Genomic DNA, 283,732 nt, shown 5'->3' on the forward strand with positions numbered 1-283,732 from the left:
GTGTCCTTTTATTTAAAATGCATCTCTGGGTTATTTATGGGGCCTGCCTGGTCTTTTTACATGAGTAGAATGTGTGCTTTTATTTAAAATGCATCTCTGGGTTATTTGTGGGGCATAGGAATTTGTTCATTCCCCCCCCCCCCCAAATATAGTCCAGCCCACCACAAGGTCTGAGGGACAGTGGACTGGTCCCCTGCTGAAAAAGTGTGCTGACCCCTGCCATAGAGGGACTTGAGGGGCAGATGGGGCTCGTCAACCTGGGAAGGTAGCCCAACCAGGAGAAGGAAGACTCTGATCCGAAACCTGCACTGTCTTGAGGGGTATCTTCGGGAGAAGAAGAGGCTAAGGGGTAAACCCTACACAAATTCAGAGTGAAGTCCCTAAGGTGCCTTGTACGCCTCCTTCCGGCAAACTCCTGCGGCCAAGCTGGTGCCAAACATATTGCTCTGCTTTCCTTTGGACCACAACACCGAGGCTGTCCAAGACCTCCATACACACTGCCTATTAGCTTCCCATAGCTTCTTCCCAGTTTCACACTTAGCCATGTTTATAGTCCCAGCCAAACCAACTACCTTCCCTTCCCTCACAGGATTACTGGGAGCCAGTGTGGTGTAGTGGTTAAGAGGGGTAGTCTCGTAATCTGGGGAACTGGGTTCGCGTCTCCGCTCCTCCACATGCAGCTGCTGGGTGACCTTGGGCCAGTCACACTTCTCTGAAGTCTCTCAGTCCCACTCACCTCACAGAGTGTTTGTTGTGGGGGGAAGAAGAGAAAGGAGATTGTTAGCCACTTTGAGACTCCTTAAAAAAAGGTAAAGGGACACCTGACCATCAGGTCCAGTCGTGACCAACTCTGGGGTTGCGGCGCTCATCTCGCTTTATTGGCCGAGGGAGCTGGCGTACAGCTTCTGGGTCATGTGGCTGGCATGACTAAGCCGCTTCTGGCGAACCAGAGCAGCGCATGGAAACGCCGTTTACCTTCCCGCCAGAGCGGTACCTATTTATCTACTTGCACTTTGACGTGCTTTCGAACTGCTAGGTTGGCAGAAGCTGGGACCGAACAATGGGAGCTCACCCCATCGCGGGGATTCGAACCACCAACCTTCTGATCAGCAAGCCCTAGGCTCTGTGGTTTAACCCACAGCGCCACCTGCGTCCCTTGAGACTCCTTAGGGTAGCGATAAAGCGGTGTATCAAATCCAAACTCTTCCTCTTCTTCTCCTCCTCCTCCCCCTCCTCCTTCTTCTTCTTCCAAACTGGCTCTGAGAGCAAATTCTCGGTTGCCGCAGGCAATCCAGCATCAGAGACTTCGCGGCCATCAGCAAAATATAATTATAGATACTGTAACTACACACTTGAAAAAACTAAATAGCTTCAAGGAGAGACATACTTATTTGCAAACACATGTACGATCATTAGGGAGCCAGGGTTAGCTGTTACTTCCTGTTGAAGTAGCAACCTCGGCTTGCCTCTGGAAATAATCGGCCTGCTGTCAACAATACCTAGCCTTTTTTCCTTAGTTCAGGGGTTTTTGCTGTCCTTTTGCTGCTGCAGCATGCTTTGTGAGCTCTGGGTGGGCTGCTCCAGAAATGTCACAACCGTTTCTCAGCTTTAAAGGAGAATCCGTTTGTCTCGTACAATCTTGCGCACGTGGCAGTGAAGCTTTAACGCGCAGGGAAGAGAATCTTTGTAATAAACAACTGATCATCCATTTACTTACAGCAGCGAGAGTTGCAACGGCCCAGTTCTGGAGAGATCTTGCTGGTGCTAATGTTGCATTCTGGTATTCTAAAGTTTGGGAAATGGCACTTTTAGAAAAAACCAACTTATCAGCTAAGGGTCCCGAGGGGTCAAATGAAGAGAGACAGATTCCTTTCTGTTGGGTACCATTTTATTATGTTGGTCAACCATGGGGAATGGGCTTTCCCAAGGTTTTAGTTACGATCATAATTTTTCCTTTCTGTGTCTGTCTTCCATGAACATGTAAGAGGTGCTCATATACAGTGGTACCTCGGGTTACATACGCTTCAGGTTACAGACTCCGCTAACCCAGAAATACTGCTTCAGGTTAAGAACTTTGCTTCAAGATGAGAACAGAAATTGTGCTCTGGTGGCGCGGCGGCAGCAGGAGGCCCCATTAGCTAAAGTGGTGCTTCAGGTTAAGAACAGTTTCAGATTAAGTACGGACCTCCGGAACGAATTAAGTACTTAACCCGAGGTACCACTGTATAGTATTATTTACATGGCAAGAATAATATACTGTAAATATATTTGGTCTTTATGCTTTTTCTCCCCTTTTCTGTAAGTAGTCATACCTCAGGTTACAGACACTTCAGGATGCATTTTTTTGGTTACGGACCCGCCGAAAGTACTGGAAGTACTGGAATGGTTTCGGCGCGCATGCACAGAAGCGCCGAATGGCAACCCACGCGTGCATCCCGCACGGATCACGTCCGCAACCCGAGAGTCCACTATATATCTCGTTTCTACATTGCTGGATCGACCAGCTTTGCATTTGGATGTTTGTTTTATCACCTTTGTGGGGAGACTTTGTCTGATATTCTACATGGCACTGTGCTTATTGGTGTAATCTTTTTGCATGTCTTGTTGAAAATCAATGGGTTTTTTTTTTCTTCTTTTAAAAAACAACAACGCCCGCAGCACTTGCCTACAGGAGGAGGAAAAGGAACTGGAGATTGCGTAGGGCAAAGGTAGTCCTGGTTCACTGAGCTGGAGGCTATATTCTTTTACCCTTCCAAGAACATCTGAGCCAGGCATTCTGCCTGTGATACCTGCTTACATGAAAGCTCCACTTAAGCAGTGCCTCTCCTGTGACGGGAGAGGGAAATCATGCAAATCAAATCTCCCAACCATTTGAAGCTGTCAGCTCACACATTGGTTGATGGGCAGGTGCCCCTCCATCACACACATAGCAAACTATGAGAGAGCCATCGCCAAGGCATGAATCAGGATAAACTCAGGCAAAATTGTTGGACTTGGCGGAGACAGCTGAGCTAATATGTCTGATAAAGAGAAAAATCATTACTACCATTGCTGAAGGGCTGGAAATTTCTTATGCTTTTCGCGTGAAAGAGAAAATGATCTTGTAATATCTGGATTTGAAAATTGAAAAAAAATACTGGTTCATAGAAGATAGAATGGTTGGATCTTAAAGAATGAATATAATATTCATTCTACAGAGAGCCAGAAGTCCTTTTCTTTTGCTCTTATCTTTCTTTGGCTTTTTCATTCTTTTCCTTCTCTCTTGCTTTCTCCTTCTTCAGATTTCTCCTTTTCTTGTATTTTCTTTCTCTTTAGATTAAGTGGCTGTATATATTATAAACAGATACTTTGTAATGGGTGTGTGTTTCTGTATACCTTTGAATAAGAATCAATGATTTATTTCTTTTTAAAGGACACAGGCAAGAAGCAAGGAGGGACATTGAGAGGTGAATGAGAGAGGAGCATTTGAAGCTGGGTGGAGATTTTCTTCTTTCGTGTGTTGGAAATTACCAAACAAAATATTGGATGCAAGCCTCCAGCCATGTACGGATGACATCTGCCTTCTGCTTTTTGCTTGTGGAAGTGGAGGCATCGATATCGAAAGGATGTGAAACCCAGCCAGCCTCGGAGCAATTCCATTTCTGTCAACTTCCTCAAAGCACTCCAACAAAGCAGGCATCCGTTTCACAGGAGAAAGTCCCGGTGGAACTGTGACCTGTAAACGGAGCTGGTTGAAGAAGATAAAATGGCCGACAACCTTTAGGAGCAATGGTTGCGGGTGGCGCTGTGGGTTAAACCACTGAGCCTCTTGGGCTTGCCGATCAGAAGGTCGGTGGTTCGAATCCCTGCGACAGAGTGAGCTCCCGTTGCTCGGTCTCTGCTCCTGCCAACCTAGCAGTTCGAAAGCATGTCAAAGTGCAAGTAGATAAATAGGTACTGCTGTGGCGGGAAGGTAAACAGCATTTCCGTGCGCTGCTCTGGTTCGCTAGAAGCAGCTTAGTCATGCTGGCCACATGACCTGGAAGCTGTACGCTGGCTCCCTCGGCCAATAAAGCGAGATGAGCGCCACAACCCCAGAGTCGTCCGCGACTGGACCTAATGGCCAGGGGTCCCTTTAGCTGTGTGTGTGTGTGTGTGTGTGTATACACACACACACACACACCGTATTTTTCACTCTATAAGACACACCAGACCATAAGACGCACCTAGTTTTTGGAGGAGGAAAACAACAAAAAATAATATTCTGAATCTCAGAAGCCAGAACAGCAAGAGGGATCCATGCGCAGCGATCCCTCTTGCTGTTCTGGCTTCTGCGATAGCTGCGCAGCCTGTCTTCACTCCATAAGACGCACACACATTTCCCCTTACTTTTTGGGAGGGAAAAGGTGAGTCTTATAGAGCAAAAAATACGGTATATGTTTTATATAGGTTTTAATTGCATTGCAGATTGCTTCCAGGTGCTTCAACATGACACGATTCATAAATAACAATCATCATCATGTTCTGTTTGAATATAAGCCAGGCGCTGAGGGGCGGAAAAAAACCTACAAGCTCCAGTTCATAATTACAAATACTATATTGTAAGACTGTAGTACATAACGCTTGAGCTGTATGAGTCATACATATAAATTGATGTTAAATGAAATGCAGTAACCAAACAGCCTCCAGAGGGGGGGGGGGGAAGGAACAGCCTCTCCAACTTCTCAGGGTATTTTCACACCTCCGAGAAGCGACTTTTCCTTGTCGCTTCCCCACAGAGAGCATTTTGGCTGAGCGCCCCACAAGCAATATTCAATACTGACCACATTCCTGGAGACATATTGAAAAGGAAGCTCTCAAGGATGCAGTCAATAGCATATCGGAGGGAGGGAGAGGAGGGACAAGAGGTGCACAGTACCCTTTTTTTTAATAAAAGTAACTTTGTTGTGGGCTTATCCTGTCAAATTTAATAGGATGCGTTTTTACACTTCAGTAGTAGCCAGCAAGTTTCATCCCCACCCACAGCCCCTCGGCCCAGCAGACCAAAATTCCTACCAGCTTTAGTTAACAACACCCACAACCCCTCAGGTGTGACTAAAATCTTTTGCAAGGGAGCCACGTACAAAGATAGCCGAGAACCGCTTTGGAATGAATGATGCCTCTTTTCACTTCCAGAGGCGTTCGGAAAGACAACAGACTTGCTGCCTGGATTTGAGGTCTTCTGAGTTGTTCAGGCTGCAAAAAGTACGGAAAGGTTCTGGGTTTATATTGCCCTTCCCAACACGGAAGGGTTCGGTCCCCCTTTCCTCCCCCGTCACCACCACCAAGGGCAAGTTAAGACATGAGCTGCCGCAGTAGGAAATACAGCAAGCCGCTAACCCCAGCTGCTGCTGTGAGGGCCAGGAGCCGCACCAGGAGGAAGTCCATGGAGTCTTCCAACGAGGAGTGCAGCTTCAAGACCTGCTTCCTTGTGGTCTCGACGTCTCTCGAGTTGTCGATGACGTGGCCGGCCAGCTTGACCTTTTGGTCCAGGGGCAGCTGGGCGGCAATGCGCGCTTCGGCCTCCTCCTGGGTCAACCCGTTCCGGCGCATCAGGCGGGACAACTGGCTCTGTGGGTCACTTGGAAAAGGAAGGGAAGAGGAACTGACCTCAGGGAGAAAGTCAGAAAGGTGTGTGTGTGTGTGTGTGTGTGTGTGTACACCCCCCTCCCATCTATCTAGTCAATTCCGGCTGCTCTTACACACTCCAGCACGGCTAAGACATGGAAAAGCAGGGAAAGGCCATGGCCACATACACACCATATGTATGGGATGCGGGTGGTCTAAACCAGTGAGCCTCTTGGGCTTGCCGATCGGAAGGTCGGCGGTTCGAATCCCCGCGACAGGGTGAGCTCCCTCTTTCAGTAGTAGCCAGCAAGTTTCGTTCCCACCCACAGCCCCTCGGCCCAGCAGACCAAAATTCCTACCAGCTTTAGTTAACAACACCCACAACCCCTCAGGTGCAACTAAAATCTTTTGCAAGGGAGCCATGTACAAAGATAGCCGAGAGCCGCTTTGGAATGAATGATGCCTCTTTTCACTTCCAGAGGCGTTCAGAAAGACAACAGACTTGCTGCCTGGCTTTTGAGGTCTTTTGAGTCCTTCAGGGTGCAAAAAGTAGGGAAAGGTACTGGGTTTCTTCATGCTGGCCACATGATCCAGAAAGCTGTCTGTGGACAAACACCGGCTCCATTGGCCTGAAAGCGAGATGAGCGCTGCAGCCCCAGAGTCACCTTTGACTGGACTTAACCATCCAGGGGTCCTTTACACACACACACACACACACACATATACACACATATACATATATATATGTGTATATGTATGTGTGTGTGTGTGTATATATATATATACATACACCTTGCTACCTTTATACGGAGCAATGGGTCCAAACTACAAGAAAGAAGATTCCACCTAACATCAGGAAGAACTTCCTGACAGTAAGAGCTGTTCGACAGTGGAATTTGCTGCCAAGGAGTGTGGTGGAGTCTCCTTCTTTGGAGGTCTTTAAGCAGAGGCTTGACAACCATATGTCAGGAATGCTCTGATGGTGTTTCCTGCTTGGCAGGGGGTTGGACTCGATGGCCCTTGTGTTCTCTTCCAACTCTATGATTCTATGATTCTATGCCCTCCTCTTGGTTTCCAATGGTCATCTACCAGGAAAAAATGATATGCTGGAAACAGACTGGTCCAGCTGGCAATTGTTAACAGTCCAGGGGTCCTTTAACATGTATGTATGTATGTATGTATGTATGTATGTTTAAAGTCTTACGATACCATTTTAAACAGTCACGGCTTCCACCCTCTCAAAAAAAAAAATCTGGGAGCTGTACTTTGCTGAGAGGTCCAGAGGGTGGCAACATGAGAATGGGCCTTTTCTGCAGTGGCTCCCCATTTGTGGAATACTTCGACTGGCGCCTTCATTATATAGCTTTAGGCGCCAGAAGAAAACGTTCCTCTTTAACCAGGCCTTTGGCCAATTAATATTCTACAGCCTTTTAAATGTGTCTGTTATTGTTTTGCTGCTTTGGTTTAATTATTTACTTGCATTTTATCTTGTAGTTTATTCTGTGAACTGCCCTGAGATCTGTTGATGAGTGGCAGTATATAGTTTTAATATATACATTATATATATATATATATATATATATATATATATATATATATATATATATAAAAACTGGATGCCTCACAGAGCTACAGTTCTCAAGAGTTCCCTGTGAAGAGGGGTTGACCGTTAAAACAGTCAGCAGTGTAGCTCTGTGAGAGGAACAAGGGCCCCCCTAACAACTCTCTGCACCCTTTAACAAACTACAGCTCCCAGAATACTTTGGGGGAAGCCACAACTGTTTCAAGCGGTGTCATAGTGCTTTAGGGTGTGAACGTGGCCTATGAAGAGATCTGTGGGAAGGGTCATGGCCAAGCAGAGTGGGCTCAGTTGTCAAGGCTGAGTTCTGAGGGGTGAAGGACAAGGACCTCAACCAGCAAATCTGCTGAGGAAAAAGTAAACACACACACACACACACACAAACCTGTCAAAGGATAGGTAAAGTTAAAGGGACCCCTGACCATTAGGTCCAGTCATGGCCGACTCTGGAGTTGCGGCACTCATCTCATTTTATTGGCCGAGGGAGCCGGCGTACAGCTTCTGGGTCATGTGGCCAGCACGACTAAGCCACTTCTGGCGAACCAGAGTAGCGCATGGAAACGCCGTTTACCTTCCTGCTGGAGCGGTACCTATTTATCTACTTGCACTTTGACGTGCTTTCGAGCTGCTAGGTTGGCAGGAGCAGGGACCGAGCAACGGGAGCTCACCCCGTCGCGGGGATTCGAACCGCCGACCTTCTGACCCTCTGTGGTTTAACAGGAACAGCTAATTAATTCCCTGAAGAGATACGTTTACCTTCTCCATCTAACTCGTGGATGGGACACCTCAGGCTTGGGGGCAAAAAGCAGCCCTCAGGGGCCTCTCCCTCTGGAATTTGGGTCTCTTCCTAGCCACACACCCCTCTTCCCAGGCCATCCCCATCACTGGTTCTCCTTTGCATGGTTCGTGATTGTTCCTGTGTGGCAGGACCAGATCCTTAAACTCTGATAACGCCCGTTGCTTGACGTGTGTGTGTGTGTGTGCATGCGCGCAGACACTAGCCTGTTACACAAAGGTAAGAGTTGCATTTGTTGCTCTGGTCACTTTTAGCTCTATCCTCACCCATCAGAGGCTTGTGGCCTCTGAAAGATTATCCAGACAGGAATGTGGCCCCTACAAAATAAACTTTTTATACAACTCTGTTCACAGGTTTGCAGGAGCTCCAACCCATTCCAAGGGTCAGTCCATTCGGAAGTGCAACAATATTCAGTGTGGCCGTTAGAGTACTGCCCTTGAAAATGCTGCAGAAACAGAGTTTGGAATCTGTCAAGTGCATTTTGCACCTGGCTATCGGCCACCTGCAACCAGGTAAAGATGCCTGGGCACCAGGATGGTTCCTGATGTCTCCCACCATATGGAGGTGTATGCTTGAAGAACCTTGGATGTTGCCTGTTTCCACACACTTGTAGAATTCTATTTGTTATGTTTTATCTGCACAGATTTTGAGTCTGCCCCCAAAATGGCAAGTACGCATTTCATTCTGGCGACCGTAACCCTGGTTTTAAGGAGCAATTTGGCTCCTAGCTTATATATCTGAGTTTCTAACACTGTACAGTAGTCGTACCTTGGTTTTCAAACAGCTTAGTTCTCAAACGTTTTAGGTCCCGGATGCTGCAAACCTGGAAGTGACTGTTCCGGTTTGTGAACTGTTTTTGGAAGCCGAACGTCTGACGGGGCTTCCTGCAGCCAATCAGAAGCCGCACTGGTTTCCGAACATTTTGGAAGTCGAATGGACTTCCAGAATGGATTCTGTTCAACTTCCAAAGTACGACTGTATGAGCAACCAGTTATAATGGATTTGGTTCATCTGAATGGTCACGTGGAAATCCCATGTAAGCAGAGCTTGGACGGCCATCTGTCATGTATGACCTAGTTGAGATTCTTGCACTGCAGGGGGTTAGACAAGATGACTCTAGTCTAAATTCTAGGATTCCTGACTCAGTTCAGGAGCCAGTGCATTCCAATGGGCATCCTCTGTCCTTTAATCTGTCAGACCGGTTGGCGCTTTCGTATTGTGACATAACGACATCATTCCCTGTAATATCCTTACCAGTACACGAGAACGGTGTGTTTCATGAACTTGATCAGCGTGTTGGTTTCAAAAAGGAGTGGGATATCGAGGATCACATACCGATGGCCTGCGGAAGGGAGGAGGGAGGTGAATTTTGTATCGCAAACATTGTAGAAACTGCAAGCATTCATTCCACACACAAACACACACACACAAAACTGCACAAGGAGTTTTGTGTAAAGCACTGCAAATTCAAGAGTGTGTGTGATTTCATCCCCTTGTCAGATTCTGGAGTAAAATTTGGGGGGCTCCCTGCCTGAAATTGAAAGTGGAATTTTACAGTTGCAATCAGAACAAAGAGCGAGATTTCTTCAGAATAACTCTGAGTCAACGAAGCCAGAAGGCCTCATATGGACATAATATTGGATAAAGAATTAACGGAACAACTGACGGAAATTAAAACCTCACACAGGAGAAGAAAGGAGAACTTCACCTGCGAATTTACAAATTATTATATGTGTTAATGCGAACTGAAGTTAACTTTTGTAGCTGTGGTATAAGGGATTTTATCAAGAATGGATTGTATTTCGTTTGAGCAAGAGTCTGGAGGCAGAATTAAAGGGAATCAGACCCTGAAGTACAGCAACTGGGAAGCCCCACAACATTTATAATTGGCTATGTAATTGATTTGTATTTGAAATGGTATCGCTATTTGGTGTTAAGGTAAAAGGTACCTTTATTTCAGAGGGACGCACGGGGTGCTGTGGGTTAAACCACAGAGCCTAGGACTTGCCGATCAGAAGGTTGGCGGTTTGAATCCCCGCGACGGGGTGAGCTCCCATTCCTTGGTCCCTGCTCCTGCCAACCTAGCAGTTCAAAAGCACGTCAAAGTGCAAGTAGATAAATAGGTACCGCTCCGGTGGGAAGGTAAACGGCGTTTCCGTGCGCTGCTCTGGTTCTCCAGAAGCAGCTTAGTCATGCTGGCCACATGACCCGGAAGCTGTACGCCGGCTCCCTCGGCCAATAAAGCGAGATGAGCACTGCAACCCCAGAGTCGGCTACAACTGGACCTAATGGTCAGGGGTCCCTTTACCTTTATTTCATGTTAATATACTATGGCGCATATTGAATTTTTGTAATTGAAGATTAACAAAAATTATTTAGCAACAACAAAATTGGGCCAGGATCCATATACCGAACAAGGCACCGGGATGTCGTTTTTCTGAGCAGGGAATATTCCCCTCCTCTGGCTTCATGTGGCAAACTCCTTTGGAAGCACAGGGAAGTTCCAGCGTTATAGTGTGCAGTTCAGAGAAGGAGCTGCTTTTATAATATTGCCACTAATTTGAATGACGGGAGTTGAACTACTCCAATTACCTTAATTTGCAGAAAAGTCTAGGTCTTCTGAAGAACAAAGCTTTGAAGATCACCAGTGAGGCTATTTTCCCAGTTCCCTAAATGCTTTCCCCTCTCATCTAAGGGGGTTATATTGGCCTTAGAAACTGGAAAACAGAGAGCTCTGGCTCTCCCTCCCCCCCCCCGTCTACTTTCAGTGAGTTCCTCCTTGTGAGGAGACCCTTCTCTGCTACCCCGAGACCTCCAAAGCAGCCAGCGATATTATCAGGCCCTTGATTAGACAGATTTGTCAGCTGTATTTGTTACAGTTATCAGAGGAATGAAAGGGAATAGAGAGGCGCTGCCGAAATCCCAGCTGTCAAACCATTCTTTTACCTTATCGAGTTCAAAAAGAGCTTTTATAAGAGCGCCCTGGAAAAGTGGGGGGGGGCTGGGGGTGCGTGCGAGCATTTCTGAAGGTGTGACATTATGCACAATACTTCCCAAAGACTCTTTTGTGTGTGCTCTTTAAAGGCAACGTTAAGGGAGCAAAAATGCAAAGGGCAAGGATAAAGAAGGAAGAATTCTCAGGATGTAAGCAGTGAATGGATGAGTGCAAACACGGCACAAAGGAAGCAGCTCAGAGGCCTTTTTACAGTCCGTCCCCTCTTGGCCGGCAAAGAAAAATAAAATAAAATGCAGGGCAAAGGGAGATGGTGCAGCTTTTGTCAGCGTGTATCGATGCCCCGAGGATTCCGCAAAGTGAAATAAAAATAAAAATCAACCTCACCAGTAGCTTACCCAGCATAAAGTATTTCAAGATCTGTTTTACCATCTCCTTCTGTATCGCAGGGTGAGTGATGGAATTCAGCAGCCGACGTTTTTCGGGCTGAGAGAAAACTATGCTTCCCAGAGCTTCACGGTTGATCTCGCCGCTCTCCAGGAGAATTTCGGGGCCAAAGGAATGCACAATGCGCTGGTATGCCAGGAAGCTTGGCTGGACCACTGAGGAAAGAGGGGTTAACATTAAGACTCCACCAGAGTTGCTTTCAATTTTTTGTCAGGGGTAGCACTGGGAAACTCGATCAGAGGCAAGGGGGACAGCAGAGACAAATTGCAAGTTGAGAAGCGCTGCTTGTGATAAGACAGTTTGCGTCAATTCCTACATACGCTCATTCATGAAATCCAATTGAGGCAAGGAAGAAGGGCTACCCCTATGCTATCCATATAATCAGTTATCAGTAATCAATATATTCATATATGCTCACACATAATCAGGGCTTACAGTATTTTATAATCCATTTTGAATCAAAGGGAAACTGTGCCTTAGCTAACTGCATACTCCTTGAAACAGCAAAATTAGGAGCCGACCTTTCCCCTACAAACATCCGTGTACCCTGGACATGGGGAAGACGTGAATCAGAGATTCTGGTACAAAATCCCCTCAGATACAGGCTAAATTAATCCACAGAACAGGTAGAGCAAAACCACAAAATCTCCAAACTCCCTGTCCTGTCATAACTAGGGGAGAGGTTAGACAGAGCGTCACTGCAAGCATCGGAAAGCAGAACTAGAACTCCGTGCTTGACCAGGAGCTGGTAGCATGGCAAGAAACTTGCTAATTGGCTAATTTTCGCCTACAATATCGTGACTGCCTCATGATCTATGATTTGCTGTGATCTGCTCAGGTATAAAGACCTCTGGATTTCTGTCAATTGGGGTCCCAGTTCCTTTTGGAAGAGATTCCAAACTGGGTCCTTATTGCCTGGCAATAAACTTCACCTTCTTATTCTCCATTGCTGAGTCTGCCTGATCCTTATTTAACACCAAGCAAGTACCTGCTTACGTTCACGTGCTTCACAATCTGTCCCGTTGTTACTGTTTAGTCGTTTAGTCGTGTCCGACTCTTCGTGACCCCATGGACCAGAGCACGCCAGGCACTCCTGTCTTCCACTGCCTCCCGCAGTTTGTTTGGTCAGACTCATGCTGGTAGCTTCGAGAACACTGTCCAACCATCTCGTCCTCTGTCGTCCCCTTCTCCTTGTGCCCTCCATCTTTCCCAACATCAGGGTCTTTTCCAGGGAGTCTTCTCTTCTCATGAGGTGGCCAAAGTATTGGAGCCTCAGCTTCACGATCTGTCCTTCCAGTGAGCACTCAGGGCTGATTTCCTTAAGAATGGATAGGTTTGTTCTTCTTGCAGTCCACGGGACTCTCAAGAGTCTCCTCCAGCACCATAATTCAAAAGCATCAATTTTTCGGTGATCAGCCTTCTTTATGGTCCAGCTCTCACTTCCGTACATCACTACTGGGAAAACCATGGCTTTAACTATAGGAAGCCATGGTTTTCCCAGTAGTAATCTGTTCCACTTCCCCATTAATTTGCAATTTTTGTTTCTTGAAAACCCACAGGAACATTTGTATTTAAAATATGCTTTTTGCCACAAAATGCATATTTAAATATGCACTGCATCTCGACGTATGCGTTTCTATCCTAATATGTGCATTTATCTGAAGCTGAGGCTCCAATACTTTGGCCACCTCATGAGAAGAGAAGACTCCCTGGAAAAGACCCTGATGTTGGGAAAGATGGAGGGCACAAGGAGAAGGGGACGACAGAGGACGAGATGGTTGGACAGTGTTCTCAAAGCTACCAGCATGAGTTTGACCAAACTGCAGGAGGCAGTGGAAGACAGGAGTGCCTGGCGTGCTCTGGTCCATGGGGTCACAAAGAGTCGGACACGACTAAACGACTAAACAACAACAACATGTGCATTTATAACGCATACTGTGCCTTTTCTTTTCTTGAGCCGAGAAATTTGGAGATGTGTGAAATCTGACAGATAACCACATTCTGAGCTGTACATTAGTCCAGCAATTGCAGGTCAGCTGGCATCAGAATCCCCAGCAGCCCTAGCTTCAACTGGCCCAAACTATTTGCAGAGGTCCAACTGGCAAAAAGACATGTTCCAAGTGCTGTCGACGGAGAGATGAACACAGCTTCTTTTCCTCGCAAGCAGAAAGCCATATGAGCTCTCCCAACCTTTCTACATTTAGAACTCCTGTCTCCAGCAGCAATCCACAGGCTAACAAACAAGCGCACAAGATCTGCTCTATCGGAACAGACCAGTAGATCAGCATTCTGTCTTTCCAGCAGCAGTGAGTCAAATAAGTTTAGAAGCTCACAAGCATATTACAGTACAATTCCATGATTTAAAACTCCCAACGTAGTTTTATTTTGCTTTTCAAAAGGCAATTGATGGAGAGGGTGGGGGCCGAGTTTTCATCGCACCAACAGGTACAGAGTTTCTGCAGTGATAGTTTTTCTAGGTCAACAGTGCCTCTCGGGGTGTGTGTGTGTGTGTGTGTGTGTGTGTGTGTGTGTGTGTTGGGATCAGGGCTGCAGCGCTTAAGCCAGACTTCCTCAACCTTAGCCCTCCAAATGTTTTTGGCCTACCACTCCCATGATCCCTAGCTAGCAGGACCAGTGGTCAGGGATGATGGGAATTGTAGTCTCAAAACATCTGGAGGGCCGAGGCTGAGGAAGCCTGGCTTAAGCCATGGGTAGGCAATCTAAGGCCCGGGGGCCAGATCCGGCCCACTCGCCTTCTAAATCCGGCCCGCGGATGGTCCAGGAATCAGCGTGTTTTTACATGAGTAGAAGGTGTCCTTTTATTTAAAATGCATCTCTGGGTTATTTGTGGGGCATAGGAATTCATTTTTTCCCTTCAAAATAAAGTCCAGCCCCCCCCCATAAGGTCTGAGGGACAGTGGACCGGCCCCCTGCTGAAAAAGTTTGCTGACCCCTGGCTTATGCAAATAATTAAGCCCAGTTCCCCAGTGCTGCTGGGGACGCAGGTGGCGCTGTGGGTTAAACCACAGAGCCTAGGACTTGCCGATCAGAAGGTCGGAGGTTCGAATCCCCGCGATGGGTTTAGCTCCCATTGCTCGGTCCCTGCTCCTGCCAACCTAGCAGTTCGAAAGCACATCAAAGTGCAAGTAGATAAATAGGTACCGCTCCAGCAGGAAGGTAAACGACATTTCCGTGCGCTGCTCTGGTTTGCCAGAAGCGGCTTAGTCATGCTGGCCACATGACCCGGAAGCTGTACGCCGGCTCCCTCGGCCAATAAAGCGAGATGAGCGCCGCTACCCCAGAGTCGGCCATGACTGGACCTAATGGTCAGGGGTCCCTTTACCTTTACCTTTTCCCCAGTGCTGCAGGCCTAATCCAAATTAACCCTCTATTCTTCCTCAGCAGCTTCTCTTTGAGGAAGAAAACCAGTATGTGGGTAGGCCCCAAGACAACTGGAAGACTGTATGGCAAGCGGCATTGGCCTGGAATCTAGTCTCATTTTTATCCCACAAATGGATCCAGGCCAAGAACCCAATAGTAGACCCAACAACAACTCCCTTGGGAATCCTGGAGGATCTATTGCCTCTGGCCAGTGGTCCACTGGCGAACAAAAGTGCATCTTCTGTTCACCCTCATACTAAGCAGCACAGGCTAGCTCACCTTGTCGGGCTATAACATCAGCATCAATGACAGCGCAGCCCAGTTCCCGCAGCATAGCAACCACTGTACTTTTTCCTGACGCAATGCCACCTGTCAGTCCTACCAGAAACATCTTGCCCTGGATGGAAAAGAAAAAATAACATTAAGCGACAAAATAAATGTAAAACTCAGCTTGTGGTCATTTGTAAACTTGGTTCTGAAGAGCTTAAATTTTCCCCTCAACCCACCTCACCACCTAACATCCTATCAGGGTAGATTTGATTTAAATCAAATCAAATCAGTAAGACTTGATTTAAATCATTTTTTAATAGAAAGACTCATTCTTGCTGGTGTAATCTTAATATTTACAACCAGATGGAGGTTTCATTTTTGGAATAATACATTTTCAGAGTACTGTAGTTTTTACAGTTATATCAAAAATTACTGATTTGGTTATACTATTAGAAATACATAGACAGATAATTATGAAATTATTGTGAGGTTTAGTAAGTTAACTGTTTATATTTGGACAACTTTTCTGCTGTACTTTACTGGAAGGAGAAAAATAATCATTTCCTTAATAACAATTTAAGCAATCTCTTTAACTAAAACAATAACATTATAGCATATGTATCCATGTTTGTTAACTGATGTGGTTAAACTTTTTTTAAAAACAAAAACTTAGACTGAGTTTTATACACATGAAAAACTTAAAACAAATCCTTATTTCCTGATTAAAAGCCTTTGGTCTACAATGTAACTTAAACAGAAAACTATCTTTAGAAAGATTTTTCCTCCAAAAGCATTTTATTTTAAAAATCTGATTTAAATTAAAAAATCCGATTTAATTTTTTTTTTAAACCTGATTTTTAAATTTTCTTTTTAAAAAATCATTGATTTTTATCCATCTTATCTGGATTTTAGATGTTTAAAAAATCACAAAGGGCAGAAAATAATCACTATATTTTTGAGTTGCTCCCTATCGTTACAAGAAAAATAAAAACACAAAAAACCAACAATACATTTAAATGCAATTCAACCAGTATATCCGTAGTATTAAAACAGCAGCATGCATGACCAATAAAGCACACGTTTTAAATGTCATTTGAAACAGGTAGAAGTTCAAAGCCTTTCAATACTGAGACAGCCAATGACAGATCCCTTGGGAGTGAGTTCCATAAGGAAAGGACCATCCCTTCTCCTCATGGCTGTCCAATTAAATGGCTCTTAATAGGGGCATGGGTGGTGCTGTGGGTTAAACCACAGAGCCTAGGGCTTGCCGATCGGAAGGTTGGCGGTTCGAATCCACACGACGGGGTGAGCTCCCATTTCTCAGTCCCTGCTCCTGCCAACCTAGCAGTTTGAAAGCACATCAAAGTGCAAGTAGATAAATAGGGACCGCTCCAGCGGGAAGGTTAACGGCGTTTCCGTGCGCTGCTTTGGTTCGCCAGAAGCGACTTAGTCATGCTGGCCACATGACCCGGAAGCTGTACGCCGGCTCCCTCGGCCAGTAAACGAGATGAGTACCGCAACCCAGAGTCATCTGCGACTGGACCTAATGGTCAGGGGTCCCTTGATATTTTTTTAAGGGTGAGCCACTGAGTAGGGCCTCCAGTGCCGGCAGTCCTTTATTTAATAACTTAACCCGGAACCATTTAGAGTTTCAAAGGTCAAAACCCAAGCTCTCTCAAGGCAAATATGAAAGATTAGGGGGATTGGTCAATGGGCATGGAGTTAAATCACCAGGTTCAAATTATCTGGTTTCTTCCACATAATGTAAAAAACAACACCTCTGTAACAAGCAGAAATATTACCTAAGGATTAGCATAGAATCGTAGAGTTGGAAGGGACCGTGAGGGTCTCCTAGTTCAACCCCCTGCAATGCATTAATCTTTTGCCATTTCATCAACGGCTACTTCTATAAAGGTGGCAAAATACCAATACTCTTCCATTAGGGTAGGATTGTGAATTTTGTGGTGGTGGCGGCAGCAGGAAATCTTATTTTGGGAGTGTGATGATGTATGTCAATAATAAACATAATGAAATCTATAGTGTCTTAAAATTTGAAACTGCCATGGGCTGAAAGAAGATATACAATTTGAAGTTTCAAAATATACCATTTCAGGGCAAATCCAGAGACCCTGAGAGGTCTGTGTGTTTTTAAACAGGGATTTAGGGGAACCCTTTTAAGGTTACCATATTTTTTTACAATGAAATTGGGGACACTTTTCAACTTCAGTAGGAATGATAGGATTTTGGCAGGGGACTGATTTGTAAATCCGGGGACTGTCCCCGAAAACAGGGACGTCTGGTAACCTTACCTTAGGACCTAACAAGAGCATGGCTCAGGCTCCCTGCAATATGTTACTGTGTCCCACCTTCAGTATCTCATATTTATCCCGGCTTATCATTACTAATCAGTGCAGACTTTGCATTTGAAATCTGTGGCTCTTAAAAGAAAGAGAGAGAGAGAGCAAAAACTGGCAATACGTCGTTTAACTTTGGAAAGGCAGGGTTGGAGTTTTGCAAAACGGAGATCCCTCCAGAAAAACCGGGAGAAAACAAATATAATTCACCGCTTTCTTCTGCCACAGATGTGGAGCACACTGCCACCTACACCTCCAAAATTTCTATTAAAAAAAAGAGAGATAGAAGAAGCGCTTAAGGATAGAACTGTCTGGCTACGCTGGAATCCCTTCCACTTAATCTCAGAGGCGAGGTGACTTGACTGCGGTGGCTCAACAGCGAACGCGGCGCGGGAACTCTGCACGTTCTCAGAAACCCTCGGTACGCCGCGCAGGAAATAAACCCGAACAAGCTTGTTCTCCCATGGGCTATGCCTACCCTCCCAGCCCCCGGGTTCAGCGAAGGAAGGGTCCCGATCCTCGCGAAAACACCCCACACTCACCAGTTCGGTTCCGCCACCAAATGCTTACTGAGACCTTTTCCCACCCTCTCGTCGGCTTCACCCGTGTCCAACTTTCCCGACTTCCTATTGGCAGAAGGAAGTCACGCTGGGAAACCCAACCAATCGCTGCCACCGAGGTTGGGCTCTGCTTCCCCAAGCGCGAAGCCAGTGTCGCGATTTGAGGGTGAGGGAGCCGATGAGCACAAGGAATGGGCAAGGAATTCGAAAAGTTTCCAGGCGGTCAAAGCTAGTTTTAAAGCTGCTCCTCTTCGCCAGCGAGAAAGACTGAAGCTCCTTCACTGTATTTTTTTTCGACGCCTGCTAAAGGCATTCTTAATTAAACAAGCCTACTACCTTGAGGTTTAGAAAGCCTGTGTGAATTTTAACTTGTTTGAGTCTGTTCATTCACTCATTCATTCATACATTTTATTTATATGCCACTTTTCCACACACACAAAGAAATCATGCTTACAACCAAGAAACAGGAATGCATTTCAAAAAAAGACTACCAAAAAAAACCCCTATTCTATTGGGGTTCTAACTCTCTGTGTGTTTTAAATTATGGTGCAAATTTTTAAAGCGATAATTATTATTTTTTTGTAAACTGCTCTGAGGCTTTCCCCTACAATCAAGCGGTATATAAATCTTATTAAATAAATAAACTAGTAGTATCGACTGGTTGCTTGAAAGTCTTGGGGACAAAATCCCAGCTGACAGAGGCAGCTGGGTGACAGTTCTGCGGCAGAGTAGATCCTTTAAATGCACACTACCCTCCCTCCCCTGGTAAATTTAGGATTGTTGCCAGTTCTTGAATTTAAAATTGTTGATGGGTCCAGAGAGAATTTAAGGCAGAGCTGTGTGGTTTCTGATAGGTCCTGAAATGCAAAAATCTGTATTTTCACCTAGTGTCTAACTTCAAAACAAAACACTATGTGGGGGACATTATCCCTTCTTGCTTTGGGACAACTTACTTGAAAACAAACACAAAAACACCTAGTTCCCTTGCTGCTGCAAGTAGATTAGTTAGTGTAGCGGTGTCTTGAATGTTGATGGACTTTGGCTGGGGAAATTGGGTTTAAATATCTACTCAACAGGATGACCTTCACTCAGCCAAACTTCGCAGAAATTGTTGTGCTCTCCCTGGGGCATATATTCTGGTTGTTGCTCCCTGAGGGAGGGAGGTATAAACATGTACTGCAATAGAAATAAATAAAACCCAATACTGAATCCTTTGTAGCTCCTGTTAAAAGAGGATTTTAGGTGATTGGAGGCTCTGGAGCACTGCTGCCAGCCAAGGCAGAAATAGAATCACATATTCATAACTGATGTTTTATTTGATACCATTTGCTAAATCTGAAAGCAAAAAAATTGCTTCAGTAACATCCCCTCATATTTGGTGGTTATCCAAAAAGTCTAGGAGACACTGAACCCAAAAAAGTTTAATTAACACTATATTTGGAACTTGTGCAGAGGAGGGTAACCCATGTGATAGCTCAGTTGGTACAGCACAAGACTCTTAATCTCGGGTTGTGGGTTCAAGCCCCATGTTGGGCAAAAATATTCCTGCATTATAAGGGACTGGACTAGGTGATCCTCATGATCCATTCCAACTCTACAATTCTTGGAATCTGTGAATCTATAAGGATTGGGAATCCAAGCCTTATGAGAAACGGTTGAGGGAGTTGAATATGTTTAGCCTGGAGAAGACTTAAAGGAGATATGCTAGCCATCTTCAAATATTTGAAGAGTTGTCACATGAAAGATGGAGGAAGCTTGTTTGCTGCTGCTCCAGAACCAACTTAAATGAGATTCCGGCATTGCAAGGGGGTTGATAAAGGCACCACCCTACAGTTACATTTGTATTCTCCCACTTAAGGGTTTATTATTATTAATGTGTCACATCTTAGTGTATTTTTGGTCTTTGTGGAAGCTGCCCAGAGTGGCTGGGGAAACACAGCCAGATGGGCGGGGTACAAATAATAAATTATATTGTTGTTGTTGTTATTATTATTATTATTGTCACATTTGGGGTTTTCCTGCCTGAAGGGTCTATTATTATCAGTGCTTTTTTTTTTACCCAAGAAAATCACCATTTTATAGTTCAAATCAGGAAAAATAAATATAGTAAATGGACAAAAGTATAAAAATTCACAAAATGTTTAGGGGTATGCGTCCCCCCAGGAAAAAGCACTGGTTATTATTAATTAAATTTCCATATCGCCGTTCATCAGACTTGAAACCTCCCAACTCCTAGTACAGCATTAACAACCAAGGCACAGGCAACCAAGGTTTGCTCCCCCCCCCCGCCGCCGCGTCAGCGCGGTTCACGTGCGCTGCGCTTCCGGTTCCCGCCCTGAACCGCCAAGAGATGACTACAAGTCCCAAAGTTCCTTGCGGCCGGCCGCCCAATCGCGGCCCGTCTTCGGCTTCTTTTGCGCAGGCGCGGCAGCCGGCGCGGCTGCCCTTCGCCAAGATGGCGGACGACAGTGATACAGCAGTGAGGCGGCCGTCAGGGGAGGAGGAGAACGACCAGCAGCACTGCAGCGACTGCGAGAATGAGGACGAGCACAACTGCAACCGAGGGTGAGCGGCTCTGAGCCGGTCCGGGTCGGGCCTCCACTCTCTGGTGTGAGGGGAGCCGCCCTGATACACAACCGGCGGGGGGGGAGGCGGTCCGGTGGGAGGTGGGGAGAAGAGGCGGGAAATAAAGTCGGCCCTGCCCACTTTCCCTTGGTGCGGCGCTTGATTGGCTGAGGCGACTGGGCGGTTGCGTCCCGAGTGGTTGGTTGCTCTGCCAGTCCGAAAGGGGGGGCCGCTGGTTCCTCGCCCGTTGCAGACCAGCGGCGTGACTGCGAAGGCGAAGCGTTTGCCGGGCCTGTTTCGTGATAAGGAGACCCGCCATAGGGAGGGGTCCGGGACCTAGATATTTGGGGATTATAGGGTGGGTGTGAAGGAAGTGGGCTGAAAAGCAGGAGCTTGAGGGAAAGTGTAGCCTGGGCGAAGGAGAGACTGGGACGGTTTTTATTGCATGCTTTTATTGTATAGCAAATGCATGTTAATCTGTAGCTCTAAGCATAAGGTTGGTTTCTCTTCTCGCCCACCACCCAAAAAAATAAGCTGTTATTGCACACCACGAGTTCCTGTGCCTTTTAAACTGCTGGGTGAGGGGCAAAAATACAAGAGTTGCATTTCCACACACACCTTGGCTGGAGATGCAACTTCTGAATTTCTGCCTCTCACAAAGCTGTTAAAAGAACCTTTGTTGGGGGCAGCCGGATACACTTGCCCCAGGTCTTGGCGGGCTAAGCTGGGGGGCACCACCAGGGACCTGGTTGGCAGTGGGTCAGGGAGTGAAAGCGAAAATGGCAGCTCCAACCGAAAAGAGAAGCCTCTGCTGCATTCCTATTTTTTAAAAAAAGCATTTCTGCTTATGAATGTGCCTTTTTAAGTAGTGTAATCTAACCAATTCACATGTAGCATTATTAGGGAATATATGAAGTAGCAATGGGAAACTTAATTAGGACCAGCTGCTTATATCTTCTTTTTTTGTTGCTGTCATAAATCACCCTTATTTGAAATCACCCTGCTGCTTTTATGGCAGGGTGATACACTAAATGGTTTCTCAGTTGCTTTCAGGCCAACCTTACAGGATTTGCTCCTAGAATATATCAATCCAGTGCCTTTTTTGTTAAACAAGAATGAAAACAGGGACATGTTATGGACAAGCATTTCTTTGAATATGGTCATTCCTCATCAAAGTCTTCACCCTTGCTGCTAAGCTTATTTTTGATCGTTGTACCTACATAGAGAACTATAGAACTTGGGCTCAAAGAGGCCAAGTAGTCATTAGCTGCACTAGCGGTCTCAGAACAAGAACATCTGCACACAAGAGGCTTGCCAGACCTTAGCATAATGTGACTCAACCAGAGCAAGACTGACTAAAACAGTATTTGGGAAATGTACACACACCCATTTCTGAATTCAAATAAGATGCACACTTTTGTACATGTGACAATAAATGTTTGTTTTGGTGGTGTAAGAAAGAATAAGGATGGCCTGCATCAAGGAAGCCCATCCCTGTGTTCTTGCAGGAAGAACTGTTCTGAGTGTAACTCCTGGTGAAAAAAGGAAAGGCAGGCGGCACTGAGCAGCCTCCCCTGTGTACAGGTGCTATGGGTTCACAGGAACATCTGATTATGTAGTTTTATTTTTTTGATGACCCACTAACACTTCTCTCCCAGTAAATTATTGTGCCACAGTACATGGTTTGAGAATTACTAGCATGAGTAGTAATGCTCTTGCCATTAAGTTCCGTATTTTTCGCTCTATAACACGCACCTGACCATAACACGCACATAGTTTTTAGAGGAGGAAAATCCGTAGGCATGCCACCCGTAGGCATTCCCTCCATAACACGCACAGACATTTCCCCTTACTTTCTAGGAGGAAAAAAGTGAGTGTTATGGTGCAAAAAATACGGTAAGCCCCATTGGACTCAGTGGGGCTTTCTTCTGAATAGACGTGGATAGGATTCTGCTGTGAGGTGCCTGTAGAGTAGACTCCGAAGTACAAACTTGACTTGTTGGCTTTTGGGAAAGGCAGAAAATTTCCTAGGTCACTGCTTGATCTAAAACTGGGTTGGAAAGCATTTTAAATGCAGTTATCTGTTTCAGGAGACTGATGATGATAATGTCTTCAAAAATTAGTAGCTTCCACATACACTTATACAATTTCTGACCGCAAAACGCAAAAGAGCTAAGGGGCTATTTTCATTTACCATAGGCCTGAGTTAGATCCAGATTGTCAAGAAAAAATAATCAGTTAGAGTGTTAGAAGAGTACAGTGGTACCTTGGGTTACATACGCTTCAGGTTACAGACTCCGCTAACCCAGAAATACTACCTCAGTTTAAGAACTTTGCTTCAGGATGAGAACAGAAATTGTGCAGCGCAGCGGCAGCAGGAGGCCCCATTAGCTAAAGTCGTGCTTCAGGTTAAGAACAGTTTCAGGTTAAGAACAGACCTCCAGAACGAATTAAGTATTTAACCCGAGATACTACTGTACATACGGTCAAACCAGCCAGTGTCTTGCTGTGTACTTCTAGTTTTCTTTGATACACTTGAGGAAAAAGGTTTGTTATGTATAGGGAAAAGCTGTTTTTGCCCTCGATGACTTGAAACAGCTCTTCTGTATCTAAATAACCCCTAAATATCATCTAAGGAGCTTGCATGTGCTCATTGTGAATGAGCCTCTTAACCACGGTTTGTTTTGAAGACTGAATTGACCCTGTATGTATGAAAGATGAGAGCCACTTAAAATTCAGGTGGTGGAAATGTAGCTATTGAATTAGATTAATCTGTTGAGCATGTATTTTCCTGTTCAGATGAACACTTATAGTACTCTTTTATATCTAATTAAATGATGTGTTCTTTCTCCCCTGCTTGGACTGGTAACAAAGCAGCTTGTGCATATTTTCCACTCCTTTGTTGCAAAGTTTGCTTAGAACTTAGGGGGCGGGGGGTGGTACAACATCCCTGTTACACAAGTAGGTGGTTGACAGAGGGAGGAATAAATGCCTTTGAAGCAATAGCTGCAACACTTGGCTCATCTTTCTAGAGGCTTCTTACCTGAAAAGTTGAGTTTTTTTTTGGGTTCTTTCATCTCTGCAATAGGTGTCACTGGTTTGTGGACGGACCTTCAGTCATTTAAAGTGTGTCTGTTTTTAGATGACCCAGCCAAAACTGTTTCCTCATTGTCACTATTATCAATCACATACAGCGGTACCTCTAGTTGCGTTCACCTCCAGTTACGTATCCTTCGGGATACGTACACGGCAAACCCGGAAGTATTTTTCCGGGTTTCACCACATGCGCAGAAGCACTCTACATACTACGTGCATGCACAGAAGCGGCACCTCCGGTTGCAGATTCCTCGGGATGTGGCCTGACCTCCCGAATGGATCCTGTTTGCAGCCGGAGGTACCATTGTATAGTTTTATAGCTCTGTAAAGTAGGCCTTTCAATTTCCCCTAAAGTAGGAGGGAGCTACTGGCACACTCGGGACCAAATTGCGACACTCCCAAAGTGGTGTAATGGGAACCCCAAAAGTGGTCTTGGACTTGCTTGCAACTTCCTTTGGGGGAAGGTAGCTTTGAGGCTTTGACCTAAGTGCAGTGGCTGTGTTGATAATGGTTGGTGACTAGAGTCCTGCAGAGATCATCTGAAAAACGTGCATTAGGTGGTCATGAGCAGTAGGACTTAAAGCTCTGCTTATTAAACCTTCCAGGTGTTAATGCTTCCAAATGTTACAAGACATGGCTGGAGAAATCCTACAAATCTTATTATAACTCAACTCTCCGCTCTGATACCAAACTGGTTTTCTGGTTTAGCTGCTGCCACAGTGGGAATATGCATGTGAGGCTATCCTGGCTTAATCAGTCTGGTTTGGCTTGCCTCTTGGTTCATATTCCATGTTCTGCTTTGATGTGGTGTAGCACCCATAATCCAGATCTACAAAGTAATGGCTTCCTTCAGCATACTGTGGGAATCTGTAGAAGCTGCTGAACTGTGGGTTTGGAGATAGTTATTATTATTTATTGGATTTATACACCACTCTATACCCGGAGATCTCAGGGCGATTCACAAACGAAATCAAAATATATAAAATCAAATTAAAAACAATAGCCCAGTAAAAAACCCAAAAAAGAGCCACATTCTAAAAGGGTATTGGATGTCAATTAGATCAACCAAAGACCTAATTAAAAGGGAATGTTTTTGCATGGTGCCTAAAGGTGTATAATGAAGGCGCCAGGCGAACTTCCCTGGGGAGAGCATTCCACAGACGGGGAGCCACTGCTGAGAAGGCCCCGTTCTCGTGTTGCCACCCTCTGGGCCTCTCGAGGAGGAGGCACACGAAGGAGGGCCTCAAGATGATGGTGGCAGGGTCCGGGTAGCTTCATATGGGAAGAGGTAGTCCTTGAGGTATTGCTGTCCTGAGCCGTTTAAGGCTTTATAGGTCAAAACCAGCACTTTGAATTGGGCCCAGAAAGCGATTTTTGTTCCTTACATGATAGGGTAAGAGTTAAGGAAGATTCTGGAAGTGTTTTGATAAAAACAATATTTCGCATGTGTATAGTTTTTTTCTAGTTTTAATTGTATTAAAAGCACTTTTGGGTTGAAAGTGCTTTTTAGATGTTAAAGTCACCTTCTTTTTAAAATCCTTACAGCAGGTCCTGTAAGGTAGGTTTTATTATTCCAATTTTGTAGAGGGGAGTGGAAATAGAGGGGCATGCCTAAGTCTTTGTGAATGCATCGGAAAGGGCACATTTGAACCAAGGACTTCAGTTGCTGATGTGGATTGTAATATCACAACATGGGCATGCACGAGGCTCTTAAAGCATTGCTTCCATGGCTCCCACTATCTTGTGACCCTGGCGTGTGGGCTGTGTGGATCTTCTTTGCCCTTCTGTTTCGGGTCTGTGTTGCTTGTTTGGTTTTGCTTCTTTCAGTAAACTGGAACCATCCACTCTTGATGGAGGCACCTGGTTTGCTTTGCCCTCAACTAGTGGTGCACAATGCGACCTAGATCTTGTGGTTAACTGTCTGGTGGAGGTGAGTTGGCTTGGGGAGGACCCTACTAAAGGTTTAGAGAAGAGCCTTCTAGCTTTATGGTTGTCTTTGTCTTGCCAGATCTGGGGCACAAGATACAGCACTGCAGCTGAAGAGTCTCTCTCTCTCTCTCTTTTCTCTTAATTCCACTTGGGGCAATGGGGGAAGGTGTCCAGGTTTTCTCCCACTCCCAGACATCATCTAAGGAGCCTGCATGTGCTCATTGTGAATGAGCCTCATAATTCTTAACCATGGTTTGTTTTGAAGACTGAATTGACCCTGTATGTATGAAACATCAGAGCTTCAGGTTACAGACTCTGCTAACCCAGAAATAGTACCTCGGGTTAAGAACTTTGCTTCAGGATGAGAACAGAAATCGTGCTCTGGCGGCTTGGCAGCAGCAGGAGGCCCCATTAGCTAAAGTGGTGCTTCAGGTTAAGAATAGTTTCAGGTTAAGAACGGAGCTCCGGAACTTATTAAGTACTTAACCCAAGGTACCACTGTATAGCTATTAAATTAGATTAACCTGTTGAGTATGTATTTACCTGTTCAGATGAACACTTACAGTACTTTGTCATGGAGTACTTTCTTTTGCCACTGAGAAACATAGTATTTTCACTGCTGTCTCAGTAGGATCATTGCTCTTGTACTAATAACCAGTGAGCATCACATTTTTGAGTGTGTGAGCATTTGCAGTGCAGGAGATTTGTGAGATTCTCTGGCAACTGTGACATGAATGGCAATTGTGTGTAAAACTTTCATTGTGTGCTAAACTGCAAAATGTGATTAGTCTGTGCTAAAATAGCTTTATGCTGCAGTCTGATTCTCTGTTTGGTTCCACTGCAATGCATGACCACACTATGCCGAGATTCCTTAATATCTAGTCCAGACATCCCTCTGGTTTCTGAAAAGATTACTTGCTGTAAGTATTAGCTGTAGATTTGCCAAATAGGACTTAGAAGCATCTACGTTTGACGTAGCATGGCTCAGCAGTCAGTGTGAAACACTGGAGCAGAGAAGTCTCGGTTGTGAAGCAGTGAGTGTTACATTGCAAGGATGTAGATTTTAGCTTAACATTAGAACTTCATAATCTGAAGAGCCAGTCATCAGGCAACAAACAACCCAGAGAAGTTGTAGCATAATGGTTTTATAGTTGCCGCCATGCAAAGATCTGTCTGGGGTGCTTCAATCATGTCATTGACTGTTTTCCTGTTTTAGAGGAAGTTAGACTCAAAGAATGACTTTCAGACTTTGTTCTATAGAATCCTGGAATTCCTTAGCAACTTATGCATGATTAATAAAAGGAAATTTATTCTGCCTTAGGTTCCACGATGAAAGAAAGGCAGGATATAAATATACTCAATGAACAAAACAAAATAAACTTCCCTTAAAAAAAGGCTGTCTGTCAGTGCGTCGTCCAGTGTACTACCACAAAGATGAATTGGGGGGTAAAATTTCATACTGAGCAGTAGCGAAGCCCAAGAGGCATGGCTCCACTTAAAATATTCTTCCATCCCCAGAATCTTTTTCCAACAGACGGGTTCTGCAGCAGCTCCTTGGTGGCTTCCACAAGGATTTAAAGTTGTGAGAGAAGCTCTTATCTTGGACCTAAAGCCAGCTTTTGCTACTTGCTTGGGTTTGCCAGCCATTAACAAACAGCTTGCACACTAGTAATAGAGGATGTTGTCTGGTTTGTGCACTTGGCTTGTGCAGGGCTGCAGTGAGGCTCAGTAGATTTTGCTGACACCCTGTGCTGACAGAGAGCACCCCCTTGGAAGACACCCCAGAATCATATGCAACACACAGAATTTCCATGGCAGGCATGCAGATTCATGTAGGGGGACATTTCGAACCAGTGTTCCATGGTGGCACATCAGATGTTCCTTCGTGGAAAGATATTTGTGGTGTGGGAAAGTGGGTGCAGTGTGGGTACAGGGAACTTATTTTAATTTTTATGCCTTCCTTTTTCCTGAAAACAAGGCCAATATATTATTTTAATCCATAATAACAAAACAGTGATTGAGAAGAGCGACAGATCGCGTGCTAGAGGATTACTTTGCAGCTTAGGCAAAGGGATTGCAAAGAATGCTCAAGGTATATTGTCTTTCGTCTTTGCAACAGCCACCATTTTGCTAAATTAGACAGGAGTTACAAGCTAAGAGTGTGCACATTGTGCTGTGTGGATAGTCCATAACTGTGTTATAACTAGTCAGTGCTGGTGCAATATTGTTAGGGCTTCTCACACAAGCAGTTCAATAAAGTCTTGTTAAGGTGGAAAAATTGTGCTGAGGCAGAGTTGCAGAAGACCTGGTCGCCTCAGATAACTTGAGCAAATGAGTCATGTCACATACTGCAGCCAACCCTTCTTTCCCAATTCCTCGCAAAACTGGAACACAGAGATACCCTCCTTCCCCCACACCACAAGAAGCTACAGATTGTGTGAAGCGCACACCTTTATTCCATGCAATTTAGTCTGTATAATTTGGGGTTCCAGCCTTGCAAGACGGAAGGAGTTGGAGCAGTGGTTTCTTTCTTCCCGTACATCCACTCAGGAGCTAGCTTGAAAGAAGCAGAAGCAGACTGTGACCTTGGCAGCCGGCCCCAGCTCCCTTCAAGCCCTGCTCTTAGCAGTTGATCTGTAAAGTCCCACCAGTCGTGTTTCATTTCTTCCTCAGTGGCTTAAGCCCAGCTGATGACAGTGGGGGGAAAAAGAAGAAAAAGAAACAGAAGCGGAAGAAGGAAAAGTCGGATCAAGTTGATTCAGCCCAAGATCAGACAGTAAAGGTAAAAAGTAAAAATATTTTGCAACAGGTTGGTCATGTTGAACCATCCTCAGGTTCTCTTCCACTTCCTGAGCCTCCTGTTCTCTATACTGCGTTCTTTTTTGGGTACCCATAAAGTTAAATTAGGAAAGGCTGGGGATCTATGCAGTTCTGTGGGGACTGGTTGACCTACATTGTTGCATTTATATTTGTTCTGTTTTCAGTGCGGGTAGATGTGGAATGGTGGGGGTGGAGAGCAGTGTAGGCTTTGAATGTTCAGTGGTTTTAAGGGGCAGCAGGAGAATGTCCTCTCCAAAATTTTAAACTTTCAGGGAGGGGGGGGAAGTAGGACGTGGTGGTCAGTTGACTCATTGTGCCTTTGGGGTATTTGCAGGTGACCTTGCCGGCAGAAAGAATGCAGGAGATTCAAAAGGCCATTGAGCTGTTCTCCGTAGGACAAGGACCTGCCAAGACAATGGAAGAAGCCACCAAACGCAGCTATCAGTTCTGGGACACACAGCCAGTTCCCAAATTAGGTACATAATCTTCTCCTTTCCTCTTTTTCTTCTATCTGTCAGGCTTTAAATAGTCTCAAAACATTGGAGAGATCTTTCCAGCCTGTTACAATGCCAATTAGGGCAATGGTTCAGCAGTCCCCTACATCTTGTGCATTCCCCAAACCTCAAGAAACTCTGCAAATTGTGTGAGTGGTCAAGCTGTGTGATGTTTCAGTCCCAGAAATGGGATTGCAGGTAGGTTGGGGAATCAGGGAATGTGGGCCGTTGGAGCAGTGCTGCAGACGGGATCTTACTAGTTCTCTTGGACAGAAGCATATGGGACCTGGAAGAATTGGGGGTCTGGAGGCTGGAGTTGCCCGGGAAACTGTGCTAACACATGTGGAGGGCTAGGAAGGTCCCTTCGGTAATTATTTGTCATGCATGACAGTGATCCTCTCTCTTTTCCCACCCATTCTCAGGAGAAGTAGTGAACACTCACGGACCTGTTGAACCAGACAAGGACAACATCCGCCAGGAGCCCTACACTTTGCCTCAGGGTTTTATGTGGGATGCTCTGGACTTGGGGGATCGAGGTGTGGTGAGTAGGGATGCAGCGGAACTAACCATCCTAGAAGGTTCTCCTCTAAACCATCTCCACCAACCCTACCCCATTGCTACCATAGCGTCCAGTTGTTCCATCTCAGGATTCTGACCACTTGCATTTTAAGGCTTTCCACAGCTTCGCTAGATGATCCATATTTCTCTTCTTTCCCTGTCCATTCCATGTTTGGCTTTTCTTCTGGGGTCTTTATTTTGAGCATGCTGCTGTTCCTCTTTCTTTCTCTCCCTTCACCCAGAGATTCCTCCTGAAAACCAGCTAGGTTTTTGTGGGGGTTAAGTTTGTCATAGGATTAATCTCATACCTTTAAGCTTGGCTGGCTGACTTGAGTCAACTGGATCTCTTCCTGCATCTCTGCATTGTTCTGCCTTGTCCACTTCTCTTCATTTTGCCCTTGTTTGTGCCATAGTTTTTCTGTGTGGCCCAAAACCTTTCCTGCTGATCATGTAGAGCCTACCAGCACTTTAAGGGTCATTTTTTATTGACTCGTTTGCCTTTTAAATATGTTATTATTGATATAAACATTTACATATATCATTTAAAACATGCACACAATTTCATAACACTTTGGTTTTTTTGTAACATTGACCTGATATTTTTATCTCTTAAAAACTAGCCCTCTGTTATTGGTTTGAGACTCAAGACTACACTCGTACGTAATGCTCAACCATGGTTTGATGTTACGTGGATGAGTTGTAGCAATCCTGAGCAAAGCATTGGGCTTTGCAGTCTCCCCTCTCCTGCCACAAGGCAACCAGGGAAAGGACTTGTGCAGATATGGGTTTTGCTTTCCTGGAAGGTTAGCAACTTCCTGTCATATGAATCGGGAATCCTGGCTGAAAACAAACTGGCTAGTTAAACAAGCTGATTACATAACCCTTGTCTTGAAGTTGGATTGTTGTGAAACTTTGCAGGAGTTTGGTTTCGCTGTCAACAAGTTGCAGCTTGTTGTGTCACACAGACCAAGAATCGTAGCTTAAAACAAAATCTCTTCAAAGATCACCCCCCCAGCTGCTAAATCACAGTTGATCATTGTGTGTGAACACAGCCTTTTTGTCCCAGTCTCATTTTTTAAAAAAATGTTTGGTACATTGCAGCCAAGACACACCTGTGCCATTAAACTCTTAAACTCCTTCGTCATTGTGTAGCAATTTTTGTTGTGTCAGTACTTCGCAGGGTAGTTGTTAGGGAGATCCTTAAGATTCTTCTGCTGGTAGGTGATTGATAAGATATGGACTACAAGTAGAAGTTGAAGTCAGGTCTTTCCCAGTCTATGTCTAAAGCTATTTTAATGTGCTGCTAGTTTCCCCTGCAGTGGCTCTCTAATAATTCTCGCCACAAGTGTCCTTCCGGATAACTCTGTTCTCTTAAGAGGCAGCTTTGCTTCCTTAAGCAGATTATGCTTCTCTCTCTTGGTTTCTTCAGCTCAAAGAGCTGTACACTCTCCTGAATGAGAACTACGTGGAAGATGATGACAACATGTTCCGGTTTGATTATTCACCAGAGTTCCTCCTGTGGTGAGTTAAGGGTCCGTCTGAATTTCTCTGCGGTGGTCTCCATCTGTAAAAAATTAATACATAAAAATCAAAACTGACTCCTTATGCTGAAATAACTAAAATATTGACCCAAGTGCTTAGGTTCATACTGGCCCAAGGTCTTGACTTGCCCAACATGGGTCACTACTACCCCATATGTAAATCCCCCTTTGCCAAGGGTCAGGGGGCACCTGCTAGCTCAATTGGCTAGAGCGTGGTTCTGATAACGCCAAGGTTGTGGGTTCGATCACCTGCATATTCCTGCCTTGCAAGGGGTTGGATAATGAGCCTCAGGGTCCCCTCCAGCTCTATGATTCTATGCCTGCTTCTCTTCTGATAGTTTCAGTTGGAAACAGTAGAAACAGGGAACATATGTAATGTGGGTACATATGTGTGGGATAAGCTGGAACTCATGGAGTCAATCGTTGTCAGCCACTGAGTCAAAATAGTGATAGATGAAGAGAGTTTCTCTCCAAAGGGCACACTGCCATACCAAGACAATTCTACAGCCACTGCAATTTATACAAATTCAGCATGCTTGGGTCATTTGTTCTACTGTGCTGGCATGCAGTCCGCCATCTCCTGGCCACCGGGAGCCTTGTTTTCTTCTTCCCCAGTTTTGAAATTTTACTGGGCATATATACTGCCAAGCCTATCCATAAAGCCATGAAACTTGCGGCTGGAAACTTTGACTTTTTTCATTGTGTGACGATCTGCCTTTACAGTCGTACCTCAGAAGTCGAATGGAATCCGTTCTGGAAGTCCGTTCGACTTCCAAAACATTCGGGAACCAAAGCGCGACTTATGTTTGGCTGCAGGAAGCTCCTGCAGCCAATCGGAAGCCCTGTCGGATGTTCGGCTTCCAAAAATAGTTCGCAAACTGTAACAGTCACTCTGGGTTTGCGGCGTTCAGGAGCCAAAACGTTCAGGAACTAAGCTGTTTGAAAACCAGGGCATGACTGTATACCACGGTAGAGGTGACCTGTGACCCTCAAGATGTTGCTGGACTCTTAATACCCATCACAGAATTATAGAGTTGCAGAGTTGGAAAGGATCACGTGGGTCATCTACTCCAATGCAGGAAACTTTTGCCCACCATAGGGCTCAAACCCACAACCTGAGATAAATCTTCCGACCGAGCTATATCTGACCATTGGCGACGCTGGTGGGACTGATGGGAGTTGGAGTCCCACAGCATCTCAAGGGCCACAGTTTCCCCATCATCTGCTTTATATTGCCATGCCAAGTGTATCTGCCATTTCAGTATTACCTGCCTGGACTGCAGGGCCTCTTGAAGAGGTTTCCCCCGGGCTTATTACTTGGCAAAGCGCTCTGTGCTTCAGTAGCAATCTCATGTGGGCTTTTGGATCAAGATGTCTTTGACGAGACCCTGTGTTTCTTTCAGGGCTTTGCGTCCTCCAGGCTGGCTGCCCCAGTGGCACTGTGGTGTGAGAGTCATTTCCAGCAAGAAGCTGGTTGGCTTCATCAGTGCTATCCCGGCTGCTATACACATATATGACACGTAAGTCAAGCCACACACTTCTATCTCTTGACTTTGGGTGCCCTTTGTGGATTAAAGAAAAGGTTTCAATTTGAGCTGGAGCCATTTTTCACTGTTTCCGCGCCGTAACCTTTCAGATGTGCAGGGGACCTTTGGGCGTGTGCAGAGCGCTTTTTAAATTTTGTGCTGCAAAAAAGTCGCGTGGAACAAGTCAACCAGGCTTGAACCCCAACACCTCTCATGTTACAAGTTACGTAGCGGCTGGGATCTTCTGGGGCTCTGCAGGCCTTTATAATAACAGGATGTGGGTGAGGTAGAATATTGACTGAATAGTATTGCCTAAAAACAGCCCAGTAAATTGGTGTATGCACAGAGAAACAGTGTGTGGGTGATGATAGGGACTTCAGCGTGGATGTGAGACTTAATAAACCCAGCTAAAATGGAGGATTTGCAGAAGAGCTGAGGGAACTCCAAAAAATGTATTTGTGAAAAATTGTGTTATGTGTTTTTATATTTTTGTATTGTAAAATGAATAAAATATATATTTTTTTATAAAAAAGAGACTTAATAAATCCAGGACGGTCTTTCCTGCTCTCCTTCAGATCGCTTTTCAAAATGTGACAGAGAAACTGTTCTTCAGAGTTGTTGTCTTTCTCTTCCTCTGAAGGGAAAAGAAGATGGTAGAAATAAACTTCCTTTGTGTGCACAAGAAACTGCGTTCCAAGCGGGTGGCCCCTGTGCTGATCCGGGAGATCACCCGACGGGTCCACTTGGAGGGGATTTTCCAGGCTGTTTACACTGCCGGTGTGGTACTGCCAAAGCCTGTTGGTACCTGTAGGTGAGTGTCCTTTCATTTCATATATTGAATTTATATACCGCCCTATACCCAGAGGTCTCAGGGCGGTTCACAAAAAAGATCACAGTATGGGATGTTGATTAGGTCAAGCAAAGGCCTGGTTAAAAAGGAACGTTTTTGTCTGGCGCCTAAAGGTGTATATAATGAAGGTGCCAGGCAAACTTCCCTGGGGAGAGCATTCCACAGACGGGGATCCACTGCAGAGAAGGCCCTGTTCTCGTGTTGCCACCCTCTGGACCTCTCAAGGAGGAGGCAACCATATGTCAGGAGTGCTCTGATGGTGTTGCCTGCTTGGCAGGGGGTTGGACTCGATGGCCCTTGTGGTCTCTTCCAACTCTATGATTCTATGATTCTAGGCACATGAAGGAGGGCCTCAAATGATGGTTGCAGGGTCAGGGTAGGTCCATATGGTAAGAGGCGGTCCTTGAGCTATTCCGGTCCTAAGTTGCATAAGTATTTATAGGTCAAAACCAGCACTTTGAATTGGGCCTGGAAACTAATTGGTAGCCAGTGTAGTCGAACCAGGATCAGTGTAATATGCTCAAATCGTGATGTTCTGGTGAGCAACCTGGCTGCTGAATTCTGCACCAGCTGAAGTTTCCAAACCATCTTCAGAGGCAGCCCTATGTATAACGCATTGCAGTAATCTAACCTAGAGATTACCAGAACATGGACAACAGTAGTTAAGCTATCCCTGTCCAAATGGGGCATAGCTGGGCCACCAGCCGAAGCTGATGGAAGGCACTCTGGGCCACTGAGGCCCCCTGAACCTCAAGTGTCAAGGTGTCTTACCTCGGCTTTACTTTTTTCTCCTCAAAGGTGGCTTCTGAGTTCCACAGTTCTTTCTCTCATGTCAGCTCTCCAATAGCATCCTGTCTTTTGCCAAACCTGTCAAATGCACTGTGGCGTTTGCCTCCTAGGATGGGTCATAAGGAAAGGGTTAAAATGGGTGTGGTGTGATTGGCCAGTGAGAATGCAAGAGGGGAATAAAAGTTAGAGTGGGAGGTTTTGAAAGTCAGTTGAGTTGAGAGTTGAGGCTTGGGAGTTGAAGAAGGAAGAGGGAGGTTTAGGTGTGGGTTAGTAGAGTTGTATTGTGAGAGAGAGAGAGGAATTGTGAGGTGGAGTCAGATAGATAGTTGGAATAATCAGTTTGGAGTTGTTAGGAACTAAGAATAAGAAACTGCCAAGTAAAATTAACTGTAACCATAAGCTTATTCCTGCATTTAAAAATAAACTTGATTATTTGTTTATGTTAACAACTGACTGGACTCCGTGTGTCCCCGTGAGATACGGGGTGGTGGCAGTGGAAAAAGCAATCATAGTGGCGGCACAGGGTCAATAGACCGTCAAACGTCCGGGGGCCCTGTGTGTGATCGCCACACGCACCTTCAAGTCTCCTCTTTCCTTGATACTCATGCTGCAGCTGTGATAGGCAAGGGAGATCCTAGAAGTATTACCACTGCCCAGAGAGCAGGGCTCCATCTCTAACCTCTGACTGACTGGATAACAGGGGCAAGAGCGATGCCGGGAAATAAATAATAGGGCTTTCCTGAAAGAAGGGTTTCAGCCATTGTTCTGGCAAGATGATTGATTGATTGATTGTGTGTGTGTGTGTGTGTGTGTGTACCTTTCTGGGCCTAGAAGTAAAACGTACCTCCACTTTTAGGTGATACTGAGTTAGGCCTCAAGTTACTAAGGCTTCCGTGGAGGAATGATGGGATCCGAGTGGGATGTCTTAACCAGGAAGGCTCCTCTTTCCGGCAGGTACTGGCACCGGTCCCTGAATCCACGCAAGCTGATTGAAGTAAAGTTTTCCCACCTGAGCAGGAACATGACTATGCAACGCACCATGAAGCTCTATCGGCTTCCGGAGGTCTGTGATGGGCAGGGCAGTAACCTCAGTGGGGCCTTTGTGTAAGAATCTTTCAAGCTGAGATTGTACATTTGCCACACTTTTCCTCACGCGAGCAAGGCAAGGAGTTTCAGAGCATGCGGGGACCCCGACCTTTCCGCACTATTTCCCCACGCCTCTCAAGTTCGGTGTACAGTCATACCTTGGTTCTCGAATTTAATCCGTTCCAGGAGTCTGTTCGACTCGCGAAACCGTTCGAAAACCAAGGCATGGCTTCCGATCGGCTGCAGGAGCTTCCTGCAGTCAAGCGGAAGCCGCGTCAGACGTTCGGCTTCCGAAAAATGTTCGCAAACCGGAGCACTTCTGGGTTTGCGGCGTTCGGGAGCCATAACATACAAGTACCAAGGCGTTTGAGAACCAAGGTATGACTGTACAAAACTTCACTTTGGGCCCAAACCAGATTGCATTTAAATGAGGAATACCTTGTGAGCTGAAGCCTGAGCTGTACCCCTTGAGGTCAGGAAAGATTTCCTTCTCACCCCGATTGCATCTCAGCATTAGTTTTTCTTAGGTTCTCCCCCGCCCCGTTCTCCTTCCTCCGTATCACCAGAGATTATTCTGCATCTAGAGCAGCAATCCCAAACCTTGCCAAGGGCACACCGGAGTCCCGCGAGAGAACTGCTCACGAGCCGCAAAGAAATAATTACAGGCACCTCTGAGCCCAGCTCATCCATCTGCAGAGAAGATTGCCAGCTGCATCTCTGCGCAAGGTGTTGTCTTGGCCTTGCCTCCTCCTAATCATTCTCTTCCACGGCTGGATAATTCCGCAACATCTGCATCAGAATGTGATTGGAGCATTCAGTCCCTCTTGTAGCGCAGGGACCACAGAAGGTTTGCTTATTTGGTCTCCAGAGAAGGCAGTGCTCTGGGCTTGTTTCCTTCGAAATCTAAAGGCACACACTGCAGAAGCATGATTCACAGAGGAGGCAACCTCTCCTGTGTGGGGAGTTATCTCTTATAAAGGTAAAGGGACCCCTGACTGTTAGGTCCAGTCGCGGACAACTCTGGGGTTGCGGTGCTCATCTCGCTTTACTGGCTGAGGGAGCCGGCGGACAGCTTCCGGGTCATGTGGCCAGCATGACTAAGCCGCTTCTGGCAAACCAGAGCAGCTCACAGAAACACTGTTTACCTTCCTGCCGGAGTGGTTCTTGTTTATCTACTTGCACTTTGACGTGCTTTCGAACTGCTAGGTTGGCAGGAGCAGGAACAGAGCAACGGGAGCTCACCCCGTCACGGGCATTCGAACTGCCGACCTTCTGATCAGCAAGCCCTAGGCTCTGTGGTTTAACCAACAGCGCCACCCGCCTCCCTTCTCTCTTATACCCTAAAGCTAAAGTTTGCACATGGAGGATGGCACCCTTAATTTCAGAATAGTTGGGGGAGGGTTGGAATGGTAACCCCTTTGACAAACCACAGAAGCGCAAGTAATGAATAGACAAATGAATTTTTTTTAAAGAACATTGGTCATTTATTATATTCTGGAATGGCAAATTTCCAGACAATATTCAACCATATGATCCTTTTGCTGTGCTATAGTGTAACATATATGTATATTCCTTTAACAAGATAATAATTAATAAAAAGGTGCTTTCTGGGGACACACACACAAAGAAAAGGCTTCTTTGTAGAGTATAAGGGTGAACTGCCCTTTTTTTAATTCGGGAGAAAAATTAACATCAGCCACCAGAAATGTTGGAAATGCAGATCAAGAGCCAAGATGGTGGGTGATAAAGTGATTATGTGCTCCCTCCCCCACCAACATTTTTTAGGAATTTTCCCCAGCATCAGATTGGCTAGAGTGGGGGTGCTTCCCTTTTCCCTCACTTGGAGTATATGTCTTATTTCCTTGAGACACTAGCTCCAGATGCACCAGCTTTCTCTCCTCATGCCCCCACTATAATGTGAATTGTATTTAGGTTGCCTGGTAAGGAGCTAGAAGATGGGTGGCCCTACCCTTGGACGGGTATTTAGACAGCCTTTGACCCTTTCCTGATTCTCTGGCTGTAAATATTCCGATTCCAGAGTCGATCAAATGTGGTTTGTTGTGTCAAAGTGTATTTGCTTGAAGTCGGGACGTAAAGAGGGTTCTCTTTTTTTTTTAATTGGGAGAGCATCAGGTCTCTGTAAGTTGAGCTCAGCTCTGTGCTGGTGTTTCCGGCTGCCATGTGGAGTTGCTGGGCAAGCGGCCATCTCCCAAGTTCAAGGCTGTTCCCTGTGCTGATTGGGTGATTTTTGCTACAGGTCCCTCCCCCCCTTTTTTTTTTAAAAAAAACCTGAGATGTAATAGAGGGAAATCCTTCAAATTGCGAGTGGCCCTGGCACACGGGTGATTGGGCACTGCTTGGTAACAGTTGCTGGGTGGCAACCGTGCCATGTGAACCACCTTAAATAGTTGAGGCACATCTTTTGAGATTACCCATCATACCACAATTGCAACAGTGATTTCCAGAAAAAGAAGTTCCAGTGGGACTCTGGGCAACTCTGCACTAGCACCACATTTTGGGTTGTTGTAGTGCCCGTTAACTTCTCCCTGCCAGTGGGCAGCAAACTAGCACAGAATCTGATCTGGTAAGTGCGTCTAGAGGAGTTTCCACCACCCCCAATGCCCTTAAAAGCACTTGGTCCCCCAAGAAAGCCTTATGTGGCTGCTTCCTAATTCTCTGGATCTCATGCATACACCCTCCAAAATTGTCCTTATCTAGCCACTTCCCTTCTGTGCCTGGGCAATACGATTAGCTCAATATAATATTCCTTTCCGTCTGAGCCACCCCAGGGCCAACACAAAAGTGCTTTCACTGGCCAGGACTGCAATCTCCAGCCACAGGAATGTGCATGCAGAAGGGTAATCCACGTAGCTTTGAGGACCCTGCGCATAGGTTTGCTTGGCACAGAAGCTGCGCAGCACAGGCGCTGCATTGCACAGCTTCCACAGCAGGAGGAGCCAGAGAACAGGGCTGTGCAGTCTCAGATAAGATTTCTCTGCTGGGGTCACCTTGGAGGGAAGGCGGCCAGCATCGCTTCATCGCAGAAGGAGAGCGAAACAACAGCCCCAAACAATTTTTAGAACAAATTGCTTAGAAAACGTTGAAGAAGGATGTGGTAGTAAAGGGCACCTGTGGATCTAGTTTATCCGGGTTCAAGCTTTCTCCCTTCCCTAGAGATTGAACACTGGGCATCTTGGCGGTATTCAGCTAAGCTTCCATCAGTGTAGACCCCTCAAAATTAATGAGCACGACTCAAGTTAGGTCCATTCATTTCAGTGGTTGCCCTTGCAGTAAAACTTAGTTGAAAGACACCCTTGTCACTGAGCCACAGCCCATCCTCCAGCAGTCCTGAGGGTACGGTCTGCAAACCGCCAGTCTAGCTGTGAAGCCCTTCCTTCACTGTCAGCCAGGATCTCTGTCCCCAAATGCCTTTCTAAGCAAAGCCTTTTCCTCTGACTCTTCCCCCAGACTCCAAAGACCCCAGGGCTGCGGCCGATGGAGCAGAGAGACATCCCTGCTGTGCACAAACTTCTGGCTGAGTATCTGAAGCTCTTCAACTTGACCCCTGTCATGAATGAGGAGGAGGTGGAGCACTGGTTTCTACCCCAGCCCAACATCATAGACACATTTGTAGTTGAGGTGAGGAGCGCTTTCTTCCTTGTCGCATCACAGCCAGTGAGCAGAGGGCAGGGAGAAGGGGTTTGGGAGTTCTGCAGAGTCTGTCTCCCCTGTCCTGCAGAATATGAAGTAGGACAAATTGCATGCAGGTGGGCAGATTTAGATAACGGGATGCACAATAATAATAATAAATCGGTGTCACATCTTATGACCTTACTCCACAGACAGAATCAAGATCCTTAAATACATTCGTACCTTGGAAATCGAATGCCTTGCCAGTTGAACGTTTTGGCTCCCGAACATCGCAAACCCGGAAGTGGTTGTTCTGGTTTGCAAACGTTCTTTGGAACCCGAACGTCTGTTGTGGCTTCCGCGGCTTTCAATTGGCTGCAGGAGCTTTCTGCAGCCAATCGGAAGCCGTGCCTTGGTTTTGGAAGTTGAGCGGACTTCCAGAACGGATTCTGTTCAACTTCCAAGGTACCACTGTACATGTTTTTAAGTATAGAAAAGCCATACTCCTTTGGGATAAAAACAGCCCTGAACATCTGTGTGACGTGAATATATGAAGGGCATTGCTGTACTTGCAGTCAATTTTAACAGATTTTTCACGCATTCAAGCTGAATAAGGTGTTAGGATGGATTTTGCTCTTGTAGACTGCTGGTGGGAGGGAATGCCAATTTTAATGCTCCCCCACATAGAATAATATCCTTGTAAATCACTGGCTCCCAAACTTATTTCCCCATAGACAGCTTGAAAATTGCTGAGGGGCAGTTAATGATTTTTCTTCCTGTTGCAGCAATTGCAATGTGCTAAATGCTGCGTGATTTTTAATTGTATTTTTATTGCTTCGTTTATGTCTTATGTATCTTATTGAATAGGCAATCCCCCCATTTATGTGTTTTCAGTATGTGTGAGACCGCACACACATGTATTTTCCAAACCTAGAAGTGACCCAAAAATGTCACGAGAAGAGGCAGGGCAGGGGCAGAACATGGTGTTTGCCGGCCTTTTCAATGGTGTTTCAAATATACGCCATTTCACTTAAATGTGCAATGCCTGTGTAAATGGGGGTGTGCCTGTATTACACTTTGAACTTCACAGAATTCACATTGTAATACAGTAAATTGCAATATAAGAAACAAAAGAAGCAATAAAAACACAATTAAAAACCAGCACCAATATTCCATGCTCTGTCTTCAGCCACAAATCCACAGGCCTGCTGCAGGCCCCCTGAATGAAGCTTATGGACCACTGGTTTGGGACTGCTGCTGTAAATTGAAAAGCAACAAGTATTCCCACATCAGTGGAGAGGTTCTAGCTCAGCCCAATCCTTGCTGTGCTAGGTTTCTGCATGGCTTTCTCCCACCCGCAGTCCAAAGTTCTGTCCATTAAGAGCCATTGCCATCTTAATTCCCAATCCATTTTGTTTCTTTTCTAAACCAGAATAATATCGTACCCTATTTTTTGCTCCATAAGACGCACCTTTTTCCTCCTAAAAAGTAAAGGGAAATGTCTGTGCATCTCATGGAGCGAATGCACTGGGTGGCAGAGGGATCCCTCGACTTCTGCTGCAGTCGCAAGCTGAGGGATGCCTCCGCAGCCGGAGCCATGGCTCCCGTCCGTCGCTCGCTGTAAAGCCAGCAGAGCAAGAGCCGCTGACACACTCTGAGCAGCTCTTGCTTTCCTTGCTGGCTTTATAGCGAGGCGGGAGGAGGGATGGGCAAACCAAGTGAGAGCTGCGCAAAGCGGGACAGAAGTCATGTAAGCAGCTCTCATTTTGCTTGCTTTAAAACAAGAAAAGCGAGAGCAACTAAAACAAGAAAAGCGAGAGCAACTTACACACTCTGCACAGAATATATTTTTCTTCTTGTTTTCCTCCTCTAAAAACTAGGTGCGCCTTATGGTCAGATGTGTCTTAGGGAGCGAAAAATACAGTAATTGGAGAGAAGGGAGGAATCGGATCTTCTCGCCCTGCTAAGTTGGAGAGGGCAGGCCCGATGGCAGATGAAGCCCCCTTGCTTCCCCCACAACTGAAGACTGACAGAGTCTGGGGGATTTAATTCTAAAATGTATCTCACTGTTTACTTCAGAACACCGATGGGGAGGTGACCGACTTCCTGAGTTTCTACACCCTGCCCTCCACTATTATGAATCACCCAACCCACAAGAGCTTGAAGGCGGCCTATTCATTCTACAATGTCCACACCAAGACACCACTTCTCGACCTCATGAACGATGCCCTTATATTGGCCAAGATGGTAAGCTGCGCTCTTTAGGTTACGTTATTTGCTTAATGTAACATTCGGGGAAACGTGCTAAAAACAATCTTGTTTATCAGAGCCCAATATATATATGTTAAGGAGACCCGAGGAGCAGTACAGAATTGATAGTCCTGAATGTCTGAGTCAAGGGTTTTTTTTTAAAGCAACGTTCTCGCTCTCATGGCACTTGAGTGGGAAAAACTGGCCTATTTTTTCTGGATCTTAAGGAATTACAAAGCATACAAATAAGCCCAATGTCTCTCCCTGCCGTACCTCTTTGTGCAGAGGGGCTTCGATGTTTTCAATGCACTGGATCTCATGGAGAACAAGACCTTCCTGGAGAAGCTGAAATTCGGGATTGGAGATGGAAATCTGCAGTATTATCTCTACAATTGGAAATGCCCCAGCATGGGGCCAGAGAAGGTAGGTGACCATTGCTGTAGAGCAGGGATGTCCAACTCCTAAGAGACTGCGATTACTCTCAGAAAAAAAGCAGGGAGTGATCTAACCCTTTTGGGGGAGTTCAGGTCATATTTGTTGACCTTTTTTTAGGAAGGAGAGTCCTTTTTTTAGGGGTTCTGGTCTAAGTTGTTGACTTTGTTTAGGGAGGAGAGTCCCCTTATTTTCTGTTTTTGGAGAGAAAAGGAACAAATTTTAGTAAAGGGGAATGGGGGGGGGAACACTCACCTAAAAATAGCAAAGGAAACAATCTGCCTCTCAACGAAAACTCCAGCGATCATGCGTGAATGGAGGATAGGGAAAGGGGACCAGCCCAGGTGCTCTTAGACCAAAGATAAGGAAAAGGAGCCAGTCCAGTGTTCGACCGCGATTGACCAGAAGTTCCCGGGGATCTGCTAGTCGATCCCGATCGACCTGTTGGACATCCTTGCTATAGAGTGTCTTGGGAAGGCCTGTCTCTGCATAGGCAAATGACCTGAAAGAAGGGCGACTCCACATCTTTCAGAGTTGAGTCGTGAAGCATTGAATGACCAGGTTTGCATGTAATGCTAAGGACTTAGCGTGAACAACCAGACCGAAGACCAAACAGCTGCAGTGCTCCTCTTTTCATCCTGGGCTACCCAGGGCAAAGCCATGGTTGACCTTAGCAATGTGCCCAAACCTGGCCTTGTGGTTTTTCTCGCTCTAGTCAAAACACAAGTTGTTCTTGCTTTTCCGCTTGGGGTTTATGTGGAAAAGGCACGCCACATGTCCTAGTTTGGATAATAACAAATCATGACTTAGCCCTGGATAACGCAAGTAGCAGTGGGACTCAAGGGAGAACCACTGCAACTACGATCTTTGGTTCAGGAACCCATCTGTCTGCTAAACCATGGTTTGGATTAGATTTATGGCTGATGGTTCACTGGTGGAGAACGTGGCACTTGCTGTTTTTTGGCCAAAGACCAAACAGACAATTCCCAAGTCCTTATACTTCAGGAGCTGACAGAGCTTTCTGCTTAAATACTTCAGGAACAGATTTGACCTGGGATGAGATTTCAAGTAGTTGGTCGATTATTTGATTTTAATTAATTAATTTCTATATAGTAAAAATCTTGATAAAGTGGTGTACAGAAAACTGACGCAACAACTGCCAACTTCAGATATTGCAAAAATACCTAGTTACGTATAAAAATGTTACACTGATGCATAATAACAGTAGTAGTAGTATTGTAAATTGCCCTGTCATCCTCAGATGAAAGGCAGTACAGAAATTTAATTAATAATAATAATAATATTAAGACTGTGGCTTGCCCAAGGCCATGCTGCGAGGCTCGTGGACTAGGCTGCATCCTCTATGTCCTAATCTGATACCATGAGCCTTAATGACCCCTACAAAGTCACTGGCTCAAATAACCGGCCCCCGGCCCCTTGCTGTCTCTCCATATGCTTTCTGTTGCTCCTGTCTCGGAAGTCCCAACTCTGTTTCTGTACCATCTTCCAATAAAACTTCAGATGCAAAGGTTACAAAACATGCAGAACTAGCCCTTGGGAGTTTTATAGAGGTGCACAGAGAGATGCTGAATTTGCAGAAGTCTTTTATTTGACACATGGAAGAGTTGGCCCTGGTAATGTCCCCTTCAGCTTTGCACTTCTTTCAATGTCATCACCACTTTCTCAAGGGCCTGAAATTTAGCTGCAATCCTCCACGATTCTAAAAGAATCTTGAGTGTGCACAGACATTCAGCTTGTAGGGGCAATTCTAGCAAGGGTAAGGAAACAGCGCACATTTCCAATGTATCCTCATGCTGCCACCCTGGTCGATAAAATTTAAATCATCCCATTTATAGATAGAATTGAACTGAGACTCCGTATCTTCTTCTTCTTCTTCTTCATCATCATTGAATTTATATACCGCCCTATGCCCAGGGATCTCAGGGCGGTTCACAGAATAAAATCAAGATATAAAACCACAAAATACCTAATAAAAATAAAAACAACAACCCAAGAGCCCCCCGCCCCCCCAAACAAAAAAACACGTTTTAAAAGGGCATAGGATGTAAATTGGATCAACCAAAGGCCTGGTTAAAAAGGAACGTTTTTGCCTGGCGCCTAAAGGTGTATAGTGAAGGCACCAGGCGAACATCCCTGGGGAGAGCATTCCACAGATGGGGAGCCAGTGCAGAGAAGGCCTGTTCTCATGTTGCCACCCTCTGGACCTCTCGAGGAGGTGGCACATGAAGGAGGGCCTCAGAAGATGATCTCGGGGACTCGGCAGGTTCATATGGGAAGAGGCGGTCCTTGAGGTATTGCGGTCCTGTGCCGTTTAAGGCTTTATAGGTCAAAACTAACAGTTTGAATTTGATAGCCAGTGCAGTTGAACCAGGATCAGTGTAATACGCTCAAACCACCTTGAGCAACCTGGCCGCTGAATTCTGCACTAGCTGAAGTTCCTGAACCGTCTTCAGAGGCAGCCCTACATATAACGCGTTGCAGTATACAGATGCATCTATGCGCTTCTTGGTCCTCGCCGCTGTAACTGTTGGGTCACAAGGCCTCTTTTGTGCAACTGGACAGCTTGCACCCATCCACGAAGAAACAGAAGTTCTCAACCTTTCCTAACCCTTTCCCTTTATGCCGGTTATTTCCATAGGTTGGCTTGGTGCTGCAGTAACCAGTAATCTCTGGAGAAGTGCTGGCAAAGCCGCTGAAACGGGCTAGAGTGGAACTGCTGGCCGTTGCCGTTCAGATGTCTATGGAAGTGCAACCCTCCCGCGGAGGAGCTGGCGCCCCCCTACACTGGCCATGCGGACCGTCCACTGACACTTCTGATGATTGTACCATGCGCCTCGGAGTGCGCCGACATGTTAGCATCAGCACTTGGCCTCCTCTCCCCCCCCCCCCGCCCCGTACAACCACGATCAAGGGAATGTAACTGCTGAAAAACTAGCTCACAATTGGCATATATTGGAGTTAACGGGTGAATAATAATAAAAAAATATATTATATATTCTATACTTTAACCATGTTTGCTGTTCAGCGGAACTGGGACTGGAACCACGGGGTTGCTTAGCTTTCTGTTGTAGAAATAGCGTTGAAAATGGCCCAGATTGCCCCACCCATCACCAGCAAAATTAGTGTTGTGTGGTGCATCCCAACACCCAGCCATATCCAGTGTTTCTCTTGTGACATCCAAAGCACAATTGAGCTTCAGTGTGAGTTTTCTCTGGTCTGGTTGCCCAAGGCTGGTGCTAGTTAATGATGTTGGGGTTTGTTTGTTTTTTAAAGCCAATTTTCTGCCTTGTGCATGCAGCAAAGGGCTAACGTGCTTAATACTCCTTTCAGCTTTTCTTTTGGAAAGAAATAAAGGGCTAATTTAGTGACTTACGGAGCTGTCGCAGAGCTGAACTCTTGTGGGATGATGTATGTAGCTGTCCCATCTCTCCTGTCCTGGACTTGTGCTAAGGTTTGTCGCTGCAACACTTGACTCTCCAAACTGTTAACAGCCTGTGCCTTTTGGCTCTTAAAATCCATGTTGGCCATGCCTTGCTTTATGGGAGCAGTTCTTCATTTCCCCCCTCCAAGAGATGGGAGTTATTTGGGGCTTGCAATGTCTTGAAACTACAGCTCTACCCCATCTGTGTTTTCCTACAACAGAATCGAACGCGCTGCCCGTTTTTCGACCTTTCCTGAGCTGCAGCGTCTCCCTTCTGCTTAAGTCAACTAACAGTTCGCTTGTACTGCCCAGCCCTGAAAAGAACATTTTTGTGCTCCCTTCTGTGAGAATCTGCTGATATTATGAGAAACTTTCCTGGCAGTTGTGCCTGTTGCCTGTCCGCATAAACCCATGAGAATTTCATTCAAGCTACCATGGGAATGGCTATCTGTAACTTTGCCAATGAATACTTGCAACGGGAGACAGACCATATTATGTTGCTGGTGTATCTGTTGCAGCAAGGTTATTTTACTTCCTGAAGTTGGGAAGATCAGGCCTTCATTCGAGGGCTTCTACTCAGTGACCTCTTTCAAGGAAGAGGCTTTCCAGTTTCCCAGTGAAAATGTGACCCAACACTAAGCAGATATGTCTTCCTACACCCACCCTTGCTGCCCGTCTTCCAAAATCAGCGGATTTGCTATCTGTGCAGTGAACAAGATGGATGGGCCTTGTCTTACAGAGGGCTCTCCCAAGTTGCCATGGTGGGAAACACCATCAGGGAAATGGGCTTTTCAAAAGGTCTTCTCCATATCTGGAAGGCGTTGGAAGTCATTGCTGGAAAACAAGGATGGCTGAAAAGGAAGCAGGGACCGTGAAGAAGAGCAGGAGGGAGGAATTGGCCTCCCATAAATTAAAGAGGTGCCACTTGGATCTGTGAAAACCCATCAGTGACGTTTGTGGTGGGAGACAGCCACTATTCAAGTTCTGAGCTGAGATCCTAGGAAGGGTGTACCTGTATCGTAGCCAAGTCAGTGGCTTTTATGTTGTTGTTTTTAAAAAAATACCATTTATTATAAGAAATTCACATTAAAAAATACAACACAATTCAATTTAATTTGCTGAGAACTGGCTAAAAAATGCAACTGTATCCCAAAGAAAAATAGGCAGTGTACACAAGGGGAAAGGGTCAAGAGTTTGGACAGGCTTAGGAAAACTTGAGTTTTTAAGAGGCATTTTAGAAGTCATCATGGTCCCTGCCTCACAGATTTCCAGAGGGAGGGCATTGCAGAGGATGTCCTGCTTCCCATTGCCTGCAAGGGTTCTCCTTGAAATATCTTGCAGGTCAGTTTGGTTTTCATTGAAGGAGATGCTCTGCTAGCTATCCTGGTCCTATGTTGTTTAGGGTTTTAAATGTTAACAACAAAACCTGTAGTTTAGGCTGGGAAAACCTGTATCTACATCCTTGGGATGGGGAATCTGTGGCCTTCCAGCTGTTGACTGCAACTCCCACCATCCCTAACCACTTACCATGCTGCCAGGGGCTGATGCGGGTTGGGAGTCCCAACATGAACTGGGGACACCACAGGTTTGCCTCCCCTAATCTAGGCCATATCCCGTCAGACTGAATCTCCATATAGATAACTAGCATACATAGGGGAGAAGACTGGACTGCAACCGATCTTCCTCACCTCTAGCTGCTTTGTATGGTGGAGCATCCATTTCTGTGAGAGACTACCCGTTCTCTGAAATGGTACAATCCAGACACATTTACCACCTGAGTGAAAACTGGGCTCCAAGTGCGGTTCCTTCCACTGCTGGGCAGAAAAGGAGAGCGTTACCTAGATAACTTGGCACCTCCTCAAAGTGCTATATCTGTTGCAAAAGATGTATATCTCATTCCTTACTTTGCTGATGGCGTTCTACCCAAGCCGGGAAACCGACCCTCCTTCGTGAAGACTGATTCATAAAGACGTAACGGTTTCAAAACACGTTTGGAGGAAGAGGAAATCCCCCTTAAGCTAGAAACCAGTGATTGTGCAATTCTTGTGTCGTAGGCTGGCAACGCCTGCAGCTTTTAACCTCCTGCTTGTGCTGTTGACTCAGAGCTTGTTACGTCGCCCGTGGAGGTTCAGTAGAACATTACGAAAAGGATCTCTCCCATGATCTGTGCTTGCTTTGTCCAAGTTGCCTTTGCGTCTTTCCACGGTCAAGTGTATTGCTGCTTTATTCAGAAGGAGTACCTTCATTTCCACCCGAGAGGGGTTTGAGAAAACACCCCCTTGGATTTCCAGTGCTTTGAAAACTTCTCAAGAACTATAAGCCTGAAGGCAGCAGCTTCTTCGACAGGACATGCCTCTGGCATTGAAAGAGCACTGGAGTTTCCCTGGCTAATTCCCGTTTGCTTCGCAGACATGCTCCCAGCTCTAGATCCTGTATAGACTTTGATAGTTCCGCTTCTAGCATTTTGCCCTTGGTTTGGATCCATTTTCATTTTGGATACGCTTTTGAGGTGTGCTGTGATGAGGACACAGACATCCAGCCTGGGCTTGTGCGTTTCTCTCTATATATATTGCAGTCTCTGTATAGCATTCTTCAAATGTGATAAATGTGTAATATTTCTTTTCACCCCTTGTGTGCTTATTGGTGGGGAGTATCTGCTTACTTTGGCCAAAGATCTGACAGTGGTATCCTACTTCAATGGCTTTTGAGTGTGTGATTCATTAAGATGGGAACCACATGAATATAGTCATGCCTCGTGGGGTGGGGTGGGGGCTGTGAGTGCGACAGTGGCTTTTTAAAAAGTCCTGCTGAAAGTAAGGTTTTCCATTCCGAAGAGGCAGGAGAACACACTTCCTAACCTCATGTCTCCTGTGTGCTAATGGGAGATGGCTCAGCAGTGCAGGACATATCTCCTTCGCATGTCCCTTACTGTGGATGCAGAGCCTATTAATCTGTTCTCAACGGAAATGCTTTTTAAGGGTTTGGCTATATGTTGAGTTCTACCAGCAAAAGAGCTCTGTCTTTAGAGAGCTTCCTGCTGGAGGGGATCAATAAAGAACAATCCCAAAGTCTATAGTAGGGCCAACCAGTGTTTAGCCAATCAAAACACTGCAGAGGAGGCGATTAAAAACACAAACCTGTTGGAGGAGCTGCTTTCGGCTGCCTTTCTCCATCCTTTGTTTAGATCCTTTTGCATTCTCCTTGCTTTTAAAAAATTTGACGGATAGTTGGGAGTGGTGGCGATTATCTTGAATCATGACTTGTATAACTTCTTGTCTCAACTTGCTGCCTACAGCCTAAGAGTCGATGGCACAGGGGCAGGAAGGAGGAGGAGGAAAAAGGTGGCTTTGCCACGAGAGGGCAACACAGAGAAATGCCACGTTTGTTTGGGATACAGAATATTTCCCTCTCCTGGGAAATGTTGATTCCACCCAATACTCCTAAATCGAACAATCCTTGTTGTTGAAGACCACTCTTGTGGTACACTGAAGAATAAAGCATCATCATTCCTCACAAACTCTAAAAGTTAACATTTTCAGCTATTGGAGTGAAGTTTGCTTTCAATTTTCCACCAAAAAATAAAAGACGCAGCTATAGATGTTCCTTGCCACATCATTGTGACGTGGTTGTCATTGGCAGAAAGGCCTTTTGAACAACACATGAATATTGGTAGAGGGGCGAGAACTATACCACTACCATCACTTTATAAATGGGAAAGGCCACAGAGTATTGCAGTCCTGTACATCTCAGGAAGTTCCAGATTTTAAGATTAGGAACTCAAGCTTAGACACTACTTGCAAACACTACTTTTAAGGTCTGAAATTGTGCACTGAAAACAGCACATGCCAGCTTCGGAATCCAACATCTACCCAAGAAACCAATTGCTCGCTCAGAACTTAAATACTAAATGTTGAAATGTGGATTTTGAAAACCAGACTCCACATTCTGAAATGCAGATTCCCATACGGATATCATTTCCTGCCCTGAGTCCCATCACAGTTATGTCTCTGTTAAGGGCAAAGATGTTCTGTTTTGTTGTCATTTAAACACGCCGTATTTGTTCCATGGAATTTGAAATTTATGTGACACTGGGATTTTGTTAAAATAAAATATTTTTATTATAGCTATTCAATACATTATAAACAACAGTCTCTTTTGATACATAGAAGCTTTCAAAATCAAATTCTAGAAAGTGACACTGGTTCTTGGGGGGCTTCTTCCTTTATAATATCAAAGAAGAGAGATGGGTAAGAGGTGAAATCACACCAGTGCTGCTGCTTGCAGAGTTTGCAAAGTCTGGATTTGTAAACTGTTTAGTTCATAGTGAAATTATGATCCGGGGGGGGGGGGGGGAGAGCTGGGAAGAATTTGTCTAATGCAGGGCATTGTCATACAGTCTACCATGTTCTAGAGATGGGCTCAGACCAGATCCCGTAGATCAAAGTATCTAAACCCAACTCTACAGAAACTCGCTTGATTGCTTCTTTAAACAATCTCTAGAAAGATATTTGTTTGTTTTTTAATAGCTCTGCCTTACTTAAATCTACTTTGCTTGCAACCCAATCCCCCAAACCCCTATTTTAGGGGTAGCCAAAATGGTGCTCTCTAGGTGTCGGGTGGAATTCCCACCATCTGCCTACTTTTCTTGGGATATGTATTTAATAGCAAGGTTTGTTTCCCTTTTGAAAACTGCCTTTGTCCAGTCCCCCCTTAGTAAGAAATGTGTGGGGCTGTCACTGGGGAAAATGGCCCCATGTCAACAGTCATTTCCTCTTCCTTCTGAGAACGTCCAATAATCCAAAGTCTCTGATAATGTCCATTGCTTTACAACTTTCCCTTCCTCTGCATCATTAGCTGCTACTGGGGGCTTAAAAGGCAAGGCCAGCGTATCGCATTTTTGCATTAGCAGGTATAACTTGGAACGGGGGCTGTGGTGTTAGCCAGCGATGCAGCTCTATTTTTCTCTGAAGCGGTCTAAGTCACTTGCCACGCTTCCCCTTAACAACGTGTATTGCCAGTCCCTCGGTCACTGTCCTTCAAGCGCTCTTGCCTTACCGTTACCAAAAAGGAAGGCTTTTCAAGCTAGTTGTTTTGAATGTAAGCCTTAACTGCACCCACCTACGTGTAGGAAGTTGCACACAGCCGTGACTCCCCTTGTGTCTGCAAAGGAAATTAAGCAAACTCCCTCATCCCCATCAAATGTGATGGGCTGCATGCGATTTGTCTGGCTTTTCCCTCTACCAAGTAGGGATTTCTCGTTTTAGGAAATCCGTGGCTGTTAATCCGTGGTCAATAATGGACAGAACCTGTGCACTGAGCCAAAAAGCTCTGATATTAAGTGACTAGAAGGGGCAAGGTTGAGCGGAGCTCCAAAATGACCTATTGTCTGGCAAAATGGCTAGTTAACTTGCTAATAATGCCTGCTTTTAAACTGTGATGCAACTACCCAAAGCGCCGAAAGATTAGGTGTATTAATATGCCCTTTTCAAATTAACCAAGGGGAAAAGCTATTGTGGAGGTAGCAAGCCTTTTTTATCCTGAAGGACAGGAGCTTATTGTAATCCCATCTTCAAAAGAACCAGTAGGAAAAAGTGCTTCTTAAAATATAGTGTGACATGTACGTGAACTCTTTGGGCACGCTAATATTAATTTGCTAACGCTTGAACAAATATATACAGTACTACTTTGAGAGCCTAGTATAATACGAGTTCTGACCTGCTCTTTTGGGACAATCGGAAGTCAGAGGCTTGTGATTTAGACTGACGATCGGCTAGCTTAAGCGTTTCTAGCCAGAATTTGTTGCCAAGGTATCAAAAGTCTGGACTGGCTTCGCAAGCTGACTGCCAGCTGAAGAGGACTGGCTGCCTATTTCCTAAAGAAGCAAAGATAAGAGTTTCCTACAGCCTCAACCCAACTTCCTACCAAATGCACTTTGATGGGGCGGTCTTCTCCAAACCCATATTGCCACGGGCAGGCTAGTCTAGGCTCGGTTCAATCTGTGGCTCACATTCCTCTGCAGCCTAGAGGGCTGTACCAGAAGCCTCAAACAGGATCCGTCCACCGGCGGATTGCTCACAACCCTCAACCCTCTGTTCCTCCTGACCTCTGTTCTCAAAATCCCCGTTCTAACAAGAGCTACGCAAAATAGGTGTACGAATCCTTTCACTCGCTACTTCTCACAAGAGCCGTGTGACTGTCAGAAACTTAAGGAAGATATTCCCATCTTGTGTTCCCTTCCCAAACCGTAATGGGGAAGGGGATGGGCCGGGGCCCTCTCCCCAAGCTAAAAACCATGTCCGGAAGAGAGAGATTCTAGGAGTTGCTACACCGCTTGGGCTGTTTATCTTCAATAGCACAAAGGTTTTTTCAGTCTTCTAACCCTAATGCGAGTCGGGCTCTCTGAGCGAGGGTTGCTTGCACACCCGATTCAGCCCAGACCAGGGGGGCTGGGGCATGCTGCTTCCTCAGTGTGGTCCAGATGCACACATCTGGGTGAGCGGCGGCCGGTTATCGGAATCAGCAGAGCCACTCCTCCACCGCAGGCCGGATTTGACTTGGATTCTTGACAATCCAACGCCTTTCACATCTTCCTGCATCTGACGTGCACAAACAGTGTGGCTGGAGACAAAGAAGTCCCATCTTTGGAGAGCAGGTGGATATGCCGGTAGCCTGAGGAGGGAAATCCAGTCAGAAAGGAAGAGGGAGATATGTGGTGGACCTGGAAAAGCTAAAGGCTCCCGAATGCTGCAAACCCGGAATTGAGTGTTCCAGTTTGCAAACGTTCTTTGGAACCCGAACGTCTGATGGGGCTTCTGATTGCCTGCAGAAGCTTCCGGGTTTGCGCCGTTTAGGAGCCGATTTGTTTGGCATCTAAGCTGTTTGTGAACCAAGGTTCCACTGTATCCACATTTGGAGAGGGAGACCCTCCCGTTTTGCACCTGAGAACATACTAATTCTCCCAATCTCCCACCCTGGGAGACCCTTTCTATTCTGCCTTTCAAGGCAAGGACCGCCCCCCTCCCGACTGCCCCCTTCCTGTTTGGGTCCTCCTCAGTCCCAAGTAGAGAACCTCTTCTCTCTTCCCACCCCGCCAAGCCTTCGTATAAATCTTTCCAATACAAAAAAATGCAAATGCAAAGAGGAAACAAATGAAATAGAAAAGAGAACAAACAGAATAAAGTTAAGAGGGGAAAAAGGAGAAAAACACAATATATGCTTCCACATTGCTACCTGCCAACTGTATGTATTACAATTATTCAAAATATTTAGCATATAAAAAGGTAAAGGGACCCCTGACCATTAGGTGTAGTCGTGGCCGACTCTGGGGTTGCGGCGCTCATCTCGCTTTATTGGCCGAGGGAGCCGGTGTACAGCTTCCAGGTCATGTGGCCAGCATGACTAAGCCGCTTCTGGCGAACCACAGCAGCGCACGGAAACACCGTTTACCTTCCCACTGGAGTGGTACCTATTTATCTACTTGCACTTTGACGTGCTTTCGAACTGCTAGGTTGGCAGGAGCAGGGACCGAGCAACAGGAGCTCACCCCGTCGTGGGGATTCGAACCGCCAACCTTCTGATCGGCAAATCCTAGGCTCTGTGGTTTAACCCACAGCGCCACCCACGTCCCTATTTAGCATATACATGATTCCAGAATCATTTCTGCACCTGAGCTCTCCTGAGGCTGCCACTCACCTTCCTTCAGGCTGGGCAACGGCAGAGTGAATTGCCCCACGAAGTCGTTGGAGGAAGTTGTGTCGTAATCCTCCACTACGAATCGCACCAGCGCCAGCTCTGGCACCCGAACCTGGAAAGTCAGCGTCTCGTCCCAACACGGATTGAATCCTACAAAGAACGGGAAATCAGACATTTAGGAGACAGAGACTTTCTTCCCCGCGGCACAATTCCAGAGGAATATTGTGCCCCGAAACCTTTGTAAACCCAGAGATTCTCGGGAAGCTGACTTGCACGCCCAAGACTTGGTCCTTTTTCCTGCACACATCTTTTCCCTGACCAGAGCTGTCAACTTTTCCCTTTTCTTGCGAGGAATCCTATTAGGACTAAGGGAATTTCCCTTAAAAAAACTTGGTTCTCTGGCTGTTTTTGAACTACAACTCCCATCATCCCCGGCTAGCAAGAGCAGTTGTCAGGGATAATAATAATAATAAATAATAAATTTTTATTTATACCCCGCCCTTCCCGGTTCAAAAACCTGGGTCAGGGCGGTTAACAACAAATTTAAAACACTTAATTGACACAACAAAAAGCAGCATAAAATACAGTATAAAACATGAATAACAATAAATTCAGAATTCAAAAATCAATTTAGGGGGGAAATCCAGCCAATAAACATTAGATGATCACCAGGGCTAGCTGGCTAAATTAGTCCTATTTGTTTTTTTTTTTAATAAATATTTATTAAGGTTTTAGAACACAAAAAATTCATCATTTCAAATTATATCCTTTCCATACATAAGGTTCACATAAAAAACAACAAATACAACAGAAAAGCAAAAATGTATAACAGAAAAAAAAGAAAGATAGAAAGAAAAACAAGAAAAATGAAAAACCCTTTTTCTTAAATTTATATAGTTCCATACCCCTCTGTCTTGACCTCCTCACATCCCCCTTTTTTGTGTTCCTCCTTATTCTAATCCAATTCAGCAAATTCAAAACCTTATTAAACCATACTTAATTTTGCATTCTTCTAAATATTATGTCCCGATTTTTCATTATTTTAATCCATATCTCATCTTGTATAATATGACATAATAATGTTCTGTTCATAACCCCTTGTCCTTTTTAACATTCTTCTTTTAATTCACCTTTAACCAAGTCACACAAACCCTGTTTCCTTCACTTCCCACAACATATTAACACTCCAAAATTTTACAATATTTCTGTAAATAGTCCTTAAACTTTTCCCAGTCCTGTTCGATCAAATCTTCTCCCTGGTCACGGATTCTGCCAGTCATTTCGGCCATTTCCATGTAGTCGATCACTTGCGTCTGCCATTCCTCCACGGTGGGTAAATCTTGTGTCTTCCAGTACTTGGCAAGGAGTATTCTTGCTGCTGTTGTTGCATACATAAAAAATGTTCTCTCTTTCTTTGGCACCCATTGGCCAACTATGCCCAAAAGAAAGGCCTCTGGTTTCTTAGGAAAGGTACTTTTAAATACCTTCTTGAGTTCATTATATATCATTTCCCAGTAAGCCTTGACCCTTGGGCATGTCCACCAAAGGTGAAAGAATGTTCCCTCAGCTTCTTTACATTTCCAACACTTATTGTCAGGCAGGTGATAAATTTTTGCAAGCTTGACTGGGGTCATGTACCACCTGTAAATCATTTTCATAATATTCTCCTTTAAGGCAATACATGCCGTAAACTTCATACCGGTGGTCCACAACTGCTCCCAGTCAGCAAACATAATGTTATGACCTAAATCCTGCGCCCATTTAATCATTGCTGATTTGACCGTTTCATCCTGCGTGTTCCATTTCAACAGCAAGTTATACATCTTTGACAAAATCTTAGTTTTTGGTTCTAACAGTTCTGTTTCCAATTTTGATTTATCCACCTGGAAGCCAATTTTTCTGTCCAAGTTATAGGCCTCTCTTATTTGGTAATAATGAAGCCAATCTCGCACTTTGTCCTTTAGTTTTTCAAAACTCTGCAGTTTCAATCTGTCACCTTCTTGTTCCAAAATTTCCCAATATTTTGGCCATTTGGCCTCCATATTGAGCTTTTTCTGAGCCTTAGCTTCCATAGGTGACAACCACCTTGGGGTTTTACTTTCCAGCAAATCTTTATATCTTATCCAGACGTTGAACAGAGATTTCCTGACAATATGGTTTTTAAATGCCTTATGAGCTTTAACCTTGTCGTACCACAAATATGCATGCCACCCAAAAACATTATTGAAACCTTCTAAATCCAAAATGTCCGTGTTCTCAAGAAGCAGCCAGTCTTTTAACCAGCAGAATGCTGCTGATTCATAATACAATTTAAGGTCTGGCAGGGCAAATCCACCTCTTTCTTTTGCATCAGTTAAAATTTTAAACTTTATTCTAGGTTTCTTGCCCTGCCAGACAAATCTACGAGATATCTCTCTGCCACTTCTTGAAACAATCCATCTTGTCCAAAATTTGCAAAGATTGAAACAAAAATAACATTTTTGGCAATACATTCATTTTTATAGCTGCAATTCGACCCAACAAGGAAAGCTTCAAATTAGACCAAATTTCTAAGTCTTTTTTAACTTCTGACCAACATTTCTCATAGTTCTCTTTAAATAAGTTCAAATTTTTCGCGGTCATATTTATCCCTAGGTATTTCACTTTCTTAACCACCGTTAAACCTGTTTCATTCTGAAACCTATCCTTTTCCATTGGAGGTAAATTCTTCTCTAATACTTTAGTTTTTACCTTGTTTAATCTAAATCCCGCCACATGACCAAATTCTTTAATCAATTCCAAAGCTCTTTTCATACTAGATTCCGGCTCCTGTAGAGTTAAAACCAGATCATCTGCAAAAGCTTTCAATTTATATTGTTTGGCTCCGACCTGTATTCCTTTAATAGACCGGTCCCCTCTAATCATATTCAGCAGCACCTCCAGGACCGAGATAAATAATAATGGAGAGATAGGGCAACCCTGACGTGTTCCTTTTTCTATCATAAAATCTTCAGTCACCACATTGTTTACAATCAATTTTGCTTTTTGTTCTGAATATATTGCTCCTATACCATTTTCGAACCCCTGTCCCACTCCCATCCCTTTCAAATTTTTCTTCATAAAACTCCAAGAAATGTTATCAAAGGCTTTCTCCGCATCAATAAAAACTAAGACAGCTTTCGTATTGATATTCCTTTGCAGCAACTCCAAAATGTCAATTATATTCCTTGTATTATCAGATAAATGTCTGCCTGGGAGAAAGCCTGCCTGGTCCTTGTGTATTACTTCCGCTAACACTTTTTTAAGTCTATTAGCTAAAATGTCTGCAAAAATTTTATAATCCACATTCAAAAGGGAGATGGGACGATAGTTCTTTAGTTGTGTCTTTTCAGCTTCTGTCTTAGGTATCAATGTGATGTATGCTTCTTTCCACGATTCAGGCGCCCTTTTCCCTTCCAAAATCTCGTTGCACACCTCCTTTAATGGTTGAATTAAAAAGTCTTTCAGAGTTCTATAATATTTGGAGGTTAGTCCGTCCGGTCCTGGAGATTTGCCCAATTGCATGTTCTGAATGGCACCTTCGATTTCTTGTTCTGTAATTTGCTGATTCAATATTAATTTATTTTCTGAAGATATTTTTTGTAATCCATTGGTTCTTAAAAATTGGTCTATCTCAGTTTCTTTCTGCGGCCCTTGCATATAAATTAGTCCTATTTGGGCCAGCGAGGAGACCAGGGGAGAATTAGCTGTGGGATCCCAGAGCGGGTAATCTTCATAAAAAGTGGACGGGGAGGGAAGGAAGGGGAATAAAAGATCAGGCTAAGTTCAAGTTGAAAGCCAGGCGGAATAGCTCTGTCTTACAGCCCCTGCAGAAGGAAGTTAAATCCTGCAGGGCCCTGGTCTCATGGGACAGAGCATTCCACCAGGTCGGAGGCACCACTGAGAAGGCCCTGGCCCTGGTGGAGGATAGTCTGACTTCCTTAGGGCCCGGGACCTCTAAACTATGATTATTCACAGACCTTAAGGTCCTCTGTGGGGCATACCAGGAGAGGCGGTCCCGTAAATACGAGGGCCCTAAACCACAAAGGGAATTGTAGTCTGAAAACAGCTGGAGGCCCAAGTTTGGGAAACACTGCCCAGTATTGAAAGCAAATCTCTCTCTCTCTCTCTCTCTCTCTCTCTCTCTCTCTCTCTCTCTCTCTCTGGATTCGTAGAGCTGGAAGGGACCACAAGGGTCAACTACTACAACCCCTTGCAATGCCCAACCCGGGGCTCAAACCCACGATCCTCAAATTAAAAGGCTCTCATGCTCTACCAGCTGAGATAGTCCAGCTGGCAAAGGATGCCTCGTTTTGCTTGGAGATGCCAGAAATCAATGCTGGGACTTTTTGCAGGCCACGTGTCTATGTCATTTGCACTCCATTTCCCCCTCACCGTTGTTTAATTTGTATTCAGTATGCTTCTTGGCGCAGTCCCCAGGGACTCCGTAGATCTCGACCCGCACAAAGGGGTCCACGATGGAGGAGCTCTTCTCTTTGTTCAGTTTGGGCAGCTGCTGAGCTGTGATCACCTGAAGAGGGTGGCAAAGAAAGAGTTTAGAACATGGGTAGGCAAACTAAGGCCCAGGGCCGGATCAGGCCCAATTGCCTTCTAAATCCGGCCTGCAGATGGTCCAGGAATCAGCGTGTTTTTACAGGAGTAGAATGTGTCCTTTTCTTTAAAATGCATCTCTGGGTTATTTGTGGGGCATAGGAATTCGTTCTTCTTTTCTCCCCCCCCCCCAAATATAGTCTGCCCCCCCAAGCTCTGAGGGACAGTGGACTGGCCCCCTGCTGAAAAAGTTTGCTGACCCCTGGTTTAGAACATCCTCCATAAGGTAAAGGGTAAAGGGACCCCTGACCATTAGGTCCAGCCATGGCCAACTTGGGGGTTGCGGCACTCATCTCGCTTTATTGGCCGAGGGAGCCAGCGTACAGCTTCCAGGTCATGTGGCCAGCATGACTAAGCCGCTTCTGGCGAACCAGAGCAGTGCATGGAAATGCCGTTTACCTTCCCACTGGAGTGGTACCTATTTATCTACTTGCACTTTGACGTGCTTTCGAACTGCTAGGTTGGCAGGAGCAGGGACCGAGCAATGGGAGCTCACCCCATCGCGGGGATTCGAACTGCCGATCTTCTGATCGGCAAGTCCTAGGCTCTGTGGTAAAATGCTCCCCTTCCCCTTAAGAACCGTCAGCAAACCAAAGAAAATATGATTTTAGTACTGAGCATTTTAAAAATGCAATCCCAAATTTAAACGAATCTGTGCCAGCTGAACTAAAGTCAGAGCAATGAGTAATCTGTGCTTGGCAAAATAAAAATGTAAACCCTGCCCTCAGGCACTCCCAGTTTCCACAGCAAGAAAAAAGATGAATTCTGCAACCAGCATAAAACAATGCCAGTAAATATCGCTTATATTGTAGAATTTATTCAGCAATTTGTGCTGTCCTGCTTTATTCATTCTGGCTTTGTTAGTCACGGAAGGGGAAAAGGGCATTGAAGCTGAAAACCTTATTTACACACCTTTCAAGCATTTTGCAGCCTCGAGGGCCGGAGAGTTACCGTATTTTTTGCACCATAACACTCACTTTTTTCCTCCTAGAAAGTAAGGGGAAATGTCTGTGCGTGTTATGGAGGGAATGCCTACGGGTGGCATGCCTACGGATTTTCCTCCTCTAAAAACTACGTGCGTGTTATGGTCGGGTGCGTGTTATAGAGCGAAAAATACGGTACTCTTTAAAAACAAAACAAAAGCAAAGAGAGTCAGGAAACTGAATTATGCACCCACTAGAATGTCACACTAGGGTGTGTTGAATTTTTCAGCTTTCCAAATTCCAAAAATGAGGGGCACTAAAATAGTTGTAATGTGACTTGGGAATTCAAAAGATATTTTGGTTGAATTAATATAAATTAGTTTTGTTTGGTAAGTAAAATGTGCATAAAATTGCACAGAAATCATTAAAAATAATTGTCAAGTACTTGCAGTTATAATTTATTATTATTATTATTGGCTATTGTTCGGCATTACCTGACATTTTCAGAAGGTAAAATGAAAGTTCTTTGATTTTCCGAGAACAGTTTATGTGCTTCTACATCAATCATCAACTCACCAAGCCAAGTGTTGTGCAATCCCAAAAACAGTAGCAGGTTTGAATTCCTCATACTCCATAACATATTTTTAAGAGCCATCACTAAGGAGAAGAACCCAGAAACTACATTTCACACCCTAAAATTACACACAGTATTTCCGGGTTCTGAAGAACTGCAGTATACACACAGCTGACAATGCAGCCCAAACGAGGATGCCCAACAGCGCATTGCAGTTCATGCACACCCAAATACATGCAGAAAAACAGGAAGCCAGGCATTCGCACAAAAACATTCTGCATGCTACTATACCTTGATAGTGAGGGCAACCGGGCGCTGGCCTGTCCTGCCCTTGGGAGCTTCAGGATCAAATGTGCTCTGGTGGTTGCGCAGGAAAGCGGGTTTTAGCACGTAGCCGCAACGGCCGTTGACCAAAAAGCGCCCATCGTTCAGATCCATCTCTGCACCGGGCGTCTGGAAGTTAAGCGCCACTAGAAGAGATCCACACTGAGTTAAGTGCCACACTGAGATCCAGCACCGAGGGCCTTCTGGCGGTTCCCTCATTGCGATAAGTGAGGTTACAGGGAACCAGGCAGAGGGCCTTCTCGGTAGTGGCACCCGCCCTGTGGTACGCCCTCCCACCAGATGTCAAGGAAATAAACAACTACCAGACTTTTAGAAGACATCTGAAGGCAGCCCTGTTTAGGGAAGTTTTTAATATTTAATGCTGTATTGTTTTTAACACTTAATTGGAAGCTGCCCAGAGTGCCTGGGGAAACTCAGCCAGATGGGCAGGGTATAAATAAATTATTATTATTATTATAGAAAGGGGGCAGGGGAAGGAGAGGAGATTACACAGGAGTGGAAGTGGGGCAGAAAAGCAGGGTTCTGTGATGGCGCAGTTTTGCATACACCTGCATCTACACCTTCCAGACATCACTGGACGACAGCTCTCATTATCTCTGACCACTGGCCATACTGGCTGCAACGGATGGGAGCTGTAGTCCCAACAACCTCCGACGGGCATTGCATTGCCTACCTCTGACCTATGCCGTTCGCAAATTCAGAAGAGGACTGAGCAACGCAAGGGAGGAGGGAAGGGATGGCAGGAGGGGATGGTAGCGAAAGACACCTTGAGCCAAATGCTACCAAGAAAATAAAACATATGCAGAACCGCATCTTTTGTTCCAAGGACAGGGCTTAGTTTAGAACATGGGTTGGCAAACTAAGGTCTGTGGGCCAGATCAGGCCCAATAGCCTTCTGAATCTGGCCCACAGATGGTCCAGGAATCGCTGCATGGATCGCCAGCGCGTGTGTTCTTTCCCTCTCCCTCCCATGGTGGCGCCGCCGCCTCCCTCCCTCCTCCTGGCTTCTCCCCGCCCTGCCTAGAGGAGGAAGGGGGCTGAGCTTTGTTGGTTGCTGACGACCCCAATTTTTTAAAACCCAAAATTAAGAAATTAAGTTGTTTAGCTTTTTTGGGGGGGTGGGGGAGGTCACTTCTGCCAAACGCTCATCCACCCACCCACCACTGCCGATCGCTTGCCACAGCCACTGTCGATTGCACACCTCACCACAGCTGCCAATCGCCTGCCCAATTGCCGCAGCCAATCGTCAGCAGGCGTTGCCGCAGCCACCAATCACCGGCCCAATCGCCACTGCCAATCTCCTGCTTGCTGCTGCCATTAATCGCACGTCCCCCCTCTGCATTCACTATTCATGTGTAAGACGACACCCAATTTTTGCCTATTTTTAGCAAAAAGCGTCATCTTATACACAGAAAAATACGGTAACTAACCCCAACCCAACAAAAACAAAACAGTCTCAGGGTTGTCCTTGTAGAACTCAGCAAGGAGGAGTTAGCTGGTTCTGCCTGCCATTGGCTCTGGCTCCACCTACTGGTGGGCTCCTTACCTTCCAACCAACCAACCACTGACTAGCCCCTTGCTCATTGGCCATACACCTCAACTGCCTGTCCACCTGTGTTTGGCAGTCCTCCCTAAAGGGAGGCAACGCTTCCTCCCCTCTGAGTCATAAGGCCCTCCTCTCTCTCTTGCAATGATAGAAGTCCCCCTCGCCTTGCCCCTTCCCGCTGGGAGTTTGTGTGGGAAACTGATGTCAAACACAACTATGCATGAGTGCTAGTTAGTGCATGAAGGGGTTAAGACAACCAAGTTGGATTCCTAGACTCAGCTAGGTCACACCCCCTTTTCTCCAATGAGGGAGGAAGTGAAGTCTTCTCTTCCTGTTCCTCCTTTCTTCTCGCCATGTTAACAACCAAGGCGGATGTGCCTAAGCAAGCTCCAAGCTTAGAGCATGTGCCTGAAGCTACCTTTCTGTATTTTCTACCCAAGATTATTCTGCCTGTGTTCTCCTTGCTGCTGCTTGGATAAATGCATGAATCTGACCTTTGGAACACTGTGTAAGTAAAACATTTTAAACTTACTTTAACAGTATGTGGTCTGTTCATTGCAAGAGTAGAAAGAGAGGACCGATGGGATAAAAGGGTCTTATAACCTATATTCCTAATGATGCACCACTGCTTGACTTTTGTGTGTTTAAACTATGCTATTGGGGGCTCTCTCCTGCTGGAGAGTATACAAAGCCCTGCATTTTGAATCCAGGCACTCAGTTGATTTTTTTGTTATTTACCCCACACCTGTGGGTCACAGGGATTCATATTTTTACCCCCCTGAACTCCATTCTGCTTCCAGTCTTGTTCACCAGCTTCGTCCTGTCCTAGCTGCCGCCCGGCTTATTGGCGTTGACAAAGGCCATGCACAACCGCCAATGAGCTCACACGCATATGAATGTACTCTCCACATGCTTCAGTGGACAAACACATTAAAAACAGGGCAAGAAACAATGAATCATGGAACAACTCGTTGGAGACCCATTCTGAGTATTAAAGGCTTTTTCAAACATGTCCCAATTAGTCCTAACTTCTCAGGAAACATTCTCAAAACAAACCTCTTTGGGGAATGCAGCCACATCATTCCTTTTGTCTGCTGCTGCCTGGTAAGAACGCTGTCAAGCTGATCAAATTTATTTTTGCCAAGAAGCTGATCTCATATATGCAGATTGGATTTCTATGACGAAAACTGGCTTTTCTCCTCCTCTTCCCAGGAAAAAGACAAGAAGGATAATCTGACAGGGAAGGCGTCATTCTCCCAAGGGAACATCCATCTCCCTAGGGCAGTGGTTTTCAGCCAGTGTGCCATGGCACCCTGGGGTGCCTTGAAGGATGGTCAGGGGTGCCGTGGGTAATGCTGGCCTCTATCCCATACACTGGCTCCCAGTACGTTTCCAGGCACAATTCAAAGTGTTGGTGCTGACCTTTAAAGCCCTAAACGGCCTCGACCCAGTATCTGTGAAGGAGCGTCTCCACCCCCATCGTTCTACCTGGACACTGAGGTCCAGCACTGAGGGCCTTCTGGCGGTTCCCTCCCTGCGAGAAGTGAGGTTACAGGGAACCAGGCAGAGGGCCTTCTTGGCAGTGCCGCCCTCCCTGTGGAACACCCTTCCACCAGATGTCAAAGAGAAGAACAACTACCAGACTTTTAGAAGACCTCTGAAGGCAGCCCTGTTTAGGGAAGCTTTTAATGTTTGATGTATTACAGTATTTTAATGTTTGATGTATTTTAATGTTTGATGTATTAATGTTTGATTGATGTATTACAGCCGTCCAGAGTGGCTGGGGAAGCCCAGCCAGATGGGCGGGGTATAAAAAATAAATTATTATTATTATTACTATTATCCCTCTTTCCTTCCCCCCTCCTCTGATGCCCTCTAGCATCTCTACCCTGTCTACAAGCTCCCCAGGGAAATGGTGCCTCTGGGGCTGGCCAGGGGGTGCTGATGCCAGGAGCTGAGAGGCCTCGGAGCAAGCAGGGAAGTGGGTGAGGAAGTCCAGCCAGCCAGTCTGCCAGCCCTTGCTGTTGGGAAATGGACAGACAAGTGGGAGGCTAGGAGCTGAGTGCCCGGTGCTGAAGGAGAGCCTTTCTGCCATGCAGGCCTGGCAGTGCCCACTGCTGCCACCCAAGGTAAGGTACTGGCCTCATGTTCACCTTTGGCCAGTCTCCGTTGGGCCACTAAGGCTGGGGACATTCTCTTTCCAGGCGCCTGTGGGGCAGTATGAGGAGGCACCTCTCTTTGAGGCAGGGAGGCAGCTCAGAGACCAGGGGTGGCGGCGGCTGCTCAGAAGTAAATCCCATTGAGTTCAATGGGGTTTATTCCCAGGTGCTTATGTATAGGATCTAGTTCTGCAATCCTATAATGACTCGTTTACAAATAAAACCAGCTAATCTCAGCAGGACTTGAAATTCCTCAGAGCAAAATGACTGGCAGAATCCGTGACCAGGGAGAAGAGTCGGCGGAAGAAGACTGGAAGAAATTTAAGGACTATTTACAGAAATATTGTAAAATTAAAGAATGTTGAATGATGTTGGATTGAAATTAAGGGGTTTCCAGCTGCAATGATTTGAGATAAGGATTTGCTGAATAAATAATTTGAATTGGAATACAAGAAGGGGAGGTATGAGGAGGTCAGGGAAATATGTCATTGAAAATTAAGTATTGTGAACTGTATGTGTTTTTAAATCTTTTTTCTTTTTTCTTTTTGTTTGTATAAAATTGGAAACTTAATAAATATCTTTATAAAAAAAAGAAAAAAGAAATTCCTCAGAGCAAATCTTTGTTTAACCCCTATCCTTGTAGGTTCTGAATTTCCGGGTTTAGTAGCTTAATGAAGCAAAGCCACAGTTATAAGAACTTAGAACGATATAACTGTAAAGGCACCCCTGGGTCATCTAGTCCAACCCCCTACAATGTAGGAATATTTTGCCCAACATAGGTTTCAAACCCATAACCCGGAGATCTAGAGTCTTGCCCTCTAATGACTGAGCTATCCTAGCTTGTCCAGCTTCACCGACTGAGCTAATCCAGCAGTTATCCAGCCTTAGCAAAGGGGTTCCTTCTCTGCTGCAGCAAAGGAATCGCCACAGAGAGAGTTTCTGTACCCAGGACTGGGAGGAGAGAAGGAAGCAACGATGTGCTTCCAGCTCATAGCTTAGCACGTATTAAGCACCGTGCAAGAGACACGTTGTAAACTGTTCCCTTTTAAAACATGCACACAAAAATTACTTTCTTTGTTGTGGTTAATGGCCAGTACAGTGGTACCTCGGGTTAAGTACTTAATTCGTTCTGGGGGTCCGTTCTTAACCTGAAACTGTTCTTAACCTGAAGCACCACTTTAGCTAATGGGGCCTCCTGCTGCTGCTGTGCCGCCGGAGCACGATTTTTGTTCTTATCTTGAAGCAAAGTTCTTAACCTGAAGCGCTTTTTCCGGGTTAGCGGAGTCTGTAACCTGAAGCGTATGTAACCTGAAGTGGATGTAACCTGAGGTACCACTGTACTGGGAGGAAGGGGGACACACTGTGCCAACGGGAGTCAGATCAGGACAGGAAATGAAAGATCTTGCACTTTGCAGAAATCAATTATCTCCAAATGTGGCGGCCTTCAATTTACAATTCCGGCGTCAGTGCCATCCAGCAGAAGGGAGCATTTTGGAGACTCTCTGCGGCTGCCACCTGGGCTCGCTCGTCAACAGTTCTGATAATCAAGATGTTTCTCTTCCTTAATTTAAAACTAACTTGAGTTTGGCACTGCCTAGCCAAGTGCTCAGCCCAGCCCAGCTTCATGCAGCCTCACAGTTCAGGGGAGTTAGAACAATAAAACAATGAGATAAAACAATAATAATGATAATGATAATGATAATGATGATGATGATGATAATGATGATGATAATGATGATGATGATGATGATGATAATAATAATAATAATAATAATAATAATAATAATAATAATAATAATAATTTATTTATACCCCGCCTATCTGGCTGAGTTTCCCCAGCCACTCTGGGCAGCTTCCAATCAAGTGTTAAAAACAATACAACATTAAATATTAAAAACTTCCCTAAACAGGGCTGCCTTCAGATGTCTTTTAAAAAGAAGATAGCTGCTTATTTCCTTCACATCTGAAGGGAGGGCGTTCCACAGGGCGGGTGCCACTACCGAGAAGGCCCTCTGCCTGGTTCCCTGTAACCTCACTTCTCGCAATAAGGGAACTGCCAGAAGTTAAATAATAAATTAAAATTTAATGATTTAATTTAATAATATTAAATTAATAATAATAATTTAATTTAATAATAAATTAAAACAACAAAATGAAGCACAAAAAGGAGTTAAGAAATAAAACGGAAGAGAGGATAAAAACAAATGCTAAGGGTTGGTTCTAGAGCAGAAACTTGCCTCACAGTTGGCCTTAGAGCTCAAAACCCTGCTTCAAGCATTTGGCAGCCATCTTCCTCCACTATGAGGAACCTTCTCTGCATTGCCTGGGCTTCTCTGAGTCCCCAAGCACAGTAATATGAAGCGCCTCAATGTTTTGGTTTCTGGCATTCGTTTAGGGAAAGAGGGATTGTGGGTGCGCACAGCTCAGTGGCCCAGCACCTGCTACGGCCACACAAGGTCTCAGGTTCAGTCTCTGGAATCTCCAGCTCATCCAGAAGCCTCAAGCAACAGCCCTTAAAGGGACCTTTGCCTGGGAGATTGGACAGCCAATGTAGCTTCACCCTAGTGTTGGTGCTGACCTTGAAAGCCTCGGCCCTGTATACCTGAAGGAGCACCTCCACCCCCATCGTTCTGCCCGGACACTGAGGTCCAGCTCCGAGGGCCTTCTGGCGGTTCCCTCAGTGCGAGAAGGAAAGCTACAGGGAACCAGGCAGAGGGCCTTCTCAGTGGTGGCGCCCACCCTGTGGAACGCCCTCCCATCAGATGTCAAAGAGAAAACCAACTACCTGACATTTAGAAGACATCTGAAGGCAGGCCTGTTCGGGGAAGTTTTTAATGTGTGACATTTTAATGTATTTTTAATCTTTGTTGGAAGCCGCCCAGAGTGGCTGGGGAAACCCAGCCAGATGAGCGGGATACTACTACTACTACTACTACTACTACTACTACTACTACTACTACTATATTACAGTGGTACCTCGGGTTACAGATGCTTCAGGTTACAGACTACGCTAACCCAGAAATAGTACCTCAGGTTAAGAACTTTGCTTCAAGATGAGAACAGAAATCGTGCGGCGACAGTGGGAAGATCTATTAGCTAAAGTGGTACCTCAGGGTAAGAACAGTTTCAGGTTAAGAACAGACCTCCAGAACGAATTAAGTTCTCAACCTGAGGTACCACCGTATTGGATTAAAAACGCCTGCATAGGCTGTGTAAGGCAACGGGAAAGGATCTGTAAAGGCACCAGTGATCTCTCGCTGGGGGTTCCAACCGTGCTCCTCCAACCGATTGCAGAGGACATGGTTGGTGCCCGCTCTCCGCTGCACTGCAGCTTCACCACTGCAGGTGGCCGGGGGTGTGCGTATTGCATCTACCAGCTCAGCAGGAAATCGGGAAACACAGGGAATAAAGAGGGTTGCCGAGAGTTGGCTGGCTCTAGCCTGCTCCTCAGTAAGGATGTTTGAGGACTTTGGGTTGGTTTGGAGGGAGCGGCAGGGAGAGGCCTGCATTCCTGCAATGAACTCATCCGAACCGCAACTCCCAAATCAATGCGTGGATCGGAACGTGGTCTGGAATCCACAGCCTGGCCAAACTCTGAGAGATAGCCCACATATACTAGAACATGAGAGAGGGTGTGTATATACACAGATAGAGCGATAGCAAATGAATCCAAAAACGCTCCTGAGAGTGACTGTACATGTTGATATGCTGTCCCTGCCCAGGAAATTGGACAGGGAGCAGCCATCTTTTTTCGGTACAATCGCCACACGTTCAACCTCAGGGTCATTTTCTAGGTGTACAGCAGCAACTGTTTGTTCTAGCTGCTCTGATAGCTAGAATCCTGTGTGGGATTTTTATTTTACAGTGGTGCCTCGCAAGACGAAAAGAATCCGTTCCGCGAGTCTCTTCGTCTTGCAGTTTTTTCGTCTTGCGAAGCAAGCCCATTAGCGGCTTAGCGCTATTAGTGGCTTAGTGGCTTGGGAAAAAGGGGGGGGGAGGGAAAAAACCCCGCAGGAACTCGCAAGACATTTTCGTCTTGCGAAGCAAGCCCATAGGAAATTCGTTTTGTGAAGCACCTCCAAAACGGAAAACCCTTTCGTCTAGCGGGTTTTCCGTCTTGCGAGGCATTCGTCTTGTGGGGCACCACTGTATTTTAAGAAAAACCATGGCCACACACAGAGGCGAAAATGGAACAGAACAGGCTTTCTATCAGTCGTGTGGTAAAATTGACACAACCTAAAATGTTATTTTGGGGGGCGTTATTGGGTTGCTTTTTTGGTTTTATTATATTTTTGTGCTTTTATATCTTGATTTTATTCTGTGAACCGCCCTGAGACCCCCCAGGTATATAAATTCAGTAAATAAATAATAATAATAAAGGAAAACATTCACCCATCCCTACTCCTCAGGGCCAGCACACCGTCACTCAAGCACAAACTAAGCTTCCTTTCCTCTGTCCATCTTCCATCACCTATTGAGGTGGCGAGGAGACGACTAGGATTGACTGTTTCACAGTGGGAAGGAGGAACCTGGGTCCCCTGCTTCTAGGCTTCCAAGGAGTGTGGGCAGGGGTTCATGAGTTACCGTATTTTTCGCTCTATAAGATGCACCAGACCATAGGACGCACCTAGTTTTTGGAGGAGGAAAACAAGAAAAACATATTCTGTATCCCAGAAGCCAGAACAGCGAGAGGGATCACTGCTCGCTGTTCTGGCTTCTGGGATAGCCGTGCGAAGCCTCTTCAGGGTAGGGGGAGCCTTCATCCCGCTGCCCTAAACAGGCTTCACGCAGCTATCCCAGAAGCTAGAACAGCGAGAGGGAGTGCTGTGCAGCGCTGCGCTGTTCTGGCTTCTGGGAAAGCTGTGCAGCCTCCTCAGGGCAGCGGGATGAAGGCTCCCCATACCCGAAGAGGTTGTGCGTGGCTAAGCCAGAAGCTAGAACAGCGAAAGAAGCGCTGCACAGCGATCCCTCTTGCTGTTCTGGCTTCTGGGATAGCTGCGCAGCGTGCATTCACTCCATAAGACACGCACACATTTCCCCTTACTTTTTAGGAGGGGAAAAGTGCATCTTATAGAGCAAAAAATACGGTATGTTCACCAGACCTAGCTTTCACCCATGATGCTTATGGGAGGCTGAGGGGCAGGGGTGGGATAGAGTCCCAGGGTTGGGTGGTCTCTTACCAAGTTGGCAGCCAGCATTCCACATTTCCTGAGGGTTGTAGTTGGCAGAGTTCATCTTCAGACCCAGCGGGTAGATGCGGCTGAGGTGCCGGGCGTTGTATCGGACAAAAGGGATTCCTGCAAGGCAGAAGGGAGAGTTGCAGCCCCAGGCTTAAAGCGAGGAAAGGGGGCTGCGAATCGCAATACCCTTAACCAATCTCCACTTTAAGTACCGTGCAGAGAACAAACCGATATTTCACTGGCATGACCAAGATGCCCAGGTTCAGCTAAGCAGCGGTGGGTCCGATACAGGGCCGGCCCTACCATTAGGAAACAGCAGCAAATTGTTATTTATTATTGTTGTACTTTTGCTGTCATGGAGGAGAAGTGGAGCCTGTAAGGTTTACTGCCTCAGGTGCCTGAATAACTTGACTGGCTTTGGGTGTTATGCATCTCGACTTCGTGGGGGCAGGGCATTTGCTGTTCCCCCTCAGGTGGCAAAATGTCTTGGGCTAGCCGGCATGCTCAGAAGTCAGCAGGCTCCTTCCTGAATCTACAAGTTTTTGCCCAGGCCCCATTTCCCAGGCCCTGTCTCCCCTCAGATCAGTGCCATTATGCTCCATGTTTTGGCAATGAGGTAACCCAAATCCTGCAGCCTGTATTAATCAAACACGCATAAAAACCCTGAGGGAAAATCTATAACTGCTGCCTTGCGGAACATCTCCGGGGGGAAGAAAAGGCTAAGGAGTAAACCCTAAGGTAAAAGGTAGAGGACCCCTGGATGGTTAAGTCCAGTCAAAGGCGACTATGGGGTGCAGCGCTCATCTTGCTTTCAGGCCGAGGGAGCCAGTGTTTCTCCACAGACAGCTTTCTGAGTCATGACTAAACCGCTTCTGGCACAACAGAACACCATGACAGAAACCAGAGTGCACGGAAACACTGTTTACTTTCCCGTCGCAGCAGTACCTATTTATCTACTCGCACTGGCGTGCTTTTAAACTACTAGGTTGGCAGGAGGTGGGACAGAGCAATGGGAGCTCACTCTGTCGTGGGGATGCGATCTGTTGACCTTCTGATTCGCAAGCCAAAGAGGCTCACACATCCAGAGTAGAGTCCCTAAGACGGTTGGATGGCTCCTTGTACGCTTCCTTCCGGCAACTCCTGCAACCAGGCTGGTGCCAAACATATTGCTCTGCTTTCTTTTGGACCCCATCAATGAGGCTGGGGGGGGGGGGTTCTTGTCGTCTGAGCAGCCCAGGACCTCCAGACACACTGCCCAGGCTTGCACCCAGGGGAGATCACTTCAGTGCTGCTGACTCAGCAAAAACAACACAGGAGGCAGCAGCGACAAGTTACCGGTCTCTGCTGCCACAGCAGGCGCTGTGATTCTCCAGCAGTTTGACTTCACCCCCATAGGGTGCACTCCATTGTCTCTCAAGACAGACAGATGCCAAGGACGACAACAACATGTGATCAGACTTCTAATCATTACAGGTAACTCGCTACTTACACGCATTTAAGTTGTGCGCCTTCAGCTTTACACATTTGGCCCCCCCCCAAAAAAATTTAAGGGCCAGAGTTCCGGGAAAAATGAGTTTGGCAATCCCAAACTCACACACTCAGCACTATTTTGGCTTTTACGTGTGATTCCCAAAACGTAACTCCTGCATAAATTGAGAGTAACTACACTGTATTTCCCTCTCATTAGGCTAATCTCCATCTGGCTAATACAGTGGTACCTTGGGTTACAAACAATTCTGGTTACATACTCCGCTAACCCGGAAGTAGTACCTCAGGTTAAGAACTTTACCTCAGGATGAGAACAGAAATTGCACACCCGTGGCACAGCAGCAGTGGGAGGCCCCATTAGCTAAAGCAGTACCTCAGGTTAAGAACGGTTTCAGGTTAGGAACGGACCTCCGGAACGAATTAAGTTCGTAACCAGAGGTACCACTGTATGCAGGTTTATTTTGTATCCTCGTATGGCTCAAGACTGGCCTGGCTCTTGCTTCCAAGTGCTGATTTGCTCCCCTTCCTCTTTCAAGGTACTTTCAAGGTTTTCCCTTTCATCTGGCTACTGCCCTATTGGCCAAGGACAAGAATTCCATCCTGCCATCCAGAAATAGGGCCTGCTGCCTTTGCATCTGAATTTCTCCTCATTGGGCAGATTTTTTTAGGAATGAGTGAAGACAGAAAGAGTGCAAGGAAGCATCACCCTCGAGTTTCAGGCTGATCTTATAAGCTCTCTAACCCCTAATACTGGCTGCGTTCTCCATCTTCCTTGTAATTTTCTCTGACGCCCTGCCGTCAGACATAAGAGTCGCTTTTACTTCCTCCTGTTCAGGGAATTCACCTGTTCACATTAGAGCCAAACCTGACCTGATTCCTGGTGAGGTCAGCTTCCTGGCTGGCTGACCTCACCGGGAGAATCCGCGACCAGAAAGAAGAGGAACACCAAGAAGACTGGAAGAAATTTAAAGACTATTTGAATAAGTATTGTGATATTAAAGATATGTAACCACTTGAAAGAAACAATTAGGCCTAGGATTAAAATGGAAATAAATTTATAAATAAGAAAATGTACGATAAGGAAAGCTATGTAATATGATTAGAACTGTGATATGGTCTTTTGAAACTCTGATACTGGAAACTGCTACATATAATTACTAAGAAATTCGGATGGAAAAGATTTGAGGAAGTCAAACACTATGTTTATGAAGATGGATGGTACTTAATTTTAATTAATTAAGTGGTAATATGTTGTATGTATCTTTTTTCTTTTTTTCTCCTATTTTTTGTTTGTTTTTATTATTGTTAATCTTTTCTTTTTTTACTATGTTTATCTACTGAAAATAATAAATATTATTTGAATCAAACCTGACCTGATTCTTTGATCAGCTTCCTGGCTTTCCGCTCGCTGAATGAGCACATCTCCGTAGGCTGCTGGTGGCGCAGAGCTTGAGACAGACTTTGGAACGGGACAGACCGGCAATAGACAACCACATCAGAGAGTTCCCGTGAAATCTGCCCAGCGTCCTTTGCCTGGGGAGAAAGATGTGCAAAGAGCAAATGACTTCCAATTAAGATGACCCTCCCAGTCTTGCAGTTGAATTACTCCAAGCTTGCAAATAGCTACTGGCCTGGTAGCCTACAGAGTAGAGGTGAGGGTCTACCAGCCCACAGGCCTTATCCAGCCCGTCAATCTTCTCCATTTGACCCACAAGGCCATTTTGGGCAAGCCATGCCCACTTGCCCCACAGGTAAAGGTAAAGGGACCCCTGACCATTAGGTCCAGTCGTGACCGACTCTGGGGTTGCGGCGCTCGTCTCGCTTTATTGGCCGAGGGAGCCGGCGTACAGCTTCTGGGTCATGTGGCCAGCGTGACTAAGCCGCTTCTGGCGGACCAGACCAGCGCACGGAAACGCCGTTTACCTTCCCGCCGGAGTGGTACCTATTTATCTACCTGCACTTTGACGTGCTTTCGAACTGCTAGGTGGGCAGGAGCTGGGACTGAGCAATGGGAGCTCACCCCGTCGCAGGGATTCGAACCGCCGACCTTCTGATCGGCAAGCCCTAGGCTCTGTGGTTTAACCCACAGTGCCTAGCCATAAGGGGCTTTGTAGCACTTCCTAAGCTGGTAGGCACTTTGGAAGCGCTGCACAAAATGCTTTCCAAACCCTGGGTTCGGCACTTCCCAAGGGAAATGCCATGCAAAAGGCTCTGCAAGCTTTTTTTTTCTTTCCAAATGGCAGGTGTCTTGGGAGTGGACACCTATCGCCTGATACCTGGTAACTCCAAGCCTCCTGTTGTTTGGAACGAAAGAAAAATGTCCTTTTAAAAACAAACAAACAGCTGATTGCAAGTCCTGTGTGGTGCTCTGTGCTACAGATCTCTATCTCCTCGTGCTGATGACACAGGTGAGCAGCCTCACCCACCTGTCAAATCTGGCCTGGCAGGATCAGAGACATAAAAGGTCTGGCCCACCTGCTGAGAAAGTTCGCCACCCCTGCTATATCGAGACTAACAATAGCTTCCTGGCAATCAGGCAGGAAGGCCTTTGTAAACTGGAAGCCAGCTGAGTCCTTATTTTCAGCCCTGCCACAAATGAATGACGCACATGTTGTTGTCGTTTAGTCGTGTCTGACTCTTCGTGACCACATGGACCAGAGCACGCCAGGCACTCCTGTCTTCCACTGCCTCCCGCAGTTTGGTCAAACTCATGCTGGTAGCTTCGAGAACACTGTCCAACCATCTCGTCCTCTGTCGTCCCCTTCTCCTTGTGCCCTCCATCTTTCCCAACATCAGGGTCTTTCCCAGGGAGTCTTCTCTTCTCATGAGGTGGCCAAAGTATTGGAGCCTCAGCTTCAGGATCTGTCCTTCCAGTGAGCACTCAGGGCTGATTTCCTTCAGAATGGACAGGTTTGATCTTCTTGCAGTCCACGGGACTCTCAAGAGTCTCCTCCAGCACCATAATTCAAAAGCATCAATTCTTCGGCGATCAGCCTTCTTTATGGTCCGGCACAAAGTGGAGAGACAGATTTCAGGGCTGGTGTAAAGATGTTTGTGAGATAGCTTTTTCGGACTAGCTTTCGGAAAGGCTGCATTACTAGCTGGCCAAGGATGGATAACCTCCAAGGCTCAAGATGGTCTGGATAGTGTGCTGTTCTGATCTCCAAGACCGGGCTGTCTACAGCGGTGGGATTGGAGGCTCAGGTTGGCAACCCTTTTGTCCAGGAAGCTGCCGTGAGTGGCACAGAAGAATAAGGATCCTAGGTCCTGTGACTGCAATCAGTGGTTCAGACTCCCCTGGTCTGAGGATCACAGAGAATTTCATTCACGGGGGAGGGGGGGATCCTGTGCCTGAAAAACCACCTGTGCAAGGAGTGGATTTTCCTGCACTTTCCTGGCTTGTGTGGGGCAGGGGTATGTGCCCCGTCAAAATCTGCACCTCCTTTTTGGATATTTCCCAGGTACGTGCAGGTCCTGCTTGCTGAACACAATGTGCTCCCTTGAAATCGTTCATTAGGCTTGCATTCGCAAAACAAATTGGCTATTTCTATCAATTACTATGGGTAAATTTCTAATAATAATAATAATAATTTATTTATGCCCTGCCCAACTGGCTGGGTTTCCCTAGCACCCTGGGCAGCTCCCAACAGAATATTAAAAACACCAAACATTTAAAACTTCCCTAAACAGGGCTGCCTTCAGATGTCTTCCAATAGTCAGTTGTTTATTTCCTTGACATCTGATGGGAGGGCATTCCACAGGGCAGACGCCACTACTGAGAAGGCCTCTCTCCTTGGTTCCCTGTAACCTCACTTCTTGCAGTGAGGGAACCGCCAGAAGGCCCTCGGAGCTGGACCTCAGTGTCCGGGCTGAACAATGGGGGTGGAGACGCTCCTTCAGGTATACAGGACTGAGGCCGTTTAGGGCTTTAAAGCTCAGCACCAACACTTTGAATTGTGCTCGGAAACGTACTGGCAGCCAATGTAGGTCTTTCAGGACAAGTGTTATATGGTCTCAACAGCCACTCCCAGTCACCAGTCTAGCTGCCGCATTCCCTACCACTTTAATTTGACCCCCAAAAGCAAAAAAGATCAAACAGGAAACCTAGAAAAAAATGCTCTCTGATTTGTCCAATCACTCCCTGCTTCAGCCAACCAGCAAAAGGCAAACAAGGAAGTAAAAAATGCCCTCTGTTCCAATCGCTGATGCTGGAGTGTATAGTGAAGTTTGGGTACGAATTCCTTGTGATCGGATAAGTGAATCTTTGCATAGGAAATAGAAGTGATGGGAAGGTTTCCCTCCATTAAGTTGCAGATCTACCAACCACCTATCCAGGCAAAGAGAAACCACGACGCATTTGGTTTTACGTGACTGGGGGCGGATGAGACACAACTTCGCTCATTAGCCTCGACATCCCCTGCGACTGCCCTTTCCAGGAATCAAGACATACTCACCTGCAATGGTTTAATCCCTTGAAGAGAATGCGTAGACTAGAAGGGGAAGGGGGAAGAGAGAGAGAGAGAACCTCCTGTGAGAAACAAAACACATCTATGGATATTTTTGAAGGGGCTTATCTAAGAACAAATGGCCATTCTGGGTCAGACTAAAAAGTCCCTCTAGCATCTCTCCCCACACAGTGGACAATCAGGGGCTTCTGGGAAGCCCACACGCAGCGGGACCTGAGGGCTATATATCCCTTTCCCACAGTTGGTTTCCTAGTGACTGATGTTCAGAGACATGCTGTCTCTGATCCTAGATGTAGCATCATGTGTGCAGAGAATGGTGACCCATATGACCAAGGGTCAAGAAACGAAACCTTATGAAGAACGGTCGAAGGAGCTGGGTATGTTTAGCCTGCAAAAGAGGATACTGAGAGGGGAGATATGACAACTACCATATTTTTCGCTCTATAAGACGCACTTTTCCCCTCCTAAAAAGTAAGGGGAAATGTGTGTGCGTCTTATGGAGCGAATGCAGGTGGAAGGCTCTGTCAGCGCTCCCTTTAAAGAGCCGTCTGGAGCGTGTGTGCGGCTCTTGGGGGCTTTTTCCGAGGAGGGAGAAGGGAAGAAGAAGCCAGGACAGCCAGCGGGATCCATCCCGCTGGCTGTCTTGGCTTATGCCATAGCCACGTGCAGCCTCTCCAGGTCGGAGAGGCTGCTCGCGGCTAAACAAGAAGCCAGGACAGCCAGCAGGATCGTTCTAGCTTCTGGCTTAGCCACGCGAAGCCTCCGCAGGGGAGCCTTCATCCCGCTCCCCTGCGGAGGCTTCGTGCGGCTATCCCTGGCTTTTGCGGGAGGTGGGGGAAGGGACAGAGCACGTGGCTCTGTCCCCTTCCCCACCTCCCAGAAAAGCCCCCAAGAGCCGCGCTCTCTTTAAAGAGCACACGGCTCTTGCGGGAGGAAAGCCAGTAGGCTTGCTTTCGCTGAAGCCAGAAGTGCAAGAGGGATCGGTGCGCACCAATCCCACTTGCTCTCCTGGCTTCACAGGTAGCCCCGCAAAGCCTCCTGAGCGAAGATGGAGGGGCGCTCCCTCTTAGCTAAGGATGCTTTGCCTTCCTTTCTTATTTCTTGTTTTCCTCGCCTAAAAACTAGGTGTGTCCAATTGTCCGGTGCGTCTAATAGAGCGAAAAATATGGTATATTCAAATATCTCAGGGGCCGTCACATGGAAGATGGAGCTAGCTTGTTTTCTCCTGTTCCGAAGGCTAGGACCCGACCCAACGGCTTCAAGTGACAAGAAAGGAGATTCCAACTAAACTGCAGGAAGAACTTTCTGACAGTAAGAGCTGTTTGACAGTGGAACGGTCTCCCTCGGGAAGTGATGGACTCTCCTTCCCTGGATGTTTTTAAGCAGAGGTCGGGTGGTCATCCGTCATGGGTGATTTCGCTGACATTCCTGCATTGCAGGGGGTTGGACTAGATGACCCATGGGGTCCCTTTCCAACTCAACAGTTCTGTGATTCATGATCATTACCAGTGGCCATTCACAGATTTATCCTGTGTGAACCTGTCTAATGGTCAGGCTTTGAGGAACTGGTTTCCTCCCCCCGTGGCAGTAGATAAAGGAACGCCTTACCAGTTAGAATCTTTAATAATCACAGTGAGAGAACAAAGAACAGATCTCCTAGAAATGGCGGTGCTCCCAATTAAGGGATACTCTCCCCTCCGTCCCTATTAATCTACGTCACTCCTACGTCTTGTGATCTGAGCTTCTACCCCCTGCACTTTCTATTCTGACACTTTCTGAGCTCTCTGTCACTTTGGAGAAGGGGTGTGAATGCTGTCCAGAGACTATGAATCTCTTAACCCTCTCTCTCTTCCAGTGTTTCTTCTCCTAGCTATTTCCCATCCAGTATTTCCCAGCTTCTGCCTTCTGAACTATGCCCCTCTGCAAACCGCTGTTCCAAATCTATGCTGTCCTCCTGCACCTGGGAAGATTCAGAGTCAGGATCGGGGGTGGGGGTGGCTCCCACCATTCTTCCTGAGTGCAGTGCTCCTCAGTTGCACTGGCTCCCGGTGGAGTACAGGGTCAGGTTTAAGGCGCTGGTTTTAACCTCTAAAGCCCTTCACGGCCTAGGACCCTCGTACCTACGGGTCTGCCTCTTCTGGTATGCCCCGCGGAGGACCTTACAGTCCAAAAATAATATCTTGGAGGTCCCGGGCCTCAAGGAGGTTAAATTGGCCACAACCAGGGCCAAGGCCTTTTCAGCTTTGGCCCCAGCCTGGTGGAACACACTGTCGCAGAAGACCAGGGCCCTACGAGACTTGACATCCTTCCGCAGGGCCTGCAAGACGGAGTTGTTCCACCTGGCCATTGGTCCGGGCCCAGTTTGTCCCCACTCTATGGGACCCTGTAAGTTACCTCTTTGGCCTTTTTATCGGCTCATGTGGGACCAACATGTACAGCTGGCCTTGATGAATACATGAGGTTCCCAATCCTTATGGTTATAGGGATTAAATTAAATGATTTGTGGGCAATCATTTAATTTTATTCTGATTCTAATTTTTAAGCTGTATTTTAATTAATTGTTTGATTGTGTTTTAATGTATTTGATATGTGATGTTAGCCGCCCTGAGCCCGGTCTTGGCCGGGGAGGGTGGGGTATAAATAAAAATTTACTTACTTACTCAGCACGGTCCCTGACACTAGGTAAAGGTAAAGGGACCCCTGACTGTTAGGTCCAGTTGCGGACGGCTCTGGGGTTGCGGCGCTCATCTCGCTTTATTGGCCGAGGGAGCCACCGTACAGCTTCCGGGTCATGTGGCTAGCATGACTAAGCCGCTTCTGGCGAACCAGAGCAACGCACGGAAACACCGTTTACCTTCCCCCCGGAGCAGTACCTATTTATCTACTTGCACTTTGATGTGCTTTCAAACTGCTAGGTTGGCAGGAGCAGGGACTGAGCAACGGGAACTCACCCCGTCGCGGGGATTTGAACAGCCAACCTTCTGATCGGCAAGCCCTAGGCTCTGTGGTTTACACCACAGCGCCACCCATGTCCCTGACACTAATCCTCTTTAAAATCTAATCCTCTTTAAAAGCCATATAAGCTAGTGGACATCATCACATCTTGAGATTTCATGGTCAGTTAGCATATTCAACTTAGGGAGGTTTGCCCTTTTAGGGTTTTTTCCTGAACACTTTTTGAGCATGTATAAACTTTCAGGGCTCCCCCAAGCTTGCTGATCCCTCCATCTATCTTCTCATTAGCTTTGCCTATGTCTGCCAGCACTCAGCCAATAGTTTGCTATTAATGAGACAGCTTATCCACGTAATTTTCTCTCTCTCTCAGGGGAACAGGTTTAATCTCTGCTGTATCCTCACCTTATCTTCCTCTTCCTCCTGCATTTCTTCCTCAGGATTTGTGATGTAGCTCGTTTTTTCGGGATCACCCTTGTCCTCTGGCAACTTCTTTGCCTTCACCAATATCTTCCACTTTAACTGCTGTGGGGTTTGAAGGAGTGGAGTGTAAACAGCTTAAATCTCTAACGAAACCTTGCATGTGAAATTGTAATAACCCAGCGTCAGGGCTCCAGAATTTGCCCAGGGCCTGAATAGAATTGGGCAAATCTTTTGGTTTGGGTTTCTCTCATTTTTCCATTTTTAAATTCAGTTCTCTACATCCGTTTGCATTTATTAAAAAACAATGCTAATGAAAATTCATCAGCGAGTGTCTCTCCCAATTGGTATTCAGCAAGTTGGTATTCAATTTTTCCTAATACATGCATTTTTTTCAGAATCATTTTCCCTAATATAATGATTTTTTTGTATGCAATTTCCTCCATTATATGCATTTTAATGCACACTTTGCTCCAGTATATGCATTTTTGTACACCTTACTTGGCTGGAAAATGCACTATTGCAGAATGTGAAGAACTGTAGATTTTGAAGGATGGCTGTGTTTCACTTGGCCTTTAAATGCAATCTGAATCAAAAAGGCTCGCCAGCCCAACAGTGCCAACATTCTCAATTTGCTCCTGCAAAATTCAATGAAGATTTTTGTGGGGTGCAAATGTGAATCGGACATCCGACAGTCCTGGCCATAAAGTGTCTTGTTCACACCTGTTAGGTGTTAAAACCCTATATCCCTTACAAGAACTAATCACCTCACTAGGACTAAGAAGGAAGCTGGATGAAAGAAATCTTGCAATAACTCAGCTACTACATTACCCAAAGTCCATTAGGCTGCCATTTCCCTCCACATAATCTTTTTGGATATCAGTACTGCACAAGTGCAAACATCTGGCATTGGGTACCAAAATTCATCTTGGCTTTTGTTGTTGTTGAAAGCAAAGTTTCTTAAAGCTAGAACAGATAATCTATTTGTTGAGTCAACCTCCTCGTTGACCTTGGTTTTCTCCTCAGCAAAATTCCCAGCCTGACTGTATCACAGGTGATATGAGGGACATAACCTAGTACGACGCTAGAATTAAATTGGGAGGGAGGAACTTTTGGCCATCCAGATGTTTCAGAACCACAACTGCCACCAGTCCCAGTCAAGCATAGCCAAATGGCCGAGGCTGATGGGAGTCGTAGTCCAACCAAGTCTGGAGGGTCAAAGGTTTCCCACCCTTGCCCTAAATTGTTACCTCTGGTGATGGGAGCTGTTTGGGCGTGTCTCCATCCAGTGGTTGGGTCACAAGCATGTTCCCTAAAATAGCCTTCATGTGGCGCGCCATCTTGGACTGCTGTTCCGGCCCACAGTGGTTTTCCAGAGAGAGAATCACAGGGTAGGAAGAATGCTGAGGAGACAAGATGGAGTCAGAAGGCATCTGCCACCTCCAAGATTCTTTCCCCAACCCTTCAAATGATTACTTTTTTTTTTAATAAACACACACACACACACACACACACACCATTAAGCATTTTACTCTGGCTTGCATGAAATTTTGTGTCCATTTGCAACCTCAAAACATTTTAGGAACTGTTTCATCCTAGCTTTTCATGTGTTGATCATTCGCTGGTTAGAATGAATTTCTTTTTTTCTACTCGTGTTATGCTTTCATAATTGCATTAGATGGTTAGCTTTAATTCTCGGTAGTAGCACCCACCCTGTGGAACGCCCTCCCATCAGATGTCATGGAGATGAGTAACTATATAACTTTTAGGAGACATCTGAAAGCAGCCTTGTATAAGGAAGCCTTTTAATGCGAATAGTTTTACAGCGGTACCTTCGCTGTCGAACTTAATCCATTCTGGGAATCCGTTCGACTCCCAGAACCGTTCAAAAACCAAGGTGTGGCTTCTGATTGGCTGCAGCTAGCTTCTGCAGCCAATCGGAAGCCACAGAAGTCATCTTGGACGTTCGGCTTCCAAAAAACGTTCGAAAACTGGAACAGGTCCGAGTTTTTGGTGTTCGGGAGCCAAAACGTACAAGTACCAAGGCATTCGAGAACCAAGGTACGACTGTATTATGTTTTTATATATGTTGGAAGCTGCCCAGAGTGGCTGGGGCAACCCAGGTCAGATGGGAGGGGTACAAACTATAAGAGGAGGAGGAGGAGGCAAAGAGGAAGAAGAAGGAGAAGGAGAAGAAGAAAAAGCCACATGCAGGATGCAATGACAATTAGCCGTCTCTGGCTATTATCCCCCAGCAACCAGAATTCAGGCTAGCATTTGTGCCAATCTAGAATTCACAGAAATGTGGTGGGGTGTGTGTGTGTTTTTTATGATACGGTGAACATGCTTTCTGGTTCCTGTAAACAGATAGGCACAATCAGTTGCAAACACCATCTTTCAGCACAGGGACGGGTTCTTCTCTTGTTTCTTGCAACTCCACCGATAAGTGGGAGAAGAGCACAAAAGGATGCCAATATTACTTCACACCTTTTTCTGGAGTAGCAGGAAGTTCCAGAGGCAGATGTTCATGCTGAATTGGATGGAAAGCAAGAATGCAGCCGGCAGGGCTACTCCCAAAACAACATCCGTTTGGCGCTCCGAGAATCTACGTAAATATCTGGCTTCTCCCAGCCAGGATCCTGTTAGCCATGTTTTCAAGTCAGCCTCAAACCCAAACCTGTCGTGTCTCTTTCTCGCCAAGTTAAAGATTGCAAAAGCAGTTCCTCAGAAAACCCCACCCAGCCAGGTAGTATTTGACCTAGATTCCAAAAGCATAGAGTAACTATCAGCCTTCATTAATCTGGTCTTCCTCAGGTACTATTAAGGGAGCAGGGGAACATTTTGTATAATGGAAAAGAGTCTTTTCATAACACGTTGGCATGCATAATGTGAGCTGCGACATCAGCCCAGCTTGCACATGACACTAAAGTTTTATTGCAAACAAGCAAATAGGTGTATTCCCAGAGCAAAGGTCACAGCTACAACATCCTTCTCCCAATTCTACTTCCTCCATAATACCCAGGGCTAAGCCATGGTTTGGTTTACCATTACACTGAGCTGTAACCAAGGCTTGCTCTCAGTTTTGCTGCTCATGGTTGGTTGGGGGAGACAAACCACAAGCCAGGGCTTGGGCGTAATCCTAAAACAAACGATGGGTCAGTGCTGGGAGATGCAGCAGGACCACATGAGAAACCCAGCAGGGGCAATGTTCATTCCAATCAATCAATTCAATTTATTGTATATAGCCAAAGGCCTTCACAGTGAACAGCAGAGGGCAAAAAGCAAGGCATTCCTCTAAAATCGCACAACGTAAGTCTGCACACGTCTACAGCATTAAAATTTGCAGCACAAAATTTGAAAGTTACAATGCTGGAGCGAAGCTTCTTAGCTGCCAGGGCAAAATTGTCTACCAGAATTGTAATTTGTAGATATTTAGCAGCTTAGCATTCTACTATCACTTCCTGGCGGGGGGGAGGGGATTGATCCGAGAACCAATAAAGAATAGGGGATGTAAAAAAATTCGCTGTGCACCATATATAAAGGGCAGGTCAACAAATTGTGTTTGATAGCCTCAGCCTGATTACACCCATAAACGCATTCCCATTCCGTATGAGCTATTATCTCTAGGAGCCCACGCATTTGCTCAATCACACTAAACCATGGTTTGGCTTGGCAATACATGCAAACCAGTGTTCCGTGTAAGGTAAAGGTAAAGGGAACCCTGACCATTAGGTCCAGTTGTGGCTGACTCTGGGGTTGCGGCGCTCATCTTGCTTATTGGCTGAGGGAGCCGGTGTACAGCTTCCGGGTCATGTGGCTAGCATGACTAAGCTGCTTCTGGCGAACCAGAGCAGCGCACGGAAACGCCGTTTACCTTCCCGCCGGAGTGGTACCTATTTATCTACTTGCACTTTGACGTGCTTTTGAACTGCTAGGTTGGCAGGAGCAGAGACTGAACAACGGGAGCTCACCCCGTCGCGGGGATACGAACCGCCGACCTTCTGATCAGCAAGTCCTAGGCTCTGTGGTTTAACCCACAGCGCCACCCGTGTTCCTGTGTTCCGTGTATGAGGCTATTAAATCAGTCTTTGTGTTTCACGTATTGTGAAGGTGAAGGCCACATTGCCTAGATAAGAGGTAGTCACCTAGTGCCTTCTGCATGTTAATGGGACTCCCAGCCCCCACCAGCCCCAGCCAGTTATGGCCAACGGTGAGAGATGATGCGAGTTGCAATCTAACAGCATATCTGAACGGCACCTTGTTGGCAACCCCATTGTTGCATTAAAATGCCTTCTGCATTATCAATATTTACACACATGCAACAGAAGGTACCCCCACCTAAACAAGCAACAGTTTTTTGTTTGTTCTTTTAATGCTTAATCGAACGGGGTTTTTTAAAAGGCTTAACTACTTCGAGTACAAAACCTTTTTTTAAAAAATGCAAGCCAGACAACATCGTAGAAGAGGATTTGTCTAGAATTGTACCCGCTGCGACCTTTGCATGCACCGCCTTTGAAAAAGGAAGCTTGCACAACCGTTTCCAGCAATTAAATTTGCTCATGAATCATGATACAGCTAAGTGACTAAGTGGTTGGGCAGCGAAGAAAGCTCCCGAGAGAAATGTTTGAGTCTCAGAACATCAAATGCAGCTCCTTCTCCCTTCTGAGGATCCTTAAGAACTGAAATCAATCAATCTTCTTGCTACCTGCATTTCTGAAAACTGTGGTTTAGTCTACCTTGAATGCATGGTCCCGGATGCTTTCAATCACATCCCGGAAGAGGATCTTGGAGGTCAGAGTGTGGCCGTGGTAGATGATGGGCTCTCCGTTGGAGCCCTCCCAGCAGTCAAGCTCCACACAGCGACACCCCTTCATCAAAGCCCTGCCGAAGACAGAAATGGGGCGAGGTGATGATGGACTTGCATTTCAGCCCTCTGCCTGTCAAGGAGCCGTCAGGCGAGCACAGGTCATCCACAGGGCAGGAAAGAACCTGAGGCATGAGATGCAATTAGCATCTAGGATTTTACGAGTCTTAGAGAGTCAGGGAGGATTGTGACGCCTTGCCCAACCTCAGAGATGGACTGTGGACCAATATAGGCCAAGGAGTCAAGTTCCGGTTCAGGCCAACAAGGGCCAAGGGTCGTTCAAGGGAGGTCCAGCTCCAAGGGCCTTCTGGCGGTTCCCTCATTGCGAGAAGTGAGGTTACAGGGAACCAGGAAGAGGGCCTTCTCGTTAGTGGCACCCACCCTGTGGAACATCCTCCCTTCAGATGTGAAGGAAATAAGCAGCTATCCTATCTTTAAAAGACATCTGAAGGCATGTTTTTAATATTTAATGCTGTACTGTTTTTAACACTTGATTGGGAGCCGCCCAGAGTGGCTGGGGAAACTCAGCCAGACGGGCGGGGTATAAATAATAAATTATTATTATTAATATTATTATTATTATTATTATTATTATTATTATTATTATTATTATTCAGGTAGGAGACACAATTGCACATCGGGAAAGGAAGAGTCAGTGTTACTATTTATCACAAGACGTTGCTCAGTTCTGCAAGGTGTACAGCTGCCTGAGTCCTGGCTGCCTGAGTGCCGAGTTCAAGTCCTCCGTCCGCTTATAGGGAGTCAGGCAAGTGTTGCGCTAGCTGGCACTCTTCAAACAAACTTTATGCAGTATGATCCACTAACTTCAAGGTGTAAACAGCTTGTGCCTTCCCACCCAAGGGACAGCTCAATTTCCCACACATTGTTCCGCAGGGCACCTTCGGGGATTATGGGCCACATAATTAATGAAATCACCTGAGCCGAGGAAAATGAAATGCATCGTTCTCTCTCCAGGTACCTGGTTGTACTTCAGTAATCCTGTCTTGGCATGTGGCCTCCCCGCCCCCATGCCTGTTCAAAGCAGCCCCACCAATCAACCAATTACTGTATTTTTCGCCCTATAGGATGCACTTTTTCCCCTCCAAAAATGAAGCGGAAATGTGTGTGCGTCCTATGGGGCGAATGCAGGCTTTCGCTGAAGCCTGGAGAGTGAGAGGGGTCAGTGCGCACCGACCCCTCTCACTCTCCAGGCTTCAGGAAGCTATCCACAAGCCTTGGGAGCCCGCGGGCGTTCCTGCTGGGCTCCCTAGGCTTGCGGATAGCAGCCTGCATCCCGAAGCCTGGGGCGTGCTGAGCAGCGCGCCCCGGGCTTCGGGCAGATATCCGCAAGCCTGGGGAGACTGGCGGGAGTTCCCGCCAGGCTCCCAAGGCTTGCGGATAGCAGCCTGTTCTGAGAGCTGGGGTTGGGGGAAGCTCAGGCTTCCCCCGCCCCAGCCCCGTGCCTGGGGGGGAAATAATTTTTTTTCTTTATTCCCCCCCCCAAACTAGGTGCGCCCTATAGGGCGAAAAATACGGTAGATTCCTCTCTCCACTCCAGCTCACCCACTCCCACACCTCTCTGCATGCCCTGGCCAAAATGTTGCAGCCAATGGCTGTGTACCCACCATTATTTGCTGGGATCCTTTACCTATCCCCGCTACCAACACTCCTGGCCATCTGAAAGCAGTTATGGGGACCCCCTCTGGCTACAGCTGTTCTGTTGCTTCGGCCACAAAAGCTGCTTACCGGATGTAGGCCTCAGTGCTACTGGCGCCTCCAATCTGGTTCTGCGTCAGGTAGGTGTTATGGGAGGACGAGATGAAGTAATGGCACAGTGGCTGCGTCATGTCCTGGTATATCTTTGCGTGGCCCTGGTTGAGGATGTCTCCGGCGGAGGACAGCAGGTACATCATGAAGCCATCCATCATCATGAGATTGTGCTGCCTGGCTGTGGGACAAAGAAGACGTGGTTAGCGGAGAGAGTTTCAGACTCTACCCATCCGGCGTATTTTAGCGTACTCGTTTCCTAAGAACGGCGCGTCTTGCCAAATGTAAGGTGGTTCATGTTAGTGAGATTCAGAAGCAAGACAGAACACAAGCGAGAAGATTAAAGGTTTTATTCTAAACAGCAAGCATTAGTGCACACCCCGGAAATGATCTCTTTCAGATTCAGCCTTCTGGAAGAAAGTACAGGGTTATAAAGACTAGGACTAGCCACCTGGGAAACAGTTTCTACCCCAATGTGATTTTGGTTTTAAACGCAGTATAAGGAGTCTCTATGGGAGTACAGTGGTACCTCGGGTTACATACGCTTCAGGTTACATACGCTTCAGGTTACAGACTCTGCTAACTCAGAAATAGTGCTTCAGGTTAAGAACTTTGCTTCAGGATGAGAACAGAAATTGTGCTCTGGCGGCGCAGCGGCAGCGGGAGGCCCCATTAGCTAAAGTGCTGCTTCAGGTTAAGAACAGTTTCAGGTTAAGTACGGACCTCCGGAACGAATTAAGTACTTAACCCGATGTACCACTGTATATTGTATTTAAAAATGGAGTATCAGAGTTTTTAGGGGGCTAACCAGGTTGGGATAGCTGGGACAGTAGGCTTGTTGGTTTTTGAATGTCTTGCGTAGATTTTTCAATTTTGTTTTTCTGTATGGGACAATGACAATAAAGATTATCGTATTGTATCGTATTATATACATTACCAAGCAAACGCTTCATTCTGCCACTGGGAAGCCCTCAAGAAGTGGTGAAGCCATCCCCCAGGCGCATAGCTGTCAACGTTTCCCTTTTCTTAAGGGAAATTTCCTTCTTCCGAATAGGATTCCTCGCAAGAAAGGGGAAAAGTTGACAGCTATGCCCAGGCGGCCTTCGTTGGCACAGCCCCACGGCCTACAGCCAGAACACGAGCTTCACAGAACTATGCCCCCAAACCATCTGATTTATAGATAGCTGACTTGTTAGCCAACGTGCCTTGCCCGGCTAGCTAGTGCAGATTATTAATTGGCTAGCCCCCTCTTCCAATACTGCATGTTCCTCCAAACAATGTCTAACATAAAGAAGGTCAGAAGGTGCCCTGCATTATCACTTCTTCCTTCCACCAGATTATACACGAAAGGCTGCTCTCAGCCACCCAAGAGCAGAACAAGAGACAGAGAGGGGAAGTAAACAGAGGCAGGAAAAGATGACCATGTCAGATCACGAAACTCCTCAAAATTACAAATATCTTCCAGAAAAGGTTGTCCATACACGGTGCCTCCAAACATTGTATTAGTAGGCGAAAAATACACAATACGGAGGTCGTGCGACAGCTATGGAAAGCAGGTGCCCCGCATCTTATTCTTCCACAAGCCCAAGATTGCAATATGATTCCTTGTTTTATAAAGCAGAGACGCTCCTCTCCTCCTGCTGTTGAGTGTCAAGCAAAAATCCTGACTTGCACTGATCCAGAGTCCCTTGCTATGTGCAAAGTGGGAAACACTAGCTTGCTGTTGGTCTCTGGCTTATTTTCCCGGTTCGCCCCTCTGTTGGGCTCTGGTTTATTTTTCTGGCTAGTTGATCGACATCAAGCCAGATTTGCCGTTTGGACACAGCAGGGAACTCTGGCTTTTTGCCAGTCGGGATCTCCATGCTGGAAGCTGATGTGGGGCAGTTGTGGAGCATGAGGCTAGATGCTGCCCCTACGCTACCCCTCCCAGCTGCAGCCATCCTGCTGCTTGCCGGGACTAGGTAGGGCACAGGAAGCACTAGGTTGGCTGTAGCAGTGGGCATAAGCGTGGGCACATAGATGCTTGCCACTGCTGCCAACCCGGGGTTTCTTCTGCCCTTGACACCTGCAGCCAGGTGGGCAGCACAGCATTGTATGCCACACTCTGCAACTGGTGGCAAGAAAAAGGAAGAGGCAAGAGAGGAGGACTCATTCCCATCACTTGTTCTTTGTTTAAGAAAGCTATGGTTCACAAACAATGGCTGGTGACCTAGAATGATTGTGCAAACCATGGTTTAAGTCTAGAATGATCAGACAATCCATAGTTTATGACCTAGAATGATCATACAAACCATGGTTTAAGTCTAAAATGATAATACAAACCATGGTTCAAGTCTAGCATGATCGTACAAACCATGGTTCAAATCTAGAACGATCGTACAAACCATGGTTCAAGTCTAGAACGATCGTACAAACCATGGTTCAAGTCTAGAACGATCGTACAAACCATGGTTCAAGTCTAGAATGATAATACAAACCATGGTTCAAGTCTAGAATGATCGTACAAACCATGGTTTAAGTCTAAAATGATCATACAAACCAATGTGCAATGCAACAAAACATACCATGGGATGCTATTGTACTTTCTTTTCCACCACCCCACTCGACTTTGCAGTCTGCTTTTTGTGGGGGGAAGGAACAGCAGAGAAACAAAAGCATCGTGATCTGTTATATATAATCACGATTTCTGTCCCTCCCTCTCCTTTACATTCCTCTGCCTTGTTATGTTTCTTTCTACTGATGTTACTGCTGTGCCGGCTGTTTTCGTTGCAAGGTATTATGCTGTAATTATAATATGGAAAAATCAATGAAGTGTTTGTTGTTGTCGTTTTGTTTTTCTAAAAAAGCATGATGAAATTGTGTCTTTTGTGTGTGTGTGTGGAAGAGAGGACGAAGGACATGCTGCTACTTTCACTGAGCAGTACGTATACTCTCCATAATGTGTAGTTTCAGGCTGTGGACTTCAATTTTATGGGGCGGCACGCAGATTATAGCTTTCCAAAGACTCAGGGGCAGTGTGGTGTCATTATTTATATAATGCCAGCTAGATATGGTGCTTTGCAAAGGACAGGAGTGACAGACTCCTTATCTGAAAGGGCTTGCAATCTGAAAATAGTAACAGGGGAGAGATGAAAGCTGGGGAAAGCAGAGAAAGAATGTGCCATCATTACAATTACGTGTACTTAGGCTTGGTCGTATTTATTTATTTAGTTGTTGCATTTTTATCCCAGATTTCCCCCCGCCCCAGGAGCTCAAGGTGGCATACAAGGGTCTCTCCTCAACTCTTTTAATCCCCAAAACCAATCTGTGCTGTAGGTTAGGCTGAGAGTCTGTGAGTGGCCCAAGGTCACCCAGCAAACCACATGGTTGAGCAGCGATTTGAACCCTGGTCTCCCAGGGACCACACTGGCTCTCAGAGTAAAAACACAAACACACACACCATTATAATAGACAGTCGGGACTAGGCTTTCCCCGCTCCAACCAAGGCTTTAGGGAAAATGTGGGTTTTGAGGAGGATTTTAAAGAAGAGAGGTGATATCACAGAGGTTTCCTGGGAGGCAGTTCCTGGCAGAAGGGTGATCAAGGAAAGGTAAGAGAAAAAAAGGTAAAGGACCCCTGGACGGTTAAGTCCAGTCAAAGGCAACTATGGAGTTCTGGCGCTCATCTCGCTTTCAGGCCGAGGGAGCAGGCGTTTGTCCACAGACAGCTTCCAGGGTCATGTGGCCAGCAGGACTAAACCGCTTCTGGCGCAACGGGACACCGTGACAGAAACCAGAGCGCATGGAAACACCGTTTACCTCCCGCCGAAACGGTACCTATTTATCTACTTGCACTGGTGTGCTTTCAAACTGCTAGGTTGGCAGGAGCTGGGACAGAACAATAGGATGCACCCTGTCATGGGGATTCGAACCGCTGACCTTCCGATCGGCAAGCCCAAGAAGTTCAGTGGTTCAGACCACAGTGCCACCAGCGTTCCCGATCGAGGAAAGATTACCATTGTTTAAGGAAGCAGGAGTCCTTGAGACAGCTATAGGAGATGAAGCTGGAGAAGCTAGGATAGCTCAGTTGGTATGCACCAAAATGATTCCTGCTGCAGGGGGTTGGACTAGATGACCCACAGGTCCCTTCCAACTCTACAGTTCTATGAAGCGAAGGCCCCAGGTAGGGAAGTGAGAAATAAGGAGAGGACAAGGCCATAGAGGGTTTAAAGGTGAAGGTGAGAAGCTTGTGCAGGATCTGGAAGCAGACACGAAGGCAGCGACAAACAAACTCATCTCCTCATCAACACAAAGAAGCCTTCCCCTTTTCTGATCTTTCATATTTGTCAGAGCTGGAAATCCCTGTTCACAACAAGATAGCGTGGAGAACTATAGAAGAATAGCCAATGCTCTTGAAAAGAGCATTATTGGCCCAAAAATGGAAGCAAGAAGAACTACCAACATTATAAGAATGGAGGATGAAATTGATGGACTACGCAGAATTAGACAAGCTAACAGGAAGGATCCGAGACTGGCGGGACCAGAGGTTTACCGAAGACTGGACTAAATTTACTGAGTATCTGAAAAGTATTTGTGATGATCAGATTACGTTTGTAGGACTACAAGAAGTTCTGTGAGGCGTAATTTAAGAAACATTGTAAAAATGGAAAGGGAGAAATGATTTGTTAGAAAAGGTAAAGGCAATATTAAGTTAAGAATTGCAGGAAAAATAATCAAGACGGAAGGCTATCAGAGATGCTAAAGGAAGTCCAAACAAGGACATATGTATAATAATTTGTATGGAATGTATTAAAAAAATGGTATGCTAAAAATTAATAAAAACTATTATATATATAAAAAAGAGAGAATGGGAGGGTGAGGGGCAGGGGAGAGAAAATCAGAGATAAAACCAGGTTGCTCTTATTTCTCCACGAAAATAACAATCTTCATGCAACCCATGAAGTCTTCTCTTAGCTGAGACATCAGTCCCAAGAGAGATTTTTTTGGATTTCAGCTCCTTAACCTGCTTGTTCTTTCTGGATGTGCTTGCAATGCAGCAACACAACAAGGGCACTGCATTCACGACAATTATGACCATGCTAGAAAGTGTTCCGTCATAACCTTGAGGTGTGTGTATCGGGTTCATACCTTTCTCGTTCAGCTCAAAAGTCTGGATGATTTCATGAGCCCACTGCAAGCTGGCTTCCTCGCCCTGGTCGCGGAGAAATTCCTGCAGCTCCTCAGACGACAGCACGCGGTCCTCGCCCGAGTAACGGCGAAAGATCTCCTCCAGCTCAGGACGCGCCATCAGCCGTGTGCAGAACTCCTCAATCTCATATTCCTCCAAGCGGTCGTTGTTTGATCTGTCACACTCCTAAGTGAAAGAGCGAAGGAGCAGTTAAGTAAATTGCCATGGGTGGATGGATGAGAGGAAATAGCAACTGATAAGCTCGGGTGGAGACGGGGCTGTGTGTTGTTGGTTTTTTTTTAAAGAAGGGATGGAAGAAATAAATGGAAATTCTGCAAAGAGTACAAAATGTGTGAATCTGGATTTAGTGTACATACAGTGGTATCTCGGGTTAAGTACTTAATTCGTTCCGAAGGTCTGTTCTTAACCTGAAACTGTTCTTAACCTGAAGCACCACTTTAGCTAATGGGGCCTCCTGCTGCTGCCGCGTCACCAGAGCACGATTTCTGTTCTCATCCTGAAGCAAAGTTCTTAACCCGAGGTACTATTTCTGGGTTAGCGGAGTCTGTAACCTGCAGCGTAGGTAACCTGAAGCGTATGTAACCTGAGTGTCAGGGAACTGCCATCTGAGACTAAGGAGGTGAAAGGGCTCATGGAGGGTGAGAGAGACCATTCAGCGGAGGAGGGGACCAGCAGGGGGAGAAGTGGAGTTCCAAGGGAAAGTGAGTCGGAGGGAGGGCTCAGAGACACTTCAAGCGGGAGCAGCGGGGAGATTTCAGGACCTCCTGTAGGGACACCCACTCCTCGGCGGAAACTGTCACGCCGAGAGTCCAGAAGACGCGTTTCCGTTAAGGAGCTTTTATGCTGGAAGAAGTTCCGTAAACGCCCACTGTCCGATCCAACGAGCGATTGATGGAGTCATGTTTAAGGAGCTCCATCACAGACAGAGGTTTGGGGACTTAGCCAAACTCTGAGGGATTAGGATTTTACGCACAAGCAGCTCATCATCCCATCACAGCAATCGGACAGTCCCTGAAAGCAGCTTGTGCAGAGAGGCATCATGAGTAACCCAGCCGGAGCCGGAGGAGCAGCAGGAGCTGGAGAGGGTCCAAGCCTGGAAGAAAGGTACAGAGTGTTGGAACTCCAGCTAGCAATGCAAACGGCGAGGCTAGAAGAAAGGAGGGCGCAGGATGCAGAAAAGGCAAAAGGCGCTACACTAGCAAGAAAGATGCCAGGAATGGTGCAGAAGTTTGGGGGGGACCCCAGGAACTACCAAGCCTTTAGGACAGAGATGCAGTATGCTCTTGAACTGCAGTTTAATGACTTTCCCGACGAGGCATCGAGAGTGGCGTTTGTGATTGGCCATCTCGAAGGAGGGGCGAGAGATTGGGTCAGACCCCTGATGGCAGGGAATAGTGACATGCTGAAGGACGCGAGGAAGTTTTTTCGCGCCATGGATTTGATGTTTTCCAGCGAGATTGAACAGGGGCTGGTGCGCAGACAATTGATGGCGTGCAAACAGGGGAGCCGATCGGTTCGTGAGTACTGGACTGAGTTTACAATGTTGATACATAGATTGGGGTGGGACCTTTCGGCGGAACCCATTCAAATGCTCTTTGAAGAGGGGCTTTCTTCGGCGGTGAAAGATGAACTTTCCCGGGCGCCCAGGGCGGAGTCTATGGACCAGCTGACCAAATCAGCGCTGACCATTGGAGCACGCCAGGAGGCAAGAGCCTTGGAGAAGCGGGAGGGGAAAGGAGAGCGTTGGAGGGATTTCCGCATTCCAGAGATTCCAGAACCAAGTTTCCCGCCAGGAGAGCCGATGGAAGTTGGAACAGCGCGCGCGCGCGCAGTTTCAAATCCCAGTGAAGGGAGGAAGAAGGAGGGAAAGAGCGCCAAGAAATGTTATCTCTGCCAGCAGCCAGGTCACTTTGCCAGAGTCTGCCCGCAAAGAAAGGAATGGCAAGGGATGGCGGGAGCTGTTGGGGGGAAGGAGGAGGAAGTCCAGGAGCCAGTAAAAGCCAACGCCTGTCTGCCTCTGTCAGGGCACTGCAGACAGGCCAAGGAGCAGTAAAAGTGCCCACTCCGGAACCTCCAAGACCAGCCCTAGTAATAGAGGTGTTGCTAGAGCTGGCAAACGGATACCCACTAAAGACTAAGGCGCTGCTGGACTCAGGCAGCTCCTGTAATTTTATGAGCAAGGAGTTTGCAGCTGAACACCAGATACAGACACTCCCTTTAAGCAACCCCCTGCAGGTCACCACGATCGATGGGAGGGAGCTGCTGGGAGGAGAAGTCAGCCTACAAACCGTCCCAATGGTTATGAGGGTGGCCAGGCACACTGAGAGGATAGCGTTCAATGTAGCCACCCTGGGAGGGGCTCCAGTCATTTTGGGAATGAGCTGGCTAGCGTTGCATGACCCGCTAGTGGGCTGGCATCAGAGAGTGGTCTCCTTTGGGTCAGCACATTGTCTGGAACACTGCAGAGAGGGAAAGGTGCCAGAAGGGGCAAAAGCCTCTCTAGCAGGGACGGAAGTGGCGGACAAAGGGAAGGTGCCCAAACAATACGCTGACCTGAGCAAGGTCTTCAGTGAAAGGGAAGCAGATAAATTACCACCGCACAGAGACTTTGACTGCCAAATTAATCTGGTCCCTGGGGCCCAGCTCCCCGTGGGCAAGCTGTACGCCATGTCAGATAGGGAAATGCAGGAGTTAAGGGAGTTTATTGATAAAAACCTGAAGAGGGGCTTCATCAGAGAGTCCAGAGCGGTGGGGGGGAGCCCAGTGTTTTTTGTAGACAAAAAAAACACGGATAAACCGAGATTGGTCGTGGACTACCGGGCCCTAAATGCCGTGTCAGAACCAGTGACTTTCCCCATGCCCAGGATTGATGACATTTTGACCAGGGTGAGGAAGGGAAAGATATTCACGAAACTGGACCTGAGAGGAGCATACAACCTGATACGAATAAAGAAGGGGGATGAATGGAAAACCACCATGTTCACCCCTTTGGGGGCGTTTGAATATCTCGTTATGCCATTCGGATTACAATCAGGCTCCGCCTGTTTTCAATCGCTCATGAACCACGTACTGGGACCTTTGCTCTACAAGAATTGCGTGGCCTTCCTCGATGACGTGCTGATATATTCAGAGAATGAGGAGCAGCATGTAAAGGATGTCAGGGAAGTGCTGAGCCAGCTGCAAGCAAACCAGTTGTGGGTGAAATTGGAGAAGTGTCAGTTCCACACCAAGGAGGTGGAATTCCTGGGGTACCGCTTATCAGACAAGGGATTAGCCATGGATCCAGGCAAGGTCCAGGCGGTGCTGGAATGGAAGACACCGAAAACGAAAAAAGATGTGCAAAGGTTCTTAGGGTTTGGGAACTTTTACCGTAAATTCATCAAGAACTTTGCCCACTTAACGGCTCCCATCACGGACTGTCTAAGCAGCAAGAAGAAATTCGTTTGGACGGCGGAGGCGGAGCATGCTTTTGAGGAATTGAAAAGGGCATTCGCTTCGGAAGAACAGCTCCTGCATGTGGATTTACAAAAACCCATGAGAGTGGAAACTGATGCCTCAGACCGGGCGGTGGGGGCGGTGCTGCTTCAGCCAGGGAGCAATAAGTCGGAATGGAGACCGTGTGCCTTCTTTTCGCGTAAGGTGAACAAATCCGAGAGGAACTACACGGTATATGACCGAGAACTACTCGCCATTCACGAAGCGTTCCGGAGATGGAGACACTTACTAATTGGCGCACAACATAAGGTGCAAGTGTGTACGGACCACAAGAATTTGGAGTATTGGAGAACGGCACGGGTGCTCAACCAACGACAAGTGAGATGGGCCCAGGAGTTCTCCAAATTCCATTTTGAAATTTGCTATGTGCCAGGTCCAGAAAACATCAGAGCGGACGCTCTCTCTCGCAAACCTGAATATTTGGAGGGGGAGGGAGCGCCGGAAGAGAGACATATTATCCCAGAGGACCACTGGGTGTGTGGTGCGGCCTGGGTGGGGCAAAGAGAACTGGTAGAGGGAACGGTAAATGATGAGTACGCCCAGGACAAGCTCAGAGGTCTAAGGAGAGAGGGAGAAGACCCCGGGGGTTTTGAAGAAAGAAACGGGGCATTGTATTACAGAGGGGCGCTATATATACCCGAAGGGGAATTGAGGGGGAGAGTACTCAAACAGCTGCACGACAATCCCACAGCGGGGCATTTTGGGCAACACAAGACCATGTGGTTGGTGACCAGGGAGTTTTGGTGGCCCAAGGTGAGGGAGGATGTACGGGAGTATGTGAGAAGGTGTGACCAATGCCAGAGAGCCAAAGGAGAAAGGCGGGCACCAGCGGGGTTATTAGAACCGTTACCCACACCAGAACGACCGTGGGAGGCGGTGTCGATAGATTTTATGACTGATCTGCCCAAATCCCAGGGGAAAACCGCCATACTAGTCGTAGTAGACCTGTTAACTAAGATGGGTCACTTTGTAGCTTGCTCACATGCAGTCACGGCGGAAGAAACAGCGAAATTGTTTGTAGAACATATTTTCAGACTGCATGGCGCCCCCTTGAGGGTGGTTTCCGACAGAGGGAAACAGTTCACGTCCAGATTCTGGAGGAAACTTATGAGCTTATTGCACGTAGAGGTCAACTTTTCGACTGCCAGGCACCCTGAGACCAATGGGCAGGCGGAGAGAGCAAACGGTATTCTCCAACAATACCTGAGGTGTTATGTCAATGACAGAGAGAACGATTGGGTCGAAAAGTTGGCACTAGCGGAATTTGCTTACAATAATGCTGAGAATGTGTCCACCGGGATGAGCCCCTTTTTGGCTAATTATGGGTGCCACCCCAGGGCGTTTCCAGGGGAAGGAGGGGAAAGATGGAGTGTTCCGGCCGCGGAACTTTTTGTAGAAGAAATGGAAGCGATCCATCGTCAACTCCAACTCAACTTAGAAAGGGCCAAGGAAGAATATAAGAGGCAGGCAGACAAGAGCAGAAGGGAAGGTGAAACAATTAGGGTGGGGAGTCGGGTCTGGCTATCAACCCAAGGGTTGCCGTTCAAGGGGGGTTGCAAGAAATTGAGACCCAAAAGATTGGGACCATTTGAGGTCATCCAACAGGTCAACCCAGTGGCGTTCAGACTCCGGTTACCGAACCACATGAAACTGCACCCAGTATTCCACAGGTCATTACTGTCACCATACAGGGGGGAAGGTGAAGGGGTATCCACACGGGGGCCAGCCATAGAAGAAAGGGAAAGCCGCAACCATGTGGCGGAAATCATCGACTCCAGGTGGAAGGGTAATCAGGTGGAGTATTTGGTCGCGTGGGAAGGGGAACCGGAGTCGGAAAACACCTGGGTGAAGGCAGAGGAGGTCCGTGACGAGATCTTGATCGAAACGTTCCACCAAAGGTTCCCCAGGAAACCTCAGCCAGTAGCGAGGTTTCGGAGGGAGTACTTTGGCACCACCGACGATGAGGAGGAACTGGAGGGATTCAGGGAATCGGAGTTGGAAGGAGGAACAGACTCCGATGAGGAGGAGTACTTGGAAACCGGAGACAGCAAAAGGTGGAGGGAAGTGTTCGAAACTTCGGAAGATGAGGGAGGTTCCTTCAGGGGTTTTGCTCCCTCGCCTCCCGCAGAGGAGGGGAGGGAAGGGGGTGAAGGGGGCCCTGGAGGGGAGGTGGATGTCAGGGAACTGCCATCTGAGACTAAGGAGGTGAAAGGGCTCATGGAGGGTGAGAGAGACCATTCAGCGGAGGAGGGGACCAGCAGGGGGAGAAGTGGAGTTCCAAGGGAAAGTGAGTCGGAGGGAGGGCTCAGAGACACTTCAAGCGGGAGCAGCGGGGAGATTTCAGGACCTCCTGTAGGGACACCCACTCCTCGGCGGAAACTGTCACGCCGAGAGTCCAGAAGACGCGTTTCCGTTAAGGAGCTTTTATGCTGGAAGAAGTTCCGTAAACGCCCACTGTCCGATCCAACGAGCGATTGATGGAGTCATGTTTAAGGAGCTCCATCACAGACAGAGGTTTGGGGACTTAGCCAAACTCTGAGGGATTAGGATTTTACGCACAAGCAGCTCATCATCCCATCACACTGAGGTACCACTGTAATTTATTTTGGTGTTTCTAGGCACTGAAAGGAACAGCTACGAAAAGTACTGAGGTGGAATACAGTCATACCTTGGTCTTTGAACACCTTAGTTCTCAAACATTTTGGTGCCCAAACGCCACAAACCCAAAAGCGAGTGTTCTAGTTTGCTAATGCTTTTTGGAAGCCGAATGTCCAACACAGCTTCCGGTTGAGTGCAGGAAGCTCCTGCAGCCAATCGGAAGCCGCACCTTGGTTTTCAAACGTTTTTGGAAGTCAAACCGACTTCTGGAATAGATTGCATTTGAGAACCAAGGTACGACTGTATAACAGGCATTAGGATCTGGCGTTAAGGTGCCTGTTACCAGAAGCCAGATTATTATAGGCAACAATACAGGGGAAAGGACTATAAAAATGCAGAGGGCAGAGGCAGCCCCCACTCTAGGACTCTGGGAGAAGATAAGGCTGCAAAATCATCGTCAAGGGTGCTTAGACCAGACTGTTGTACTGAAGTCCTGGATTAACAACCCAGCAAGTGAGATAAGGCAGGCCAGAGAGCACATGAGCAAAAGGAGGGAGCCAGTGTCTGATCTGACATCCTCCTTGCCCATCACGGCTCTACAAGTGACTGCTGCAGTTCATTCTGTGTGGGACAAACGTTAACCAGAATGTCGCTTCCAACTAAAGTGAGGCGGTAGGAACGCATGCAACCAATAGGGAGCAAGCTATACCGCCTTCCAGGTAGATTCCAGGCCCAAGTCCAGGTGCTGGTTCTGCCCGCCGAGACCTGACAAGGCTTGGGAGCTGCATGGCTCAGGAAGCCCCTCTCCCTATTTGCTAAGGTTCAGGTCAGGAACAGCTGAGGGCTGGCTCCAAGTTGAGGACCAGAGTCTATTCTGGTGCCTCTGGCTCTGACTAGTTGAACCTACTCTGCTCCCAGAAAGAGACAGTTGGCAGAAGGCCTGGGGAAGAAGTAAAGGTAAAGGTAAACGGACCCCTGACCGTTAGGTCCAGTCGTGGCCGACTCTGGGGTTGCAGCGCTCATCTCGCTTTACTGGCCGAGGGAGCCGGCGTACAGCTTCCGGGTCATGTGGCCAGCATGACTAAGCTGCTTCTGGAGAGCCAGAGCAGTGCACGGAAACGCCGTTTACCTTCCCACTGGAGCAGTACCTATTTAGACTACAGTGGTACCTTGAGTTAAGAATTTAATTCGTTCCGGAGGTCCGTTCTTAACCTGAAACTGTTCTTAACCTGAAGCACCACTTTAGCTAATGGGGCCTCCCGCTGCCACTGCGCCGCTGCTGCACATTTTCTGAAACAAAGTTCTTAACCTGAGGTACTATTTCTGGGTTAGCAGAGTCTGTAACCTGAAGCGTACCCAAGGTACCACTGTACTTGCACTTTGACGTGCTTTCGAACTGCTAGGCTGGCAGGAGCAGGGACCGAGCAACGGGAGGTCACCCCGTCATGGGGATTCGAACTGCCGACCTTCTGATTGGCAAGCCGGCCTGAGAAGGGATGAGGGCAAGACTCACTCAGCAGATAATTCAACCCAAAGTGGCAGTTGCAATCTCCACTGCTCTTTCTTTCTCTCTCTCTCTCTCTCTCTCTCTCTCTCTCTCTTTCTTTCTTTCCAACTTCTACTCTTTTATTTTTCAATTATTTTATTTATGATTTTCAATTTTATACATTTCAATAATTTTACAATCATTTTAACATTTCAAAACTCGACTTCCTTCCCCCCTCTTTCTACGGTTCCTTAAAATTATTTTTAATATTTTCTGCGTGTCCAAATTTGTTCATCTGCTTTAAATATATACTCTTATAAAACTGCAGGTTATTACAGCAATCCTGCCAATGTTTTCATCTGGATAATCCCCTGCTTTCACTGTATAATAATTTTAAAGTCTCTCCCCCGTCCTTTCTGCCTCATGCTGAGGAATGTGGTCCTTCCTCAGACTAAGCCGCCCCTGCCTTTCCACAGCAGCTAGAAATTATTTTCCTCGTCACAAAGACGGCCAGAGGAAACCCGAGAGACTGTTCCGGGAGGAAAGGCAGAAGTTCAAATATTGGCTCGAAAGAATCTGCCAAAACTTTGGCTGCAGGGCTCTCGTCTACCATTATTCTAAAAGCGTTGACATCTCATAAAGGCAAAACTGGCAGTGGGGGAGTTGGGAAAGCACAGAGTGTGTTTGCAAGAGAGACAGAGCAAAAATAAAAATAAAGGACCACTGGATAGTTAAGTCCAGTCAAAGGCGACTATCGGGTTGCGGCGCTCATCTTGCTTTCTGGCCGAGGGAGCTGGCGTTTGTCCACATACAGCTTTCCGGGTCTTGTGGCCAGCAGGACTAAACTGCTTCTGGTGCAACGGGACAAAACCAGAGCGTATGGAAACACTGTTTATCTTCCCACCGGAGCGGTACCTATTTATCTACTTGCACTGGTGTGCTTTCGAACTGCTAGGTTGGCAGGAGCTGGGACAGAGCAACGGGAGCTCACCCCGTCTTGGGGATTTGAACCGCCGAACTTCCGATCAGCAAGCGCAAGAGGCTCAGTGGTTTAGACCACAGCGCCACCCGTGTCTCTTTACCTTAGAGACAGAGCACCCTTCGTCTAACCAAGGAGGTGTGCAGCTAGAACCAAGCAGGTCCTGAAGCTGGAGGCAAGATGGCGTCTAGCGTACAAGGCCAGGAAGTACCTTGAAGAGCCTGTAGGCGTAGATGTCGTTCATGTCTATGTTTATCATCCGCAGCATGTTTTTGATTTCTTTGAAGCTCATCTTATTGTCTTTGTTCTTGTCAGCCTGGTGCAAGATGTCATGGATCCAAGTAGAACCTGATGTAAGGAAAGAACAAAAGGAAAACGGAGGCACCATCCCCGGGAACTAAGGTAACACGTCTACACCCAGAAGAATTATTATGAGGGGAATTATTGCAGAATCGGGAACCCTTCAGTCTTAGACAAAAACAAATTTCCTGGAGCTAAGCTGTTAGACAATTCAGAGCTAAGGTCTTGCAAAGAGGTATTAGCTTTGGTAATGTTTTGAAAATGCTTCGATTAGAATGTCCAGACTCGTATTCAGAACTCCAGTGGTACCTCAGAAGTCAAACGGAATCCGTTCCAGAAGTCTGTTCGACTTCCAAAACGTTTGGAAACCAAGGCACAGCTTCCGATTGGCTGCAGGAACTTCCTGCAGCCGATTGGACGCCGCGTCAGACATTCGGCTTCCAAAGAACATTCACAAACCAGAACAGTCAGTTCTGGGTTTGTGGCATTCGGGATCCAAAACGTTCGACTTGCAAGGTGTTCGAGATCTAAGGTACGACTGTACTGGTCATTTGTAAAAGAGAACAATATCCTAGCACATACGTTTAGGGACCTAATTGGATTTGAGGTAAATACTAAAATTACTACCTTGGTCAGTGTTTTCCAGCCATGATGAATGTTTTGGCTTCTGTTTGCATCTCACAGGGGTTCCATGAAATTTCACAACCTTCCACATCAAGCACTTCACTTTCAATGATTTCATTCTCTCATATATATATATATATATATATATATATATATATATCCATATCCCAAGTTATAATTAAGAATTAAAGTAGGAATTTAACTTTGCATTTTGCAATGGTTAAATAAATTTAGGGCCCCTCCCAGACGGGTGTTTTATTGTGGCTGTATTCTGCAAACATGTCCTGGGCACAATAAGAATGCATGAATGGGTGGATTTATTCTGCTTTAGTTCGCTCTGTGATGCTTCCCTAACGCTACCACAAGATTGCTGTCCAGAAGTGCTAAAGCGCAACTAAAAAGTGGGACAAAAATAAACCAGTTACGGGACCCCAGCAGGAAGTTACGGGATGTTCACCAACTGGGAATGAAGCAGTGTGACTGCCCCAGAACCTGTGCAGCCTCAAACAGTATCAAAAGTGGGATGTGTGTGACTGCCCCAATAGCATCATGAGCACAAATCATCATGAATGTGCAACAAGAAGGGCATCTTGATGGGGCTTTAGTTAGGGTTTTTTTGAAAACTTTGCTTGAGGGGAGCAAGGAGAGAGGATTAGGGTTCTGCAGGCTAATCCAAAGTACGACAGGGATTCCTCAGACAAAAAAGTACTGAAAACAACTACTGTAAACTTTCATGTTCTTATTTTTACCAAGGAAGTTAAAAGTAGTGGAATTTCAAGTTCAGAGAGAGAGATCTGAATTTTTCTCCATTAGTATACAGTGATACCTTGGTTCTCAAACATCTCCGTTGTCGGAACCCGAACACCAAAAACCCGGAAGTAAATGCTTCCGTTTTCAAACACGCCTTGGAAGTCGAACGGCTTCATGTTTTTTGATTTTCTCAAATGCATTTGCAGCCAGCCCTTTGCGCCTCGGTTTTCGAATGTTTCGGAAGTCGAAAAGTCTTCTGGAACAGATTACAGTATTTACCGCTCTATAGGACGCACTTTTTCCCCTCCAAAAATTAAGGGGAAATGTGTGTGTGTCCTATGGAGCGAATGCAGGCTGCGCGGCTAAGCCAAAAGCCAGAACAGGGAGACGGAGCGCTGCTTGGGGTTAGCTGCGCAAAGCCTCTGCAAGGCAGCGGGGCGCCTTCACCCCGCTGCTCTGCGGAGGCTTCAAAGTCTGTCCTCAAAGCCAGAACAGCGAGAAGGAGCGCTGCGCATTGCTCCGTCTCCCTGTTCTAGCTTGGGGATGGCTGAGCAAAGCCTCCACAGGGCAGCGGGGTGCCTTCACTCCGCTGCTCTGCGGAGGCTTCAAAGGCTGCGCTCCGGGGGCTTCAGGCAGCTATCTGCAAGCCTTCCGAGCACAGCAGGAGTTCCCGCTGCGCTTGGAAGGTTTGTGGATAGCCGCCTGAAGCCCTCCAAGGGCAGCAGAAACTCCCACTGCGCTCCCGGGGCTTCAGGCAGCTATCCGCAAGCCTTTGGAGCGCAGTAGAAGTTCCCGCTGCGCTCGGAAGGCTTGCGGATAGCTGCCTGTTCTGGGAGCTGGGGTCAGGGGAAGCTCGGACTTCCCCCGCCCCAGCCCCGCAGCTAAAAATGAAGCCAAGACAGCCAGCGGGATGGATCCCGCTCACTGTCTTGGCTTCTTTGCTCTTTGGGGCTGGGGGGGGGGGGAAATAAGATTTTTTTTCTTGATCCCCCCCCCCCCGAAACTAGGTGCGCCCTATGGTCTGGTGCGCCTTATGGAGTGAAAAATACGGTATGTTTGAGAATCCAGGTACCACTGTACCTCCAATACACTACCAGCTCACAGATTTAAACAAGCTCTGATCTCACCTTCTAGGAACCTTCTTCAAATGCGGTTCCACAAACCATTTAAAGCCTGGGCTTTGTCGCTAAAGCTCTTTCCTGTACCAAAAGCTGCAGGCCGGCCCTTCTTTGTGGCAGACTGAGGCAACTGCCTCAGGCGGCCAAAATAAGGTGTCAATGAAACAGCAGCAAATCGTTAAGTTATTTGATTTATGTTTCCTGGCGCCTAAGTACTGACACAATCGCTGTGCTCAAGCGGCTTGAACAGAAAGGATATTGTTCGAGCTTCTCTCGCTGGCTCATGGCTTCGCCTCTGGCCATCAGTTTTGTGAGCCCTCGCACCCATCGCTGAGCATCGTCCACACTCCGGGCAGCCAGGTCCAGGTTTTTCCTCTTGCCCCTGAAGACAATGGTGAAGCATTGCTGTTCGGGGAAAGAGCCGCCGAATTTCCGAAGCCCCTCCGACTGATAACCTTCTCGCACGCTTTCGATGTGTAGGATGGAGACTGGAAGACAAGACAGGGATGCAGGACTGCGTACAGAAATCAGGGACAGAACAAGATCCCAGGCTGCATGCTTCAGGCTTGATCACTTTGGTGCACACAGCAAGGCTGTTGGTTTAAAGTTAACAATCCAGTTCCGATCTCCAAACTCAAGTCTTAGCAACATCACTGGGGCTTTAAAAAGGCTGCAGCTCAGGGCCACATTGCCACTGTTTGGGGGCAGAATTTGATCACATACTGGCAAATTACAGGTGATTGGGAGGCAATGTGCAAGAAACCTGCTTCTTCAAAAGCAGGGTGGATAAAAATCAATGTTTTTAAAAAAACACACCCAAAATTGGATTTTTTAAATTTAAATTGGATTTTTAAAATAAAATGCTTTTGGAGGAAAAATCTTTCTAAAGATAGTTTTCTATTTAAGTTACATTATAGCCCAAAGGCTATTCATTAGGAAATAAGGGTTTGTTTTAAGTTTTTCATGTGCACTAAAACTCAGTCTGAGTTTTGTTTTTTAATTGATTAACCGCATCAGTTAACAAACATGGATACGTATGCTATAATGTTATTGTTTTAGTTAAATAAATTGTTTAGTTATTAAGGAAATGATTATTTTTCTTCTTCCAATAAAGTACAGCAGAAAAGCTGTCTAAGTATAAACAGTTAACTTACTAAACCTCACAATAATTTCATAATTATCTGTCTATGTATTTCTAATAGTATAACCAAATCAGTAATTTTTGATATACTGTAACTGTAAAAACTACTCTGAAAATTTATTATTCCAAAAATGAAACCTTCATCTGGTTGTAAATATTAAGATTATACCAGCAAGAATGAGTCTTTCTGTAAAAAAATGATTCAAATCAAGTCTTACCGACTAGTGATTTAAATTAAATCAAATCCACCCTGTTCAAAAGATTCGCCTTTTTGCAATAAGGAAAATGCACTGTAAAGTACAGGACAACACTTGCTTTGACACAATATCATCTAGCCTCCTTGCACACAATTCAGGCAAATGCTCAATAAAACAGGTAGTCTGAAACACTCTCAGTCAGAATTATATTATGATTATTAATTACCCATGCTTCATCCAAAGGGCCCAGGGCTTTATTAGGACTCAACCATGCTAAAACCTGCTCTTTAATGCTCTTGGCAATCCACAAAAAAATTTAAAAATCCAAATTGCCTTTTCATAGATCATAGAATTGTAGAGTTGGAAGGGACCCTAAGGGACATCTAGTCCAGCCCCCTGCAATGCAGGAATATGCAGCTGTCCCTTACAGGGATTGAACCTGCAACCTTGGCGTTATCAGCACCATGCTCTAGCCAGTTGAGCTATCTAGGCTTTTGTTCCGATTCAGCATGAAAGAGTGGGCTTTCCTAGGAAAACAGCAGGATATATATATATATCACATGTACTGGGAAAGTATGGAACTACACAGGGCAAAAGTTAAGTGTGGATGAGCCCTTAAGTCACTGTGAAACAATATAATAATAATAATAATAATAATAATAATAATAATAATAATAATAATAATAATTTATTATGACTGGGTCACCCCAGCCACTCTGGGCGGCTTCCAACAAAACACTAAAATACAATAACCTATTAAACATTAAAAGCTTCCCTAAACAGGGCTGCCTTCAGATGTCTTCTAAAAGTTTGGTAGTTATTTTTCTCTTTGACATCTGGTGGGAGGGTGTTCCACAGGGCAGGTGCCACTACCGAGAAGGCCCTCTGCCTGGTTCCCTGTAACTTGGCTTCTCGCAGCGAGGGAACTGCCAGAAGGCCCTCGGCACTGGACAATAGGAGTGAGACGCTCCTTCAGGTATACTGGACCGAGGCCGTTTAGGGCTTTAAAGGTCAGCACCAACACTTTGAATTGTGCTCGGAAACGTACTGAGAGCCAGTGCAGGTCTTTCAAGACCGGTGTTATATGGTCTCGACGGCCGCTCCCAGTCACCAGTCTAATATCTTCCTCAAACAACCAAAAGGTCATTGCCTCAATCGCAAGACTTCTTCCCCACAGCAGTATATGTGACATTCTGTGCAATACATCCAGTCCTTTGCTGGCTTTCAACTTTCATAGCTGTTTTTAGTTTATGGGCCTGATAAAACTACATTTACGGCTACCCTTTATTTTTTCATTGAAACAGGTGCACCTCGCCTGTCCTAGGCAGTCGTACCTTGGAAGCCGAACGGACTCCATTCCGGAAGCCCATTCAGCTTCCAAAACGTTCGGAAACCAAAGCACGGCTTCCGATTGGCTGCAGGAATCTGCCGCAGCCAATCAGAAGCCCTGTTGGATGTTCAGCTTCTGGAAATAGTTCACAAACCGGAACACTCACTCCCAGGTTTGCGACATTCGGGAGCCAAAACGTTAAGGAACTATAAGCTGTTTGACTTCCAAGGTACGACTGTACTGGGATACATCTCACTCATTTTTAAAGCAGAGAATTTGCAAAAAGACTATTTTACTGGACCAATAGTGCTCCTCCCTCTGCCCTCTAACCGAGTGACACGGCAGGAGTGGGGACGGCTCCCATTGTGCCTGCACACACTTACAAAATTGTACACGGAAACCCTCAAAGCAAGTTGCTAAACGACATTTTACAGTACTTGTTTGTCCACAAATTCTTCTTGCACCAACCCATCCCAAAACAAGCTTTCAAATTCCATTCTATTCCTAACCCTATTGTCTCTGGGGGTGGTCAACCAAGGAAAACAAACCAACCCACACCTTCCCTTGCACCGCACCCTGACTTAAGTGTTAATGAGCCATAAGTAACTGAAAGTTGAAGTCGGGTTCAAGGAGCAAGTATTTCCTGCTTCGGGCGAGGCACTAGGTTCAAACCTTGCCTCTGCCATACTCAAGCTGAGCTTAGGGCTCGGTCACAGTTATTTTTAACGCTGTTCTTTCCAGAGACACACACACACACAGCCCTGGAGGGTTGGCCAAGGGTGAGCGCAGCTCTGGGGCAAAAAACAACATTAAAGTACATTTTCAAAATTAGCAACCAAAAGACCCTCCAAACCTCAGATTACATACGCTTCAGGTTACAGACTCCGCTAACCCAGAAATAGTGCTTCAGGTAAAGAACTTTGCTTCAGGATGAGAACAGAAATTGTGCTGCAGCGGCGCGGCGGCAGCAGGAGGCCCCATTAGCTAAAGTGGTGCTTCAGGTTAAGAACAGTTTCAGGTTAAGAACGGACCTCCGGAACAAATTAAGTACTTAACCTGAGGTACCACTGTACAAATATGTGGGAGCAGGACTGCATCTCTTGTCATCAGTGACGTCACCGGCACTATCCAATAGGTGCCTGCATCAGTTGCATTTCAAACCACTCAGCAATCTGAGGACCGAACGAGAGACGCCATCCGTGAAAAAGGAAATCGGGTGAATGGCTCTTAAAAAGTAAATGGCAGGTGCTGTGTGGGATGGGGTGCTTGCCCCGGATCGGGACCTCAGCAAGGGGGAGCAGCTGTGATCCTTTCCTCTCCACTGTGACAGAGATTGTGACTCCTGCACCTGCTATCTGTATAGCAACCAGGCCCTTCTCCCCACATCAGATCCTTCAATACTTATTTGTGGAGCGCATAGAACATAACCAGCTTCTATGTCATCCCTGAAACTGATACCCTTTCTTTGAAAATGCTGTTTAGCTGTTGCAAACATTGTGCTGTTTCCTGTTATTCTCTTCCATTCTTTCTCTGAGTCTTGTTATCTTTTTCTCTCTCTCTCTTCCCCGCCCTGACATCCAGTAACAGAACATTTTCCTGGGTTTTGTTTTCACTTCGCTCCCCCTGGACACAAGACAGTGTGTTCCCTGCAGTGCAGCCATGTTGCTCTATGCAATCTAAGTTAAACTTCCCAGGAAAAAAAATCCAATTCATTCATTTATTTATTTTTTAAACCTACATCACAGACCACGTCCTATGGCGGAACATAAGGGCTATGGTTGCTGTACATTACAAACTCATTTGGGAGTTGAGGAGGAAAAAAGAAATACCAGCGCTCCATGCATTTAGTTCTTGTCGGCCTGGATGCTACCACGCAGCTTAAGGAATTCACCTTTTGAACCTCTGCAACCTCCCCTTCGCTGATGCCAACAACTAATCTTTGGCAAAAGTGGCACAAAATGCTGCGTCTCTCAAGCCCCATCCTTTCAGAGTTCCATACAGGATTCATATCCGACTTATAAACTAAACAGAAATCCGAAGCCCTGGTGAAGGACAGGCAGAGAGGGGCACAGCATAAAACGCTTGCACAAGATGATCTGATGCCAATTTCGTTTTTAATCGTTTTAATCCCGGGCGAGACAAAAAGTCTAGCAAGCTGTTCCCACTTGCAGAGAAAAGATAACAGGGGAGTCAAAGCAGGCGCAAAGCTCAGCAACAGAGCATCTGCCTTGTGCGCAGAGAGTCCCAGGTTCAAACCGTATAAAAGGTAACGGTAAAGGACCCCTGGATGGTTAAGTCCAGTCAAAGGTGACTATGGGGTTACAGCGCTCATCTCGCTTTCAGGCCGAGGGAGCCGGTGTTTGTCCACAGACAGCTTTACGGGTCATGTGGCCAGCATGACTAAACCGCTTCTGGCACAACGGGACACCATGAGGAGTGCCAAAGCGCATGGAAACGCCGTTTACCGCCGCATCAGTATCTATTTATCTACTTGCACTGGCGAACTTTCGAACTGCTAGGTTGGCAGGAGCTAGGACAGAGCAACGGGAGCTCACCCCGTCGCAGGGATTTGAATTGCTAACTTTCCGACTGGCAAGCCCAAAAGGCTCAGTGGTTTAGACCATAGCGCCACCCGCATCCCTATAGACCTTCTTGGGTGTTCAGATCAGCAGAGAAGACGCTCTTGTTAGTTCTACCTCCTTCGAGGTTGTGGGGTGGTGGCCTATAAGAAGGTAGTCTCTGTGGCAGCCCCTAAATTGTGGAATTCCCTCCTCACATCTGACACCTTCACTACGAGGCCTTCAGCAAATGCTGAAAACACGCCTCGTGTTGTGTGTTTTCAGGACCTACCCTGTTGCTTTCCCCCCCGGCCAATGAATTTTTATTGAGTTCCAGTTTCTCTTAACAAATATCAGATTTAATCCATAATTTAAAAGTTAACTTCCATGGTGTTATTCTTCCCATTCTTCTTTGCTGCATTATAATTTTTTCTATTCCACAGTTCTTCCATTGCTATTACAGTGGTACCTCGGGTTAAGCACTTAATTCGTTCTGGAGGTCTGTTCTTAACCTGAAACTGTTCTTAACCTGAAGCACCACTTTAGCTAATGGGGCCTCCCGCTGCCACCGCGCCGCCGGAGCACGGTTTCTGTTCCCATCCTGAAGCAAAGTTCTTAACCCGAGGTACTATTTCTGGGTTAGCAGAGTCTGTAACCTGAAGCGTATGTAACCTGAGGTACCACTGTATATTTTGTTGTCCTTCTGTTGCTCAAAACCTAATCCTGCCCATGATTCTATTTAACGTGTATTATTTCAAGATGCCCAAATAGGGAGTTTATTCTTTCAGGTCCATTTCATCCCTCATCTCGCTCATCTCGCTTTATTGGCCGAGGGAGCCGGCGTACAGCTTCTGGGTCATGTGGCCAGCATGACTAAGCCACTTCTGGCGAACCAGAGCAGCGCACGGAAACGCCGTTTACCTTCCCGCCGGAGCGGTACCTATTTATCTACTTGCACTTTGACGTGCTTTCAAACTGCTAGGTTGGCAGGAGCAGGGACCGAGCAACGGGAGCTCACCCCGTCGCAGGGATTCGAACCGCCGACCTTCTGATCGGCAAGTCCTAGGCTCTGTGGTTTAACCCATAGCACCACCCGCGTCCCTCATAACTTCCTTAGAGAATGCATTAATTAAAACTTACCCCCATTCTCTTCCTTGTCATCCTTATTTCTACAGTGTGCTGGGGACCCACCCTATTCCTGTGACTGCAAATTGTTCTTATCTCTGTTGTCCCTGGCGTCTCTGGGTGGGACTGGAAATGTCCCTTTTTCCGAAACCATGGAGAGCTGTTACTAGTCAAGTGTATTCAGCTAAATGGATCACTGGCCTGACGCACTGTAAATACAGCTTTCTCTGTTGCTCCGTAGCAGTGGCTGTTCAAACATGGTCGCAACCACAGCTGAATGAACAGTTTTTCCGTCTCCTGCAGTGCAAGACAGGCTTTCGGGACCCTTAGGAAATGTACTCACTGTGTGACAATGTGCTGTACACACGACACCATCCCTAAGTCATCACTGTCCCAATTTTTAGTTGCCAACCTAAAGCGGATTCAAGGAAGAAAGTTATAATCCGTTTGTGCTGAAAATGGACCTCTCCATTGCGTGTTGTATGCATTTGTACACAGATTGTGCTTTTGCTTGACATCAGATGTCAAGGAAATAAACAACTATCTGACTTTTAGATGACATCTGAAGGCAGCCCTGTTTAGGGAAGTTTTTAATGTTTGATGTTTTATCACTTTTATTGTTGTTATTATTAATATTAATAGTTTGTTGGGAGCCACCCAGAGTGGCTGGGGAAACCCAGCCAGGTGGGTGGGGTATAAATAGTAAATTGTTGTTGTTGCAGCAGGTTGTTGTTTTTATCGTCATTAATTATTATTACAGTGGTACCTCTGGTTACAAACTTAATTTGTTCTGGAGGCCCGTTCTTAACCTGTTCTTAACCTGAGGTACCACTTTAGCTAATGGGGCCTCCAGCTGCTGCCACGGCGCGATTTCTGTTCTCATCCTGAGGTAAAGTTCTTAACTTTCCTGGCTAGTGGAGTTTGTAACCTGAAGTGTTTGTAACCCAAGGTAAAGTAAAGGTAAAGGTACCCCTGCCCGTACGGGCCAGTCTTGACAGACTCTGGGGTTGTGCGCCCATCTCACTCAAGAGGCCGGGGGCCAGCGCTGTCCGGAGACACTTCCGGGTCACGTGGCCAGCGTGACAAAGCTGCATCTGGCGAGCCAGCGCAGCACACGGAAACGCCGTTTACCTTCCCGCCAGTAAGCGGTCCCTATTTATCTACTTGCACCCAGGGGTGCTTTTGAACTGCTAGGTTGGCAGGCGCTGGGACCGAGCAGCGGGAGCGCACCCCGCCACGGGGATTCGAACAGCCGACCTTTCGATCGGCAAGCCCTAGGCGCCACCCACGTCCCACAGCGCCACCCACGTCCCACAGCGCCACCCGCGTCCCAACCCAAGGTACTGCTGTATTATTATTAGTATACCGCCCTACACCCACAAGTCTCAGGGCGATTCACAACATAAAATCACAAAATATATACTGGTAATTAAAAAGACAAGAACAACCCAATAATACCCCCCTTTCCCCAAAACATTTTAAAAGGGCATTGAATGTCAATCGGGGGGGGGGGGGCGTTTTTGCCCGGTGCCTAAAGCTGTATAATGAAGGCACCAGCCGAACCTTCCTAGGGAGAGCATTCCAGAAATAGGGAGCCACCACCGAAAAGGCCCGTTTTCGTGTTGCCACCCTCTTGTGGAGGAAGTGCACGAAGAAAGGCCTCAGAAGATGATCTCAGGGTCCAAGTGGGTTCATATGGAAAGAGGCGGTCCTTGAGGTTTTGTGATCCTGAGCTGTCTAAGGTTTCATAGGTCAAAATCTACTGGGTCAGACGTTGCGGGCCTGTGCCACTCAAGTCTCCCTGTCTGCGAGTGAAATCGGCAAAATGCAAAGCACAGTTACTTAGCTGCCTACTTACACCAATGCACACAACATACCCCTTGTATATCAATATAACACCACACCAGTTTCCAGCCTCTCTCTTCTGAAAAACTGAGGAAAAATATGTACAGTATATATCTTAAATATATACTAATTGAGGGGATGGGAATAGGAAAAATTGGGCACTAGTTTGAAGACGATAGTTCCATAATGGTGGCAATCTCAGAGGGGAAGGAAACTCCACAATGTTAGCTGAAGATAAATACGCCTTAAGCTTCCTGGTCTGTAAAAAGCACCAGAAGAAAAGTCTTTGGGAGCTATAAACATATGCAATTATCTCCTTCTTCCAGTGTAGACCTCTCCCCTGCCAGGGTTCCTGAGCCACAATCATTTCTCCTCACCGCAAACCTCACTGTGATTCTGTACTTTTGGCTTTTAACGCCCCTGAATTGCCTGAGACAGGGAAGAGAGCTGAAGATCTGCTTATTGAGTATTCATCCCGATTTGTTTGCAGGGAGATAAGACAATGTTGACTTATTAAATGAGCATATTCATTACGCTTTGTTGGCGAGATTAGTTATCTACTGCATTTTCCCAGCAGTTTCCTTATTGCAAAAATGTCTGATCTGTTTGTTGACCTCTCAATCTGAATTTGCTGGCATGTGCTCCCACCTGAAAATAGGGACAGTCTGGAAGCGTCCCGAGTTCAAAGTACTTGAGAAAACAGCAATATTTTTAAGTATTTCAACTAGAAGGTTTACCACTTCTAGACCTCCTAAAATTATTCCGGATTTGCCCAGCTAGTCTGGATTTGAAGAGTACATACACAAACAGACACACTCAGATACTTACAGACATGTTTGGAGTAAGCCTTCTTGAAACGGGTCTCAAACCAGATGGTCATTCCATCTTCCTGCAGGCGATATATTCTTTGCTTCTGTGCCGGCTTGGCCTTGACTTTCCAAAAGGGGGATCCTTTCAGCATCACCTTGATATCTTCATCGTCTGTCAGGCCTGCCCCGAGAAAAGAGAAAGCGAATGGTAGCAGCTATAAAACCCACAATGAACCTAACATACATTTCCGATCTGAAGAACACACTTCTATTCGCCAGTGCTTGATCTGAGCCAGAATTCAGCCCTGGAACTCTTTTCTGAATGCTGTCCCTGAAACATAATGTAAAATGTTCACATGAAAAAGAGTGCCTCTAAACACGTGCAAAGCGCCTTTTCCTTTCAACCTCAGGCAGCCATTACTCTAAATAAAAAGTGTTGCAAACTCCCAACCCTGCACTTAAAAAAAAAATAGCCTGCATTTTGAAAAACCATTAGAATTTCGACATTCTCTTTGGAAACAGCATAAATCTAGTCAGTGACGAAATGTGTGGAATCCTAGTCCTTAGTGCACAAGAATCAAGCCTAGACTTTCACAACTTCTGAATCACTTTCAGGCCTGCAGGGTCAGAGGAAATGACATGGTTTACAGTAGACCAGTAGCAGATTCTGCAGCTGTCTCAAGCAACAATGGAGTGCACCTCTGAGGGTGAAATCAAACTGCTGCATTAGCAACACTGAAGTGACCTCCCCGGAGTGCAAGCCTGGACAGTGCGTATGGAGATTGTGTATGGAAATCTTGGGCTGCCCAGATTACAAGACACCCCTCTCCGCCTTACTGCGGTTCAGAGGAGGGCAGAACAACACACTTGGCAGTAGCTGGGCTGCAGGAGTTGCCGGAGAGGAGTACAAGGCGCCATCCAACTGTCTTAGGGACTCCACTCCGGATTTATGTTGTATTTACTCCTTATTATTATTATTATTATTTGTTTGTTTGTTTGTTTGTTTGTTTGTTTCTACCGTGCCCATCCGGCTGGGCTTCCCTAGCCACTCTGGGCGGCTTCCAACAAAGTACAGTGGTACCTCAGGTTAAGTACTTAATTTGTTCCGGAGGTTCGTACTTAACCTGAAACTGTTCTTAACCTGAAGCACCACTTTAGCTAATGGGGCCTCCTGCTGCTGCTGCGCCGCCACCGTGCAATTTCTGTTCCCATCCTGAAGCAAAGTTCTTAACCAGAAGCACTATTTCTGGGTTAGCTGAGTCTGTAACCTGAAGCGCATGTAACCTGAAGCATATGTAACCTGAGGTACTACTGTATTAAAATACAGTAATCTGTTAAACATTAAAAGCTTCCCTAAAGAGGGCTGCCTTCAGATGTCTTTTCTTCTGGGCAAACCACCCCAGAAGAAGCACAATGTGTCCCCCAACCAGCAGTACCTCCCCTTCCCTAACACCCCAAAAGAGCAGAGGAAGAGGCCATGCTTGAAATGGCCCGAGGCAAGGCAAAGCAGGGGAGGTGGCCACCCTGCGAGATCAGTTGCTCGGGAGGAGGAACACAACTTGGACCCACAGCAGTTAGACAGAGCCAGCCAGGCCTACCTGGGCTGCCATCTTTAACTATTGTACTGGTGGCGGTGCATCCCTGGAGATATTAGAGCTACATACATATGGCTTTCCCCAAAGAATTCTGGGAACTGTACAATGCTACCTTGGGTTAAGAACTTAATTCGTTCTGGAGGTCTGTTCTTAACTTGAAACTGTTCTTAACCTGAGGTACCATTTTAGCTAATGGGGCCTCCTGCTGCCGCGCGATTTCTGTTCTCATCCTGAGGTAAAGTTCTTAACCCGAGGTACTATTTCTAGGTTAGTGGAGTCTGTAACCTGAAGCGTCTGTAACCTGCTGCTATTTTCTTTCGGTTCTCCACCGCTGGCTCTTCCTACTGAGGTTTGATGCAAACTTTTCTGGCAGGGCGTAAAAAAAAGATGGAGAAGCCAAGAATCTTAAGAGGAGGAAGAAGCAGGAAATCTGGAAAAAGCATTGGTGCTTTCTGCTGGAACGGGACAGAGAGGCCCCCTAATGCAAATATGCACAGATAATTTGGGAGGGGCAACAGAAGACAGTGAGAAAGATCATCAGATGATCTCTTGGCTACAGAGCTATGAAAACCACAAAGGGGAGGAGAGCCAGGAGGACTGCATTCAGCACTTAAGCCTCGGTGGCAGGGATTAACAGACCGCATCAATGGCTGTTGTTTGCTGTTGGGCTTAGCAACAGTGCTAAGGTTTGTTTTATGCTTCTTCCAAAGTTGACACCTTTTCCCTTCCTGACCCCAGCTCAACTGACTCCCCGCATATTTCCAACGTTCTAGTGAGAGCTGGACCATAAAGAAGGCTGATCGCCGAAGAACTGATGCTTTTGAATCACGGTGCTGGAGGAGACTCTTGAGAGTCCCATGGAGTGCAAGAAGATCAAACCTCTCCATTCTGAAGGAAATCAGCCCTGAATGCTCACTGGAAGGACAGATCCTGAAGCTGAGGATCCAATACTTTGGCCACCTCATGAGAAGAGAAGACTCCCTGGAAAAGACCCTGATGTTGGGAAAGATGGAGGGCACAAGGCGAAGGGGACGACAGAGGACGAGATGGTTGGACAGTGTTCTCGAAGCTACCAACATGAGTTTGACCAAACTGCAGGAGGCAGTGGAAGACAGGAGTGCCTGGCGTGCTCTGGTCCATGGGGTCACGAAGAGTCGGACACGACTAAACGACCAAACAACAACAACAAGGCGGAATTTAAAATTATATTCTATTACACTTATATTCTATTAAAGTGAGAGAGATCTTGAGCACAGAGTGCATATGGCTTTTCTTCCAATGTCTACATTGCAAGGGGGTTGGACTAGATGGCTCCTGGGGTGTCCCTTCTGGCTCGACGCTTATAGGATTCTATGAAACCTGGCCTGCACTCTGCCAGAAGAATTACGCTGGCTTCTTGAAACACACAGCAGCGCTTCTGGGAGTTTCCCACCCCCACGGAAGTATGTTGTCAAAGGTACTCTGTACATGCTCAAAGGCATTCTGCCTCAGGTACCAACATTTTAAAAAACCACCCACATTGTGGGAAATGTAATGTACAACTGAAAGGGAAAAAACCAAAACAGAACCTGTTATTGAAATTTGGGGTTGTCTACCGTCAGTGTGAAAATGTTCAGAAAAACCTATTGTGGAAAATACGTGGTTTCGATGTGTGGGAAGCCTGTTGTAAGCGCTGCAGACTTTGCAGCTGATACAATGGTAATATGATGCGGCAGACAGCAAACACGGAAGTAATTTATTTGGGATTTTAAATGTTCTGTGCCTTTATATGTATCTGCAGGTGGCTCAAGCAAGCAAGCCAAGCTGCACACTTCTGGGGGAGAGCAATGCATAAGCTGTGTTCAGACGCCTGCCTGAAGATACAATAGTGGATAGGGGAAAGGGAATATGAATGCAAGCCATCTGGATCTTACCATGTTGAGTGTGAAAGGGCTTTTACTCAAGTTCACCTGATCGTACGTAGAACCCTCTGCACAAATGGGGACCCTGCTTTTTCCAGCTCCTTGATTGTGTGGAAGGTTCTACTCATGGTCAAAAACAAGTCAAAGCCCCCAAAAGGGTCGATGCACATGGGGAAGGCTTGGATGCACGACCCCAGTCCACACTTTGCATGATTGTGTGTGCCAAAAAGTGCTAAAATGAAATGAAATAATTTATTATTTATACCCCGCCCATCTAGCTGGGTTTCCCCAGCCACTCTGGACTGCTCCCAACAGAATATTAAAAGCACAACAAAACATCAAACATCAAAAACTTCCCTAAACAGGGCTGCCTTTAGATGTCTTCTAAGAGTCAGATAGTTGTTTATTTCTTCAACAACTGATGGGAGGGTGTTCCACAGGGCAGGTGCCACCACCAAGAAGGCCCCTCTGCATGGTTCCCTATAACCTCACTTCTCGCAGTGAGGGAACAGCCAGAAGGCCCTCAGAGCTGGTTCTCAGTGTCTGGGCTGTACAATGGGGGTGGAGTCGCTCCTTCAGATATACTGGGCCAAGGCCGTTTAGGGCTTTAAAGGTCAGCACCAACACTTTGAATTGTGCTCAGAAACATACTGAAACACCTCTATAGGCAGGTGAGACTTACAGAAGTACAAGTGGGATCTGCAGCTAAACACTGCAGTGTGGATTGCTCCTGTTTAGGTTTCCAGCCAACCAGCCATGCCCATTTCCAGGATATTCCACTCCTTGAGAGTTCCTCATTGTACCTCAATAGTTAGTGCTCTGGGCCCCATTGAACATGCAGAATCCTTTATTAGTCTGTTTTGGGGTTTCCCCAACTGTGTCCTGCTTGGGGTTTTTGTTACGGATCCGTCTGTCTTGAGAGACAACGAAGTATGCATCCAGGATGAAGTCAAATCACAGCACTAGCTGTGGACAGGCTTAAATTAATGGGCCTCAGTTACTCTGGTCTATGTATGCCAATGAGTCTAACCCTGAGTAAGTCTAATGCTGCCTAAAGGTAAAGGTTAAGGGACCCCTGACCATTAGGTCCAGTCGCGGATGACTCTGGGGTTGCGGCGCTCATCTCGCTTTATTGGCCGAGGGAGCTGGTGTACAGCTTCCAGGTCATGTGGTCAGCATGACTAAGCCGCTTCTGGCGAACCAGAGCAGCGCATGGAAACGCTGTTTACCTTCCTGCCGGAGTGATACCTATTTATCTACTTGCACTTTGAGGTGCTTTCGAACTGCTAGGTTGGCAGGAGCAGGGACTGAACAATGGGAGCTCACCCCGTCGAGGGGATTCAAACCGCCGACCTTCTGATCGGCAAGTCCTAGGCTCTGTGGTTTAACCCACAGCACCACCCGCTGCCTACTTCAACCCTAAAGATTTTTGTACTTCTGCAAACCTTTGGGCTCCTTCACACCTGCAAATACTCCATGCCCTCCCCACAACACCTGGCTGCTTGTGGGTGGGCGGTGCTGTTTTGACTACATATGGAATGCCACTCAAACGGAGCTGGCTATTAGTACACATTGATGCTGATGCAGAATACCTCCCTCCGCCGACAGAACCAACCCCTTCCAACGTTGTGTATGTTCCATCAGAAATCGTGGTTATATTTATCCTGCTGCTTCTCCCTATGGCTTCGGCCTTTTTTGGAAGCAGACTGCAACCTGATTTCCTGGACGGCGATTAAGTGTCAGTGTTGTGCAACGTTGCAGACCTCCTTTGGGGAGGTGGGAGGAAAAAAACTCTGATGCTCAGACGTGCTGCTAGCCTGGGTGGTCAACAGAGACCCGAAGCAGAATATAACTCACTAGCAGCTACTCTCCAGCCATCCTCCTTTTTTTCCCTTTCAGGGCTGTCCTTGCACATGTGCCAAGAGTGCCCGAGCGCACGGCCTGTCCCAAAGGAGAATCGAATGTGGTGCTCTTCAGGAGAAATCATGCCACGTGGCTTAGATTGAAAGAGCGGCTGTGGAAGTAAAAGGAGCTTTATTGGGTTCAGGGCAGGGAACTTGAGGTGCTGGATGTAAAAGGCAGTGTGCTCAGCATGGCCAAAGGATGCAAGATACATGCTGGCTACTCCGACAGCTCCCTGGAGTTTTCAACCCAAGGAGCTACCGTATTTTTCGCTCTATAGGATGCACTTTCCCCCCTCCAAAAATGAAGGGGAAATGTGTGTGCGTCCTATGGAGCAAATGCAGGCTCCTTGGCTTTAGCAATAGCAATGGGAAGCCTCCGAAGGCAACCACACTCACATACACGCACAGATCTTTCCATTAGGGATGCTCAAGGATTTCCCTTGGTCCGCCATTTTAAATGGACCAACCTGATTCACGCTTCCCAAAACCAATCGCGTCGACTGGAACGGAGTTATCCTCCAGTTTTCACACCCCTCCAAATTCCACAATACAATCCCTCAATTGTCCTGCAGCTCCCCAGATATTGTTGGACTTCATCTCTGAACAGCCCTAGCCGGGAGGCCAATAATCAGGGATGCTTATGGAGAGAAATTATAACTTACGGTCTGAGTGTGTGGCTTGGGAGCTGCACGGTCAGGGAAAAAACAATGTTGTCCAGGGTTTTAAAGACTGCAGAGAGAATAATTGGATGCACTCTTCCCACCTTGGATCAAATCTATGCTTCCAGGTGCCATAAGAAAGCTGCAGAGACAGCGCAGTATAGTGCGCACCCCAGAAATGATCTCTTTCAGCTTTTGCCTTCTAGAAGAAGGTACAGGGTTATAAAGACTAGGACTAGCCGCCTGAGAAACAGTTTCTATTCAAATGCGATTTTGGTTTTAAATGCAGTGTAAGGTAGTCTCTATGGGAGTATATTGTACAGTGGTACCTCGGGTTACATATGCTTCAGGTTACATACGCTTCAGGTTACAGACTCAGCTAACCCAGAAATAGTGCTTCTGGTTAAGAACTTTGCTTCAGGATGAGAACAGAAATCGGACTCCGGTGGCGCGACGGCTAAAGTGGTGCTTCAGGTTAAGAACAGTTTCAGGTTAAGAACGGACCTCCGGAATGAATTAAGTACTTAACCCGAGGTACCACTATATTTAATTATGGGGTATCAGAGTTTTTAGGGGGCTAACCAGGCTGGGATAGCAGGCTTGTTGGTTTCTGAATGTCTGGGTGTAGATTTTCAATTTCGTTGTTCTGTATGGGACAATGACAATAAATATTATCGTATCGTATCGTCATTGTATGTTTCAAGAGACAATGGAGTGTGCCTCCAGGGAGCGAAATCAAAACGCTGCTGTTAGCAGCACAGAAGTGACCAGACCCTGGGATACAAGCCTGGGCTGGGTGTATGGAGGTCATGGGCTGCCCAGATGACAAGACCCCTTTCTAGGCCTGGTTGATGTGGTCCAAAGGAACGCAGAGCAATACACTTTGGCACCAGCTTGGCTGCAGGAGTTCCGAGGTGCCGTCCAACCGTCTTATGAGACTCCACTCTGGATTTGTGCAGGCTTTACTCAGCCTTCTCGTCTCCCAAAGATGTCCAGGAAGGCATTGGAGGTTTAGACTAAAGAGTTTTCCTTCTCCTAGATGGGCTACCTTCCTAGGTTGCATCTCACTTCCTGCTACATATGCACAGGATGCGGGTGGCGCTGTGGTCTAAACCACTGAGCCTCTTGGGCTTGCCGATCAGAAGGTTGGCAGTTCGAATCCCCACAACAGGGTGAGCTCCTGTTGCTCTGTCCCAGCTCCTGCCAACCTAGCAGTTCGAAAGCACACCAGTGCAAGTAGATAAATAGGTACCGCTGTGGCGGGAAGGTATATGGCATTTCCGTGTGCTCTGGTTTCCATCACAGTGTTACATTGCTCCAGAAGCGGTTTAGTCCTGCTGGCCACAAGACCCAGAAAGCTGTCTGTGGACAAACGCCAGCTCCCTTGGCCTAAAAAGCGAGATGAGCGCTATACCCCATAGTCGCCTTTGACTGGACTTAACCGTCCAGGGGTCCTTTACCTTTTTACCTTCCTGCTACACAGCACGTGCAGAAACCTGGACCTACAATTGGTCTCATCTACTCAATCCGCTGGAACGCGGGTGGCGCTGTGGGTTAAACCACAGAGCCTAGGACTTGCCGATCAGAAGGTCGGCGGTTCGAATCCCAGCGACGGGGTGAGCTCCCGTTGTTCGGTCCCTGCTCCTGCGAACCTGGCAGTTTGAAAGCACGTCAAAGTGCAAGTAGATAAATAGGTACTGCTCCGGTGGGAAGGTAAACTTAGTCATGCTGGCCACATAACCCGGAATCTGTACGCCGGCTCCCTTGGCCAACAAAGCGAGATGAACGCCGCAACCCCAGAGTCGGCCACGACTGGACCTAATGGTCAGGGGTCCCTTTACCTTTACTCAATCTGCTGGATCCCATCTTTGCATGCAGGAGAGGGCCCTAATTCACTGAGGGTTTGAAACCCATTGGCTACCCTCACCTGGTATAGCTGGCCAGTCGAAGCTGTTGTAATCCTACAACATCGGGAGGACCACAAGTCTCCCACCCCTGCCCCAAACCTCCATTTCTTTCCCACACCCCTTTAAAAAATAAATGACTAAATCCAGGGGAGGGAGTGGGGGGGGGGGGTAAACACACCAAAGAATAGACTGTAGCTGGCCAAGTGGCTCATTTTTTCCTTCAGCTCTGCAGACCAAGCCCTTTGTGTGGCTTTTTGTACAGCTGGGAGCTGTACCAGGAAGGGGAGGTGAGTCAGCCAGGAGGGTTTGAAAATGAAATTGTTTTTTGCACTTGAGGCAAAGCCATTTCTACTTGGGGGTGGCGGGGAGGGGGGAGAGAGAAAAGGGAGAAATGCCTCTTAGCAAAGGCTTCCTCTGGTGCCCAGAAGTTGTTGTTATACGTTCCTAGGAAATAAAAACGGCAAGCCAAGGCAGAGAGGGCAGGGCAGGAGGGGTGGAATGTTTCCAGAGGCCGTGAAAGGCAATGGGGTGCTGGAATGTGATGGGGAGGAAACAGAGGAACGGGGAGCGGTGTTTGTGCAAGGAGGTTTCTGATCAACCCGTGCCCCTCGGTTTTGTTGCCATCTGATCCCCCCTTCTGCATGATAAACACGGACAAGTCTCACCCCTGGTGATATCGGTTGTGTTGTTTTTTCCAGCTGCTCTGCAGAAGAAGAGCCAATAGCCCTCTCTTTTTTGCTTTTTCTTCCCTTCTAACTGCTGGCTAGGGATTTTAGCTGTTATTCTAACCAGAAACAACCGCATCACCGCCATTGTTTCAAGGAAAATATTTGGCCTGGCTTTGACACAGAACTCACAATCCAGAGAAGTTTGCAATAGTTCTGACTTCACCCCGGTTCGTTTTTTCTACGTTTTCCCTCTTTCCGTTCCTCAACCCCCCCCCTTCCTGCCTCCCATCTCGCCATCTGTGCGCTGAGAATTTTTGTTTACAGTCAGCTGGGTTTTAAAAGGTCGGGAGGATGTGCAGGAGCAGCTAAAGGGTCAGTCGTGGATTTAACAGAAGTGTTTCGGGCTGCCACAGGCCTATGTTTCCAAACACCTCTTCGCCCCCTCCAGCGTTTGACAGAAGAAAACAGGCACATGATTCATCTAATGCGCACAAGAGATTTTTAATAAGGGAGTGAGCAAAGGGGATCAGTGCTGCGACCATGGCTGCTGGCAAATTTTATCACCTAATTACCTTTTTAAAAATAAAATAAAAAGTCCCCATTTGTCATTATAGGACGAACTTCAGAGGCTACCCCTCCATGAAAAACAAAACACAGTGGTACCTCGGGTTAAGTACTTAATTCGTTCCGGAGGTCCGTTCTTAACCTGAAACTGTTCTTAACCTGAAACACCACTTTAGCTAATGGGGCCTCCCGCTGTTGATGCGCCGCCAGAGCACAATTTCTGTTCTCATCTGGAAGCAAAGGTCTTAACCTGAGGTAATATTTCTGGGTTAGCGGAGTCTGTAACCTGAAGCGTATGTAACCTGAAGCGTATGTAACCCGAGGTACCACTGCATATCAGACTAGCATGTCAGGGCTAGAACTCTCTTAGACATCTAGCTTTCTATATCAAAGGGAGGAGCAATCACTTGTGTGAAGCAGCGCTTACTCATGAGATATCCCATCTGCAGTCTGGTGTTGCTCAGACCTATAGCTGTCAACCTTTCCCTTTTCTTGCGAGGAATCCTATTCGGAATAAGGGAATTTCCCTTAAAAAAAGGGAAACGTTGACAGCTATGCTCAGACCTCTGTGAGAACTAAGACCCAAGGCTGTATACACATTACTGGCCTAAAGTCGTTCTTTTAGTCAGTCAAGGTAGTTTTGGGGTACGGGGAATGCATCAAAGCAAAGTATTTGGCAAGAAACTACAGGATAGATATGGATTGTGGCTAATGTCATGTATCCTTATCCAAGCAGTGGGGGCGGGGTGTTGTGTGTGTGCATTGGATGCAGAGCAGGGGGGATCGTGTCCACCGCCCCAGTCTCAACAGAAGATCGGAGAAGCAGAAGGGAGAGTAGACTTGGTTGCCATCGAACATTCATGAGTTATGTATTCAGTGGTCTGTGTTTGCCTGAGCTTGAGCCTGGACTATGGATTCTGAGCTCCTGTGTTCTGATTCGATACATGATGTCCAATCACAGAACATTTCAGGATTTGGGCCTCCGCCACTGGCCCTTGAACTCTAAGTCGTGATTCGCAGCTTGGAAGTTTAGACAGCCAATCACGTTGGGAGTGGGAGTGGCCCAGGCTTTCAGAAATGTATAGAAGCAGTTGCTTTGCCCCAGTTTCCCAGTTACGTAGTTCAATAAAGGTTCTTGCTGTTATCACTCTTGCCTCGTGGGAACCCACCTACACTTCAAGGAGTTCTCCCAAATTTTGCACCCTTCCTCTTTGAAAGAGCAAGGGGCTTGAAAGGCATAAGAAAAACAGAATAATCACTTATGATGCACTGCTTGTTTCACTATTCTGTCTTGAGTACATCTTGTTGCATCTTTTCCTTACATTCCTTGTCCTCCCTGTGGAGCCAGTGTGGTGTAGTGGTTAAGAACGGTAGACTCATAATCTGGGGAACCGGGTTCGCGTCTCCGCTCCTCCACATGCAGCTGCTGGGTGACCTTGGGCCAGTCACACTTCTTTGAAGTCTCTCAGCCCCACTCACCTCACAGAGTGTTTGTTGTGGGGGAGGAAGGGAAAGGAGATTGTTAGCCGCTTTGAGACTCCTGAAGGGGAGTGAAAGGCGGGATATCAAATCCAAACTCCTCCTCTTCTTCTTCTTCTTCCCTCCCCTTCCCGAAATCCAAACCAGCTTCTTGATCGTAAAGATCGGAAGGCTGTTTATCAGTCCCAAATCTGGATTCATGAAGTCTGCAAGCATCCACACAGCACATCTAATAAGAACTGATTCAGACCCACAACCAGGTGTGTGGTTTGTCCCATCTGGGTGTCTGCAGTCGATGTGCAACCGAGCGGAGGCAAGGAATGCAATCTGTTTGCTGCCTGCAACATCCAACAAGCTGTGCACAGAGCTGGCGTCTGGCTGCATTTTCACAGGCACAAAAGCACAGATCAGCTTACAATTGTTCGCAAATTAGTACTGTGTCTTCACTCAGTTGCTCTGTGGCCATGTATTACCAAACAGCATCCAGAGTAGCATTAGAATAGAAAATTATGGGCATGTTAGCAACTTATCACTTCTACAGGTGTTTCCAAAGTGTTTCCAGCATCAGATCCCTTTCCCTTTAGATATGGATGTATATATCAGGCCATGGCTTAATCCAGCTCTGAGGGCCTTCTGGCAGTTCTCTCGCTGTGATAAGTAAGGTTACAGGGAACCAGGCAGAGCCTTCTCGGTAGTGGCGCCCGCCTTGTGGAATGCCCTCCCATCAGACGTCCAGGAAATAAACAACTATCTGACTTTTGGAAGACATCTGAAGGCAGCCCTATTTAGGGCAGCTTTTAATGTTTGATGTTTTATTGTGCTTTTAATGAGTGGCTGGGGAAACCTAGCCAGATGGATGGGGTATTATTTATTTATTTATTTATTTATTTATTTATTTATTTATTTATTTATTTTTATTATTATTATTACACTTATTGGGACACACAATCATGCAAAGTATGGACTATTTAGGGAAGTTTTTAATGTTTGATGTTTTATTGTGCTTTTAATATTCTGTTGGGAGCCACCCAGAATGGCGGGGTATAAATATTATTATTATTATTCAGACAGTGTTCTCAAAGCTACGAACATGAGTTTGACCAAACTGCGGGAGGCAGTGGAAGACAGGCATGCCTGGCGTGCTCTGGTTCATGGGGTCACGAAGAGTCGGACACGACTAAACGACTAAACAACAAAAACAAAATTATTCAGACAGCCCTCAGCATCTCCTGGCAGGGCTCTTGGGCCTTTACAACCATGTGACAGGCAGAAATTCAACCAGAAAGTTTCATGGGGGTGTAGCAGTGTTGGGTCAATGGCACTGGGCAGCTGCCCTTGTCGAACAACTCCCATGCCAGTGTTAAGAGACCTGGGAGTCCTGCCAGAAACCAAGAAACCTCCAGCTAGCCAGCCTTTCTCAACCTGTGGGTCCCCAGATGTTGTTGGACTACAACTCCCATCACCCCTAGCTAGCAAGACCAGAGCTCAGGGATGATGGGAGTTGTAGTCCAACAACACCTGGGGACCCACAGGTTGAGAAACACTGACAGACCCCTGTGGACCAAGCTGCCCTCCGCGCACAAGAGCTTTGCCACCCTGCCACTTCTCGCAGCTTGGCATGAGCAATGGCACTTCCACGAAACATGACCAAGCAAGTCCATCAAGGCCACAGCAATTCGGGGTAATTTCAGGAGTAAGAACGGGCTCCGATGGGCATGAATGAACTCAGAGGAACCTCCGTTCATTATTATTTTCTTTGCACAGCTCACAAACCTGTCATCGAAATTGCCAGTGCCTGTTGCATAAGAAACTCCCCGTGGTCTATATTTAACCCCGCTGTCCTTACGTAACTCCTCAAGCCCTCCAGCTCCAAAGCGGCGAGAGGTTCTGCAAGACGTTCCGCTCATATTTCGCCCAGTCTTCATTGATGCGGCTTGCAGCTTTGTTTAGGCCTTGCCGACCGCTTCTCCTTAACGTCCCTGAATGAAATGCCAACTGGCTTTTCTCGGCTGCTGTGATGAATTAAAATTTGGATGGGGGCAAGGAGGACACCAACCATGGCTAAATTGCCTGTCGTTTTTGTTGTCTTCCAAGAATCCACCTTAATCCTAACCAGTAGCTTTTATAGCCCTGTCTTTTCCCCATTAACCACCCCTTGGTGGCTGTGTATACACTATATGTACATTTAAAGCACATCCCCCCCACACCCAAACAATCCTGAGAACTGTAGTTTGCCCCGACAACGAGCTACAATTCCCAGCACCCTTAACAAACTACAGTTCCCAGTTATTTGGGGGCGGCATGTGTTTAAAACATATTTTCTATCTGCAGCCATTGCTTTTCTTTTTCCTTCCTCTCCCTCTTTTCCTCATTCACTTTATTTAAAGAATGCAAAATGCTACTAGCATCTACCTCAGAAATTATTTATTGCTTTATTTTCTTATTTTGTTTATCAAATTCATAAACCGCCCTTCTTCCGAGGATCGCAGGGGGGTTAGGATATAAAAACACATGCGCACAAACACATAACAAAACAACCCCATTCCACACACACAAATTAAAAAGGCCACAAATTGTTTAATTAGCCCCAAAATGAGGAACAATCCACTTTAGGGTTTTGGACACCAGTACTGGACCTAATCCAGAGAGGCTTGGGTTCAAATCTCCGTTCAAGTGCAAAGCTCACAGGATAGTCTTGAGCAAACCTGTTTTTCCCAGCATCCCCTCATCACACAGGGCTGTCATGAGATAACACCCAAGGGTGCTGTGCTAAACATAGGATAGAAACATGATATAAAAACAAACAAGGCTGCTTCTGAGCTCGTGCAGAGTGCCCGGGAGACACAGGCCCATTTTCCTATGGGTAACTAACTATAGGCTCATACGTGACTTCGATGGCTTCATTTATTTCTCACTTCATTTATTTCTTGGCAGGGTTGATTTGGATCAAGTAAGACTTGATTTAAATCATTTTTTTAAAGAAAGACTCATTCTTACTGGTATAATCTTAATATTTACAACCAGATGAAGGTTTCATTTTTAGAATAATAAATTTTCAGAGTAGTTTTTACAGTTATATCAAAAATTACTGATTTGGTTATACTATTGGAAATACATTGACAGATTATTATGAAATTATTGTGAGGTTTAATAAGTTAACTGTTTATACTTGGACAACTTTTCTGCTGTACTTTATTGGAAGGAGAAAAATAATCATTTCCTTAATAACTAAACAATTTATTTAACTAAAACAATAACATTTTGGCATATGCATCCATGTTTGTTAACTGATGTGGTTAAACAAGTTAAAAACAAAACATAATTGAGACTGAGTTTTAGCACACATGAAAAACTTAAAACAAATCCTTATTTCCTGATAATAGCCTTTGGATTATAGGTAAAGGTAAAGGGACCCCTGACCATTAGGTCCAGTCGTGACCGACTCTGGGGTTGTGGCGCTCATCTCGTTTTACTGGCTGAGGGAGCCGGCATACAGCTTCCGGGTCATGTGGCCAGCATGACTAAGCCGCTTCTGGCAAACCAGAGCAGCGCACGGAAACGCCGTTTACCTTCCCGCCAGAGCGGTACCTATTTATCTACTTGCACTTTCACGTGCTTTCAAACTGCTAGGTTGGCAGGAGCAGGGACTGAGCAACAGGAGCTCACCCCGTCGCAGGGATTCGAACCGCCGACCTTCTGGTCAGCAAGCCCTAGGCTCTGTGGTTTAACCCACAGAGCCACCCGTGTCCCCCTTTGGATTATAATGTAACTTAAATAGAAAACTATCTTTAGAAAGATTTTTCATCCAAAAGGAAAATCCAATTTAAATTTAAAAAATCCGATTTTTAAAAGCCACAGAGTCAGCATCGTCAATCAATGCCCCAAAATAAGCTGGGAGGTGGGAAGAGCAAGCCACTTCTGCGTCCTCTTCAGACCTGTCCGAAAAGGCTGTGTACACACAACCTGTGGGGCTCAGGCATCATACGGATGGCGTTTTCAAATCGGACCAAAGCTGGTTTTGGGGAGGGAATGCATCAAAATGCGGCATTTTTCAAGAAACAACAGGATTGTGACGGGTGCGCACAGCTTCACAAAACACCGGTGGCATGTTTAGTCAGGTAAAGGTAATTGTTAGCATTTACTAAAGACGGGAAACCTCTCAGACTTTTTGCGGGGAAAACAAAACAAAACAATGACCTCTGGATTTGGGGATGGAAGATAATGTTGGTTTGCAGAAAGCGGTTTTGTTGGCTTTATATAGGAGTGGATGAAGTGACCATTGTTTATATGTATCGGACAGATGAAGAATCGGAAGTTCTTTCATTTCTGCATTTTATCTTTTCTATTCCCTCTTTTAAGTTCTCTTGTATTTTTTTCTTTTTATTGTTTTCTCTCGTTTCCCCCCCTCTTTTCTCTCTTCTCTGCCCCCCCCATTTCCTTTCCCTCTTTTTCTCTATGTTTTTATTTTATTTAGATTAATGTTGGATGAAAAATATATTTGGCATTAAGTTTTGTATCTCTCTTTATATACTCCAATAAAATTTATCCAAATCATAATAATTTGTGGGAGCGCTCTGGATGCAGAATAAACAGGAATGTGTTCACAAGCCAAGTATAGGAACTGGAAGCTCCCGTATCCCAAAAACCACTCTGAATTATGAGAACCCCGAAAGGAACAGATATCTACTGAAACAGACTCCATAACAATTCTGCACATTTATATAGCGCTTTTAGAGCTCTCAACACAAGGCGTGTCTTATCTTGTAAAGCTTGCAGAAACCCTGTAAGAGAGCTCAAGATAATTATCCCCCTGTTGCAAAGCCGGTGTGGGGTGGAATCTGAGACAGAATACTGGACTAGATTAACCTTTGGTCTGAACAGAATTCTTCTTATGATCCCATTGGATCTTTTATAAAAAGAATGAGTGCCATGTTATAAGAATTCTAAGGTCCCAAATATAAAATAAAAGTACAAGGTAAACACATATGTAAAGGTAAAGGGACCCCTGACCATTAGGTCCAGTCGTGACCGACTCTGGGGTTGCGGCGCTCATCTCGCTTTATTGGCCGAGGGAGCCGGCGTTTGTCCGCAGACAGCTTCCGGGTCATGTGGCCAGCATGACTAAGCCACTTCTGGCGAAACCAGAGCAGCGCACAGAAACGCTGTTTACCTTCCCGCTGGAGCGGTACGTATTTATCTACTTGCACTTTGACGTGCTTTCAAACTGCTAGGTTGGCAGGAGCAGGGACCGAACAACGGGAGCTCACCCCGTTGCAGGGATTCGAACCGCCGACCTTCTGATCGGCAAGTCCTAGGCTCTGTGGTTTAACCCACAGCGCCACCTGCGTCCCCATTGAGTATATAAACCACGTGTCTGAAATAGTACAGGAGAGCAATCCTGAAACCATGTTGACTCTCCCAAATTGACCTCAAATATTTCTCTGCAAGGAGGAAAGAAACAGGAAAGCCTTCCCATTGTCTTTTGCCTACCTGTCTTAAGGGCGTATTTGTGTGTGGACAGGGTGAGCCTGTGACCTGGATTCAGGAACTAAAGTATTAACCATCACAAAAGAATGGTCAGGCCGCCCAGGCAAAGCAATCAGTGACCATTATCAGGTATCCCGGCAGACAGGATTTCTGCTGTAGGCTGCCTCCTTCTGTGATGTTTTTGGGGGTGGTTTTGGGCTACAGGGTGGGCAACTTCAAAAGTCTATATAAGGGCTTGCGCACCATTGTTCTGGGTTCCTCCTCCCCCCTGCGTGTGGAAAGTGGGGACCCTGTTGCAACAGTTTAATAAAGATCAGGCTTACTAGCCACTTTGCTTCTCAATATTTTCTGGCTGGCCTCTGTTATTTTCTTCTACCGATACGGAACCCACTTAAGGACTATATGGGCTCTTGGATACCTCATAAGGGAAAAGGAACAGATTCCCCCCCCCCCCGTAACAGCCTCAAAAAGGCCTCAGAAATTGACCAACAGGGGATGTTCATCTTTCTAGGAAAATAATGTCTAAAAGGTGTGGAAGGCAAGGCACAGCTCAACAAGTCAAGCAAGCTGGCAGCATGGTTAAGTCATTAAACCGCCTTACAACATGCTCTAAATCTCAGACGTTTCATCTTTTAGACCAGGCATCCCAAAGCTAATAAGGCTTATGATTGTCAGGTAAGCATCTAAGCAACAAACAGAAAGCAGTGAAGTCCAATAATTAAGTGATGCTGAGGTGAGTGATTAACTTTTAAAGATGTTCCTGGGCCAGGATGCGGCTGTAGGCCCAGGAACGGAAGAAGGAACTGTCCTACTTGGGATTGCAAAGCGCACTCGTCTGATCTGATCTCAGCGGATCATGACCAGGAGAATCCACAACGTGGCACATTCAGTGCCGGATTTACGTAAAAGCTAAACAAGCAATAGCTTAGGGCCCCACTCTCTTGCCCCCCCCCCAAATTAGGGGAAATTTAAAGGGGGGGAAACCTGGATGTACATTTTCCAAAATACAGTGGTACCTCGGGTTAAGTACTTAATTCGTTCCGGAGGTCCGTTCTTAACCTGAAACTGTTCTTAACCTGAAGCACCACTTTAGCTAATGGGGCCTCCTGCTGCCGCCGCGCCGCCGGAGCACGATTTCTGTTCTCATCCTGAAGCAACGTTCTTAACCTGAAGCACTATTTCTGGGTTAGCGGAATCTGTAACGTGAAGCGTATGTAACTTGAAGCATATGTAACCCGAGGTACCACTGTATAAGATAAAAAACAAATAAAATAAAACCTACATACAACAACAGTGTTTTGTGTAGGCTCCTGTGATGTACCTAATGCTAGCCTTCTCCCTAAAATACTTCTTAATTGTGTTTCAGTTCAACAATTACTTTGATAAAATGCATATTTTGTTATGTGCCAATGGCTTTAGATACCTATTAGGTCCATAAGTTACCATATAGCATATATTCAACACAAAAAACAGCGACAATTTGTTGTTGACAAAGGAAAGCTTGACATATAAAGGGCCCTATTACCTTCAGTAGCTTAGGGCCTCATCAAACCTAAATCCGACCCTGGGCACATTCCACTGTTATGAAGTGTTCTAAGGGTTTAAATGCACTGTTAAAAGTACCTATGGGGTGGTTTAAGGGCTGCACACTACCTCTGCCTCCCCAACCCTATTTTTCCTTTAAAACATTTCAGCTAGTGCTGTCCAGTCAAGCCCACAACCTGAGTGACTAGCATGTGGAACTCCTTGCTACTGCAGGCCTCAAATGAGTGCAAATGAGCACCTGGGAAAAACAGGCATTCAGTCGCTCCAGGGGTAGGACTAGAAAGATCTGTCCAGTTTATTTCTCCACGTTCCTCGTTTTCGCAATCTTAAATTCAGTCCCACACATTTCCATAACAATGTGTTTTTTCCATCAGCTTTTTAGGGCAGATTTCTCTTAATAAACTTACTTTTGGATGCAGTTTTGACAAATGTATGCACATTTTTGCAAGCATTTTCTCTCTAATATAATGCATTTCAGCATGTTATTTTCGTACTAATATATGTACTTTTGTACACACTTTATCATAGTATATACGCATTTTTGTACACATCACTTGGATGGAGCAAAATTTGTAGAAGTGCCGGTTTTGAAGGATGGCTGTGTTTAGGTTCAATAGCGTTTCAAAAACTGCAGGTTTGGCAATTCACCTTTAGGTGGGAACTGGGGAGGGGGACACGCCATCCATACTCCCGGGGGGAACTTTCCAGGAACAGTATGGCTCCCCTCTCAACCCCATGTTTACACTAAATTTGCACAGTGAAATTGGGCTGATATGATGTGGTTTAAAAACTGAGTGTATGAACAAGTAGATATACGATGAAATATGTTGCGGCAGCTAATGTGTAATAAAACAAATCTCATATTGATATGGGCGATCAGTGTTAAGTCAATAAATTTGGGATACTTATATTTCTTCATTCCAAACATTTGTGGATAGCTCAGCTCGTGAGACTCTTAATCTCAGGGTCATGACAATGAACCCCCTCCTGTGTTATGAAAATAGCAAGTCAGCACATAACACTCAGCAGGCTAAGGCCTTTAAAAAATAAATGCTGTTTTCACACTGTTAAAAGTACAAAGGGGAGAACAGCTGCAGACCTCCCAAGGGAGACAGAGACAGAGTCTTCGAGAGCACGTCCAGCTGCAAAAACACCTGGAGTAAGAACTGATCCAAAAAAACAGATGGAAGATCATGTGTTGGAAGAAAAAAGGTCTCTGAGGTATGTGTATGTTCCATGATACGAATGGAGGCAATTATTGTCACTCTCTGGTGAAGTAAATGCACTCTGTACATGCTCAGAAATGCATGGACTACTTTTCCTTCATTTACCCCTGGTACTGAAAACTCTCATCATTCTTCCATGATTCCAAAGCCCTCTTGCCTAATCTTGTTGCAGTTTCACCACCACCTGATCTGACCAAACCATAGCTGTCAAGTGTCCCTTATTTAGAGGGACAGTCCCTTATTCCAGCGCCATGTCCCGCTGCTGTCCCTTATTGACGGATGTCCCTTAGATGATGTCCCTTAAATTTCAAAGGAAGCAGCTCCTCTCCCTCCCTCCCTCCCTGCCAGCCAGGGAGGAGGGAGGCTCCAACTGTGTTGCTTGGCTGTGTTGCTCACCCAATAAGAAGTCTAATAACCACTGGGGGGTGGAACTTGCATGCCTTGTGTGTGGCTAGTTAATGCAAGCTGAGGAGGTTTTTGAATGCTGGACGCCATTTTGTTGCACGTGCTGCTGCAAACTTTGCAGTGCAAAGCCAGGCCAGGGAGCCATCTTAAGTTGAGGCTGCATAGGCCTTGTGGTGCATGTGATTCAGATTCTATTCAGTTGAACCTCTGGTTACAAAGTTGGTTGGACAGTGTTCTCGAAGCTACCCAGCATGAGTTTGACCAGACTGCAGGAGGACAGGAAGACTGGAGTGCCTGGAACAGGTGAGGCTGCAGGTCCCTTATTTTGGCTGCTGGTCCCTTATTTTCAAATCTGTAAGTTGACAGCTATGGACCAAACTGAACACAAACATCCAAAAGCTACACACAAAAAAAGCAAAAACATATTCGGCAGCATATAGGTTTTTAAGATTCATAATGCCAGTGTATGAAAATCTGATGGGGGTGGATTTTGTGACCCACTCCAGAAATATTGTGGCTATAGAAAGCAACCTCCCCCCCCCCCATGTTTTTTTGCAAAATGCTCTGAGGTTTTATTACAATCAAGCGGTATATAAAAGCTGTGAAATAAAATTAATTCAATAAATTACAGCAATAATTAAATTGCCAAGAAGCCAAACGAGCAACAACGGCGACAAAAACAACCCACCCAAAGTGTGTTAATAGAGAATATAAAAGGATCCTGGAATTCGTTCGCCTCTTAGGTCTTTTTTATTGCTGCCTGTGTGGTAGAACTCAGAACAGAGGAAGAAAAGAAAAAAAGCATTTGCAAAACTGTTTTCTAAACATAGATTCACCACCTCTACTATTTTATATGGAATTATCTTGTAAATCTATCATACAGATCCCAATCTCACAGTTACTGGAAGCCTCTTCTCCATTATTTTAAATTTCTAAAGATTATTTATTATCCTAAGGCTCAGATCATGGCACTCAGGAAGTAGAGGAGCTCAAGGGAACAGTTCCTGTCAATGCAAGAGCCAAGTCTTAGAGAACTTTTACATTTTTTCTTTTAAAAATGCATTCTTCTAACTATTCTCCTGTACTGTGGTACTTTGGTTCCCGAACAGCTTAGCTGTCGAACAAAGCGGCTCCTGAACGCCGCAAACCTGGAAGTAAGTGTTCCAGTTTGCAAACGTTTTTCGGAAGCCGAACATCCGACGCGGCTTCCAATTGGCTGCAGGGCGCTCCTGCAGCCAATCAGAAGCCGCGCCTTGGTTTTTGAACGGTTTTGGGAGTTGAACGGATTCAGTTTGACAACCAAAGTATCACTGTACAGATTCTTGTCCTTTTCTTAAAAGTGTTTTCAGACTATATTATGCCTCTGTTGCTGTCTTAAGTGAGGAGGAATTAAAGAACCTTTTAATGAGAGTGAAAGAGGAGAGCGCAAAATATGGTCTGAAGCTCAACATCAAAAAAACGAAGATCATGGCCACTGGTCCCATCACCTCCTGGCAAATAGAAGGGGAAGAAATGGAGGTAGTGACGAGATTTTACTTTCTTGGGCTCCATGATCACTGCAGATGGTGACAGCAGTCATGAAATTAAAAGACGCCTGCTTCTTGGGAGAAAAGCAATGACAAACCTAGACATCATCTTAAAAAGCAGAGACATCACCTTGCCGACAAAGGTCCGTATAGTTAAAGCTATGGCTTTCATTAGTGATGTATGGACGTGAGAGCTGGACCATAAAGAAGGCTGATCGCCGAAGAATTGATGCTTTAGAATTCTGGAGCTGGAGGAGACTCTTGAGAGTCCCATGGACTGCAAGAAGATCAAACCTCTCCATTCTTAAGGAAATCAGCCCTGAGTGCTCATTGAAAGGACAGATCGTGAAGCTGAGGCTCCAATACTTTGGCCACCTCATGAGAAGAGAAGACTCCCTGGAAAATACCCTGATGCTGGGAAAGATTGACGGCACAAGGAGAAGGGGACGACAGAGGACGAGATGTCCTCTGTCTAACAGCCCCTTTAGCCTATCCTTGGACGCTTCGTATGTTGGTCAACCCATTGCAAAAATCGCCTGTAGGCTTTTTCCTTTCAAACTTGCAAAGGTTACCTTAAAGGTCAAGTATATAATTTTTAGGCAACCTGAAAGGAGGAGGAAACAAAGAGGAGGGGAGGAAACTCAGGAGACAGATTAATTTTAATGAGTAGGTCTGGAAGCAACATGTGCTCCCAAAGAGACAGGGCAGCGGCAAGTTGAGGCAGCAAAGAAGATGGAGCCAAGAAAACGCTGGAAGTGTGAGCCAGGGAAAGGTGATGCACAGTTCCAATTGTTGCATTTTGAACCAGAACAGCTCTTCCATCAGTAGATAAAAGCTAGCTCCAGCTGAAAATTGATCAGCTTCCAGAGTGCTATCAGCGATGAAGGCTGGATAACTATTTTGGGGCTTGCCGATCCTGCTATTCAGTAATTCCTCGATCCAAAGGATTGATGCCCTTGAGGTGCATTATCTCCAGGACCAAGTCAGACTTTGTCACTTGCACACCTGTGCCCCAGGATGTGGATCAGTAAACTGGATTACTGTGTGCAGTGGAGGGTGGGTGAAATTACACCAGTTTAACTGATGGAACTATAGGCTCCTCCGGACAATCTATTTGCTGAACATTCATCCTGATTTGATTGCACAAAGCTTATGTGGAGGTTAGATTACATACAGGTTTTGCTGAGCATCCCTTCCAATTTGCTTAGGGGGCAGTTATACAAGCACAGGGATGCAGGTTGGCGCTGTGGTCTAAACCACTGAGCCTCGTGGGTTTGCCGATCAAAAGGTCGGCAGTTCGAATCCCCGCAACAGGGTGAGCTCCCGTTGCTTGGTCCCAGCTCCTGCCAACCTAGCAGTTCAAAAGCACGCCAGTGCAAGTAGATAAATAGGTATCTATCTGCAGTGGGAAGGTAAACGGCATTTCCGTGTGCTCTGGCTTCCGTCACAGTGTTCTGTTGCACCAGAAGTGGTTTAGTCATGCTGGCCACATGACCCGGAAAGCTGTCTGCAGACAAACGCTGGTCCCCTCGGCTTCAAGTGAGATGAGAGCCACAACCCCATAGTCGCCTTTGACTGGACTTAAGCGTCCAGGAGTCCTTACCTTTACCTATACAAACACTCATCCCGTATTTGTCCAGGTATGTTTACAGGGCATTATACATTAGTCATACATCCATCTCCTATTTTCCAATACCTTTCCCTGTCACTTTCCAAACTGCAAAATGCCAGATTCTTTTTTTAAAATGGGCTTTGCTGTCGCTAGGGCAATGGCACACATTAATCCACTTTGAGTGTGCAAACCTAACATTCTGATATGCACTCGAATCACTCCCACAAAACGGTAAGAGTTTGGAGAATACCCCAATACAGACTTCGCTAAACGTCAGTAGTCGCCACCATCTCTTGCTGTCAGGAAGAGATCTGCCTGGGGTATCAAGCTACAACTCTACCAGCTTCCAAATCTCTTAACTACCTAGGTACACTATTTTAATTCATTGCAGGAGAAGCAGTAGTTTCTAATAGGGAAAGAGAGAGCTAAAGCATGGAATTTTGCAAACTCCTTGTCTGGAGACGGAAGTTTCAAGCCTCGCGGTCCTAACAAACAGGGCTGTATGTTTGCAAGAAGACTTTGCCATCAGCTGGTCTGGGTATTCCTGGATGGTAGAACAACAGACCAGACAAGTTTAGGCTTGTCTGTGCGTGCAATACACTTTCTGTGCACAGGGAAGGGAGGTGCCAAGAGCACACCTGGGGTTGTTTTGGTTTTCTCTGGAAATGTTCTCCGATATATCAGTCTTCAACCTGTTTTAGACATGGAACCCACTTGGAACCTCAAAATAATGATAGGGCATTATTATTTTTTAAATCATAGTTGCTTGCCTTTCTCCTCTCTTTCTTCGCTGGGTACAAAGGAAGGCAAGACCTGTAACAATTCTTCTATAGAAGAGAAAATTGTGGTGGGGGCACTTTCCCCCCACCCCTGTAAGATCAGCTGCTGCACCTGTTCAAATTCTGTCTTCCTCCCAGCTGTTCAAGGTACAGGAGGAGCAAGATATTTTGCTGCCTGAAGCAGAAAAGCAAATGGTCAAGGTGCATGGCACTTGAGGCCAGTCAAGTTAGTTTGGCAACTGAGAAAATTGCAAGAGACCAGCACAGGCAGAAAAAATACAATACAGTGGTACCTCAGGTTACAAAAGCTTTGGGTTACAAACTCCGCTAATGCAGAAGTAGTACCTCAGGATGAGAATGGAAATTGCGTGCCAGTGGCGTGTTGGAAGCGGGAGGCCCCGTTAGCGAAAGCACGCCTCAGGTTAAGAACAGTTTTGGGTTAAGAACAGACCTCCGGAACGAATTAAGTTCGTAACCCGAGGTACCACTGTATTAAATTAAAGTAACGATTTGGTATCCTTTGGTGTCAATCAAAATCAGCTGGTACCTTGGTTCCCGAACGGCTTAGATGTCGAACAAATCGGCTCCCGAACACCGCAAACCCGGAAGTAAGGGGAAGTAACTTTGCCTAATAGTGGAGCCGGCCCTGTGATGAGGCATCTTGGTTATTCTGGTTTCTCTTTTTCTACTCTCTCTCTCCCCTTCCCATGAAAGCAAAAAACAAACAAACACCCTAATCAAAATCTGGGGGCAGCACCACTAACACGACTTAACTCTTAACATTTATGTGTAACCTGCTTGCAGGTCTCAGCCAACCATTGAAAACAGATATTCACAGCCATGATGGCCCTTCACAAATAAAGTCAGGCCAGTCCAAGCATATACGATCTCACAGAAAATTATATATATTTCACGCAAGCACCTTAATACAGCACATTCCGATCTCTATATGAGAGGTAGCTCACCTAGAGTTGCTTAAGTTTTTATTTATTTATCCACATAGTTGCAATTTATAAGCAGCTTTTCAATAAGGCATAAAAATAGGCTGTTTAAGGTATGGATGGCCTCAGGGTTGGAACACTCGCTCCCGAGATGGATTAGGCACCAGAAGCCAAATGTGTGGACACATAATACCTTGTAATTACCTTGGGATGCATTTAACTGTAATTGTTTTTAGAATGTTTTTAACTGCCTCAGAATGTTCTTGCTTAGTTTTTTCTTTCCATTTGTGCTATCTGTTTGTCATCCCGTGCAACTTGGGGAGAAAGGGTGGGATATAAATTTGATCTATTATATTATTATTATTATTATTATTATTATTATTATTATTATTATTACTCTGCCCATCTGGCTGGGTTTCCCCAGCCACTCTGGGCAGCTCCCAACAGAGGACCAAAACAGAATAAAACTTCAAACATAAAAAACTTTCCTAAATGGGGCTGCTTCCAGATGTCTTAAAAGTCAGATAGTTGTTTATTTCCTTGACATTTGACGGGAGGGCGTTCCACAGGGCGGGCGCCACCACTGAGAAGACCCTCAGCCTGGTTTCCTGTAACCTTGCTTCTCACAGTGAGGAAACTGCCAGAAGGCCCTCGGCACTGGACCTCAGTGTCTGAACGATGGGGGTGGAGACGCTCCTTCAGGTATACTGGGCCGAGGCCATTTAGGGCTTTAAAGCTCAGCACCAACACTCTGAATTGTGCTCGGGAATGTAAATAGTAATATGGATACTAATTATTACCACAACCCACTCACCCAAGTGTTTAGGTACAGATAACTTGACAAGGGACGCAGCAACCATTTTCCCAATGGTTCTCATTTTCGTGCCTCGTGGAGGAAGAACTGTTAGCTTTATTTGCAATACAGGTGAAACATACATTTTTCAGTGACAACCATAGGTGTGGTCCCATACCATAGGGGTGGTCAAATCCGACCCTACAATTAATTTCCACCTGAAACATCTTACCTACACAACCCCAGAGCTCATCCCACAAGCACAGAGCAGGCACACAGCAGAAGAGATCCTGAAAGCTATACAGTTGTACCTCGGAAGCTGAACGGAAGCCGTTTGGGAAGTCCGTTCAAATTCCAAAACGTTTGGAAACCAAGGCTTGGCTTTCGATTGGCTGCAGGAAGTTCCTGCAGCCAACTGGAAGCCGCGCCAAACGTTCGAGTTCCAAAAGAACATTCGCAAACCGGAACACTCACTTTCGGATTTACAGAGTTCAGGAGCCAAAACGTTTGAGTGCAAAGGCGTTCAGCTTCCAAGGTACGACTGTAGATGGTGAATCTCCACTCACTTCATTGAAAGATGCATTAGCACCGCTAGCCAATCTAAGCTGGCAAAGTTGTGGGGGAATATAGGGAGATCGGTCATACCTTTAAGCAGCAATAAAAACCTTTAGTTGCATTTCCTCAAACAAAAATGTACTGAGATGCAATTCATACCACCCAGGGCCTCTCTTACGGCAAGACTGATAGTCCACTTGTGAAAAACCCTTTCCTTGACCCCACTGGGGCTACAGGCAGACAACAGTTTTTACAGGAATTGGAAAGTCTGAGGGAGGCGTCATATCTCCCATACTCAGATTCCAATTCTTTCATCCTGTGCTCATGTGTACAGTGGTGCCTTGGTTCTCAAACTTAATCCATTCTGGAAGTCCGTTCCAAAAACAAAGTGTGCTTTCCAATGGAAAGTAATGCAAAATTGATTAATCCATTCCAGATTTTTATAATCAACTCCTAAGACAGCAATTTAACATGAATTTTACTATCTAACGAGACCATTCTTAAAGAAATCAGCCTTGAGTGCTCACTGGAAGGACAGATCCTGAAGCTGAGACTCCAATACTTTGGCCATCTCACGAGAAGACTCCCTGGAAAAGACCCTGATGTTGGGAAAGATTGAGGGCACAAGGAGAAGGGGACGACAGAGGACGAGATGGCCGGACAGTGTTCTCGAAGCTACCAATATGAGTTTGACCAAACTGCGGGAGGCAGTGGAAGACAGGCGTGCCTGGCGTGCTCTGGTCCAGGGGGTCACGAAGAGTTGGACGCGACTAAACAACAACAACGAGACCATGGATCCATAAAATGAAAGTAATAAACAATGTACTGCAGTCACACAATCAATCAATCAATAGCTGAACTGGGTTCCACACAGTCACAAAACAAAACCAAAAGAGCCGCAAAAACAAAAACGTAAAATAAATAGCAAAAACAGGCGGACCTCAGCGTAACACTCAAAACGGAAGCGTGGCACTCAAAATGGAGCATGCTTGGCCTCTGAAAAAAAGTTCACAAACCGGAACACCTACATCCAGGTTTGCAGTGTTTGGTTCCATGTTGTTTGAGTACAAAGGGGTACCAAGGTACCACTGTATTTTGACACCACTAACAAGTAAGATTGGTAAGCGTACAGCCTATCCCCCACTCAATGAAGCCTGTGAAATAAATATGGCAGGGGCAACATGACTTGCCCAAAGCCCCCCGACAAACCTGATGGCCAAGCAGTAGCTTAAATGTGATTTTCCCATTCAAGTTGGGCAACCTCTCTCGCTATTCCACACCTGTGCTGATTTTGCACACCAAAAAGACCGGCGCCTGTGATTCATTGCAGATCCGGCACCATCAGGGAAAGGCCACCTGCTTTGGGGGGGAGGATATTCCGTTGCCCCCCATCAAAACAGGCAATACATTGAGGGACGTGCAAAAAGTAGAGGCAGAATTGCATTCCCCAATCTGTCTCCCAAGCTCTCCGCAGCAACTTTATTTTTTTAAAATTTTAAATAGCTTTTATTTCATTTTAATACACCGCATATAAAAAGAAAATATGAAGATACACAGATATCCATCACCTAACAACTAAGAAAGAAAGAAGAACAAAAAAATACAAAACAACATGTTTAATGTTATTTATTCTATCCTAGGTTTTCCATCAGATTTAAAACTCCGACTGAAGTTATTCAAATGCTGCTACAGACTTCAAACTGTCATTGTTATTTTTCAGATAAATTTTAAAGACTTTCCATTTTGTGGTAAATACTTCCTTTGGTTTATTTTATATTATTTCTGATAACTGGTATAATTCTGCATATTTGGTCATTTTTTGAATCCACTCTGATCTAGAAGGGACTTTATCACTTTTCCAATTTGTCACAACTTTCTGTGGGAAACCTGCTTGCCAAATCGGACTGTTCAGTTCTGTCTGCGTTCCCTTGCGTTCCCTTGAAATCATCCATTGCTCTGTTTCAGAAAAAGGCCCTGGGTGTTTTTGTGCATGTGCGTCTTGCTTACGCTTACTCTGCCCCATAGACTCAGCCTGCAACCGTATACACACACGCTAACCTGGGAGCAAGTGCTTCTCTAAGCAAACAAGACTGCACTGTTAGATGCTGCAGAGAAAGACATTCCTCCACGTATCTTTCGCTGAGATTACAAGTGGCGCTTTGGCCCAGCCGAAGTAAGAAGAAATCAAGTGCAAGAATACAGAATATTCATTGTTCCACCGCTGAAAAAAACACAGGGACACATCCTGGAGGAATGAATCTGCTAGATATCAACTTCAGGTAAGCATGCCAGCTCTTTCAGAACACCAAATTTCAAAATGAATGCAAATTCCACACCGCTTTTAGTTATCGGAATCGCTCTGTACTTTAGGCCCGCGAAACTTGTGACCCATCAAACCAAACAAAGCCTGCCAGCCAGGTGCAGGCCTCACTAGGGACTAGCAAACCTATTTTTGCAGCCTGCCTGAGGCTGAAAAACAAGGGAGCTGTTCCTTCTGTCTTTATGCACCACCCCCTCTCGTTTTATTCTCTCCTCCCAATAAACCCGTAGGTTCTTCTCGTTCTTCGGTAGCCACCATTGAAAAAAGGATGCTGCCCTAGACTGAGCCTTGGTCTTATCTAGTTAAGTTTGTATATGTTCTTTACAGTGGTACCTCGGGTTACATACGCTTCAGGTTACATACGCTTCAAGTTACAGACTCCGCTAACCCAGAAATAGTACATCGGGTTAAGAACTTTGCTTCAGGATGAGAACAGAAATTGTGCTCTGGCGGCGCAGCAACAGTGGGAGGCCCCATTAGCTAAAGTGGTGCCTCAGGTTAAGAACAGTTTCAGGTTAAGAACAGACCTCCAGAATAAATTAAGTTCTTAACCCGAGGTACCACTGTACTGCCAACAATTCTCTGATGAAAATAGGGGCGTCCCATTCCATAATGGCAATTTTACTATTTATACCACGGGTTGGCAAGGTTTACCTTGCCTGGGGCCGGATCACTCCCGTGGAGATCCTCTGTGGGCCGGGCCGGCGCAGCACAATGCCAGAAATCGTGTCTGTGCATGTCCGCGGCACCGGACATTGCTTCTGCACATGCCCAGACGCCGAAAATCGCACTTGCGCAGATGCAATTTCCGGCGCTACAGACATGCACAGACGCAATTTTCGTCGTCTGTGCATGCACAGAAGCGATTTATAGAGCCGCAGAAGAGAGTCCCTGCACTGCGCCAGTTTAGCGCAGCGCGCTGGGACTCACCGAGTGGGCGGCTCGGTTCTGGGGCAGCTCGTAGGCCGGGTAATTGGGCTTCCGGCCCATGGGCCACACGTTGCCAACCTCTGCTTTACACCCTACACATCATACTAGATCGCTGCAGCCACTCTGGGCAGTTTCCAACATATATAAGGTAAAGGGACCCCTGACCATTAGGTCCAGTCGCGGACGATTCTGGGGTTGCAAGGCTCATCTCGCTTTATTGGCCGAGGGAGCCGGCGTACAGCTTCTGGGTCATGCGGCCAGCATGACCAAGCCACTTCTGGCAAACCAGAGCAGCGCACAGAAATGCCGTTTACCTTCCCGCCGGAGTGGTACCTATTTATCTACTTGCACTTTGATGTGCTTTCGAACTGCTAGGTTGGCAGGAGCAGGGGCCGAACAACGGGAGCTCACCCCGTCGCGGGGATTCGAACCGCCGACCTTCTGATCGGCAAGTCCTAGGCTCTGTGGTTTAACCCACAGCGCCACCTGTTTCCCTTACTTCCAACATGTATAAAAACATAATAAAACATTAAACATGTAAAAAACTTCCCTATACAGGATTGCCTTCAGGCGGCTTGGGGGTGGGTTGGACGAATCCATACCCTCCAACACTTCTCCAATGAAAATAGGGACATCCTAAGGAAAAGTGGGACATTCCAGGATCAAATCAGAAACTGGGATGGCTTCCCTAAATTACGGGTGTCCCTGGACAATAGGGACACTTGGAGGGTCTGTATACATAGCTAGGGGGTTCTTGTGTTCGACCTGCCGAGCTGCAAGTTTATGTATACCTGTTCTGCTGGAATGTCCAGAAAAGCCAAATCTTGCAATCTAGGCCCTGGAACTGTTTCTCTAGTATTAAGAGGGGGGCCTTCGCAGTGAACTTCCCAAAAGCCTATACGGAAAAAGAGATTACAAGCAGAAGGCTGGGCAAATAACTACATCAGCTCCTGTTCCAGGGAAAAGAACAAAAACCTACTGACAAACGACCACAGCAAGGATTGCGAAATTGCTGTCACATTCTCAAGGGGGAGAAAAATGCTTTGCAAAGTTACTTGGGAAAATATCACACGGGCATCAATTTGATAAAAATAAAATAAAGTCCAAGCACCAGCTAAGAGAACCAGAAACAGATATGGCAATAGTTTCTATTGAGCTCAGACTATGCAAGATTTCGTGCTGGAAAAGTTCCAAGCAAAAGTATTGTGAGTCACAGTTTAGATTTCATAACCCTAATTAGATTAAACAATGAACAAGATTAGAATACGTATCAAAACACAGCTCACAATTTATTTTACATGTATATAGCAGAAGCAGCTGACACTAGAGTTTATGCTTTTTATCTGCACGTAATTCGAGCGAAACGTTACGGCCCCCGTCCAATGAAAGTGGCAAGTTAAGAATACACGCACATCCAAAGTCGTTGTGGATTTGTGAGGGTCCACTGCCGTCTCCCCAAAAGAAGGGGCATATACCTGGAAGATACTCCTACTATGCGGGGGGGGGGGAATATTGTGGGGGCAGTTTAAAGCACTGGTCTTCAAGGGATAGAATCCACTAGCAGATAGTGTCTGATCCAAGGTGGGTCACAACAGGAGCACAACCACCACCATTATTAATTATTATTATTATTATTACAGTGGTACCTCGAGTTACATACGCTTCAGGTTACAGACTCCGCTAACCCAGAAATAGTACCTTGGGTTAAGAACTTTGCTTCAGGATGAGAACAGAAATCGGGCTCCGGTGGCTTGGCAGCAGCAGGAGGCCCCATTAGCTAAAGTGGTGCTTCAGGTTAAGAACAGTTTCAGGTTAAGAACAGACCTCCGGAACGAATTAAGTACTTAGCCTGAGGTACCACTGTAGTATTATTATTATTATTATTATTATTATTATTATTATTATTATTATTATTATAATTTCTGTACCGCCCTATACCCAGAGGGGTGTCCTTAGGGCAGTTCACAGAATAAAATCAAGATATAAAACCACAAAATAACTAATAAAAATAAAAACAACAACCCAATAGCTCCCCCACCCAAAAAAACCTCCACTTTTTAGAGGCATAGGATGTAGATCAGGTCAACCAAAGGCCTGGTTAAAAAGGAACATTTGTGCCTGGAGGTTTAAAGGTGTATAATGAAGGTGTCAGGCGAACTTCCCTGGGAAGAGCATTCCACAGACGGGGAGTCAATGTAGAGAAGGACCCGTTCTTGTGTTGCCACCCTCCGGACCTTTCAAGGATGCAAATATGTGGTAAAAGATTGAGAAATGAACTGTCGAGCGCATCTTTGGGTTGGGGTCTGAAAAGGTTTAAGATTCCTTGTTTTGAAAGGAAAGGCACTCCCCCCCCCCATGGAAAGGCCGAAGGCTGTACAGTGGTACCTTGGTTTACGAACTTAATCCTTTCTGGAAGTCTGTTCTGAAACCAAGGCATTCTGAAACCAAGGCATGCTTTCCCATAGCAGCGGGGGGCTCAATTTACAAATGGAACACACTCAACATGTTCTGCTTCCGAGGCAAAGCTCACAAACCAAAACACCTACTGCCGGGTTTGCAGCGTTCTTAATCCAAGTTGTTCATAAACTAAGCTGCTCTTAAACCAAGGTACCACTACACAAGCACGTTACCCTCACACGACCACAGAAATTTGGCAACCTAAGAACAGAGCTCCAGGAGAAGTCCTCAGGTTATCGTTAGACTGGCTTCCACACAGGGACTGAGTTAGCTGAACATGGAGGAAGAAAGCACATTTGATTCCAATCAACAACTCCCCTCCACCTTTGCAAAGGACTGCTAAAGCTGCAAATGGGGCAGATCCCCTAGAACAGGGGTCAGCAAACTTTTTCAGCAGGGGGCCGGTCCAGTGTCCCTCAGACCTTGTGGTCTATATGTGCACTATATTTTGAAGAGAAAAAAACGAACGAATTCCTATTCCCCACAAATAACCCAGAGATGCATTTTAAATAAAAGCACACATCCTACTCATGTAAAAACACACTGATTCCTGGACCGTCCACGGGCCGGATTTAGAAGGCGATTGGGCCAGATCTGGCCCCCAGGCCTTAGTTTGCCTAAAGGGTAAAGGGAACCCTGACCATTAGGTCCAATCGTGACCGACTCTGGGGTTGCGGTACTCATCATTTAGGCACAAGGAGATTTTTTAAAAATCTCAGCCTCTTCACAGTGAATTTGGCTTCTGGTCAAGGCGATAGGCATTTACTTGTAGCTAGTTTTTAGGAATTCTGCATACAAGTTAAATAAACAGAGAGACAATATACAGCCTTGTCATACTTCTTTCCCAATTTTGAACCAATCAGTTGTTCCATATCCAGTTCTAACTGTAGCTTCTTGTCCCACATAGAGATTTCTCAGGAGAAAGACGCCTGTTTCTTGGGAGAAAAGCAATGACAATCCTAGACAGCATCTTAAAAAGCAGAGACATCACCTTGCTGACAAAGGTCCGTAAAGCTCTGGTTTTCCCAGTAGTGCTGTATGGAAGTGAGAGCTGGACCATAAAGAAGGCTGATCGCCAAAGAATTGATGCTTTTGAATTATGGTGCTGGAGGAGACTCTTGAGAGTCCCATGGACTGCAAGAAGATCAAACCTCTCCATTCTGAAGGAAATCAGCCCTGAGTTCTCACTGGAAGGACAGATTGTGAAGCTGAGGCTCCAAGACTTTGGCCACCTCATGAGAAGAGAAGACTCTGATGTTGGGAAAGATGGAGGGCACAAGGCGAAGGGGACGACAGAGGACAAGATGGTTGGACAGTGTTCTCGAAGCTACCAGCATGAGTTTGACCAAACTGCGGGAGGCAGTGGAAGACAGGAGTGCCTGGCGTGCTCTGGTCCATGGGGTCACGAAGAGTCGGACACGACTAAACAACAACAAAGTTTTTAGGAAATGTTACTGAATGTTACCATTGCATGTTTACAGTTTATATGTAAGAACCGCTTAGATATTTTTTATTATGTTAAGCAGTATTTTTTTAAATATAAATAATAACCGCCAATTTAATTATTGTGAGACATTCCATACTCAAGGAATTCCCTTTGCCTGGATATTCCCCAGAACCTTTCATCGGCTGAGTTTAGCAAAACCACATTTCGACCTTTCACTTCTGGAGAGAATTAAGCTGTGTGAAATAGGCAGAACCGGACGGCTGTTTTCATTTGCTGTGCCTTATATCCATTTCTGTTAGGAATGCAATCTTTAATTGACAGAAAAATCAAATTCCCAGCTGCTGATCACAGGAGCAAATGTTTAAGCAGGGGATTAGCAATGTTAACGCTCAGTATTTACATAGTTCTTTTGAACATCCAGAGTGCTTACCGTACTTTAAAACTGCAAGGAAGTCAGTATCTCCATATTGTAAATAAATGGAAAAGCTAAGCAAGTGAATGTTTAAGACCAACTAATCAGTTCTCTTTAGCGACTCTGCTACAAGAAGTGTCCTCATTGCTGGTCACACTAGTTTATTTTAAAAATCCATTTGTACTATTGAAACTGAGGTTTTTAAAAGAAATAATGAAAAGAATCCTTTATTGCTAAGTGGCAGCTCGCGGACATTAAATTCTTCTCCTATTTCTTTCAATGTCCTCCAAGGGACATCCGTATTTAATTGACTAATGTCAATTCTGGATATTAAACCAGAAGTAGGCTTTCACAGAACGAACACCTGTAAGTGGGGAAGAGATTCATGAACTTAAGAAAGGATTTTTGATGTAATCAGATAGCTGGTTAAAAGCTACCTCAACTTAGATAAATCAACTAAAAGACAGTCCTAAAGTCTATTGCAACTCGTGATTTTAAAAGTGTATATATTCACTAGGGCTGTCATCTTTAACTTTTTCTGGCCCAGAACCCAATTTTAACCCACACATGTATTCTTTAAAACTTTTACCATGTATTCGCAAGGTGGTAGTGCTCCTGTTGCAACCCAGCTTGGATCAGGCCGAAACTCCCTAGTGAAGCCAGAGTATATGTAAGATGAGAAGGCTGAAGGATGAAATCAAATCTAGCAACGAGGTAATGCATGAGTTCCTATATGTTTATTTCATCCATCAATCTCCATTCCACATAGGGCTTCTGGTACCATGATAGCGATTTATTACAAATAAGTCTCCTGCAAGTAAGACTAGTCTTGGTCTTGTAAAGGTAAAGGTAAAGGGATCCCTGACCGGACGGCTCTGGGGTTGCGGCGCTCATCTCGCTTTATTGGCCGAGGGAGCAGGTGTACATCTTCCGGGGCATGTGGCCAGCATGACTAAGCTGCTTCTGGCGAACCAGAGCAGCACACGGAAACGCCGTTTACCTTCCCTCCGGAGCGGTATCTACTTGCACTTTGACGTGCTTTCGAACTGCTAGGTTGGCAGGAGCAGGGACCGAACAATGGGAGCTCACCCCGTTGCGGATTCGAACCACCGACCTTCTGATCGGCAAACCCTAGGCTCTGTGGTTTAGACCACAGCGCCAAAACCAAATTTAGCACCAACTACTCCCAGCTTTGGCCATGCCTCTTCTTTAACGAAACTGCTCAATTTGACTCAAAAAGTAAAGCAATTACTTCTTCTTCCTTTTAACTTTCACCTAGAGCGAAAATGGTGCCGTGCCCTGCTCAAATCTCAAGAGAAAATGTTATCTAAAGGTAAACACTGAGAAATTTTAAAGGTTTATTGCAGCGGTTCATTCCAGTGACATTGCTAAGCCGTTTCTGACCACGAACACACTGCTTTTTCCCACTGCCTACAGTACCCTAGTGCTGCTCACTGGTTGGTAATGCCTCTGTGGTTCCCAGCCTTTTCCCCCCAATGACCACTTAAAAATTGCTGATGATCTTGACTCATGATTTCTGCCTGTGCCTTGTGCTAGATGCCATTTGGTTTTTAATGTATTTTTATAGACACACCACGGACAACCTGAATTAAGCTCGCAGACTGCTGTTGACCCGGACAAAAGTAAACATTTGATTCCGATTCCAAAAAACACACAAATAAATCAAAGGATAGCAATTAAATCCCCTTCGCTCAAATCCGGTTTAGTACAAGAAGTCAGGTTTTCCATTAAGCCACCCAGCAGCTGACCGAAGGAACTTTTGACAATCATTTGCTTAAATCTTACATTCTTCACTCTCCCCCCCCCCCCAAAATTCCTACTGTCTAAAGGGCAACTTGCGGTTAAGGCACCTGGCAAATCAGAATCACTCAAGAACCAATTATTCAAATATTACATTATCTGTGCCGAAGTACAAATTACATTCAGATTAGTAAAAAAAAAAAAGCACTTTGTTCTTTTTAATCAGGTCACATGCCTCAAGGCTGATACGGTATGGAAAATAGGTCCCGCACTGTGCAAGGAGACAAATTAAATCCTGCGTTCCTGGAGTTATGGCAACACCCAGGCTAAAAGCAGCCGGCGTTTAATGTCGAGACAGAAAGAAATGTTCGTTTGGAAACACATTCCTTTGCCCGCTAGAGAAGCCCACCCCCAACTTACACCCCCTATCCGCTGGGGCACCGGGAGCGATTTCAGCGGTGACAGAAATGCACTCTGCAGCTGCTCAGAGGCCCTCTCGTCTACTTTGACACCAGCTCACTCCAGCGCTAAATAAATATATTGACTCATTTAACTCCTCAGCAATGTTTTTGCTGGACCTAATTAGCGCCAGGGCTCAGCCCCCGCACATATATATATATGTATATGCGGGGGCTGCGCCCTGGCGCTAATGTATATGCGGGGGCTGCGCCCTGGGCGCTAATTAGGTTCAGCAAAAACATTGCGGAGGAGTTTTGGAAAGAATAACCGACGGGAGGAACCTGCAAAGTTAGGAAAGACTTGCCGGGACCGGGGAGCTCTCCTAATTTTTTATAATCCCCACCGGGCACTTCACTTCTCTGACTTACCCAGTTTTTTGAAGGCGCGGTGCCCGGAGAGTTTGGGCACGTTTGCGCACGGTTGGCTGGAGAGTTGTTGCTGCTGCTGGCGCGGGCAGCAGCGCTGCTTTTCCCCGCACGCCTTTTTCTTCCTGCCGCAAATCATAGCTGGGAGAGACTTCGCGTCCCCGTCTCGGCCCGGAGCCCCTTCTCGGTCGCTTGTTTTCGTTTTGCCCCCCTTCTCTCCGAGGCAGAGACAGAGCAGGCAGCCCACAAGCAGCCCGCCCTCTCCGCGCGCCTGGGCGCCTCCTCCGGGGCTCCGGGGCGCAGCGCGCAGATTGGAGAGGCGGATCTTGGAAGGACTCGCATTTCAACGCCGACGCGCTCCGCCCTCTCGCTTCCACTCGGTGGGAAGGAGGGATCCGGTCTCTTGCGCTCCCCCGCCTGAGCCGCGAGGAGGATCTGTGTCCCTTACCCCACGCCAGGGCTGTGTCATCGAAATAACGAAACAGCTATTAGAAGTCACCCCAGAACTGGCCGTGGTCAACATTTTCCAGTGGAATAATGCCCACTCGCATTCTAAAGAGCTTATGAACCATCTGCTCCGTCTCTGGCTCTCTCATTTTATTTCTGCTTTTCAGGTTTATACATTTCACCACTGCTTTTTTCCTTAAAAAAATGTTTAGGGGTACTCTCATTTTCTCACTCATATTGAAATACTGCCCCTCAATGAGGCCAAACTTAGATTCACAAAATGTTTAGGGGTGTGCGTCCCCCCAGAAAAAAGCACTGCATTTCACTAGTTTTACAATCATTTTAACATTTCAAAACTTGACTTCCTTCCCCCTCTTTCTGCAGTTCCTTAAACTTATTTTTAATATCTTCTGCATATTCAAATTAACTTAATTTGCTCATTTATTCATCTAGTTTGATTATATACTCTTACAAAACTGCAGGTTATTACAATAATCCTACCAATGTTTTTATCTGTTTATCTGTAAATATTCAATAAACCATTTCCATTCTTTTATAAAAAGTTTGTTATCTTGATTTCTTATTCTTCCGGTAAGTTTCGCCATTTCTGCATACTCCATGAGTTTTTGTATCCATTCTTCCTTTGCTGGGATCTCTTCTTTCCATTTTGGGGCCAGTAACATTCTTGCCGCAATTGACCATCTGCTCTCAGTAGCCAGAAGCAACATAGCCAGACATTGGAGAAACCTGTCAGGAGGGAACATGGACTTCTGGTACCAAATTGTACGGGAAACAGCCTTCCTAAAAATGCTAATGAATAGACTAAATCTGACATGGGGACAAATAGAAGAGGACTCCTTTGCCCCAATGTGGCTCCCCTTTATTACATGCACAGCCCAACAACAAGAACCCACCAACAACATACGAATCAGTAGGTAAAGGACCCCTGGACGGTTAAGTCCAGTCAAGAGACTCTGGGGTTGTGGCACTCATCTCACTTTCAGGCCAAGGGATCCGGCATTTGTCCACAGACAGCTTTCTGGGTCATGTGGCCAGCATGACTAAACCGCTTCTGGCTCAACAGGACACCATGACGGAAACCAGAGCGCACGGAAACACCGTTTACCTTGCCTCTGCAGCAGTACCTGTTTATCTACTTGCACAGGAGGGCTTTGAACTGCTAGGTTGGCAGGAGCTGGGACAGAGCAACGGGAGTTCATTCTGTCATGGGGATTCGAACCGCCCACCTTCTGATCAGCAGGCCCAAGAGGTTCAGTGATTTAGATTACAGCATCACCCGCATCCCATGCTCCCCTTTACAGTGGTAGCTCAGGTTACATATGCTTCAGGTTACAGACGCTTCAGGTTACAGACTCCACTAACCCAGAAACAGTACATCAGGTTAAGAACTTTGCTTCAGCATGAGAACAGAAATTGTGCAGCAGCGGCGCGGCAGCAGCAGTGGGAGGCCCCATTAGCTAAAGTGGTGTTTCAGGTTAAGAACCGTTTCAGGTTAAGAACGTACCTCCAGAACTAATTAAGTTCTTCACCTGAATCCCCATGACAGGGTGAGCTCCCGTTCCTCGGTCCCAGCTCCTGCCAAACTAGCAGTTCGAAAGCACCTCAAAGTGCAAGTAGATAAATAGGTACCTCTCCGGCGGGAAGGTAAACGGCGTTTCTGTGCGCTGCTCTGGTTCACAGAAGCGGCTTAGTCATGCTGGCCACATGACCCAGAAGCTGTACGCCGGCTCCCTCGGCCAATAAAGCGAGATGAGCACCGCAACCCCAGTGTCGTCCGCGACTGGACCTAACGGTCAGGGGTCCCTTTAGCTTTTTAAGGGAACTTGGGACATTCCAGGTCAAATCAGAAACCAGGACGGTTTCTGTAAATCCAGGACTGTCCCTGAAAAATAAGGTCACTTGGAGGGTCTGGGAGGAGAGGTCGGAAAACCCCTAATCTGAACTATGAGGCCCCTGATAAAGGTTTGCTTGGTAATTGTGTACACACAGAAGGAAACGTTTTTCTCTTAATTTTACAAACATTCCTGACATGTTTTTGCCCCAGGGTACGTAATTTACATGTACTTAAGACAGAACCACATGTGCCATTTTGCCCCCGTCTCACATACAGAGGCTCCATCTGTGCTATACATTTAAAGCAGTATCGTATCATACCGTCAGAAACAATCATAGCTCCCCCCCAATGAATCCTGGGAACTGTAGTTTGTTTGGAGAGTCATATTCTCCTCACAAAGCTACAGTTCTCTGAGTTCCATCAAAAGAGGAATTGCTAAACCATTCTGGTAACTAGTTCTGTGAGGGAGCTCTCCTAACAACTTTTCGCCAGTGCCTTTAACAAACTACAACTCCCAGAATTCATTGGGGGGAATAAATTGGGGGGGGGAAACTACAACTCCCAGAATTCATTGGGGAATACTGCTTTAAATGTACAGTGCGGATGGGCCATTGCAACACAGAAACCATGCACCCCTTTCTGTCCTTTATTCTATAGGGTCTATATCTTTGGATAATTAATTTCTCTTCCTCCATTCCAACTTCTTTCTGTTTTGCTCACTATTATTTCTCTTTAAAACCAAGCACACCTCCTCTGTCTTCTAAAGGTAAAGGTAAAGGTAAAGGTAAAGGTAAAGGTAAAGGTACCCCTGCCCTTACAGGCCAGTCTTGCCAGACTCTAGGGTTGTGCGCTCATCTCACTCTATAGGCCGGGAGCCAGCGCTGTCCGCAGACACTTCCGGGTCACGTGGCCAGCGTGACAAGCTGCATCTGGCGAGCCAGCGCAGCACACAGAACACCGTTTACCTTCCCGCTAGTAAGCGGTCCCTATTTATCTACTTGCACCCGGAGGTGCTTTCGAACTGCTAGGTTGGCAGGCGCTGGGACCGAACGACGGGAGCACACCCCACCGCGGGGATTCGAACCGCCGACCGTGCGATCGGCAAGTCCTAGGCGCTGAGGCTTTTACCCACAGCGCCACCCGCGTCCCTCCTCTGTCTTCTAGTATTACCAAATAAGCACCTATATTTTCCCTATTTCCTTTACTGCTTTAATTGTAGTATTTACAAAAGCCTTATTTGGTTTTGGTTATGAATTTTAACGATAATTCACACAACCCCATTTTTATTTTTGCCAAACTCCCCCACTTCTTTTATTTGGGTGTGTGTGTGTGTGTGTGTGTGTGTGAGAGAGAGAGAGAGAGAGAGAGAGAGAGAGAGAGAGAGAGAGAGAGAAATCTGGTACTCAAGAGGTTCTGTGGAGGAACTTAATGATGCTCAAGTCTTCCATATGGCATACAGGTTAATTCCTTAATCTGAAGATAAGAAAGTATGAACCCACACATTAAGAGAAGGAAGGCTAGATTAAATAATTAAATTAATTAGAAATTGGCTGTTTAAATACTTTTCACCTGTGCTAGCAAGCTGTTCACTGATCTTACAATGTTATTATTACACTGCAAGAATGTGTGTTCTTGATTGTTGAATACTGTAAAGAGAGAGAGAGAGATGCAGGTTAACTCTGATGAATAAGAAAGAGCATTTGTTGGGATTTCTAAAAATAAATCAGATTCCCTTTCTCCTGTCCAAGCTGTAAATGTAGGGCACACAGTCCAATATACAAACTGCTAAGTAGACACAAAAAATACTATATAATAGCATAACTGGGTCTGTGGTTAGAAACTCCTGTGTTTGCGTTGTCAGCAGTTCAAGTTCTTTGTATGATGCTCAAGGAAATGGTCACTTTGCTACCAGCTACAGTTCTCTAATAACTCCCTGCACTGTTCTTCTGTGTCAAATCAGTACCTTAGCTTTGTGACATCTTGTATATTTAGTTCTATACCCACATATACAGATACTTGCTAAAAACTTAGATATATTTCCAGTGCTTTTCCACCTGACAACATTTGTTGTTGTTTAGTCATTTAGTTGTGTCTGACTCTTTGTGACCCCATGGACCAGAGCACGCCAGGCACTTATGTCTTCCACTGCCTCCCGCAGTTTCGTCAAACTCATGCTGGTAGCTTCAAGAACACTATCCAACCATCTCGTCCTCTGTCGTCCCCTTCTCCTTGTGCCCTCCATCTTTCCCAACATCAGAGTCTTCTCTTCTCATGAGGTGGCCAAAGTATTGGAGCCTCAGCTTCAGGATCTGTCCTTCCAGTGAGCACTCAGGGCTGATTTCCTTCAGAATGGAGAGGTTTGATCTTCTTGCAGTCTATGGGACTCTCAAGAGTCTCCTCCAGCACCAGAATTCAAAAGCATCCATTCTTCGGCGATCAGCCTTCTTTATGGTCCAGCTCTCACTTCCTTACATCACTACTGGGAAAACCATAGCTTTAATTATACGGACCTTTGTTGGCAAGGTGATGTCTCAACATCTTAGTCTGTAGCTACTTGCAGACAGATGGTTCCCAGTGCTATGCAATGATTGCTCTTCATTTTCTAAGCAACAAATAAAATTTGAAATTAATTGACCTTCTGCAGGTTTGCGAGCATTGTGTGTTTTCTTTTCTATGAACACATCCCACTCTGGCCAATATAACAGACAGGTCAGTTATACCTTACGTGGTACCATCAGAACCATGACGTCTTAGAGTAGGCATAGGTTATAAATAAAAAGTCAGTGAAATTGTCTCAAGAGTCATAACTGGGAGGGGTACCGGGTTTAGAATTACGGACAGGGAAAGTGTGGGGTAAAACAAAAGGATTCTTAATAATAGCAATAGTCTTGCCCTTTAGAAATAGAAGCCTGAGGTACACACAGGTGATAATAAATGCAAGTTCTACAAATTCTTCTTCTAAATCATTCATGGTGCTCTATCTCACAGGTTAAAGATTCAGCATACGTGAGCAGCATCTAGTGAGATCATGAATCTCTTCAGTTGCCCCCTACAAGCCAAATTATTTCAAGAACTAAATTCTGGAAATTACAAAAGTATGGAGCATACACAGATCTAGAGACACAATCAAAAAGTAACCTCACCAGTTTTTATAGTGTCCATGTGCCATCAGTTTTGCGAGATTTATCATACCATACTTCAAAAATCTGGACACAAAAGTTATTTAGCTTGTTTTGCAAAGGAAATTCACCAAAATCTACACCTCCGACATGTCTTGCAATACATTCGGATTTCCACACACACAAACACGCCACTTTTAGTAGATGTGTTTTATTAATCCAGTATTAATAATTATTAATCCAGTATGTACAAGGCAGCAACGCCATCTTGAGGCCAAAACCTGGTAATCATTTAATCTGTATTCCATAAAATCCTTATGGCTGTGTCACAATAATATTGTGAGTTGGGGAGAGGGTCACCTATATGCCTGAATCCCTTCTAATTCCTGGATCCAGCAAGGGTTCAAATCTAATGGAGGATTCAATTCAATGGCCCCTAAGTATGGGTCAAGGGACGCGGGTGGCGCTGTGAGTTAAACCACAAAGCCTAGGGCTTGCCGATCAGAAGGTCGGCGGTTCGAATCCCCACGATGGGGTGAGCTCCCATTGCTCGGTCCCTGCTCCTGCCAACCTAGCAGTTCGAAAGCACGTCAAAGTGCAAGTAGATAAATAGGTACCACTCCGGCGGGAAGGTAAACAGTGTATCTGTGCGGTGCTCTGGTTCGCCAGAAGCAGCTTAGTCATGCTGGCCACATGACCCGGAAGCTGTACGCCGGCTCCCTCGGCCAATAAAGCGAGATGAGCACCGCAACCCCAGAGTCGGCCATGACTGGACCCAATGGTCAGGGGTCCCTTTACCATTACCGTTACCTTTACCTTTAAGTATGGGTCATTAGGGTAACAAATGAAGTGGTTTTGTGCCGGAGAGCAAATAAGTTGGCCTCCATCTTTGAACTTGGTGGTAGTTAGAGGGACAAAAGTTAAGGTCTTTGTGATAAGCGAGCTGAAATAGAAACAGGCTGCAGGCAGAAGCCTGAGAGGAAGAGACCTGCTTATTTTTAAAATTGAATTCAAGGCTGTGGCTATGGAAGGGGTTCCATACGTCCAGACATAGCAAAAATACTGCAGTCGGAAACAGTGCCTGGTCAGAAATATTAGTAGTAGTAGTAGTAGTAGTATGTATGGGGTGAGCTCCCGTTGCTCGGTCCCTGCTCCTGCCAACCTAGCAGTTCGAAAGCATGTCAAAGTGCAAGTAGATAAATAGGCGGGAAGGTAAACGGTGTTTCCGTGTGCTGCTCTGGTTCGCCAGAAGCGGCTTAGTCATGCTGGCCACATGACTCGCAAGCTGTACGCCGGCTCCCTCGGCCAGTAAAGTGAGATGAGCGCTGCAACCCTAGAGTCGTCCGCAACTGGACCTAACGGTCAGGGGTCCCTTTACCTTACTGCAAAACTGATGGTGGAAGAGTCATCTCAAACACCAGATAGTCCCCAAACAAACCTTTTCATCACTTGGCATAAAGATCCGTCTCAACCAGCCTTGATCTGATTATTAACTTGTCTCTCCTTTAGCCAAGACTTGGAGTTTATCCTGATTGTGACATCATACTTGACATCAGAATGAAGTGCTTGCATTCAACCAAGGCTGTCGCCATGCCGACCAAAGTGGTTGTCCCATAAACCTTGGCAACTAGGTAAACATCAGCCAGATTCTCCAGCAACTTTGACGTCGGGTCTAATAACCTAATATTGAGGAAAAGTTTTAGTATAACCCGAAAGCCTGCCTCCGGTGTTAAGCGAACCCCAAGTTCCAGTCAATCTAATTATATGTGTAAACTTCTTGTTGTTTAGTCATTTAGTCGTGTCCGACTCTTCGTGACCCCATGGACCAGAGCACACCAGGCACTCCTGCCTTCCACTGCTTCCCGCAGTTTGGTCAAACTCATGCTGGTAGCTTCAAGAACACTGTTCAACCAATGTGTAAACTTACTTCTGTGTATAGAGGTTCATGTGTGAGTCCGTTTTTATAAAGAGAATCAGTGTTAAAATGCATTTGTTCAAAATAAATCCTTGACCCAATACCCTGATCTGACTATTTCTCTCTACACTATGGGTTATCTCGTCTTTCATTTCAAGGGAATTATTCCATTATAATATGGAAGTCCATCAGTCATGAAATAATATTCTGTGGTTTTAATCTCAGATTAAACTGCAATTTAATGTAATCACTTCTATGGAGTATGAATGCGCATCTAAGTGGATTTCCCCCACATCCGCTCTTTACCTAGTTTCTCCCTTTCTGTTGTCTCACCCACCCACCCTGTCCAAATTTAGACTGAAAGGACTTTTATTTTCTTTACATGTCAGCACCATGTGCATTGACAGCAGTGGATCAATCATCATCTTCATCATTTTTAAATGTCTCCGTGCCTGACATGGATGAGAGCAAACATTGGGGAATTGTGCGAGAAGTCCCTCTGTGCTGAAACAAAGGCATATTTTGTTATGAGCATCACACTGACATCAAATGTGCTGCTTTTTTCCAAACAGGGGAGAGATAATTTAGTGATGGGGTACAAGGAAGATAATGAAACCTCTGTAAGAAAGAGTTGGTCGTGTTATGTACTGAAGTTCTCACCCTGGGCCAGCAGGGGGATAATGTAGATAGTTTTCACTCAGGTCCACATATGCAAATAAGGAATAGAAAGTGACGTTCGGTGATTGGATAGTTACAGAAAGTTGTTACTGTTGCGTTGTAGTGGAGCTCTATATAAGCAGGCTGGCTGAACCCTTCAGTTCAGTTCTGTTCTGGCCTGTGAATAAACAAGAGCTGTTTGAAGAATCGCTGTGTTGTCTGATATATTCACCCACAACTTAACAGGTCAGTTGGCTATTTGAAAAGAATGTCAGCAGCGTAGATCTGAGTTTTCTAAGGGAGCAATGTGGACTTAAATAAGCAGAAGGATGCCTTGAAATTCTGAAGTACTCTTATTGTTTTGGCAGCATTAGGGAATTTGCTCTGCATCATTTGTCAGTATTGCTGGCAGGGGAGGTGGTGGCTGTTTTTTAAAGAGAGTTGGTTGCCCCCCCTAAAATATTTAAGGGGGCTGGGGCCCTCAAAGTTGACCGGCATTGCCATTCAGATGGTGTGCATGCATCGTGTCTTGTGATCAATTTGTTGGGGCGGGGACTGCCTGCTACCCCCAATATTTAATTCAATATTTTATCCAACTCAGTGGTGCACTGTTGGAAAATGTCAATCACTTCTTCTACCTGGGCAGTTATCGTTCCACAAGGGCCGACATTGATGCCGAAATCCAGCATCGACTGAGCTCTGCGAGTGCAGCTTTCTCTTGATTGAAGTGCAGAGTGTTTGAGGACCAGGACATTCGCAGGGAAACCAAAATGATTGTTTACAAAGCTGTTGTACTACCAACCTTACTTACTGTATGCTTGTGAAGCATGGACCACTTATAAACGCCATCTCTAACTCCTTGAAAGATTCCTTCAGCGGTATGTCCGAAAAATTTTACACATCACTTGGGAAGACAGGCAAACGAATGCCAGAGTTGCTGGAGAAAGCAAAGATCAGCAGTGTTGAAGCAATGATTCTTCAACATCAACTTCGTTGGACTGGTCATGTTGTTCGGATGCCTGATGATCGTCTTCCAAAGGAACTACTCTATTCCGAACTTAAAAATGGAAAGAGTAATGCTGGTGGTCAACAAAAGAGGCTTAAAGACTCTCTCAAGGCAAATCTTTAAAAAATGTAGTATAAACACCTACAACTGGGAAACACTGGCCTGCAAGCGCTCCAATTTGGGAACAGCCTTTGCCATAGGTGTCGTGGGCTTTGAAGATGCTCATACTCAGGACAAAAGGGAGAAATGTGCTAAGAGGAAGGCGTGTTTGGCAAACCCTCACCGTGATCAACTCCCTCCCAGAAACCTATGTCCCCACTGTGGAAAGTGTGGATCCAGAATTGGCCTCCACAATCACTTACTGTGCCAGTGATGCCGTTCTCCTCTTGTCAGGGACTGGCACACTCAGACAACAAGTGGAACATCCCAGAAGACATGCAAGGCGCTGAGTAGAATGGATTCCTTCAGCATCGGGGAAGGACTTTACAATCCAGAAAGGCCCGACTGGAACGCCACAGATGACAGACTTGGGCTCTTGTTCATCAGCTTGGGAACTGGTGATGAAGACCATTCTCTTGAATGTGGCCCTGTGAAGGAAGGAGGACTTGCTTTTCTCCTGGAAGACGTGGGGAATGGATGCCCAGTGCCCCTGCCCTGACATTACTCCCAAAGAAAGCTTGGCCCACCCACTTTAAGACAAGAGCATCTCCTTTGTGCTCTCATGGCAAAAGGTTCTTCTCCTATTCTCTGTTTATGCTCAGCTTGTAGGGTGTTCTCCCGCCCCATGCAAATCTATCCTTTCTCTTTCCTGTTCTTTTTACATGGGCAGCTTCCCCCACATTTATAACAAATATAACAAATAAAACACACAAAAGAAAACACAACAATACTAAAAAAAGACAAAAAGACAAAAATATAAACTCTTATTACTTCTAAAACCCAATCTAGCTTTCATTGTTATCCGACTTCCTCAAATCCCCCCAACTGAATTTCATTGTATCACCTTGTAACAGTTCTCCAAAATCATCTTTCTAATAAAATTAACTCCTTCAATTCACTATCATCTTCTCTTTTCTTAATAGTCTATGTCCATAATGCTTTACAACTCATTCTTATTCTAATCCTAAGCCTATTTGGTACTTTCAAGTGACTTCTAATTATCTTATATTACCATATTTAGCTAGATAATCTTTAAATTTCTTCCAATCTTCTTGGTATTCCTCTTCTTTCTGATCGTGGATTCTTCCAGTCAGGTCGGCCAGCTCCAAAAAGTCCAACATCTTCATCTGCCATTCTTCTACAGTTAGTATTTCTTGCAATTTCCACTTTTTAGCTAATAGCAGTCTTGCCTCTGTAGTGGCATACAAAAATAATCTAGCATCTTTTTTGGGCAATTCCAATCCTATTATTCCAAGTAAAAAGGCTTCTGTTAACAAATGTATTTTTCAACATTTTTCCCAACTCATTATAAATCTTTTCCCAGAAGTCTTTCACCTTGGGACACATCCACCACATAGGATAAAAGGTGCCTTCTTTTTCTTTGCATTTCCAACATAAATTATCATTCGTGTGATAAATCTTTGCTAATTTTAACAGGGCTAAGTACCATCTATACATCATTTTCATAATGTTTTTTTTTAACACAGTACATGCAGTAAACTTAACCCCTTTCTAATAAATTATTATTATTATTATTATTATTATTATTATTACTAAGGGTAGAACCCCAGCAACAACAATGCGGCTGGCATGATGCAGGGAGGAGGCAGCAACCCTCCGCCCCCTAAGATGGCATACGGTTGAGACCCAGCTGCCCAGCGCAATGCCACCCACTGGGAAAAGGTGAGCGGACTTCTGAGCTCACAAGAACTGTCTTTTTTCAGGAACAATCAGATGACCATGAGATGCAGCAGAAGAGCATCTCTGACTGCATGGCTTTAAAAGAGGGTTAGGCGACTTAACAGAAGAGAGTCCAGTCAAACGCTGCTAGCATTTCCTCTTACCTGAGAACCTTTCCCCACTTGGCCTCCATACAGGCGTCTTGGCTCCGTCCCTCTTAAGTTGTGGGTGAACATATCAGATGACACAGCGATTCTTCAAACAGCTCTTGTTTATTCACAGGCCAGAACAGAACAGAATTGAAGGGTTCAGCCAACCTGCTTACATAGAGCTCCACTACAAGGCAACAGTAACAATCTTTCTGTAACTATCCAATCACTGAATGTCACTTTCAATTCCTTATTTGAATATGTGGACCTGAGTGAAAACTATCTACAGTATCCCCCTGCTGGCCCAGGGTGAGAACTTCAGTACATAACAGTCCCGGCTGGCCTAGCTCAGAAGCAGCAGCCAGTGTCTCCTCTCTCTCTGAAATAAGCTGAGATGCTGTCTTAATGAGAGGAAACTTTGACTGCCTCTTCTGTGCCAAAGATGGCCGGGAAGGAGCCATGCCCACATGGAGAAGGGGCAGTGGGGAAGAGGGGCAAGGGATGGCAGCCAGGACCCACAGGGATGTCCTCTGGTCCTTCATCCCAGGAGCTGGAGCTGGAGGCAGTGGAGCTGGAGGAGACCTCATCCCTGTAGGCAGTGGCCCTGTGGAGAAAAAAGGACATCATATTTTGTGTCCAGGGGAGCTATTTATCAGCTCCATCTGGTACACTGGCTAAGACCCTACCTGCCCGCAGACTATCTCACCAGAGTGGTGCATGCTCTAGTTATCTCCCTCTTGGACTACTGCAATGTGCTCTACGTGGGGCTACCTTTGAAGGTGACCCGGAAACTACAACTAATCCAGAATGCGGCAGCTACACTGGTGACTGGGAGTGGCCGCTGAGACCATATAACACTGGTCTTGAAAGACCTACACTGGCTCCCAGGACGTTTCCGAACACAATTCAAAGTGTTGGTGCTGACCTTTAAAGCCCTGAACAGCCACTAGACCTGAAGGAGCGTCTCCACCCCCATCGTTCAGCCTGGACACTGAGGACCAGTGCCGAGGGCCTTCTGGCGTTTCCCTCACTGTGAGAAGCCAAGTTACAGGGAAACCAGGCAGAGGGCCTTCTCGGTAGTGGCACCCGCCCTGTGGAACTCCCTCCCACCAGATGTCAAAGAGAAAAACAACTACCAGACTTTTAGAAGACATCTGAAGGCAGGCCTGTTTAGGGAAGCTTTTAATGTTTAATAGGTTATTGTATTTTAGTGTTCTGTTAGAACAGGGGTCTGCAACCCGCGGCTCCGGAGCCACATGTGGCTCTTTTACACCTTTGCCGCAGCTCCGGGGTGGATACTAGCGAGGGGAGGAGGCGCATTGTGCGCCCCGACACTCCCCACTGTGGGGGGCACTGTACTGGCTGTGACGTCGCATGGGGGCGGTGCGTGCGTTAGTCACGCACTGCCCCAACGTCACCTTCCCGCCCGCCCGCTACATTGTAAGGGGCATGTACGCTGGTCACTGTTTTGTAGGGGAGTGAAGAACACACACACACACACAAAAAGGTAACTTGTTAATTTAACGTTTATTTCTATGAGGAGGAGTAAATCTGAGGGGTCAAACAAAGAAATAATTTTAAAAAGTGACAAAAAAGTTATTTTTATAATGATGAGTTTTGCGGCTCCCAGTTTTTTTTTCTTCGGAAACGGGTCCAAGTGGCTCTTTTTGTCTTAAAGGTTGCAGACCCCTGTGTTATAAGCTGCCCAGAGTGGCAGATATTATTATTATCAAATGGGAATGGGCTGTGACTGACCAAAACTATGGACAGAACGTCAACTCAGACACACATTCAGCTGTCTCAGCCACACCAAACCCCCCTTTTGATTCTTTTGATTTTTTGGCCCAGAACATAAAGTCAAATGCACGCATGTTAGATGTGCCAAAGTTGCAGGCCTCCTGTAATCGTCAAGGAATGATGGAAACATGCAACTGCGAACCAGGTGGAACTTCGTAAGGTGAGAGAACAAGATCACACTGCCGATCTCACAAGAGCCGCCGCCTTGCGGGAATAAAAAAGCCAAGGAGAGTCAGATGCCCCACAAGAGCATCTTGGAGGATGTGGCTTTCAAAGAGGGTGATACAATTGCATGGTCTATCCAATGCAAGTAGACTTCATGGCTATGCTCAGCCTCCACAGTTGGAGGGAGCAATGCTTCTGAAAAGCGTTTGCTGGAAGCCACAGGTGGGGAGAGTGTTCCTATGACTCCCCAAAGGTATTTCACAAGGACCTATGCAGCCTTAGAGTAAAGAGAATACAGTGGTACCTCGGGTTACAGATGCTTCAAGTTATAGACGCTTCAGGTTACAGACTCCGCTAACCCAGAAATAGTACCTAGGGTTAAGAACTTTGCTTCAGGATGAGAACAGAAATCATGCTCCAGTGGTGCGGCGGCAGCAGGAGCATCTCCAAATGGGCTCTCACCATTTTTGGGCCAGCCTTGAATGACCCGGATAGCAGCGTCAAACTGCTTCTGGTAATCGGGTTCTTCTTCCTTCATCCCCATTGCCGCCGCCGCCAATCTTGGAAGAAAAGTAGAGGTGCTGAGGAAAACCAAGGGCTCTGGGGGGAGAAAGGTAAAGAGATTCGTTTGCTGCAGCTTCTCACAGGGACAGTGCAAGGGTGGTGAAACCAGCATTTGAAATTCGCCAGGTTGGCACCTGGCAATCTGCCACTTGCAACCAAGTGAAGATACCGGGGAGCCAAGATGACGCCAGATGTCTGCAACTTTTGACAGGCTGGCACACAGCAACTTTTTTTGGCTGCGGTGCTATGACACGAGCCTGATTTTAGCTGGAGCTTTCAGCTTTGTAATCTTGTGTGTGTGTGTGTGTGTGTGTGTGTGTGTGTGTGTATCTATATCAATATCATCTATAGATATATAGATATATAGATGATATATAGAAATATATCCTAAACATTCTGGATGAAATCCAAATACAGTGGTACCTCAGGTTACAAACGCTACAGGTTACAGACGCTTCAGGTAACAGACTCCGCTAACCCAGAAATAGTACCTCGGGTTAAGAACTTTACCTCAGGATGAGAACAGATTTTTTCAAAAAAATCTTTTTCCGCCGGTTAAGTTGCTGAGGGCTGATTTCTTGTCCTGTGATAAAAAGCCTTCTGATTCCATCGCCAAAGCGTTTAGGGGTGCATTTGCAACAGTTCGGCACGATATTTGAGTGAATTGTCAAACGTCAGATTTTTGCTGAAATTGTGACCCCGGGGCTTATGGATTTTTCAAAAAAAACTTTTTCCGCCATTTAAGTTGTTGAGGGCTGATTTCTTATCCTGTGATAAAAAGCCTTCTGTTTCCATCACCAAAGCATTTAGGGGAGCATTTGCAAGCGTTTGGCACCATTTTTGAGTGAATTGCCAAAAGTCAGATTTTTGCTAAAATTGTGACCCCGGGGCTTAGGGATTTTTTCAAAAAAAAATTCCGCCGGTTAAATTGCTGAGGGCTGATTTCTTGTCTTGTGATAAAAAGCCTTCTGTTTCCATCGCCGAAGCTTTCAGGGAAGCATTTGCAACCGGTTGGCACCATTTTTGAGTGAATTGCCAAAAGTCAGATTTTTGCTGAAATTGTGTCCCCGGGGCTTAGAGATTTTTCAAAAAAAGCTTTTTCCGCTGTTTAAGTTGTCAAGGGCTGATTTCTTCTCCTGTGGTAAAAATCCGTCTGTTTCCATCGCCAAAGCGTTTAGGGGAGCATTTGCAAGCCTTTGGCACCGTATTTGAGTGAATTGTCGAAAGTCAGATTTTTGCTGAAATTGTGACCCCGGGGCTTAGGGAATTTTTCAAAAAAAACCTTTTCCCACCATTTAAGTTGTCGAGGGCTGATTTCTTCTCCTGTGATAAAAAGTCTTCTGTTTCCATCGCCAAAGCGTTTAGGGGAGCATTTGCAAGCCTTTGGCACCGTATTTGAGTGAATTGTCGAAAGTCAGATTTTTGCTGAAATTGTGACCCCGGGGCTTAGGGAATTTTTCAAAAAAAACCTTTTCCCACCATTTAAGTTGCCAAGGGCTGATTTCTTCTCCTGTGATAAAAAGCCTTCTGATTCCATCGCCAAAGCGTTTAGGGAAGCATTTGCAAGCGTTTGGCACCATTTTTGAATGAATTGCCAAAAGTCAGATTTTTGCTGAAATTGTGACCCCGGGGATTAGGGATTTTTTCAAAAAAATCTTTTTCCGCCGTTTAAGTTGTCGAGGGCTGATTTCTTCTCCTGTGATAAAAAGCCTTCAGTTTCCATCGCCGAAGCTTTCAGGGGAGCATTTGCAACCTTTTGGCACCATTTTTGAGTGAATTGCCAAAAGTCAGATTTTTCCTGAAATTGTGACCCCGGGGCTTAGAGATTTTTCAAAAATATCTTTTTCCGCTGTTTAAGTTGTCAAGGGCTGATTTCTTCTCCTATGATAAAAAGCCTTCTGTTTCCATCGCCAAAGCATTTAGGGGAGCATTTGCGACCGTTCGGCAACAAATTTGACTGAATTCCCGAAACTCATATTTTTGCTGAATTTGTGACCCAGGGGCTTAGGGATTTTTTTTAAAAAAAAATTTCGCCGGTTAAGTTGCTGAGGGCTGATTTCTTTTCCTGTGATAAAAAGCCTTCTGTTTCCATCGCCAAAGCGTTTAGGGGTGCATTTGGAACCGTTCGGCACCATTTTTGAGTGAATTGCCAAAAGTCAGATTTTTGCTGAAATTGTGACCCTGGGGCTTAGGGATTTTTTCCAAAAAAAAAAATTTCGCCGGTTAAGTTGCTGAGCGCTGATTTCTTTTCCTGTGATAAAAAGCCTTCTGTTTCCATCGCCAAAGCGTTTAGGGGTGCATTTGGAACCGTTCGGCACCATTTTTGAGTGAATTGCCAAAAGTCAGATTTTTGCTGAAATTGTGACCCCGGGGCTTAGAGATTTTTCAAAAAAATCTTTTTCCGCAGTATAAATTGTCGAGGGCTGATTTCTTGTCCTGTGATAAAAAGCCTTCTGTTTCCATCTCCAAAGCGTTTAGGGGAGCATTTGCAAACGTTTGGCACCATTTTTGAGTGAATTGCCAAAAGTCTGATTTTTGCTGAAATTGTGACCCCGGGGCTTAGGGAATTTTTCAAAAAAATCTTTTCCCGCCGTTTAAGTTGTCGAGGGCTGATTTCTTCTCCTGTGATAAAAAGCCTTCTGATTCCATCGCCAAAGCGTTTAGGGGTGCATTTGCAACCGTTCGGCACCATATTTGAGTGAATGGTCAAAAGTCAGATTTTTGCTGAAATTGTGTCCCCGGGGGTTAGAGATTTTTCAAAAAAAGCTTTTTCCGCTGTTTAAGTTGTCGAGGGCTGATTTCTTCTCCTGTGGTAAAAATCCGTCTGTTTCCATCGCCAAAGTGTTTAGGGGAGCATTTGCAAGCGTTTGGCACCATTTTTGAGTGAATTGCCAAAAGTCAGATTTTTGCTGAAATTGTGACCCCGGGGCTTAGAGATTTTTCAAAAATATCTTTTTCCGCTGTTTAAGTTGTCAAGGGCTGATTTCTTCTCCTATGATAAAAAGCCTTCTGTTTCCATCGCCAAAGCATTTAGGGGAGCATTTGCGACCGTTCGGCAACAAATTTGACTGAATTCCCGAAACTCATATTTTTGCTGAATTTGTGACCCAGGGGCTTAGGGATTTTTTTTTAAAAAAAATTTCGCCGGTTAAGTTGCTGAGGGCTGATTTCTTTTCCTGTGATAAAAAGCCTTCTGTTTCCATCGCCAAAGCGTTTAGGGGTGCATTTGGAACCGTTCGGCACCATTTTTGAGTGAATTGCCAAAAGTCAGATTTTTGCTGAAATTGTGACCCTGGGGCTTAGGGATTTTTTCCAAAAAAAAAAATTTCGCCGGTTAAGTTGCTGAGCGCTGATTTCTTTTCCTGTGATAAAAAGCCTTCTGTTTCCATCGCCAAAGCGTTTAGGGGTGCATTTGGAACCGTTCGGCACCATTTTTGAGTGAATTGCCAAAAGTCAGATTTTTGCTGAAATTGTGACCCCGGGGCTTAGAGATTTTTCAAAAAAATCTTTTTCCGCAGTATAAATTGTCGAGGGCTGATTTCTTGTCCTGTGATAAAAAGCCTTCTGTTTCCATCTCCAAAGCGTTTAGGGGAGCATTTGCAAACGTTTGGCACCATTTTTGAGTGAATTGCCAAAAGTCTCATTTTTGCTGAAATTGTGACCCCGGGGCTTAGGGAATTTTTCAAAAAAATCTTTTCCCGCCGTTTAAGTTGTCGAGGGCTGATTTCTTCTCCTGTGATAAAAAGCCTTCTGATTCCATCGCCAAAGCTTTTAGGGGTGCATTTGCAACCGTTCGGCACCATATTTGAGTGAATGGTCAAAAGTCAGATTTTTGCTGAAATTGTGTCCCCGGGGGTTAGAGATTTTTCAAAAAAAGCTTTTTCCGCTGTTTAAGTTGTCGAGGGCTGATTTCTTCTCCTGTGGTAAAAATCCGTCTGTTTCCATCGCCAAAGTGTTTAGGGGAGCATTTGCAAGCGTTTGGCACCATTTTTGAGTGAATTGCCAAAAGTCAGATTTTTGCTGAAATTGTGACCCCGGGGCTTAGGGAATTTTTCAAAAAAATCTTTTCCCGCCGTTTAAGTTGTCGAGGGCTGATTTCTTCTCCTGTGATAAAAAGCCTTCTGATTCCATCGCCAAAGCGTTTAGGGGTGCATTTGCAAGCGTTTGGCACCATTTTTGAGTGAATTGCCAAAAGTCAGATTTTTGCTGAAATTGTGTCCCCGGGGGTTAGAGATTTTTCAAAAAAAGCTTTTTCCGCTGTTTAAGTTGTCGAGGGCTGATTTCTTCTCCTGTGGTAAAAATCCGTCTGTTTCCATCGCCAAAGTGTTTAGGGGAGCATTTGCAAGCGTTTGGCACCATTTTTGAGTGAATTGCCAAAAGTCAGATTTTTGCTGAAATTGTGACCCCGGGGCTTAGGGATTTTTTCCAAAAAAATACTCCGCCATTTAAGTTGTTGAGGGCTGATTTCTTATCCTGTGATAAAAAGACTTCTGTTTCGACTGTCAAACCATTAAGGGGAGCATTTGCACTCGTTTGGCACCATTTTTGAGTGAATTGCCAAAAGTCAGATTTTTGCTGAAATTGTGACCCCGGGGCTTAGGGATTTTTTCAAAAAACAAATTTCCACAGGTTAAGTTGCTGAGCGCTGATTTCATGTCCTGTGATAAAAAGCCTTCTGTTTCCATTGCCAAAGCTTTCAGGGTAGCATTTGCAAGCGGTTGGCACCATTTTTCTGTGAATTGCCAAAAGTCAGAATTTTGCTGAAATTGTGACCCCGGGGCTTAGGGATTTTTTGAAAAAAATCTTTTTCCGCCGGTTAAGTTGTCGAGGGCTGATTTCTTGTCCTGTGATAAAAAGCCTTCTGTTTCCATCGCCAAAGCTTTCAGGGGAGCATTTGCAAGCGGTTGGCACCATTTTTGAGTGAATTGCCAAAAGTCAGATTTTTGCTGAAATTGTGACCTCGGGGCTTAGGGATTTTTTCAAAAAACAAATTACCGCTCGTTAGTTTTCGAGGGCTGATTTCTTCTCCTGTGATAAAAAGCCTTCTGATTCCACCGCTGAAGCGTTTAGGGGAGCATTTGCAACCGGTTGGCACCATTTTTGAGTAAATTGCGAAAAGTGAGATTTTTGCTGAAATTGTGACCCCGGGCCTTAGGGATTTTTTCAAAAAACAAATTTCCGCTCGTTAGTTTTCGAGGGCTGATTTCTTGTCCTGTGATAAAAAGCCTTCTGTTTCCATTGTCAATCCCTTCAGGGGAGCATTTGCAAGCGTTTGGCACCATTTTTGAGTGAATTGCCAAAAGTCAGATTTTTACTGAAATTGTGACCCCGGGGCTTAGGGATTGTTTCAAAAAAATCTTTTTCTGCCGGTTAAGTTGTCGAGGGCTGATTTCTTGTCCTGTGATAAAAAGCCTTCTGTTTCCATCGCCAAAGCTTTCAGGGCAGCAGTTGCAAACGTTTGGCACCATTTTTGAGTGAATTCCCAAAGGTGAGATTTTTGCTGAAATTGTGACCCCGGGGCTTAGGGATTTTTTCAAAAAACAAATTTCGGCCGGTTAAGTTGTCGAGGGCTGATTTCTTGTCCTGTGATAAAAAGCCTTCTGTTTCCATCGCCAAAGCTTTTAGGGGAGTATTTGCAAGCGGTTGGCACCATTTTTGAGTGAATTACCAAAAGTCAGATTTTTGCTGAAATTGTGACCCCGGGGATTACAGATTTTTTCAAAAAACAAATTTCCGCCGGTTAAGTTGTCGAGGGCTGATTTCTTGTCCTGTGATAAAAAGCCTTCTGTTTCCATCGCCAAAGCGTTTAGGGGTGCATTTGGAACCGTTTGGCACCATTTTTGAGTGAATTGCCAAAAGTCAGATTTTTCCTGAAATTGTGACCTCGGGGCTTAGGGATTTTTTCAAAAAAATCTTTTTCCGCCGGTTAAGTTGTCGAGGGCTGATTTCTTGTCCTGTGATAAAAAGCAATCTGTTTCAATCCCCAAAGCTTTCAGGGGAGCATTTGCAAGCAGCTGGCACCATTTTTCAGTGAATTGCCAAAAGTCAGAATTTTGCTGAAATTGTGACCCCGGGGCTTAGGGATTTTTTCAAAAATATCTTCTTCCGCTGGTTAAGTTGTCGAGAGCTGATTTCTTCCCCTGTGATAAAAAGCCTTCTGTTTCCGTCGCAAGAGCTTTCAGGGGAGCATTTGCAAGCAGTTGGCACCATTTTTGAGTGAATTGCCAAAAGTCAGATTTTTGCTGAAATTGTGATCCCGGGGCTTAGGGATTTTTTCAAAAAAATCTTTTTCCGCCGGTTAAGTTGTCGAGGGCTGATTTCTTGTCCTGTGATAAAAAGCCTTCTGTTTCCATCGCCAAAGCTTTCAGGGGAGCATTTGCAAGCGGTTGGCACCATTTTTGAGTGAATTGCCAAAAGTCAGATTTTTGCTGAAATTGTGACCTCGGGGCTTAACGATTTTTTCAAAAAAAAAAAAAATTCCGCTCGTTAGTTTTCGCGGGCTGATTTCTTGTCCTGTGATAAAAAGCCTTCTGTTTCCATTGCCAAAGCGTTTAGGGGTGCATTTGGAACCGTTCGGCACCATTTTTGAGTGAATTGCCAAAAGTCAGATTTTTGCTGAAATTGTGACCCCGGGGCTTAGGGATTTTTTCAAAAAAATCTTTTTCCGCCGGTTAAGTTGTCGAGGGCTGATTTCTTGTCCTGTGATAAAAAGCAATCTGTTTCAATCCCCAAAGCTTTCAGGGGAGCATTTGCAAGCAGCTGGCACCATTTTTCAGTGAATTGCCAAAAGTCAGAATTTTGCTGAAATTGTGACCCCGGGGCTTAGGGATTTTTTCAAAAATATCTTCTTCCGCTGGTTAAGTTGTCGAGAGCTGATTTCTTCCCCTGTGATAAAAAGCCTTCTGTTTCTGTCGCAAGAGCTTTCAGGGGAGCATTTGCAAGCAGTTGGCACCATTTTTGAGTGAATTGCCAAAAGTCAGATTTTTGCTGAAATTGTGATCCCGGGGCTTAGGGATTTTTTCAAAAAAATCTTTTTCCGCCGGTTAAGTTGTCGAGGGCTGATTTCTTGTCCTGTGATAAAAAGCCTTCTGTTTCCATCGCCAAAGCTTTCAGGGGAGCATTTGCAAGCAGTTGGCACCATTTTTGAGTGAATTGCCAAAAGTCAGATTTTTGCTGAAATTGTGACCCCGGGGCTTAGGGATTTTTTCAAAAAAATCTTCTTCCGCTGGTTAAGTTGTCGAGAGCTGATTTCTTCCCCTGTGATAAAAAGCCTTCTGTTTCCATCGCAAGAGCTTTCAGGGGAGCATTTGCAAGCAGTTGGCACCATTTTTGAGTCAATTGCCAAAAGTCAGAATTTTGCTGAAATTGTGACCCCGGGGCTTAGGGATTTTTTCAAAAAAATCTTTTTCCGCCGGTTAAGTTGTCGAGGGCTGATTTCTTGTCCTGTGATAAAAAGCCTTCTGTTTCCATCGCCAAAGCTTTCAGGGGAGCATTTGCAAGCGGTTGGCACCATTTTTGAGTGAATTGCCAAAAGTCAGATTTTTGCTGAAATTGTGACCTCGGGGCTTAGGGATTTTTTCAAAAAACAAATTACCGCTCGTTAGTTTTCGAGGGCTGATTTCTTGTCCTGTGATAAAAAGCCTTCTGTTTCCATCGCCGAAGCGTTTAGGGGTGCATTTGGAACCGTTCGGCACCATTTTTGAGTCAATTGCCAAAAGTCAGAATTTTGCTGAAATTGTGACCCCGGGGCTTAGGGATTTTTTCAAAAAAATCTTTTTCCGCCGGTTAAGTTGTCGAGGGCTGATTTCTTGTCCTGTGATAAAAAGCCTCCTGTTTCCATCGCCAAAGCTTTCAGGGGAGCATTTGCAAGCGGTTGGCACCATTTTTGAGTGAAGTGCCAAAAGTCAGATTTTTGCTGAAATTGTAACCCCGGGGTTAGGGAATTTTTCAAAAAAATCTTTTTCCGCCGTTTAAGTTGTCGAGGGCTGATTTCTTATCCTGTGATAAAAAGCCTTCTGATTCCATCGCCAAATCGTTTAGGGGTGCATTTGCAACTGTTCGGCACCATATTTGAGTGAATGGTCAAAAGTCAGATTTTTGCTGAAATTGTGACCCCGGGGCTTAGGGATTTTTTCAAAAAAATCTTTATCCGCCGGTTAAGTTGTCGAGGGCTGATTTCTTCTCCTGTGATAAAAAGCCTTCTGTTTCGACTGCCAAAGCTTTCAGGGTAGCATTTGCAACAGTTCGGCACGATATTTGAGTGAATTGTCAAACGTCAGATTTTTGCTGAAATTGTGACCCCGGGGCTTATGGATTTTTCAAAAAAAACTTTTTCCGCCATTTAAGTTGTTGAGGGCTGATTTCTTATCCTGTGATAAAAAGCCTTCTGTTTCCATCACCAAAGCATTTAGGGGAGCATTTGCAAGCGTTTGGCACCATTTTTGAGTGAATTGCCAAAAGTCAGATTTTTGCTAAAATTGTGACCCCGGGGCTTAGGGATTTTTTCAAAAAAAAATTCCGCCGGTTAAATTGCTGAGGGCTGATTTCTTGTCTTGTGATCAAAAGCCTTCTGTTTCCATCGCCGAAGCTTTCAGGGAAGCATTTGCAACCGGTTGGCACCATTTTTGAGTGAATTGCCAAAAGTCAGATTTTTTCTGAAATTGTGACCCCGGGACTTAGGGATTTTTTCAAAAAAAAAATTTTTGCCGGTTAAGTTGTTGAGGGCTGATTTCTTCTCCTGTGATAAAAAGTCTTCTGTTTCCATCGCCAAAGCGTTTAGGGGAGCATTTGAAACCGTTTGGCACCATTTTTGAGTGAATTGCCAAAAGTCAGATTTTTGCTGAAATTGTGTCCCCGGGGCTTAGAGATTTTTCAAAAAAAGCTTTTTCCGCTGTTTAAGTTGTCAAGGGCTGATTTCTTCTCCTGTGGTAAAAATCCGTCTGTTTCCATCGCCAAAGCGTTTAGGGGAGCATTTGCAAGCCTTTGGCACCGTATTTGAGTGAATTGTCGAAAGTCAGATTTTTGCTGAAATTGTGACCCCGGGGCTTAGGGAATTTTTCAAAAAAAACCTTTTCCCACCATTTAAGTTGTTGAGGGCTGATTTCTTCTCCTGTGATAAAAAGTCTTCTGTTTCCATCGCCAAAGCGTTTAGGGGAGCATTTGAAACCGTTTGGCACCATTTTTGAGTGAATTGCCAAAAGTCAGATTTTTGCTGAAATTGTGTCCCCGGGGCTTAGAGATTTTTCAAAAAAAGCTTTTTCCGCTGTTTAAGTTGTCAAGGGCTGATTTCTTCTCCTGTGGTAAAAATCCGTCTGTTTCCATCGCCAAAGCGTTTAGGGGAGCATTTGCAAGCCTTTGGCACCGTATTTGAGTGAATTGTCGAAAGTCAGATTTTTGCTGAAATTGTGACCCCGGGGCTTAGGGAATTTTTCAAAAAAAACCTTTTCCCACCATTTAAGTTGTCGAGGGCTGATTTCTTCTCCTGTGATAAAAAGTCTTCTGTTTCCATCGCCGAAGTGTTTAGGGGTGCATTTGCAACCGGTTGGCACCATATTTGAGTGAAGTGCCAAAAGTCAGATTTTTGCTGAAATTGTGACCCCGGGGCTTAGGGAATTTTTCAAAAATATCTTGTTCCGCCGTTTAAGTTGCCAAGGGCTGATTTCTTCTCCTGTGATAAAAAGCCTTCTGATTCCATCGCCAAAGCGTTTAGGGAAGCATTTGCAAGCGTTTGGCACCATTTTTGAATGAATTGCCAAAAGTCAGATTTTTGCTGAAATTGTGACCCCGGGGATTAGGGATTTTTTCAAAAAAATCTTTTCCCGCCGTTTAAGTTGTCGAGGGCTGATTTCTTCTCCTGTGATAAAAAGCCTTCAGTTTCCATCGCCGAAGCTTTCAGGGGAGCATTTGCAACCTTTTGGCACCATTTTTGAGTGAATTGCCAAAAGTCAGATTTTTGCTGAAATTGTGACCCCGGGGCTTAGAGATTTTTCAAAAATATCTTTTTCCGCTGTTTAAGTTGTCAAGGGCTGATTTCTTCTCCTATGATAAAAAGCCTTCTGTTTCCATCGCCAAAGCATTTAGGGGAGCATTTGCGACCGTTCGGCAACAAATTTGACTGAATTCCCGAAACTCATATTTTTGCTGAATTTGTGACCCAGGGGCTTAGGGATTTTTTTTTAAAAAAAATTTCGCCGGTTAAGTTGCTGAGGGCTGATTTCTTTTCCTGTGATAAAAAGCCTTCTGTTTCCATCGCCAAAGCGTTTAGGGGTGCATTTGGAACCGTTCGGCACCATTTTTGAGTGAATTGCCAAAAGTCAGATTTTTGCTGAAATTGTGACCCTGGGGCTTAGGGATTTTTTCCAAAAAAAAAAATTTCGCCGGTTAAGTTGCTGAGCGCTGATTTCTTTTCCTGTGATAAAAAGCCTTCTGTTTCCATTGCCAAAGCGTTTAGGGGTGCATTTGGAACCGTTCGGCACCATTTTTGAGTCAATTGCCAAAAGTCAGATTTTTGCTGAAATTGTGACCCCGGGGCTTAGAGATTTTTCAAAAAAATCTTTTTCCGCAGTATAAATTGTCGAGGGCTGATTTCTTGTCCTGTGATAAAAAGCCTTCTGTTTCCATCTCCAAAGCGTTTAGGGGAGCATTTGCAAACGTTTGGCACCATTTTTGAGTGAATTGCCAAAAGTCTGATTTTTGCTGAAATTGTGACCCCGGGGCTTAGGGAATTTTTCAAAAAAATCTTTTCCCGCCGTTTAAGTTGTCGAGGGCTGATTTCTTCTCCTGTGATAAAAAGCCTTCTGATTCCATCGCCAAAGCGTTTAGGGGTGCATTTGCAACCGTTCGGCACCATATTTGAGTGAATGGTCAAAAGTCAGATTTTTGCTGAAATTGTGTCCCCGGGGGTTAGAGATTTTTCAAAAAAAGCTTTTTCCGCTGTTTAAGTTGTCGAGGGCTGATTTCTTCTCCTGTGGTAAAAATCCGTCTGTTTCCATCGCCAAAGTGTTTAGGGGAGCATTTGCAAGCGTTTGGCACCATTTTTGAGTGAATTGCCAAAAGTCAGATTTTTGCTGAAATTGTGACCCCGGGGCTTAGGGAATTTTTCAAAAAAATCTTTTCCCGCCGTTTAAGTTGTCGAGGGCTGATTTCTTCTCCTGTGATAAAAAGCCTTCTGATTCCATCGCCAAAGCGTTTAGGGGTGCATTTGCAAGCGTTTGGCACCATTTTTGAGTGAATTGCCAAAAGTCAGATTTTTGCTGAAATTCTGACCCCGGGGCTTAGGGATTTTTTCCAAAAAAATACTCCGCCATTTAAGTTGTTGAGGGCTGATTTCTTATCCTGTGATAAAAAGCCTTCTGTTTCGACTGTCAAACCATTAAGGGGAGCATTTGCACTCGTTTGGCACCATTTTTGAGTGAATTGCCAAAAGTCAGATTTTTGCTGAAATTGTGACCCCGGGGCTTAGGGATTTTTTCAAAAAACAAATTTCCACAGGTTAAGTTGCTGAGCGCTGATTTCATGTCCTGTGATAAAAAGCCTTCTGTTTCCATTGCCAAAGCTTTCAGGGTAGCATTTGCAAGCGGTTGGCACCATTTTTCTGTGAATTGCCAAAAGTCAGAATTTTGCTGAAATTGTGACCCCGGGGCTTAGGGATTTTTTGAAAAAAATCTTTTTCCGCCGGTTAAGTTGTCGAGGGCTGATTTCTTGTCCTGTGATAAAAAGCCTTCTGTTTCCATCGCCAAAGCTTTCAGGGGAGCATTTGCAAGCGGTTGGCACCATTTTTGAGTGAATTGCCAAAAGTCAGATTTTTGCTGAAATTGTGACCTCGGGGCTTAGGGATTTTTTCAAAAAACAAATTACCGCTCGTTAGTTTTCGAGGGCTGATTTCTTCTCCTGTGATAAAAAGCCTTCTGATTCCACCGCTGAAGCGTTTAGGGGAGCATTTGCAACCGGTTGGCACCATTTTTGAGTAAATTGCGAAAAGTGAGATTTTTGCTGAAATTGTGACCCCGGGCCTTAGGGATTTTTTCAAAAAACAAATTTCCGCTCGTTAGTTTTCGAGGGCTGATTTCTTGTCCTGTGATAAAAAGCCTTCTGTTTCCATTGTCAATCCCTTCAGGGGAGCATTTGCAAGCGTTTGGCACCATTTTTGAGTGAATTCCCAAAGGTGAGATTTTTGCTGAAATTGTGACCCCGGGGCTTAGGGATTTTTTCAAAAAACAAATTTCGGCCGGTTAAGTTGTCGAGGGCTGATTTCTTGTCCTGTGATAAAAAGCCTTCTGTTTCCATCGCCAAAGCTTTTAGGGGAGTATTTGCAAGCGGTTGGCACCATTTTTGAGTGAATTACCAAAAGTCAGATTTTTCCTGAAATTGTGACCTCGGGGCTTAGGGAGTTTTTCAAAAAAAAAAAAAAATTCCGCTCGTTAGTTTTCGCGGGCTGATTTCTTGTCCTGTGATAAAAAGCCTTCTGTTTCCATTGCCAAAGCGTTTAGGGGTGCATTTGGAACCGTTCGGCACCATTTTTGAGTGAATTGCCAAAAGTCAGATTTTTGCTGAAATTGTGACCCCGGGGCTTAGGGATTTTTTCAAAAAAATCTTTTTCCGCCGGTTAAGTTGTCGAGGGCTGATTTCTTGTCCTGTGATAAAAAGCAATCTGTTTCAATCCCCAAAGCTTTCAGGGGAGCATTTGCAAGCAGCTGGCACCATTTTTCAGTGAATTGCCAAAAGTCAGAATTTTGCTGAAATTGTGACCCCGGGGCTTAGGGATTTTTTCAAAAATATCTTCTTCCGCTGGTTAAGTTGTCGAGAGCTGATTTCTTCCCCTGTGATAAAAAGCCTTCTGTTTCCGTCGCAAGAGCTTTCAGGGGAGCATTTGCAAGCAGTTGGCACCATTTTTGAGTGAATTGCCAAAAGTCAGATTTTTGCTGAAATTGTGATCCCGGGGCTTAGGGATTTTTTCAAAAAAATCTTTTTCCGCCGGTTAAGTTGTCGAGGGCTGATTTCTTGTCCTGTGATAAAAAGCCTTCTGTTTCCATCGCCAAAGCTTTCAGGGGAGCATTTGCAAGCGGTTGGCACCATTTTTGAGTGAATTGCCAAAAGTCAGATTTTTGCTGAAATTGTGACCTCGGGGCTTAGGGATTTTTTCAAAAAACAAATTACCGCTCGTTAGTTTTCGAGGGCTGATTTCTTGTCCTGTGATAAAAAGCCTTCTGTTTCCATTGCCAAAGCGTTTAGGGGTGCATTTGGAACCGTTCGGCACCATTTTTGAGTCAATTGCCAAAAGTCAGATTTTTGCTGAAATTGTGACCCCGGGGCTTAGGGATTTTTTCAAAAAAATCTTTTTCCGCCGGTTAAGTTGTCGAGGGCTGATTTCTTGTCCTGTGATAAAAAGCAATCTGTTTCAATCCCCAAAGCTTTCAGGGGAGCATTTGCAAGCAGCTGGCACCATTTTTCAGTGAATTGCCAAAAGTCAGAATTTTGCTGAAATTGTGACCCCGGGGCTTAGGGATTTTTTCAAAAATATCTTCTTCCGCTGGTTAAGTTGTCGAGAGCTGATTTCTTGTCCTGTGATAAAAAGCCTTCTGTTTCCATCGCAAGAGCTTTCAGGGGAGCATTTGCAAGCAGTTGGCACCATTTTTGAGTGAATTGCCAAAAGTCAGATTTTTGCTGAAATTGTGATCCCGGGGCTTAGGGATTTTTTCAAAAAAATCTTTTTCCGCCGGTTAAGTTGTCGAGGGCTGATTTCTTGTCCTGTGATAAAAAGCCTTCTGTTTCCATCGCCAAAGCTTTCAGGGGAGCATTTGCAAGCGGTTGGCACCATTTTTGAGTGAATTGCCAAAAGTCAGATTTTTGCTGAAATTGTGACCTCGGGGCTTAGGGATTTTTTCAAAAAACAAATTACCGCTCGTTAGTTTTCGAGGGCTGATTTCTTGTCCTGTGATAAAAAGCCTTCTGTTTCCATCGCCGAAGCGTTTAGGGGTGCATTTGGAACCGTTCGGCACCATTTTTGAGTGAATTGCCAAAAGTCAGAATTTTGCTGAAATTGTGACCCCGGGGCTTAGGGATTTTTTCAAAAAAATCTTTTTCCGCCGGTTAAGTTGTCGAGGGCTGATTTCTTGTCCTGTGATAAAAAGCCTTCTGTTTCCATCGTCAAAGCTTTCAGGGCAGCAGTTGCAAACGTTTGGCACCATTTTTGAGTGAATTCCCAAAGGTGAGATTTTTGCTGAAATTGTGACCCCGGGGCTTAGGGATTTTTTCAAAAAAATCTTTTTCCGCCGGTTAAGTTGTCGAGGGCTGATTTCTTGTCCTGTGATAAAAAGCAATCTGTTTCAATCCCCAAAGCTTTCAGGGGAGCATTTGCAAGCAGCTGGCACCATTTTTCAGTGAATTGCCAAAAGTCAGAATTTTGCTGAAATTGTGACCCCGGGGCTTAGGGATTTTTTCAAAAATATCTTCTTCCGCTGGTTAAGTTGTCGAGAGCTGATTTCTTCCCCTGTGATAAAAAGCCTTCTGTTTCCATCGCAAGAGCTTTCAGGGGAGCATTTGCAAGCAGTTGGCACCATTTTTGAGTGAATTGCCAAAAGTCAGATTTTTGCTGAAATTGTGATCCCGGGGCTTAGGGATTTTTTCAAAAAAATCTTTTTCCGCCGGTTAAGTTGTCGAGGGCTGATTTCTTGTCCTGTGATAAAAAGCCTTCTGTTTCCATCGCCAAAGCTTTCAGGGGAGCATTTGCAAGCGGTTGGCACCATTTTTGAGTGAATTGCCAAAAGTCAGATTTTTGCTGAAATTGTGACCTCGGGGCTTAGGGATTTTTTCAAAAAACAAATTACCGCTCGTTAGTTTTCGAGGGCTGATTTCTTGTCCTGTGATAAAAAGCCTTCTGTTTCCATCGCCGAAGCGTTTAGGGGTGCATTTGGAACCGTTCGGCACCATTTTTGAGTCAATTGCCAAAAGTCAGATTTTTGCTGAAATTGTGACCCCGGGGCTTAGGGATTTTTTCAAAAAAATCTTTTTCCGCCGGTTAAGTTGTCGAGGGCTGATTTCTTGTCCTGTGATAAAAAGCCTTCTGTTTCCATCGCCAAAGCTTTCAGGGGAGCATTTGCAAGCGGTTGGCACCATTTTTGAGTGAATTGCCAAAAGTCAGATTTTTGCTGAAATTCTGACCCCGGGGCTTAGGGATTTTTTCAAGAAACAAATTTCCGCTGGTTAGTTTTCAAGGGCTGATTTCTTGTCCTGTGATAAAAAGCCTTCTGTTTCCATCGCCAAAGCTTTCAGGGGAGCATTTGCAAGCAGTTGGCACCATTTTTCAGTGAATTGCCAAAAGTCAGAATTTTGCTGAAATTGTGACCCCGGGGCTTAGGGATTTTTTCAAAAAAATCTTCTTCCGCTGGTTAAGTTGTCGAGAGCTGATTTCTTCCCCTGTGATAAAAAGCCTTCTGTTTCCATCGCCAAAGCTTTCAGGGGAGCATTTGCAAGCGTTTGGCACCATTTTTGAGTGAATTGCCAAAAGTCAGATTTTTGCTGAAATTGTGACCTCGGGGCTTAGGGATTTTTTCAAAAAACAAATTTCCGCTCGTTAGTTTTCGAGGGCTGATTTCTTGTCCTGTGATAAAAAGCCTTCTGTTTCCATTGTCAATCCCTTCAGGGGAGCATTTGCAAGCGTTTGGCACCATTTTTGAGTGAATTGCCAAAAGTCAGAATTTTGCTGAAATTGTGACCCCGGGGCTTAGGGATTGTTTCAAAAAAATCTTTTTCTGCCGGTTAAGTTGTCGAGGGCTGATTTCTTGTCCTGTGATAAAAAGCCTTCTGTTTCCATCGCCAAAGCTTTCAGGGCAGCAGTTGCAAACGTTTGGCACCATTTTTGAGTGAATTCCCAAAGGTGAGATTTTTGCTGAAATTGTGACCCCGGGGCTTAGGGATTTTTTCAAAAAACAAATTTCGGCCGGTTAAGTTGTCGAGGGCTGATTTCTTGTCCTGTGATAAAAAGCCTTCTGTTTCCATCGCCAAAGCTTTTAGGGGAGTATTTGCAAGCGGTTGGCACCATTTTTGAGTGAATTACCAAAAGTCAGATTTTTGCTGAAATTGTGACCCCGGGGATTACAGATTTTTTCAAAAAACAAATTTCCGCCGGTTAAGTTGTCGAGGGCTGATTTCTTGTCCTGTGATAAAAAGCCTTCTGTTTCCATCGCCAAAGCGTTTAGGGGTGCATTTGGAACCGTTTGGCACCATTTTTGAGTGAATTGCCAAAAGTGAGATTTTTGCTGAAATTGTGACCTCGGGGCTTAGGGATTTTTTCAAAAAAAAAAAATTCCGCTCGTTAGTTTTCGCGGGCTGATTTCTTGTCCTGTGATAAAAAGCCTTCTGTTTCCATTGCCAAAGCGTTTAGGGGTGCATTTGGAACCGTTCGGCACCATTTTTGAGTGAATTGCCAAAAGTCAGATTTTTGCTGAAATTGTGACCCCGGGGCTTAGGGATTTTTTCAAAAAAATCTTTTTCCGCCGGTTAAGTTGTCGAGGGCTGATTTCTTGTCCTGTGATAAAAAGCAATCTGTTTCAATCCCCAAAGCTTTCAGGGGAGCATTTGCAAGCAGCTGGCACCATTTTTCAGTGAATTGCCAAAAGTCAGAATTTTGCTGAAATTGTGACCCCGGGGCTTAGGGATTTTTTCAAAAATATCTTCTTCCGCTGGTTAAGTTGTCGAGAGCTGATTTCTTCCCCTGTGATAAAAAGCCTTCTGTTTCCATCGCAAGAGCATTCAGGGGAGCATTTGCAAGCAGTTGGCACCATTTTTGAGTGAATTGCCAAAAGTCAGATTTTTACTGAAATTCTGACCCCGGGGCTTAGGGATTGTTTCAAAAAAATCTTTTTCTGCCGGTTAAGTTGTCGAGGGCTGATTTCTTGTCCTGTGATAAAAAGCCTTCTGTTTCCATCGCCAAAGCTTTCAGGGGAGCATTTGCAAGCGGTTGGCACCATTTTTGAGTGAATTGCCAAAAGTCAGATTTTTGCTGAAATTGTGACTCCGGGGCTTGGGATTTTTTCAAAAAAATCTTTTTCCGCCGGTTAAGTTGCCGAGGGCTGATTTCTTGTCCTGTGATAAAAAGCCTTCTGTTTCCATTGTCAATCCCTTCAGGGGAGCATTTGCAAGCGGTTGGCACCATTTTTGAGTGAATTGCCAAAAGTCAGATTTTTGCTGAAATTGTGACCCTGGGGCTTAGGGATTTTTTCAAAAAACAAATTTCCGCTCGTTAGTTTTCGAGAGCTGATTTCTTGTCCTGTGATAAAAAGCCTTCTGTTTCCATTGTCAAACCTTTCAGGGGAGCATTTGCAGGCGGTTGGCACCATTTTTGAGTGAATTGCCAAAAGTCAGATTTTTGCTGAAATTGTGACCCCGGGGCTTAGGGATTTTTTCAAAAAACAAATTTCCGCCGGTTAAGTTGTCGAGGGCTGATTTCTTGTTTTGTCATAAAAAGCCTTCGGTTTCCATCGCCAAAGCTTTCAGGGGAGCATTTGCAAACGTTTGGCACCATTTTTGAGTAAATTGCAAAAAGTGAGATTTTTGCTGAAATTGTGACTGCGGGGCTTAAGGGTTTTTTTTAAAAAAACAAATTTCCGCCGGTTAAGTTGTCGAGGGCTGATTTCTTGTCCTGTGATAAAAAGCCTTCGGTTTCCATCACCAAAGCTTTCAGGGGAGCATTTGCAAGCGGTTTGCACCATTTTTGAGTGAATTGCGAAAAGTCAGATTTTTGCTGAAATTGTGACCCCGAGGCTTAGGGATTTTTTCAAAAAAATCTTTTTCCGCCGGTTAAGTTGTCGAGGGCTGATTTCTTGTCCTGTGATAAAAAGCCTACTGTTTCCATTGCCAAAGCTTTCAGGGGAGCATTTGCACGCGGTTGGCACCATTTTTGAGTGAATTGCCAAAAGTCAGATTTTTGCTGAAATTGTGACCCAGGGGCTTAGGGATTTTTTCAAAAAACAAATTTCCGCTGGTTAGTTGTTGAGGGCTGATTTCTTGTCCTGTGATCAAAAGCCTTCTGTTTCCATCGCCAAAGCTTTCAGGGGAGCATTTGCAAGCAGTTGGCACCATATTTGAGTCAATTGCCAAAAGTCAGATTTTTGCTGAAATTGTGACTCCGGGGCTTAGGGATTTTTTCAAAAAAATCTTTTTCTGCCAATTAAGTTGTCGAGGGCTGATTTCATGTCCTGTGATAAAAAGCCTTCTGTTTCCATTGTCAAACCTTTCAGGGGAGCATTTGCAAGCGTTTGGCACCATTTTTGAGTGAATTGCCAAAAGTCAGATTTTTGCTGAAATTGTGACCCCGGGGCTTAGAGATTTTTTCAAAAAACAAATTTCCACCGGTTAAGTTGTCGAGGGTTGATTTCTTGTCCTGTGATAAAAAGCCTTCTGTTTCCATCGCCAAAGCTTTCAGGAGAGCATTTGCAAGCGGTTGGCACCATTTTTCAGTGAATTGCCAAAAGTCAGATTTTTGCTGAAATTGTGACCCCGGGGCTTAGGGATTTTTTCAAAAAAGTCTTTTTCCCCTGGATAAGTTTTCGAGGGCTGATTTCTTGTCCTGTGATAAAAAGCCTTCTGTTTCCATCGCCAAAGTTTTAAGGGCAGCAGTTTCAATCGTTTGGCACCATTTTTGAGTGAATTGCCAAAGGTGATATTTTTGCTGAAATTGTGACCCCGGGGCTTAGGGATTTTTTCAAAAAAACATTTTTCCGCCGGTTAAGTTGTCGAGGGCTGATTTCTTGTCCTGTGATAAAAAGCCTTCTGTTTCCATCGCCAAAGCTTTCAGGGGAGCTTTTGCAAGCAGTTGTCACCATTTTTGAATGAATTGCCAAAAGTCAGATTTTTGCTGAAATTTTGACCTCGGGGCTTAGGGATTTTTTGAAAAAAAAAATTTCCGCCGGTTAAGTTGTCGAGGGCTGATTTCTTGTCCTGTGATAAAAAGCAATCTGTTTCAATCCCCAAAGCTTTCAGGGGAGCATTTGCAAGCAGTTGGCACCATTTTTCAGTGAATTGCCAAAAGTCAGAATTTTGCTGAAATTGTGACCCCGGGGCTTAGGGATTTTTTCAAAAAAATCTTCTTCCGCTGGTTAAGTTGTCGAGGGCTGATTTCTTGTCCTGTGATAAAAAGCCTTCTGTTTCCATCGCCAAAGCTTTTAGGGGAGTATTTGCAAGCGGTTGGCACCATTTTTGAGTGAATTGCCAAAAGTCAGATTTTTGCTGAAATTCTGACCCCGGGGATTAGAGATTTTTTCAAAAAAAAAATTTCCGCCGGTTAAGTTGTCGAGGGCTGATTTCTTGTCCTGTGATAAAAAGCCTTCTGTTTCCATCGCCAAAGCTTTCAGGGTAGCATTTGCAAGCAGTTGGCACCATTTTTGAGTGAATTCCCAAAGGTGAGATTTTTGCTGAAATTGTGACCCCGGGGCTTAGGGATTTTTTCAAAAAACAAATTTCCGCCGGTTAAGTTGTCGAGGGCTGATTTCTTGTCCTGTGATAAAAAGCCTTCTGTTTCCATCGCCAAAGCTTTTAGGGGAGTATTTGCAAGCGGTTGGCACCATTTTTGAGTGAATTACCAAAAGTCAGATTTTTGCTGAAATTGTGACCCCGGGGATTACAGATTTTTTCAAAAAACAAATTTCCGCCGGTTAAGTTGTCGAGGGCTGATTTCTTGTCCTGTGATAAAAAGCCTTCTGTTTCCATCGCCAAAGCGTTTAGGGGTGCATTTGGAACCGTTCGGCACCATTTTTGAGTGAATTGCCAAAAGTCAGATTTTTGCTGAAATTGTGACCCCGGGGCTTAGGGATTTTTTCAAAAAAATCTTTTTCCGCCGGTTAAGTTGTCGAGGGCTGATTTCTTGTCCTGTGATAAAAAGCAATCTGTTTCAATCCCCAAAGCTTTCAGGGGAGCATTTGCAAGCAGCTGGCACCATTTTTCAGTGAATTGCCAAAAGTCAGAATTTTGCTGAAATTGTGACCCTGGGGCTTAGGGATTTTTTCAAAAAAACCTTCTTCCGCTGCTTAAGTTGTCGAGAGCTGATTTCTTCCCCTGTGATAAAAAGCCTTCTGTTTCCATCGCAAGAGCTTTCAGGGGAGCATTTGCAAGCAGTTGGCACCATTTTTGAGTGAATTGCCAAAAGTCAGATTTTTGCTGAAATTGTGATCCCGGGGCTTAGGGATTTTTTCAAAAAACAAATTTCCGCCGGTTAAGTTGTCGAGGGCTGATTTCTTGTCCTGTGATAAAATGCCTTCTGTTTCCATCGCCAAAGCTTTCAGGGGAGCATTTGCAAGCAGTTGGCACCATTTTTGAGTGAATTGCCAAAAGTCAGATTTTTGCTGAAATTGTGACCCCGGGGCTTAGGGATTTTTTCAAAAAAATCTTTTTCTGCCGGTTAAGTTGTCGAGGGCTGATTTCTTGTTTTGTGATAAAAAGCCTTCTGTTTCCATCGCCAAAGCTTTCAGGGGAGCATTTGCAAGCGGTTGGCACCATTTTTGAGTGAATTGCCAAAAGTCAGATTTTTGCTGAAATTGTGACCCTGGGGCTTAGGGATTTTTTCAAAAAACAAATTTCCGCTCGTTAGTTTTCGAGAGCTGATTTCTTGTCCTGTGATAAAAAGCCTTCTGTTTCCATTGTCAAACCTTTCAGGGGAGCATTTGCAAGCGGTTGGCACCATTTTTGAGTGAATTGCCAAAAGTCAGATTTTTGCTGAAATTGTGACCCCGGGGCTTAGGGATTTTTTCAAAAAACAAATTTCCACCGGTTTAGTTGTCGAGGGTTGATTTCTTGTCCTGTGATAAAAAGCCTTCTGTTTCCATCGCCAAAGCTTTCAGGGGAGCATTTGCAAACGTTTGGCACCATTTTTGAGTAAATTGCAAAAAGTGAGATTTTTGCTGAAATTGTGACTCCGGGGCTTAAGGGTTTTTTTAAAAAAACAAATTTCCGCCGGTTAAGTTGTTGAGGGCTGATTTCTTGTCCTGTGATAAAAAGCCTTCGGTTTCCATCACCAAAGCTTTCAGGGGAGCATTTGCAAGCGGTTGGCACCATTTTTGAGTGAATTCCCAAAAGTCAGATTTTTGCTGAAATTGTGACCCAGGGGCTTAGGGATTTTTTCAAAAAACAAATTTCCGCTGGTTAGTTGTTGAGGGCTGATTTCTTGTTCTGTGATCAAAAGCCTTCTGTTTCCATCGCCAAAGCTTTCAGGGGAGCATTTGCAAGCAGTTGGCACCATATTTGAGTCAATTGCCAAAAGTCAGATTTTTGCTGAAATTGTGACCCCGGGGCTTAGGGATTTTTTCAAAAAAATCTTTTTCCGCCGGTTAAGTTGTCGAGGGCTGATTTCATGTCCTGTGATAAAAAGCCTTCTGTTTCCATTGTCAAACCTTTCAGGGGAGCATTTGCAAGCGTTTGGCACCATTTTTCAGTGAATTGCCAAAAGTCAGAATTTTGCTGAAATTGTGACCCCGGGGCTTAGGGATTTTTTCAAAAAAACATTTTTCCGCCGGTTAAGTTGTCGAGGGCTGATTTCTTGTCCTGTGATAAAAAGCCTTCTGTTTCCATCGCCAAAGCTTTCAGGGGAGCATTTGCAAGCAGTTGTCACCATTTTTGAATGAATTGCGAAAAGTCAGATTTTTGCTGAAATTGTGACCCCGGGGCTTAGGGATTTTTTCAAAAAAATCTTCTTCCGCTGGTTAAGTTGTCGAGGGCTGATTTCTTGTCCTGTGATAAAAAGCCTTCTGTTTCCATCGCCAAAGCTTTTAGGGGAGTATTTGCAAGCAGTTGGCACCATTTTTCAGTGAATTGCCAAAAGTCAGATTTTTGCTGAAATTCTGACCCCGGGGATTAGAGATTTTTTCAAAAAAAAAATTTCCGCCGGTTAAGTTGTCGAGGGCTGATTTCTTGTCCTGTGATAAAAAGCCTTCTGTTTCCATCGCCAAAGCTTTCAGGGTAGCATTTGCAAGCAGTTGGCACCATTTTTGAGTGAATTGCCAAAAGTCAGAATTTTGCTGAAATTGTGACCTCGGGGCTTAGGGATTTTTTCAAAAAAAAAAAATTCCGCTCGTTAGCTTTCGAGGGCTGATTTCTTTTCCTGTGATAAAAAGCCTTCTGTTTCCATTGCCAAAGCGTTTAGGGGTGCATTTGGAACCGTTCGGCACCATTTTTGAGTGAATTGCCAAAAGTCAGATTTTTGCTGAAATTGTGACCCCGGGGCTTAGGGATTTTTTCAAAAAAATCTTTTTCCGCCGGTTAAGTTGTCGAGGGCTGATTTCTTGTCCTGTGATAAAAAGCAATCTGTTTCCATCGCCAAAGCTTTCAGGGGAGCATTTGCAAGCGGTTGGCACCATTTTTGAGTGAATTGCCAAAAGTCAGATTTTTACTGAAATTCTGACCCCGGGGCTTAGGGATTTTTTCAAAAAAATCTTTTTCTGCCGGTTAAGTTGTTGAGGGCTGATTTCTTGTCCTGTGATAAAAAGCTTTCGGTTTCCATCGCCAAAGCTTTCAGGGGAGCATTTGCAAGCGGTTGGCACCATTTTTGAGTGAATTGCCAAAAGTCAGATTTTTGCTGAAATTGTGACCCCGGGGCTTAGGGATTTTTTCAAAAAACAAATTTTCGCTCGTTAGTTTTCGAGAGCTGATTTCTTGTCCTGTGATAAAAAGCCTTCTGTTTCCATTGTCAAACCTTTCAGGGGAGCATTTGCAAGCGGTTGGCACCATTTTTGAGTGAATTGCCAAAAGTCAGATTTTTGCTGGGAAGCTCTGGAGCCAACTGACGATTCCCAGGTAGGCCTCCTGGTCCAAGATGGCGACGGCTTAGGAAGCAGGCTTTGGAGCTCCGCAGAGGACGGGAATGTAGTTGGCATTGACTGCCACCCAGGGAAGTAATTTTTCCTTTTTTGCTTTTCTACTTTTTAACTTACTGAGAGTCTGGCAGCACCTTCTCGTCTATGCTGCGGGAGGCATCCTGGGCAAGTTCTGTGAAGCATCCTGGGCAGGCCGCCAGCTGCTAGCTATTAACGGCCAAATCCCTTCTATACTTTGTCCTTGAAACTCCTGGCAGTCTCCACACAGAGAAGCTCTTAAATTGAACAAACTGAGCACTTTCTATTCTTTTCTCTCTTTTTTGGTTGGGGAAACCTCTCCTTGTTTACTCCCCACGGTGACGCTATGCCTGCTAGTAAACGCCACAGGGATCCAGAGGATGTAGCTCTCTCACCGGTTCCCAAACAATCTAAAATAGAGGACTTTTTTAACAAATCTGCTTTTACAGTTCCAACAAAAAACCGGTTTTCTCCTCTTGAAGATGATTGTGAGTGTGGGGAGAGTATTCAAGGTGAGAGCGTGGAACTGGATCCAGCAATGGCGCAAGCTGATCCTGTGCTCCTCAGAGAGGAAGGAATAACAAGTAGGGAGAGCACCCAATTAACTCTAATTGCAAGAACGGTTGAGCATATCTTCCAGCAAATTAGAGGTATTGCCTCTCAAATAACCCAGTTATCCAAAGAGGTTCACAGTTTATCAGTTAATAACAAGCAGGCATCAACAGAACACCATAGTACCAAAGGAAATTGGCGACAACAAGAGCAGACCCCTAAGCTCAACATGGAACGTGCAGAGGCTCTTAAAACAAACTCTTCTTATTTAATCTTCCAACCAAAAAAGATCTGCATGACAATTTGTGGAAGGCCAGATCAAACTCCTAGCTGGAAAGGTGCCCAGCGTTCCAAACGACATTTATCAGATTTACTTGGCATTGGACTTACGGAGATCGACCTCGTTAGGACTGAACTCTTGAGTACCACAAATCAAAGCCAAAAAATTATGTTAACTTTTTCCTCTACTAGACTGCCCTCACTAATTCACAAGCTGAAATTCAGATTGTCAAGCAGAGGAGTTTTTCCAACCCGGGTATTTCGCGATTCTATTGTTGCACCCTTATGTAAGATGAGGACTGCTGCTTCAGAGGGGCTCGCAAAACCAAAGCCTGGATCCCCAATGGAAGTAATGACATCACAAAAAAACTTGGCTGGTGGGGAGGAAACAGACATGTCTGAGTTGAATCCGCAGGATCATGCCCAACATCAAAATAACCAGGTGAGCCAAAAGGAACAGCCGATTCCTCTAGACAATCATCTTCAGGAATTTGAGCACTCTGTAAATCCTTTGGAAGAGGATTTTCTCAGCTCCTTTAGGAATCTCCCTCAGGAAGAGCAACAAACAGTTATCAAGAGGCTTGATCTTATGAGCCAGACATTGAAAGAGATTAAAGAACTGGAGGCAGAGACTGATAATAGACCCAATGGCCACAACAGAATGATAACTATAGAATCACCGGAGCATTGGACAAAGATGAGATATTTAGAAGAGGAGGAGTCAGGAAATACACCCAAGAAAGCCCCATTGGCAAACAATTTGCAAAGAAAAGGCCCAGTGATTACAAATGTGAGCACTTTATGTACGACGACTGAAATAATCGAACATCTGGATTATTCCACTAGCATTAGCAATAACCTGTTGCCTCAAAAACCGGTAAACTCCGAGAGCACATTGGCCAACAATTGACTAAGAGCAAATCACTGTAAAACAATTAAACTTCTCTCATGGAATGTAACAGGGTGGACGAACAAGATCCAAGACAGTGATTTCTGTTCTTATCTACAAACACATGATATCATCTTTCTTCAAGAAACCTGGGCAAAAGAGGGCACTATGGTTGAACTACAGGGTTTTACAAGTTACACTCAACCAGCTCTTAAAACAGTAAAGTATGGAAGGCCTAGAGGGGGGCTGGCAGTGCTGGTGTCAACCTCTCTTAACGTATCAATTCAACAGTGTCCCTCGTTGACCACCCCTAATTTTTTAGTGTTGTCCCTTTCTGATAGTCTCCTGAGAAATACTTATTGCATATGTGTGTATATACCTCCAGTAAAGTCTTGTGGGGAACTGAGATCATATTGGGATAAACTTGACCAACTACTCGAAAGCATAGACTCTCTGTCACCTAACCCTCGGTTTATCTTGGGAGGTGACTTTAATGCCCGGATCGGCCTTGTTTCCCCACAAAATACAATATTTTCTGGTCTAAACTTGGAGGACGAACCTGAAATCAGTCAGAGGGCAGCAATGGACACCACCTCTAATCGCGCTGGGAAACATCTTTGTGAACTTATAATAAAGCATAACCTTTTGTTATGCAACGGGCACGGTCAAGGGGATCAAGAGGGTTATTTTACTTTTATCTCCCCCAGAGGATTTACTAGCACCATAGATTATATCCTAACATCTAATAATGTGCCAGTTAACCGAGATACCTTCAGGATAATTCCCAGAGCTGAAAGTGACCACTTTCCACTTGAGTTATCTCTGACATTATTCTTTTCTCCTGCCTTTCCTAAATTATTGGATGAAACAGAATATCTGATACTTGGAAATAGAAGGCTAAAATGGAATGCACAGGTCCAAGAAAAAATGATTCAGATCCTGGATTCCTATGAATTTGCTTTATTAAAGGGGGAAATGTTGTTAGAAACAGGAAACGTAATTGGACTTTATGAGAACATAATCAACCGAATGCGCCCACTGATGACCACAACTAGTGTGATAAAAAACAAAAAGTTTAATAGACAGACTTGGTTTGATAAGGAGTGTCAGAATAGCAAAAAATCCCTAGCTAGGGTACTTAGAAAATTGAAGTTAAAACAGGATAAGCACAATCTTGCCCTACAAGCTGAGGTAGCCCAGTTACGAAACAACTATAAATTATTACTTAAAAGCAAGAAACAAATATATTATGAACAACAGTGGAAAGAATTGGGAGATGCAGCACTTCAGAAGGACTCACGGAAATTTTGGCATCTGGTTGCCCAAGGCACAAATGGGCTGGGCTACTCGTTAGAAGCATCTGTCCAAGGAAAGGATTGGGTGACATATTTTACAGAAATATATGGCCCCTGTCCTGACCTACCCCCACTAGTTTACTATACTCAGTTATCAGAACCGCCAGAATGGCCAGACGTCACGCCCAATCAGATTAAGAGGCTAATCGCAAGCCAACTAGCTAATAAAGCTCCAGGAGAAGACATGATCCCAATGGAGATCTATAAGATAAGACCTGATTTCTGGTCACCCATATTTGCAAAATTGTTTTCATACATTAACAGCTCAGGTCGTATACCTGAAGGGTGGAAGTTGAGTATAATTGCCCCAATATATAAAAAGGGCGATAAGAAAAACCCTGCCAATTATAGACCCATTAGTTTGTTAGATGTAGCCTCCAAACTATATGCCAGGCTCCTTCTTGGGAGACTAGAAGAATGGGCAGAAACAAATAAGGTGATATCTGAAGTCCAGGCAGGCTTCCAAAGAGGGAAATCCACATTGGACCAGTGCTTTGTGCTGAACTTTCTGCTATGTAAATACATCCATAATTTGAAGCAAAAGTTATATGTTGCTTTTATCGATCTAAAGTCAGCTTTTGATACGGTCCCAAGACACGCACTGTGGCAAAAATTGGAAAAGACAAATATAGACCTCCGTCTATTATTTCTCATCAAAACATTATATACTGACACATCAATACAAGTAAAGGTGGATCTGGCTGGCCATCTCACCGCTAGAATTAAGACCACTACTGGAGTCAAACAGGGATGCATTTTGGCACCTTTCCTGTTCAATTTTTATATTAATGACATGGTTAAAGAACTGGAGGGCCCACAGTTTGCCCCTGTCACAATTCTCGACCAAAAACTCTCAGTTTTAATGTATGCTGATGACCTAGTACTGGTATCTAGAACCCAGGTGGGCCTGAGACAGCTGCTTGCAAAATTAAGTTCATATTGCAAGAGGAATGCTTTATCTATAAACTATGATAAGACGCAGGTCATTGTATTTGGGAAGCGTTCTAAAAAGCATGTTTGGCACCTGGATGAACACATCATAAACCAAGTAAATACGTTTAAATATCTGGGATTGATTTATTCAGAAACAGCATCTTGGAATACACAGCCATCCAATATTAAATTGCAAGCCTTTAAATCAGCAAAAGCCATTCTGAAATTCGCTGCATGTAAAGGTGGAAATCTGGTCAACCCGGCTCTATCTGTGTATAAAGCAAAAACAATGGCCCAGATTTTATATGGTGCAGAGGTTTGGGGTACCTCAAAGGTCTCCGGTCTGGAACCCCCACAGAATTATTTTTTAAGAGTTCTTTTAGGTTTACCCAAAGACGTGCAATCTGCCATGGTCAGGTTGGAAACTCGCATGTTGAGCATAGAGAGCCAAATAGATAAAAGAATTCTCTGCTACTGGTTTAGAGTTCAACAGATGGATAACACTAGGCTACCAAAAAAATGCCTGATTGAGCTCTCAAATGGATTACCCCTTAAAAACTGGGTACATCATGCTGCCCAACTGATGGGCAAATATGATCTCTCAGTGACTGAGATTAAAGAACTCCCCTTATATTCACAGAAAAATATTTTTAAACGAACCATAAGGGCAGTGGCAAATAAAAACGATCTAAACTCTATGTGCACATCCACATGCGCCCCATTGTATTTTAAACTTAGGTCAATGAACACATCTCTTATTTTAATGAATTGACTTTTGCACAGCTCCGAAAAGCATTTACAGAGCTACGACTAAATACAATAAGCTCTGCTTATAGAGATGGGAGACATAGAGGCATACCAAAAAACGAACGTGTTTGCATAAGGGGATGTTCTGAAGTAGAGGACCTTATGCATTATATCTTGCACTGTCCGTTATATAATGATGCAAGAAAAAGATTTTTGGTACCTATAATGACAGGGTCCCCTGGCCAGAACCCCCTTGATATGATGTTATATCTCCTTGCAGACACAGATAAGTATGTGACCTGGCGGGTAGCACTTTTTGCAACTGCTGCTAGGAAAATTAGAGCAAATTATATAGCCAAGGTAGCCATTAACTGTAAAGGAGATGAATTTATTTGATCCTATCTATCTACCTCAGGCTATGCTCTATCTTTGTCACCAAACTCTGAGTATAAATTGCACACTGTATTAATTGATATTGTTTTTAACATTCGTGACCATGTGATGATTTTAGCTTATGAATTTTACTGTTTAATGTTTTTATTTGTACATTGGGGTACTTTTATAGCTTTGTTTAGAGTACGTAATGTTTTAATAATATAAATGTTTTAAGTCTTTTTTTACCAATTCAGTATATTTTCTTTTAATTGTCAAATAATTCTGTGTACATTGCGGCAGCCTTTGGCTATGTGCAATAAAACTGACTGAGATTTTTGCTGAAATTGTGACCCCGGGGCTTAGGGATTTTTTCAAAAAACAAATTTCCGCTGGTTAGTTGTTGAGGGCTGATTTCTTGTCGTGTGATAAAAAGCCTTCTGTTTCCATCGCCAAAGCTTTCAGGGGAGCATTTGCAAGCAGTTGGCACCATATTTGAGTCAATTGCCAAAAGTCAGAATTTTGCTGAAATTGTGACCCCGGGGCTTAGGGATTTTTTCAAAAAACAAATTTCCGCCGGTTAAGTTGTCGAGGGCTGATTTCTTGTTTTGTCATAAAAAGCCTTCGGTTTCCATCGCCAAAGCTTTCAGGGGAGCATTTGCAAACGTTTGGCACCATTTTTGAGTAAATTGCAAAAAGTGAGATTTTTGCTGAAATTGTGACTCCGGGGCTTAAGGATTTTTTTAAAAAAACAAATTTCCGCCGGTTAAGTTGTCGAGGGCTGATTTCTTGTCCTGTGATAAAAAGCCTTCGGTTTCCATCGCCAAAGCTTTCAGGGGAGCATTTGCAAGCAGTTGGCACCATATTTGAGTCAATTGCCAAAAGTCAGATTTTTGCTGAAATTGTGACTCCGGGGCTTAGGGATTTTTTCAAAAAAATCTTTTTCTGCCAATTAAGTTGTCGAGGGCTGATTTCATGTCCTGTGATAAAAAGCCTTCTGTTTCCATTGTCAAACCTTTCAGGGGAGCATTTGCAAGCGTTTGGCACCATTTTTGAGTGAATTGCCAAAAGTCAGAATTTTGCTGAAATTGTGACCCCGGGGCTTAGGGATTTTTTCAAAAAAACATTTTTCCGCCGGTTAAGTTGTCGAGGGCTGATTTCTTGTCCTGTGATAAAAAGCCTTCTGTTTCCATCGCCAAAGCTTTCAGGGGAGCATTTGCAAGCAGTTGTCACCATTTTTGAATGAATTGCCAAAAGTCAGATTTTTGCTGAAATTGTGACCCCGGGGCTTAGGGATTTTTTGAAAAAAATCTTTTTCCGCCGGTTAAGTTGTCGAGGGCTGATTTCTTGTCCTGTGATAAAAAGCCTTCTGTTTCCATCGCCAAAGATTTCACGGGAGCATTTGCAAGCGGTTGGCACCATTTTTGAGTGAATTGCCAAAAGTCAGATTTTTGCTGAAATTGTGACCCCGGGGCTTAGGGATTTTTTCAAAAAACAAATTTCCGCTCGTTAGTTTTCGAGGGCTGATTTCTTGTCCTGTGATAAAAAGCCTTCTGTTTCCATTGTCAGTCCCTTCAGGGGAGCATTTGCAAGCGTTTGGCACCATTTTTGAGTGAATTGCCAAAAGTCAGATTTTTACTGAAATTCTGACCCCGGGGCTTAGGGATTTTTTCAAAAACATCTTTTTCTGCCGGTTAAGTTGTCGAGGGCTGATTTCTTGTCCTGTGATAAAAAGCCTTCTGTTTCCATTGTCAAACCTTTCAGGGGAGCATTTGCAAGCGGTTGGCACCATTTTTGAGTGAATTGCCAAAAGTCAGATTTTTGCTGAAATTGTGACCCCGGGGCTTAGGGATTTTTTCAAAAAACAAATTTCCGCCGGTTAAGTTGTCGAGGGCTGATTTCTTGTTTTGTGATAAAAAGCCTTCGGTTTCCATCGCCAAAGCTTTCAGGGGAGCATTTGCAAACGTTTGGCACCATTTTTGAGTAAATTGCAAAAAGTGAGATTTTTGCTGAAATTGTGACTCCGGGGCTTAAGGATTTTTTTAAAAAACAAATTTCCGCCGGTTAAGTTGTCGAGGGCTGATTTCTTGTCCTGTGATAAAAAGCCTTCTGTTTCAATCGCCAAAGCTTTCAGGGGAGCATTTGCAAGCGGTTGGCACCATTTTTGAGTGAATTGCCAAAAGTCAGATTTTTGCTGAAATTGTGACCCCGGGGCTTAGGGATTTTTTCAAAAAAATCTTTTTCTGCCTTTTAAGTTGTCGAGGGCTGATTTCTTGTCCTGTGATAAAAAGCTTTCGGTTTCCATCACCAAAGCTTTCCGGGGAGCATTTGCAAGCGGTTGGCACCATTTTTGAGTGAATTGCCAAAAGTCAGATTTTTGCTGAAATTGTGACCCCGGGGCTGAGGGATTTTTTCAAAAAACAAATTTCCGCTCGTTAGTTTTCGAGGGCTGATTTCTTGTCCTGTGATAAAAAGCCTTCTGTTTCCATTGTCAAACCTTTCAGGGGAGCATTTGCAAGCAGTTGGCACCATTTTTGAGTGAATTGCCAAAAGTCAGATTTTTGCTGAAATTGTGACCCCGGGGCTTAGGGATTTTTTCAAAAAACAAATTTCCGCCGGTTAAGTTGTCGAGGGCTGATTTCTTGTTTTGTGATAAAAAGCCGTCGGTTTCCATCGCCAAAGCTTTCAGGGGAGCATTTGCAAACGTTTGGCACCATTTTTGAATAAATTGCAAAAAGTGAGATTTTTCCTGAAATTGTGACCCCGGGGCTTAAGGGTTTTTTCAAAAAACAAATTTCCGCCGGTTAAGTTGTCGAGGGCTGATTTCTTGTCCTGTGATAAAAAGCCTTCTGTTTCCATCGCCAAAGCTTTCAGGGGAGCATTTGCAAGCCGTTGGAACCATTTTTCTGGGAATTGCCAAAAGTGAGATTTTTGCTGAAATTGTGACCCCGGGGCTTAGGGATTTTTTCAAAAAAATATTTTTCCGCCGGTTAAGTTGTCGAGGGCTGATTTCTTGTCCTGTGATAAAAAGCCTTCGGTTTCCATCACCAAAGCTTTCAGGGGAGCATTTGCAAGCGGTTGGCACCATTTTTGAGTGAATTGCCAAAAGTCAGAATTTTGCTGAAATTGTGACCCCGAGGCTTAGGGATTTTTTCAAAAAAATCTTTTTCCGCCGGTTAAGTTGTCGAGGGCTGATTTCTTGTCCTGTGATAAAAAGCCTACTGTTTCCATCGCCAAAGCTTTCAGGGGAGCATTTGCACGCGGTTGGCACCATTTTTGAGTGAATTGCCAAAAGTCAGATTTTTGCTGAAATTGTGACCCCGGGGCTTAGGGATTTTTTCAAAAAACAAATTTCCGCTCGTTAGTTTTCGAGGGCTGATTTCTTGTCCTGTGATAAAAAGCCTTCTGTTTCCATTGTCAGTCCCTTCAGGGGAGCATTTGCAAGCGTTTGGCACCATTTTTGAGTGAATTGCCAAAAGTCAGATTTTTACTGAAATTCTGACCCCGGGGCTTAGGGATTTTTTCAAAAACATCTTTTTCTGCCGGTTAAGTTGTCGAGGGCTGATTTCTTGTCCTGTGATAAAAAGCCTTCTGTTTCCATTGTCAAACCTTTCAGGGGAGCATTTGCAAGCGGTTGGCACCATTTTTGAGTGAATTGCCAAAAGTCAGATTTTTGCTGAAATTGTGACCCCGGGGCTTAGGGATTTTTTCAAAAAACAAATTTCCGCCGGTTAAGTTGTCGAGGGCTGATTTCTTGTTTTGTCATAAAAAGCCTTCGGTTTCCATCGCCAAAGCTTTCAGGGGAGCATTTGCAAACGTTTGGCACCATTTTTGAGTAAATTGCAAAAAGTGAGATTTTTGCTGAAATTGTGACTCCGGGGCTTAAGGATTTTTTTAAAAAACAAATTTCCGCCGGTTAAGTTGTCGAGGGCTGATTTCTTGTCCTGTGATAAAAAGCCTTCTGTTTCAATCGCCAAAGCTTTCAGGGGAGCATTTGCAAGCGGTTGGCACCATTTTTGAGTGAATTGCCAAAAGTCAGATTTTTGCTGAAATTGTGACCCCGGGGCTTAGGGATTTTTTCAAAAAAATCTTTTTCTGCCTTTTAAGTTGTCGAGGGCTGATTTCTTGTCCTGTGATAAAAAGCTTTCGGTTTCCATCACCAAAGCTTTCCGGGGAGCATTTGCAAGCGGTTGGCACCATTTTTGAGTGAATTGCCAAAAGTCAGATTTTTGCTGAAATTGTGACCCCGGGGCTGAGGGATTTTTTCAAAAAACAAATTTCCGCTCGTTAGTTTTCGAGGGCTGATTTCTTGTCCTGTGATAAAAAGCCTTCTGTTTCCATTGTCAAACCTTTCAGGGGAGCATTTGCAAGCAGTTGGCACCATTTTTGAGTGAATTGCCAAAAGTCAGATTTTTGCTGAAATTGTGACCCCGGGGCTTAGGGATTTTTTCAAAAAACAAATTTCCGCCGGTTAAGTTGTCGAGGGCTGATTTCTTGTTTTGTGATAAAAAGCCGTCGGTTTCCATCGCCAAAGCTTTCAGGGGAGCATTTGCAAACGTTTGGCACCATTTTTGAATAAATTGCAAAAAGTGAGATTTTTCCTGAAATTGTGACCCCGGGGCTTAAGGGTTTTTTCAAAAAACAAATTTCCGCCGGTTAAGTTGTCGAGGGCTGATTTCTTGTCCTGTGATAAAAAGCCTTCTGTTTCCATCGCCAAAGCTTTCAGGAGAGCATTTGCAAGCGGTTGGCACCATATTTGAGTCAATTGCCAAAAGTCAGATTTTTGCTGAAATTGTGACCCCGGGGCTTAGGGATTTTTTCAAAAAACAAATTTCCGCCGGTTAAGTTGTCGAGGGCTGATTTCTTGTTTTGTCATAAAAAGCCTTCGGTTTCCATCGCCAAAGCTTTCAGGGGAGCATTTGCAAACGTTTGGCACCATTTTTGAGTAAATTGCAAAAAGTGAGATTTTTGCTGAAATTGTGACTCCGGGGCTTAAGGATTTTTTTAAAAAACAAATTTCCGCCGGTTAAGTTGTCGAGGGCTGATTTCTTGTCCTGTGATAAAAAGCCTTCTGTTTCAATCGCCAAAGCTTTCAGGGGAGCATTTGCAAGCGGTTGGCACCATTTTTGAGTGAATTGCCAAAAGTCAGATTTTTGCTGAAATTGTGACCCCGGGGCTTAGGGATTTTTTCAAAAAAATCTTTTTCTGCCTTTTAAGTTGTCGAGGGCTGATTTCTTGTCCTGTGATAAAAAGCTTTCGGTTTCCATCACCAAAGCTTTCCGGGGAGCATTTGCAAGCGGTTGGCACCATTTTTGAGTGAATTGCCAAAAGTCAGATTTTTGCTGAAATTGTGACCCCGGGGCTGAGGGATTTTTTCAAAAAACAAATTTCCGCTCGTTAGTTTTCGAGGGCTGATTTCTTGTCCTGTGATAAAAAGCCTTCTGTTTCCATTGTCAAACCTTTCAGGGGAGCATTTGCAAGCAGTTGGCACCATTTTTGAGTGAATTGCCAAAAGTCAGATTTTTGCTGAAATTGTGACCCCGGGGCTTAGGGATTTTTTCAAAAAACAAATTTCCGCCGGTTAAGTTGTCGAGGGCTGATTTCTTGTTTTGTGATAAAAAGCCGTCGGTTTCCATCGCCAAAGCTTTCAGGGGAGCATTTGCAAACGTTTGGCACCATTTTTGAATAAATTGCAAAAAGTGAGATTTTTCCTGAAATTGTGACCCCGGGGCTTAAGGGTTTTTTCAAAAAACAAATTTCCGCCGGTTAAGTTGTCGAGGGCTGATTTCTTGTCCTGTGATAAAAAGCCTTCTGTTTCCATCGCCAAAGCTTTCAGGGGAGCATTTGCAAGCCGTTGGCACCATTTTTCAGGGAATTGCCAAAAGTGAGATTTTTGCTGAAATTGTGACCCCGGGGCTTAGGGATTTTTTCAAAAAAATATTTTTCCGCCGGTTAAGTTGTCGAGGGCTGATTTCTTGTCCTGTGATAAAAAGCCTTCGGTTTCCATCACCAAAGCTTTCAGGGGAGCATTTGCAAGCGGTTGGCACCATTTTTGAGTGAATTGCCAAAAGTCAGAATTTTGCTGAAATTGTGACCCCGAGGCTTAGGGATTTTTTCAAAAAAATCTTTTTCCGCCGGTTAAGTTGTCGAGGGCTGATTTCTTGTCCTGTGATAAAAAGCCTACTGTTTCCATCGCCAAAGCTTTCAGGGGAGCATTTGCACGCGGTTGGCACCATTTTTGAGTGAATTGCCAAAAGTCAGATTTTTGCTGAAATTGTGACCCAGGGGCTTAGGGATTTTTTCAAAAAACAAATTTCCGCTGGTTAGTTGTTGAGGGCTGATTTCTTGTCCTGTGATAAAAAGCCTTCTGTTTCCATCGCCAAAGCTTTCAGGGGAGCATTTGCAAGCGGTTGGCACCATTTTTGAGTGAATTGCCAAAAGTCAGATTTTTGCTGAAATTGTGACCCCGGGGCTTAGGGATTTTTTCAAAAAAATCTTTTTCTGCCTTTTAAGTTGTCGAGGGCTGATTTCTTGTCCTGTGATAAAAAGCTTTCGGTTTCCATCGCCAAAGCTTTCAGGGGAGCATTTGCAAGCGGTTGGCACCATTTTTGAGTGAATTGCCAAAAGTCAGATTTTTGCTGAAATTGTGACCCCGGGGCTGAGGGATTTTTTCAAAAAACAAATTTCCGCTCGTTAGTTTTCGAGGGCTGATTTCTTGTCCTGTGATAAAAAGCCTTCTGTTTCCATTGTCAAACCTTTCAGGGGAGCATTTGCAAGCAGTTGCCACCATTTTTGAGTGAATTGCCAAAAGTGAGATTTTTGCTGAAATTGTGACCCCGGGGCTTAGGGATTTTTTCAAAAAACAAATTTCCGCCCGTTAAGTTGTCGAGGGCTGATTTCTTGTTTTGTGATAAAAAGCCGTCGGTTTCCATCGCCAAAGCTTTCAGGGGAGCATTTGCAAACGTTTGGCACCATTTTTGAATAAATTGCAAAAAGTGAGATTTTTCCTGAAATTGTGACCCCGGGGCTTAAGGGTTTTTTCAAAAAACAAATTTCCGCCGGTTAAGTTGTCGAGGGCTGATTTCTTGTCCTGTGATAAAAAGCCTTCTGTTTCCATCGCCAAAGCTTTCAGGGGAGCATTTGCAAGCCGTTGGCACCATTTTTCAGGGAATTGCCAAAAGTGAGATTTTTGCTGAAATTGTGACCCCGGGGCTTAGGGATTTTTTCAAAAAAATATTTTTCCGCCGGTTAAGTTGTCGAGGGCTGATTTCTTGTCCTGTGATAAAAAGCCTTCGGTTTCCATCACCAAAGCTTTCAGGGGAGCATTTGCAAGCGGTTGGCACCATTTTTGAGTGAATTGCCAAAAGTCAGAATTTTGCTGAAATTGTGACCCCGAGGCTTAGGGATTTTTTCAAAAAAATCTTTTTCCGCCGGTTAAGTTGTCGAGGGCTGATTTCTTGTCCTGTGATAAAAAGCCTACTGTTTCCATCGCCAAAGCTTTCAGGGGAGCATTTGCACGCGGTTGGCACCATTTTTGAGTGAATTGCCAAAAGTCAGATTTTTGCTGAAATTGTGACCCAGGGGCTTAGGGATTTTTTCAAAAAACAAATTTCCGCTGGTTAGTTGTTGAGGGCTGATTTCTTGTCCTGTGATAAAAAGCCTTCTGTTTCCATCGCCAAAGCTTTCAGGGGAGAATTTGCAAGCGGTTGGCACCATTTTTGAGTGAATTGCCAAAAGTCAGATTTTTGCTGAAATTGTGACCCCGGGGCTTAGGGATTTTTTCAAAAAAATCTTTTTCTGCCTTTTAAGTTGTCGAGGGCTGATTTCTTGTCCTGTGATAAAAAGCTTTCGGTTTCCATCACCAAAGCTTTCAGGGGAGCATTTGCAAGCGGTTGGCACCATTTTTGAGTGAATTGCCAAAAGTCAGATTTTTGCTGAAATTGTGACCCCGGGGCTGAGGGATTTTTTCAAAAAACAAATTTCCGCTCGTTAGTTTTCGAGGGCTGATTTCTTGTCCTGTGATAAAAAGCCTTCTGTTTCCATTGTCAAACCTTTCAGGGGAGCATTTGCAAGCATTTGGCACCATTATTGAGTGAATTGCCAAAAGTCAGATTTTTGCTGAAATTGTGACCCCGGGGCTGAGGGATTTTTTCAAAAAACAAATTTCCGTCGGTTAAGTTGTCGAGGGCTGATTTCTTGTTTTGTGATAAAAAGCCGTCGGTTTCCATCGCCAAAGCTTTCAGGGGAGCATTTGCAAGCGGTTGGCACCATTTTTGAGTGAATTGCCAAAAGTCAGATTTTTGCTGAAATTGTGACCCCGGGGCTGAGGGATTTTTTCAAAAAACAAATTTCCGCTCGTTAGTTTTCGAGGGCTGATTTCTTGTCCTGTGATAAAAAGCCTTCTGTTTCCATTGTCAAACCTTTCAGGGGAGCATTTGCAAGCAGTTGGCACCATTTTTGAGTGAATTGCCAAAAGTCAGATTTTTGCTGAAATTGTGACCCCGGGGCTTAGGGATTTTTTCAAAAAACAAATGTCCGCCGGTTAAGTTGTCGAGGGCTGATTTCTTGTTTTGTGATAAAAAGCCGTCGGTTTCCATCGCCAAAGCTTTCAGGGGAGCATTTGCAAACGTTTGGCACCATTTTTGAATAAATTGCAAAAAGTGAGATTTTTCCTGAAATTGTGACCCCGGGGCTTAGGGATTTTTTCAAAAAAATCTTTTTCCGCCGGTTAAGTTGTCGAGGGCTGATTTCTTGTCCTGTGATAAAAAGCCTTCTGTTTCCATCGCCAAAGCTTTCAGGGGAGCATTTGCAAGCCGTTGGCACCATTTTTCAGGGAATTGCCAAAAGTGAGATTTTTGCTGAAATTGTGACCCCGGGCTTAGGGATTTTTTCAAAAAAATCTTTTTCCGCCGGTTAAGTTGTCGAGGGCTGATTTCTTGTCCTGTGATAAAAAGCCTTCTGTTTCCATCGCCAAAGCTTTCAGGGGAGCATTTGCAAGCGGTTGGCACCATTTTTGAGTGAATTGCCAAAAGTCAGAATTTTGCTGAAATTGTGACCCCGAGGCTTAGGGATTTTTTCAAAAAAATCTTTTTCCGCCGGTTAAGTTGTCGAGGGCTGATTCCTTGTCCTGTGATAAAAAGCCTACTGTTTCCATCGCCAAAGCTTTCAGGGGAGCATTTGCACGCGGTTGGCACCATTTTTGAGTGAATTGCCAAAAGTCAGATTTTTGCTGAAATTGTGACCCAGGGGCTTAGGGATTTTTTCAAAAAACAAATTTCCGCTGGTTAGTTGTTGAGGGCTGATTTCTTGTCCTGTGATCAAAAGCCTTCTGTTTCCATCGCCAAAGCTTTCAGGGGAGCATTTGCAAGCAGTTGGCACCATATTTGAGTCAATTGCCAAAAGTCAGATTTTTGCTGAAATTGTGACTCCGGGGCTTAGGGATTTTTTCAAAAAAATCTTTTTCTGCCAATTAAGTTGTCGAGGGCTGATTTCATGTCCTGTGATAAAAAGCCTTCTGTTTCCATTGTCAAACCTTTCAGGGGAGCATTTGCAAGCGTTTGGCACCATTTTTGAGTGAATTGCAAAAAGTGAGATTTTTGCTGAAATTGTGACTCCGGGGCTTAAGGATTTTTTTAAAAAACAAATTTCCGCCAGTTAAGTTGTCGAGGGCTGATTTCTTGTCCTGTGATAAAAAGCCTTCTGTTTCCATCGCCAAAGCTTTCAGGAGAGCATTTGCAAGCGGTTGGCACCATATTTGAGTCAATTGCCAAAAGTCAGATTTTTGCTGAAATTGTGACCCCGGGGCTTAGGGATTTTTTCAAAAAAATATTTTTCCGCCGGTTAAGTTGTCGAGGGCTGATTTCTTGTCCTGTGATAAAAAGCCTTCTGTTTCCATCGCCAAAGCTTTCAGGGGAGCATTTGCAAGCGGTTGGCACCATTTTTGAGTGAATTGCCAAAAGTCAGAATTTTGCTGAAATTGTGACCCCGAGGCTTAGGGATTTTTTCAAAAAAATCTTTTTCCGCCGGTTAAGTTGTCGAGGGCTGATTTCTTGTCCTGTGATAAAAAGCCTACTGTTTCCATCGCCAAAGCTTTCAGGGGAGCATTTGCACGCGGTTGGCACCATTTTTGAGTGAATTGCCAAAAGTCAGATTTTTGCTGAAATTGTGACCCCGGGGCTTAGAGATTTTTTCAAAAAACAAATTTCCGCCGGTTAAGTTGTCGAGGGTTGATTTCTTGTCCTGTGATAAAAAGCCTTCTGTTTCCATCGCCAAAGCTTTCAGGGGAGCATTTGCAAGCAGTTGTCACCATTTTTGAATGAATTGCCAAAAGTCAGATTTTTGCTGAAATTGTGACCCCGGGGCTTAGGGATTTTATCAAAAAACAAATTTCCGCCGGTTAAGTTGTCGAGGGCTGATTTCTTGTCCTGTGATAAAAAGCCTTCTGTTTCAATCGCCAAAGCTTTCAGGGGAGCATTTGCAAGCGGTTGGCACCATTTTTGAGTGAATTGCCAAAAGTCAGATTTTTGCTGAAATTGTGACCCCGGGGCTTAGAGATTTTTTCAAAAAACAAATTTCCGCCGGTTAAGTTGTCGAGGGTTGATTTCTTGTCCTGTGATAAAAAGCCTTCTGTTTCCATCGCCAAAGCTTTCAGGAGAGCATTTGCAAGCGGTTGGCACCATATTTGAGTCAATTGCCAAAAGTCAGATTTTTGCTGAAATTCTGACCCCGGGGCTTAGGGATTTTTTCAAAAAAATCTTTTTCCGCCGGTTAAGTTGTCGAGGGCTGATTTCATGTCCTGTGATAAAAAGCCTTCTGTTTCCATTGTCAAACCTTTCAGGGGAGCATTTGCAAGCGTTTGGCACCATTTTTCAGTGAATTGCCAAAAGTCAGAATTTTGCTGAAATTGTGACCCCGGGGCTTAGGGATTTTTTCAAAAAAACATTTTTCCGCCGGTTAAGTTGTCGAGGGCTGATTTCTTGTTTTCTGATAAAAAGCCTTCTGTTTCCATCGCCAAAGCTTTCAGGGGAGCATTTGCAAGCGGTTGGCACCATTTTTGAGTGAATTGCCAAAAGTCAGATTTTTGCTGAAATTGTGACCCCGGGGCTTAGGGATTTTTTCAAAAAACAAATTTCCGCTGGTTAAGTTGTCGAGGGCTGATTTCTTGTCCTGTGATAAAAAGCCTTCTGTTTCCATCGCCAAAGCTTTCAGGGGAGCATTTGCAAGCGGTTGGCACCATTTTTGAGTGAATTGCCAAAAGTCAGATTTTTGCTGAAATTGTGACCCCGGGGCTTAGGGATTTTTTCAAAAAAATCTTTTTCTGCCGGTTAAGTTGTCGAGGGCTGATTTCTTGTCCTGTGATAAAAAGCTTTCGGTTTCCATCGCCAAAGCTTTCAGGGGAGCATTTGCAAGCAGTTGGCACCATTTTTGAGTGAATTGCCAAAAGTCAGATTTTTGCTGAAATTGTGACCCCGGGGCTGAGGGATTTTTTCAAAAAACAAATTTCCGCTCGTTAGTTTTCGAGGGCTGATTTCTTGTCCTGTGATAAAAAGCCTTCTGTTTCCATCGCCAAAGCTTTCAGGGGAGCATTTGCAAGCCGTTGGCACCATTTTTCAGGGAATTGCCAAAAGTGAGATTTTTGCTGAAATTGTGACCCCGGGGCTTAGGGATTTTTTCAAAAAAATATTTTTCCGCCGGTTAAGTTGTCGAGGGCTGATTTCTTGTCCTGTGATAAAAAGCCTTCGGTTTCCATCACCAAAGCTTTCAGGGGAGCATTTGCAAGCGGTTGGCACCATTTTTGAGTGAATTGCCAAAAGTCAGAATTTTGCTGAAATTGTGACCCCGAGGCTTAGGGATTTTTTCAAAAAAATCTTTTTCCGCCGGTTAAGTTGTCGAGGGCTGATTTCTTGTCCTGTGATAAAAAGCCTATTGTTTCCATCGCCAAAGCTTTCAGGAGAGCATTTGCACGCGGTTGGCACCATTTTTGAGTGAATTGCCAAAAGTCAGATTTTTGCTGAAGTTGTGACCCAGGGGCTTAGGGATTTTTTCAAAAAACAAATTTCCGCTGGTTAGTTGTTGAGGGCTGATTTCTTGCCTGTGATCAAAAGCCTTCTGTTTCCATCGCCAAAGCTTTCAGGGGAGCATTTGCAAGCAGTTGGCACCATATTTGAGTCAATTGCCAAAAGTCAGATTTTTGCTGAAATTGTGACTCCGGGGCTTAGGGATTTTTTCAAAAAACAAATTTCCGCCGGTTAAGTTGTCGAGGGTTGATTTCTTGTCCTGTGATAAAAAGCCTTCTGTTTCCATCGCCAAAGCTTTCAGGAGAGCATTTGCAAGCGGTTGGCACCATATTTGAGTCAATTGCCAAAAGTCAGATTTTTGCTGAAATTGTGACCCCGGGGCTTAGGGATTTTTTCAAAAAAATCTTTTTCCGCCGGTTAAGTTGTCGAGGGCTGATTTCATGTCCTGTGATAAAAAGCCTTCTCTTTCCATTGTCAAACCTTTCAGGGGAGCATTTGCAAGCGTTTGGCACCATTTTTCAGTGAATTGCCAAAAGTCAGATTTTTGCTGAAATTGTGACCCCGGGGCTTAGGGATTTTTTCAAAAAAATCTTTTTCCGCCGGTTAAGTTGTCGAGGGCTGATTTCTTGTCCTGTGATAAAAAGCCTTCTGTTTCCATCGCCAAAGCTTTCAGGGGAGCATTTGCAAGCAGTTGTCACCATTTTTGAGTCAATTGCCAAAAGTCAGATTTTTGCTGAAATTGTGACCCCGGGGCTGAGGGATTTTTTCAAAAAACAAATTTCCGCTCGTTAGTTTTCGAGGGCTGATTTCTTGTCCTGTGATAAAAAGCCTTCTGTTTCCATTGTCAAACCTTTCAGGGGAGCATTTGCAAGCAGTTGGCACCATTTTTGAGTGAATTGCCAAAAGTCAGATTTTTGCTGAAATTGTGACCCCGGGGCTTAGGGATTTTTTCAAAAAACAAATGTCCGCCGGTTAAGTTGTCGAGGGCTGATTTCTTGTTTTGTGATAAAAAGCCGTCGGTTTCCATCGCCAAAGCTTTCAGGGGAGCATTTGCAAACGTTTGGCACCATTTTTGAATAAATTGCAAAAAGTGAGATTTTTGCTGAAATTGTGACCCCGGGGCTTAGGGATTTTTTCAAAAAAATATTTTTCCGCCGGTTAAGTTGTCGAGGGCTGATTTCATGTCCTGTGATAAAAAGCCTTCTGTTTCCATCGCCAAAGCTTTCAGGGGAGCATTTGCAAGCCGTTTGCACCATTTTTCAGGGAATTGCCAAAAGTGAGATTTTTGCTGAAATTGTGACCCCGGGGCTTAGGGATTTTTTCAAAAAAATCTTTTTCTGCCTTTTAAGTTGTCGAGGGCTGATTTCATGTCCTGTGATAAAAAGCCTTCTGTTTCCATTGTCAAACCTTTCAGGGGAGCATTTGCAAGCGTTTGGCACCATTTTTCAGTGAATTGCCAAAAGTCAGAATTTTGCTGAAATTGTGACCCCGGGGCTTAGGGATTTTTTCAAAAAAACATTTTTCCGCCGGTTAAGTTGTCGAGGGCTGATTTCTTGTCCTGTGATAAAAAGCCTTCTGTTTCCATCGCCAAAGCTTTCAGGGGAGCATTTGCAAGCAGTTGTCACCATTTTTGAATGAATTGCCAAAAGTCAGATTTTTGCTGAAATTGTGACTCCGGGGCTTAGAGATTTTTTCAAAAAAAATCTTTTTCTGCCAATTAAGTTGTCGAGGGCTGATTTCATGTCCTGTGATAAAAAGCCTTCTGTTTCCATTGTCAAACCTTTCAGGGGAGCATTTGCAAGCGTTTGGCACCATTTTTGAGTGAATTGCCAAAAGTCAGATTTTTGCTGAAATTGTGACCCCGGGGCTTAGAGATTTTTTCAAAAAACAAATTTCCGCCGGTTAAGTTGTCGAGGGTTGATTTCTTGTCCTGTGATAAAAAGCCTTCTGTTTCCATCGCCAAAGCTTTCAGGAGAGCATTTGCAAGCGGTTGGCACCATATTTGAGTCAATTGCCAAAAGTCAGATTTTTGCTGAAATTGTGACCCCGGGGCTTAGGGATTTTTTCAAAAAAATCTTTTTCCGCCGGTTAAGTTGTCGAGGGCTGATTTCATGTCCTGTGATAAAAAGCCTTCTGTTTCCATTGTCAAACCTTTCAGGGGAGCATTTGCAAGCGTTTGGCACCATTTTTCAGTGAATTGCCAAAAGTCAGAATTTTGCTGAAATTGTGACACCGGGGCTTAGGGATTTTTTCAAAAAAACATTTTTCCGCCGGTTAAGTTGTCGAGGGCTGATTTCTTGTTTTGTGATAAAAAGCCTTCTGTTTCCATCGCCAAAGCTTTCAGGGGAGCATTTGCAAGCAGTTGGCACCATTTTTGAGTGAATTGCCAAAAGTCAGATTTTTGCTGAAATTGTGACCCCGGGGCTTAGGGATTTTTTCAAAAAACAAATTTCCGCTGGTTAAGTTGTTGAGGGCTGATTTCTTGTCCTGTGATAAAAAGCCTTCTGTTTCCATCGCCAAAGCTTTCAGGGGAGCATTTGCAAGAGGATGGCACCAGTTTTGAGTGAATTGCCAAAAGTCAGATTTTTGCTGAAATTGTGACCCCGGGGCTTAGGGATTTTTTCAAAAAAATCTTTTTCTGCCTTTTAAGTTGTCGAGGGCTGATTTCTTGTCCTGTGATAAAAAGCTTTCGGTTTCCATCGCCAAAGCTTTCAGGGGAGCCTTTGCAAGCAGTTGGCACCATTTTTGAGTGAATTGCCAAAAGTCAGATTTTTGCTGAAATTGTGACCCCGGGGCTGAGGGATTTTTTCAAAAAACAAATTTCCGCTCGTTAGTTTTCGAGAGCTGATTTCTTGTCCTGTGATAAAAAGCCTTCTGTTTCCATCGCCAAAGCTTTCAGGGGAGCATTTGCAAGCCGTTGGCACCATTTTTCAGGGAATTGCCAAAAGTGAGATTTTTGCTGAAATTGTGACCCCGGGGCTTAGGGATTTTTTCAAAAAAATATTTTTCCGCCCGTTAAGTTGTCGAGGGCTGATTTCTTGTCCTGTGATAAAAAGCCTTCGGTTTCCATCACCAAAGCTTTCAGGGGAGCATTTGCAAGCGGTTGGCACCATTTTTGAGTGAATTGCCAAAAGTCAGAATTTTGCTGAAATTGTGACCCCGAGGCTTAGGGATTTTTTCAAAAAAATCTTTTTCCGCCGGTTAAGTTGTCGAGGGCTGATTTCTTGTCCTGTGATAAAAAGCCTACTGTTTCCATCGCCAAAGCTTTCAGGGGAGCATTTGCACGCGGTTGGCACCATTTTTGAGTGAATTGCCAAAAGTCAGATTTTTGCTGAAGTTGTGACCCAGGGGCTTAGGGATTTTTTCAAAAAACAAATTTCCGCTGGTTAGTTGTTGAGGGCTGATTTCTTGCCTGTGATCAAAAGCCTTCTGTTTCCATCGCCAAAGCTTTCAGGGGAGCATTTGCAAGCAGTTGGCACCATATTTGAGTCAATTGCCAAAAGTCAGATTTTTGCTGAAATTGTGACTCCGGGGCTTAGGGATTTTTTCAAAAAACAAATTTCCGCCGGTTAAGTTGTCGAGGGCTGATTTCTTGTCCTGTGATAAAAAGCTTTCGGTTTCCATCGCCAAAGCTTTCAGGGGAGCATTTGCAAGCAGTTGGCACCATTTTTGAGTGAATTGCCAAAAGTCAGATTTTTGCTGAAATTGTGACCCCGGGGCTGAGGGATTTTTTCAAAAAACAAATTTCCGCTCGTTAGTTTTCGAGGGCTGATTTCTTGTCCTGTGATAAAAAGCCTTCTGTTTCCATCGCCAAAGCTTTCAGGGGAGCATTTGCAAGCCGTTGGCACCATTTTTCAGGGAATTGCCAAAAGTGAGATTTTTGCTGAAATTGTGACCCCGGGGCTTAGGGATTTTTTCAAAAAAATATTTTTCCGCCGGTTAAGTTGTCGAGGGCTGATTTCTTGTCCTGTGATAAAAAGCCTTCGGTTTCCATCACCAAAGCTTTCAGGGGAGCATTTGCAAGCGGTTGGCACCATTTTTGAGTGAATTGCCAAAAGTCAGAATTTTGCTGAAATTGTGACCCCGAGGCTTAGGGATTTTTTCAAAAAAATCTTTTTCCGCCGGTTAAGTTGTCGAGGGCTGATTTCTTGTCCTGTGATAAAAAGCCTACTGTTTCCATCGCCAAAGCTTTCAGGGGAGCATTTGCACGCGGTTGGCACCATTTTTGAGTGAATTGCCAAAAGTCAGATTTTTGCTGAAGTTGTGACCCAGGGGCTTAGGGATTTTTTCAAAAAACAAATTTCCGCTGGTTAGTTGTTGAGGGCTGATTTCTTGCCTGTGATCAAAAGCCTTCTGTTTCCATCGCCAAAGCTTTCAGGGGAGCATTTGCAAGCAGTTGGCACCATATTTGAGTCAATTGCCAAAAGTCAGATTTTTGCTGAAATTGTGACTCCGGGGCTTAGGGATTTTTTCAAAAAACAAATTTCCGCCGGTTAAGTTGTCGAGGGTTGATTTCTTGTCCTGTGATAAAAAGCCTTCTGTTTCCATCGCCAAAGCTTTCAGGAGAGCATTTGCAAGCGGTTGGCACCATATTTGAGTCAATTGCCAAAAGTCAGATTTTTGCTGAAATTGTGACCCCGGGGCTTAGGGATTTTTTCAAAAAAATCTTTTTCCGCCGGTTAAGTTGTCGAGGGCTGATTTCATGTCCTGTGATAAAAAGCCTTCTGTTTCCATTGTCAAACCTTTCAGGGGAGCATTTGCAAGCGTTTGGCACCATTTTTCAGTGAATTGCCAAAAGTCAGAATTTTGCTGAAATTGTGACCCCGGGGCTTAGGGATTTTTTCAAAAAAACATTTTTCCGCCGGTTAAGTTGTCGAGGGCTGATTTCTTGTCCTGTGATAAAAAGCCTTCTGTTTCCATCGCCAAAGCTTTCAGGGGAGCATTTGCAAGCAGTTGTCACCATTTTTGAGTGAATTGCCAAATGTCAGATTTTTGCTGAAATTGTGACCCTGGGGCTGAGGGATTTTTTCAAAAAACAAATTTCCGCTCGTTAGTTTTCGAGGGCTGATTTCTTGTCCTGTGATAAAAAGCCTTCTGTTTCCATTGTCAATCCCTTCAGGGGAGCATTTGCAAGCGTTTGGCACCATTTTTGAATGAATTGCCAAAAGTCAGATTTTTACTGAAATTCTGACCCCGGGGCTTAGGGATTTTTTCAAAAACATCTTTTTCTGCCGGTTAAGTTGTCGAGGGCTGATTTCTTGTCCTGTGATAAAAAGCCTTCTGTTTCCATCGTCAAACCTTTCAGGGGAGCATTTGCAAGCGGTTGGCACCATTTTTGAGTGAATTGCCAAAAGTCAGATTTTTGCTGAAATTGTGACCCCGGGGCTTAAAGATTTTTTAAAAAAACAAATTTCCGCCGGTTAATTTGTCGAGGGCTGATTTCATGTCCTGTGATAAAAAGCCTTCTGTTTCCATTGTCAAACCTTTCAGGGGAGCATTTGCAAGCGTTTGGCACCATTTTTCAGTGAATTGCCAAAAGTCAGAATTTTGCTGAAATTGTGACCCCGGGGCTTAGGGATTTTTTGAAAAAAACATTTTTCCGCCGGTTAAGTTGTCGAGGGCTGATTTCTTGTCCTGTGATAAAAAGCCTTCTGTTTCCATCGCCAAAGCTTTCAGGGGAGCATTTGCAAGCAGTTGTCACCATTTTTGAATGAATTGCCAAAAGTCAGATTTTTGCCGAAATTTTGACCCCGGGGCTTAGGGATTTTTTGAAAAAAATCTTTTTCCGCCGGTTAAGTTGTCGAGGGCTGATTTCTTGTCCTGTGATAAAAAGCCTTCTGTTTCCATCGCCAAAGATTTCACAGGAGCATTTGCAAGCGGTTGGCACCATTTTTGAGTGAATTGCCAAAAGTCAGATTTTAGCTGAAATTGTGACCCCGGGGCTTAGGGATTTTTTCAAAAAACAAATTTCCGCTCGTTAGTTTTCGAGGGCTGATTTCTTGTCCTGTGATAAAAAGCCTTCTGTCTCCATTGTCAAACCTTTCAGGGGAGCATTTGCAAGCGTTTGGCACCATTTTTGAGTGAATTGCCAAAAGTCAGATTTTTGCTGAAATTGTGACCCCGGGGCTTAGGGATTTTTTCAAAAAAATCTTTTTCTGCCGGTTAAGTTATCGAGGGCTGATTTCTTGTCCTGTGATAAAAAGCTTTCGGTTTCCATCGCCAAAGCTTTCCGGGGAGCATTTGCAAGCGGTTGGCACCATTTTTGAGTGAATTGCCAAAAGTCAGATTTTTGCTGAAATTGTGACCCCGGGGCTGAGGGATTTTTTCAAAAAACAAATTTCCGCTCGTTAGTTTTCGAGGGCTGATTTCTTGTCCTGTGATAAAAAGCCTTCTGTTTCCATTGTCAAACCTTTCAGGGGAGCATTTGCAAGCAGTTGGCACCATTTTTGAGTGAATTGCCAAAAGTCAGATTTTTGCTGAAATTGTGACCCCGGGGCTTAGGGATTTTTTCAAAAAACAAATTTCCGCCGGTTAAGTTGTCGAGGGCTGATTTCTTGTTTTGTGATAAAAAGCCGTCGGTTTCCATCGCCAAAGCTTTCAGGGGAGCATTTGCAAACGTTTGGCACCATTTTTGAGTAAATTGCAAAAAGTGAGATTTTTGCTGAAATTGTGACCCCGGGGCTTAAGGGTTTTTCCAAAAAACAAATTTCCGCCGGTTAAGTTGTCAAGGGCTGATTTCTTGTCCTGTGATAAAAAGCCTTCTGTTTCCATCGCCAAAGCTTTCAGGGGAGCATTTGCAAGCTGTTGGCACCATTTTTCAGTGAATTGCCAAAAGTGAGATTTTTGCTGAAATTGTGACCCCGGGGCTTAGGGATTTTTTCAAAAAAATATTTTTCCGCCGGTTAAGTTGTCGAGGGCTGATTTCTTGTCCTGTGATAAAAAGCCTTCGGTTTCCGTCGCCAAAGCTTTCAGGGGAGCATTTTCAAGCGGTTGGCACCATTTTTGAGTGAATTGCCAAAAGTCAGATTTTTGCTGAAATTGTGACCCCGAGGCTTAGGGATTTTTTCAAAAAACAAATTTCCGTCGGTTAAGTTGTCGAGGGCTGATTTCTTGTTTTGTGATAAAAAGCCGTCGGTTTCCATCGCCAAAGCTTTCAGGGGAGCATTTGCAAACGTTTGGCACCATTTTTGAGTAAATTGCAAAAAGTGAGATTTTTGCTGAAATTGTGACCCCGGGGCTTAAGGGTTTTTCCAAAAAACAAATTTCCGCCGGTTAAGTTGTCAAGGGCTGATTTCTTGTCCTGTGATAAAAAGCCTTCTGTTTCCATCGCCAAAGCTTTCAGGGGAGCATTTGCAAGCATTTGGCACCATTTTTCAGTGAATTGCCAAAAGTGAGATTTTTGCTGAAATTGTGACCCCGGGGCTTAGGGATTTTTTCAAAAAAATATTTTTCCGCCGGTTAAGTTGTCGAGGGCTGATTTCTTGTCCTGTGATAAAAAGCCTTCGGTTTCCATCACCAAAGCTTTCAGGGGAGCATTTGCAAGCGGTTGGCACCATTTTTCAGTGAATTGCCAAAAGTGAGATTTTTGCTGAAATTGTGACCCCGAGGCTTAGGGATTTTTTCAAAAAAATCTTTTTCCGCCGGTTAAGTTGTCGAGGGCTGATTTCTTGTCCTGTGATAAAAAGCCTACTGTTTCCATCGCCAAAGCTTTCAGGGGAGCATTTGCAAGCGGTTGGCACCATTTTTCAGTGAATTGCCAAAAGTGAGATTTTTGCTGAAATTGTGACCCCGAGGCTTAGGGATTTTTTCAAAAAAATCTTTTTCCGCCGGTTAAGTTGTCGAGGGCTGATTTCTTGTCCTGTGATAAAAAGCCTTCGGTTTCCATCGCCAAAGCTTTCAGGGGAGCATTTGCAAGCGGTTGGCACCATTTTTGAGTGAATTGCCAAAAGTCAGATTTTTGCTGAAATTGTGACTCCGGGGCTTAGGGATTTTTTCAAAAAAATCTTTTTCCGCCGGTTAAGTTGTCGAGGGCTGATTTCATGTCCTGTGATAAAAAGCCTTCTGTTTCCATTGTCAAACCTTTCAGGGGAGCATTTGCAAGCGTTTGGCACCATTTTTGAGTGAATTGCCAAAAGTCAGAATTTTGATGAAATTGTGACCCCGGGGCTTAGGGATTTTTTCAAAAAAACATTTTTCCGCCGGGTAAGTTGTCGAGGGCTGATTTCTTGTCCTGTGATAAAAAGCCTTCTGTTTCCATCGCCAAAGCTTTCAGGGGAGCATTTGCAAGCAGTTGTCACCATTTTTGAATGAATTGCCAAAAGTCAGATTTTTGCTGAAATTGTGACCCCGGGGCTTAGGGATTTTTTGAAAAAAATCTTTTTCCGCCGGTTAAGTTGTCGAGGGCTGATTTCTTGTCCTGTGATAAAAAGCCTTCTGTTTCCATCGCCAAAGATTTCACGGGAGCATTTGCAAGCGGTTGGCACCATTTTTGAGTGAATTGCCAAAAGTCAGATTTTTGCTGAAATTGTGACCCCGGGGCTTAGGGATTTTTTCAAAAAAATATTTTTCCGCCGGTTAGGTTGTCGAGGGCTGATTTCTTGTCCTGTGATAAAAAGCCTTCTGTTTCCGTCGCCAAAGCTTTCAGGGTCCCATTTGCAAGCGGTTGGCACCATTTTTGAGTGAATTGCCAAAAGTGAGATTTTTGCTGAAATTGTGACCCCGGGGATTAGAGATTTTTTCAAAAAACAAATTTCCGCCGGTTAAGTTGTCGAGGGCTGATTTCTTGTCCTGTGATAAAAAGCCTTCTGTTTCCATCGCCAAATCTTTCAGGGTAGCATTTGCAAGCAGTTGGCACCATTTTTCAGTGAATTGCCAAAAGTCAGAATTTTGCTGAAATTGTGACCCCGGGGCTTAGGGATTTTTTCAAAAAAACATTTTTCCGCCGGTTAAGTTGTCGAGGGCTGATTTCTTGTCCTGTGATAAAAAGCCTTCTGTTTCCATCGCCAAAGATTTCACAGGAGCATTTGCAAGCAGTTGTCATCATTTTTGAATGAATTGCCAAAAGTCAGATTTTTGCTGAAATTGTGACTCCAGGGCTTAGGGATTTTTTCAAAAAACAAATTTCCGCCGGTTAATTTGTCAAGGGCTGATTTCTTGATTGGGATAAAAAGCCTTCGGTTTCCATCGCCAAAGCCTTCAGGGGAGCATTTGCAAACGTTTGGCACCATTTTTGAGTGAATTGCCAAAAGTGAGATTTTTGCTGAAATTGTGACCTCGGGGCTTAGGGATTTTTTCAAAAAAATCTTTTTCTGCCAATTAAGTTGTCGAGGGCTGATTTCATGTCCTGTGATAAAAAGCCTTCTGTTTCCATCGCCAAACCTTTCAGGCGAGCATTTGCAAGCGTTTGGCACCATTTTTAAGTGAATTGCCAAAAGTGAGATTTTTCCTGAAATTGTGACCCCGAGGCTTAGGGATTTTTTCAAAAAAATCTTTTTCCGCCGGTTAAGTTGTCGAGGGCTGATTTCTTGTCCTGTGATAAAAAGCCTTCTGTTTCCATCGCCAAAGCTTTCAGGAGAGCATTTCCAAGCGGTTGGCACCATATTTGAGTCAATTGCCAAAAGTCAGATTTTTGCTGAAATTGGGACCCCGGGGCTTAGGGATTTTTTCAAAAAAATCTTTTTCCGCCGGTTAAGTTGTCGAGGGCTGATTTCATGTCCTGTGATAAAAAGCCTTCTGTTTCCATTGTCAAACCTTTCAGGGGAGCATTTGCAAGCGTTTGGTACCATTTTTCAGTGAATTGCCAAAAGTCAGAATTTTGCTGAAATTGTGACCCCGGGGCTTAGGGATTTTTTCAAAAAAACATTTTTCCGCCGGTTAAGTTGTCGAGGGCTGATTTCTTGTCCTGTGATAAAAAGCCTTCTGTTTCAATCGCCAAAGCTTTCAGGGGAGCATTTGCAAGCAGTTGTCACCATTTTTGAGTGAATTGCCAAAAGTCAGATTTTTGCTGAAATTGTGACCCCGGGGCTTAGGGATTTTTTGAAAAAAATCTTTTTTCGCCGGTTAAGTTGTCGAGGGCTGATTTCTTGTCCTGTGATAAAAAGCCTTCTGTTTCCATCGCCAAAGATTTCAGGGGAGCATTTGCAAGCGGTTGGCACCATTTTTGAGTGAATTGCCAAAAGTCAGATTTTTGCTGAAATTGTGACCCCGGGGCTTAGGGATTTTTTCAAAAAACAAATTTCCGCTCGTTAGTTTTCGAGGGCTGATTTCTTGTCCTGTGATAAAAAGCCTTCTGTTTCCATTGTCAATCCCTTCAGGGGAGCATTTGCAAGCGTTTGGCACCATTTTTGAGTGAATTGCCAAAAGTCAGATTTTTACTGAAATTCTGACCCCGGGGCTTAGGGATTTTTTCAAAAACATCTTTTTCTGCCGGTTAAGTTGTCGAGGGCTGATTTCTTGTCCTGTGATAAAAAGCCTTCTGTTTCCATTGTCAAACCTTTCAGGGGAGCATTTGCAAGCGGTTGGCACCATTTTTGAGTGAATTGCCAAAAGTCAGATTTTTGCTGAAATTGTGACCCCGGGGCTTAGGGATTTTTTCAAAAAACAAATTTCCGCCGGTTAAGTTGTCGAGGGCTGATTTCTTGTTTTGTCATAAAAAGCTTTCGGTTTCCATCGCCAAAGCTTTCAGGGGAGCATTTGCACACGTTTGGCACCATTTTTTAGTAAATTGCAAAAAGTGAGATTTTTGCTGAAATTGTGACTCCGGGGCTTAAGGATTTAAAAAAAAAACAAATTTCCGCCGGTTAAGTTGTCGAGGGCTGATTTCTTGTCCTGTGATAAAAAGCCTTCTGTTTCAATCGCCAAAGCTTTCAGGGGAGCATTTGCAAGCGGTTGGCACCATTTTTGAGTGAATTGCCAAAAGTCAGATTTTTGCTGAAATTGTGACCCCGGGGCTTAGGGATTTTTTCAAAAAACAAATTTCCGCTCGTTAGTTTTCGAGGGCTGATTTCTTGTCCTGTGATAAAAAGCCTTCTGTTTCCATTGTCAAACCTTTCAGGGGAGCATTTGCAAGCGGTTGGCACCATTTTTGAGTGAATTGCCAAAAGTCAGATTTTTGCTGAAATTGTGACCCCGGGGCTTAGGGATTTTTTCAAAAAACAAATTTCCGCCGGTTAAGTTGTCGAGGGCTGATTACTTCTTTTGTCATAAAAAGCTTTCGGTTTCCATCGCCAAAGCTTTCAGGGGAGCATTTGCACACGTTTGGCACCATTTTTCAGTGAATTGCCAAAAGTCAGAATTTTGCTGAAATTGTGACCCCGGGGCTTAGGGATTTTTTCAAAAAAACATTTTTCCGCCGGTTAAGTTGTCGAGGGCTGATTTCTTGTCCTGTGATAAAAAGCCTTCTGTTTCCATCGCCAAAGATTTCACAGGAGCATTTGCAAGCAGTTGTCATCATTTTTGAATGAATTGCCAAAAGTCAGATTTTTGCTGAAATTGTGACTCCAGGGCTTAGGGATTTTTTCAAAAAACAAATTTCCGCCGGTTAATTTGTCAAGGGCTGATTTCTTGATTGGGATAAAAAGCCTTCGGTTTCCATCGCCAAAGCCTTCAGGGGAGCATTTGCAAACGTTTGGCACCATTTTTGAGTGAATTGCCAAAAGTGAGATTTTTGCTGAAATTGTGACCCCGAGGCTTAGGGATTTTTTCAAAAAAATCTTTTTCCGCCGGTTAAGTTGTCGAGGGCTGATTTCTTGTCCTGTGATAAAAAGCCTTCTGTTTCCATCGCCAAAGCTTTCAGGCGAGCATTTGCAAGCGTTTGGCACCATTTTTAAGTGAATTGCCAAAAGTGAGATTTTTCCTGAAATTGTGACCCCGAGGCTTAGGGATTTTTTCAAAAAAATCTTTTTCCGCCGGTTAAGTTGTCGAGGGCTGATTTCTTGTCCTGTGATAAAAAGCCTTCTGTTTCCATCGCCAAAGCTTTCAGGAGAGCATTTCCAAGCGGTTGGCACCATATTTGAGTCAATTGCCAAAAGTCAGATTTTTGCTGAAATTGGGACCCCGGGGCTTAGGGATTTTTTCAAAAAAATCTTTTTCCGCCGGTTAAGTTGTCGAGGGCTGATTTCTTGTCCTGTGATAAAAAGCCTTCGGTTTCCATCGCCAAAGCTTTCAGGGGAGCATTTGCAAGCGGTTGGCACCATTTTTGAGTGAATTGCCAAAAGTCAGATTTTTGCTGAAATTGTGACTCCGGGGCTTAGGGATTTTTTCAAAAAAATCTTTTTCCGCCGGTTAAGTTGTCGAGGGCTGATTTCATGTCCTGTGATAAAAAGCCTTCTGTTTCCATTGTCAAACCTTTCAGGGGAGCATTTGCAAGCGTTTGGCACCATTTTTGAGTGAATTGCCAAAAGTCAGAATTTTGATGAAATTGTGACCCCGGGGCTTAGGGATTTTTTCAAAAAAACATTTTTCCGCCGGGTAAGTTGTCGAGGGCTGATTTCTTGTCCTGTGATAAAAAGCCTCCTGTTTCCATCGCCAAAGCTTTCAGGGGAGCATTTGCAAGCAGTTGTCACCATTTTTGAATGAATTGCCAAAAGTCAGATTTTTGCTGAAATTGTGACCCCGGGGCTTAGGGATTTTTTGAAAAAAATCTTTTTCCGCCGGTTAAGTTGTCGAGGGCTGATTTCTTGTCCTGTGATAAAAAGCCTTCTGTTTCCATCGCCAAAGATTTCACGGGAGCATTTGCAAGCGGTTGGCACCATTTTTGAGTGAATTGCCAAAAGTCAGATTTTTGCTGAAATTGTGACCCCGGGGCTTAGGGATTTTTTCAAAAAAATATTTTTCCGCCGGTTAGGTTGTCGAGGGCTGATTTCTTGTCCTGTGATAAAAAGCCTTCTGTTTCCGTCGCCAAAGCTTTCAGGGTCCCATTTGCAAGCGGTTGGCACCATTTTTGAGTGAATTGCCAAAAGTCAGATTTTTGCTGAAATTGTGACCCCGGGGATTAGAGATTTTTTCAAAAAACAAATTTCCGCCGGTTAAGTTGTCGAGGGCTGATTTCTTGTCCTGTGATAAAAAGCCTTCTGTTTCCATCGCCAAATCTTTCAGGGTAGCATTTGCAAGCAGTTGGCACCATTTTTCAGTGAATTGCCAAAAGTCAGAATTTTGCTGAAATTGTGACCCCGGGGCTTAGGGATTTTTTCAAAAAAACATTTTTCCGCCGGTTAAGTTGTCGAGGGCTGATTTCTTGTCCTGTGATAAAAAGCCTTCTGTTTCCATCGCCAAAGATTTCACAGGAGCATTTGCAAGCAGTTGTCATCATTTTTGAATGAATTGCCAAAAGTCAGATTTTTGCTGAAATTGTGACTCCAGGGCTTAGGGATTTTTTCAAAAAACAAATTTCCGCCGGTTAATTTGTCAAGGGCTGATTTCTTGATTGGGATAAAAAGCCTTCGGTTTCCATCGCCAAAGCCTTCAGGGGAGCATTTGCAAACGTTTGGCACCATTTTTGAGTGAATTGCCAAAAGTGAGATTTTTGCTGAAATTGTGACCCCGAGGCTTAGGGATTTTTTCAAAAAAATCTTTTTCCGCCGGTTAAGTTGTCGAGGGCTGATTTCTTGTCCTGTGATAAAAAGCCTTCTGTTTCCATCGCCAAAGCTTTCAGGCGAGCATTTGCAAGCGTTTGGCACCATTTTTAAGTGAATTGCCAAAAGTCAGATTTTTGCTGAAATTGTGACCCCGAGGCTTAGGGATTTTTTCAAAAAAATCTTTTTCCGCCGGTTAAGTTGTCGAGGGCTGATTTCTTGTCCTGTGATAAAAAGCCTTCTGTTTCCATCGCCAAAGCTTTCAGGAGAGCATTTCCAAGCGGTTGGCACCATATTTGAGTCAATTGCCAAAAGTCAGATTTTTGCTGAAATTGGGACCCCGGGGCTTAGGGATTTTTTCAAAAAAATCTTTTTCCGCCGGTTAAGTTGTCGAGGGCTGATTTCATGTCCTGTGATAAAAAGCCTTCTGTTTCCATTGTCAAACCTTTCAGGGGAGCATTTGCAAGCGTTTGGTACCATTTTTCAGTGAATTGCCAAAAGTCAGAATTTTGCTGAAATTGTGACCCCGGGGCTTAGGGATTTTTTCAAAAAAACATTTTTCCGCCGGTTAAGTTGTCGAGGGCTGATTTCTTGTCCTGTGATAAAAAGCCTTCTGTTTCAATCGCCAAAGCTTTCAGGGGAGCATTTGCAAGCAGTTGTCACCATTTTTGAATGAATTGCCAAAAGTCAGATTTTTGCTGAAATTGTGACCCCGGGGCTTAGGGATTTTTTGAAAAAAATCTTTTTTCGCCGGTTAAGTTGTCGAGGGCTGATTTCTTGTCCTGTGATAAAAAGCCTTCTGTTTCCATCGCCAAAGATTTCAGGGGAGCATTTGCAAGCGGTTGGCACCATTTTTGAGTGAATTGCCAAAAGTCAGATTTTTGCTGAAATTGTGACCCCGGGGCTTAGGGATTTTTTCAAAAAACAAATTTCCGCTCGTTAGTTTTCGAGGGCTGATTTCTTGTCCTGTGATAAAAAGCCTTCTGTTTCCATTGTCAATCCCTTCAGGGGAGCATTTGCAAGCGTTTGGCACCATTTTTGAGTGAATTGCCAAAAGTCAGATTTTTACTGAAATTCTGACCCCGGGGCTTAGGGATTTTTTCAAAAACATCTTTTTCTGCCGGTTAAGTTGTCGAGGGCTGATTTCTTGTCCTGTGATAAAAAGCCTTCTGTTTCCATTGTCAAACCTTTCAGGGGAGCATTTGCAAGCGGTTGGCACCATTTTTGAGTGAATTGCCAAAAGTCAGATTTTTGCTGAAATTGTGACCCCGGGGCTTAGGGATTTTTTCAAAAAACAAATTTCCGCCGGTTAAGTTGTCGAGGGCTGATTTCTTGTTTTGTCATAAAAAGCTTTCGGTTTCCATCGCCAAAGCTTTCAGGGGAGCATTTGCACACGTTTGGCACCATTTTTTAGTAAATTGCAAAAAGTGAGATTTTTGCTGAAATTGTGACTCCGGGGCTTAAGGATTTTAAAAAAAAACAAATTTCCGCCGGTTAAGTTGTCGAGGGCTGATTTCTTGTCCTGTGATAAAAAGCCTTCTGTTTCAATCGCCAAAGCTTTCAGGGGAGCATTTGCAAGCGGTTGGCACCATTTTTGAGTGAATTGCCAAAAGTCAGATTTTTGCTGAAATTGTGACCCCGGGGCTTAGGGATTTTTTCAAAAAACAAATTTCCGCTCGTTAGTTTTCGAGGGCTGATTTCTTGTCCTGTGATAAAAAGCCTTCTGTTTCCATTGTCAAACCTTTCAGGGGAGCATTTGCAAGCAGTTGGCAACATTTTTGAGTGAATTGCCAAAAGTCAGATTTTTGCTGAAATTGTGACCCCGGGGCTTAGGGATTTTTTCAAAAAAATATTTTTCCGCCGGTTAAGTTGTCGAGGGCTGATTTCTTGTCCTGTGATAAAAAGCCTTCGGTTTCCATCACCAAAGCTTTCAGGGGAGCATTTGCAAACGTTTGGCACCATTTTTGAGTAAATTGCAAAAAGTGAGATTTTTGCTGAAATTGTGACCCCGGGGCTTAAGGGTTTTTTCAAAAAACAAATTTCCGCCGGTTAAGTTGTCGAGGGCTGATTTCTTGTCCTGTGATAAAAAGCCTTCTGTTTCCATCGCCAAAGCTTTCAGGGGAGCATTTGCAAGCCGTTGGCACCATTTTTCAGGGAATTGCCAAAAGTCAGATTTTTGCTGAAATTGTGACCCCGGGGCTTAGGGATTTTTTGAAAAAAATCTTTTTCCGCCGGTTAAGTTGTCGAGGGCTGATTTCTTGTCCTGTGATAAAAAGCCTTCTGTTTCCATCGCCAAAGATTTCACAGGAGCATTTGCAAGCGGTTGGCACCATTTTTGAGTGAATTGCCAAAAGTCAGATTTTTGCTGAAATTGTGACGCCGGGGCTTAGGGATTTTTTCAAAAAACAAATTTCCGCTCGTTAGTTTTCGAGGGCTGATTTCTTGTCCTGTGATAAAAAGCCTTCTGTTTCCATTGTCAATCCCTTCAGGGGAGCATTTGCAAGCGTTTGGCACCATTTTTGAGTGTATTGCCAAAAGTCAGATTTTTACTGAAATTCTGACCCCGGGGCTTAGGGATTTTTTCAAAAACATCTTTTTCTGCCGGTTAAGTTGTCGAGGGCTGATTTCTTGTCCTGTGATAAAAAGCCTTCTGTTTCCATTGTCAAACCTTTCAGGGGAGCATTTGCAAGCGGTTGGCACCATTTTTGAGTGAATTGCCAAAAGTCAGATTTTTACTGAAATTCTGACCCCGGGGCTTAGGGATTTTTTCAAAAACATCTTTTTCTGCCGGTTATGTTGTCGAGGGCTGATTTCTTGTCCTGTGATATAAAGCCTTCTGTTTCCATCGCCAAAGCTTTCAGGGGAGCATTTGCACACGTTTGGCACCATTTTTTAGTAAATTGCAAAAAGTGAGATTTTTGCTGAAATTGTGACTCCGGGGCTTAAGGATTTTAAAAAAAAACAAATTTCCGCCGGTTAAGTTGTCGAGGGCTGATTTCTTGTCCTGTGATAAAAAGCCTTCTGTTTCAATCGCCAAAGCTTTCAGGGGAGCATTTGCAAGCGGTTGGCACCATTTTTGAGTGAATTGCCAAAAGTCAGATTTTTGCTGAAATTGTGACCCCGGGGCTTAGGGATTTTTTCAAAAAACAAATTTCCGCTCGTTAGTTTTCGAGGGCTGATTTCTTGTCCTGTGATAAAAAGCCTTCTGTTTCCATTGTCAAACCTTTCAGGGGAGCATTTGCAAGCAGTTGGCAACATTTTTGAGTGAATTGCCAAAAGTCAGATTTTTGCTGAAATTGTGACCCCGGGGCTTAGGGATTTTTTCAAAAAACAAATTTCCGCCGGTTAAGTTGTCGAGGGCTGATTTCTTGTTTTGTGATAAAAAGCCGTCGGTTTCCATCGCCAAAGCTTTCAGGGGAGCATTTGCAAACGTTTGGCACCATTTTTGAGTAAATTGCAAAAAGTGAGATTTTTGCTGAAATTGTGACCCCGGGGCTTAAGGGTTTTTTCAAAAAACAAATTTCCGCCGGTTAAGTTGTCGAGGGCTGATTTCTTGTCCTGTGATAAAAAGCCTTCTGTTTCCATCGCCAAAGCTTTCAGGGGAGCATTTGCAAGCCGTTGGCACCATTTTTCAGGGAATTGCCAAAAGTCAGATTTTTGCTGAAATTGTGACCCCGGGGCTTAGGGATTTTTTGAAAAAAATCTTTTTCCGCCGGTTAAGTTGTCGAGGGCTGATTTCTTGCCCTGTGATAAAAAGCCTTCTGTTTCCATCGCCAAAGATTTCACAGGAGCATTTGCAAGCGTTTGGCACCATTTTTGAGTGTATTGCCAAAAGTCAGATTTTTACTGAAATTCTGACCCCGGGGCTTAGGGATTTTTTCAAAAACATCTTTTTCTGCCGGTTAAGTTGTCGAGGGCTGATTTCTTGTCCTGTGATAAAAAGCCTTCTGTTTCCATTGTCAAACCTTTCAGGGGAGCATTTGCAAGCGGTTGGCACCATTTTTGAGTGAATTGCCAAAAGTCAGATTTTTACTGAAATTCTGACCCCGGGGCTTAGGGATTTTTTCAAAAACATCTTTTTCTGCCGGTTATGTTGTCGAGGGCTGATTTCTTGTCCTGTGATATAAAGCCTTCTGTTTCCATTGTCAAACCTTTCAGGGGAGCATTTGCAAGCGTTTGGCACCATTTTTCACTGAATTGCCAAAAGTCAGATTTTTACTGAAATTCTGACCCCGGGGCTTAGGGATTTTTTCAAAAACATCTTTTTCTGCCGGTTAAGTTGTCGAGGGCTGATTTCTTGTCCTGTGATAAAAAGCCTTCTGTTTCCATTGTAAAACCTTTCAGGGGAGCATTTGCAAGCGGTTGGCACCATTTTTGAGTGAATTGCCAAAAGTCAGATTTTTACTGAAATTCTGACCCCGGGGCTTAGGGATTTTTTCAAAAACATCTTTTTCTGCCGGTTATGTTGTCGAGGGCTGATTTCTTGTCCTGTGATATAAAGCCTTCTGTTTCCATCGCCAAAGCTTTCAGGGGAGCATTTGCACACGTTTGGCACCATTTTTGAGTAAATTGCAAAAAGTGAGATTTTTGCTGAAATTGTGACCCCGGGTCTTAAGGGTTTTTCCAAAAAACAAATTTCCGCCGGTTAAGTTGTCGAGGGCTGATTTCTTGTCCTGTGATAAAAAGCCTTCGGTTTCCATCACCAAAGCTTTCAGGGGAGCATTTGCAAGCGGTTGGCACCATTTTTCAGTGAATTGCCAAAAGTGAGATTTTTGCTGAAATTGTGACCCCGAGGCTTAGGGATTTTTTCAAAAAAATATTTTTCCGCCGGTTAAGTTGTCGAGGGCTGATTTCTTGTCCTGTGATAAAAAGCCTACTGTTTCCATCGCCAAAGCTTTCAGGGGAGCATTTGCAAGCGGTTGGCACCATTTTTCAGTGAATTGCCAAAAGTGAGATTTTTGCTGAAATTGTGACCCCGAGGCTTAGGGATTTTTTCAAAAAAATCTTTTTCCGCCGGTTAAGTTGTCGAGGGCTGATTTCTTGTCCTGTGATAAAAAGCCTTCGGTTTCCATCGCCAAAGCTTTCAGGGGAGCATTTGCAAGCGGTTGGCACCATTTTTGAGTGAATTGCCAAAAGTCAGATTTTTGCTGAAATTGTGACTCCGGGGCTTAGGGATTTTTTCAAAAAAATCTTTTTCCGCCGGTTAAGTTGTCGAGGGCTGATTTCATGTCCTGTGATAAAAAGCCTTCTGTTTCCATTGTCAAACCTTTCAGGGGAGCATTTGCAAGCGTTTGGCACCATTTTTGAGTGAATTGCCAAAAGTCAGAATTTTGATGAAATTGTGACCCCGGGGCTTAGGGATTTTTTCAAAAAAACATTTTTCCGCCGGGTAAGTTGTCGAGGGCTGATTTCTTGTCCTGTGATAAAAAGCCTCCTGTTTCCATCGCCAAAGCTTTCAGGGGAGCATTTGCAAGCAGTTGTCACCATTTTTGAATGAATTGCCAAAAGTCAGATTTTTGCTGAAATTGTGACCCCGGGGCTTAGGGATTTTTTGAAAAAAATCTTTTTCCGCCGGTTAAGTTGTCGAGGGCTGATTTCTTGTCCTGTGATAAAAAGCCTTCTGTTTCCATCGCCAAAGATTTCACGGGAGCATTTGCAAGCGGTTGGCACCATTTTTGAGTGAATTGCCAAAAGTCAGATTTTTGCTGAAATTGTGACCCCGGGGCTTAGGGATTTTTTCAAAAAAATATTTTTCCGCCGGTTAGGTTGTCGAGGGCTGATTTCTTGTCCTGTGATAAAAAGCCTTCTGTTTCCGTCGCCAAAGCTTTCAGGGTCCCATTTGCAAGCGGTTGGCACCATTTTTCAGTGAATTGCCAAAAGTCAGAATTTTGCTGAAACTGTGACCCCGGGGCTTAGGGATTTTTTCAAAAAAATCTTTTTCCGCCGGTTAAGTTGTCGAGGGCTGATTTCTTGTCCTGTGATAAAAAGCCTACTGTTTCCATCGCCAAAGCTTTCAGGGGAGCATTTGCAAGCGGTTGGCACCATTTTTCAGTGAATTGCCAAAAGTGAGATTTTTGCTGAAATTGTGACCCCGAGGCTTAGGGATTTTTTCAAAAAAATCTTTTTCCGCCGGTTAAGTTGTCGAGGGCTGATTTCTTGTCCTGTGATAAAAAGCCTTCGGTTTCCATCGCCAAAGCTTTCAGGGGAGCATTTGCAAGCGGTTGGCACCATTTTTGAGTGAATTGCCAAAAGTCAGATTTTTGCTGAAATTGTGACTCCGGGGCTTAGGGATTTTTTCAAAAAAATCTTTTTCCGCCGGTTAAGTTGTCGAGGGCTGATTTCATGTCCTGTGATAAAAAGCCTTCTGTTTCCATTGTCAAACCTTTCAGGGGAGCATTTGCAAGCGTTTGGCACCATTTTTGAGTGAATTGCCAAAAGTCAGAATTTTGATGAAATTGTGACCCCGGGGCTTAGGGATTTTTTCAAAAAAACATTTTTCCGCCGGGTAAGTTGTCGAGGGCTGATTTCTTGTCCTGTGATAAAAAGCCTCCTGTTTCCATCGCCAAAGCTTTCAGGGGAGCATTTGCAAGCAGTTGTCACCATTTTTGAATGAATTGCCAAAAGTCAGATTTTTGCTGAAATTGTGACCCCGGGGCTTAGGGATTTTTTGAAAAAAATCTTTTTCCGCCGGTTAAGTTGTCGAGGGCTGATTTCTTGTCCTGTGATAAAAAGCCTTCTGTTTCCATCGCCAAAGATTTCACGGGAGCATTTGGAAGCGGTTGGCACCATTTTTGAGTGAATTGCCAAAAGTCAGATTTTTGCTGAAATTGTGACCCCGGGGCTTAGGGATTTTTTCAAAAAAATATTTTTCCGCCGGTTAGGTTGTCGAGGGCTGATTTCTTGTCCTGTGATAAAAAGCCTTCTGTTTCCGTCGCCAAAGCTTTCAGGGTCCCATTTGCAAGCGGTTGGCACCATTTTTGAGTGAATTGCCAAAAGTCAGATTTTTGCTGAAATTGTGACCCCGGGGATTAGAGATTTTTTCAAAAAACAAATTTCCGCCGGTTAAGTTGTCGAGGGCTGATTTCTTGTCCTGTGATAAAAAGCCTTCTGTTTCCATCGCCAAATCTTTCAGGGTAGCATTTGCAAGCAGTTGGCACCAGTTTTCAGTGAATTGCCAAAAGTCAGAATTTTGCTGAAATTGTGACCCCGGGGCTTAGGGATTTTTTCAAAAAAACATTTTTCCGCCGGTTAAGTTGTCGAGGGCTGATTTCTTGTCCTGTGATAAAAAGCCTTCTGTTTCCATCGCCAAAGATTTCACAGGAGCATTTGCAAGCAGTTGTCATCATTTTTGAATGAATTGCCAAAAGTCAGATTTTTGCTGAAATTGTGACTCCAGGGCTTAGGGATTTTTTCAAAAAACAAATTTCCGCCGGTTAATTTGTCAAGGGCTGATTTCTTGATTGGGATAAAAAGCCTTCGGTTTCCATCGCCAAAGCCTTCAGGGGAGCATTTGCAAACGTTTGGCACCATTTTTGAGTGAATTGCCAAAAGTGAGATTTTTGCTGAAATTGTGACCCCGAGGCTTAGGGATTTTTTCAAAAAAATCTTTTTCCGCCGGTTAAGTTGTCGAGGGCTGATTTCTTGTCCTGTGATAAAAAGCCTTCTGTTTCCATCGCCAAAGCTTTCAGGCGAGCATTTGCAAGCGTTTGGCACCATTTTTAAGTGAATTGCCAAAAGTGAGATTTTTCCTGAAATTGTGACCCCGAGGCTTAGGGATTTTTTCAAAAAAATCTTTTTCCGCCGGTTAAGTTGTCGAGGGCTGATTTCTTGTCCTGTGATAAAAAGCCTTCTGTTTCCATCGCCAAAGCTTTCAGGAGAGCATTTCCAAGCGGTTGGCACCATATTTGAGTCAATTGCCAAAAGTCAGATTTTTGCTGAAATTGGGACCCCGGGGCTTAGGGATTTTTTCAAAAAAATCTTTTTCCGCCGGTTAAGTTGTCGAGGGCTGATTTCATGTCCTGTGATAAAAAGCCTTCTGTTTCCATTGTCAAACCTTTCAGGGGAGCATTTGCAAGCGTTTGGTACCATTTTTCAGTGAATTGCCAAAAGTCAGAATTTTGCTGAAATTGTGACCCCGGGGCTTAGGGATTTTTTCAAAAAAACATTTTTCCGCCGGTTAAGTTGTCGAGGGCTGATTTCTTGTCCTGTGATAAAAAGCCTTCTGTTTCCATCGCCAAAGCTTTCAGGGGAGCATTTGCAAGCAGTTGTCACCATTTTTGAATGAATTGCCAAAAGTCAGATTTTTGCTGAAATTGTGACCCCGGGGCTTAGGGATTTTTTGAAAAAAATCTTTTTTCGCCGGTTAAGTTGTCGAGGGCTGATTTCTTGTCCTGTGATAAAAAGCCTTCTGTTTCCATCGCCAAAGATTTCAGGGGAGCATTTGCAAGCGGTTGGCACCATTTTTGAGTGAATTGCCAAAAGTCAGATTTTTGCTGAAATTGTGACCCCGGGGCTTAGGTTTTTTCAAAAAACAAATTTCCGCTCGTTAGTTTTCGAGGGCTGATTTCTTGTCCTGTGATAAAAAGCCTTCTGTTTCCATTGTCAATCCCTTCAGGGGAGCATTTGCAAGCGTTTGGCACCATTTTTGAGTGAATTGCCAAAAGTCAGATTTTTACTGAAATTCTGACCCCGGGGCTTAGGGATTTTTTCAAAAACATCTTTTTCTGCCGGTTAAGTTGTCGAGGGCTGATTTCTTGTCCTGTGATAAAAAGCCTTCTGTTTCCATTGTCAAACCTTTCAGGGGAGCATTTGCAAGCGGTTGGCACCATTTTTGAGTGAATTGCCAAAAGTCAGATTTTTGCTGAAATTGTGACCCCGGGGCTTAGGGATTTTTTCAAAAAACAAATTTCCGCCGGTTAAGTTGTCGAGGGCTGATTTCTTGTTTTGTCATAAAAAGCTTTCGGTTTCCATCGCCAAAGCTTTCAGGGGAGCATTTGCACACGTTTGGCACCATTTTTTAGTAAATTGCAAAAAGTGAGATTTTTGCTGAAATTGTGACTCCGGGGCTTAAGGATTTTAAAAAAAAACAAATTTCCGCCGGTTAAGTTGTCGAGGGCTGATTTCTTGTCCTGTGATAAAAAGCCTTCTGTTTCAATCGCCAAAGCTTTCAGGGGAGCATTTGCAAGCGGTTGGCACCATTTTTGAGTGAATTGCCAAAAGTCAGATTTTTGCTGAAATTGTGACGCCGGGGCTTAGGGATTTTTTCAAAAAACAAATTTCCGCTCGTTAGTTTTCGAGGGCTGATTTCTTGTCCTGTGATAAAAAGCCTTCTGTTTCCATTGTCAAACCTTTCAGGGGAGCATTTGCAAGCGGTTGGCACCATTTTTGAGTGAATTGCCAAAAGTCAGATTTTTGCTGAAATTGTGACCCCGGGGCTTAGGGATTTTTTCAAAAAACAAATTTCCGCCGGTTAAGTTGTCGAGGGCTGATTTCTTGTTTTGTCATAAAAAGCTTTCGGTTTCCATCGCCAAAGCTTTCAGGGGAGCATTTGCACACGTTTGGCACCATTTTTTAGTAAATTGCAAAAAGTGAGATTTTTGCTGAAATTGTGACTCCGGGGCTTAAGGATTTTAAAAAAAAACAAATTTCCGCCGGTTAAGTTGTCGAGGGCTGATTTCTTGTCCTGTGATAAAAAGCCTTCTGTTTCAATCGCCAAAGCTTTCAGGGGAGCATTTGCAAGCGGTTGGCACCATTTTTGAGTAAATTGCAAAAAGTGAGATTTTTGCTGAAATTGTGACCCCGGGGCTTAGGGATTTTTTCAAAAAACAAATTTCCGCCGGTTAAGTTGTCGAGGGCTGATTTCTTGTTTTGTGATAAAAAGCCGTCGGTTTCCATCGCCAAAGCTTTCAGGGGAGCATTTGCAAGCGTTTGGCACCATTTTTGAGTAAATTGCAAAAAGTGAGATTTTTGCTGAAATTGTGACCCCGGGGCTTAAGGGTTTTTTCAAAAAACAAATTTCCGCCGGTTAAGTTGTCGAGGGCTGATTTCTTGTCCTGTGATAAAAAGCCTTCTGTTTCCATCGCCAAAGCTTTCAGGGGAGCATTTGCAAGCCGTTGGCACCATTTTTCAGGGAATTGCCAAAAGTCAGATTTTTGCTGAAATTGTGACCCCGGGGCTTAGGGATTTTTTGAAAAAAATCTTTTTCCGCCGGTTAAGTTGTCGAGGGCTGATTTCTTGTCCTGTGATAAAAAGCCTGCTGTTTCCATCGCCAAAGATTTCACAGGAGCATTTGCAAGCGGTTGGCACCATTTTTGAGTGAATTGCCAAAAGTCAGATTTTTGCTGAAATTGTGACGCCGGGGCTTAGGGATTTTTTCAAAAAACAAATTTCCGCTCGTTAGTTTTCGAGGGCTGATTTCTTGTCCTGTGATAAAAAGCCTTCTGTTTCCATTGTCAATCCCTTCAGGGGAGCATTTGCAAGCGTTTGGCACCATTTTTGAGTGTATTGCCAAAAGTCAGATTTTTACTGAAATTCTGACCCCGGGGCTTAGGGATTTTTTCAAAAACATCTTTTTCTGCCGGTTAAGTTGTCGAGGGCTGATTTCTTGTCCTGTGATAAAAAGCCTTCTGTTTCCATTGTCAAACCTTTCAGGGGAGCATTTGCAAGCGGTTGGCACCATTTTTGAGTGAATTGCCAAAAGTCAGATTTTTACTGAAATTCTGACCCCGGGGCTTAGGGATTTTTTCAAAAACATCTTTTTCTGCCGGTTATGTTGTCGAGGGCTGATTTCTTGTCCTGTGATATAAAGCCTTCTGTTTCCATCGCCAAAGCTTTCAGGGGAGCATTTGCACACGTTTGGCACCATTTTTGAGTAAATTGCAAAAAGTGAGATTTTTGCTGAAATTGTGACCCCGGGGCTTAAGGGTTTTTCCAAAAAACAAATTTCCGCCGGTTAAGTTGTCAAGGGCTGATTTCTTGTCCTGTGATAAAAAGCCTTCTGTTTCCATCGCCAAAGCTTTCAGGGGAGCATTTGCAAGCAGTTGGCACCATTTTTGAGTGAATTGCCAAAAGTCAGAATTTTGATGAAATTGTGACCCCGGGGCTTAGGGATTTTTTCAAAAAAACATTTTTCCGCCGGGTAAGTTGTCGAGGGCTGATTTCTTGTCCTGTGATAAAAAGCCTCCTGTTTCCATCGCCAAAGCTTTCAGGGGAGCATTTGCAAGCAGTTGTCACCATTTTTGAATGAATTGCCAAAAGTCAGATTTTTGCTGAAATTGTGACCCCGGGGCTTAGGGATTTTTTGAAAAAAATCTTTTTCCGCCGGTTAAGTTGTCGAGGGCTGATTTCTTGTCCTGTGATAAAAAGCCTTCTGTTTCCATCGCCAAAGATTTCACGGGAGCATTTGCAAGCGGTTGGCACCATTTTTGAGTGAATTGCCAAAAGTCAGATTTTTGCTGAAATTGTGACCCCGGGGCTTAGGGATTTTTTCAAAAAAATATTTTTCCACCGGTTAGGTTGTCGAGGGCTGATTTCTTGTCCTGTGATAAAAAGCCTTCTGTTTCCGTCGCCAAAGCTTTCAGGGTCCCATTTGCAAGCGGTTGGCACCATTTTTGAGTGAATTGCCAAAAGTCAGATTTTTGCTGAAATTGTGACCCCGGGGATTAGAGATTTTTTCAAAAAACAAATTTCCGCCGGTTAAGTTGTCGAGGGCTGATTTCTTGTCCTGTGATAAAAAGCCTTCTGTTTCCATCGCCAAATCTTTCAGGGTAGCATTTGCAAGCAGTTGGCACCATTTTTCAGTGAATTGCCAAAAGTCAGAATTTTGCTGAAATTGTGACCCCGGGGCTTAGGGATTTTTTCAAAAAAACATTTTTCCGCCGGTTAAGTTGTCGAGGGCTGATTTCTTGTCCTGTGATAAAAAGCCTTCTGTTTCCATCGCCAAAGATTTCACAGGAGCATTTGCAAGCAGTTGTCATCATTTTTGAATGAATTGCCAAAAGTCAGATTTTTGCTGAAATTGTGACTCCAGGGCTTAGGGATTTTTTCAAAAAACAAATTTCCGCCGGTTAATTTGTCAAGGGCTGATTTCTTGATTGGGATAAAAAGCCTTCGGTTTCCATCGCCAAAGCCTTCAGGGGAGCATTTGCAAACGTTTGGCACCATTTTTGAGTGAATTGCCAAAAGTGAGATTTTTGCTGAAATTGTGACCCCGAGGCTTAGGGATTTTTTCAAAAAAATCTTTTTCCGCCGGTTAAGTTGTCGAGGGCTGATTTCTTGTCCTGTGATAAAAAGCCTTCTGTTTCCATCGCCAAAGCTTTCAGGCGAGCATTTGCAAGCGTTTGGCACCATTTTTAAGTGAATTGCCAAAAGTGAGATTTTTCCTGAAATTGTGACCCCGAGGCTTAGGGATTTTTTCAAAAAAATCTTTTTCCGCCGGTTAAGTTGTCGAGGGCTGATTTCTTGTCCTGTGATAAAAAGCCTTCTGTTTCCATCGCCAAAGCTTTCAGGAGAGCATTTCCAAGCGGTTGGCACCATATTTGAGTCAATTGCCAAAAGTCAGATTTTTGCTGAAATTGGGACCCCGGGGCTTAGGGATTTTTTCAAAAAACAAATTTCCGCTCGTTAGTTTTCGAGGGCTGATTTCTTGTCCTGTGATAAAAAGCCTTCTGTTTCCATTGTCAATCCCTTCAGGGGAGCATTTGCAAGCGTTTGGCACCATTTTTGAGTGAATTGCCAAAAGTCAGATTTTTACTGAAATTCTGACCCCGGGGCTTAGGGATTTTTTCAAAAACATCTTTTTCTGCCGGTTAAGTTGTCGAGGGCTGATTTCTTGTCCTGTGATAAAAAGCCTTCTGTTTCCATTGTCAAACCTTTCAGGGGAGCATTTGCAAGCGGTTGGCACCATTTTTGAGTGAATTGCCAAAAGTCAGATTTTTGCTGAAATTGTGACCCCGGGGCTTAGGGATTTTTTCAAAAAACAAATTTCCGCCGGTTAAGTTGTCGAGGGCTGATTTCTTGTTTTGTCATAAAAAGCTTTCGGTTTCCATCGCCAAAGCTTTCAGGGGAGCATTTGCACACGTTTGGCACCATTTTTTAGTAAATTGCAAAAAGTGAGATTTTTGCTGAAATTGTGACTCCGGGGCTTAAGGATTTTAAAAAAAAACAAATTTCCGCCGGTTAAGTTGTCGAGGGCTGATTTCTTGTCCTGTGATAAAAAGCCTTCTGTTTCAATCGCCAAAGCTTTCAGGGGAGCATTTGCAAGCGGTTGGCACCATTTTTGAGTGAATTGCCAAAAGTCAGATTTTTGCTGAAATTGTGACCCCGGGGCTTAGGGATTTTTTCAAAAAACAAATTTCCGCTCGTTAGTTTTCGAGGGCTGATTTCTTGTCCTGTGATAAAAAGCCTTCTGTTTCCATTGTCAAACCTTTCAGGGGAGCATTTGCAAGCAGTTGGCAACATTTTTGAGTGAATTGCCAAAAGTCAGATTTTTGCTGAAATTGTGACCCCGGGGCTTAGGGATTTTTTCAAAAAACAAATTTCCGCCGGTTAAGTTGTCGAGGGCTGATTTCTTGTTTTGTGATAAAAAGCCGTCGGTTTCCATCGCCAAAGCTTTCAGGGGAGCATTTGCAAAAGTTTGGCACCATTTTTGAGTAAATTGCAAAAAGTGAGATTTTTGCTGAAATTGTGACCCCGGGGCTTAAGGGTTTTTTCAAAAAACAAATTTCCGCCGGTTAAGTTGTCGAGGGCTGATTTCTTGTCCTGTGATAAAAAGCCTTCTGTTTCCATCGCCAAAGCTTTCAGGGGAGCATTTGCAAGCCGTTGGCACCATTTTTCAGGGAATTGCCAAAAGTCAGATTTTTGCTGAAATTGTGACCCCGGGGCTTAGGGATTTTTTGAAAAAAATCTTTTTCCGCCGGTTAAGTTGTCGAGGGCTGATTTCTTGTCCTGTGATAAAAAGCCTTCTGTTTCCATCGCCAAAGATTTCACAGGAGCATTTGCAAGCGGTTGGCACCATTTTTGAGTGAATTGCCAAAAGTCAGATTTTTGCTGAAATTGTGACGCCGGGGCTTAGGGATTTTTTCAAAAAACAAATTTCCGCTCGTTAGTTTTCGAGGGCTGATTTCTTGTCCTGTGATAAAAAGCCTTCTGTTTCCATTGTCAATCCCTTCAGGGGAGCATTTGCAAGCGTTTGGCACCATTTTTGAGTGTATTGCCAAAAGTCAGATTTTTACTGAAATTCTGACCCCGGGGCTTAGGGATTTTTTCAAAAACATCTTTTTCTGCCGGTTAAGTTGTCGAGGGCTGATTTCTTGTCCTGTGATAAAAAGCCTTCTGTTTCCATTGTCAAACCTTTCAGGGGAGCATTTGCAAGCGGTTGGCACCATTTTTGAGTGAATTGCCAAAAGTCAGATTTTTACTGAAATTCTGACCCCGGGGCTTAGGGATTTTTTCAAAAACATCTTTTTCTGCCGGTTATGTTGTCGAGGGCTGATTTCTTGTCCTGTGATATAAAGCCTTCTGTTTCCATCGCCAAAGCTTTCAGGGGAGCATTTGCACACGTTTGGCACCATTTTTGAGTAAATTGCAAAAAGTCAGATTTTTGCTGAAATTGTGACCCCGGGGCTTAAGGGTTTTTCCAAAAAACAAATTTCCGCCGGTTAAGTTGTCAAGGGCTGATTTCTTGTCCTGTGATAAAAAGCCTTCTGTTTCCATCGCCAAAGCTTTCAGGGGAGCATTTGCAAGCAGTTGGCACCATTTTTCAGTGAATTGCCAAAAGTGAGATTTTTGCTGAAATTGTGACCCCGGGGCTTAGGGATTTTTTCAAAAAAATATTTTTCCGCCGGTTAAGTTGTCGAGGGCTGATTTCTTGTCCTGTGATAAAAAGCCTTCGGTTTCCATCACCAAAGCTTTCAGGGGAGCATTTGCAAGCGGTTGGCACCATTTTTCAGTGAATTGCCAAAAGTGAGATTTTTGCTGAAATTGTGACCCCGAGGCTTAGGGATTTTTTCAAAAAAATCTTTTTCCGCCGGTTAAGTTGTCGAGGGCTGATTTCTTGTCCTGTGATAAAAAGCCTACTGTTTCCATCGCCAAAGCTTTCAGGGGAGCATTTGCAAGCGGTTGGCACCATTTTTCAGTGAATTGCCAAAAGTGAGATTTTTGCTGAAATTGTGACCCCGAGGCTTAGGGATTTTTTCAAAAAAATCTTTTTCCGCCGGTTAAGTTGTCGAGGGCTGATTTCTTGTCCTGTGATAAAAAGCCTTCGGTTTCCATCGCCAAAGCTTTCAGGGGAGCATTTGCAAGCGGTTGGCACCATTTTTGAGTGAATTGCCAAAAGTCAGATTTTTGCTGAAATTGTGACTCCGGGGCTTAGGGATTTTTTCAAAAAAATCTTTTTCCGCCGGTTAAGTTGTCGAGGGCTGATTTCATGTCCTGTGATAAAAAGCCTTCTGTTTCCATTGTCAAACCTTTCAGGGGAGCATTTGCAAGCGTTTGGCACCATTTTTGAGTGAATTGCCAAAAGTCAGAATTTTGATGAAATTGTGACCCCGGGGCTTAGGGATTTTTTCAAAAAAACATTTTTCCGCCGGGTAAGTTGTCGAGGGCTGATTTCTTGTCCTGTGATAAAAAGCCTCCTGTTTCCATCGCCAAAGCTTTCAGGGGAGCATTTGCAAGCAGTTGTCACCATTTTTGAATGAATTGCCAAAAGTCAGATTTTTGCTGAAATTGTGACCCCGGGGCTTAGGGATTTTTTGAAAAAAATCTTTTTCCGCCGGTTAAGTTGTCGAGGGCTGATTTCTTGTCCTGTGATAAAAAGCCTTCTGTTTCCATCGCCAAAGATTTCACGGGAGCATTTGCAAGCGGTTGGCACCATTTTTGAGTGAATTGCCAAAAGTCAGATTTTTGCTGAAATTGTGACCCCGGGGCTTAGGGATTTTTTCAAAAAAATATTTTTCCGCCGGTTAGGTTGTCGAGGGCTGATTTCTTCTCCTGTGATAAAAAGCCTTCTGTTTCCGTCGCCAAAGCTTTCAGGGTCCCATTTGCAAGCGGTTGGCACCATTTTTGAGTGAATTGCCAAAAGTCAGATTTTTGCTGAAATTGTGACCCCGGGGATTAGAGATTTTTTCAAAAAACAAATTTCCGCCGGTTAAGTTGTCGAGGGCTGATTTCTTGTCCTGTGATAAAAAGCCTTCTGTTTCCATCGCCAAATCTTTCAGGGTAGCATTTGCAAGCAGTTGGCACCATTTTTCAGTGAATTGCCAAAAGTCAGAATTTTGCTGAAATTGTGACCCCGGGGCTTAGGGATTTTTTCAAAAAAACATTTTTCCGCCGGTTAAGTTGTCGAGGGCTGATTTCTTGTCCTGTGATAAAAAGCCTTCTGTTTCCATCGCCAAAGATTTCACAGGAGCATTTGCAAGCAGTTGTCATCATTTTTGAATGAATTGCCAAAAGTCAGATTTTTGCTGAAATTGTGACTCCAGGGCTTAGGGATTTTTTCAAAAAACAAATTTCCGCTGGTTAATTTGTCAAGGGCTGATTTCTTGATTGGGATAAAAAGCCTTCGGTTTCCATCGCCAAAGCCTTCAGGGGAGCATTTGCAAACGTTTGGCACCATTTTTGAGTGAATTGCCAAAAGTGAGATTTTTGCTGAAATTGTGACCCCGAGGCTTAGGGATTTTTTCAAAAAAATCTTTTTCCGCCGGTTAAGTTGTCGAGGGCTGATTTCTTGTCCTGTGATAAAAAGCCTTCTGTTTCCATCGCCAAAGCTTTCAGGCGAGCATTTGCAAGCGTTTGGCACCATTTTTAAGTGAATTGCCAAAAGTGAGATTTTTCCTGAAATTGTGACCCCGAGGCTTAGGGATTTTTTCAAAAAAATCTTTTTCCGCCGGTTAAGTTGTCGAGGGCTGATTTCTTGTCCTGTGATAAAAAGCCTTCTGTTTCCATCGCCAAAGCTTTCAGGAGAGCATTTCCAAGCGGTTGGCACCATATTTGAGTCAATTGCCAAAAGTCAGATTTTTGCTGAAATTGGGACCCCGGGGCTTAGGGATTTTTTCAAAAAAATCTTTTTCCGCCGGTTAAGTTGTCGAGGGCTGATTTCATGTCCTGTGATAAAAAGCCTTCTGTTTCCATTGTCAAACCTTTCAGGGGAGCATTTGCAAGCGTTTGGTACCATTTTTCAGTGAATTGCCAAAAGTCAGAATTTTGCTGAAATTGTGACCCCGGGGCTTAGGGATTTTTTCAAAAAAACATTTTTCCGCCGGTTAAGTTGTCGAGGGCTGATTTCTTGTCCTGTGATAAAAAGCCTTCTGTTTCAATCGCCAAAGCTTTCAGGGGAGCATTTGCAAGCAGTTGTCACCATTTTTGAATGAATTGCCAAAAGTCAGATTTTTGCTGAAATTGTGACCCCGGGGCTTAGGGATTTTTTGAAAAAAATCTTTTTTCGCCGGTTAAGTTGTCGAGGGCTGATTTCTTGTCCTGTGATAAAAAGCCTTCTGTTTCCATCGCCAAAGATTTCAGGGGAGCATTTGCAAGCGGTTGGCACCATTTTTGAGTGAATTGCCAAAAGTCAGATTTTTGCTGAAATTGTGACCCCGGGGCTTAGGGATTTTTTCAAAAAACAAATTTCCGCTCGTTAGTTTTCGAGGGCTGATTTCTTGTCCTGTGATAAAAAGCCTTCTGTTTCCATTGTCAATCCCTTCAGGGGAGCATTTGCAAGCGTTTGGCACCATTTTTGAGTGAATTGCCAAAAGTCAGATTTTTACTGAAATTCTGACGCCGGGGCTTAGGGATTTTTTCAAAAACATCTTTTTCTGCCGGTTAAGTTGTCGAGGGCTGATTTCTTGTCCTGTGATAAAAAGCCTTCTGTTTCCATTGTCAAACCTTTCAGGGGAGCATTTGCAAGCGGTTGGCACCATTTTTGAGTGAATTGCCAAAAGTCAGATTTTTGCTGAAATTGTGACCCCGGGGCTTAGGGATTTTTTCAAAAAACAAATTTCCGCCGGTTAAGTTGTCGAGGGCTGATTTCTTGTTTTGTCATAAAAAGCTTTCGGTTTCCATCGCCAAAGCTTTCAGGGGAGCATTTGCACACGTTTGGCACCATTTTTTAGTAAATTGCAAAAAGTGAGATTTTTGCTGAAATTGTGACTCCGGGGCTTAAGGATTTTAAAAAAAAACAAATTTCCGCCGGTTAAGTTGTCGAGGGCTGATTTCTTGTCCTGTGATAAAAAGCCTTCTGTTTCAATCGCCAAAGCTTTCAGGGGAGCATTTGCAAGCGGTTGGCACCATTTTTGAGTGAATTGCCAAAAGTCAGATTTTTGCTGAAATTGTGACCCCGGGGCTTAGGGATTTTTTCAAAAAACAAATTTCCGCTCGTTAGTTTTCGAGGGCTGATTTCTTGTCCTGTGATAAAAAGCCTTCTGTTTCCATTGTCAAACCTTTCAGGGGAGCATTTGCAAGCAGTTGGCAACATTTTTGAGTGAATTGCCAAAAGTCAGATTTTTGCTGAAATTGTGACCCCGGGGCTTAGGGATTTTTTCAAAAAAATATTTTTCCGCCGGTTAAGTTGTCGAGGGCTGATTTCTTGTCCTGTGATAAAAAGCCTTCGGTTTCCATCACCAAAGCTTTCAGGGGAGCATTTGCAAACGTTTGGCACCATTTTTGAGTAAATTGCAAAAAGTGAGATTTTTGCTGAAATTGTGACCCCGGGGCTTAAGGGTTTTTTCAAAAAACAAATTTCCGCCGGTTAAGTTGTCGAGGGCTGATTTCTTGTCCTGTGATAAAAAGCCTTCTGTTTCCATCGCCAAAGCTTTCAGGGGAGCATTTGCAAGCCGTTGGCACCATTTTTCAGGGAATTGCCAAAAGTCAGATTTTTGCTGAAATTGTGACCCCGGGGCTTAGGGATTTTTTGAAAAAAATCTTTTTCCGCCGGTTAAGTTGTCGAGGGCTGATTTCTTGTCCTGTGATAAAAAGCCTTCTGTTTCCATCGCCAAAGATTTCACAGGAGCATTTGCAAGCGGTTGGCACCATTTTTGAGTGAATTGCCAAAAGTCAGATTTTTGCTGAAATTGTGACGCCGGGGCTTAGGGATTTTTTCAAAAAACAAATTTCCGCTCGTTAGTTTTCGAGGGCTGATTTCTTGTCCTGTGATAAAAAGCCTTCTGTTTCCATTGTCAATCCCTTCAGGGGAGCATTTGCAAGCGTTTGGCACCATTTTTGAGTGTATTGCCAAAAGTCAGATTTTTACTGAAATTCTGACCCCGGGGCTTAGGGATTTTTTCAAAAACATCTTTTTCTGCCGGTTAAGTTGTCGAGGGCTGATTTCTTGTCCTGTGATAAAAAGCCTTCTGTTTCCATTGTCAAACCTTTCAGGGGAGCATTTGCAAGCGGTTGGCACCATTTTTGAGTGAATTGCCAAAAGTCAGATTTTTACTGAAATTCTGACCCCGGGGCTTAGGGATTTTTTCAAAAACATCTTTTTCTGCCGGTTATGTTGTCGAGGGCTGATTTCTTGTCCTGTGATATAAAGCCTTCTGTTTCCATCGCCAAAGCTTTCAGGGGAGCATTTGCACACGTTTGGCACCATTTTTTAGTAAATTGCAAAAAGTGAGATTTTTGCTGAAATTGTGACTCCGGGGCTTAAGGATTTTAAAAAAAAACAAATTTCCGCCGGTTAAGTTGTCGAGGGCTGATTTCTTGTCCTGTGATAAAAAGCCTTCTGTTTCAATCGCCAAAGCTTTCAGGGGAGCATTTGCAAGCGGTTGGCACCATTTTTGAGTGAATTGCCAAAAGTCAGATTTTTGCTGAAATTGTGACCCCGGGGCTTAGGGATTTTTTCAAAAAACAAATTTCCGCTCGTTAGTTTTCGAGGGCTGATTTCTTGTCCTGTGATAAAAAGCCTTCTGTTTCCATTGTCAAACCTTTCAGGGGAGCATTTGCAAGCAGTTGGCAACATTTTTGAGTGAATTGCCAAAAGTCAGATTTTTGCTGAAATTGTGACCCCGGGGCTTAGGGATTTTTTCAAAAAACAAATTTCCGCCGGTTAAGTTGTCGAGGGCTGATTTCTTGTTTTGTGATAAAAAGCCGTCGGTTTCCATCGCCAAAGCTTTCAGGGGAGCATTTGCAAACGTTTGGCACCATTTTTGAGTAAATTGCAAAAAGTGAGATTTTTGCTGAAATTGTGACCCCGGGGCTTAAGGGTTTTTTCAAAAAACAAATTTCCGCCGGTTAAGTTGTCGAGGGCTGATTTCTTGTCCTGTGATAAAAAGCCTTCTGTTTCCATCGCCAAAGCTTTCAGGGGAGCATTTGCAAGCCGTTGGCACCATTTTTCAGGGAATTGCCAAAAGTCAGATTTTTGCTGAAATTGTGACCCCGGGGCTTAGGGATTTTTTGAAAAAAATCTTTTTCCGCCGGTTAAGTTGTCGAGGGCTGATTTCTTGCCCTGTGATAAAAAGCCTTCTGTTTCCATCGCCAAAGATTTCACAGGAGCATTTGCAAGCGGTAGGCACCATTTTTGAGTGAATTGCCAAAAGTCAGATTTTTGCTGAAATTGTGACGCCGGGGCTTAGGGATTTTTTCAAAAAACAAATTTCCGCTCGTTAGTTTTCGAGGGCTGATTTCTTGTCCTGTGATAAAAAGCCTTCTGTTTCCATTGTCAATCCCTTCAGGGGAGCATTTGCAAGCGTTTGGCACCATTTTTGAGTGTATTGCCAAAAGTCAGATTTTTACTGAAATTCTGACCCCGGGGCTTAGGGATTTTTTCAAAAACATCTTTTTCTGCCGGTTAAGTTGTCGAGGGCTGATTTCTTGTCCTGTGATAAAAAGCCTTCTGTTTCCATTGTCAAACCTTTCAGGGGAGCATTTGCAAGCGGTTGGCACCATTTTTGAGTGAATTGCCAAAAGTCAGATTTTTACTGAAATTCTGACCCCGGGGCTTAGGGATTTTTTCAAAAACATCTTTTTCTGCCGGTTATGTTGTCGAGGGCTGATTTCTTGTCCTGTGATATAAAGCCTTCTGTTTCCATTGTCAAACCTTTCAGGGGAGCATTTGCAAGCGGTTGGCACCATTTTTGAGTGAATTGCCAAAAGTCAGATTTTTGCTGAAATTGTGACCCCGGGGCTTAGGGATTTTTTCAAAAAACAAATTTCCGCCGGTTAAGTTGTTGAGTGCTGATTTCTTGTTTTGTCATAAAAAGCCTTCGGTTTCCATCGCCAAAGCTTTCAGGGGAGCATTTGCAAACGTTTGGCACCATTTTTGAGTAAATTGCAAAAAGTGAGATTTTTGCTGAAATTGTGACTCCGGGGCTTAAGGATTTTTTAAAAAAACAAATTTCCGCCGGTTAAGTTTTCGAGGGCTGATTTCTTGTCCTGTGATAAAAAGCCTTCTGTTTCCATCGCCAAAGCTTTCAGGGGTGCATTTGGAACCGTTCGGCACCATTTTTGAGTGAATTGCCAAAAGTCAGATTTTTGCTGAAATTGTGACCCCGGGGCTTGGGATTTTTTCAAAAAAATCTTTTTCTGCCGGTTAAGTTGTCGAGGGCTGATTTCTTGTCCTGTGATAAAAAGCCTTCTGTTTCCATCGCCAAAGCTTTCAGGGGAGCATTTGCAAGCAGTTGTCACCATTCTTGAATGAATTGCCAAAAGTCAGATTTTTGCTGAAATTGTGACCCCGGGGCTTAGGGATTTTTTGAGAAAAATCTTTCTCCGCCGGTTAAGTTGTCGAGGGCTGATTTCTTGTCCTGTGATAAAAAGCCTTCTGTTTCCATTGTCAAACCTTTCAGGAGAGCATTTGCAAGCGGTTGGCACCATTTTTGAGTGAATTGCCAAAAGTCAGATTTTTGCTGAAATTGTGACCCCGGGGCTTAGGGATTTTTTCAAAAAACAAATTTCCGCTCGTTAGTTTTCGAGGGCTGATTTCTTATCCTGTGATAAAAAGCCTTCTGTTTCCATTGTCAAACCTTTCAGGGGAGCATTTGTAAGCAGTTGGCACCATTTTTGAGTGAATTGCCAAAAGTCAGATTTTTGCTGAAATTGTGACCCCGGGGCTTAAGGATTTTTTAAAAAAACAAAATTTTCGCCGGTTAAGTTGTCGAGGGCTGATTTCTTGTTTTGTGATAAAAAGCCGTCGGTTTCCATCGCCAAAGCTTTCAGGGGAGCATTTGCAAACGTTTGGCACCATTTTTGAGTAAATTGCAAAAAGTGAGATTTTTGCTGAAATTGTGACCCCGGGGCTTAAGGGTTTTTTCAAAAAACAAATTTCCGCCGGTTAAGTTGTCGAGGGCTGATTTCTTGTCCTGTGATAAAAAGCCTTCTGTTTCCATCGCCAAACCTTTCAGGGGAGCATTTGCAAGCTGTTGGCACCATTTTTAAGTGAATTGCCAAAAGTGAGATTTTTGCTGAAATTGTGACCCCGGGGCTTAGGGATTTTTTCAAAAAAATATTTTTCCGCCGGTTAAGTTGTCGAGGGCTGATTTCTTGTCCTGTGATAAAAAGCCTTCGGTTTCCATCACCAAAGCTTTCAGGGGAGCATTTGCAAGCGGTTGGCACCATTTTTGAGTGAATTGCCAAAAGTCAGATTTTTACTGAAATTGTGACCCCGAGGCTTAGGGATTTTTTCAAAAAAATATTTTTCCGCTGTTTAAGTTGTCGAGGGCTGATTTCTTGTCCTGTGATAAAAAGCCTACTGTTTCCATCGCCAAAGCTTTCAGGGGAGCATTTGCACGCGGTTGGCACCATATTTGAGTCAATTGCCAAAAGTCAGATTTTTGCTGAAATTGTGACTCCGGGGCTTAGGGATTTTTTCAAAAAAACATTTTTCTGCCGGTTAAGTTGTCGAGGGCTGATTTCTTGTCCTGTGATAAAAAGCCTTCTGTTTCCATCGCCAAAGCTTTCAGGGGAGCATTTGCAAGCAGTTGTCACCATTTTTGAATGAATTGCCAAAAGTCAGATTTTTGCTGAAATTGTGACCCCGGGGCTTAGGGATTTTTTGAAAAAAATCTTTTTTCGCCGGTTAAGTTGTCGAGGGCTGATTTCTTGTCCTGTGATAAAAAGCCTTCTGTTTCCATCGCCAAAGATTTCACAGGAGCATTTGCAAGCGGTTGGCACCATTTTTGAGTGAATTGCCAAAAGTCAGATTTTTGCTGAAATTGTGACCCCGGGGCTTAGGGATTTTTTCAAAAAACAAATTTCCGCTCGTTAGTTTTCGAGGGCTGATTTCTTGTCCTGTGATAAAAAGCCTTCTGTTTCCATTGTCAATCCCTTCAGGGGAGCATTTGCAAGTGTTTGGCACCATTTTTGAGTGAATTGCCAAAAGTGAGATTTTTACTGAAATTCTGACCCCGGGGCTTAGGGATTTTTTCAAAAACATCTTTTTCTGCCGGTTAAGTTGTCGAGGGCTGATTTCTTGTCCTGTGATAAAAAGCCTTCTGTTTCCATTGTCAAACCTTTCAAGGGAGCATTTGCAAGCGGTTGGCACCATTTTTGAGTGAATTGCCAAAAGTCAGATTTTTGCTGAAATTGTGACCCCGGGGCTTAGGGATTTTTTCAAAAAACAAATTTCCGCTGGTTAGTTGTTGAGGGCTGATTTCTTGTCCTGTGATAAAAAGCCTTCTGTTTCCATTGTCAAACCTTTCAGGGGAGCATTTGCAAGCGGTTGGCACCATTTTTGAGTGAATTGCCAAAAGTCAGATTTTTGCTGAAATTGTGACCCCGGGGCTTAGGGATTTTTTCAAAAAACAAATTTCTACCGGTTAAGTTGTCGAAGGCTGATTTCTTGTTTTGTGATAAAAAGCCTTCTGTTTCCATCGCCAAAGCTTTCAGGGGAGCATATGCAAACGTTTGGCACCATTTTTGAGTGAATTGCCAAAAGTGAGATTTTTGCTGAAATTGTGACCCCGGGGCTTAGGGATTTTTTCAAAAAAATATTTTTCGCCGGTTAAGTTGTCGAGGTCTGATTTCTTGTCCTGTGATAAAAAGCCTTCTGTTTCCATCGCCAAAGCTTTCAGGGGAGCATTTGCAAGCGGTTGGCACCATTTTTGAGTGAATTGCCAAAAGTCAGATTTTTGCTGAAATTCTGACCCCGGGGCTTAGGGATTTTTTCAAAAAACAAATTTCCGCCAGTTAAGTTGTCGAGGGCTGATTTCTTGTCCTGTGATAAAAAGCCTTCTGTTTCCATCGCCAAAGCTTTCAGGGGAGTATTTGCAAGCCGTTTGCACCATTTTTCAGTGAATTGCCAAAAGTGAGATTTTTGCTGAAATTGTGACCCCGGGGCTTAGGGATTTTGTCAAAAAAATCTTTTTCCGCCGGTTAAGTTGTCGAGGGCTGATTTCTTGTCCTGTGATAAAAAGCCTTCTGTTTCCATTGTCAAACCTTTCAGGGGAGCATTTGCAAGCGGTTGGCACCATTTTTGAGTGAATTGCCAAAAGTGAGATTTTTGCTGAAATTGTGACCCCGGGGCTTAGGGGTTTTTTCAAAAAAATCTTTTTCTGCCGGTTAAGTTGTCGAGGGCTGATTTCATGTCCTGTGATAAAAAGCCTTCAGTTTCCATTATCAATCCTTTCAGGGGAGCATTTGCAAGCGTTTGGCACCATTTTTGAGTGAATTGCGAAAAGTCAGATTTTTGCTGAAATTGTGACCCTGGGGCGTAGAGATTTTTTTATAAAACAAATTTCCGCCGGTTAAGTTGTCGAGGGCTGATTTCTTGTTTTGTGATAAAAAGCCTTCTGTTTCCATCGCCAAAGCTTTCAGGGGAGCATTTGCAAACGTTTGGCACCATTTTGGGGTAAATTGCAAAAAGTGAGATTTTTGCTGAAATTGTGACCCCGGGGCTTAGGGATTTTTTCAAAAAACAAATTTCCGGAGGTTAAGTTGTCGAGGTCTGATTTCTTGTCCTGTGATAAAAAGCCTTCGGTTTCCATCGCCAAAGATTTCAGGGGAGCATTTGCAAGCGGTTGGCACCATTTTTGAGTGAATTGCCAAAAGACAGATTTTTGCTGAAATTCTGACCCCGGGGCTTAGGGATTTTTTCAAAAAACCAATTTTCGCCGGTTAAGTTGTCGAGGGCTGATTTCTTGTCCTGTGATAAAAAGCCTTCTGTTTCCATTGTCAAACCTTTCAGGGGAGCATTTGCAAGCGTTTCCCACCATTTTTGAGTTAATTGGCCAAAGTCAGATTTTTGCTGAAATTCTGACCCCGGGGCTTAGGGATTTTCTCAAAAAAAAAATTTCTATCCGTTAAGTTGTCGAGGGCTGATTTCTTGTTTTGTGATAAAAAGCCTTCTGTTTCCATCGCCAAAGCTTTCAGGGGAGCATTTGCAAACATTTGGCACCATTTTTTAGTAAATTGCCAAAAGTCAGAATTTTTTTGAAATTGTGACTCCGGGGCTTAGGGATTTTTTCGAAAAAATATTTTTCCGCCGGTTAAGTTGTCGAGGGCTGATTTCTTGTCCTGTGATAAAAAGCCTTCGGTTTCCATCACCAAAGCTTTCAGGGGAGCATTTGCAAGCGGTTGGCACCATTTTTGAGTGAATTGCCAAAAGTCAGAATTTTGCTGAAATTGTGACCCCGAGGCTTAGGGATTTTTTCAAAAAAATCTTTTTCCGCCGGTTAAGTTGTCGAGGGCTGATTTCTTGTCCTGTGATAAAAAGCCTACTGTTTCCATCGCCAAAGCTTTCAGGGGAGCATTTGCACGCGGTTGGCACCATTTTTGAGTGAATTGCCAAAAGTCAGATTTTTGCTGAAGTTGTGACCCAGGGGCTTAGGGATTTTTTCAAAAAACAAATTTCCGCTGGTTAGTTGTTGAGGGCTGATTTCTTGCCTGTGATCAAAAGCCTTCTGTTTCCATCGCCAAAGCTTTCAGGGGAGCATTTGCAAGCAGTTGGCACCATATTTGAGTCAATTGCCAAAAGTCAGATTTTTGCTGAAATTGTGACTCCGGGGCTTAGGGATTTTTTCAAAAAACAAATTTCCGCCGGTTAAGTTGTCGAGGGTTGATTTCTTGTCCTGTGATAAAAAGCCTTCTGTTTCCATCGCCAAAGCTTTCAGGAGAGCATTTGCAAGCGGTTGGCACCATATTTGAGTCAATTGCCAAAAGTCAGATTTTTGCTGAAATTGTGACCCCGGGGCTTAGGGATTTTTTCAAAAAAATCTTTTTCCGCCGGTTAAGTTGTCGAGGGCTGATTTTATGTCCTGTGATAAAAAGCCTTCTGTTTCCATTGTCAAACCTTTCAGGGGAGCATTTGCAAGCGTTTGGCACCATTTTTCAGTGAATTGCCAAAAGTCAGAATTTTGCTGAAATTGTGACCCCGGGGCTTAGGGATTTTTTCAAAAAAACATTTTTCCGCCGGTTAAGTTGTCGAGGGCTGATTTCTTGTCCTGTGATAAAAAGCCTTCTGTTTCCATCGCCAAAGCTTTCAGGGGAGCATTTGCAAGCAGTTGTCACCATTTTTGAGTGAATTGCCAAATGTCAGATTTTTGCTGAAATTGTGACCCTGGGGCTGAGGGATTTTTTCAAAAAACAAATTTCCGCTCGTTAGTTTTCGAGGGCTGATTTCTTGTCCTGTGATAAAAAGCCTTCTGTTTCCATTGTCAATCCCTTCAGGGGAGCATTTGCAAGCGTTTGGCACCATTTTTGAGTGAATTGCCAAAAGTCAGATTTTTACTGAAATTCTGACCCCGGGGCTTAGGGATTTTTTCAAAAACATCTTTTTCTGCCGGTTAAGTTGTCGAGGGCTGATTTCTTGTCCTGTGATAAAAAGCCTTCTGTTTCCATCGTCAAACCTTTCAGGGGAGCATTTGCAAGCGGTTGGCACCATTTTTGAGTGAATTGCCAAAAGTCAGATTTTTGCTGAAATTGTGAACCCGGGGCTTAAAGATTTTTTAAAAAAACAAATTTCCGCCGGTTAAGTTGTCGAGGGCTGATTTCTTGTTTTGTGATAAAAAGCCGTCGGTTTCCATCGCCAAAGCTTTCAGGGGAGCATTTGCAAACGTTTGGCACCATTTTTGAGTAAATTGCAAAAAGTGAGATTTTTGCTGAAATTGTGACCCCGGGGCTTAAGGGTTTTTCCAAAAAACAAATTTCCGCCGGTTAAGTTGTCGAGGGCTGATTTCTTGTCCTGTGATAAAAAGCCTTCTGTTTCCATCGCCAAAGCTTTCAGGGGAGCATTTGCAAGCTGTTGGCACCATTTTTGAGTGAATTGCCAAAAGTCAGATTTTTGCTGAAATTGTGACCCCGGGGCTTAGGGTTTTTTTTCAAAAAAATATTTTTCCGCCGGTTAAGTTGTCGAGGGCTGATTTCTTGTCCTGTGATAAAAAGCCTTCGGTTTCCATCACCAAAGCTTTCAGGGGAGCATTTGCAAGCGGTTGGCACCATTTTTGAGTGAATTGCCAAAAGTCAGAATTTTGCTGAAATTGTGACCCCGAGGCTTAGGGATTTTTTCAAAAAAATCTTTCTCCGCCGGTTAAGTTGTTGAGGGCTGATTTCTTGTCCTGTGATAAAAAGCCTTCTGTTTCCATCGCCAAAGCTTTCAGGGGAGCATTTGCACGCGGTTGGCACCATATTTGAGTCAATTGCCAAAAGTCAGATTTTTGCTGAAATTGTGACCCCGGGGCTTAGGGATTTTTTCAAAAAAATCTTTTTCCGCCGGTTAAGTTGTCGAGGGCTGATTTCATGTCCTGTGATAAAAAGCCTTCTGTTTCCATTGTCAAACCTTTCAGGGGAGCATTTGCAAGCGTTTGGCACCATTTTTCAGTGAATTGCCAAAAGTCAGAATTTTGCTGAAATTGTGACCCCGGGGCTTAGGGATTTTTTGAAAAAAACATTTTTCCGCCGGTTAAGTTGTCGAGGGCTGATTTCTTGTCCTGTGATAAAAAGCCTTCTGTTTCCATCGCCAAAGCTTTCAGGGGAGCATTTGCAAGCAGTTGTCACCATTTTTGAATGAATTGCCAAAAGTCAGATTGTTGCCGAAATTGTGACCCCGGGGCTTAGGGATTTTTTGAAAAAAATCTTTTTCCGCCGGTTAAGTTGTCGAGGGCTGATTTCTTGTCCTGTGATAAAAAGCCTTCTGTTAGCATCGCCAAAGATTTCACAGGAGCATTTGCAAGCGGTTGGCACCATTTTTGAGTGAATTGCCAAAAGTCAGATTTTAGCTGAAATTGTGACCCCGGGGCTTAGGGATTTTTTCAAAAAACAAATTTCCGCTCGTTAGTTTTCGAGGGCTGATTTCTTGTCCTGTGATAAAAAGCCTTCTGTCTCCATTGTCAAACCTTTCAGGGGAGCATTTGCAAGCGGTTGGCACCATTTTTGAGTGAATTGCCAAAAGTCAGATTTTTGCTGAAATTGTGACCCCGGGGCTTAGGGATTTTTTCAAAAAAATCTTTTTCTGCCGGTTAAGTTATCGAGGGCTGATTTCTTGTCCTGTGATAAAAAGCTTTCGGTTTCCATCGCCAAAGCTTTCCGGGGAGCATTTGCAAGGGGTTGTCACCATTTTTGAGTGAATTGCCAAAAGTCAGATTTTTGCTGAAATTGTGACCCCGGGGCTGAGGGATTTTTTCAAAAAACAAATTTCCGCTCGTTAGTTTTCGAGGGCTGATTTCTTGTCCTGTGATAAAAAGCAATCTGTTTCAATCCCCAAAGCTTTCAGGGGAGCATTTGCAAGCAGTTGGCACCATTTTTGAGTGAATTGCCAAAAGTCAGATTTTTGCTGAAATTGTGACCCCGGGGCTTAGGGATTTTTTCAAAAAACAAATTTCCGCCGGTTAAGTTGTCGAGGGCTAATTTCTTGTTTTGTGATAAAAAGCCGTCGGTTTCCATCGCCAAAGCTTTCAGGGGAGCATTTGCAAACGTTTGGCACCATTTTTGAGTAAATTGCAAAAAGTGAGATTTTTGCTGAAATTGTGACCCCGGGGCTTAGGGATTTTTTCAAAAAAATATTTTTCCGCCGGTTAAGTTGTCGAGGGCTGATTTCTTGTCCTGTGATAAAAAGCCTTCGGTTTCCATCGCCAAAGCTTTCAGGGGAGCATTTGCAAGCCGTTGGCACCATTTTTGAGTGAATTGCCAAAAGTCAGATTTTTGCTGAAATTGTGACCCCGAGGCTTAGGGATTTTTTCAAAAAACAAATTTCCGTCGGTTAAGTTGTCGAGGGCTGATTTCTTGTTTTGTGATAAAAAGCCGTCGGTTTCCATCGCCAAAGCTTTCAGGGGAGCATTTGCAAACGTTTGGCACCATTTTTGAGTAAATTGCAAAAAGTGAGATTTTTGCTGAAATTGTGACCCCGGGGCTTAAGGGTTTTTCCAAAAAACAAATTTCCGCCGGTTAAGTTGTCAAGGGCTGATTTCTTGTCCTGTGATAAAAAGCCTTCTGTTTCCATCGCCAAAGCTTTCAGGGGAGCATTTGCAAGCAGTTGGCACCATTTTTCAGTGAATTGCCAAAATTGAGATTTTTGCTGAAATTGTGACCCCGGGGCTTAGGGATTTTTTGAAAAAAATCTTTTTCCGCCGGTTAAGTTGTCGAGGGCTGATTTCTTGTCCTGTGATAAAAAGCCTTCTGTTTCCATCGCCAAAGATTTCACAGGAGCATTTGCAAGCGGTTGGCACCATTTTTGAGTGAATTGCCAAAAGTCAGATTTTTGCTGAAATTGTGACGCCGGGGCTTAGGGATTTTTTCAAAAAACAAATTTCCGCTCGTTAGTTTTCGAGGGCTGATTTCTTGTCCTGTGATAAAAAGCCTTCTGTTTCCATTGTCAATCCCTTCAGGGGAGCATTTGCAAGCGTTTGGCACCATTTTTGAGTGTATTGCCAAAAGTCAGATTTTTACTGAAATTCTGACCCCGGGGCTTAGGGATTTTTTCAAAAACATCTTTTTCTGCCGGTTAAGTTGTCGAGGGCTGATTTCTTGTCCTGTGATAAAAAGCCTTCTGTTTCCATTGTCAAACCTTTCAGGGGAGCATTTGCAAAGCGGTTGGCACCATTTTTGAGTGAATTGCCAAAAGTCAGATTTTTACTGAAATTCTGACCCCGGGGCTTAGGGATTTTTTCAAAAACATCTTTTTCTGCCGGTTATGTTGTCGAGGGCTGATTTCTTGTCCTGTGATATAAAGCCTTCTGTTTCCATCGCCAAAGCTTTCAGGGGAGCATTTGCACACGTTTGGCACCATTTTTTAGTAAATTGCAAAAAGTGAGATTTTTGCTGAAATTGTGACTCCGGGGCTTAAGGATTTTAAAAAAAAACAAATTTCCGCCGGTTAAGTTGTCGAGGGCTGATTTCTTGTTTTGTGATAAAAAGCCTTCTGTTTCAATCGCCAAAGCTTTCAGGGGAGCATTTGCAAGCGGTTGGCACCATTTTTGAGTGAATTGCCAAAAGTCAGATTTTTGCTGAAATTGTGACCCCGGGGCTTAGGGATTTTTTCAAAAAACAAATTTCCGCTCGTTAGTTTTCGAGGGCTGATTTCTTGTCCTGTGATAAAAAGCCTTCTGTTTCCATTGTCAAACCTTTCAGGGGAGCATTTGCAAGCAGTTGGCAACATTTTTGAGTGAATTGCCAAAAGTCAGATTTTTGCTGAAATTGTGACCCCGGGGCTTAGGGATTTTTTCAAAAAACAAATTTCCGCCGGTTAAGTTGTCGAGGGCTGATTTCTTGTTTTGTGATAAAAAGCCGTCGGTTTCCATCGCCAAAGCTTTCAGGGGAGCATTTGCAAACGTTTGGCACCATTTTTGAGTAAATTGCAAAAAGTGAGATTTTTGCTGAAATTGTGACCCCGGGGCTTAAGGGTTTTTTCAAAAAACAAATTTCCGCCGGTTAAGTTGTCGAGGGCTTATTTCTTGTCCTGTGATAAAAAGCCTTCTGTTTCCATCGCCAAAGCTTTCAGGGGAGCATTTGCAAGCCGTTGGCACCATTTTTCAGGGAATTGCCAAAAGTCAGATTTTTGCTGAAATTGTGACCCCGGGGCTTAGGGATTTTTTGAAAAAAATCTTTTTCCGCCGGTTAAGTTGTCGAGGGCTGATTTCTTGCCCTGTGATAAAAAGCCTTCTGTTTCCATCGCCAAAGATTTCACAGGAGCATTTGCAAGCGGTAGGCACCATTTTTGAGTGAATTGCCAAAAGTCAGATTTTTGCTGAAATTGTGACGCCGGGGCTTAGGGATTTTTTCAAAAAACAAATTTCCGCTCGTTAGTTTTCGAGGGCTGATTTCTTGTCCTGTGATAAAAAGCCTTCTGTTTCCATTGTCAATCCCTTCAGGGGAGCATTTGCAAGCGTTTGGCACCATTTTTGAGTGTATTGCCAAAAGTCAGATTTTTACTGAAATTCTGACCCCGGGGCTTAGGGATTTTTTCAAAAACATCTTTTTCTGCCGGTTAAGTTGTCGAGGGCTGATTTCTTGTCCTGTGATAAAAAGCCTTCTGTTTCCATTGTCAAACCTTTCAGGGGAGCATTTGCAAGCGGTTGGCACCATTTTTGAGTGAATTGCCAAAAGTCAGATTTTTACTGAAATTCTGACCCCGGGGCTTAGGGATTTTTTCAAAAACATCTTTTTCTGCCGGTTATGTTGTCGAGGGCTGATTTCTTGTCCTGTGATATAAAGCCTTCTGTTTCCATTGTCAAACCTTTCAGGGGAGCATTTGCAAGCGGTTGGCACCATTTTTGAGTGAATTGCCAAAAGTCAGATTTTTGCTGAAATTGTGACCCCGGGGCTTAGGGATTTTTTCAAAAAACAAATTTCCGCCGGTTAAGTTGTTGAGTGCTGATTTCTTGTTTTGTCATAAAAAGCCTTCGGTTTCCATCGCCAAAGCTTTCAGGGGAGCATTTGCAAACGTTTGGCACCATTTTTGAGTAAATTGCAAAAAGTGAGATTTTTGCTGAAATTGTGACTCCGGGGCTTAAGGATTTTTTAAAAAAACAAATTTCCGCCGGTTAAGTTTTCGAGGGCTGATTTCTTGTCCTGTGATAAAAAGCCTTCTGTTTCCATCGCCAAAGCTTTCAGGGGTGCATTTGGAACCGTTCGGCACCATTTTTGAGTGAATTGCCAAAAGTCAGATTTTTGCTGAAATTGTGACCCCGGGGCTTGGGATTTTTTCAAAAAAATCTTTTTCTGCCGGTTAAGTTGTCGAGGGCTGATTTCTTGTCCTGTGATAAAAAGCCTTCTGTTTCCATCGCCAAAGCTTTCAGGGGAGCATTTGCAAGCAGTTGTCACCATTCTTGAATGAATTGCCAAAAGTCAGATTTTTGCTGAAATTGTGACCCCGGGGCTTAGGGATTTTTTGAGAAAAATCTTTCTCCGCCGGTTAAGTTGTCGAGGGCTGATTTCTTGTCCTGTGATAAAAAGCCTTCTGTTTCCATCGCCAAAGATTTCACGGGAGCATTTGCAAGCGGTTGGCACCATTTTTGAGTGAATTGCCAAAAGTCAGATTTTTGCTGAAATTGTGACCCCGGGGCTTAGGGATTTTTTCAAAAAACAAATTTCCGCTCGTTAGTTTTCGAGGGCTGATTTCTTGTTTTGTCATAAAAAGCCTTCGGTTTCCATCGCCAAACCTTTCAGGGGAGTATTTGCAAGCAGTTGGCACCATTTTTGAGTAAATTGCAAAAAGTGAGATTTTTGCTGAAATTGTGACTCCGGTGCTTAAGGATTTTTTAAAAAAACAATTTTCTGCCGGTTAAGTTGTCGAGGGCTGATTTCTTGTCCTGTGATAAAAAGCCTTCTGTTTCAATCGCCAAAGCTTTCAGGGGAGCATTTGCAAGCGGTTGGCACCATTTTTGAGTGAATTGCCAAAAGTCAGATTTTTGCTGAAATTGTGACCCCGGGGCTTAGGGATTTTTTCAAAAAACAAATTTCCGCTCGTTAGTTTTCGAGGGCTGATTTCTTATCCTGTGATAAAAAGCCTTCTGTTTCCATTGTCAAACCTTTCAGGGGAGCATTTGTAAGCAGTTGGCACCATTTTTGAGTGAATTGCCAAAAGTCAGATTTTTGCTGAAATTGTGACCCCGGGGCTTAAGGATTTTTTAAAAAAACAAAATTTTCGCCGGTTAAGTTGTCGAGGGCTGATTTCTTGTTTTGTGATAAAAAGCCGTCGGTTTCCATCGCCAAAGCTTTCAGGGGAGCATTTGCAAACGTTTGGCACCATTTTTGAGTAAATTGCAAAAAGTGAGATTTTTGCTGAAATTGTGACCCCGGGGCTTAAGGGTTTTTTCAAAAAACAAATTTCCGCCGGTTAAGTTGTCGAGGGCTGATTTCTTGTCCTGTGATAAAAAGCCTTCTGTTTCCATCGCCAAACCTTTCAGGGGAGCATTTGCAAGCTGTTGGCACCATTTTTAAGTGAATTGCCAAAAGTGAGATTTTTGCTGAAATTGTGTCCCCGGGGCTTAGGGATTTTTTCAAAAAAATATTTTTCCGCCGGTTAAGTTGTCGAGGGCTGATTTCTTGTCCTGTGATAAAAAGCCTTCGGTTTCCATCACCAAAGCTTTCAGGGGAGCATTTGCAAGCAGTTGTCACCATTTTTGAGTGAATTGCCAAATGTCAGATTTTTGCTGAAATTGTGACCCTGGGGCTGAGGGATTTTTTCAAAAAACAAATTTCCGCTCGTTAGTTTTCGAGGGCTGATTTCTTGTCCTGTGATAAAAAGCCTTCTGTTTCCATTGTCAATCCCTTCAGGGGAGCATTTGCAAGCGTTTGGCACCATTTTTGAGTGAATTGCCAAAAGTCAGATTTTTACTGAAATTCTGACCCCGGGGCTTAGGGATTTTTTCAAAAACATCTTTTTCTGCCGGTTAAGTTGTCGAGGGCTGATTTCTTGTCCTGTGATAAAAGGCCTTCTGTTTCCATCGTCAAACCTTTCAGGGGAGCATTTGCAAGCGGTTGGCACCATTTTTGAGTGAATTGCCAAAAGTCAGATTTTTGCTGAAATTGTGAACCCGGGGCTTAAAGATTTTTTAAAAAAACAAATTTCCGCCGGTTAAGTTGTCGAGGGCTGATTTCTTGTTTTGTGATAAAAAGCCGTCGGTTTCCATCGCCAAAGCTTTCAGGGGAGCATTTGCAAACGTTTGGCACCATTTTTGAGTAAATTGCAAAAAGTGAGATTTTTGCTGAAATTGTGACCCCGGGGCTTAAGGGTTTTTCCAAAAAACAAATTTCCGCCGGTTAAGTTGTCGAGGGCTGATTTCTTGTCCTGTGATAAAAAGCCTTCTGTTTCCATCGCCAAAGCTTTCAGGGGAGCATTTGCAAGCTGTTGGCACCATTTTTGAGTGAATTGCCAAAAGTCAGATTTTTGCTGAAATTGTGACCCCGGGGCTTAGGGTTTTTTTTCAAAAAAATATTTTTCCGCCGGTTAAGTTGTCGAGGGCTGATTTCTTGTCCTGTGATAAAAAGCCTTCGGTTTCCATCACCAAAGCTTTCAGGGGAGCATTTGCAAGCGGTTGGCACCATTTTTGAGTGAATTGCCAAAAGTCAGAATTTTGCTGAAATTGTGACCCCGAGGCTTAGGGATTTTTTCAAAAAAATCTTTCTCCGCCGGTTAAGTTGTTGAGGGCTGATTTCTTGTCCTGTGATAAAAAGCCTTCTGTTTCCATCGCCAAAGCTTTCAGGGGAGCATTTGCACGCGGTTGGCACCATATTTGAGTCAATTGCCAAAAGTCAGATTTTTGCTGAAATTGTGACCCCGGGGCTTAGGGATTTTTTCAAAAAAATCTTTTTCCGCCGGTTAAGTTGTCGAGGGCTGATTTCATGTCCTGTGATAAAAAGCCTTCTGTTTCCATTGTCAAACCTTTCAGGGGAGCATTTGCAAGCGTTTGGCACCATTTTTCAGTGAATTGCCAAAAGTCAGAATTTTGCTGAAATTGTGACCCCGGGGCTTAGGGATTTTTTGAAAAAAACATTTTTCCGCCGGTTAAGTTGTCGAGGGCTGATTTCTTGTCCTGTGATAAAAAGCCTTCTGTTTCCATCGCCAAAGCTTTCAGGGGAGCATTTGCAAGCAGTTGTCACCATTTTTGAATGAATTGCCAAAAGTCACATTTTTGCCGAAATTGTGACCCCGGGGCTTAGGGATTTTTTGAAAAAAATCTTTTTCCGCCGGTTAAGTTGTCGAGGGCTGATTTCTTGTCCTGTGATAAAAAGCCTTCTGTTAGCATCGCCAAAGATTTCACAGGAGCATTTGCAAGCGGTTGGCACCATTTTTGAGTGAATTGCCAAAAGTCAGATTTTAGCTGAAATTGTGACCCCGGGGCTTAGGGATTTTTTCAAAAAACAAATTTCCGCTCGTTAGTTTTCGAGGGCTGATTTCTTGTCCTGTGATAAAAAGCCTTCTGTCTCCATTGTCAAACCTTTCAGGGGAGCATTTGCAAGCGGTTGGCACCATTTTTGAGTGAATTGCCAAAAGTCAGATTTTTGCTGAAATTGTGACCCCGGGGCTTAGGGATTTTTTCAAAAAAATCTTTTTCTGCCGGTTAAGTTATCGAGGGCTGATTTCTTGTCCTGTGATAAAAAGCTTTCGGTTTCCATCGCCAAAGCTTTCCGGGGAGCATTTGCAAGGGGTTGGCACCATTTTTGAGTAAATTGCCAAAAGTCAGATTTTTGCTGAAATTGTGACCCCGGGGCTGAGGGATTTTTTCAAAAAACAAATTTCCGCTCGTTAGTTTTCGAGGGCTGATTTCTTGTCCTGTGATAAAAAGCCTTCTGTTTCCATTGTCAAACCTTTCAGGGGAGCATTTGCAAGCAGTTGGCACCATTTTTGAGTGAATTGCCAAAAGTCAGATTTTTGCTGAAATTGTGACCCCGGGGCTTAGGGATTTTTTCAAAAAACAAATTTCCGCCGGTTAAGTTGTCGAGGGCTAATTTCTTGTTTTGTGATAAAAAGCCGTCGGTTTCCATCGCCAAAGCTTTCAGGGGAGCATTTGCAAACGTTTGGCACCATTTTTGAGTAAATTGCAAAAAGTGAGATTATTGCTGAAATTGTGACCCCGGGGCTTAGGGATTTTTTCAAAAAAATATTTTTCCGCCGGTTAAGTTGTCGAGGGCTGATTTTTTGTCCTGTGATAAAAAGCCTTCGGTTTCCATCGCCAAAGCTTTCAGGGGAGCATTTGCAAGCCGTTGGCACCATTTTTGAGTGAATTGCCAAAAGTCAGATTTTTGCTGAAATTGTGACCCCGAGGCTTAGGGATTTTTTCAAAAAACAAATTTCCGTCGGTTAAGTTGTCGAGGGCTGATTTCTTGTTTTGTGATAAAAAGCCGTCGGTTTCCATCGCCAAAGCTTTCAGGGGAGCATTTGCAAACGTTTGGCACCATTTTTGAGTAAATTGCAAAAAGTGAGATTTTTGCTGAAATTGTGACCCCGGGGCTTAAGGGTTTTTCCAAAAAACAAATTTCCGCCGGTTAAGTTGTCGAGGGCTGATTTCTTGTCCTGTGATAAAAAGCTTTCGGTTTCCATCGCCAAAGCGTTCAGGGGAGCATTTGCACGCGGTTGGCACCATATTTGAGTCAATTGCCAAAAGTCAGATTTTTGCTGAAATTGTGACCCCGGGGCTTAGGGATTTTTTCAAAAAACAAATTTCCGCTCGTTAGTTTTCGAGGGCTGATTTCTTGTCCTGTGATAAAAAGCCTTCTGTTTCCATCGCCAAAGCTTTCAGGGGAGCATTTGCAAGCAGTTGTCACCATTTTTGAATGAATTGCCAAAAGTCAGATTTTTGCTGAAATTGTGACCCCGGGGCTTAGGGATTTTTTCAAAAAACAAATTTCCGCTCGTTAGTTTTCGAGGGCTGATTTCTTGTCCTGTGATAAAAAGCCTTCTGTTTCCATCGCCAAAGATTTCACAGGAGCATTTGCAAGCGATTGGCACCATTTTTGAGTGAATTGCCAAAAGTCAGATTTTTGCTGAAATTGTGACCCCGGGGCTTAGGGATTTTTTCAAAAAACAAATTTCCGCTCGTTAGTTTTCGAGGGCTGATTTCTTGTCCTGTGATAAAAAGCCTTCTGTTTCCATTGTCAATCCCTTCAGGGGAGCATTTGCAAGTGTTTGGCACCATTTTTGAGTGAATTGCCAAAATTGAGATTTTTACTGAAATTCTGACCCCGGGGCTTAGGGATTTTTTCAAAAACATCTTTTTCTGCCGGTTAAGTTGTCGAGGGCTGATTTCTTGTCCTGTGATAAAAAGCCTTCTGTTTCCATTGTCAAACCTTTCAGGGGAGCATTTGCAAGCGGTTGGCACCATTTTTGAGTGAATTGCCAAAAGTCAGATTTTTGCTGAAATTGTGACCCCGGGGCTTAGGGATTTTTTCAAAAAACAAATTTCCGCTGGTTAGTTGTTGAGGGCTGATTTCTTGTCCTGTGATAAAAAGCCTTCTGTTTCCATTGCCAAAGCTTTCAGGGGAGCATTTGCAAGCAGTTGGCACCATTTTTGAGTGAATTGCCAAAAGTCAGATTTTTGCTGAAATTCTGACCCCGGGGCTTAGGGATTTTTTCAAAAAACAAATTTCTACCGGTTAAGTTGTCGAAGGCTGATTTCTTGTTTTGTGATAAAAAGCCTTCTGTTTCCATCGCCAAAGCTTTCAGGGGAGCATATGCAAACGTTTGGCACCATTTTTGAGTGAATTGCCAAAAGTGAGATTTTTGCTGAAATTGTGACCCCGGGGCTTAGGGATTTTTTCAAAAAACAAATTTCCGCCAGTTAAGTTGTCGAGGGCTGATTTCTTGTCCTGTGATAAAAAGCCTTCTGTTTCCATCGCCAAAGCTTTCAGGGGAGCATTTGCAAGCGGTTGGCACCATTTTTGAGTGAATTGCCAAAAGTCAGATTTTTGCTGAAATTCTGACCCCGGGGCTTAGGGATTTTTTCAAAAAACAAATTTCCGCCAGTTAAGTTGTCGAGGGCTGATTTCTTGTCCTGTGATAAAAAGCCTTCTGTTTCCATCGCCAAAGCTTTCAGGGGAGTATTTGCAAGCCGTTTGCACCATTTTTCAGTGAATTGCCAAAAGTGAGATTTTTGCTGAAATTGTGACCCCGGGGCTTAGGGATTTTGTCAAAAAAATCTTTTTCCGCCGGTTAAGTTGTCGAGGGCTGATTTCTTGTCCTGTGATAAAAAGCCTTCTGTTTCCATTGTCAAACCTTTCAGGGGAGCATTTGCAAGCGGTTGGCACCATTTTTGAGTGAATTGCCAAAAGTGAGATTTTTGCTGAAATTGTGACCCCGGGGCTTAGGGATTTTTTCAAAAAAATCTTTTTCTGCCGGTTAAGTTGTCGAGGGCTGATTTCATGTCCTGTGATAAAAAGCCTTCAGTTTCCATTATCAATCCTTTCAGGGGAGCATTTGCAAGCGTTTGGCACCATTTTTGAGTGAATTGCGAAAAGTCAGATTTTTGCTGAAATTGTGACCCCGGGGCGTAGAGATTTTTTTATAAAACAAATTTCCGCCGGTTAAGTTGTCGAGGGCTGATTTCTTGTTTTGTGATAAAAAGCCTTCTGTTTCCATCGCCAAAGCTTTCAGGGGAGCATTTGCAAACGTTTGGCACCATTTTGGGGTAAATTGCAAAAAGTGAGATTTTTGCTGAAATTGTGACCCCGGGGCTTAGGGATTTTTTCAAAAAACAAATTTCCGGAGGTTAAGTTGTCGAGGTCTGATTTCTTGTCCTGTGATAAAAAGCCTTCGGTTTCCATCGCCAAAGCTTTCAGGGGAGCATTTGCAAGCGGTTGGCACCATTTTTGAGTGAATTGCCAAAAGACAGATTTTTGCTGAAATTCTGACCCCGGGGCTTAGGGATTTTTTCAAAAAACCAATTTTCGCCGGTTAAGTTGTCGAGGGCTGATTTCTTGTCCTGTGATAAAAAGCCTTCTGTTTCCATTGTCAAACCTTTCAGGGGAGCATTTGCAAGCGTTTCCCACCATTTTTGAGTTAATTGGCCAAAGTCAGATTTTTGCTGAAATTCTGACCCCGGGGCTTAGGGATTTTCTCAAAAAAAAAAATTCTATCCGTTAAGTTGTCGAGGGCTGATTTCTTGTTTTGTGATAAAAAGCCTTCTGTTTCCATCGCCAAAGCTTTCAGGGGAGCATTTGCAAACATTTGGCACCATTTTTTAGTAAATTGCCAAAAGTCAGAATTTTTTTGAAATTGTGACTCCGGGGCTTAGGGATTTTTTCGAAAAAATATTTTTCCGCCGGTTAAGTTGTCGAGGGCTGATTTCTTGTCCTGTGATAAAAAGCCTTCGGTTTCCATCACCAAAGCTTTCAGGGGAGCATTTGCAAGCGGTTGGCACCATTTTTGAGTGAATTGCCAAAAGTCAGAATTTTGCTGAAATTGTGACCCCGAGGCTTAGGGATTTTTTCAAAAAAATCTTTTTCCGCCGGTTAAGTTGTCGAGGGCTGATTTCTTGTCCTGTGATAAAAAGCCTACTGTTTCCATCGCCAAAGCTTTCAGGGGAGCATTTGCACGCGGTTGGCACCATTTTTGAGTGAATTGCCAAAAGTCAGATTTTTGCTGAAGTTGTGACCCAGGGGCTTAGGGATTTTTTCAAAAAACAAATTTCCGCTGGTTAGTTGTTGAGGGCTGATTTCTTGCCTGTGATCAAAAGCCTTCTGTTTCCATCGCCAAAGCTTTCAGGGGAGCATTTGCAAGCAGTTGGCACGATATTTGAGTCAATTGCCAAAAGTCAGATTTTTGCTGAAATTGTGACTCCGGGGCTTAGGGATTTTTTCAAAAAACAAATTTCCGCCAGTTAAGTTGTCGAGGGTTGATTTCTTGTCCTGTGATAAAAAGCCTTCTGTTTCCATCGCCAAAGCTTTCAGGAGAGCATTTGCAAGCGGTTGGCACCATATTTGAGTCAATTGCCAAAAGTCAGATTTTTCCTGAAATTGTGACCCCGGGGCTTAGGGATTTTTTCAAAAAAATCTTTTTCCGCCGGTTAAGTTGTCGAGGGCTGATTTCATGTCCTGTGATAAAAAGCCTTCTGTTTCAATCGCCAAAGCTTTCAGGGGAGCATTTGCAAGCGTTTGGCACCATTTTTCAGTGAATTGCCAAAAGTCAGAATTTTGCTGAAATTGTGACCCCGGGGCTTAGGGATTTTTTCAAAAAAACATTTTTCCGCCGGTTAAGTTGTCGAGGGCTGATTTCTTGTCCTGTGATAAAAAGCCTTCTGTTTCCATCGCCAAAGCTTTCAGGGGAGCATTTGCAAGCAGTTGTCACCATTTTTGAGTGAATTGCCAAATGTCAGATTTTTGCTGAAATTGTGACCCTGGGGCTGAGGGATTTTTTCAAAAAACAAATTTCCGCTCGTTAGTTTTCGAGGGCTGATTTCTTGTCCTGTGATAAAAAGCCTTCTGTTTCCATTGTCAATCCCTTCAGGGGAGCATTTGCAAGCGTTTGGCACCATTTTTGAGTGAATTGCCAAAAGTCAGATTTTTACTGAAATTGTGACCCCGGGGCTTAGGGATTTTTTCAAAAACATCTTTTTCTGCCGGTTAAGTTGTCGAGGGCTGATTTCTTGTCCTGTGATAAAAAGCCTTCTGTTTCCATCGTCAAACCTTTCAGGGGAGCATTTGCAAGCGGTTGGCACCATTTTTGAGTGAATTGCCAAAAGTCAGATTTTTGCTGAAATTGTGACCCCGGGGCTTAAGGGTTTTTTCAAAAAACAAATTTCCGCCGGTTAAGTTTTCGAGGGCTGATTTCTTGTCCTGTGATAAAAAGCCTTCTGTTTCCATCGCCAAAGCTTTCAGGGGAGCATTTGCAAGCTGTTGGCACCATTTTTCAGTGAATTGCCAAAAGTCAGATTTTTGCCGAAATTGTGACCCCGGGGCTTAGGGATTTTTTGAAAAAAATCTTTTTCCGCCGGTTAAGTTGTCGAGGGCTGATTTCTTGTCCTGTGATAAAAAGCCTTCTGTTAGCATCGCCAAAGATTTCACAGGAGCATTTGCAAGCGGTTGGCACCATTTTTGAGTGAATTGCCAAAAGTCAGATTTTAGCTGAAATTGTGACCCCGGGGCTTAGGGATTTTTTCAAAAAACAAATTTCCGCTCGTTAGTTTTCGAGGGCTGATTTCTTGTCCTGTGATAAAAAGCCTTCTGTCTCCATTGTCAAACCTTTCAGGGGAGCATTTGCAAGCGGTTGGCACCATTTTTGAGTGAATTGCCAAAAGTGAGATTTTTGCTGAAATTGTGACCCCGGGGCTTAGGGATTTTTTCAAAAAAATCTTTTTCTGCCGGTTAAGTTATCGAGGGCTGATTTCTTGTCCTGTGATAAAAAGCTTTCGGTTTCCATCGCCAAAGCTTTCCGGGGAGCATTTGCAAGGGGTTGGCACCATTTTTGAGTGAATTGCCAAAAGTCAGATTTTTGCTGAAATTGTGACCCCGGGGCTGAGGGATTTTTTCAAAAAACAAATTTCCGCTCGTTAGTTTTCGAGGGCTGATTTCTTGTCCTGTGATAAAAAGCCTTCTGTTTCCATTGTCAAACCTTTCAGGGGAGCATTTGCAAGCAGTTGGCACCATTTTTGAGTGAATTGCCAAAAGTCAGATTTTTGCTGAAATTGTGACCCCGGGGCTTAGGGATTTTTTCAAAAAACAAATTTCCGCCGGTTAAGTTGTCGAGGGCTGATTTCTTGTTTTGTGATAAAAAGCCGTCGGTTTCCATCGCCAAAGCTTTCAGGGGAGCATTTGCAAACGTTTGGCACCATTTTTGAGTAAATTGCAAAAAGTCAGATTTTTGCTGAAATTGTGACCCCGGGGCTTAAGGGTTTTTCCAAAAAACAAATTTCCGCCGGTTAAGTTGTCAAGGGCTGATTTCTTGTCCTGTGATAAAAAGCCTTCTGTTTCCATCGCCAAAGCTTTCAGGGGAGCATTTGCAAGCTGTTGGCACCATTTTTCAGTGAATTGCCAAAAGTGAGATTTTTGCTGACATTGTGACCCCGGGGCTTAGGGATTTTTTCAAAAAAATATTTTTCCGCCGGTTAAGTTGTCGAGGGCTGATTTCTTGTCCTGTGATAAAAAGCCTTCGGTTTCCATCGCCAAAGATTTCAGGGGAGCATTTTCAAGCGGTTGGCACCATTTTTGAGTGAATTGCCAAAAGTCAGATTTTTGCTGAAATTGTGACCCCGAGGCTTAGGGATTTTTTCAAAAAACAAATTTCCGTCGGTTAAGTTGTCGAGGGCTGATTTCTTGTTTTGTGATAAAAAGCCGTCGGTTTCCATCGCCAAAGCTTTCAGGGAAGCATTTGCAAACGTTTGGCACCATTTTTGAGTAAATTGCAAAAAGTGAGATTTTTGCTGAAATTGTGACCCCGGGGCTTAAGGGTTTTTCCAAAAAACAAATTTCCGCCGGTTAAGTTGTCAAGGGCTGATTTCTTGTCCTGTGATAAAAAGCCTTCTGTTTCCATCGCCAAAGCTTTCAGGGGAGCATTTGCAAGCAGTTGGCACCATTTTTCAGTGAATTGCCAAAAGTGAGATTTTTGCTGAAATTGTGACCCCGGGGCTTAGGGATTTTTTCAAAAAAATATTTTTCCGCCGGTTAAGTTGTCGAGGGCTGATTTCTTGTCCTGTGATAAAAAGCCTTCGGTTTCCATCGCCAAAGCTTTCAGGGGAGCATTTGCAAGCGGTTGGCACCATTTTTCAGTGAATTGCCAAAAGTGAGATTTTTGCTGAAATTGTGACCCCGAGGCTTAGGGATTTTTTCAAAAAAATCTTTTTCCGCCGGTTAAGTTGTCGAGGGCTGATTTCTTGTCCTGTGATAAAAAGCCTACTGTTTCCATCGCCAAAGCTTTCAGGGGAGCATTTGCAAGCAGTTGGCACCATTTTTCAGTGAATTGCCAAAAGTGAGATTTTTGCTGAAATTGTGACCCCGAGGCTTAGGGATTTTTTCAAAAAAATCTTTTTCCGCCGGTTAAGTTGTTGAGGGCTGATTTCTTGTCCTGTGATAAAAAGCCTTCGGTTTCCATCGCCAAAGCTTTCAGGGGAGCATTTGCAAGCGGTTGGCACCATTTTTGAGTGAATTGCCAAAAGTCAGATTTTTGCTGAAATTGTGACTCCGGGGCTTAGGGATTTTTTCAAAAAAATCTTTTTCCGCCGGTTAAGTTGTCGAGGGCTGATTTCATGTCCTGTGATAAAAAGCCTTCTGTTTCCATTGTCAAACCTTTCAGGGGAGCATTTGCAAGCGTTTGGCACCATTTTTGAGTGAATTGCCAAAAGTCAGATTTTTGCTGAAATTGTGACCCCGGGGATTAGGGATTTTTTCAAAAAAACATTTTTCCGCCGGGTAAGTTGTCGAGGGCTGATTTCTTGTCCTGTGATAAAAAGCCTCCTGTTTCCATCGCCAAAGCTTTCAGGGGAGCATTTGCAAGCAGTTGTCACCATTTTTGAATGAATTGCCAAAAGTCAGATTTTTGCTGAAATTGTGACCCCGGGGCTTAGGGATTTTTTGAAAAAAATCTTTTTCCGCCGGTTAAGTTGTCGAGGGCTGATTTCTTGTCCTGTGATAAAAAGCCTTCTGTTTCCATCGCCAAAGATTTCACGGGAGCATTTGCAAGCGGTTGGCACCATTTTTGAGTGAATTGCCAAAAGTCAGATTTTTGCTGAAATTGTGACCCCGGGGCTTAGGGATTTTTTCAAAAAAATATTTTTCCGCCGGTTAAGTTGTCGAGGGCTGATTTCTTGTCCTGTGATAAAAAGCCTTCTGTTTCCGTCGCCAAAGCTTTCAGGGTCCCATTTGCAAGCGGTTGGCACCATTTTTGAGTGAATTGCCAAAAGTCAGATTTTTGCTGAAATTGTGACCCCGGGGATTAGAGATTTTTTCAAAAAACAAATTTCCGCCGGTTAAGTTGTCGAGGGCTGATTTCTTGTCCTGTGATAAAAAGCCTTCTGTTTCCATCGCCAAATCTTTCAGGGTAGCATTTGCAAGCAGTTGGCACCATTTTTCAGTGAATTGCCAAAAGTCAGAATTTTGCTGAAATTGTGACCCCGGGGATTAGGGATTTTTTCAAAAAAACATTTTTCCGCCGGTTAAGTTGTCGAGGGCTGATTTCTTGTCCTGTGATAAAAAGCCTTCTGTTTCCATCGCCAAAGATTTCACGGGAGCATTTGCAAGCGGTTGGCACCATTTTTGAGTGAATTGCCAAAAGTCAGATTTTTGCTGAAATTGTGACCCCGGGGCTTAGGGATTTTTTCAAAAAAATATTTTTCCGCCGGTTAAGTTGTCGAGGGCTGATTTCTTGTCCTGTGATAAAAAGCCTTCTGTTTCCGTCGCCAAAGCTTTCAGGGTCCCATTTGCAAGCGGTTGGCACCATTTTTGAGTGAATTGCCAAAAGTCAGATTTTTGCTGAAATTGTGACCCCGGGGATTAGAGATTTTTTCAAAAAACAAATTTCCCCCGGTTAAGTTGTCGAGGGCTGATTTCTTGTCCTGTGATAAAAAGCCTTCTGTTTCCATCGCCAAATCTTTCAGGGTAGCATTTGCAAGCAGTTGGCACCATTTTTCAGTGAATTGCCAAAAGTCAGAATTTTGATGAAATTGTGACCCCGGGGATTAGGGATTTTTTCAAAAAAACATTTTTCCGCCGGGTAAGTTGTCGAGGGCTGATTTCTTGTCCTGTGATAAAAAGCCTCCTGTTTCCATCGCCAAAGCTTTCAGGGGAGCATTTGCAAGCAGTTGTCACCATTTTTGAATGAATTGCCAAAAGTCAGATTTTTGCTGAAATTGTGACCCCGGGGCTTAGGGATTTTTTGAAAAAAATCTTTTTCCGCCGGTTAAGTTGTCGAGGGCTGATTTCTTGTCCTGTGATAAAAAGCCTTCTGTTTCCATCGCCAAAGATTTCACGGGAGCATTTGCAAGCGGTTGGCACCATTTTTGAGTGAATTGCCAAAAGTCAGATTTTTGCTGAAATTGTGACCCCGGGGCTTAGGGATTTTTTCAAAAAAATATTTTTCCGCCGGTTAAGTTGTCGAGGGCTGATTTCTTGTCCTGTGATAAAAAGCCTTCTGTTTCCGTCGCCAAAGCTTTCAGGGTCCCATTTGCAAGCGGTTGGCACCATTTTTGAGTGAATTGCCAAAAGTCAGATTTTTGCTGAAATTGTGACCCCGGGGATTAGAGATTTTTTCAAAAAACAAATTTCCGCCGGTTAAGTTGTCGAGGGCTGATTTCTTGTCCTGTGATAAAAAGCCTTCTGTTTCCATCGCCAAATCTTTCAGGGTAGCATTTGCAAGCAGTTGGCACCATTTTTCAGTGAATTGCCAAAAGTCAGAATTTTGCTGAAATTGTGACCCCGGGGCTTAGGGATTTTTTCAAAAAAACATTTTTCCGCCGGTTAAGTTGTCGATGGCTGATTTCTTGTCCTGTGATAAAAAGCCTTCTGTTTCCATCGCCAAAGATTTCACAGGAGCATTTGCAAGCAGTTGTCATCATTTTTGAATGAATTGCCAAAAGTCAGATTTTTGCTGAAATTGTGACTCCAGGGCTTAGGGATTTTTTCAAAAAACAAATTTCCGCCGGTTAATTTGTCAAGGGCTGATTTCTTGATTGGGATAAAAAGCCTTCGGTTTCCATCGCCAAAGCCTTCAGGGGAGCATTTGCAAACGTTTGGCACCATTTTTGAGTGAATTGCCAAAAGTGAGATTTTTGCTGAAATTGTGACCTCGGGGCTTAGGGATTTTTTCAAAAAAATCTTTTTCTGCCAATTAAGTTGTCGAGGGCTGATTTCATGTCCTGTGATAAAAAGCCTTCTGTTTCCATTGTCAAACCTTTCAGGCGAGCATTTGCAAGCGTTTGGCACCATTTTTAAGTGAATTGCCAAAAGTGAGATTTTTCCTGAAATTGTGACCCCGAGGCTTAGGGATTTTTTCAAAAAAATCTTTTTCCGCCGGTTAAGTTGTCGAGGGCTGATTTCTTGTCCTGTGATAAAAAGCCTTCTGTTTCCATCGCCAAAGCTTTCAGGAGAGCATTTCCAAGCGGTTGGCACCATATTTGAGTCAATTGCCAAAAGTCAGATTTTTGCTGAAATTGGGACCCCGGGGCTTAGGGATTTTTTCAAAAAAATCTTTTTCCGCCGGTTAAGTTGTCGAGGGCTGATTTCATGTCCTGTGATAAAAAGCCTTCTGTTTCCATTGTCAAACCTTTCAGGGGAGCATTTGCAAGCGTTTGGTACCATTTTTCAGTGAATTGCCAAAAGTCAGAATTTTGCTGAAATTGTGACCCCGGGGCTTAGGGATTTTTTCAAAAAAACATTTTTCCGCCGGTTAAGTTGTCGAGGGCTGATTTCTTGTCCTGTGATAAAAAGCCTTCTGTTTCCATCGCCAAAGATTTCAGGGGAGCATTTGCAAGCGGTTGGCACCATTTTTGAGTGAATTGCCAAAAGTCAGATTTTTGCTGAAATTGTGACTCCGGGGCTTAGGGATTTTTTCAAAAAACAAATTTCCGCTCGTTAGTTTTCGAGGGCTGATTTCTTGTCCTGTGATAAAAAGCCTTCTGTTTCCATTGTCAGTCCCTTCAGGGGAGCATTTGCAAGCGTTTGGCACCATTTTTGAGTGAATTGCCAAAAGTCAGATTTTTGCTGAAATTGTGACCCCGGGGCTTAGGGATTTTTTCAAAAAACAAATTTCCGCCGGTTAAGTTGTCGAGGGCTGATTTCTTGTTTTGTCATAAAAAGCTTTCGGTTTCCATCGCCAAAGCTTTCAGGGGAGCATTTGCACACGTTTGGCACCATTTTTTAGTAAATTGCAAAAAGTGAGATTTTTGCTGAAATTGTGACTCCGGGGCTTAAGGATTTTTTTAAAAAACAAATTTCCGCCGGTTAAGTTGTCGAGGGCTGATTTCTTGTCCTGTGATAAAAAGCTTTTGGTTTCCATCGCCAAAGCTTTCAGGGGAGCATTTGCAAGCGGTTGGCACCATTTTTGAGTGAATTGCCAAAAGTCAGATTTTTGCTGAAATTGTGACCCCGGGGCTTAGGGATTTTTTCAAAAAACAAATTTCCGCTCGTTAGTTTTCGAGGGCTGATTTCTTGTCCTGTGATAAAAAGCCTTCTGTTTCCATTGTCAAACCTTTCAGGGGAGCATTTGCAAGCAGTTGTCACCATTTTTGAATGAATTGCCAAAAGTCAGATTTTTGCTGAAATTGTGACCTCGGGGCTTAGGGATTTTTTCAAAAAAAAAAAAAATTCCGCTCGTTAGTTTTCGAGGGCTGATTTCTTGTCCTGTGATAAAAAGCCTTCTGTTTCCATCGCCAAAGCATTTAGGGGTGCATTTGCAAGCGTTTGGCACCATTTTTGAGTGAATTGCCAAAAGTCAGATTTTTGCTGAAATTGTGACCCCGGGGCTTGGGATTTTTTCAAAAAAATCTTTTTCCGCCGGTTAAGTTGCCGAGGGCTGATTTCTTGTCCTGTGATAAAAAGCCTTCTGTTTCCATCGCCAAAGCTTTCAGGGGAGTATTTGCAAGCGGTTGTCACCATTTTTCAGTGAATTGCCAAAAGTGAGATTTTTGCTGAAATTGTGACCCCGGGGCTTAGGGATTTTTTCAAAAAAATCTTTTTCCGCCGGTTAAGTTGTCGAGGGCTGATTTCTTGTCCTGTGATAAAAAGCCTTCTGTTTCCATCGCCAAAGCTTTCAGGGGAGCATTTGCAAGCAGTTGGCACCATATTTGAGTCAATTGCCAAATGTCAGATTTTTGCTGAAATTGTGACCCCGGGGCTTAGGGATTTTTTCAAAAAAATATTTTTCCACCGGTTAAGTTGTCGAGGGCTGATTTCTTGTTTTGTGATAAAAAGCCTTCTGTTTCCATCGCCAAAGCTTTCCGGGGAGCATTTGCAAGCAGTTGGCACCATTTTTGAGTGAATTGCCAAAAGTCAGATTTTTGCTGAAATTCTGACCCCGGGGCTTAGGGATTTTTTTAAAAAAATATTTTTCCGCCGGTTAAGTTGTCGAGGGCTGATTTCTTGTCCTGTGATAAAAAGCCTTCTGTTTCCACCGCCAAAGCTTTCAGGGGAGCATTTGCAAGCAGTTGTCACCATTTTTCAGTGAATTGCCAAAAGTGAGATTTTTCTGAAATTGTGACCCCGGGGCTTAGAGATTTTTTCAAAAAACAAATTTTCGCCGGTTAAGTTGTTGAGGGCTGATTTCTTGTCCTGTGTTAAAAAGCCTTCTGTTTCCATCGCCAAAGCTTTCAGGGGAGCATTTGCAAGCGGTTGCCACCATTTTTGAGTGAATTGCCAAAAGTCACAATTTTGCTGAAATTGTGACCCCGGGGATTAGAGATTTTTTCAAAAAACAAATTTACGCCGGTTAGTTGTCGAGGGCTGATTTCTTGTCCTGTGATAAAAAGCCTTCTGTTTCCATCGCCAAAGCTTTCAGGGGAGCATTTGCAAGCAGTTGTCACCATTTTTCAGTGAATTGCCAAAAGTCAGATTTTTGCTGAAATTGTGACCCCGGGGCTTAGGGATTTTTTCAAAAAAATCTTTTTCCGCCGGTTAAGTTGTCGAGGGCTGATTTCTTGTCCTGTGATAAAAAGCCTTCTGTTTCCATCGCCAAAGCTTTCAGGGGAGCATTTGCAAGCGATTGGCACCATTTTTGAGTGAATTTCCAAAAGTGAGATTTTTGCTGAAATTGTGACCCCGGGGCTTAGAGATTTTTTAAAAAAACAAATTTCCGCCGGTTAAGTTGTCGAGGGCTGATTTCTTGTCCTGTGATAAAAAGCCTTCTGTTTCCATCGCCAAAGCTTTCCGGGGAGCATTTGCAAGCGGTTGGCACCATTTTTGAGTGAATTGCCAAAAGTCAGATTTTTGCTGAAATTGTGACCCCGGGGATTAGAGATTTTTTCAAAAAACAAATTTCCGCCGGTTAAGTTGTCGAGGGCTGATTTCTTGTCCTGTGATAAAAAGCCTTCTGTTTCCATCGCCAAATCTTTCAGGGTAGCATTTGCAAGCAGTTGGCACCATTTTTCAGTGAATTGCCAAAAGTCAGATTTTTGCTGAAATTGTGACCCCGGGGCTTAGGGATTTTTTCAAAAAACAAATTTCCGCTCGTTAGTTTTCGAGGGCTGATTTCTTGTCCTGTGATAAAAAGCCTTCTGTTTCCATTGTCAAACCTTTCAGGGGAGCATTTGCAAGCAGTTGTCACCATTTTTGAATGAATTGCCAAAAGTCAGATTTTTGCTGAAATTGTGACCTCGGGGCTTAGGGATTTTTTCAAAAAAAAAAAAAATTCCGCTCGTTAGTTTTCGAGGGCTGATTTCTTGTCCTGTGATAAAAAGCCTTCTGTTTCCATCGCCAAAGCATTTAGGGGTGCATTTGCAAGCGTTTGGCACCATTTTTGAGTGAATTGCCAAAAGTCAGATTTTTGCTGAAATTGTGACCCCGGGGCTTGGGATTTTTTCAAAAAAATCTTTTTCCGCCGGTTAAGTTGCCGAGGGCTGATTTCTTGTCCTGTGATAAAAAGCCTTCTGTTTCCATCGCCAAAGCTTTCAGGGGAGCATTTGCAAGCGGTTGTCACCATTTTTCAGTGAATTGCCAAAAGTGAGATTTTTGCTGAAATTGTGACCCCGGGGCTTAGGGATTTTTTCAAAAAAATCTTTTTCCGCCGGTTAAGTTGTCGAGGGCTGATTTCTTGTCCTGTGATAAAAAGCCTTCTGTTTCCATCGCCAAAGCTTTCAGGGGAGCATTTGCAAGCAGTTGGCACCATATTTGAGTCAATTGCCAAATGTCAGATTTTTGCTGAAATTGTGACCCCGGGGCTTAGGGATTTTTTCAAAAAAATATTTTTCCACCGGTTAAGTTGTCGAGGGCTGATTTCTTGTTTTGTGATAAAAAGCCTTCTGTTTCCATCGCCAAAGCTTTCCGGGGAGCATTTGCAAGCAGTTGGCACCATTTTTGAGTGAATTGCCAAAAGTCAGATTTTTGCTGAAATTCTGACCCCGGGGCTTAGGGATTTTTTTAAAAAAATATTTTTCCGCCGGTTAAGTTGTCGAGGGCTGATTTCTTGTTTTGTGATAAAAAGCCTTCTGTTTCCACCGCCAAAGCTTTCAGGGGAGCATTTGCAAGCAGTTGTCACCATTTTTCAGTGAATTGCCAAAAGTGAGATTTTTCTGAAATTGTGACCCCGGGGCTTAGAGATTTTTTCAAAAAACAAATTTTCGCCGGTTAAGTTGTTGAGGGCTGATTTCTTGTCCTGTGTTAAAAAGCCTTCTGTTTCCATCGCCAAAGCTTTCAGGGGAGCATTTGCAAGCGGTTGCCACCATTTTTGAGTGAATTGCCAAAAGTCACAATTTTGCTGAAATTGTGACCCCGGGGATTAGAGATTTTTTCAAAAAACAAATTTACGCCGGTTAGTTGTCGAGGGCTGATTTCTTGTCCTGTGATAAAAAGCCTTCTGTTTCCATCGCCAAAGCTTTCAGGGGAGCATTTGCAAGCAGTTGTCACCATTTTTCAGTGAATTGCCAAAAGTCAGATTTTTGCTGAAATTGTGACCCCGGGGCTTAGGGATTTTTTCAAAAAAATCTTTTTCCGCCGGTTAAGTTGTCGAGGGCTGATTTCTTGTCCTGTGATAAAAAGCCTTCTGTTTCCATCGCCAAAGCTTTCAGGGGAGCATTTGCAAGCGATTGGCACCATTTTTGAGTGAATTTCCAAAAGTGAGATTTTTGCTGAAATTGTGACCCCGGGGCTTAGAGATTTTTTAAAAAAACAAATTTCCGCCGGTTAAGTTGTCGAGGGCTGATTTCTTGTCCTGTGATAAAAAGCCTTCTGTTTCCATCGCCAAAGCTTTCCGGGGAGCATTTGCAAGCGGTTGGCACCATTTTTGAGTGAATTGCCAAAAGTCAGATTTTTGCTGAAATTCTGACCCCGGGGCTTAGGGATTTTTTCAAAAAACAAATTTCCGCCGGTTAAGTTGTCGAGGGCTGATTTCTTGTTTTGTGATAAAAAGCCTTCTGTTTCCATCGCCAAAGCTTTCAGGGGAGCATTTGCAAACGTTTGGCACCATTTTTGAGTGAATTTCCAAAAGTGAGATTTTTGCTGAAATTGTGACCCCGGGGCTTAGAGATTTTTAAAAAAAACAAATTTCCGCCGGTTAAGTTGTCGAGGGCTGATTTCTTGTCCTGTGATAAAAAGCCTTCTGTTTCCATCGCCAAAGCTTTCCGGGGAGCATTTGCAAGCGGTTGGCACCATTTTTCAGTGAATTGCCAAAAGTGAGATTTTTGCTGAAATTGTGACCCCGGGGCTTAAGAATTTTTTCAAAAAACCAATGTTCGCCGGTTAAGTTGTCAAGGGCTGATTTCTTGTCCTGTGATAAAAAGCCTTCTGTTTCCATCGCCAAAGCTTTCAGGGGAGTATTTGCAAGCCGTTGTCACCATTTTTCAGTGAATTGCCAAAAGTGAGATTTTTGCTGAAATTGGGACCCCGGGGCTTAGGGATTTTTTCAAAAAAATATTTTTCCGCCGGTTAAGTTGTCGAGGGCTGATTTCTTGTCCTGTGATAAAAAGCCTTCTGTTTCCATCGCCAAAGCTTTCAGGGGAGCATTTGCAAGCCGTTGTCACCATTTTTCAGTGAATTGCCAAAAGTGAGATTTTTGCTGAAATTGTGACCCCGGGGCTTAGGGATTTTTTCAAAAAAATATTTTCCCGCCGGTTAAGTTGTCGAGGGCTGATTTCTTGTTTTGTGATAAAAAGCCTTCTGTTTCCATCGCCAAAGCTTTCGGGAGAGCATTTGCAAGCGTTTCACACCATTTTTGAGTGAATTGCCAAAAGTCAGATTTTTGCTGAAATTCTGACCCCGGGGCTTAGGGATTTTTTCAAAAAACCAATTTCCGCCGGTTAAGTTGTCGAGGGCTGATTTCTTGTCCTGTGATAAAAAGCCTTCTGTTTCCATCGCCAAAGCTTTCCGGGGAGCATTTGCAAGCGGTTGGCACCATTTTTGAGTGAATTGCCAAAAGTGAGATTTTTGCTGAAATTGTGACCCCGGGGCTTAGAGATTTTTTAAAAAAACAAATTTCCGCCGGTTAAGTTGTCGAGGGCTGATTTCTTGTCCTGTGATAAAAAGCCTTCTGTTTCCATCGCCAAAGCTTTCCGGGGAGCATTTGCAAGCGGTTGGCACCATTTTTGAGTGAATTGCCAAAAGTCAGATTTTTGCTGAAATTCTGACCCCGGGGCTTAGGGATTTTTTCAAAAAACAAATTTCCGCCGGTTAAGTTGTCGAGGGCTGATTTCTTGTCCTGTGATAAAAAGCCTTCTGTTTCCATCGCCAAAGCTTTCAGGGGAGCATTTGCAAACGTTTGGCACCATTTTTGAGTAAATTGCAAAAAGTCAGATTTTTGCTGAAATTCTGACCCCGGGGCTTAAGGATTTTTTCAAAAAACAAATTTCCGCCGGTTAAGTTGTCGAGGGCTGATTTCTTGTCCTGTGATAAAAAGCCTTCTGTTTCCATCGCCAAAGCTTTCCGGGGAGCATTTGCAAGCGGTTGGCACCATTTTTGAGTGAATTGCCAAAAGTCAGATTTTTGCTGAAATTCTGACCCCGGGGCTTAGGGATTTTTTCAAAAAACAAATTTCCGCCGGTTAAGTTGTCGAGGGCTGATTTCTTGTTTTGTGATAAAAAGCCTTCTGTTTCCATCGCCAAAGCTTTCAGTGGAGCATTTGCAAACGTTTGGCACCATTTTTGAGTAAATTGCAAAAAGTGAGATTTTTGCTGAAATTCTGACCCCTGGGCTAAAGGATTTTTTCAAAAAACCAATTTTCGCCGGTTAAGTTGTCAAGGGCTGATTTCTTGTACTGTGATAAAAAGACTTCTGCTTCCATCGCCAAAGCTTTCAGGGGAGCATTTGCAAGCGGTTGGCACCATTTTTCAGTGAATTGCCAAAAGTGAGATTTTTGCTGAAATTGTGACCCCGGGGCTTAAGAATTTTTTCAAAAAACCAATGTTCGCCGGTTAAGTTGTCAAGGGCTGATTTCTTGTCCTGTGATAAAAAGCCTTCTGTTTCCATCGCCAAAGCTTTCAGGGGAGTATTTGCAAGCCGTTGTCACCATTTTTCAGTGAATTGCCAAAAGTGAGATTTTTGCTGAAATTGTGACCCCGGGGCTTAGGGATTTTTTCAAAAAAATATTTTTCCGCCGGTTAAGTTGTCGAGGGCTGATTTCTTGTTTTGTGATAAAAAGCCTTCTCTTTCCATCCCCAAAGCTTTCCGGGGAGCATTTGCAAGCGGTTGGCACCATTTTTGAGTGAATTGCCAAAAGTCAGATTTTTGCTGAAATTCTGACCCCGGGGCTTAGGGATTTTTTCAAAAAACAAATTTCCGCCGGTTAAGTTGTCGAGGGCTGATTTCTTGTTTTGTCATAAAAAGCCTTCTGTTTCCATCGCCAAAGCTTTCCGGGGAGCATTTGCAAGCGGTTGGCACCATTTTTGAGTGAATTGCCAAAAGTCAGATTTTTGCTGAAATTGTGACCCCGCTGCTTAGGGATTTTTTCAAAAAACAAATTTCCGCCGGTTAAGTTGTCGAGGGCTGATTTCTTGTTTTGTGATAAAAAGCCTTCTGTTTCCATCGCCAAAGCTTTCAGGGGAGCATTTGCAAACGTTTGGCACCATTTTTGAGTAAATTGCAAAAAGTGAGATTTTTGCTGAAATTCTGACCCCTGGGCTAAAGGATTTTTTCAAAAAACCAATTTTCGCCGGTTAAGTTGTCAAGGGCAGATTTCTTGTCCTGTGATAAAAAGCCTTCTGTTTCCATCGCCAAAGCTTTCAGGGGAGTATTTGCAAGCGGTTGGCACCATTTTTGAGTGAATTGCCAAAAGTGAGATTTTTGCTGAAATTGTGACCCCGGGGCTTAGAGATTTTTTAAAAAAACAAATTTCCGCCGGTTAAGTTGTCGAGGGCTGATTTCTTGTCCTGTGATAAAAAGCCTTCTGTTTCCATCGCCAAAGCTTTCAGGGGAGCATTTGCAAGCAGTTGGCACCATATTTGAGTCAATTGCCAAATGTCAGATTTTTGCTGAAATTGTGACCCCGGGGCTTAGGGATTTTTTCAAAAAAATATTTTTCCGCCGGTTAAGTTGTCGAGGGCTGATTTCTTGTTTTGTGATAAAAAGCCTTCTCTTTCCATCCCCAAAGCTTTCCGGGGAGCATTTGCAAGCGGTTGGCACCATTTTTGAGTGAATTGCCAAAAGTCAGATTTTTGCTGAAATTCTGACCCCGGGGCTTAGGGATTTTTTCAAAAAACCAATTTCCGCCGGTTAAGTTGTCGAGGGCTGTTTTCTTGTCCTGTGATAAAAAGCCTTCTGTTTCCATCGCCAAAGCTTTCAGGGGAGCATTTGCAAGCAGTTGGCACCATTTTTCAGTGAATTGCCAAAAGTCAGAATTTTGCTGAAATTCTAACCCCAGGGCTTAGGGATTTTTTCAAAAAAATATTTTTCCGCCGGTTAAGTTGTCGAGGGATTATTTCTTGTCCTGTGATAAAAAGCCTTCTGTTTCCATCGCCAAAGCTTTCAGGGGAGCATTTGCAAGCGGTTGCCACCATTTTTGAGTGAATTGCCAAAAGTCACAATTTTGCTGAAATTGTGACCCCGGGGATTAGAGATTTTTTCAAAAAACAAATTTACGCCGGTTAGTTGTCGAGGGCTGATTTCTTGTCCTGTGATAAAAAGCCTTCTGTTTCCATCGCCAAAGCTTTCAGGGGAGCATTTGCAAGCAGTTGTCACCATTTTTCAGTGAATTGCCAAAAGTCAGATTTTTGCTGAAATTGTGACCCCGGGGCTTAGGGATTTTTTAAAAAAATTCTTTTTCCGCCGGTTAAGTTGTCGAGTGCTGATTTCTTGTCCTGTGATAAAAAGCCTTCTGTTTCCATCGCCAAAGCTTTCAGGGGAGCATTTGCAAGCGATTGGCACCATTTTTGAGTGAATTTCCAAAAGTGAGATTTTTGCTGAAATTGTGACCCCGGGGCTTAGAGATTTTTAAAAAAAACAAATTTCCGCCGGTTAAGTTGTCGAGGGCTGATTTCTTGTCCTGTGATAAAAAGCCTTCTGTTTCCATCGCCAAAGCTTTCAGGGGAGCATTTGCAAGCGGTTGGCACCATTTTTGAGTGAATTGCCAAAAGTGAGATTTTTGCTGAAATTGTGACTCCGGGGCTTAGGGATTTTTTCAAAAAACAAATTTCCGCCGGTTAAGTTGTCGAGGGCTGATTTCTTGTTTTGTGATAAAAAGCCTTCTGTTTCCATCGCCAAAGCTTTCAGGGGAGCATTTGCAAACGTTTGGCACCATTTTTGAGTAAATTGCAAAAAGTGAGATTTTTGCTGAAATTCTGACCCCTGGGCTAAAGGATTTTTTCAAAAAACCAATTTTCGCCGGTTAAGTTGTCAAGGGCGGATTTCTTGTCCTGTGATAAAAAGCCTTCTGTTTCCATCGCCAAAGCTTTCAGGGGAGTATTTGCAAGCCGTTGTCACCATTTTTCAGTGAATTGCCAAAAGTGAGATTTTTGCTGAAATTGTGACCCCGGGGCTTAGGGATTTTTTCAAAAAAATCTTTTTCCGCCGGTTAAGTTGTCGAGGGCTGATTTCTTGTCCTGTGATAAAAAGCCTTCTGTTTCCATCGCCAAAGCTTTCAGGGGAGCATTTGCAAGCAGTTGGCACCATATTTGAGTCAATTGCCAAATGTCAGATTTTTGCTGAAATTGTGACCCCGGGGCTTAGGGATTTTTTCAAAAAAATCTTTTTCCGCCGGTTAAGTTGTTGAGGGCTGATTTCTTGTTTTGTGCTAAAAAGCCTTCTGTTTCCATCGCCAAAGCTTTCCGGGGAGCATTTGCAAGCGTTTGGCACCATTTTTGAGTGAATTGCCAAAAGTCAGATTTTTGCTGAAATTCTGACCCCGGGGCTTAGGGATTTTTTCAAAAAACCAATTTCCGCCGGTTAAGTTGTCGAGGGCTGATTTCTTGTCCTGTGATAAAAAGCCTTCTGTTTCCATTGTCAACCCTTTCAGGGGAGCATTTGCAAGCGTTTGGCACCATTTTTGAGTGAATTGCAAAAAGTCAGATTTTTGCTGAAATTGTGACCCCGGGGCTTAGGGATTTTTTCAAAAAAATCTTTTTCCGCCGGTTAAGTTGTCGAGGGCTGATTTCTTGTCCTGTGATAAAAAGCCTTCTGTTTCCATTGCCAAAGCTTTCAGGGGAGCATTTGCAAGCAGTTGTTACCATTTTTCAGTGAATTGCAAAAAGTCAGATTTTTGCTGAAATTGTGACCCCGGGGCTTAGGGATTTTTTCAAAAAAATCTTTTTCCGCCGGTTAAGTTGTCGAGGGCTGATTTCTTGTCCTGTGATAAAAAGCCTTCTGTTTCCATCGCCAAAGCTTTCCGGGGAGCATTTGCAAGCGTTTGGCACCATTTTTGAGTGAATTGCCAAAAGTGAGATTTTTGCTGAAATTGTGACCCCGGGGCTTAGAGATTTTTTAAAAAAACAAATTTCCGCCGGTTAAGTTGTCGAGGGCTGATTTCTTGTCCTGTGATAAAAAGCCTTCTGTTTCCATCGCCAAAGCTTTCCGGGGAGCATTTGCAAGCGGTTGGCACCATTTTTGAGTGAATTGCCAAAAGTCAGATTTTTGCGGAAATTCTGACCCCGGGGCTTAGGGATTTTTTCAAAAAACCAATTTCCGCCGGTTAAGTTGTCGAGGGCTGATTTCTTGTCCTGTGATAAAAAGCCTTCTGTTTCCATCGCCAAAGCTTTCCGGGGAGCATTTGCAAGCGGTTGGCACCATTTTTGAGTGAATTGCCAAAAGTGAGATTTTTGCTGAAATTGTGACCCCGGGGCTTAGAGATTTTTTTAAAAAACAAATTTCCGCCGGTTAAGTTGTCGAGGGCTGATTTCTTGTCCTGTGATAAAAAGCCTTCTGTTTCCATCGCCAAAGCTTTCCGGGGAGCATTTGCAAGCGGTTGGCACCATTTTTGAGTGAATTGCCAAAAGTGAGATTTTTGCTGAAATTGTGACCCCGGGGCTTAGAGATTTTTTAAAAAAACAAATTTCCGCCGGTTAAGTTGTCGAGGGCTGATTTCTTGTCCTGTGATAAAAAGCCTTCTGTTTCCATCGCCAAAGCTTTCCGGGGAGCATTTGCAAGCGGTTGGCACCATTTTTGAGTGAATTGCCAAAAGTCAGTTTTTTGCTGAAATTCTGACCCCGGGGCTTAGGGATTTTTTCAAAAAACAAATTTCCGCCGGTTAAGTTGTCGAGGGCTGATTTCTTGTCCTGTGATAAAAAGCCTTCTGTTTCCATCGCCAAAGCTTTCAGGGGAGCATTTGCAAACGTTTGGCACCATTTTTGAGTAAATTGCAAAAAGTGAGATTTTTGCTGAAATTGTGACCCCGGGGCTTAGGGATTTTTTCAAAAAACAAATTTCCGCCGGTTAAGTTGTCGAGGGCTGATTTCTTGTTTTGTGATAAAAAGCCTTCTGTTTCCATCGCCAAAGCTTTCAGGGGAGCATTTGCAAACGTTTGGCACCATTTTTGAGTAAATTGCAAAAAGTGAGATTTTTGCTGAAATTCTGACCCCTGGGCTAAAGGATTTTTTCAAAAAACCAATTTTTGCCGGTTAAGTTGTCAAGGGCTGATTTCTTGTACTGTGATAAAAAGACTTCTGTTTCCATCGCCAAAGCTTTCAGGGGAGTATTTGCAAGCGGTTGGCACCATTTTTCAGTGAATTGCCAAAAGTGAGATTTTTGCTGAAATTGTGACCCCGGGGCTTAAGGATTTTTTCAAAAAACCAATGTTCGCCGGTTAAGTTGTCAAGGGCTGATTTCTTGTCCTGTGATAAAAAGCCTTCTGTTTCCATCGCCAAAGCTTTCCGGGGAGCATTTGCAAGCGGTTGCCACCATTTTTGAGTGAATTGCCAAAAGTCACAATTTTGCTGAAATTGTGACCCCGGGGATTAGAGATTTTTTCAAAAAACAAATTTCCGCCGGTTAAGTTGTCGAGGGCTGATTTCTTGTCCTGTGATAAAAAGCCTTCTGTTTCCATCGCCAAAGCTTTCCGGGGAGCATTTGCAAGCGGTTGGCACCATTTTTGAGTGAATTGCCAAAAGTCAGATTTTTGCTGAAATTGTGACCCCGGGGCTTAGGGATTTTTTCAAAAAACAAATTTCCGCCGGTTAAGTTGTCGAGGGCTGATTTCTTGTTTTGTGATAAAAAGCCTTCTGTTTCCATCGCCAAAGCTTTCAGGGGAGTATTTGCAAACGTTTGGCACCATTTTTGAGTAAATTGCAAAAAGTGAGATTTTTGCTGAAATTCTGACCCCTGGGCTAAAGGATTTTTTCAAAAAACCAATTTTCGCCGGTTAAGTTGTCGAGGGCTGATTTCTTGTCCTGTGATAAAAAGCCTTCTGTTTCCATCGCCAAAGCTTTCAGGGGAGCATTTGCAAGCGGTTGGCACCATATTTGAGTCAATTGCCAAATGTCAGATTTTTGCTGAAATTGTGACCCCGGGGCTTAGGGATTTTTTCAAAAAAATATTTTTCCGCCGGTTAAGTTGTCGAGGGCTGATTTCTTGTTTTGTGATAAAAAGCCTTCTCTTTCCATCCCCAAAGCTTTCCGGGGAGCATTTGCAAGCGGTTGGCACCATTTTTGAGTGAATTGCCAAAAGTCAGATTTTTGCTGAAATTCTGACCCCGGGGCTTAGGGATTTTTTCAAAAAACCAATTTCCGCCGGTTAAGTTGTCGAGGGCTGATTTCTTGTTTTGTGATAAAAAGCCTTCTGTTTCCATCGCCAAAGCTTTCAGGGGAGCATTTGCAAACGTTTGGCACCATTTTTGAGTAAATTGCAAAAAGTGAGATTTTTGCTGAAATTCTGACCCCTGGGCTAAAGGATTTTTTCAAAAAACAAATTTCCGCCGGTTAAGTTGTCGAGGGCTGATTTCTTGTCCTGTGATAAAAAGCCTTCTGTTTCCATCGCCAAAGCTTTCCGGGGAGCATTTGCAAGCGGTTGGCACCATTTTTCAGTGAATTGCCAAAAGTGAGATTTTTGCTGAAATTGTGACCCCGGGGCTTAAGAATTTTTTCAAAAAACCAATGTTCGCCGGTTAAGTTGTCAAGGGCTGATTTCTTGTCCTGTGATAAAAAGCCTTCTGTTTCCATCGCCAAAGCTTTCAGGGGAGTATTTGCAAGCCGTTGTCACCATTTTTCAGTGAATTGCCAAAAGTGAGATTTTTGCTGAAATTGGGACCCCGGGGCTTAGGGATTTTTTCAAAAAAATATTTTTCCGCCGGTTAAGTTGTCGAGGGCTGATTTCTTGTCCTGTGATAAAAAGCCTTCTGTTTCCATCGCCAAAGCTTTCAGGGGAGCATTTGCAAGCCGTTGTCACCATTTTTCAGTGAATTGCCAAAAGTGAGATTTTTGCTGAAATTGTGACCCCGGGGCTTAGGGATTTTTTCAAAAAAATATTTTCCCGCCGGTTAAGTTGTCGAGGGCTGATTTCTTGTTTTGTGATAAAAAGCCTTCTGTTTCCATCGCCAAAGCTTTCGGGAGAGCATTTGCAAGCGTTTCACACCATTTTTGAGTGAATTGCCAAAAGTCAGATTTTTGCTGAAATTCTGACCCCGGGGCTTAGGGATTTTTTCAAAAAACCAATTTCCGCCGGTTAAGTTGTCGAGGGCTGATTTCTTGTCCTGTGATAAAAAGCCTTCTGTTTCCATCGCCAAAGCTTTCCGGGGAGCATTTGCAAGCGGTTGGCACCATTTTTGAGTGAATTGCCAAAAGTGAGATTTTTGCTGAAATTGTGACCCCGGGGCTTAGAGATTTTTTAAAAAAACAAATTTCCGCCGGTTAAGTTGTCGAGGGCTGATTTCTTGTCCTGTGATAAAAAGCCTTCTGTTTCCATCGCCAAAGCTTTCCGGGGAGCATTTGCAAGCGGTTGGCACCATTTTTGAGTGAATTGCCAAAAGTCAGATTTTTGCTGAAATTCTGACCCCGGGGCTTAGGGATTTTTTCAAAAAACAAATTTCCGCCGGTTAAGTTGTCGAGGGCTGATTTCTTGTCCTGTGATAAAAAGCCTTCTGTTTCCATCGCCAAAGCTTTCAGGGGAGCATTTGCAAACGTTTGGCACCATTTTTGAGTAAATTGCAAAAAGTCAGATTTTTGCTGAAATTCTGACCCCGGGGCTTAAGGATTTTTTCAAAAAACAAATTTCCGCCGGTTAAGTTGTCGAGGGCTGATTTCTTGTCCTGTGATAAAAAGCCTTCTGTTTCCATCGCCAAAGCTTTCCGGGGAGCATTTGCAAGCGGTTGGCACCATTTTTGAGTGAATTGCCAAAAGTCAGATTTTTGCTGAAATTCTGACCCCGGGGCTTAGGGATTTTTTCAAAAAACAAATTTCCGCCGGTTAAGTTGTCGAGGGCTGATTTCTTGTTTTGTGATAAAAAGCCTTCTGTTTCCATCGCCAAAGCTTTCAGTGGAGCATTTGCAAACGTTTGGCACCATTTTTGAGTAAATTGCAAAAAGTGAGATTTTTGCTGAAATTCTGACCCCTGGGCTAAAGGATTTTTTCAAAAAACCAATTTTCGCCGGTTAAGTTGTCAAGGGCTGATTTCTTGTACTGTGATAAAAAGACTTCTGCTTCCATCGCCAAAGCTTTCAGGGGAGCATTTGCAAGCGGTTGGCACCATTTTTCAGTGAATTGCCAAAAGTGAGATTTTTGCTGAAATTGTGACCCCGGGGCTTAAGAATTTTTTCAAAAAACCAATGTTCGCCGGTTAAGTTGTCAAGGGCTGATTTCTTGTCCTGTGATAAAAAGCCTTCTGTTTCCATCGCCAAAGCTTTCAGGGGAGTATTTGCAAGCCGTTGTCACCATTTTTCAGTGAATTGCCAAAAGTGAGATTTTTGCTGAAATTGTGACCCCGGGGCTTAGGGATTTTTTCAAAAAAATATTTTTCCGCCGGTTAAGTTGTCGAGGGCTGATTTCTTGTTTTGTGATAAAAAGCCTTCTCTTTCCATCCCCAAAGCTTTCCGGGGAGCATTTGCAAGCGGTTGGCACCATTTTTGAGTGAATTGCCAAAAGTCAGATTTTTGCTGAAATTCTGACCCCGGGGCTTAGGGATTTTTTCAAAAAACAAATTTCCGCCGGTTAAGTTGTCGAGGGCTGATTTCTTGTCCTGTGATAAAAAGCCTTCTGTTTCCATCGCCAAAGCTTTCCGGGGAGCATTTGCAAGCGGTTGGCACCATTTTTGAGTGAATTGCCAAAAGTCAGATTTTTGCTGAAATTGTGACCCCGCTGCTTAGGGATTTTTTCAAAAAACAAATTTCCGCCGGTTAAGTTGTCGAGGGCTGATTTCTTGTTTTGTGATAAAAAGCCTTCTGTTTCCATCGCCAAAGCTTTCAGGGGAGCATTTGCAAACGTTTGGCACCATTTTTGAGTAAATTGCAAAAAGTGAGATTTTTGCTGAAATTCTGACCCCTGGGCTAAAGGATTTTTTCAAAAAACCAATTTTCGCCGGTTAAGTTGTCAAGGGCAGATTTCTTGTCCTGTGATAAAAAGCCTTCTGTTTCCATCGCCAAAGCTTTCAGGGGAGTATTTGCAAGCGGTTGGCACCATTTTTGAGTGAATTGCCAAAAGTGAGATTTTTGCTGAAATTGTGACCCCGGGGCTTAGAGATTTTTTAAAAAAACAAATTTCCGCCGGTTAAGTTGTCGAGGGCTGATTTCTTGTCCTGTGATAAAAAGCCTTCTGTTTCCATCGCCAAAGCTTTCAGGGGAGCATTTGCAAGCAGTTGGCACCATATTTGAGTCAATTGCCAAATGTCAGATTTTTGCTGAAATTGTGACCCCGGGGCTTAGGGATTTTTTCAAAAAAATATTTTTCCGCCGGTTAAGTTGTCGAGGGCTGATTTCTTGTTTTGTGATAAAAAGCCTTCTCTTTCCATCCCCAAAGCTTTCCGGGGAGCATTTGCAAGCGGTTGGCACCATTTTTGAGTGAATTGCCAAAAGTCAGATTTTTGCTGAAATTCTGACCCCGGGGCTTAGGGATTTTTTCAAAAAACCAATTTCCGCCGGTTAAGTTGTCGAGGGCTGTTTTCTTGTCCTGTGATAAAAAGCCTTCTGTTTCCATCGCCAAAGCTTTCAGGGGAGCATTTGCAAGCAGTTGGCACCATTTTTCAGTGAATTGCCAAAAGTCAGAATTTTGCTGAAATTCTAACCCCAGGGCTTAGGGATTTTTTCAAAAAAATATTTTTCCGCCGGTTAAGTTGTCGAGGGATTATTTCTTGTCCTGTGATAAAAAGCCTTCTGTTTCCATCGCCAAAGCTTTCAGGGGAGCATTTGCAAGCGGTTGCCACCATTTTTGAGTGAATTGCCAAAAGTCACAATTTTGCTGAAATTGTGACCCCGGGGATTAGAGATTTTTTCAAAAAACAAATTTACGCCGGTTAGTTGTCGAGGGCTGATTTCTTGTCCTGTGATAAAAAGCCTTCTGTTTCCATCGCCAAAGCTTTCAGGGGAGCATTTGCAAGCAGTTGTCACCATTTTTCAGTGAATTGCCAAAAGTCAGATTTTTGCTGAAATTGTGACCCCGGGGCTTAGGGATTTTTTAAAAAAATTCTTTTTCCGCCGGTTAAGTTGTCGAGTGCTGATTTCTTGTCCTGTGATAAAAAGCCTTCTGTTTCCATCGCCAAAGCTTTCAGGGGAGCATTTGCAAGCGATTGGCACCATTTTTGAGTGAATTTCCAAAAGTGAGATTTTTGCTGAAATTGTGACCCCGGGGCTTAGAGATTTTTAAAAAAAACAAATTTCCGCCGGTTAAGTTGTCGAGGGCTGATTTCTTGTCCTGTGATAAAAAGCCTTCTGTTTCCATCGCCAAAGCTTTCAGGGGAGCATTTGCAAGCGGTTGGCACCATTTTTGAGTGAATTGCCAAAAGTGAGATTTTTGCTGAAATTGTGACTCCGGGGCTTAGGGATTTTTTCAAAAAACAAATTTCCGCCGGTTAAGTTGTCGAGGGCTGATTTCTTGTTTTGTGATAAAAAGCCTTCTGTTTCCATCGCCAAAGCTTTCAGGGGAGCATTTGCAAACGTTTGGCACCATTTTTGAGTAAATTGCAAAAAGTGAGATTTTTGCTGAAATTCTGACCCCTGGGCTAAAGGATTTTTTCAAAAAACCAATTTTCGCCGGTTAAGTTGTCAAGGGCGGATTTCTTGTCCTGTGATAAAAAGCCTTCTGTTTCCATCGCCAAAGCTTTCAGGGGAGTATTTGCAAGCCGTTGTCACCATTTTTCAGTGAATTGCCAAAAGTGAGATTTTTGCTGAAATTGTGACCCCGGGGCTTAGGGATTTTTTCAAAAAAATCTTTTTCCGCCGGTTAAGTTGTCGAGGGCTGATTTCTTGTCCTGTGATAAAAAGCCTTCTGTTTCCATCGCCAAAGCTTTCAGGGGAGCATTTGCAAGCAGTTGGCACCATATTTGAGTCAATTGCCAAATGTCAGATTTTTGCTGAAATTGTGACCCCGGGGCTTAGGGATTTTTTCAAAAAAATCTTTTTCCGCCGGTTAAGTTGTTGAGGGCTGATTTCTTGTTTTGTGCTAAAAAGCCTTCTGTTTCCATCGCCAAAGCTTTCCGGGGAGCATTTGCAAGCGTTTGGCACCATTTTTGAGTGAATTGCCAAAAGTCAGATTTTTGCTGAAATTCTGACCCCGGGGCTTAGGGATTTTTTCAAAAAACCAATTTCCGCCGGTTAAGTTGTCGAGGGCTGATTTCTTGTCCTGTGATAAAAAGCCTTCTGTTTCCATTGTCAACCCTTTCAGGGGAGCATTTGCAAGCGTTTGGCACCATTTTTGAGTGAATTGCAAAAAGTCAGATTTTTGCTGAAATTGTGACCCCGGGGCTTAGGGATTTTTTCAAAAAAATCTTTTTCCGCCGGTTAAGTTGTCGAGGGCTGATTTCTTGTCCTGTGATAAAAAGCCTTCTGTTTCCATTGCCAAAGCTTTCAGGGGAGCATTTGCAAGCAGTTGTTACCATTTTTCAGTGAATTGCAAAAAGTCAGATTTTTGCTGAAATTGTGACCCCGGGGCTTAGGGATTTTTTCAAAAAAATCTTTTTCCGCCGGTTAAGTTGTCGAGGGCTGATTTCTTGTCCTGTGATAAAAAGCCTTCTGTTTCCATCGCCAAAGCTTTCCGGGGAGCATTTGCAAGCGTTTGGCACCATTTTTGAGTGAATTGCCAAAAGTGAGATTTTTGCTGAAATTGTGACCCCGGGGCTTAGAGATTTTTTAAAAAAACAAATTTCCGCCGGTTAAGTTGTCGAGGGCTGATTTCTTGTCCTGTGATAAAAAGCCTTCTGTTTCCATCGCCAAAGCTTTCCGGGGAGCATTTGCAAGCGGTTGGCACCATTTTTGAGTGAATTGCCAAAAGTCAGATTTTTGCGGAAATTCTGACCCCGGGGCTTAGGGATTTTTTCAAAAAACCAATTTCCGCCGGTTAAGTTGTCGAGGGCTGATTTCTTGTCCTGTGATAAAAAGCCTTCTGTTTCCATCGCCAAAGCTTTCCGGGGAGCATTTGCAAGCGGTTGGCACCATTTTTGAGTGAATTGCCAAAAGTGAGATTTTTGCTGAAATTGTGACCCCGGGGCTTAGAGATTTTTTTAAAAAACAAATTTCCGCCGGTTAAGTTGTCGAGGGCTGATTTCTTGTCCTGTGATAAAAAGCCTTCTGTTTCCATCGCCAAAGCTTTCCGGGGAGCATTTGCAAGCGGTTGGCACCATTTTTGAGTGAATTGCCAAAAGTGAGATTTTTGCTGAAATTGTGACCCCGGGGCTTAGAGATTTTTTAAAAAAACAAATTTCCGCCGGTTAAGTTGTCGAGGGCTGATTTCTTGTCCTGTGATAAAAAGCCTTCTGTTTCCATCGCCAAAGCTTTCCGGGGAGCATTTGCAAGCGGTTGGCACCATTTTTGAGTGAATTGCCAAAAGTCAGTTTTTTGCTGAAATTCTGACCCCGGGGCTTAGGGATTTTTTCAAAAAACAAATTTCCGCCGGTTAAGTTGTCGAGGGCTGATTTCTTGTCCTGTGATAAAAAGCCTTCTGTTTCCATCGCCAAAGCTTTCAGGGGAGCATTTGCAAACGTTTGGCACCATTTTTGAGTAAATTGCAAAAAGTGAGATTTTTGCTGAAATTGTGACCCCGGGGCTTAGGGATTTTTTCAAAAAACAAATTTCCGCCGGTTAAGTTGTCGAGGGCTGATTTCTTGTTTTGTGATAAAAAGCCTTCTGTTTCCATCGCCAAAGCTTTCAGGGGAGCATTTGCAAACGTTTGGCACCATTTTTGAGTAAATTGCAAAAAGTGAGATTTTTGCTGAAATTCTGACCCCTGGGCTAAAGGATTTTTTCAAAAAACCAATTTTTGCCGGTTAAGTTGTCAAGGGCTGATTTCTTGTACTGTGATAAAAAGACTTCTGTTTCCATCGCCAAAGCTTTCAGGGGAGTATTTGCAAGCGGTTGGCACCATTTTTCAGTGAATTGCCAAAAGTGAGATTTTTGCTGAAATTGTGACCCCGGGGCTTAAGGATTTTTTCAAAAAACCAATGTTCGCCGGTTAAGTTGTCAAGGGCTGATTTCTTGTCCTGTGATAAAAAGCCTTCTGTTTCCATCGCCAAAGCTTTCCGGGGAGCATTTGCAAGCGGTTGCCACCATTTTTGAGTGAATTGCCAAAAGTCACAATTTTGCTGAAATTGTGACCCCGGGGATTAGAGATTTTTTCAAAAAACAAATTTCCGCCGGTTAAGTTGTCGAGGGCTGATTTCTTGTCCTGTGATAAAAAGCCTTCTGTTTCCATCGCCAAAGCTTTCCGGGGAGCATTTGCAAGCGGTTGGCACCATTTTTGAGTGAATTGCCAAAAGTCAGATTTTTGCTGAAATTGTGACCCCGGGGCTTAGGGATTTTTTCAAAAAACAAATTTCCGCCGGTTAAGTTGTCGAGGGCTGATTTCTTGTTTTGTGATAAAAAGCCTTCTGTTTCCATCGCCAAAGCTTTCAGGGGAGTATTTGCAAACGTTTGGCACCATTTTTGAGTAAATTGCAAAAAGTGAGATTTTTGCTGAAATTCTGACCCCTGGGCTAAAGGATTTTTTCAAAAAACCAATTTTCGCCGGTTAAGTTGTCGAGGGCTGATTTCTTGTCCTGTGATAAAAAGCCTTCTGTTTCCATCGCCAAAGCTTTCAGGGGAGCATTTGCAAGCGGTTGGCACCATATTTGAGTCAATTGCCAAATGTCAGATTTTTGCTGAAATTGTGACCCCGGGGCTTAGGGATTTTTTCAAAAAAATATTTTTCCGCCGGTTAAGTTGTCGAGGGCTGATTTCTTGTTTTGTGATAAAAAGCCTTCTCTTTCCATCCCCAAAGCTTTCCGGGGAGCATTTGCAAGCGGTTGGCACCATTTTTGAGTGAATTGCCAAAAGTCAGATTTTTGCTGAAATTCTGACCCCGGGGCTTAGGGATTTTTTCAAAAAACCAATTTCCGCCGGTTAAGTTGTCGAGGGCTGATTTCTTGTTTTGTGATAAAAAGCCTTCTGTTTCCATCGCCAAAGCTTTCAGGGGAGCATTTGCAAACGTTTGGCACCATTTTTGAGTAAATTGCAAAAAGTGAGATTTTTGCTGAAATTCTGACCCCTGGGCTAAAGGATTTTTTCAAAAAACCAATTTTTGCCGGTTAAGTTGTCGAGGGCTGATTTCTTGTACTGTGATAAAAAGACTTCTGTTTCCATCGCCAAAGCTTTCAGGGGAGTATTTGCAAGCGGTTGGCACCATTTTTCAGTGAATTGCCAAAAGTGAGATTTTTGCTGAAATTGTGACCCCGGGGCTTAAGGATTTTTTCAAAAAACCAATGTTCGCCGGTTAAGTTGTCGAGGGCTGATTTCTTGTCCTGTGATAAAAAGCCTTCTGTTTCCATCGCCAAAGCTTTCCGGGGAGCATTTGCAAGCGGTTGCCACCATTTTTGAGTGAATTGCCAAAAGTCACAATTTTGCTGAAATTGTGACCCCGGGGATTAGAGATTTTTTCAAAAAACAAATTTCCGCCGGTTAAGTTGTCGAGGGCTGATTTCTTGTCCTGTGATAAAAAGCCTTCTGTTTCCATCGCCAAAGCTTTCCGGGGAGCATTTGCAAGCGGTTGGCACCATTTTTGAGTGAATTGCCAAAAGTCAGATTTTTGCTGAAATTGTGACCCCGGGGCTTAGGGATTTTTTCAAAAAACAAATTTCCGCCGGTTAAGTTGTCGAGGGCTGATTTCTTGTTTTGTGATAAAAAGCCTTCTGTTTCCATCGCCAAAGCTTTCAGGGGAGTATTTGCAAACGTTTGGCACCATTTTTGAGTAAATTGCAAAAAGTGAGATTTTTGCTGAAATTCTGACCCCTGGGCTAAAGGATTTTTTCAAAAAACCAATTTTCGCCGGTTAAGTTGTCGAGGGCTGATTTCTTGTCCTGTGATAAAAAGCCTTCTGTTTCCATCGCCAAAGCTTTCAGGGGAGCATTTGCAAGCGGTTGGCACCATATTTGAGTCAATTGCCAAATGTCAGATTTTTGCTGAAATTGTGACCCCGGGGCTTAGGGATTTTTTCAAAAAAATATTTTTCCGCCGGTTAAGTTGTCGAGGGCTGATTTCTTGTTTTGTGATAAAAAGCCTTCTCTTTCCATCCCCAAAGCTTTCCGGGGAGCATTTGCAAGCGGTTGGCACCATTTTTGAGTGAATTGCCAAAAGTCAGATTTTTGCTGAAATTCTGACCCCGGGGCTTAGGGATTTTTTCAAAAAACCAATTTCCGCCGGTTAAGTTGTCGAGGGCTGATTTCTTGTCCTGTGATAAAAAGCCTTCTGTTTCCATCGCCAAAGCTTTCAGGGGAGCATTTGCAAGCAGTTGGCACCATTTTTCAGTGAATTGCCAAAAGTCAGAATTTTGCTGAAACTGTGACCCCGGGGCTTAGGGATTTTTTCAAAAAAATATTTTTCCGCCGGTTAAGTTGTCGAGGGATTATTTCTTGTCCTGTGATAAAAAGCCTTCTGTTTCCACCGCCAAAGCTTTCAGGGGAGCATTTGCAAGCAGTTGTCACCATTTTTGAGTGAATTGCCAAAAGTCATATTTTTGCTGAAATTGTGACCCCGGGGCTTAGAGATTTTTTCAAAAAACAAATTTCCGCCGGTTAAGTTGTTGAGGGCTGATTTCTTGTCCTGTGTTAAAAAGCCTTCTGTTTCCATCGCCAAAGCTTTCAGGGGAGCATTTGCAAGCGGTTGCCACCATTTTTGAGTGAATTGCCAAAAGTCACAATTTTGCTGAAATTGTGACCCCGGGGATTAGAGATTTTTTCAAAAAACAAATTTCCGCCGGTTAGTTGTCGAGGGCTGATTTCTTGTCCTGTGATAAAAAGCCTTCTGTTTCCATCGCCAAAGCTTTCAGGGGAGCATTTGCAAGCAGTTGTCACCATTTTTCAGTGAATTGCCAAAAGTCAGATTTTTGCTGAAATTGTGACCCCGGGGCTTAGGGATTTTTTAAAAAAATTCTTTTTCCGCCGGTTAAGTTGTCGAGTGCTGATTTCTTGTCCTGTGATAAAAAGCCTTCTGTTTCCATCGCCAAAGCTTTCCGGGGAGCATTTGCAAGCAATTGGCACCATTTTTGAGTGAATTTCCAAAAGTGAGATTTTTGCTGAAATTGTGACCCCGGGGCTTAGAGATTTTTTAAAAAAACAAATTTCCGCCGGTTAAGTTGTCGAGGGCTGATTTCTTGTCCTGTGATAAAAAGCCTTCTGTTTCCATCGCCAAAGCTTTCCGGGGAGCATTTGCAAGCAGTTGTCACCATTTTTGAGTGAATTGCCAAAAGTCAGATTTTTGCTGAAATTGTGACTCCGGGGCTTAGGGATTTTTTCAAAAAACAAATGTCCGCCGGTTAAGTTGTCGAGGGCTGATTTCTTGTTTTGTGATAAAAAGCCTTCTGTTTCCATCGCCAAAGCTTTCAGGGGAGCATTTGCAAACGTTTGGCACCATTTTTGAGTAAATTGCAAAAAGTGAGATTTTTGCTGAAATTCTGACCCCTGGGCTAAAGGATTTTTTCAAAAAACCAATTTTCGCCGGTTAAGTTGTCGAGGGCTGATTTCTTGTCCTGTGATAAAAAGCCTTCTGTTTCCATCGCCAAAGCTTTCAGGGGAGCATTTGCAAGCGGTTGGCACCATATTTGAGTCAATTGCCAAATGTCAGATTTTTGCTGAAATTGTGACCCCGGGGCTTAGGGATTTTTTCAAAAAAATATTTTTCCGCCGGTTAAGTTGTCGAGGGCTGATTTCTTGTCCTGTGATAAAAAGCCTTCTGTTTCCATCGCCAAAGCTTTCAGGGGAGCATTTGCAAGCAGTTGGCACCATATTTGAGTCAATTGCCAAATGTCAGATTTTTGCTGAAATTGTGACCCCGGGGCTTAGGGATTTTTTCAAAAAACCAATTTCCGCCGGTTAAGTTGTCGAGGGCTGATTTCTTGTCCTGTGATAAAAAGCCTTCTGTTTCCATTGTCAACCCTTTCAGGGGAGCATTTGCAAGCGTTTGGCACCATTTTTGAGTGAATTGCAAAAAGTCAGATTTTTGCTGAAATTGTGACCCCGGGGCTTAGGGATTTTTTCAAAAAAATCTTTTTCCGCCGGTTAAGTTGTCGAGGGCTGATTTCTTGTCCTGTGATAAAAAGCCTTCTGTTTCCATTGCCAAAGCTTTCAGGGGAGCATTTGCAAGCAGTTGTTACCATTTTTCAGTGAATTGCAAAAAGTCAGATTTTTGCTGAAATTGTGACCCCGGGGCTTAGGGATTTTTTCAAAAAAATCTTTTTCCGCCGGTTAAGTTGTCGAGGGCTGATTTCTTGTCCTGTGATAAAAAGCCTTCTGTTTCCATCGCCAAAGCTTTCCGGGGAGCATTTGCAAGCGTTTGGCACCATTTTTGAGTGAATTGCCAAAAGTGAGATTTTTGCTGAAATTGTGACCCCGGGGCTTAGAGATTTTTTAAAAAAACAAATTTCCGCCGGTTAAGTTGTCGAGGGCTGATTTCTTGTCCTGTGATAAAAAGCCTTCTGTTTCCATCGCCAAAGCTTTCCGGGGAGCATTTGCAAGCGGTTGGCACCATTTTTGAGTGAATTGCCAAAAGTCAGATTTTTGCGGAAATTCTGACCCCGGGGCTTAGGGATTTTTTCAAAAAACAAATTTCCGCCGGTTAAGTTGTCGAGGGCTGATTTCTTGTCCTGTGATAAAAAGCCTTCTGTTTCCATCGCCAAAGCTTTCCGGGGAGCATTTGCAAGCGGTTGGCACCATTTTTGAGTGAATTGCCAAAAGTGAGATTTTTGCTGAAATTGTGACCCCGGGGCTTAGAGATTTTTTTAAAAAACAAATTTCCGCCGGTTAAGTTGTCGAGGGCTGATTTCTTGTCCTGTGATAAAAAGCCTTCTGTTTCCATCGCCAAAGCTTTCCGGGGAGCATTTGCAAGCGGTTGGCACCATTTTTGAGTGAATTGCCAAAAGTGAGATTTTTGCTGAAATTGTGACCCCGGGGCTTAGAGATTTTTTAAAAAAACAAATTTCCGCCGGTTAAGTTGTCGAGGGCTGATTTCTTGTCCTGTGATAAAAAGCCTTCTGTTTCCATCGCCAAAGCTTTCCGGGGAGCATTTGCAAGCGGTTGGCACCATTTTTGAGTGAATTGCCAAAAGTCAGTTTTTTGCTGAAATTCTGACCCCGGGGCTTAGGGATTTTTTCAAAAAACAAATTTCCGCCGGTTAAGTTGTCGAGGGCTGATTTCTTGTCCTGTGATAAAAAGCCTTCTGTTTCCATCGCCAAAGCTTTCAGGGGAGCATTTGCAAACGTTTGGCACCATTTTTGAGTAAATTGCAAAAAGTGAGATTTTTGCTGAAATTGTGACCCCGGGGCTTAGGGATTTTTTCAAAAAACAAATTTCCGCCGGTTAAGTTGTCGAGGGCTGATTTCTTGTTTTGTGATAAAAAGCCTTCTGTTTCCATCGCCAAAGCTTTCAGGGGAGCATTTGCAAACGTTTGGCACCATTTTTGAGTAAATTGCAAAAAGTGAGATTTTTGCTGAAATTCTGACCCCTGGGCTAAAGGATTTTTTCAAAAAACCAGTTTTTGCCGGTTAAGTTGTCAAGGGCTGATTTCTTGTACTGTGATAAAAAGACTTCTGTTTCCATCGCCAAAGCTTTCAGGGGAGTATTTGCAAGCGGTTGGCACCATTTTTCAGTGAATTGCCAAAAGTGAGATTTTTGCTGAAATTGTGACCCCGGGGCTTAAGGATTTTTTCAAAAAACCAATGTTCGCCGGTTAAGTTGTCAAGGGCTGATTTCTTGTCCTGTGATAAAAAGCCTTCTGTTTCCATCGCCAAAGCTTTCCGGGGAGCATTTGCAAGCGGTTGCCACCATTTTTGAGTGAATTGCCAAAAGTCACAATTTTGCTGAAATTGTGACCCCGGGGATTAGAGATTTTTTCAAAAAACAAATTTCCGCCGGTTAAGTTGTCGAGGGCTGATTTCTTGTCCTGTGATAAAAAGCCTTCTGTTTCCATCGCCAAAGCTTTCCGGGGAGCATTTGCAAGCGGTTGGCACCATTTTTGAGTGAATTGCCAAAAGTCAGATTTTTGCTGAAATTCTGACCCCTGGGCTAA

General features: G+C 44.3%; 3 protein-coding genes across 7 annotated transcripts; 1 reads left to right on the forward strand and 2 right to left on the reverse strand.

Annotated features, from left to right (window-relative positions):
- Positions 1-4,557: 4,557 nt before the first annotated feature.
- DCAKD (dephospho-CoA kinase domain containing) lies at positions 4,558-18,901 on the reverse strand. Of its 4 annotated transcripts, XM_053362730.1 has the most exons (6): positions 17,909-17,964; positions 17,322-17,450; positions 15,022-15,139; positions 11,313-11,516; positions 9,216-9,303; positions 4,558-5,599 (listed from the first exon to the last, which is right to left on the reverse strand). In XM_053362730.1, exons 2-6 carry the CDS (start codon positions 17,340-17,342, stop codon positions 5,314-5,316), a joined length of 717 nt encoding a protein of 238 aa, XP_053218705.1. In that variant the 5' UTR covers positions 17,343-17,450; positions 17,909-17,964; the 3' UTR covers positions 4,558-5,313. The 4 variants fall into 4 exon arrangements, with proteins under 4 accessions (XP_053218705.1, XP_053218707.1, XP_053218706.1 ...); XM_053362732.1 differs by lacking the exons at positions 17,322-17,450; positions 17,909-17,964 and adding an exon at positions 18,880-18,901; XM_053362731.1 differs by lacking the exon at positions 17,322-17,450 and having other exon boundaries at positions 17,909-18,028.
- A 1,374-nt stretch (positions 18,902-20,275) lies between these two features.
- On the forward strand, positions 20,276-45,985 carry NMT1 (N-myristoyltransferase 1). 2 transcript variants are annotated; one of them, XM_053362728.1, is made up of 12 exons: positions 20,276-20,491; positions 28,190-28,298; positions 28,671-28,812; positions 29,253-29,371; positions 30,818-30,909; positions 32,333-32,449; positions 33,096-33,266; positions 35,049-35,157; positions 38,649-38,819; positions 40,890-41,057; positions 41,346-41,483; positions 44,152-45,985. In XM_053362728.1, the coding sequence occupies exons 1-12, from the start codon at positions 20,277-20,279 to the stop codon at positions 44,170-44,172; spliced, it is 1,572 nt and encodes a 523-aa protein (XP_053218703.1). In that variant the 5' UTR covers position 20,276; the 3' UTR covers positions 44,173-45,985. The 2 variants fall into 2 exon arrangements, with proteins under 2 accessions (XP_053218703.1, XP_053218704.1); XM_053362729.1 differs by lacking the exon at positions 41,346-41,483.
- Positions 45,986-49,028: 3,043 nt separating this feature from the next.
- PLCD3 (phospholipase C delta 3) lies at positions 49,029-145,520 on the reverse strand. The gene is made up of 16 exons (XM_053362727.1): positions 145,182-145,520; positions 109,501-109,662; positions 100,736-100,964; positions 97,896-98,025; positions 89,066-89,291; positions 83,919-84,120; positions 82,045-82,189; positions 78,559-78,711; positions 77,294-77,413; positions 73,925-73,960; positions 70,844-71,003; positions 67,983-68,099; positions 59,044-59,222; positions 57,040-57,175; positions 52,627-52,776; positions 49,029-51,603 (listed from the first exon to the last, which is right to left on the reverse strand). The coding sequence occupies exons 1-16, from the start codon at positions 145,315-145,317 to the stop codon at positions 51,515-51,517; spliced, it is 2,370 nt and encodes a 789-aa protein (XP_053218702.1). The 5' UTR covers positions 145,318-145,520; the 3' UTR covers positions 49,029-51,514.
- Between the last annotated feature and the right edge of the window lie 138,212 nt (positions 145,521-283,732).

Source organism: Podarcis raffonei, chromosome 13 (assembly GCF_027172205.1).
Source record: "Podarcis raffonei isolate rPodRaf1 chromosome 13, rPodRaf1.pri, whole genome shotgun sequence".
Classification (NCBI taxonomy): Eukaryota; Metazoa; Chordata; class Lepidosauria; order Squamata; family Lacertidae; genus Podarcis; species Podarcis raffonei.

What these genes read in the sequence shown, in the direction of transcription:
- DCAKD (XM_053362730.1), bottom strand. Translation starts at nt 17,342, where the DNA reads ATGCTCTTGTTAGGTCCTAAG. An exon ending in TGATGTTATAGCCCGACAAG is followed by an intron (nt 11,517 to 15,021) that starts GTGAGCTAGCCT and finishes CTCTTTCCTCAG; the next exon opens with TGGTCCAGCCAAGCTTCCTG. An exon ending in CTTGAAATACTTTATGCTGG is followed by an intron (nt 9,304 to 11,312) that starts GTAAGCTACTGG and finishes TCCCTTCCGCAG; the next exon opens with GCCATCGGTATGTGATCCTC.
- NMT1 (XM_053362728.1), top strand. Translation starts at nt 20,277, where the DNA reads ATGACTACAAGTCCCAAAGTTCCTTGCGGCCGGCCGCCCAATCGCGGC. An exon ending in GAGCACAACTGCAACCGAGG is followed by an intron (nt 20,492 to 28,189) that starts GTGAGCGGCTCT and finishes TTTCTTCCTCAG; the next exon opens with TGGCTTAAGCCCAGCTGATG. An exon ending in GCTATACACATATATGACAC is followed by an intron (nt 32,450 to 33,095) that starts GTAAGTCAAGCC and finishes CTTCCTCTGAAG; the next exon opens with GGAAAAGAAGATGGTAGAAA.
- PLCD3 (XM_053362727.1), bottom strand. Translation starts at nt 145,317, where the DNA reads ATGATTTGCGGCAGGAAGAAAAAGGCGTGCGGGGAAAAGCAGCGCTGC. An exon ending in GGCTTACTCCAAACATGTCT is followed by an intron (nt 100,965 to 109,500) that starts GTAAGTATCTGA and finishes CTTGTCTTCCAG; the next exon opens with TCTCCATCCTACACATCGAA. An exon ending in AGGAGGAAGAGGAAGATAAG is followed by an intron (nt 73,961 to 77,293) that starts GTGAGGATACAG and finishes TTCCCCTTCTAG; the next exon opens with TCTACGCATTCTCTTCAAGG.